Source organism: Hyperolius riggenbachi, chromosome 4 (assembly GCF_040937935.1).
Source record: "Hyperolius riggenbachi isolate aHypRig1 chromosome 4, aHypRig1.pri, whole genome shotgun sequence".
NCBI lineage: Eukaryota > Metazoa > Chordata > Amphibia > Anura > Hyperoliidae > Hyperolius > Hyperolius riggenbachi.
The window spans coordinates 209,417,367-209,705,724 of NC_090649.1; the positions used below are offsets into that span (position 1 = coordinate 209,417,367).

The 288,358-nt window shown below is 43.5% G+C and overlaps 2 protein-coding genes across 4 annotated transcripts; both read right to left on the minus strand.

The window, feature by feature from the left end:
• Window positions 1–59,544: 59,544 nt before the first annotated feature.
• Window positions 59,545–68,446, minus strand: LOC137570645 (mitochondrial ubiquitin ligase activator of nfkb 1-A-like). 3 transcript variants are annotated; one of them, XM_068279345.1, is made up of 4 exons: window positions 68,250–68,446; window positions 64,430–64,511; window positions 63,076–63,196; window positions 59,545–60,272 (listed from the first exon to the last, which is right to left on the minus strand). In XM_068279345.1, exons 1-4 carry the CDS (start codon window positions 68,313–68,315, stop codon window positions 59,561–59,563), a joined length of 981 nt encoding a protein of 326 aa, XP_068135446.1. In that variant the 5' UTR covers window positions 68,316–68,446; the 3' UTR covers window positions 59,545–59,560. The 3 variants fall into 3 exon arrangements, with proteins under 3 accessions (XP_068135446.1, XP_068135444.1, XP_068135445.1); XM_068279343.1 differs by lacking the exon at window positions 68,250–68,446 and adding an exon at window positions 68,046–68,225; XM_068279344.1 differs by lacking the exon at window positions 68,250–68,446 and adding an exon at window positions 67,882–68,037.
• A 28,207-nt stretch (window positions 68,447–96,653) lies between these two features.
• Window positions 96,654–230,189, minus strand: ECE2 (endothelin converting enzyme 2). Its single transcript, XM_068281317.1, has 19 exons — window positions 229,990–230,189; window positions 180,498–180,584; window positions 175,520–175,664; window positions 173,241–173,456; window positions 165,276–165,400; window positions 158,483–158,629; window positions 156,731–156,796; window positions 153,807–153,995; window positions 148,823–148,965; window positions 145,454–145,568; window positions 142,218–142,328; window positions 140,162–140,260; window positions 134,307–134,384; window positions 134,067–134,170; window positions 130,206–130,316; window positions 123,782–123,849; window positions 99,962–100,152; window positions 98,091–98,186; window positions 96,654–97,992 (listed from the first exon to the last, which is right to left on the minus strand). The coding sequence occupies exons 1-19, from the start codon at window positions 230,020–230,022 to the stop codon at window positions 97,816–97,818; spliced, it is 2,301 nt and encodes a 766-aa protein (XP_068137418.1). The 5' UTR covers window positions 230,023–230,189; the 3' UTR covers window positions 96,654–97,815.
• Between the last annotated feature and the right edge of the window lie 58,169 nt (window positions 230,190–288,358).

Consider the following 288,358-nt stretch of genomic DNA (forward strand, 5'->3'; position numbering starts at 1 on the left):
GTCTATGCGGGATGAGGAGTTGGGGGTGGGAATAAAAGGTGTACTGTTTTAGCAGGGTGTATCTCTCTCCAGCAAACTACTAAAAGTGCGTCTCCTAGAAGGTTTTCAAATTGTTTCCCATTGCGCAAATCAGTGGTAGAGGGGTTGGGAGCGTTAGGGCTGTCTCGATCTAGGCAGGGGCGAAGGCAGAGGTTAGAATCACCGCAAACTATCAGGGCACCATTAGCATGCTCTAAAAAAAGACCCACTAGGTGCTTAAGAAATGGTAGTTGGTTGGTGTTGGGGGCATAATAAGAGGCTAAGGTGACTTCTACATCATGGATAGTACCGAGTAGTATAAGAAATCTGCCGTTAGGATCTTTAATTTCTCGCTTACACACAAAATTGACAGAATTTCTGAATGCAATTAAAATACCTCTATGTTTAGTGAAGGCACTAGCAGTATAAAACTGAGGGAAGGTGCGATGCATGTACTTAGGGACGTGGTTTCTGGGAAAGTGGGTTTCCTGTAGACAGATTACATCCACATGTACAGAGCGAAGATGTGCCAAGGCTTTGGAACATTTAAAAGGGGAGTTAAAGCCCTTAACGTTTAAGGAACAAATGTTCAAGGCCATGGCGTTGAGAAAAGTGGTTAAATTATCATATATAAGAGTGGAGTTGGAGGAAGTTGTATTTTGAGCATATCCTGGGGTGTAGGTTGGAAAATGCCAGACAGACGATGAAGAAGAGAGAGAGAAGAAAGGAGAGAGGAGGAAGGAAGGAGATCAAAGAAAACATAAGAGAACATGAAGAACATAATGAGGGCCGCTGTAAATGCATCGGGCCCTGTTTGTGTCTGTCGGATGCTAATCAGCATCAGAGTGCACCCAGGGGGCCCCAGAATACTGAAGCTCATTGGGTGCTGTGGAGGCGCAGAATCTGGGTGGGGAGAGCATAATTGACTTTAGAGAGACACTGACAGGGGCTCAAAATCTTGTTGCACATATATTAAGGTATTATAGTATGGCTCTGAGATGGGACACCCAGGCAGATGGAGTCAACAAGGGGAGACCAGATACCAAGAAGCTGTAAAAGGTATGTTATCAGGACAGGGTACTCTTGGCAATAGATATATGTCAATGGGTGTACGGAGCGCCTGGGGAAGGGGGGGAGGGGCATCAAACATTAATAATGATGGTTAAAGTGCATCTCAAAAAGTTCAAGGACTTGTTTACTATAGGTAGCTGTCAGTACCAGATGGATTAGATGGTAACATTTAGTTAGCATATCAAAGATAAAGTCTAGCGTGTTACTATGCTTCCCACTGTGTATAGGGAGTAATCTAGATCAAATGCAAATGGTAAACAGTTTGGGCAAAGCTTAACCACTTGAGGACCCACCCTTTACCCCCCCTTAAGGACCAGCGCTGTTTGTTTGGATCTGTGCTGGGTGGGCTCTGCAGCCCCCAGCACAGATCCGCGGCCACACAGAGCGATCAGATCGCCCCCCTTTTTTCCCCACTAGGGGGATGATGTGCAGGGGGGGTCTGATCGCTCCTCCTGTCTGGCATGTTGCGGGGGGGGCACCTCAAAGCCCCCCCCGCGGCGACATTCTCCCCCCTCCCTCTCCTACCTGCTCCCCCCGGAGATCTGGGCTGCACAGGACGCTATCCGTCCTGTGCAGCCAGTGACAGGCTGTCTTCTGTCACATGGCGGCGATCCCCGGCCGCTGATTGGCCGGGGATCGCCGATCTGCCTTACGGCGCTGCTGCGCAGCAGCGCCGTACAAATGTAAACAAAGCGGATTATTTCCGCTTGTGTTTACATCTAGCCTGCGAGCCGCCATCGGCGGCCCGCAGGCTATTCACGGAGCCCCCCGCCGTGATTTGACAAGAAGCAGCCGCTCGCGCGAGCGGCTGCTTCTTGATTAATTAAGCTGCAGCTGGCGACGCAGTACTGCGTCGCTGGTCCTGCAGCTGCCACTTTGCCGACGCACGGTATAAGCGTGCGGTCGGCAAGTGGTTAAGTAATACCAGTGAAGAATCATCCCCAGGGGCTCCGACACCCTTCCATAGTAAACAGCCTCATGTTATAGAGGCAAATAAAAGGAGAGTGACTAGGCTGCTGCGTAACAAGCAGAGAGGTATGCATGATATGTAAGGAGGGTTTCCACCGAACACACGGAGACAACTGCTCCAGAACCCGGCGAGAAGCCTCCCTACATCATTGCAGGAATAGTTTCCGGTGACATCTAAAGACGTAAATCCTCATTGGAGATGCCTTACTAGAGGGTAATCCAAATACCGTTATCTTCAAACATAAAGCATGAGGCTGCAAATGACATAAATATGAGCAGTAAAGGCAAAGTGTAGAGTAGATTATCAAACAATATATATAAATGCATTCTGACAAAATACATTTGCAATAAAACTATAGCACTATTGGAGTCCAAGGACTAATTGCTTATAAATGTAAGAAAATGTGCATATAACGGTTTGCAAACAAAGCAACATGAACATTAACCACTTGAGGACTGCAGGGCTAAACCCCCCTAGTGACCAGGCAATTTTTAGCTAAATTGGCCACTGCAGCTTTAAGGCCAAGCTGCAGGGCCGCACAACTCAGCACACAAGTGATCCCCCCCCCCCCTTTTCTCCCCACCAACAGAGCTCTCTGTTGGTGGGGTCTGATCGCTCCCCCATGTTTATTTTTTTTAAAATAAATATTATTGTTTTGTTTTTTTTCTTCAAAACCCCTGTTTCTTTAAGTTTATTCCCTCCCTCCCTCCCTCCCTCCCTCCCCACAGCCAGCCAATTATGGCGATCGTCTGTCATAGGCTTCTGCCTATGAGAGCCGATCGCTCTCTTGTCCCCCATGGGGACAGCCGTGTCACACGGCTGTCCCCAGTGCAGCGCTGCTGCTCATCGCAGCGCTGCACCTAGTAAATAGACGGCGTGATTGCCGTCTAACAGTCCCGCTCGGAGACTGAAGGCGGGGAGGAGCTCCGCCCTCCGAGCATGAGATTCGCGCGCACCATGCGTGCGATCTCATGCAAAACAGAGCCCCAGGACTTTACGCCAATTGGCGTTAGGCGGTCCTGGGGCTGCCGCCGCGGCCACGCCTACTGACGTGACGCGGGCGGCAGAAGGTTAAGAGAACTAAAGGTGTGCTGCCCGAACATTGAGCCTCGGGAGGCAGGAAATAACTGATGTAACGGGTATATGAGTGATCTCGCTCCAGGTAGCCTCTGAAGAAAAAGTTTAGTTATATCCAGGATTCCATGGTGCGGTAGCAAAAAATAACGGCGCCATTAAAGTCATGTGGAGTGAAATAGTTTCATAATCAAAAGGGCGCCAACAGTGAAAAAGGGCTATATTGTGATGTCCCAGTTTAATGGTGAACAGGCCCATAACAAAAAGCGGGGTAGCCAAACCAAAATAACTGATAAAATACTCCATCTAGGAGGGAACACTGGTAAGGGTCAGCGTTTCTGTGCAGAAGGGTCGGACAATGTAGGGTAGCCAGGTTATGCCCGGGGGGGGGGGGGGGGGGGGGAGCAAAACAAGGGGGTAGAGCAGTTAGTGCAAGTGAGGTGGTCAAGTAAAAAGAGCAGAATCAGTGAGTGTAGGGCATCTTCAAGGTTTGGGAGCGATTCTTGGGTTGTCGCTGTTCCTTTGGAGATTTTTGGGACACTGAGGTACTCTCCTGTGCTGGTGCCGCTGTCTGCACGGATAAATCCTGTGACGGTTGCGGGGGGAGCGGGAGACCCAACATCCGAAAACGCTCTCTAGCCTCATCAGTCTAGCCTCGGGACGATTTGTTGCTTATCTTGATGTAGGAAGATCAGCTGAAAGGGAATCCCCAGAATTCCTTTATCTCTAAGGATCTTAAGGTAGGGACGCATCTCTTTACGTCTGGACAAGGTGGCCGGAGCTAGCTCGGCGTATAGCTGATATTTGTGACCTTGGAAGGTAAGATTAGGATAATTTCAGGCAGCTTGAAGTAATTTTTATTTAGTAAGATAGTGGTGGGTTTTTAATATAATATCCCTCGGGACACCATTCGGGAGTTGACGAGTGTGTATTCTGTCCATTTCGAGCTGGCCTAGAGGCAGATTCGGGAAGAGCTCTTGAAAGAGTGCTGTAGTGAAACCCTGGAGATCTTGTATAGTTTCAGGGATGCCCCCAATCCTAATGTTCTCCCTGCGTGACGTGTTTTCGAAATCTTCTTGTCTATCATGAAGGGAACGGACCTCAGCTCGTAGTGAAGCGATTTCTTCCTCATGCCCCTCTAGCACCACCGTGATGTTGTCTAGCCTGTCCTTGTTGGCAGATGTTCTTTGGCCTAGAAGGCGGATTTCCTTAAGGAGCTTGCAGCCGAGTTGCTTATTGGCATCTACAACCTCCTGTCGGATTATACTCCTAAATTCATCAATGGTGATCTGATCAGAGAATGAGGCAGGTTTCTCCGCAGGTGAGCCCTTGCTTGAAAATAGGTCTTGGCTGTTTTCAGAGCGTTGGTCAGCCTCCAGCTCCACTGCGGGCGCTATCTTGGAAATGTCCGACGAGACGCTTGAGGTTGTGGATTTTGTGCCGGTTCTGGCCCTGGTGTTGGTGGTCAGGCTTAGATCGATGAACCGGGTGTTTCAATGGCCGCTGCTGTAGTTAGAGTCAGGATTAGCGCGGGGCTTCCAGAGTTAAGCGGAGTAAATCTCCCCGGACTCGCGCAGGACCAAGTTTAAGCGGTCATCTTGATCTGCTGCACGCATGCTCCTCCAGGCTCTTTTTATACAAATATATATATAAAAAAACAACAACAACTAAAGATCACAGCAGCTGTTGGTGGGCAGAAAAGGGGGAGAGAATAATTTGTGTGCTCAGATGTATGGCTCTGCAGCGAGCTTTTAAAGCTGCAGAGCACTAAATTGTACAGGGAGTGCAGAATTATTAGGCAAGTTGTATTTTTGAGGAATAATTTTATTATTAATCAACAACCATGTTCTCAACGAACCCAAAAAACTCATTAATATCAAAGCTGAATATTTTTGAAAGAGTTTTTAGTTTATTTTTAGTTTTAGCTATTTTAGGGGGATATCTGTGTGTGCAGGTGACTACTACTGTGCATAATTATTAGGCAACTTAATAAAAAACAAGACGTCTGAAGAAACCCGGATACGGGTGAAACGCGTCACGTGGGCTATAGCGGTGTGATAGCTGCTTCCATTCTGCCTCCACCCGGCCTCTACTACTTGCCTCCACCCGCTCCCCGACCGCGCAAGAACCACATCGCGGCGTCTCTGCATACACGAGAGTGTCCTTGTGAGGGGCAGGCTGAGAACTCGGTTCATCTCGATCATACCGACAGTACCCGCCCCGCCAACCTATATACAATATGGACGCGTGAGTCCCGGCAAATGCCGGATGGTTATCTTGTATGGACGGGTAAGCGTATGGCAGAGAAAGCCACGCACTTCAAGAGGGGTGAATTTGAGGCATAAAAACTGCTTGCTAAATGCTGCTGAGGCACACAAACCGCTTGCTTAACGCTGCTGCTTGTTGTTGGAGTACTGTACTAGCCTACACGCTACTTGGAAGCTTCTGCATGCTATCACCTGCATAACATTGAGCTCTATATGCTATCAAGGGGGCCCTGAAGATAACAGTTTTCTGTTAAAGACATTAGGAGTGCACTCCTTTAGTTCAGGGCTTAGCTCTATATGTATGTAGCCAGGTTGTTTTTAATGGGAGGGTTATTAGGATTTTTTCTGTGTAAGCTATATTAGTATGTGCAATAAATATTTTTCTAATTTGATTAAGAGGCTCCCTATATACTCTATAAATTGTTCGCTATATCTTTAGGTGAGACTCTATTTAAAATTGAGGTAGATATCCCGCTTCAATAGTATTTTGTATTAATAAAAAACAAATATATACCCCAATATCAAGAAGCAAAAGACGGAGCACCAACGCTGCTCTTAAGGGTTTAATTGTAATTCACACAGGCATACATGCAACAAGTAAGATGAGAGAACAAAAGGTATGTACCTTTGTCGGTCTCTGAAGAAGCGGCAGTTGCCGTGAAACGGCTGTAAGGCCAGTATCTTGTTCTCTCATCTTACTTGTTGCCTGTATGCCTGTGTGAATTACAATTAAACCCTTAAGAGCAGCGTTGGTGCTCCGTCTTTTGCTTCTTGATATTGGATTATACATCTGGACTACGTGAGCACACCTGTGGGGAGTATACTACACAGAGTCAATCCGCAGCCAGCATCTGGTGCCAGCCACCTTCTACGTCTACTATTGCCAACAAATATATACCCATTTCAATTATTTATTTTTACCAGTGAAACCAATATAACATCTCAACATTCACAAATATATATTTCTGACATTCAAAAACAAAATAAAAACAAATCAGTGACCAATATAGCCACCTTTCTTTGCAAGGACACTCAAAAGCCTGCCATCCATGGATTCTGTCAGTGTTTTGATCTGTTCACCATCAACATTGTGTGAAGCAGCAATCACAGCCTTCCAGACACTGTTCAGAGAGATGTACTGTTTTCCCTTCTTGTAAATCTCACATTTTATGATGGACCACAGGTTCTCAATGGGGTTCAGATCAGGTGAACAAGGAGGCCATGTCATTAGTTTTTCTTCTTTTATACCCTTTCTTGCCAACCACGCTGTGGAGTACTTGGACGCGTGTGATGGAGTATTGTCCTGCATGAAAATCATGTTTTTCTTGAAGGATGCAGACTTCTTCCTGTACCACTGCTTGAAGAAGGTGTCTTCCAGAAACTGGCAGTAGGACTGGGAGTTGAGCTTGACTCCATCCTCAACCCGAAAAGGCCCCACAAGCTCATCTTTGATGATACCAGCCCAAACCAGTACTCCACCTCCACCTTGCTGGCGTCTGAGTCGGACTGGAGCTCTCTGCCCTTTACCAATCCAGCCACGGGCCCATCCATCTGGCCCATCAAGACTCACTCTCATTTCATCATTCCATAGAACCTTAGAAAAATCAGTCTTGAGATATTTCTTGGCCCAGTCTTGACGTTTCAGCTTGTGTGTCTTGTTCAGTGGTGGTCTTCTTTCAGCCTTTCTTACCTTGGCCATGTCTCTGAGTATTGCACACCTTGTGCTTTTGGGCACTCCAGTGATGTTGCAGCTCTGAAATATGGCCAAACTGGTGGCAAGTGGCATCTTGGCAGCTGCACGCTTGACTTTTCTCAGTTCATGGGCAGTTATTTTGCGCCTTGGGTTTTCCACACGCTTCTTGTGACCCTGTTGACTAATTTGAATGAAACGCTTCATTGTTCGATGATCACGCTTCAGAAGCTTTGCAATTTTAAGAGTGCTGCATCCCTCTGCAAGATATCTCACTATTTTTTACTTTTCTGAGCCTGTCAAGTCCATCTTTTGACTCATTTTGCCAAAGGAAAGGAAGTTGCCTAATAATTATGCACACCTGATATAGGGTGTTGATGTCATTAGACCACACCCCTTCTCATTACAGAGATGCACATCACCTAATATGCTTAATTGGTAGTAGGCTTTCAAGCCTATACAGCTTGGAGTAAGACAACATGCATAAAGAGGATGATGTGGTCAAAATACTCATTTGCCTAATAATTCTGCACTCCCTGTACAAAATTGTAATGATTGGTGTCAGCACGCAGAGAGAATCTGATTATTGGTGATCTGCAGTATCACCAAGAATGCAGATATATACCTAATTATTGATGATCTGCAGAATCACCGATAATACAGATATATTGCTAACCTCTGGACACCTAAGGTATGTGAGTGTTTGGTGTAACAGTAATACTTTGAGACATGCACCTGCTGAGCAGGTGATCAGAAGCAGCCTGGAGTACTGCTTTAGAGGACACAGGAATCTTCCAGCAGCCTGAGACTCTCCAAGGGGTGGAGTCAGGCTGGAGATAGGAAGGACCAGCGTGTGAGTGACACCTGAAAGGTGATGTCACTATCTGAGCTGGAGACTATCTCTAGACAGGGAGATAGCTCTCGAGGTCGGGCAAGCCAGGTCGGCAACACACGGTCAGATAAAGTACATAGACAGAGAACTGATTCGGTATCCAAGGCAAGCAGGGTTTGGCAACAGAGGATCAGATATGCGAGGTACCGAATCAGATGACAGAAGAATAGTCAGATAAGCAATAAGTCATAACAGATATCAAACAATGCCTAGTCTGGGTGTGAGGTCCTTGGTCTCTACACCCCGGAACTAGTCTGAAGTATAACAAAGTGGAATATACAAGTTCCCTAGTCTTTGGTGCGAGGTCCGTGGTCTCGGCACCCTGGAACTAGTCTGGAGTATAACACAGATGACAATACAGTTCCCTAATCTTAGTGCGAGGTCCGTGGTCTCAGCACCCTGGAACTAGTCTGGTGTATAACACAGATGACAATACAGTTCCCTAATCTGAGTGTGAGGTCCGTGGTCTCTACACCCTGGAACTAGTCTAAGCATAAACAGAATAATAACACAAAGTTTCTGGCTCAGTTTGAATTCCCAGGGGCACCTGGTTCAAACACACTGTGAGATCTGACAAAGGTCTGAGTGCTTCCACGTAGTGATCGCAATGGCAGACAACTTGAGACTGGCCAGCAGCAAGTATATATGGAGCAGTGCTCTCCAGCACCGCCCCTGAATGATCAACCAATGGAAACTTGCCCTGGCGTCAGCTGATCAGCGCGATCAGCTGACCTTCCCATGTTTAGCATAAGAGTTCTGCCTCTCAGCGGGCGCGAGCGTTCCTTAGCCTGTGTGCACTAACAGACCCAGCCACACCAGACCCACGCCTCTCCGCACAGACCGCTGCGCTGGACGCGGAATCCGCCGCCTCACTGCTATCACAGGCGGCAGACTTTCCGCGTTCTGCCCTGCCACCAGATGCACGAGTCCGCGTGCAAACCGCCGCATTGGATGCGGAAGCAGCCGCCTCCTCAATACCAAACGCAGCGGCTTTTCCACGTTCTCTCACAGTACCCCCCCCGAGGAGTGGACTCTGGACATCTCCTGCCCGGCTTCCCAGGATGCAAGTTATGGAACTCCCTTTTTAAATCCTCTGCGTGCATGCGAAATTCTGGCACCCAAGTTCTTTCCTCAATGCCATTTCCTTTCCAGTGCACTAAATATAGCACGGAGTTCTGCACAAGCCGGAGGTCCAGAATCTTTTCAATTTCATACTCGGGTTAATCATCAATCAACACGGGGGGGGGGGGGGGGGGGGGAGCAGAATCCACGTGCACTGCTGGCTTGAGCAAGGACACATGAAACGATCTCACCCCTCGCATGCTGGTGGGGAGATCGATGGCATAGGTGACGTTATTAATTTTCCTGGTTACTGGAAACGGGTCCACAAACCTGGGACCTAACTTGGGCGAGAGTTGCTTCAGCGCCAAATGTCGTGTGGACACCCAAACCAAGTCTCCTGGAAGAAATTCCCACTTGATGGAACGTCTCTTATCGGCCTGTTTTTTCTGACTTTGAAAAGCCCTCCTCAGATTTCTTTCAACCATTCCCCACATTTGTCGTAAAGACTTCTGCCAATCCTCAAGGGCTGGAAACGGGGTGGCAGCCACTGGTAATGAGGTGAACTTAGGTCATCTCCTCGTCACCACCTGGAATGGGGAAAAACCTGAGGAAGCACTTTTCAGATTGTTGTGTGCAAATTCTGCATAGGGCAAGAATTTGACCCAGTCAGTTTGAGCATCCGCCACATAACATCTTAAGAATTGTTCCAGAGACTGATTTGTTCTTTCGGTCTGGCCATTGGTCTGTGGGTGGTAGCCTGATGAGAATGATAGCCCCATGTTTAACTGATGGCAGAATGCCCTCCAAAATTTAGAGACAAATTGGACTCCTCGATCTGAGACTATATTTTCCGGAATCCCATGCAGTCGGAAAATATGTTGGATAAAAAGATCGGCCAACTCCTGGGCCGAGGGGAGTCCTTTCAGAGGAACAAAGTGGGCCATCTTACTAAAGCGATCGACTACCACCCAAATGACCGTCATGCCCTCAGACCTGGGGAGTTCACCCACAAAATCCATGGACAGGTGGGTTCATGGCTCACTCGGAACTGGCAATGGTTGCAAAGTCCCAACAGGTGCCTGACGAGAGGGTTTACTTCTAGCACATACTGCACATTCTCTTACATACTCCTTGCAGTCAACGGCCAGTGATGGCCACCAGGCACATCTCGCAATGAGATCCTGAGTTCTGGTGGCCCCAGGATGCCCCGCATTCTTGTGAGAATGGAACAACTGCAGTATCTGTAGACGAAAAGGCATGGGGACAAACATGACCCCTTCAGGCTTTCCCTCTGGCACATCCTGTTGGAATGGAGCCAAGGTCTCTGTCCAGTCCCCCCAGGTCTCAGTGGCGGCCAGAACCACTTTCTGAGGAAGAATGGTTTCTGGGTCTGAGGGCTGTGCTGTTTCAGGCTCAAAACATCTGAACAAGGTATCAGCCTTGATGTTTTTACTACCAGGGGTATACGTGATTACAAATCTGAATCTTGAGAAAAATAATGACCACCGAGCCTGTCGGGGGCTAAGTCTCTTAGCGCCTTCAATGTACTCCAAATTTTTGTGGTCAGTATAGACAGTAATGGCATGTTCTGCGCCTTGTAGCCAATGTCACCATTCCTCAAAGGCCAACTTAATGTCTAGAAGTTCCCTATTGCCTATATCGTAGTTTTTCTCTGCGGGCGAAAATCTACGAGAAAAATAGGCACAAGGGTGTAACCTTCCCTGCAGCCCAGAATGCTGAGACAGCACAGCCCCCACCCCTACCTCTGAGGCATCTACCTCTACAATAAAGGGGAAAGTGGTGTTGACATGTCTCAAAATGGGTGCAGTACAGAACAACTTCTTTAGGGTGGAGAAAGCAGCATGGGCCTCAGGGGACCAGTGATGAGTATCTGCCCCTTTCTTAGTGAGACTGGTAAGAGGTGAAATCACCGTGGAGTACCCCTTTATAAACCTCCTATAGTAATTGGCGAACCCCAGGAACCTCTGGAGTGCCTTCAGACCCACAGGTTGAGGCCATTCCAAGACAGCTGAGACTTTCCCAGGGTCCATAGAGAGACCGGAGGTTGAAATAATGTATCCCAAGAAGGCGACAGATGTTACCTCGAAAATGCATTTCTCCAGCTTAGCGTAGAGCATATTCTGTCTCAATTTCCGTAACACAAATTCAACGTGTTTTCTGTGCTCAGAGAGGCTGGACGAGAAGATTAGTATGTCGTCTAGATATACTAAGACGAATCTGGCCAAAACCTCTCTGAAGACCTCATTGATTAATTCTTGAAAGACGGCCGGGGCGTTACACAACCCGAAGGGCATCACCAGGTACTCGTAGTGCCCGTCGGGTGTGTTAAAGGCCGTCTTCCACTCATTACTGTCCCTGATTCTCACAAGATTGTATGCACCCCTTAAATCCAATTTCGAGAAAATCTTAGCATTGGTGACCTGAGTAAACAAATCGTCTATTAAAGGCAAGGGATAGCGATTTTTTACTGTGATCTTATTTAGGCCTCGATAATCAATGCATGGACGGAGGCCTCCATCCTTCTTTTTCACAAAAAAGAACCCTGCCGGGGACTGAGAAGGGCGAATAAAACCCTTAGCTAAGTTTAACGTATGTATTCCTGCATGGCCAATTTCTCTGGCCCTGACAAATTATAGAGGTGACCTCTAGGGGGCATACAACCAGACCTGAGATCAATGGGGCAATCAAAAGGACGGTGTGGAGGAAGTTTATCTGCTGCCTTAGGACAAAACACGTCCGCAAACTGTGAATACTGATCTGGCAAACCTTCCATATGAATCTTGGTTTTACTAAAGGTTACTTTCGCTAAACAATGATGATAGCAATGGGTAGACCAGCTCGTTAGCTGACCAGTAGCCCAATTGATCTGAGGCGAGTGAATCTGTAACCATGGCAAATGAAGAGAAAGATCCGCACCACCTTCAGAAAAGCTTAGTCTGTTTTATTGGAAAAAAACATACAAATTTAAAAAGAACTTTAAGGCAGGACAGTCCACTGTTTCGGGCTCCTGCCCATCTTCATGCTGCCTAGGCTAGGCAGCATGAACTAGGCAGAACTAGGCAGCATGAAGATGGGCAGGAGCCCGAAACAGTGGACTGTCCTGCCTTAAAGTTCTTTTTAAATTTGTATGTTTTTTTCCAATAAAACAGACTAAGCTTTTCTGAAGGTGGTGCGGATCTTTCTCTTCATTTGCCACAGTTTGAGTCCCATGGTGTCCGGGACTATTAGATCTGCACACCTGACCATCTGGAATTGATGGAAGCCAAGCAAGTGCGACTCCACACTCAAAATTACTGAATCTGTAACCATGGCATGCCAAGAATGATCGTGGAGGTTGCCATTCGTAACACAAAAAATGATAAACTTTCTCTATGTAACACCCCTATTGTGACCCCCAAGTCTGGGGTCTGAGAGAGGGGGTGATTACTTTGCAGGGGGGAGTCATCCACTGCAGTGACCCGGATCTGTTGTTTCAATGGAGAGATCAGGATCCCCAATTTTTTAGCAAATTCATAATCCATAAAGTTAGCTGCTGAGCCAGAATCTATAAAGGCCTCAGTGGTCTCTGTCTTATCCTTCCACGATATAGTACAAGGAAGAAGAGACGTTCATCATCTAGAGGAAACAACAGTTTGGAACAACTCTGAACTTTATGACCCTCCTCCGCACAGTATAGACAGAGCTGTTTTGTCTCTCTGCGCTTCTGCTCCACCTGGGACAACTTCGACCGCCCAATCTGCATTGGTTTTGGTGGATGTGAGTCGGGTGGTGGTGTATCAGATGGAAATGAATCAGGTTGAGGCGGGGTGTAGGAAACATATCTCACATCGTTCCTACCCCGAGTCTGTCTCTGATAACGTAGGCGACGATCAATTCTGATGGCCGATGATATGGCCTCATCAATGGATTTGGGCTCAGGATGGCCCACCATCAGATCAGAAACTGCGTCTGACAACCCTGATAAGAAACAGTCTAAAAGAGCGAATGAACCCCATCTTGCTGATACTGCCCACTTTCTAAACTCTGTAGCATAGTTTTCTACCAACCTTTGCCCTGCCGCAACAACTTGAGCTTCCGCTCAGCAGTAGAGGCAATGTCCGGATCATCGTAAATTATAGCCATAGCTTTAAAAAATTCCTCTACCGAGGTCAAGGCCTTATCCCCTGTGGGAAGACTGTATGCCCAAGTCTGGGAATCCCCTGACAGTAGTGTCTTGATAAAGGTAATTCTTTGTGCTACAGTTCCTGAAGAATTAGGTCTCAACTCAAAGTATGATAACACTCGGTTTTTAAAGTTTCGAAAGTCAGATCTGTGGCCGGAAAACCTTTCAGGTACAGACATGCGTATGTCTGTGCTAGGAGGAGATCGCACTTCGTCCACAACCGTCTGATAAACTTGCACAGTCCCAGACAAAGCATTGATTTGAGTCTGGTGACTGTCTAGCACTCGGATGAAAGTTTCCACCAAGGTGGTGATTGCATTAAGACAGCTGTGAAGTGCGTCCATTTGGGTTTGGTCTGCCGTTCTGTAACGATTGGTGTCAGCATGCAGAGAGAATCTGATTATTGGTGATCTGCAGTATCACCAAGAATGCAGATATATACCTGATTATTGATGATCTGCAGAATCACCGATAATACAGATATATTGCTAACCTCTGGACACCTAAGGTATGTGAGTGTTTGGTGTAACAGTAATACTTTGAGACATGCACCTGCTGAGCAGGTGATCAGAAGCAGCCTGGAGTACTGCTTTAGAGGACACAGGAATCTTCCAGCAGCCTGAGACTCTCCAAGGGGTGTAGTCAGGCTGGAGTTAGGAAGGACCAGCGTGTGAGTGACACCTGAAAGGTGATGTCACTATCTGAGCTGGAGACTATCTCTAGACAGGGAGATAGCTCTCGAGGTCGGGCAAGCCAGGTCGGCAACACACGGTCAGATAAAGTACATAGACAGAGAACTGATTCGGTATCCAAGGCAAGCAGGGTTTGGCAACAGAGGATCAGATATGCGAGGTACCGAATCAGATGACAGAAGAATAGTCAGATAAGCAATAAGTCATAACAGATATCAAACAATGCCTAGTCTGGGTGTGGGGTCCTTGGTCTCTATACCCCAGAACTAGTCTGAAGTATAACAGAGTGGAATATACAAGTTCCCTAGTCTTTGGTGCGAGGTCCGTGGTCTCGGCACCCTGGAACTAGTCTGGTGTATAACACAGATGACAATACAGTTCCCTAATCTCAGTGTGAGGTCCGTGGTCTCTACACCCTGGAACTAGTCTAAGCATAAACAGAATAATAACACAAAGTTTCTGGCTCAGTGTGAATTCCCAGGGGCACCTGGTTCAAACACACTGTGAGATCTGACAAAGGTCTGAGTGCTTCCACGTAGTCAGAGGCGTAGCTAGGGTTTTCAGCGCCCGGGGACAAAGACTATTAATGCGCCCCCCAAAGTCAAGGTTGCGGCGTGTGCAGCGCGCCGCGCCAAAATGGGCGTGGTCACATAATAAATGTGGGCGTGGTTATGGGTGGAGCCAAATGTATATGGAGGTTAGCAGGCTCACGCTCACCCACCCTCCCTCAGTATGTACCTTCCAGCATGTTCCAAGACAAATTCAGCAATCATGAGCCCCCCCCCCATCAAGACAAATTCAGCAATCATGAGGCCCCCAACAAGACAAATTCAGCAATCATGAGGCCCCCAACAAGACAAATTCAGCGATCTTGAGGCCCCCAACAAATCATGAGGCCCCCAACAAGACAAATTCAGTAACCATGAGGCCCCCAACAAGACAAATTCAGCAGTCATGAGTCACATAAATAGACAGCATTTCACATAAATAGGTAGAATGCCCCTTTAATATGGTAGACACCTCTCACCTGGCAGCAGTTCTCCAAAATACACTCAATCTGACGTGGTTCCCCAAAAATAGGTAGCCCCAGGTCTATAGTTGTCCCCAGAATAGGTGGCCAGCAGTATAGATGTCCCCAGAATAGGTGGCCAGCGGTATAGATGTCCCCAGAACAGGTAGCCAGGGGTAGAGATGTCCACAGAACAGGTAGCCAGGGGTATATGTGCCCAGTATATGTAGGCAGGGGTATGTGTGCCCAGTATATGTAGCCAGAGGTATATGTGCCCAGTATATGTAGCCAGGGGTATATATGCCCAGTATATGTAGCCAGGGGAATAATATGTGCCCAGTATATATAGTCAGGTGTATATGTGCCCAGTATATGTAGCCAGGGGTATATATGCCCAGTATATGTAGCCAGGGGTATATATGCCCAGTATATGTAGCCAGGGGTATATATGCCCAGAATATGTAGCCAGGGGTATATATGCCCAGTATATGTAGTCAGGGGGTATATATGCCCAGTATATGTAGGCAGGGGTATATATGCCCAGTATATGTAGGCAGGGGTATATATGCCCAGTATATGTAGGCAGGGGGTATATATGCCCAGTATATGTAGGCAGGGGTATATATGCCCAGTATATGTAGGCAGGGGTATATATGCCCAGTATATGTAGGCAGGGGTATATATGCCCAGTATATGTAGTCAGGGGGTATATATGCCCAGTATATGTAGGCAGGGGTATATATGCCCAGTATATATAGGCAGGGGGTATATATGCCCAGTATATGTAGGCAGGGGTATATATGCCCAGTATATGTAGGCAGGGGTATTTGTAGTCAGGGGGTATATATGCCCAGTATATGTAGTCAGGGGTATATATGCCCAGTATATGTAGTCAGGGGTATATATGCCCAGTATATGTAGTCAGGGGGTATATATGCCCAGTATATGTAGTCAGGGGTATATATGCCCAGTATATGTAGCCAGGGGTATATATGCCCAGTATATGTAGCCAGGGGGTATATATGCCCAGTCCATGTAGCCAGGGGGTATATATGCCCAGTATATGTAGCCAGGGGTATATATGCCCAGTATATGTAGCCAGGGGTATATGTGCCCAGAGTAGGTAGCCAGGTGTCCTCCTCCCTGGCTCCCCAGCAGGAGGGGAGCAGCGCAGAGAAGAGGGAGAGCTGCTCTCCCTCCATCGCTGTCCCCTCCATTAATGTCCGGGTGCTGGCAGCGGTTGGCGGAACTTACCTCCGTCTCGTCGCAGCGCGGATGGATCTGTCGCTACTCTGGACTTGTCCAGACCAGAGCAGCGGCTGCGGGACCCGAACTTCCGGCCGGCGCTGGAGCGAGACAGAGGTAAGTCCCGCCCACTGCGCCAGACACCCGGACAATAATGGAGGGGACAGCGAGGGAGGGAGAGCCCTAAGGTGAGAGAAGGGGGGGAGATGGCCCCCTTCTCCATCGTCCGCATAGCTCTCCCTCTTCTCTTCTCTGCGCTGCTCCCCTCCGCAGAGAAAAAAAAAATCAGCTCAGCTGGGCGCCCTTAGGGACCCGGCGCCTGGGGGCACTTGACCTACCCCGACCCCCCCTAGCTCCGCGCCTGCACGTAGTGATCGCAACGGCAGACAACTTGAGACTGGCCAGCAGCAAGTATAAATGGAGCAGTGCTCTCCAGCACCGCCCCTGAATGATCAACCAATGGAAACTTGCCCTGGCGTCAGCTGATCAGCGCGATCAGCTGACCTTTCCATGTTTAGCATAAGAGTTCTGCCTATCAGCGCGCGTGTTCCTCAGCCTGTGTGCACTAACAGACCCAGCCACACCAGACCCACGCCGCTCCGCACAGACCGCTGCGCTGGACGCGGAATCCGCCACCTCACTGCTGTCACAGGCGGCGGCCTTTCCGCGTTCTGCCCTGCCACCAGATGCACGCGTCCGCGTGCAAACCGCCGCATTGGACGCGGAAACAGCCGCCTCCTCAATACCAAATGCGGCGGCTTTTCCGCGTTCTCTCACAAAAATAGCCTAGTCACTAGGGGGGTGTAAGCCTGTAGTCCTTAAGAGGTTAAATGAAGCAGAGCAAATTGTCGGGTGCTGTGCGATCATTCCAAATCAGGAGGGTGCATCCTCACTAGTTTTCCTCAGGCAGCAAAAAGTCTAGAACCGGCCCTCGGGATAGGCTAATGCTAGATAAGTGTGCTTGAGACGCAATGTTAAAAATAGGCCTAGCTTATACAGTACTATACCCCACTCTATATACACATACCATGAACTCCATATTAAATGTTAAAATACAGTAAATTCGTTAGTAAAAGAGTAGATCAGAAACGCGGCACCAACTCCATGCAGTTAGGTTTATTGGATTAAGATAATGGGCATACAGGCATAGGGGGTACAGACATCGGCCTTACAGCCGTTTCGCGGGACTCCCGCTTCCTCAGAGACCACAAGATGTCACATCTTGGGGTCTCTGAGGAAGCGAGAGTCCCGTGAAATGGCTGTAAGGCCGATGTCTGTACCCCCTATGCCTGTATGCCCATTATCTTAATCCAATAAACCTAACTGCATGGAGTTGGTGCTGCGTTTCTGATCCACTCTTTTACTAACGAATCTACTGCAGAAGCACATCCAGGTTGGGAAGATTAAGTGGTAATCTGCCGGCTGCTGCATCTGGTGCTGACCTTTTCTTCTACCAATATTAAAATACAGTAATTGAACGTATCCTTGGGAGAGCGGTGGAACCCAGTCTTTATGCACAGCAGAGCCCACAAAAAGCCTCAGAACTTGGCCTTTAACACTGTGAGTACTGCCGGCAATTTGTGCTGGTTGGTGAGACTTCTGGCTAGTTGCGTTCTAGATAACTGGGACTCTACTGTAATATATTCTGATTTGAGGCACTGCTAATCAATATGTTAGGGATAAATAATGACTAATTGATATGACTGACATTTTCTTTGTGAAACGTTTCAATTAAGTCTTTTTGAAATTAAATTCTGTGACCCTAGTAATAAGGTCAGCTATTGCACTTTAAGTATTACATGGCAAGAGCCTTCTCCCAGGTTTACCCTGTCTCTCTAAGCACTATTCCTAATTTCTTTCTAATCACAATGGCGTCAATTCACCAGAGAGGATTTACTAAGAGAAAAAAGGTAGGTAGTTTATCTCATGAGGTATTTTAACACTCTGGAGTCAATTCACCAGTGTAAGAGGACAGAGAGAAAAGTGTTCGATAGCAGGGGATAATGGAGAGATATGCATGAGGAAAGTGAGAAAGCAGAGAGTTAGGTCATCGGTATTAATGATTTACATGGGATACTTTTCCTCTCTGTAAGTTTGAAAGTGAAGCATTGTGGGTAGGAGGCGGAGTTTTACCACTACCTGACCAGAGTATTTCCGCCTTTTACTGCCGGATCATATCATAAATCATATCACGAGTGAGTCTGAACTTCTTCACCACCTCTGTCTCAGTAAAATTATCAAGAACTGTTCTCTCACGAAAAATACGAGGGGCGATTAAACAGACCCTCCTCCTGCGCCTTCGTCTCCTCATAATAGAAGCAAGCTCTAAGACCTAGTGCACACGAGAGCGGTTCGGCTGCGGTTTGGGATCCGATTGCGGCTGCGGATACGCTTGGGTAATATATTTCAATGGGCTGGTGCACACCAGAGCGGGAGGCGTTTTGCAGAAACGCATACTCCCGGGCTGCTGCACATTTTGGATTGCGGAGGCGTTTTTGCCTCAATGTTAAGTATAGGAAAAACGCAAACCGCTCTGAAAAACGGCACTTCAGAGCGGTTTGCCAGGCGGTTTTTGTTACAGTAGCTGTTCTGTTCAGTAACAGCTTTACTGTAACAATATATTAAATCTACTACACCAAAAACGCTTCACAAAACCTCAAAATGCTAGCTGAAACGCTACAGAAAAATAAGAAAAAGCGTTTCAAAATCTGCTAGCATTTTGCGGATCTGCTAGCGGTTTTTGGTGTGCACCAGGCCTAACAGAGTAAGCTCAAAAGGCTCCATCTTCCACAGCAGCAGCTGCTGTGTGAAACCCATGATATCTCCAGGTTCATTCAGGGGATAAAGAGATGAAAAAATAACGAATGGCCACACCCCCTTTCTTCCCTGGTGAATTGTGATTTGGAGAAAAACTAACTACTAACTATCACTTATTTATCTCATACTTATCTCACATTTATCTCTTGCATTTCTCTCTGTCGATATTTTCCCCTATACTTCTGGAGAATTGCTATTTGGAGATAACACAGGAGGTAAATTACCTCCCAAGAGATAAATAGGTTGGTAACCTCTGGTGAATTGACACCTATGTGTCCAACTCAGTAGAAAACAAATGTAACATTGTTCTTACACACTATTTATTCAGCTACAATATTACCTGATCTTAAAGTGTTAAATAATAATATTGCTAATTTTCCTCATAAGACTTTGATGTAATTTCCCATGATGGAAAAATAATGCCCCCTATAAGCTTAATGCAAACCTGAACTGAAAACAAACTCTTGAGATAATTAATTGTATGTTTAGTACTGATGGTGAATAAACATAAAAATAAGAGAATGCAGGAAAGTTCCAAGGGCTGAATCTCTAAAGGCTGGCAATCACTCTAGTGTGTTCTTGGGCAAGGAGAGTCTGGACCAGGCTTTCTCAACCAGGGTTCCCTGGAACCCCAGGGTTCCTTGAGGACTCTGCAGGGGTTCCTTGGCATGTTACCCCATCGTGGGGGAAGTATAATAGAGCACACTATAATAGGTGGTACTGTAAGAAGCACTAAATTCAGGAGACAGTATAATGAGTGGCAGTGTAATAGGAGATAGTGAAATTAGCAGCCTAACCTATTTAAAGACCATGCCTCCTGAAAAATAAATGTAGGGGTTCCTCGAGACCAAAAAATTGTTTGCAGGGGTTCCTTGAGATCCAAAAGTTATTTACAGGGTTCCTCCAAGGTAAAAAGGTTGAGAAAGGCTGGTCTGGACCATAGTGTGTACAGTGCTCAGATGAGTCCCAGAGGGATCCATATCGTCTCAGAAAAGCCCATAGTTCCCCTCCTTACCCCTTCCACTGGCAGCTGCTGGCTGTAGGCTCACAATGCATTTCTACAGCACTTGGCCCCAAACTGTCACCTGTCCTTATAATACAGATAATCTTTGTGTGTAATGCTAGGTACACACCATACAATTTTCTGGCAGATTTTCCTGCCAGATCGATTTTTTCCAACATGTCTGATCTGAATTTTGATCTATTTTCCAATTTTTTTTTCCGATCGATTTCCATAAAAGTGAACGGAAATCGATCGGAAAATCGATCAAAATTCACATTGGACATGTTGAAAAGAATCAATCTGGCAGGTAAACCTGCCGGAAAATTGTATCGTTTGTACTTAGGATAAGACTACACCTCAAGATAATGGCCCATATGCAGTTATCTCCAAGGATATCCTTTTCATATTCTCTTTAAAATAACTTTTAAACTTTTTACACGTACCCAAAAGTTGGTAAAAAAAAAGTACTGTCAAAATGATTTTGAGTATTTTCTTGCTTGCTGGTGGTTAAATTGGCATTATATGACAAGGTGTGAAAATATCACCTAGGAGAAAGCTCAGGATAAAATGTGAATTGCCTATAGGCCAGGTTGCCCTTTAACCCACCAGAAAAAGCAAGAAAATAAAGCACTTTTTCACCTACTTAATATTTTTTTTCCAATTGCAGAGTGCTAAAAGTTGTTTTACACAGATGATGAAAGATTATCTCCTAGGAGAAAACTTTAGAGAAAAAGTGAATTGCATAAAGCCCAGTGTCCTTTGATCTTTCCTGCCCTTTCTTGTTACAAGGATTGACACCCAAGGCACATATCCTATTACCCTTTTCCTGATCCAATTCACCTTTTCTCCTCGAAGATATTTTTTCATCTTCTGTTTAAGATCATTTTTCAGCACTCTGCAAGTGAAAAAGTACCAAAAAGTAGGTAAAAAAGTACTGTCATAATTTTCTATTTTCTTGCTTGCTGGTGGCTTAAGGGCATTTTATTGATAAGATGTGAAAATATCACTAAGGAGAAAACTAAGGAGAAAAAGTGAATTGGATCAGGCCCATAGTGTTTTGTGCACTTACCTTGGAGCCTTTCCTGTGTCATGTCAGGAATGACAACACAGGAAACTTCTGCATATGTGGATGATTTATTATTTTTATAATGTATTTATTATTTTATATGGCAACCCCATTGCCTCTTTACTTGGCCTGATTGCAGAGTTAAAATTACACTGAAGCGAAAAAAAGATGATATAATGAATTGGTTGTTTAGTACAGATTATTAATAGAACAAAGAAAATATTCTCATATATTTATTTTCAGTTATATAGTTTTTTGTGTCATTCTCTAATATTTGAAGTTTACACGCTACACTCAGCATTCTAAATGATTTCACAGAGCAGGCTAATGAGCTTTTGAACTTTCCTCTGCAGAAAAAACAAAATATAGTGACAGACAGTTGAGATAATAAGCTTCAGAAGACTTTAAAGGGAGGGTCCACAGAGTTGGTTAAAAAAAAATACTAATCCAATTACCTGGGGCTTCCTCCAGCCTGTGGCAGGCAGGACGTGCCCTCGACGCCGCTCCGGAGGCTCCCAGTCTTCTCCGGTGGCTCACCCGACCTGGTCGGGCTTCTCCTTGCGCTCCAACGTGCGTCTCACGCAGTCGCGCTGATGTCATCGGACGTCCTATGGACTGTACTGCGCAGGCGCAGAAGTACTGCGCCTGCGCAGTACAACCTGAAAGATGTCTGATGACGTCAGCGCGACCGCGTGAGATGCACGTTGGAGCGCACAAGAGCCCGACCTGGAAGCCGGCCTGGCCAGGTCGAGTGAGCCACCGGAGAAGACTCCCTGAACCCTCCCTTTAAAAGTCGGAGAGTTCAGAGAAGCTCTTTTGCAGAGATAACAACTGGAGTTTCTTAACTCTTGCAGTACTGGAAACAATATTAAACTCATATCTCTGCTGCTAATGTTTTATTTCTTAGATATACTACACATACAAATAATTATATCATAAGTGTATTTTCACTTCATATTCCCTTTAGAGAGTACTTGAGGTCTAATTGACAGGTTCTGCCTGAATGGACATGGATGGTGGGCCACATAATGAAATACAAGATCTTCTCAAAAAAATAACATATTGTGATAAAGTTCATTATTTTCTGTAATGTACTGATAAACATTAGACTTTCATATATTTTAGATTCAAATACACACAACTGAAGTAGTTCAAGCCTTTTATTGTTTTAATATTGATGATTTTGGCATACAGCTCATGAAAACCCAAATTTCCTATTTCAAAAAATTAGCATATTTCATCCAACCAATAAAAGAAAAGTGTTTTTAAAACAAAAAAAGTCAACCTTCAAATAATTATGTTCAGTTATGCACTCAATACTTGGTCGGGAATCCTTTTGCAGAAATGACTGCTTCAATGCGGCGTGGCATGGAGGCAATCAGCCTGTGGCACTGCTCAGGTGTTATGGAGGCCCAGGATGCATTCGATAGCGGCCTTGAGCTCATCCGGAGTGTTGGATCTTGCGTCTCTCAACTTTCTCTTAACAATATCCCACAGATTCTCTATGGGGTTCAGGTCAGGAGAGTTGGCAGGCCAATTGAGCACAGTAATACCATGGTCAGTAAACCATTTACCAGTGGTTTTGGCACTGTGAGCAGGTGCCAGGTCGTGCTGAAAAATGAAATCTTCATCTCCATAAAGCTTTTCAGCAGACGGAAGCATGAAGTGCTCCAAAATCTCCTGATAGCTAGCTGCATTGACCCTGCCCTTGATAAAACACAGTGGACCAACACCAGCAGCTGACATGGCACCCCAGACCATCACTGTCTGTGGGTACTTGACACTGGACTTCAGACATTTTGGCATTTCCCTCTCCCCAGTCTTCCTCCAGACTCTGGCACCTTGATTTCCGAATGACATGTAAAAGTTGCTTTCATCTGAAAAAAAGTACTTTGAACCACTGAGCAACAGTCCAGTGCTGCTTCTCTGTAGACCAGGTCAGGCGCTTCTGCCGCTGTTTCTGGTTCAAAAGTGGGTTCATGCTTCCATCTGCTGAAAAGCTTTATGGAGATGAAGATTTCATTTTTCAGCATGACCTGGCACCTGCTCACAGTGCCAAAACCACTGGTAAATGGTTTACTGACCATGGTATTACTGTGCTCAATTGGCCTGCCAACTCTCCTGACCTGAACCCAATAGATAATCTGTGGGATATTGTGAAGAGAAAGTTGAGAGACGCAAGACTCAACACTCTGGATGAGCTTAAGGCCGCTATCGAAGCATCCTGGGCCTCCATAACACCTGAGCAGTGCCACAGGCTGATTGCCTCCATGCCACGCCGCATTGAAGCAGTCATTTCTGCAAAAGGATTCCCGACCAAGTATTGAGTGCATAACTGAACATAATTATTTAAAGGTTGACTTTTTTGTTTTAAAAACACTTTTCTTTTATTGGTTGGATGAAATATGCTAATTTTTTGAGATAGGAAATTTGGGTTTTCATGAGCTGTATGCCAAAATCATCAATATTAAAACAATAAAAAGGCTTGAACTACTTCAGTTGTGTGTATTTTAATCTAAAATATATGAAAGTCTAATGTTTATCAGTACATTACAGAAAATAATGAACTTTATCACAATATGCTAATTTTTTGAGAAGATCCTGTATGTACCTGTCCTGACATCTTTGAGGAACAGGTGACGCTCCACCCCGTGCAGCAGAGGCCATGTTTCCAAAGACTGCAGAAGGTCTTCACATACCTCCAACTGCGTAGCTGTGGCCTGCCCCCAGCTTGGCAGCCACTAAACAGGTCACAGCTACCACAGCCATCTAAAAAGGGAGGCAGAGCGATCACCTGCCTGACGAGAAGACACCTATGAAACTGCCACCAGGAGATTTGGGCACAGGATAAAGCCATTAAAAAGCTTACCCTGCTCCTGCGCAAGTGCCAGAGGCGTTAATTACTATACCCCCTCCAGGCCGCCATGGATAGTGGGGGAAAGATGTAATTCAGCTTCCAGTTATTACTAGTTCCGGAATAACAGTTAGAGTAATTTGTGCTCCATCTTTTGACAGCGGACAAATAATTCACTGAGTGTTGCTATAGCCGTAATATTACGTACTAGTACTATTACGGCATATGGTGGCGCCAGTTGCGCCCAAATATCCTGCGCTGTTTTTACAGTGCTCGGTGAAACACACACACCTTCCCCCCAGTCCTCGATCATTAAGACAGAGCCTGTCATTACAGGCTCTGTCATTTTTGCCTCAAGAGCTCTTTAATAAATTTGGAAAAACGTACCTTTTCAAAATAAAGTATGATAAATGCAAAGTATACTAATCTCAACAAGAATAGCCACTAAGCAATTGAAGAGAGGTTCATCTTTAAATGGAGCAGACAGATAGACATCTAAGAGATGTTTCAGATGAACTCCCCAAGTGCTCGATAACTTGGCTGCAAACCTTAAAAAAATAGGAATACCTACAAGTATCTTGGTTGAGTAGAATCTCTGTCCTTAAAGGGAAGGTTCAGGCAGCATGTGAAAAAAATAAAAATCCAAATCCACTTACCTGGGGCTTCCTCCAGCCCCGTGGCAGCCAGGATGTGCCGTCGGCATCGCTCCGCAGGCTCCCGGTGGTCTCCAGTGGTGAGCCCGACCTGGCCAGGCCGGCTGCCAGGTCGGGCTTCTTCTGCGTCCAACGTGCGTGTCACTGGTGCGCGCTGATGCCAGTGGACGTCCTCCGGGCTGTACTGCGCAGGCGCAGTAGTTCTGCGCCTGCGCAGTACAGCCCGGAAGACGTCCGATGACGTCAGCGCGCCCCCGTGAGGCGCATTTTGGAGTGCAGAAGAAGCCCGACCTGGCAGCCAGCCTGGCCAGGTCGGGCTCCCCACCGGGAGCCTGCGGAGCGGCGCCGACGGCACATCCTGGCTGCCACGGGCTGGAGGAAGCCCCAAGTAAGTGGATTTTTTTTTTTACATGCTGCCTGAACCTTCCCTTTAAAAAAAACCTATGAGATAGAAAAGTGCTGCTACGGGGTACTCATCTCGGGAGGGGGAAGCCCCTGGATCGTAAAGAGGCTTCCCCTGTCCTCTTCCAAAGTATTGCTCCATTGCTGGAACCCCTGACGGGTGGCCTCCTTTGCACATGTGCGCTAGCTTCGTCCTGCTTGGGCTCTGGTGGAAATCGCCAAGCTCGATCAGGTCCATGCTCCTGCACAGGCGCAGATGGCTTGTGCATGTGCTGTAGCGAGGACTGGAGCCAGCCCAGCTATTTCTGAAGAAAGCCGAGTGGGACAACGCTAGCGTGGATGCATGACGCGCTAACAAGCAGATTTTTTGGGGTCCCACCACTGGAACGAGACTGCGGTGGAAGACAGGGGAAGACACTTTAGGATCCAGAAGGGCTCTTTTCTTCCTTTCAGGTACACTTTAAATGATTACTTTACTTTTTCCAAACCCACCCAATACTGATTTCTTACACATTTCTGAAAATAGATATTTGCGTGAGTTATGCGCTTTACGTTTACACATCACTTAGGTAAGCCAGGAATTGAATTTGACAGTAAATCCTGAGGATGTCAGATGACAGAAGCTCACTCATTTTTAGCTTCTTATCCCCTCGAATTGCATATGGCCCCTTGCATGTTAAATGGGCACATGTGATTATAGAAGCATTTGTATGTTAGTTATAGACAAAAGGTATTATACATAATAATAATTATATCTATATCGTCTAAGTATTTGCTTTGATTTCTACAAACCACTGACTGTTAATATGACATTTGCATTCATGATAATTATAATACATCCGTTTGCACTACTGGTGTTTTGGTTATCAGGCAAGCCCTGGATTATTTATTTATTTATTTATTTGTTGTATTTATAAAGCGCCAACATATTACGCAGCGCTGGACATTAATTTAGGTTACAGACAATATTTAGGGGTGACAAACAGCAATATGACAATACAGGAATACAAGAAAACCAGATCACACAGCACAGTATGAGTACAAGGTAATGCTTAGTTAGTCACTGGATGGGAGCATGGAGTTAGGCAAGTTAGGTTCACTCAAATGCATAGCATGGGTGCACAGTAATGGAGGTGCATGATCAGGTAGGACACAAAAGGAGTGAGGACCCTGCCCAAAGGCTTACAATCTAGAGGGAGAGGTAGGGACACGAGAGGTAGGGGACCAGAGTTCGGCTGTGGGTTTAGAGCAATTGTGAGGGGTGGTAGGCAAGAGTGAAAAGGTGAGTTTTGAGGGCCTTCTTGAAGGTGTTGAAGGAGGGGGCTGCCCTAATGGGTGGAGGTAGGGAGTTCCATAGTGTCGGAGCGGCTCTTGAGAAGTCTTGGAGGTGTGCATGGGACTGGGTGATGCGGGGGATGGTCAGGCGAAGTTCATTGGAGGAGCGGAGTGAGCGGCTTGGTGTGTATCTCTGAGTAAGATCAGAAATGTAGGTTGGACAGGTTTTGTGGATGGATTTGTAGGTCAGACACAATATCTTGAATCTGATTCTGGACTGGATAGGAAGCCAGTGGAGGGATTCACGGAGGGGAGCCGCCCTGGTGGAGCGATGGGAGGAGTGGATAATTCTGGCAGCCGCATTCATAATGGACTGCAGTGGGGCTATTCGGGTCTTAGGGAGTCCAGACAGAAGGGCATTGCAGTAGTCGAGGCGGGAAATTATGAGGGCATGGATGAGGAGTTTGGTGGTGGCAGGGGTCAGGAAAGGGTGAATCTTACAGATGTTACGAAGGTGGAAGTTGCAGGACTTTGTGAGGTTTTGGATGTGGGGAGTGAAGGAGAGTGCGGAGTCCAGGGTGACACCCAGACAGCGGGCTTGAGAGGTAGGGTGAATAGTAGTGTGGTTAACAGTGACTTGCACATCTGGGAGGTCCAGGGATGACTGGGGTGGGAAGATCATAAATTCCGTTTTGTCTAGATTTAGTTTTAGGAACCTAGCGGACATCCAGGAGGAGATGGCAGATAGGCAGGAGGAGACCTTGTCCATGGTAGTGGTGGATATGTCAGGGGTGTGGAGATAGATTTGGGTGTCATCTGCATACAGATGATAGTTAAAACCCATGGAGGAGATAACCTTGCCAATGGAGGATGTGTATAGGGAGAACAGTAGGGGGCCAAGGACCGAGCCTTGGGGGACTCCCACTGAGAGGTGGTTGGGGGTGGACGAGGACTCATTGAAGGAGGTCGTGAAGGAGCGGTTGGAGAGGTAGGATGAAAGCCAGGTCAGGGCGAGATCGTGAATGCCCATGGATTGGAGGGACTGGAGGAGTAGGGGATGCTCTACTGTATCAAAAGCTGCTGAAAGGTCAAGGAGGAGGAGAATGGTGTATTTACCTTTAGCTTTAGCTAAGGCAAGGTCATTGACCACTTTGGTGAGAGCCGTTTCGGTTGAGTGGGCAGGCCGAAATCCAGATTGCAGTGGGTCTAGTAGTGAGTTGGCATTGAGGTACTGGGTCAGGCGTTTGTGAACCAGACGCTCAAGGAGTTTTGAGGCGAAGGGGAGGAGGGAGATCGGGCGGTAGTTGGAGGGTAGTGAGGGGTCGAGGGAGGGTTTCTTGAGCAGAGGCAGTACAGTGGCCTGCTTGAAGTCTGAGGGGAAGGTGCCTGTGGATAGGGAGAGGTTAAACATGGTAGTGAGGACTGGGGCCAGATCCGTGAAGTGAGGCTGAAGTAGATCAGAAGGGATAGGGTCAAGGGGGGAGGTAGTGGTATGGGAAGTCTGCAGTAGGTGGTTGACCTCCTCAGTGGTAGTAGGAGTGAAGGAGGTGAGGGGAGGATAGGGTGGAGAAGGAGTAGGTTGTGAGCAGGTGGGAGGTGAAGATTGAAGATTGGATATTTCCTGACGGATGGAGACTATTTTGTTGGTGAAGTGGGTGGCTAAATCTGTGGCAGAGAGGGAGGAAACAGAGGGTGGGGGGGTGGGTTTAAGCAGGGAGTTGAAGGTGCCAAAAAGACGCTGGGGATTGGAAGCTTGTGCTCCGATGAGCTTGGTAAAGTATTCCTGCTTCGCATGAGCAAGGGCAGTGTGGAACTGCTGCAGGTTAGTCTTGTACTGTAGGAAATCCTGGTTTAGTCGAGTTTTCTGCCATTTTCGTTCAGTGGCGCGTGTTTCCCTCTGGAGGTTGCGAGTATGGGTAGTGCGCCAGGGCTGGGGGTTAGGGGGTCGGTTGCGGCGGAATATTGGTGGAGCAGCTTTCTCTAGGGCTGATGAGAGAATTTGGTGATACTGAGCTGCAGCAAGATTAGGACAGGTTAGGGTGGGGAGAGTGGAGGATAGGCCATGGAGGGAGTCAGCAAGGACGCCAGGGTTGAGCTTGCGTAGGTCTCGCTGCCATCGACCAGGTGGGTGGGCGGGTAGTTTGGAGGTGCCTTCCGTGAGGAGGTTGAAGGCGAGAAGGTAATGGTCTGAGGGTGGAAATGGTGCGATGTCGAGGTCTGCAATGGTGGTGGATTTAGTGAATATAAGGTCGAGAGTGTGACGTGCAGTGTGAGTGGGGGCGTTGGTGTGTTGTACTAGGCCATGTGAGTTGGCTATGGTGAGTAGCCGGGTCGCAACAGAGTTCTTGGGTTCATTGATGGGTATATTGAAATCCCCGAGGATGATGGTGGGGAGGTCAGAGGAGAGGATGTGTGGGAGCCAGGAGGCAAGGTTGTCGAGAAATTGTCGTGTGGAGCCAGGAGGGCGGTATAAGACTGCAACAATGGCTGGGAGGGGATTGTAGAGGCGGATAGTGTGGGCCTCAAATGATGTGAATTGTAGGGAGTAAGGTGGAGTGAGGACACGGAATGTGCAGGATGGGGAGAGGAGCAGACCCAAGCCTCCCCCGGTCCTGTTGTCTGGTCTGGGGGTGTGACTGAGGTGAAGCCCCCCGTATGAGAGGGCAGCCTCTGCGGCAGAGTCAGAGGGGGTGAGCCATGTCTCAGTGAGTGCGAGGATGGTGAGGGATTTGGAGAGGAAGAGGTTGTGGACCTCTGTAAGTTTATTGCGGACGGATCTGGCATTCCAGAGACCGCAGGGTAGGGGGAGCATGTGCTTGTGAGTGGGATGGATGGAAATGAGGTTGGGGCGAGGATGGGTGTTGAAGTTGTTTGTGGACAGAGAGCTGTGAAGCGGGTCAGCAGGGGATGCTGGATGAAATGATCTGCTGTTTGACTGCATCATTTGCATAGTTAAAAGCACTGTTTTTTGTTTTTTTTAACCCTACCAATTTAAAAATAAAAAAACACCTTGGACAAGTTAGGAGTAGAACTAGTACACAATGGGCCATATGCAATTCAGTTTTTCACCTGAATTTTCTCCCAGGTGATATTTTGAAACTTGTCAATAAAATGCATTTTAAACCCCCAGCAAGCAAAAAAATACTCAAAATAATTTTGATAGTTCCTTTTCTCCTACTTTTTGGTACTTTTCCTTTGCAAATTGCTGAAAACGTATTCTAAATTGAAGATGAAAAATGATCTCCTCGGAGAAAAGCCAGGTGAAAAAGTGAATTGCATATGGCCCAATGTACCCATGTTTATCTCTTCCTGTCACATGTCAATTCAGGTCATACAAAATCCTGAATATGCCAGTCATTTCACACTTGTTTACACAAACATTTTAAAGTGCTTCACAGACCCACAGATTTGGCAAGCATTTTCATGCTTTTTGAAGCATTTTAATGCTTTCGTTTACTCTTATGAACCTTTGCACTGCACTGAATTGCTTTAAAATGCGTCACAACACCAGCTTTTTTTAATAGCTATCTGAGAACAGGAACTAATGGGGACCATGCATGTGCAAATGTTGTGAGACAATTAAGGTAATGAATCGACACAGACATGGATATCATAGGTAATTTGAACATCTCATGTCAATTCCAATCATTGCTATTAAAACAACACATTAAAACGTACACAGAAAAGATCACCATAAAAACATTTCATTTAATTAAATCCTAAGAATAATTGAATACTTGGATTGTCACAGGTGTAAGCACCATTACAGCTGTGGTCTATATAACATGCAGTAAATGGGGTATTCCCATAACCGGTGTGAGCTTTTGGGGTCAATATTTTTCAGCAGCACAAATGGACAGGGGTGAGTCATAGTGTTACCTGTAGGGCTCCTGATGTGATTTCCAATTTCCTTAAACTTTGCACCGTAGGCAGTGAATCTAGTTGAGACAATGTAATTTCCTGTAGTTGGGCAGTATTACATTATTTAACCAATAAAACCCATGTAACTGGTCTGTAGATGATAGTTTGAAAAACAGTGAGGAGTTTCTGTCTGCGTCATTAAGCAACGCACAGAAGAGGCAAGGGTACATAAAAATACTTATAATATATATAATATAATATATAATACATTAAAATGCAGACATTGGTAAATCATAGAGAAGTGCTAAACAGTATTATAGTAATAGTGACACATATACAGCTGTGCTCATAAGTTTACATAACCTGAAAGATTTATGATTTCTTACTTACACATTTTTCATAGAATATAAATAATAACACAAAAACGTTTCTTTCACTAATGGTTAGTGGTTGGCTGAAGCCATTTATTGTCAAACAATTGTGTTTACTTTATTTAAAATCATAATCACTATTTAAACTACCTAATTGACCCTGATCAAAAGTTTACATATCGCAGTTCTTAAAGCTGTGTATTGCCCCCTCTACCATCAACGACAGCTGGAAGTTATTTGGGGTAGTTGCAGTGGCGGGTCCAGGTTCAGATTTTTGGGGGGGCTCAAAGGGGGCACGAGGGCTGGCACACAGGGCTTGGGGGGGGGGGGGAGGAATTGGCGAAGAATTGGGCGTGGTCATGATGTCATGTGGGCGGGGCTAACTGTAATGTAGTTGTACCAACTAACGTAGTTACATGAAAAAAAAATGAAGTAAACGCACATAATGACAGGTAGCCTTTCACCAGTAAATGCACATAAGAATCAGCTTTTCAGCAGTTAATGCACGTAATGACAGACAGCGTTTCCCCATTAAATGCACATAAGGGACAGCTTTTCACCAGTTAATGCACATAATGACAGACTGCATTTCTGCAGTAAATGCACATAAAGGGACAGCTTTTCACCAGTTAATGCACGTAATGACAGACTGCGTTTCCGCAGTAAATGCACATAAGAGCCTGCTTTTCACCAGTTAATGCATGTAATGACAGACAGTTTCCCCATTAAATGCACATAAGAGACAGCTTTTCAACAGTTAATTCACATAATGACAGACTGCGTTTCCGCAGTAAATGCACATAAGGGACAGCTTTTCACCAGTTAATGCACATAATGACAGACTGCGTTTCCGCAGTAAATGCACATAAGGGACAACTTTTCGCCAGTTCATGCACATAATGACAGACAGCATTTCCCCAGTAAATGCACATAATGACAGACAGCCAGTGTCCCCAGCATAGGTAGCCAGGTGTATAGATGTCCCCAGTATATGTAGCCAGGCGTATAGCTGTCCCCAGTATATGTAGTCAGGCTGGTGGTGGGGGGCCCCAGGGCACCTCAAGCCTGACTGGTGGTGGGCTGGAGGCCTCATGCCTGCGTGGCTGGTGGGCTGGGGTCCCCAGGGCAGCTCAGGCCTGGCTGGTGGTGGTGGGCTGGGGGCCCAGGGCAGCTCAGGCCTGGCTGGTGGTGGTGGGCTGGGGGCCCCAGGGCAGCTCAGGCCTGGCTGGTGGTGGTGGGCTGGGGGCCCCAGGGCAGCTCAGGCCTGGCTGGTGGCAGTGGGCTGGGGGCCCCAGGGCACCTCAGACCTAGCTGGTGGTGGTGGGCTGGGTGGAAGGGCTCAGGCCTGGCTGGTGGTGGTAGGCTGAGGGACCCCCAGGGCAGCTAAGGCCTGGCTGGTGGTGGTGGGCTGGGGGCCGCAGCACAGCTCAGGCCTGCCTGGTGGTGGGGAGGCCTCAGGGCTGGTGGTGGGTGGGAAGGCTGCACCCCCCCTTCCCTCTCACAGTCAGGCCTAGTTGGTAGTGGTGCTGTGCTGACCTGGTGCATGGCTCAGCTGCAAAAAAAAAAATTGGGCTGGCTGAAGTGGACAGGAGGACGGACAGCCGGGACAGGACACCCACCTTGAGCTGCCGTGCCGTCGGAGTTCCGAGTCCGGTTGTTGTGCGCTGCTGAGCTCTGGGGGCTGGCTGGCTGGCTAACTCGGCTACAGCCTTCAGTCCTGTGCGGTGTGCGCTGTCCGGGTCATTCCTGGCGGCGGCGGCAACTAGCTGCTGCGCGGGCGGGCGAGGAGACGTGACGCCAGACGTTGTCAAGTGTTGACACTTACACGTGTCGCGCCCGCCAGCACACAACGTAGTACCCTGGTGGGTGGTGACTGTCCGGTCAGCGCCAGCCCAAGCCCTCCTCTCACCCAGGCTCAGCTCCTTTTGTGTAGGTCGGGTCGGAAGTTCTCTCGGCCACGGCGGGGGGCTTTAAGGGGGGCTAATGAGTCGCCAGCTGGGGCTGAAGACTGGGTAAGCCCCAGTGTGGCGCCGCTACTGGGTAGTTGTGGATGAGGCTCTATATCTTGCCAGATGGTAAAGCTGCCCATTCTTCCTGACAAAAGGCCACCAGTTCCTGTACATTATTGCGCTGCCTTGCATGAACTGCATGTTTGAGGTCTCTCCAGAGTGGCTTAATGATATTATGTTATTATAATGATCAGGAGACTGAGATGGCCACTCCAGAACCTTCACTTTATGTTGCTGTAGCCAATGACAGGTTGACTTGGCCTTGGATCACTAGCAGGCACATTAGCTCTGGCGCCCTAAACTCCACCCCTAAATACAGGCCACACCCTTTAAGTCATGCACCTTTTCTTACTACATAAAACCACACAAAGTGATGTGGATATTACCAAAGACAAGAATACCAACAATGTGCAGATACAGTGGGATGCAAAAGTTTGGGCAACGTTGTTAATCATCATGATTTTCCTGTATAAATCGTTGGTTGTTACGATAAAAAAGTCAGTTAAATATATCATATAGGAGACACACTGTAAGGGGCTTACCTCCGGGATCCAGCGATGTGGCTGTCTCTGCCAAGAGCGGGTCGCGTCCTGGCACTTCCACATGTCGCGTCCTGGCACTTCCACATGTCAACAGCCGTCCTCTGCTGGTGACGCGTGCACTGGGGATCGCTCTGCGCATACTGGTGGGCGGATGTCTCGCTCCTCTTGGCCGCGGTATGGTCTGAGGCGGCGGCAGAGGTAGTGTCAGCTGACAGGATAGTCAGCTGACACTTAGGCAGGGGTTTATTTCATAAATATAAAAATAATGGATGCTGACCCTGGCTGGGATTGAACCCTGGTCTCACACGTCGATGCCCTTAACCAGTATGGTATAGCTGACACACAGTCAGGATGTTTTGCTGGTCAGTACTGGTTAGTCAGCTGACATGTATTGCCACCTGTGTCAACTGATGTCTCTGTCAGCTGACACTTAAACAGGATTATTGCCTGGTGTGATTGGCTGCTGTGTGCATGTGGCCGGCCACTGATTGGATGCTGTCAGTATTTAAACCTTGCTGTGACAGTTGCATCTTGCCCGTGATAGCTCTAGCTTGCTGGTTGCTGGGTGCTCTGTATACCTGCTCTTCTTATATTGGATTATCTGGATTTCGACCTCTGCTTGTTTACTGGTCCTCCCTTGTCTGCTGCCGGAACCGACCTATTGCCTGGATTATCATTACGACTGTTTGCTGCCTGGTTTGACCTTGAATACGTTCTTTGACCACTCTTCTGCCTAGCCCTCCTGTACTGCAATATCTCTGTTTACCCGTGTATGACCCCGGACTGTTGCTGGACTTTGCTACTCTGTGTTCTTGTTTAGGCCTGGAAGTTTATTTGCTCACCCTGCATTCAGCTCCAATACCTTGCACACTAAAGGCCTGGGTGTAACCAAAGTCGGGCAGGTGTTGTCTTCTCACCTCTCGTTCAAGCGGGGACACTCCACATAGGGTGAAGCGTGTGGAGGTAGATTAGGGCATTGGAGCGGATTCGTGAGTGGATATCCCTACAGGCCTGACACACACACAGTGATATTTGAGAAGTGAAATGAAGTTTATTGCATTTACAGAAAGTGCAACAACGATGCCCAAACTTTCGCATCCCACTGTATTACCAATGACATGTAGTATTTACCAACAGCAAACAGAAAATACAAAATCACAAGGACATTATATTATTAAAAATCGTGATAAATTGTTTCTAACTACATGCAGGTAGAAATAAGTAGATTTTAGAGATAGGAAGGTGATGGTAGGCAATACGGATGCTCAATAAATTTGCAGATTGAAAGTCGACCAATAAAAATCAGCTGCAATGGATTGGGCCATTCTCAATCTGCTGTTGGAGGAGAGGTCAATGACACTGGAGTGCACCTGTACACAGTAGTTTCACCAAACACCATCAATCAACGATCGTTTCAGCTGAAAAAAAAATCAAAAGCACAAGTAGCTTTGGTGGAAGCTATACAAATACTTTGCTTGGGGCAACTTTGATACAGACAGCTTATAACTATGTACTTGACGTGATTAATCAGCTATTCCAATGGCGGCTAGTAGCGATCAGCCGATTCTAGTGGCAGGCAGGTGAATTCGGTCAATTCTAGAGGCAGGCAAGCAGACAACAGTTAATTCTAGTGGCAGACAGGCAGTGATCAGTCTATTATAGTGGCAGGAAGTCAACGGTCAATTCTAGTGGCAGACTGTGATCAGTCAATTCTGTCCCTTCCCCCAGAATAGGTAGCCAGATGTGACCCCCTTCCCCAGTATAGTTAGCATGATGTGCTTTCCTTTGCCCCCAAAATAGTTAGCCTGAAGGACCACACACGCCGGATTTTCCCGAACGACGGGTCGCTTGAACGTCCCGTCGTTCAGTCGTCCGCACGCCAAATCGGGCTTGTGTACAGTCCGTCGTTCGGGTGAGAAGACTGATTTTGAGCAATCCGCCAGGCGGATCGGTCAAGACCAGTCTTATCACCCGAACGACGGACTGTACCACGCCCGATTTGGCGTGCGGATGACTGAACGACAGGACGTTCAAACTACCCGTCGTTCGGGAAAATCCAACTTGTGTATGGGTCTTAAGATGTGCCCCCTTTGCTCCCAGTATAGTTAAGCAGATGCGCCCCCCTTGGCCCTTGTGAGGCATCGAATACATCATTATATATATCAGTCACCATGCCATAAGCAGCTAAACCTAACAATTAAATTTCGTTGCTATGTCAGTCTCTCCATGCCCGTTGGTCACACCAAGAAATAGTTTGCATATCCACATTAACCACTTAGGCACCACGGGCGTAAACCCCCCTAGTGACCAGGCCATTTTTTACAAAATAGGCCAGTGCAGCTTTAAGGCCTTGCTGCAGGGCCGTACAACTCAGCACACAAGTGATCCCCCCCCCCCCTTTTCTGCCCACCAACAGAGCTTTCTGTTGGTGGGCTTTCATCCCTGCTGGGATGTTTATTTTTATATTATTTTTATATAAATATTTTGTTTGTTTTATTTTGAAATAAAAATGGCTTATTATTTTTTTTTTTTATAATCCCCGCTGGCCGATCGCTTTCTCTGCCCCCAGAGGGGACAGCCATGTCACACGGCTTTCCCCAGTACAGCGCTACCACAGATCGCAGCGCTGTACTATGTAAATAGATTAGTCGTCTAACAGTCTCCCAGTGGCGCGATCCCCAGCAAAACACGCCCCCAGGACTGCACGCCAATCGGTGTTAGGTGGTCCTGGGGCTGCCGCTCTGCTAACGCCCATTGGCATGAGGCGGACGTATAGTAGTTAAAGCACTACAAATCCACAGATATAAAACCACAAAACAACAAAGTATGCCTGAGAACCTCTAAATACCAGGGTGTTGGGAGTCCAATTTGTCTGAGAATTTCCAGAAATGGGTGTCAGAATAACCTTAATAATTTCTAAAAAGATGGTTCATTTAATATATTCCTAACCCTTGAAATATGAAGAAAATATGCAAATTGTTAATTCTTGGGTTACAGTAAGGTCGGCTGTTCCTGGTGAAAGCAGCTGGATGCGTACAACTCATAAGAATCTTTTGCAGGCGGTAGATCTTCTAGAGGTGTTAAAGTGGACCTGAACTCAGAACATCCTTTCTGCTCTAAAAGATAAGCCATAGCATAAAAACCTTTAAACAAAAAACATTTCTTTGTTACAGCCGATACAAATCCTAAAATAAATCTGCACTGTTTCTACTTCCTGATTTATGGAAGCAGACATATTGTTAACACTCTGTGCTTTCAAATGAGGTTATCTGCTTATCTGCCATAGGCAGTCATGTAACACAGGGGGAGATCAGATTACAATTTGTGATTAGATACAAATGAGGGGGAATTACACAGGCTAAACTCTCTGAATACATACAGGATGCATTTCTCTATATTTTCCTTCTGTCCTGTGCAAGAGTTGAGGTCCACTTTAAGACCCCTGGCATTTAGGAGCCACTCAGACTAGTGAAAGGGTACTTTTACTATTTTCTGTCAATCTTGATTATGAGTTTGTCAGTGGTGGTGTGATGCTTTCTAGGAAAGTTCTGATAAGACCAAATTACCTATGCAATTCGGTCTGGCATAGCAGAAAAAGTGAAATTGTCAGCTTTAGCTGCTTGTGACATGGTTCCTAATATATGTAATTATGTATTTGATTATGAAATATGGTGATTGCGTCACAGCACCCAGTATAGTTAGCCTGTGATCTCCCCCTTTTCTCCTAGTATACTAAGGCAGATGTGCTCTCTTTGCCCACAGTATAGTTAGGCATTTGTGCCTCCTTTGCTCCAGTATAAACAAATGAACCCCCTTTGCCCCCATATAGTTAGACAGAGGTGCCCGCTTTGCCCCAGTATAGTTATGCAGATGTGCCCTCTTTGCCCCAGTATAGTTAGACAGATGTGCCCCCTTTGCTCCCATATAGTTAAACAGATGTGCCCCCTTTGCCCCAGTATAGTAAGGCAGATGTGCCCCCATTTTCCCCAGTATAGTTAGACAGATGTACCCTCTTAACCGCTAGTATAGTCAGACAGATGTGCCTCCTTTGCCCCCAGTATAGTTAGGCAAATGTGCCCCCTTTGCCTGCTGTATAGTTAGATGTACTCATGTTCTTCCAGATGTGCCCCAACATTAAGCAGTCCTTGCCCGACGCTAGGCAGAGTGTGAGTGGCTCCTACATTCCACCGATGACATCGGCACTGCACCATTCCAACTGTGTTGAATCCTTGTTGACTCCTCTCCAAATGTAGCGATTATGGTTGTGGCCAAAAAGTTTAATTTTAGTCTTATCACTCCAAATTACTTTGTGCTAGATGGTTTGAGGCCTGTCTTTATGCTGTTTAGCATATTGTAAGTGGGAAACTTTGTGGCATTTGGTAGTAATGGCTTTCTTCTGGCAACTCAACCATGCAGCCCATGTTTCTTCAAGTGCTTTCTTATTGTGCATCTTGAAACTGTGACACCACTCCTTTTCAGAGAGTCCTGTATTTCACCTGAAGTTATTTGGTTTTTCCTTGCCTCCCGAACAATTTTTCTGGCTGGGACTTCCTCCAGCCCCCTACCACCTGATCGCTCCCTTGGCGCCGTCCTCCGCCTACCTGGATTCTTTGCAATCCTCCCGGTAACTTCGGTCAGTTGGGGCCAGTCGGTGCAGTGCAGCCACGCATGCTCCATTGTCCCAGGAGCGTACTGCGCAGGTGCAATGGGGCGTGCACACATGGCCGGGCCACACATGTGCAGTAAGCCTTTGACTCCCGAAGTGACCGGGAGGAATTGCAGAGGATCCGGGAGGTGGAGGACAGCGCTGAGGGAGCAATTAGGTCGAAGGGGGCTGGAGGAAATCCCAGGTCTGTATAAACCTTTGCTTTGCCGCCATCTCGGGTTTACTTGAAGCACTACTTGGTCTTCCTGAACGTGGTTTAGTTTTAACAGAACCCATAATTTTCGACTGTTTAATTAGAGTTTGAACAATGCTGATTGGCATTCTCAATTTCTTGGATGTTTCTTATATACTACCGTACCTTTTCCCGCAGATCCTCTGACATTCCTTTTGCTTTCCCTATGACTTAAGGCCCATACACACGTCGGATTTTAGCGAACGACCCGTCGTTTGAACGTTCCGTCGTTCTGACGTTTCAGCGTCAAATCCGACGTGTGTACAGACTATCGTTCGGGTGATAAGACTGGTTACCAACGATCCGCCGGGCGGATCGCTGGTAACCAGTCTTATCACCCGAACGATAGTCTGTACACACGTCGGATTTGACGCGGAAATGTCCGAACGACGGAACGTTCAAACGACAGGTCGTTCGCTAAAATCCGACATGTGTATGGGCCTTTAGTCATCCAGTACTGCCAGTCCAGAACTGGATGAAAGATGCAATGGTCTGTCTGGAGTCCAGAAACTCACTGACCTTTTATACACACCCACTAATCACGAGCAAACAGGTCACATTAAAACCTGTTTGTGTCAAGTTGTGTGCATGTTATCAGGCCAAATCACCAAGGTATATAGACTTTGGAGCAGAGTCATTTGGGTTCTTTGAGTAGTGATTATGATTTAAAGAGTAAACACAGTTGCTTGATAATAAAAAGCTTCAGCCAATCACTAACCATAAGTGAAAGAAGAGTTTTTGTTTTAACTTTCATATTCTCTGAAAAATGTTTAGGAAGTCATAAATTCTACCAGGGTATGTAAATGTATGAGCACAACTGTACAATGATTAACAAATCACAGCATGTTACACGAGACAAAAGGGAGAGAGCCAAGCCCTTCTGAGTTTAAAATCTAATGCTGGGAATACACCCGATCATTTTGCCCACTCGATTCTCTTATCTTCCGCTTGGTTTTCTTATCTTTTTTCAATTTACTTGAATGAGAAATCGAGCGGCAAAACGATCGAACGGTGATCGGACATGTCAGAAATTATCGAGCCATCTTAATGGCTCAAAATCGAGCTGTGTATGCCCAGCATAAAGGAATAGGGAGGAGACAGATGACATGGATTAGTCAAAATCATGTCCGCATCACTTGAGTCAGATTGTGCAAAAGCCACAATGTCCCAATGGGAAGTTGTATTCTCCTGTATCAGATTGGGGTAAACATAAGACTGATAATCTTAAGCTCAACACACACCATACAATCTTGGTTGTACAGATTTACCAAATCTATGTATTATAAGAGCTTATCCAATCAGTCATTCAAGGTGTTTTCAATCTGTTGGCCCTTATACTACAGAGATTTGGTAAATCTGTACAACCAAGATTGTATGGTGTGTGTTGAGCCTTAGCATGTTCAGACAGCTCAAGTTAGAATTACTGGAATTTACGCAATCTGTGTAGCTCACTGTTGACATGCAGCCGTACACTGCTTGAGTAACAGGCAATGTAAGTGATGCATGTTAATTGCGTAAATCATGGTAATCTTAACATGAACTGTCTGCACACATTTAGATTACCGCTCTTTTGTGAAATCACACATTGTGACAAACACACCTCTCTGCAGCTCATTACTCCCCCTCTCTGCTACCTCAGCACTCTGTGTACCTAGATAAACGTTAGTCTTTTTCATGTGTCAGTATACAGGAGCCTTCTTTGTATATCATACCTCATTACATTTCAATGCCTCTTAAGGCCCATACACACGTCGGATTTCCGCGAACGACGGGTCGTTTGAACGTCCCGTCGTTCGCCCGCTAAATCGGGCGTGTGTACAGACTATCGTTCGTTTGATAAGAGTGGGTTTGAGCGATCGGCCCGGCGGATCGCTCAAACTCACTCTTATCAAACGAACGATAGTCTGTACACACGCCCGATTTAGCGGGCGAACGACGGAACAACGGGATGTTCAAATGACCCGTCGTTCGTGGAAATCCGACGTGTGTATGGGCCTTTATACTTCACATCAGTCCTTTGTACATAATCACTCTCTGTACACTATGCATTATAATACAGATGTGGGCAAATTTGTTGGTATTCCTCCACAAAAAAAAAAAAGGAAAACCTGCTATAGTCTTTGAAATAACTTATTATCAACAAAGTGATGGCACTTATGGCCCCTATTGTTTATTCAGTATTTAACAAAAATCAAACATTGCTTTAGCGTTGTGATTCAAGGAATTTTTTAAACAACACAAATGAACATGGCATGGACAAAAAATATGGGACTATTAACCTAATATTTTGTTGCACAATCTTTAGTGACTGTAATTGCCAAAACGCTGTTCATGCAGCTCTCAATTAGATTTCTGTACCAGCCAACAGGAAGTTTTATATAGCTATAGCTATATAATATATATAGCTGCAACTCATATTACGGCCTATGGCGATGCCCAAAATTCCAGTGCCATTTTTGTCTGACTCACACTTCAGAATAGTCCTACATTTTGTTTTTAGTCATTTTTGGGTGCTTTTGGCCATTTTTTCTGATGCAGGATTCACAACCTGTGACTAAAGCTGCGTGAGATAAAAGTATTTTGAAATGAACAGTGACCAATCGGCATATAATCTTTGTAAAAAAAATGTACTTAATGACCTAAAAAGATAATGACAAAAGATTTTTGTTTCACTTTTGAGTATAACTAGTTCCTCTTTGGACGCTGGTCTTGGCTTTGTGTCTACCATTCTCAAGATCCTTCTGCTCAATCTAGAATCACTTGACATCTTGCAACCACAGCCAGAGAGGTTATCCACCATCCTATGAACCTGAAACATTTTCAGTAAGATTTGTGACTGTTGTTCGAGGAGCACCATGCTGCTGGCATGACTTTGGCTTTAAAGCTAAATCTACACGGAGCGATCAGACGGCTCGATTAGCCGCCGGATCGCCTCTTCCGCATCCCCACGCGTACCCGCCACGTCCCCGCTTGCCCGCGCGTGCGTCGGATTCGATCCGCCCTCGTCCCCACCGGCGCCGCTTATCTTCCGCACGATTCCCTGCCATTGTCCCCTCGTGGGGAACGAGCAGGGAATCGGCGGTGGCGAGATCCGACCTGTCGGATCTTATCAATTGAGCCGCATCAGCGGCTCAATTGATAAGCCAAATCGCCGCCGGATCGCTACGTGTAGACGTAGCATAACAGCCTTGCCTATAATTTTCTTTCTGATCTCCTCATACAACTCTCTGCTTTGCTTCCTCTGGTCCGTGGTCTGTGTGGGTCACATGATGATGCCAAATGGTACAGTAATTTATTTTCTCTATGTAATTGGATAGGATGTAAAGTACTTGCTGGGCGATAAAATTGATTGAACGATTGGAGACATGTAATACTATATTAAAGAAAACAGCTACTTGGAAAAAAATCTCTGTAATCCATTTATTTTGTTGCCAACAAATGTGTCCAGGCCATTTTGGAATATCTTTGTACAGTAAGGAATACTTTTCGCTATTGCCCTCCTTTCCTTAAAAACATATGAACGGCATGCAGGTATACATAGGACAATTGTTTTTCACTGAATCACTTTTCAGGAGGGATAAAGCACTTTTTCAAATAGCTATAAAGGTATTAACACATTTGTAACATACTACCCTCTGCGCCAAGCGCTATAATAACAGCGCAGGAGATTTGGGTGAAGCCTGTGCCACCATAAACCATAATAGGAATAATATATATTGCGGCGCTCAGTGAGTGACTTTGGTGCGGTCAGAAGAAGAAGCTGAAAGTGAACCTCCGGACTAAAAATCTACTCAGCAGAACTGAAAAGGCTTGGTGTTTAACAGTTTCACAGCATCAGAACTTTGTTTTTCTCACCAAAGCATCAATTTTAGCTGTATTTTTAGTTAAGCTCTGCCCCATCAAAGAAAACTGCCTGGGCTTTTTTTCCCTGATGCTGTGCAAAGCATGATGGGATTTCCTATGTTGTTATTCATGTTGCCTAGCAACTGGGAGGGGTGATCAGCACACAGGACAGTTGGAATTGTGTCTCATGCTCCCTGTCATCTCCTTTCAACCAAAAAGATGGCTGCCCTCATGAAATCAATTTGCCTGTTCTTTTAAAACATGGTGGGTAAGAGATTATATTACCTATCTATTTTAATTAACATAACGAATGCAACTTAATGACAGTATGTTTGTTTAGGCTGAAGTTCCTCTTGAAGTTACTTTTAAAACACTGTAATTTGGCCTCTAGCAATAGCTGAAAGCCAAATTACATCATTCCCCACTATCCACGTGGACCTGGAAGGGGAATAGTAATTAACTCCGCCGGGACTTCTGCAGCAGCAGGATAAGCCATATACCGTCTGTATCCTGCACCCAAGTCTCTCGGTGGCAATTTCATATGTATGCCTCTGCGCTTCATGCCTCATATTTCCCTACTATATACCTCATTATGCTGCATTTTTTTCTGCACTCACTATTTTACTATACTTCAGCCCTTTTTGCTTCTCAGAGCTCAACATATCACAGTCCTCTCCATATTTCATTCATTTTTCAGACTTTTCAACAACTCAAACCTCATTATACCCTAGTACAGGCATGGGCAAACTTGGCCCTCCAGCTGTTAAGGAACTACAAGTCCCACAATGCATTGCAGAAGTCTGACAGCCACAGTCATGACTCATAAAGGCAAATGCATTGTGGGACTTGTAGTTCCGTAACAGCTGGAGGGCCGAGTTTGCCCATGCCTGCCCTAGTAGTTCTCTGTGCTATAACTACACATTTCTGGTGAACAGCTTGTTTGCCTTCTTTACAATTAGGAATTATAAAAATCGTACGTTGCTTTCTGTTTATTATAAATGTACATTCTGGTTTTGTTTGTGTTTAGTTATAGCAGTACTACTTATCTGGACACAAGGCAGGGCTAACGTTTCAACTTATATCTATTTGACTAATGCTCTCCTGTTGTACAAGCTCCTCCTCCTTTTGCAAAGAAAGGGTATTCTTTATTACCATAGAACATGGGTCCTCAAACTACGGCCCGCGGGCCAAATCCGGCCCCCCACATCAAAATGACCGGCCCGCCACCCTGTGCTGCCCCAGCGCTATCAAAATATTGGTTTGCATTTGCGCTTCCATGTCACATCAGAGACCTGTGCTACACATCTTCCTGTCCGTCCCTACCTCCCACCGCGCTGCGTCCAGCGTCCTCTGCAGTAAAGATAGCAGCCGCCACGGGTTGCCATGGTGACGTCCAAAGGGGTTATGACGCGATGTTCCGTGCAGAGCTTATGCTTCCTCCCCTCCACGAAGCAGTGAGGGAAGGAGGCACCAGCTCCGCACGGCACATCGCGTCACCGCCCATTTTGACGTCACTATGGCAACCCGTGGCTCATATCTTTACTGCAGAGTACAACGCTGAACACAGCGCAGGTCGAGGCGACGTAAGGTAAGGTGAGGTAGGGACGAGCAGATGTGCAGCACAGGTTTCTCTGAAGTGGGGGGCAGTTGCAGGCCAATCTCTTATTAAACATGTGGGAGAACAACGAATGGTTATCAGCACTAACATGTGATTTCCCCTAATGAAGCTGATTCTCACTGCCTGACCTGGACCAAGTTGAAGTGATGTTTAAACACATTAGGAGACGGGTGTCCAACACTGCTGTTGTTTTATTTGCATATTTGTGCATACATCTTGAACTGCTTGCAACAGAAGATAAGGGTGCACAAACCTGGTGGCATTCAGGAATTCAGTGCCCTGTACCCACCACAACACTGGCCACCGGGTTTGTGCACCCTTATCTTCTGTGCAAGCAGTTCAAGATATTTGCACAACTATGCGAATAAAACAACAGCAGTGCTGGACACCTGTCTCCTATGTTGTATTATCAATCTTTTCATATAGCTGGGGCAAAACAAGATGGGTACTATGAAATGTTTTTTTTCTTTCCAAATGATAGATTCGGCCCAGTGGCGTAGCTAAGGAGTTGTGGGCCCCGGTGTGAGTTTTAAAATGCCCCCCCCCCCCCCCCCCCAAGCACTCTATACATAACAATTGATACGGCGCACCAAAACCTGCCAATGGCAACTACAGTGTCAGAGGTGCAAGAAGGGGATGGAGAACAGTTTGTTAATGATTACTACTATTCAAAGTTTCTATAGAAGTGATTATTATGAGCACAAGACCAATAGCGGAGCAGTGCTTTTCAGCGCTGCTAGATTTGGGCGCAGCCGGCTCCTCCATAGACTTCAATAGGAATCACTCCTATTGAAGCGCTCAGTGAGCAACGTCGGCTCCTTCAGAAGACGGAGCCGAGGTTGCTTAAAAACATAATAATTCGGCCTCCAGCAATCGCTGGAAGCCGAATTATTTCATTCCCCCACTATCCATGGCGGCCAGGAGGGGGAATAGTAATTAAATCGGCCCGGACTTGTGCAGAAGCAGGATCAGCTATATACCGCTGTATCCTGCGCCCAAGTCTACCGGCGCCGATTTCAAATGTACTCGACCAATAGAGAGCTAAAACTGTAGTTTAGGGTGGGCCCTTTGGGGCCCCTCTGGTCCAAGGGCCCCGATGCGGTCGCCACCTCTGCAACCCCTATTGCTACGCCCCTGATTCGGCCCCCCAGCAGTTTGAGGGTCCGTGAACTGGCCCCCGGTTTAAAAAGTTTGAGGACCCCTGCCATAGAAAAACTGAAACCAGGATGTGTGCTGGAAGCAGTTTACTATGTACAGTATATGATATGCACTGCTCCTGCTGGGCTTTGCAGTCTAGCAAGTGCCTGCAAAGAAAATAACTGTTCAGAAGATACTAGATATAAACAAAATTGCTTGATTCTTCTGTCTAGGTTTTCACGCCTCTCCTTCTCTACAGCTGAGCTACACACAAATGTGATGGGAAAATAAAAGAAAACATGAAAGCCCTAGCTCAGTCACACATTTTTAATGTGTATAATAACAATTTGCCCATGTGTTTTTCACGCCTATACATTTTGCAACAAATGCATTAAAACTACCAGAAGCTCCATTTCCTGTTAAGGCGAAAGTGCCATTTACTGGACAAAGAGCTGTTCAGATGCGTACGTGTCAATTCACCACCAGGAGACTTGGGCGCAGGATACAGCCAGCGGAGTTCATTACTATTCCCCCTCTAGGTCCACGTGAATGGTAGGGAATTCTGTAATTCGACAGCCAGCTATTGCTGGTTGCCGAATTACAGTGTTTTAAAAGTAACTTTAGCGCTGTCTTCTGACGGCGCCAAAGTTACTCTGTGCGCCGCTATACCCGTAATTCCTATAACATGGTCTATGGTGGTGCCGGTAGCGCCAAAATCTCCTGCGATGTATATGCCGTGTTCACCTCGGTATACTTCTCTTATTGGATCATAATCTGCTCAAGGAAGTCAGGGGAAGAGCACAAATGAGTCTGTCAGCACAGGTCAGACTCAGCAGGCCCAGCTCACCTCCTCCTTCAGGTGGTAAGAGATTAAAGCCTCATACACACATACGAGGCATGTCACCAGTCGGGGATCAATGCCCAGGCCACATGGCTGACAGACCGGTGCAGCGGCACGGGCATGACATCACACTGTGGGCAGGGTAAGTGGAGAGAACAATCCTTGGCTAAGAGTTGGCTAAAGTGATCTGTCAGGTGGATCATTATCTGAAGGGTCCAGCTGCTGTGCACACGCTGGATTCTTGGTAGGGGGTAAGGGGCTTAAAGTGTACCATAGCTGAAAATTAAAAAGATTTTATACATACCTGGGGGGCTTCCTCCAGCCCCATCCGCCTGGATCGCTCCCACGCCACCATCCACCGCTGCCTGCAGCTACGAGAACCACACTTCCATCAGTCGGAACCAGTCTAGCGTAAGAGAAGTGCGCTGTTTACTTATCTCTCCTGGAGAGATACATAGAGGACGTACTTCTCCTGCGTAGGCTGGCTCCGATTACGTCAGTGACGGGACCGGTTCTCGTAGCTGTGAGCAGCAGAGGACGGCGGCGTGGAAGCGATCCAGGCGAATGGGGCTGGAGGAAGCCCCAGGTATGCATAAAATCTTTTTAATAATGTCAGCTCTGAGTCCCTTTAACAGTTTGTGGACTGTACTGCAACTACAGCAGTCTTAACGTGGCCACACATGATGCAATTTTTTTTATATTTCTTTTCAACCTGAGAATTGCAAACAATTTTTCTGATTTATTATAACATTTGAAAAATCTGACAAGGAGAGGAACAGGAAGGGTCTATAGGACTTGGAGCCTTCCCCCTACTTAAGTATCTGTTTTTTTTTTTTTATTTTGGCCTCCAGTATATAGAACTATTTTGGCTTCTCTTTACCCTGCTGCTCAACTGCCTCATTTGCATAGATAAAAACACTAGTTTATTAACCCCAGTAATGAAAACAAATCAAAAAGGTGCAGCAGACAAGTTGTTATTAGGAATGTTTATCTCATCATGTCACGCCAATTCTGCTAATATCAACTTTTGCCATTTGCATGTTCCTCTTTAGCAAGTTTATCTTTGACAGTTCTATGTCAATCCTGTAAGCATTTGTACCATCCACAGCAAGAGATTCATGGAAATGCATGCCAGGTTACATAACACTAGGCATCCCCACAGCAACAGATTATGGAACTCCAAGCCAAGTTACATAAAATGTGGCATCTCTGGGGAGTCTCCAGGCTCAGCCTCAATCTATACATTTACAAAGCAGAATCAAGAAGACTTTCAAGCACACCTTGCCTGAATGTTTACACAAAACTGTTAATTTGTATAAAACATGGGTAATGCCGATAAAACAAAAGTCTACAAACATGTTATAAATTCCTTTTATAAAGATATTTCATGTTCTAAATACATAACAGAGAAAATAACTTCCTCCTAAGAGTAATTATGATAAATACCAATCATATGATTCCACTTTAGTAAGTTTTTGGAGTAAAAATTGCATACACATGCAAACAGTTACTGTTGACTGCAGGGATTAGGACACAATCCCTTTGAGTGTCAGTTCAGGACCAAGTGCTGTACAGACATGTTGCTAGCCTGTAGTTTAATGGCGCCTTCTTTTGCTAAGGAGAGGGGAGGAGGTAAAATGGTACACCGCACGATAGAACATGTTTAAAACCTGAAATGGGAAGCCAAAAATATACATACCTGGGACTTCCTCCAGCCCCCTCCAGGCTTATTGCTCCCACATTGTCCTAATCAGTCTCCTCATTCTTCTGCAATTGGCCCCAGAAAGTCCTCTGGTCCGGGTCCAACTGCACATGCGAGGCCTGGCCACTGTTGCCGGGAGCATTCTGCGTTTGCACAGTACTACTGCGCAGACACAGAATGCTTCCACTGGGGCGAGACAGGGAAAAGCGTGCAGCCGGACTGCGCCGACTGGTTGACTTACCAGGGCCAGCTGTAGACAAACCAGGCGACTGAGAACGACAAGGGAGTGACAGGACCGGAGGGGGCTCTAGGAAGCCCCAGGTATGTACTGTATATTTTTGTCTTAAGTCCCTACACTTAAAGCAGGCAAGGTGAGTGGGTAAACAATAGGCTAGCCCTGAGATACAATGCATCTGCCCCGCTTGTATACAACAGGTGAAGTGGACAGCACAAATTTTCTCATTACAATGGAACCTGCAGATGGGTGCGATACATATATGAGCAAATGAGCAGTTAGTTTTTGAAGCATGTTTGGAGCAGGAATAATGGACAAGAATAAAGATCTGAGAAAACATGATGAGGCCCAAATTGTGATGGGTAATGATTGTTTGGTACCTCCAAAATGCCAAGGATGTTCCCGTTATGTAGCGGTTTGTACCTACCAAAAAGGAGTCCAAGCAAGCACAACCGATGGAACAGCAAGTGTATGTGTTCTCATTAGGCTAAATATGCTGTTCATCCTTTAAACCTCATCTACATGGTATAATTTTCCATCAGATAGATGGATCTATTAGATAGATATTATAAGAGATTGCATCGTGTGTAGATGGCCAAATTGTTTCAGATCAATTTTGCAATACATTTTGCTTTGATGAAGTACCCAACATCTATTGCAAATTCTAACGCAATTCGATTAGACTGGTTGGAAATTATCTAATAGATCCAACTAATAGATCCGTCTAATAGATCCGATCTGACGGAAAATTATACCGTGTAGATGAGGCTTTAGACCTGGTTCACATGGGTGTTAATTGCAGCGCTTATCACTCAACCATACATTTGAAAGGACAGTGCTTTTTAAACAATGAAACTAGATTTTCCTATCATTTGCATAAACGCCGCAAACTATCCCATTCAGCGCTTCCATGACGTAATGACTTGAACCAAGGCAAGTATTTCTCCACTCCTTTGCTATATCTAGGTGGCATTTGACAAACCAATAACATGTGGCGAGCTCTCTCTTTTAAAAGTTATGCAAACACAGGGATCAATTGTGCTATAAAGCTGACATTTTGTCACCGAATTAGGGACACTAAACCACACAAGCATTAGAAGAATTTGTCCACCAATTTAGTGTTGTAAAAATGCACTTTTGAAAATTGCATCCCATGGGTTTGCCCTATGGTAACTCTTATGTATTTTACTTTGTGCTAGCAATTAGCTCTGCACTTGTCTGCATCCATTTCACCAGCACATGTGTCATCAGGTATCTTGTACGTATGTGAAATGACGTTGCAGATAGAATAATGTATCACACTGCACATCACTAAGATCGGTCGTTGGCTAATTATGTTATCAGTGAGCAGCACCTCGATCCTCCCTCCCCCATCCAGTCTTTCCCTCTGTCCTCCCTTTTGCTTTTCTTTCCCTCCACCCTCACAGCACACTGCAGAGGCTGCTTATAATGCAGAGAAGGACTGGACCCAGTGAGATAGTAAAGCCCACTGTCTTTCTATCTATGCGTCTATTCATTCTCCACACCATCTGAGTATGTGGAGAACGCAGAATTCATTAGATTTCCTTTTCACTTGTAGACATTTTCCTGAGAAGGCTGTAATTTAGCTGCACGCAGATTTTCCAGCAATCAAAAGGCAGTTATCTACAGGTTAGGAGATATCATAATTTACCAACGGGGTAGATATGGAAACTGTGGAGATGCAGCATACACAAATATGTATAAATGTAGGTAAGCAAGTAGATGTGAGGAGGGGAATGCAAAACTATGGGAATGTGAGAGCGTGGGTGCAGTGAGGGGAGAAAAAGAGAAAGCTGGGGAGAGCGAGATGATAAGGTGAGTCGTAAGGAGGAGGTTATGAAAATGCTATACAGAAAGGAAATCCACAATAGAAACCAGGCACCAAATGACGATAATCACACCAAGCAAGAATGTAAATACATAGAATATTTACCCATTAACTTACAAGAGCACCTATATCGAATGCATGCACTGAGTGCAGGAAATTATGGCACTAAGTGCTTTGAAGAATAAAATCTACAGGCATTTAACACATAACTTCATCAATGCTCTCAGCTTTTGTACATTATATATTAAATTCACTTTACTGTGTTTTAAATCGGTACATTTCTATAATATATGCATTAGTGGTTCAATTTCTACAATTAACTAGAAAATACTGTGAATACTGAATAAAGGTTAAAGTGGGGACATTGTTCACAGTATCCAATCAGACTGCACATTTCATTTTCTCCAGGGGCAGGTTTGTACATAAAAGCTGGAAACTGATTGGCAGCACCCAGTAACAGTTCTGTATGGTTTTAGAGGAAGTAGGTCTGATACTCCAAATTGCTGAAAACTGTCCAAATAAAATGGTGTAGTGATTAGAATATAAAAACTCAAACTTCTTACAGAAATGAGATGATATTGGATGATGTTGCTTACGAATGAATGATTTTCTGTTTGGCCATAGATGTTCCATAGAGCAACCCTGCTCAAGGGATCAGCAATCTGCTGCACTGGGATTCATTTACTTTCTTTTTTTTACATTTGATCACTATTGTATCCCTAAAGTGGGTGGACTCCAACTGATCTTCCCAACCTCTCTATGCATACATGTCTGCAATGACATTACTGGTCAGACTGATATATAACAGTATGATGTGCAAATCACAGTTCAGTCAATATCTAGTGTTTGTATCAGGATTGAAAACTGTCTGATTCAATACACCGTCCACAGATTGCTTTTGGTTGTTGCATTCCAGAAGAGAAAGATTTACTGTAAAAGCAAGGTAAGGTGAGCATTGCATTGTAACATACTTTGAGTAAGGTGTTAGTCTATGTGTGATAACAGGAGGGTGACAATGTGACACTGAGTGGGTGGATTGGAGACATGTCAGTAGCACTATTTGTAGAACTGCTAGTGTTAATCTGTAAAGGTGACAGAGTATTACAGATAACCACAGTTGTTATGCAGTAAGGAAGATGGTTCACATAACATGCATAGGGGTGACAGGTTTTGGTAGTGGCTTCTGGTTATGGAGATGGTGTAATGACGTAATGGCAAAACTGTAAGCAGTGTGACAAGGGGCATGGTGTGTGGAGTACGAGAGTTAGCAGTGTAGCACTGTCTGGGGGAAGGGTGTTCAGAACAAATCTCTGCCGTGTTTCCATAGCAACCTCTAGTTCTAGCCTCTCTATCTCTTTCCCTCACATCAGCCCTGGATTACCATGGAAACAGAAAAACTTTCCCAGCTTTATATTTGTCTGCATAAAATTATAAAAAGTCTTTGAGAAAGTGGGGGAGTTCATGCAGGAGTTAGAGATGAGCACTCTGCAACCACCCATCAGAGCAATATCAGTTCCGCTAAAACTATTCGAAAAAATCAGGCTAAAACATTTGTATGACTGAGTGCAGAAAGTCAAATACTACGCAACGATATGGGCCATATGCAATTCACTTTTTCCTAGGTGATATTTTATTTATCAATAAAATGCCATTTAAGCCACCAACAAGCAAGTTAATACTCAGAATAATTTTGACAGTACTTTTCACTTACTTTTTAGAACTTTTCCAATTTTAGAGTGCTAAAAAGTTATTTTAAACAGAAGATGAAAAAATATCTCTTAGGAGAAAAAGTGAATTGAATATGGGCCTATTACTGTACTTTAACCACTTGAGGACCGCCCCCAGCCGATGGGCGGCGGCAAAGTCCGGGCCCAAACGACCGCAATACGCCCATCGGCGGGGGCGGCTGAGTCGGTGGCTATGCGGCGATCGCGTCATTCGTGACGCGATCAGCCGCCGGGGACTGGCTCCGCCCACCACTCGTAGTAACCCGCCGGCCGTTCAGAAGCGCCGGCGGGTTACTAGCACCCGGATCGCCGCATGGAAATAGTATAATAGGCTTTGTAATGTATACAAAGCCTATTATACTGGCTGCCTCCTGCCCTGGTGGTCCCAGTGTCCGAGGGACCACCAGGGCAGGCTGCAGCCACCCTAGTCTGCACCCAAGCACACTGATTTCCCCCCCCTGATCGCCCACAGCACCCCTCAGACCCCCCCCCTGCCCACCCCCCAGACCACTGTTTGCACCCAGTCACCCCCCTAATCACCCATCAATCAGTCACTGTCACTATCTGTCAACGCTATTTTTTTTTTATCCCCCCCCCCCCTGCCCACTGCCCCCTCCTGATCACCCCCCCCACCCCTCAGATTCTCCCCAGACCCCCCCCCCCCCCCGTGTACTGTATGCATCTATCCCCCCTGATCACCTGTCAATCACCCGTCAATCACCCCCTGTCTCTGCTACCCATCAATCAGCCCCTAACCTGCCCCTTGCGGGCAATCTGATCACCAACCCACACCAATAGATCGCCCGCAGATCCGACATCAGATCACCTCCCAAATCCATTGTTTACATCTATTCTCTCCTCTAAACACCCACTAATTACCCATCAATCACCTATCAATCACCCCCTATCACCACCTGTCACTGTTACCCATCAGATTAGACCCTAATCTACCCCTTGCGGGCACCCAATCACCCGCCCACACGCTCAGATTGCCCTCAGACCCCCCTTTATCAATTCGCCAGTGCAATATTTACATCTGTTATTCCCTGTAATAACCCACTGATCACCTGTCACTGCCACCCATCAATCACCCCCTGTCACTGCCACCCATCAATCACCCCCTGTCACTGCCACCCATCAATCAGCCCCTAACCTGCCCCTTGCGGGCAATCTGATCACCCACCCACACCAATAGATCGCCCGCAGATCCGACATCAGATCACCTCCCAAATCCATTGTTTACATCTATTCTCTCCTCTAAACACCCACTAATTACCCATCAATCACCTATCAATCACCACCTGTCACTGTTACCCATCAGATTAGACCCTAATCTACCCCTTGCGGGCACCCAATCACCCGCCCACACGCTCAGATTGCCCTCAGACCCCCCTTTATCAATTCGCCAGTGCAATATTTACATCTGTTATTCCCTGTAATAACCCACTGATCACCTGTCAATCACCTATCAATCACCCCCTGTCACTGCCACCCATCAATCACCCCCTGTCACTGCCACCCATCAATCAGCCCCTAACCTGCCCCTTGCGGTTAATCTGATCACCCACCCACACCAATAGATCGCCCGCAGATCCGACATCAGATCACCTCCCAAGTGCAGTGTTTACATCTCTTCTCTCCTCTAAACACCCACTAATTACCCATCAATCACCCCCTATCACCACCTGTCACGGTTACCCATCAGATTAGACCCTAATCTGCCCCTTGCGGGCACCCAATCACCCGCCCACACCTCAGAACGTCCTCAGACCCCAGCCCTGATCACCTCGCTAGTGCATTGCTTGCATCTATTTCCCCCCTCTAATCACACCTTGAGACACCCATCAATCACCTCCTGTCACCCCCTAGCACACCTACCCATCAGATCAGGCCCTAATTTGCCCCGTGTGGGCTCCTGATCACTCGGCCAAACCCTCAGGTCCCCCTCAGACCCCCTTCCGATCACCTCCCCAGTGCATTGATTGCATCTATTTTCCCCTCTAACCGCCCCCTGAGACACCCATCAATCACCTCCTGTCACCCCCTAGCACTCCTATCCATCAGATCAGGCCCAAAACATCCTGTCATCTAAGAGGCCACCCTGCTTATGACCGGTTCCACAAAATTTGCCCCCTCATAGACCACCTGTCATCAAAATTTGCAGATGCTTATACCCCTGATCAGTCATTTTGAGAAATTTGGTTTCCAGACTACTCACAGTTTTGGGCCCGTAAAATGCCAGGGCAGTATAGGAACCCCACAAGTGACCCCATTTTAGAAAGAAGACACCCCAAGGTATTCTGTTAGGTGTATGATGAGTTCATAGAAGATTTTATTTTTTGTCACAAGTTAGCGGAAATTGATATGTATTGTTTTTTTTTTCACAAAGTGTCATTTTCCGCTAACTTGTGACAAAAAAAAAATCTTCTATGAACTCACCATACTCCTAACAGAATACCTCGGGGTGTCTTCTTTCTAAAATGGGGTCACTTGTGGGGTTCCTATACTGCCCTGGCATTTAAGGGGCCCTAAACCGTGAGCAGTAGTCTAGAATCCAAAGGCCTCAAAATGACCTGTGAATAGGACGTTAGGCCCCTTAGCGCACCTAGGTTGCAAAAAAGTGTCACACATGTGGTATCGCCGTACTCAGAAGAAGTAGTATATTGTGTTTTGGGGTGTATTTTTACACATACCCATGCTGGGTGGGAGAAATCTCTCTGTAAAAGGACAATTGTGTGTAAAAAAAAATCAAACAATTGTCATTTACAGAGATATTTCTCCCACCCAGCATGGGTATGTGTAAAAATACACCCCAAAACACATTATACTACTTCTCCTGAGTACGGCGGTACCACGTGTGGCACTTTTTTGCACCCTAAGTGCGCTAAGAGGCCCAAAGTCCAATGAGTACCTTTAGGATTTCACAGGTCATTTTGCGACATTTGGTTTCAAGACTACTCCTCACGGTTTAGGGCCCCTAAAATGCCAGGGCAGTATAGGAACCCCACAAATGACCCCATTTTAGAAAGAAGACACCCCAAGGTATTCCGTTAGGAGTATGGTGAGTTCATAGAAGATTTTTTTTGTCATAAGTTAGCGGAAAATGACACTTTGTGAAAAAAAACAATTAAAATCAATTTCCGCTAACTTGTGACAAAAAAAAAAAAAATCTTCTATGAACTCACCATCCTCCTAACGGAATACCTTGGGGTGTCTTCTTTCTAAAATGGGGTAATTTGTGGGGTTCCTATACTGTCCTGGCATTTTAGGGGCCCTAAACCGCGAGGAGTAGTCTTGAAACGAAATTTCTCAAAATGACCTGTGAAATCCTAAAGGTACTCATTGAACTTTGGGCCCCTTAGCGCAGTTAGGGTGCAAAAAAGTGCCACACATGTGGTATCGCCGTACTCAGGAGAAGTAGTATAATGTGTTTTGGGGTGTATTTTTCCACATACCCATGCTGAGTGGCAGAAATCTCTATAAATAGACAATTGTGTGTAAAAAAAATAAAACAATTGTCATTTATGGAGATATTTCTCCCACCCAGCATGGGTATGTGTAAAAATACACCCCAAAACACATTATACTACTTCTCCTGAGTACGGCAATACCACATGTGTGGCACTTTTTTGCAGCCTAACTGCGCTAAGGGGCCAAAAGTCCAATGAGCATCTTTAGGCTTTACAGGGGTGCTTACAATTAGGCACCCCCCAAAATGCCAGGACAGTGAACACACCCCACAAATGACCCCATTTTGGAAAGTAGACACTTCAAGGTATTCAGAGAGGAGCATAGTGAGTCCGTGGCAGATTTCATTTTTTTTTGTTGCAAGTTAGAAGAAATGGAAACTTTTTTTTTTTCTTTTTTTTGTCAGAAAGTGTCATTTTCCGCTAACTTGTGACAAAAAATAAAATCTTCTATGAACTCACCATGCCTCTCACTGAATACTTTGGGATGTCTTCTTTCCAAAATGGGGTCATTTGGGGGGTATTTGTACTATCCTGGAATTTTAGCCCCTCATGAAACCTGACAGGTGCGCAGAAAAGTCAGAGATGCTTGAAAATGGGAAAATTCACTTTTGGCACCATAGTTTGTAAACGCTATAACTTTTACCCAAACCAATAAATATACACTGAATGGGTTTTTTTTTTTATCAAAAACATGTTTGTCCACATTTTTCGCGCTGCATGTATACAGAAATTTTACTTTATTTGAAAAATGTCAGCACAGAAAGTTAAAAAAATCATTTTTTTGCCAAAATTCATGTCTTTTTTGATGAATATAATAAAAAGTAAAACTCGCAGGAGCAATCAAATAGCATCAAAAGAAAGCTGTATTAGTGACAAGAAAAGGAGGTAAAATTCATTTAGGTGGTAGGTTGTATGAGCGAGCAATAAACCGTGAAAGCTGCAGTGGTCTGAATGGAGAAAAAGGCTCTGGTCCTTAAGGGGCGAAAAGACTGTGGTCCTGAAGTGGTTAAAGATATCACTTCATTTAGATTAAAGGAAAAAGGTAAACAATTTGACACCTTATTAACAGATCCAACAGGCTGAAAAAAAAATACCTGTATAATTTTTTTTTTAAGGATACCCATTTATGTTAAATTTTGGTTTTAACATCAGAAACACTTTTTATAACTATATATTGCTGTAGCGTATGATTTGCTCCGCCCTCCCAGTGATGTTTAGTCTAGGCTTGATGTCACACAGCCTTCTGCCCCAGAGCACCCTGGGAGATCAAATGATGATACTTCGCAGTACATAGATAAGAAAAAACATCCCACAGTGATTCACTCTGTGGGTGTTGCGAAATTCCATATACCTAATCAGCCTATTCAGTGGGAGGGCGGAGGCGACATACAATGTACAGCAATATATAGCTATAGGAAGTGTTTCCAGTCAAACCCAAAGAGGGGACTGTAGTAAAAATAACATAATGAATAAAATTGCTTCCCCCCCAATATTCACTTTAATTTATGTAACCGGTGTTTGCTCATTGTAAAATCTTTCAACTCCCTGATTTACATTCTGAAATGTATCACTGGTGGTGACATCTTTACTTCTGCCAGGTGATCTGTGCAGAATGTTGTTTACTGAGAGTTCTAAGCATAGAGGGAGATATTGCTTTCTTGGCAGCTGGAAAAAGCCATTATTTCCCACAATGCAATGAGGGTTACAGACAGCAAACTGTCAGGACCATGGCCATGACATCACACTGTAGGAGGGGTTTCACCACAATATACTGATTGGAATGAAGTTCAATCCTCTTTTAAGGTTCCTCTAAGTCAGAAACATCTGTGCTGCATGCTTGATCAGGGTCTACGGCTAAAAGTATTGGAGACAGATGATCAGCCGGGCAGCCAGGCAATCTGTATTGTTTAAAAGGAAATAAATATGGCAGCCTCCATAGCCATCTCACAGTTCAGGTGAGCTGTAAGTCACACCTGGAACAAGCATACAGCCACTGGCATTAGACACCAGAACTGCATTTTCATAATGGATCAGTGACTCAGGAGTTATTAACCTCCCTGGTGGTATAATTCCCACGATTGCGGGAGGTTTTTTTTTTTTTTTTAGCAGCATGTAGCTAGCCTAGCGCTAGCTACATGCTTCCCCCCTCCCTGCGGCATCCCCCCGTATGTTCCGATCGCCGCTGGCGCCGTTTGCCCATAATGAGGGCTTCCCCCGTCACCATGGCGACGAACGGAGTGACGTCATCGACGTCACAGGGAGTCCCAATCCACCACCAAAGCGCAGCCTGGCAGCGATTGGCCAGGCTGCGCAAGGGGTATTCGGGGGGGGGGGGGGGGGGCTGTATCGTGGCGGGTAGCGGCGCATCGGCAGCGGGGATCAGACCAAACACGCAGCTAGCAAAGTGCTAGCTGCGTGTTTGAAAAAAAAATTATGTAACTCGGCCCAGCAGAGCCTGAGTGGCACCCTCCAGCGGCTTACCCCGTGTCACACACGGGGTTACCGCCAAGGAGGTTAAAGGCAGAGGATCTGACCACCATTCCTTGAGGCAACTTGTTTCATTAATTTTTTTGAGGCACCTACTTAATTACTTTATTTGGAGGCATGTGACTTATCTTGTACTTGTGACTGCTTAATATTTCTATCTGGAGGCATGTGATGTTAATTCTCTTATAAGAGGACATGCCACTACTTATTTTTTCTATCTCAGGCACCTAGCTACTCAATTATTTTATCTGGCAGCATGTGACTACTTGATTCTTTTATCTAAAGACATGTGAATACGTGATTGTTTTATCTGGAAGCATGTGACTACTTTGTTTAATCTTGTGGCACTTGGCTACTTAACCTTTTGAGGACCACGGTCTTAAAACCCCTAAAGACCAGGCCATTTTTCACAAATTGGGCCACTGCAGCTTTAAGGCCACGCTGCAGGGCTGCACAACTCAGCACACAAGTGATTCCCCCCCCCTTCCTTTTCTCCCCACCAACAGAGCTTTCTGTTGGTGGGGTCTGATCGCTCCCCCAATATTTGTTTATTTTTTACAAATATTTTCTCTTTTGTTTTCTTTAATATTTTTATTATTTTCCCCACCCTCCCTCCCTCCTCCCGTCAGCCAATTACAGTGATCAGCTGTGATAGGCTTTAGCTTTAGCCTATCACAGCAAATCACTCCTGTGTCCCCCAGCGGGACAGCCGTGTCACACAAGCGGCGATCGCTGCTGGGAGACTGAAGGCGGAGCGCTGTCATCTAAGCGGAGATGCGCGCGCATCGGTGTGCGCGATCTCCTGCAAACCACGTCACAATGACTTTACTCCAATTGGCGTTAGGCGATCCTGGGGCTGGCGTCATGTGCACGCCCATCAGGGTGACGCGGTCGCCTAGTGAGTAATTCTTATATTTAGGGAGGCCATGGTGTCTTAAGTTTTGTATCCGAGAGGTATAGTGGCTATTAAATCCTGCAATCTGGGGAACCCATGCTCTTGTTGGGAGAAGGGCATGTATAAAATGTGTGTATTGTGGGGGGTTGTTAGTATATTGTTAGTCAGTGGGCGGCTGGTAATAGTGGGCCTTGGGCGGCAAGAAATACAAATCCGGCCCTTCAATATGCATATTGTTTGAATGCCATCTCTCCTTTATACAAAATACCATCTCTGTAGGATGCATGGGAGGGGGCTGTATTTACAGAGGTATAAAGATTAGGGAATAAGATTTCTCATGGGAAAGAGGGTATCAGCTACTGACTGGGATGAAGTTCAATCCTTGGTTACATGGTTACAAATTAAAATTTTGCCGCATGAGGCTCAGGTGGCTACAAGAGCAGCATAGTTCTAGCGGCAGTCCTGAAGCGGTTAAAAAAAACTATACAGCCTAAAATTCACATTGTGTATCATGTTCTCAAAAAAAGTTACCTGCCAGGTCTTTTCCGGTGCTTAGCCCTGCCACCTTGCAGAGGCGTGCTATAGCACACTGTTTCTGACACAGAACGTGCCATGGCACTCATCTGCAAAGGGGCAGGGCTAAGCACCAGAAGCCAGAGCACACAGGGCTCGGGGGATGAGTTTTAGAAAACATGATACACCCAGGCTATATCGTCTGTTTAATGAAGTAGTCATTACTTATTTGAGTAAAAATAAATAAAGAAGAAGGACAATCACAGTAATGCTGGGAATACAGGCGATTAGCCGCCGGATCGACCCCAGCCGCGTCCCCACTCGTCTGTGCGTGCGCGCATAACGATTACCGCTTGTCCCCGCCGGTGCTCCTTATCAGCCGCTCGATTCCCTGCCATTGTCTGCCGGCGGGGATCGAACGGGCAGTGGTCGAGCAGCGTGATCGGACCAGCTGAATATTATCAGCTGGCCGGATCAGCTGCTCGATACACGGTACAGAAACGTACCGTGTATCCCCAGCATAAGTGTCATTCTGGCTCTGTTTCGCTTGGGAATTTACAGCGGAGATCCACTGTAACAATGGACTTCCAAAAAGTGGGAAATTCAGGTCTGCTGTTGCTGAGATTTTTCTTTTCTTCCATTGTCAATTCTTACAACTCAATTACAAAGCAGCTGTACCAGCTCTGGACATCAGAAAATTAGAAAACAAAAATCTCAGCATCACAAGATGCGCTCTCCTTTGGTTTAGTCCATGCCACAAGTGATAGGATGATTATAGGACATAGCACCACATCTGTTACACAAGAAAAGCATATATCTATTACTGGCACTGATTGTAACAATCCCCAGTATAAAAATAGGGTGTTTTCATGAAAGTGGACCTTCAAGTATTAATAAATCATCTGCACAACTATTACCAAATCATCCAGCAGAAACCTTATGTTTTACATTTTAGAACCAAGCACTGGTGGCGTAGAAAGTAAATGATTACAGCTATATGGATCTAGCTTAGCTTCGAGTTTCCTGGTGGGACCTATATCTAGGGCAGCAGAAGCTGCATAAAGGATAAACATTGTGTAGAAAATTAAGAATACAAGTCACAATAAATTAATAATTTGCAAAATAAAGTGCAAATGCACAGTAACAACCGATATTAACCAATATGTACTTATATTAATAAGTTCTCAGGTTATAGTGCAACAACTGCTTTAGGAAACCAAATGGGTTGTTTTGTTAGTAAAGTCTCTCACTTTCAGAAAAATAAATTGCTTCTCTTGAAAAATAAAAGCAAACAGACTACCAGTAAGTAAAATCTGTATTTATACTTGATAAAGAGGGACAACCCTTTCTATGTGGCATCTGCAGATGGGGCATATTTGGTTAGGCAGAGCTTGATAACACTGGAAACAGCAGCATACATGTCCACATGGAAGGATCACACATTCACGTGTTTTAGAAATGCAGATTACACACAGTCTTTCAGAATCCACTGACTCATCATCAGACATTGGAGTTACAATGTGTTGCTGATCAAAGTGGTCTTCTTGCCGGTGTTTCTCTTTATAACGCTGATATGCTCGGTACAGGGCGATGCATACCACAGCAGTTCCCAAAGCTCCAAAGAGAAATGCTGCTCCTCTCCAAAAATAAGCTATGGATTGCTGTCCATGTAAAACGTCTTCATACCCAGCAAGCGATAAGAAGTATGTAGATCCATCTTGAGGAGGCACTAAAGTAATTTCTCCATCACTGTTCAGGGTCAACTTTCCCAGTCCAGTTATGGTACTCCCAACCGGCAGAATCTCTTCTATCTCTAACAAGCCTGTGGGTTTTTCCCCACTCAGGTAGTGGCCAATTAGCTCACCAAGACCGAGAGAAGCAGCTTGAAAGCGTTCATGGACAGTTTGTAAAGTCAGGCCAGATGCAAGCAGTGGGTGACACACCAGTACAGAGCATTCATCATCCTCCAGAGGTCGTAACCGGAAAGGAATTTCCTTCACACTCTCGTGAACTACTCTCTCATATTCATTCCTGAGGAAAGACATTTATGGTTAAAGTTCAATAACAGGCAGCCATTTATATTCTGGTTCTGTCAAAAGTGTCTTTCAAACCCAGCTTAAGCAGATTGATCAATGCAGTCGGCTGAGAAGAAGGTTACACAGACATACAATAATTTTATGAAATAATGAAAAACAATCATCTGATCAGGGCTGTGGAGTCAGAGTTGGAGCCATTTTGGGTACCTGGAGTCAGAGTTGGAGTCGGTGGTTTCATAAACTGAGTCGAAGTCGGATGATTTTTGTACTGACTCTACAGCCCTGCATCTGATTGTGTAAGTCGCATTCAGTCACAACTGTCAGCTAGATAATCATGTGCATATTTCCTTACCAAGTAGATTTCACCCAGAACCGAACGTCCAATATTCAGTGGATATTCAGTTACAACAGCAACTTCTTATTTCAAAGTGTACTCCATTGGAGCTGTATAACTACCATAAAGCCAATTGTAATTCCAAAGCTCAAACAAAGTAATATGGTAATGTCGAACACTTTAATTCCAGTGCAGGAGACTTGGATGCAGCATTGAGTAACTGAAGTTACTTATAAAACACTATAATTCAGCCTCCAGCAATTGCTGGAAGCCGAATTATTTCATTCCCCACCATCCATGGCGCCCTGGAGGGGGAATAGTTTTTAAAGGGACTCCGAGCAGTGCAGAAACTATGGAAAGATGCATATCATATTAAAGCTCTCTTTCTCCTCTTTCCAATGATATATAAACTGCCGCCCTACGCCTTTTAGTTTTCGCTATTTTCACAATTGAAATTGCGGCCGCGGCAATTTCAATCGCGAAAATAGCGAAAACTAAAAGGCGCAGGGCGGCCGTTTATATATCATTGGAAAGAGGAGAAAGAGAGCTTTAATATGATATGCATCTTTGCATAGTTTCTGCACTGCTCGGAGTCCCTTTAACATCGATGGCAATTTGTGCAGTAGCAGGATAAGCCATACAGCCTGTACCCTGCGCCCAAGTCTCCTGCGCCGATTCCGCTCGTATGCGGTGATGTCACACTCTCCTAAATTAGTTCACAATTAGTAAAATTAGAAATTATTTGAAGTTTTAAGTGTATTCTTTCTTTGCTGTGGCCTAATGGAACTCATGCTACTGCTTGCTGATCTTACTATAAACTCACGGATATGCTAGTGGGAGAATAAACTAATGGCTGAACTACCACTAAATTGCAGTGAATGTAAGGGTACTCAGAATAAAAAAAGATTGGTATGACAGGTCACTCAGCAGGAGCCTAACAAGAGTTTGTCAGAACAAGGCATCAAGAATCATGGGCAAGGTAACTATAGGTGCGCCAACCCCCTCTCCCTCCCTCCTCCAGGCTGGTTTTATTTGCTCATACTTTCATTTAACCTCCTTGGCGGTTACCATGAGTCAGGCTCGGGGTGGAAAAAACATGCCAGGAGCAGTAACCCTGAGCGTGAGTTGTGGAAGCCGCCGGCAAGACTGTGCAGAGCATCGCGCAGTGGGCGTTTTCACTCACCTCCCAAGGGATCCAGTCAATGGCAGTCATTCTCCTTCCTGTCCTTCGAGTCACTGCATCCCTTGGGTGAGATAGCGATTTGTCGTCATGATGACAGACGGCGATCTCACTACAGGGTTACAGCACCACCCGGAGGATGGAGGGAGAACTGCAGCGCTGGATCCATGGAGGTGAGTGCTGGGGCTGCTGCAGATCTCTCTGCTGTGTGATTTTTTTTTTTCCAAGTTATAGGGTCTAAAAGCCTGCAAAAAAATTGCACCTCTTTTAGACCCAAAAATATGGAAAGAACCAGACCACCAGGGGGGTTAACAGACTGCTTCATTCTAAATAAGATTAGTAATACCAAGGTATACTCACAACCACATGGCTCGGTAATCAGGGACTTCCTGACTAACCAGTTGTAGGTAATCTGTCCTTTCATCTAAATCTCAAAACATCCTGATTCTATGTAGTCCTTGAGATAAGGATAGGAAACAGAAGCTGTGTGCTTTATGTTATAGCCAGCACTGGAATGTTTCAGCTATGACAGCTTGTTACCAAATCAGTGATTGACATCCAAAAATAGAATCCAATTTATCTGCAACAATGATCATTTTTAGAAGACAAGCAGTTGAACTCCTTCCTTTGTAGTGCTATTCTAACTGTGGGGGCCACCCGTAGAGCATATGCCAGGAAGCCAACCTGGGAACAGGACCTCTCTGATAAAGATTGGGTAGAGGCTCTCGAGGACTCAACAAATGTTTCCCCTCACCTTCCTGACAGGATGAAGCAGTGTTCACACTATAGTGCAAACGCATAATATGCGTAAATGGTGTGGCATTGTGCTCTTGTGTTCTGTTTCGCAGTGTAAACACATCCTAATAACAACATGAGATGCATTTACCATTCGATTTTGCGTTTAATTGCGATGTATTAAATGCAGCGTAGCTTGCGCTCCTTTAAAGTACCGCACAAAGGTATGTAGCACGACCGCCATACTTACGTTATGTAGTAGTAAGGTATTGCGGTCGTGCTACATACCATCATGCACCACTTCAAAGCTACATGATGATTGATATGTAATGGCAGTAACTGCTTTCTTTTTCAAGGACTTCCTCTTTCGCTTCCTCCTTACATTACTTCAATGTAGAGTCACTATATGTCCATTTGTCAATAGTGGGTTTATAATGGTCTGTCTGTGTCACAGTTCGTCACTATAATATGGCAATATAATAAACAACAAGCAATGAAACTAAATCAGTCACTGTAACAACTGCTAACTGATCAAAATTCTCAACTTACCAGCTTTTCGTCAGGCTGTTCCAGAGCAGACTGTGCTCTATCATTTGCTGCTTCTGAATTACAGCCTGGAGGTCAGGATAATTCTGGCTACAGAGAGGTTTACCCACTGCTTCCACCCTTCCTGTGAGGAAAAGAAAAGAATATGCCAACTCAGTCAGTTAGCACGTAAGTGCAGGTATACATGGCTTTTTTTAAAAAGTGCTCGCACGTGCACAATCCAGAGCTGCCAGTCTTCAGGAGCCTTAGGCCCGGTTCACATTAGCGGTGGCTATCCGGAATCGCCGTGCCGGAGCCGCACCGCATGCGGAACGGACGAAACGGACGCACGGCATAGCAATGTAAGTCTATGCCACCGTTCGTTCACATGCGTCCGTTTCATCCGGACCGGAGCCGGACCGGATCCGGACTCCGGCGTCCGTTCCAACATGCGCTATTTTTTGGTCCGGCTCCTCCGGCAGCCGTATCCGGGGCGGAGCCGGACTGCACCATCCAGCCAATACAAATCAATGAGAACCGGATAGCGCACAACACACTGGCTAAAAATCCGGATGTTCTACCCCACTTCCTATGAGGATTGTTGCGGCGATATTGGATCGGGGACACATGGGCAAGCATTTTGGAGTGGAGCAGCACGAGCTGGAGATGTTGGCAGCATGTTGGAGGTGGAGGTGAGTGCTAAACAGCGGAGGGCCTGATTCCACAGGTCCCCCTTCTGCTGACCTCCCAGACCCCAACATTTTTTTTGTTTTTTACGTACTTTTGCCAAACGGATCCGGATCGCATCCTGATGAACACCTGATGCAACCTGACCGGATCCGGATCAGAACCGTACGGTTCCGATCCGGATCCGGTCAGGTCATCCGGTCCGTTTGGCAGACAACCGCAAGTGTGAACGGGGCCTAAGTGCTTCAGAAGACTTCCGAAGTCTCCCATGGTGGGAGATACAAACGGAGAAGCCTGAGGGGGAATGAGGACATTGTGAAGAGAATGAGAAGATTCTATAGGACCCAGAGCCTTTCCTTTGGCGAGTATCTGTTTTTTACTTTTATTTCAGACTTACTTTAAGAGGACGTCCAATCTACAAACCATATTTCCTCTTCTATGTATAGGTGGTTTCACAAGGCCTTTCTGAAGAGCTGTTAGAGCCTTTAGAAAATATCTTCTTTAAACCTCTGACTATGAAACAACTTCTCTTACAGCAAGAAGAACTGAAAATTACCAGCTGTATCTTGTAAACACCCATATTAAAAGGGCTGTTGTAAAAGGTGAATAATCATGTTTTTCTCTGCAAATATTAGCTTATAAGTTATAATATAAGAAGTTATCACACATATGAAGCAATAATGCATTTTACCTTCCAGTGCTACATAATGTATTTCCCGGGTTTCTTCCATCAGTGCCTGTAAATCAGCGCTCATCTGTAGCCTGGAGGCAGCCTGGATGAGAAGCAGAACACAGATCAGGAGGGTGGCGATTCCCACTTTCTCTGCATTAGTGGTCATCAACATTATTTCATTATATACCCCCTTATAGTATGGGACATACAGGTCCTTCTCAAAAAATTTGCATATTGTGATAAAGTTCATTATTTTCTGTAATGTACTGATAAACATTAAACTTTCATATATTTTAGATTCATTACACACAACTGAAGTAGTTCAAGCCTTTTATTGTTTTAATATTGATGATTTTGGCATACAGCTCATGAAAACCCAAAATTCCTATCTCAAAAAATTAGCATATCATGAAAAGGTTCTCTAAACGAGCTATTAACCTAATCATCTGAATCAACGAATTAACTCTAAACACCTGCAAAAGATTCCTGAGGCTTTTAAAAACTCCCAGCCTGGTTCATTACTCAAAACCACAATCATGGGTAAGACTGCCGACCTGACTGCTGTCCAGAAGGCCATCATTGACACCCTCAAGCAAGAGGGTAAGACACAGAAAGAAATTTCTGAACAAATAGGCTGTTCACAGAGTGCTGTATCAAGGCACCTCAGTAGGAAGTCTGTAGGAAGGAAAGAGTGTGGCAGAAAACGCTGCACAACGAGAAGAGGTGACCGGACTCTGAGGAAGATTGTGGAGAAGGACCAATTCCAGACCTTAGAGCCACCGTGTACAGGCATGTGCAGGAAATGGGCTACAGGTGCCACATTCCCCAGGTTAAGCCACTTTTGAACCAGAAACAGTGGCAGAAGCGCCTGACCTGGGCTACGGACAAGCAGCACTGGACTGTTGCTCACTGGTCCAAAGTACTTTTTTTCGGATGAAAGCAACTTTTGCATGTCATTCGGAAATCAAGGTGCCAGAGTCTGGAGGAAGACTGGGGAGAGGAAAATGCCTGAAGTCCAGTGTCAAGTACCCACTGTCAGTGATGGTCTGGGTTGCCATGTCAGCTGCTGGTGTTGGTCCACTGTGTTTTATCAAGGGCAGGGTCAATGCAGCTAGCTATCAGGAGATTTTGGAGCACTTCATGCTTCCATCTGCTGAAAAGCTTTATTGAGATGAAGATTTCATTTTTCAGAACGACCTGGCACCTGCTTACAGTGCCAAAACCACTGGTAAATGGTTTACTGACCATGGTATTACTGTGCTCAATTGGCCTGCCAACTCTCCTGACCTGAACCCTATAGAGAATATGTGGGATATTGTGAAGAGAAAGTTGAGAGACGCAAGACCCAACACTCTGGATGAGCTTAAGGCCGCTATCAAAGCATCCTGGGCCTCCATAACACCTGAGCAGTGCCACAGGCTGATTGCCTCCATGCCACGCCGCATTGAAGCAGTCATTTCTGCAAAAGGATTCCCGACCAAGTATTGAGTGCATAACTGAACATAATTATTTGAAGGTTGACTTTATTTTAAAAACACTTTTCTTTTATTGGTCGGATAAAATATGCTAATTTTTTGAGATAGAAATTTGGGGTTTTCATGAGCTGTATGCCAAAATCATCAATATTAAAACAATGAAAGGCTTGAACTACTTCAGTTGTGTGTAATGAATCTAAAATAGTTGAAAGTCTAATGTTTATCAGTACATTACAGAAAATAATGAACTTTATCACAATATGCTAATTTTTTGAGAAGGACCTGTATAGGAAGTAACCCCAAATGGGTAATGTATCATTGACCCACACGCACTTGTTAGCAGTGCACTTTAACCTCCCTGGCGGTATTGATGGTTATGCACATCAATAAAAATAGGTAAGTTAAAACCGTTTTTTTTTTTTTTTTTTTTACTTCAGTTTAGGTTCCTAAAGCTTAACTGTCCTGTGCCCGCGCCATCACTCTCTGATCATCCGATCCCCGCCGCGGCTGTTTCGTTTCCACATTTTGCCTGCGCAGCTCTGGCCACGCACGTCTTTGATCGCGCTCCCGTCCTTGTGGACGTCCTGCGCATGCGCAGTACGCATACTACATACATATGCAGTACGCATAGTACATGTACTGTGCATCACAGGACAACCACAGGAACAGCAGCACAATCAACGTTACGCATGGCCAGGGCTGCGCAGGTGCACTGGCTCAAAAACGATACTGATCCACGGCGGGAACCGGATGATCAGTGAGTGACAGCGCGGGCACAGGATGTCTGCAAGGGGCTGGTGGAAGCCCCAGGTAAGTTAAACTTTTTCTTTGAGCATCGGTTAAGGTTTCCTTCAAGGCGCACTACTAATTAATGAATATGAATCAAATATACATGAAATACTATACTATTAACCACTCAAAGGGGTACTGTATTAAAAAAAATGCATTTTTTTTGCTAATTTTGTTAATTAAAATTCAGGAATACTGATTAACTAACATTGCAGATTGCCCAGCAAGCTCATGGTGAACCAGAACTCATTGGAGTGTGTAAGGCAGCCTTTCTAGTAGAGGAACCCTGCAAATAACTTTTGGATCTCAAGGAACCCCTGCAAACAATATTTTGATCTCGAGGAACCCCTGCATTTATTTTGCAGATGGCATAGTCTTTAAAAGTAGGTTAGAATGTTTATTTCACCACCCCCTATTACACTGCCACTCATTACATTGTCTCCTTACCCCTAATTTAGTGCTTCGTTTTACAGTACCCCCTATTATAATGTGCTCTATTATATTTCCCCCGCAATGGGGGAAAATGCTGAGGAACCCCTGCAGAGTACTCAAGGAACCCTGGTTGAGAAAGCCTGGTGTAAGGGGCTAAAAAGGACCAAAATGCCCTCTTACAAAAATGCTATGCAAAACAGAAATCTAAAGTCTAAACAAAAAAATGAGTTTAACTTACCTGGGGCTTCTTGCAGCCCCCATCCTGTGCCCACAACATTCGTCCAAGTCCCTCCGCCAATCAACAGTGACCCCCGCAAATCTGGCCAGCCACGCTCCCGCAGCCGAAAGTGTTCTACACATGCGCAGTACGCAAGAATCGCTACTGCGTATGCACAGAGCGCTCCCAGCAGCAGGAACATGATCAAGGTGCCCACGGCTCAAGGCCACGCATGCGCAGTAGTCGCCTCTGCTTGCCGGAGGGACTCGGACAGACGTCATGGGCACAGGATGATTCCAGGGTGCTTCCAGAAGCCCCAGGTAAGTTAAATTCATTTTTATTTAGAGAAGATATTTGTGATTAATAATAAACGGGTATTATTATTATGAATAATAATGTAATGGTGCAATGATGTGCCAGCTTGTTATTATTGCTATTAACCAACAACTGCAAATATATACAGCAACTTTCAAAATTCTGATAAGCCCCTGGACATTGCTGGTGGGAAATTTGCAGTACGATAAATAATACGCAACTCCACCGTCAAAATATCCTACCTCGTAGACCTGTCCTGCTATTGACACACTAATCCACCGGGAAGTCAGCGGTGCCCATATATGGAGGAACAGGCATTTGCTGCGGTGTATGTGTGTCAGGTGCTGCATAGGAGTTTACAAGAAGTGTTACTGGGCTGGACAGCAACTACACGAGCACACTGTACCTCAATGCGCCGAACAGTCGCCCGCTGCCTCCAGTACAAGTAATAGAAGAGGCTGGCGAGAGCAAAGCTGGAGCCCGCACACAGCCGCTCCAGGCCTGACACCTCCATGCCACACCGCCGCCTGGACAGACAACTCGGCTACAAACTGTACACAGTTTCACAATGACATTAGCAGGAAACTCCATCACCCAGAATTCCCCGTACTTGCGCAATACTTCTCTCCAGTCTCCACATCCCCTCCGCCGCTAGGCTGTAGTTCCCGACATGCATCTGAATCAGCGCCTCCTTCTTCTTTCACAATTCACAAGTCTCTATACTCGCGGCTTCTGTGAATGCTCCTGCCTTCACCTCAAATGTGGGCAACAGAAGGAATGTTGCCAGTGTGCTCGGTCCCATTATATGTTTAAGTGAACTTCATGTCTGTGCAGCTAGTAAATCACCTCATGGGTAATATCTGGCGTCAAACATTTCATTTCAAGTTGAACCTAAATTTATTTTTATATTTTTAAAAGTAAAACTGTAGGCGAAAAAACTTTTGAAAGGCAGATACCTAAGTAGTGGGGAGTAGGGGTGTAGCCAGGGTTGACTGGGCCCCATAGCAAAAATGTTTATTTATTTTCACCAGAAAATAATGGTAAAATGGGCAGCAGTCACCAGAAAATAATCGTAATGTGGGCAGCAGTTACCAAAAAATCGCAATGTGGGCAGTAGTTGCCAGAAAATCGCAATGTGGGCAGTAGTTGCCAGAAAATCGCAATGTGGGCAGCAGTTACCAGAAAATCGTAATGTGGGCAGCAGTTACCAGAAAATCGTAATGTGGGCAGCAGTTACCAGAAAATCGCAATGTGGGCAGCAGTTACCAAAAAATCATAATGTGGGCAGCAGTTACCAGAAAATCGCAATGTGGGCAGCAGTTACCAGAAAATCGCAATGTGGGCAGCAGTTACCAAAAAATCATAATGTGGGCAGCAGTTACCAGAAAATCGTATCGTGGGCAGCAGTTACCAGAAAATCGCAATGTGGGCAGCAGTTACCAGAAAATCGCAATGTGGGCAGCAGTTACCAGAAAATCGCAATGTGGGCAGCAGACACCAGAAAATCGCAATGTGGGCAGCAGACATCAGAAAATCGTAATGTGGGCAGCAGACACCAGAAAATCGTAATGTGGGCAGCAGACACCAGAAAATCGCAATTTGGGCAGCAGACACCAGAAAATCGTAATGTGGGCAGCAGACACCAGAAAATCGTAATGTGGGCAGCAGGCACCAGAAAATCGTAATGTGGGCAGCAGGCACCAGAAAAAAAATACACCTGTGGAAAAAAAGACAATTCACTCACCTGACAGAATTATTCTCTCCCGGCATCTGCTCTGCCTCCCAGAAGTCTGCGGTCTGCGGGGAATGAACTGGCCCGGCGTCTAATAGACGCCGCGGCTAGTTCCGCACCTGGCTGGGGGGTCCCACAATCGGGAGGGGGGGGGGGGGCGGCAGCGCTTCCCCTGCACACGGCTGGCGGGCCCCCTGCGGGCGATGGGTTTGCATCCCCAGTAGTTACGCCAGCGGCACTGGCGTATTACGGAGCTGCCTATATTTGGAAGTACTCAAGGACTCGAGTGTTTCTGAGGGCTTCTGGAAGCACCAAATTTGAACGGGGACAACGCTGGAACAACTCCCCGAGAGAGGAACAGGAAATAGACTTCGTTTGGACAATTCAGTGGAATATGCCACATTGGCTATCATTCATAAAAGTGTTGTCGGTAAAGTAAATATATGCGGGAAAACACAGCTGGCGGTATTTTAGACTTCTGGCTGCTCATTCATAAAAATGTATACAGTTGCGATAGCACTGCAGAGATTTCCCAAACTAGGCAGGCTGTAGGCTTGCGGAAGCACAGGAAACTGCCAAGTTGATACATTTCTCCGTGTTCCGCTCTACTGCAGCTGCCTGGAAGGTCTGTGTCTCCATAACATTGTTATCACCACATCCAAGGGAGCGGTACTTCCTGACCTCACACCGCTTGCGGTAATCTTTATGAATTTACATTTTGTTACATTTTTTTACGATAATCACAGCACAAGGCGGTGATTTATTGCTCTGCTTGGTAATGTCAGCTTTTCATGCGGAAAGAGCCTTTATGAATGGAGAATTTGCTATGTGGTCAGTAAAGTGAGCTGTCTTCAGCATTTCCACATGCAGAAATGCTTTATGAATGATAGCCATAGTGTCACATAGTGCAAGCGATAGCCATATGAAGCAGGGATATATGCATCTGCGGAAAATGGCGGCGCTATATAAATACTAAAGAATAATAATTTGCCTCACCAGGATTGCACTTTTATTTAGCTTTCCTGTATGACAAGAAGCCACAGACAGCCAGCACTAGGGGAAGAGGGAAACAAAGGTGAATGAGGGGAGGGCTGGTGCCAACCATGAAGGCTTCTGAGCATTTTTAAAATCAACAGTGATTTAAAAGCGCTTGGCTAATGTTACCATATGAGGGTGTTCTTACAGCAGCGTTGTGATTTTTTCAAAATCACAAGTATACTGCATGTAGCATTTTATTGAGCGATTCATTCAGAAATCGCGTTGAAAATCGCTTCACAAAATCGCACTCACAAATTTCTATTGTGATTTTGCATTGCACTAGCCCAGAGAGAGGAGGAGTGGAGAGAAATAGAATAGCCTGAGTTGGAGCAGGGATCTTATCTGTATTGCAGTCCCACATCACACAGAGGCTACTTACCTGTAATAGGACTCCTGTCCCAATCTCTCACACAAGTCAGAAAGCAGCCCTCCTGGAGTCTAGGGACTGAAAACTTTTCAACTTGTTTAATACCTTATCCACACATGCAGTCATTATAACATAGGGGAGAGACCTGACAGATTTTTGCCCATGAACCCTCCAGGCAAGCTCTGTATCATGCTGTGTATATTTACCAGCTTGTCTGCGCTCTAATTGCACTTTTATCAGCTAGCCTAGTGCTTCACATTGCCTTACAACAACAAACCTGAATACACCAGACACTGACCAGACCTAAATCACTGAATGAAAGGTGGTCTGGGGGGAGATTGCCCTCCTTCCAGCCAGCACTAGGGGAAGGGGGAAAACAAGGGTGAATGAGGGAGAAAGGAGGAGTGGAGAGACTGAGATAGAGCAGAGAGCTTATCTGTATTGCAGTCCCACATCACACAGAGACTACTTGCCTGTAATGTGGCTCCTGTCCCTGCCAGCCAAATCCAAAAAAAAGCTTTATTGGCAGGACCAAATACATTTAGTATTGCCAAAGCAAAAATAAAACACTAACAACATGGGAGGATTGTGGGAATAGGGGAAGGATATAGGTATACCGTCCATAGGGGTGTGGAGGATGTAAGGGATGGTCAGCCTCTCACACAAGCTGCAGGCAGCCCTCCTGGAGTTTAGGGACTGTCAAAAACTTTTCAACCTGTGAAATACTTTATGTAGCTGTCTACATTCAGTCTTTACAATAGTGAAAGAGTTGAGTTTTTCCCACAGTCCCTGCAGGAGGCAAGCCTCTGTATATTTACCAGCTTGCCCGCTTCAGCGATTTCAGGGATTTTTTTTAAAGGTACAGGAGTCTCAGGGGGGGATTCCAGACATCGGTAACCCCCGCCTGAATGCGCCAGTGGGGGGGGGGGGGAGTTTTGATCGCAGCCGGGGCCCATTTGGTGTTGCCATTGTTTGTGCCCTAGGCTCTGCATGACCCCATAGAGCTGTACAAATTATGTATAAAAATACAAAGGCAGACAGGAGAAGGGTAGGGACTAGATTGTAAGCCCCTCTGAGGACAGTCAGTGACATGACTATCTGCTCTGTAAAGTGCTGCAGAAGATGCCAGTGCTATATAAATACATACTAATAATATGGCAGGACATTACACCATGACTATGGTAGCATTAGATTGTGAACTCCTCTGAGGACAGTCAGTGACATGACTATGCAGCGCTGCGTAATATGTTGGTGCTTTATAAATACAATAAATAATAATAATAATATGTACTCTGTAAAGCACTGCAGAAGATGTCAGTGCTATATAAATACATAATAATAATATGGTAGGACATTAGACTGTGACTATGGTAGGATTAGACTGTGAGCTCCTCTGAGGACAGTCAGTGACATGACTGTGCTCTGTAAAGTGCTGTGGAAGATGTCAGTGCTATATAAATACATAATCATAATATGACAGGACATTAGACCATGACTATGGTAGGGATTAGATTGTGATCTCCTCTGAGGACAGTCATTGACATGACTATGTACTCTATGAAGTGCTGCAAAAGACATCAGAGCTATATAAATTACATAATAATATGGTAGGACATTAGACTATGACTATGGTAGGATTAGACTGTGAGTTTCTCTGAGGACAGTCAGTGACATGACTATGTACTCTGTAAAGTGCTGCAGAAGATGTCAGTGCTATATAAATCCTACCTAATAAAAGCTAAGTATCGCTGCGTCCAGCAGTTTTGTCCCTGTGTCCCAGGATTTTTGTTACTGCGCATGTGCGCAGTAACGGACAGCTGGGACCAGGGAGCTGGATGGGTGAGCAAGGTGGGCGGGTGTGGGCGCGCGCCTGCGTCGGGCGCGACGGGTGCGCGCTCGACGCGCAGCGGTTGCGTGCGCAGTATGCGCACTGGTGGCGGCCGTAGACCTAGAGCCCGTTTTTAAACAGGCTGGGTCTACTAGAACATAATAATATGGTAGGACATTAAAGACTATGACTATGGTAGGATTAGACTGAGCTCCTCTGAGGACAACCAGTGACATGACTATGTCCCTGTAAAGTGCTGCAGAAGATGTAAGCGCAATATAAATACATACCGTATTTTTCGGAATATAAGACGCACTTTTTCTCCCCCAAATTTTGGGCAGAAAAGTGGGTGCGTCTTATATTCTAAAGATACCAAAAAATCAATGCAGAGTGCGCAGGGAAGCTGAACCGCCACTATACATTACCTGATCCTGCAGCCGCGATCCTCCCCCCAGTGGTCGGCGATCCTCTTCAGCATCCTCCTTTCATCCTGGGTCCCGCAGCGCGATCCTCTTCAGTGGCAGCGGTAGGCAGGGACACCGGCCGCCTACCGCTGTGCAGAGCCGCCGGGGTCCGCTGGGCCATCTCCATAAACACTGCCGGGGTCAGCTGGGCTATCTGCATAAGCGCCGCTGGAGTCCGCTGGGTCATCTGCATAATAGACGCTGGAGTTCGCTGGGTCGCCGCCTCCATACACGCAGTTCTCTGTACTAGCCGCGCAAGTGCGCCAGGGGTCATGCATGACGTCATGCATGACCCCTGGCGCACGTGCACGGCTAGTACAGAGAACTGCGTGTATGGAGGCGGCGACCCAGCCAACTTCAGCGGCTATTATGCAGATGACCCAGCGGACTCCAGCGGCGATTATGCAGACGGTGCAGCAGACCCCGGCAGTGTTTATGGAGATGGCCCAGCGGACCCCGGCGGCTCTGCACAGCGGTAGGCGGCCGGTGTCCCTGCCTACCGCTGCCACTGAAGAGGATCGCGCTGCGGGACCCAGGATGAAAGGAGGATGCTGAAGAGGATCACCGACCGCTGGCGGGAGGATCGCGGCTGCAGGATCAGGTAATGTATGAAAGTGTATTGTAGTGTAGTGTAGTTAATTGGAGTGTATTTTAATGTAGTGCAGTTAATTGGAGTGTAGTTTAGTGTAGTTAATTGTAGTTTAGTGCAGTGTAGTTTAGTGCAGTGAAGTTTAGTTTAAGTGTAGTGTAGTGTAGTGTATTGCTGTATAGTGTATTGTAGTGTAACTGGTGGGGAAATAGGGCATAGTGTAGTGTAACTGGGCAGTGTAGTGTAGATAGAGTAGCTTAGAAATTTTTTTGGGGGGATAAATGTCCATAAGACGCCCCTGCAGTATAGACGCACATAGGTTTAGTTTTTTGTTTTTTTTCCTCATTTTTGCCCTCTAAACCTAGGTGCGTCTTATATGCCGGAGCGTCTTATATTCCGAAAAATACGGGTAATACCGTATATACTCGCATATAAGCCGACCCGCATATAAGCCGACCCCCCAACATTTACCTGAAAAAACAGGGGAAAATGATTGACCCCCATATAAGCCGGGGGTAGGAAATGCTGGCCGCCTTATTCCCCTAGTGTGTCCCAGTATAGCTAGTAAAGTGCCCAGTATGGGTAGGTAGTGCCCCAGTATAGCTAGTATAGTGCCCAGTATAGCTAGTATAGTGCTCAGTTTAGCTAGTATAGTGCTCAGTATAGCTAGTATAGTGCCCCAGTTTAGCTAGTATAGTGCTCAGTATAGCTAGTATAGTGCTCAGTATAGCTAGTATAGTGCCCCAGTTTAGCGAGTATAGTGCTCAGTATAGCTAGTATAGTGCCCCAGTTTAGCTAGTATAGTGCTCAGTATAGCTAGTATAGTGCCCCAGTTTAGCTAGTATAGTGCTCACTATAGCTAGTATAGTGCCCCAGTTTAGCTAGTATAGTGCCCCAGTTTAGATAGTATAGTGCTCAGTATAGCTAGTATAGTGCCCAGTATAGCTAGTATAGTGCCCCAGTTTAGCTAGTATAGTGCTCAGTATAGCTAGTATAATGCCCAGTATAGCTAGTATAGTGCCCCAGTTTAGCTAGTATAGTGCTCAGTATAGCTAGTATAGTGCCCAGTGTAGTGCCCTGCCCCACACGCTCCCTCCCTCCCTCCGCGGCCGCTGCTGCTGCTGCTATTACCTGCTTTAGGCAGCGGCCGCTTCCTAATCCGGGTTCCCCTCTTCATCCTGCGGACTCCGTAACTGTATCACAGCAGCGCGCCCGGCGCTGCTGCTGTGACGATGCAGGGGCCAGGAAAGAGCGGTTCCCCTGTTAACGGCGATGCGCCGTTACCAGGGGAACCGCTCTTTCCTGCCCCCTGCATCGTCACAGCAGCAGCGCCGGGCGCGCTGCTGTGATACAGTTAAGGAGTCCGCAGGATGAAGAGGGGAACCCGGATTAGGAAGCGGCCGCTGAAGCAGGTAATTTAGCAGCAGCGGCGGCCGCGGAGGGAGGGGGCGAGCGGGCGGGGGGCGCAGACCACCACCCACGACTCGCATACAAGCCGACCCCCCAACTTTTGGCCCTCTTTTTGGGGGTCAAAAATTCGGCTTGTATGCGAGTATATACAGTAATAATAATATGGTAGGACATTAGACTATTACTATAGTAGGATTAAATTGTGAGCCTCTCTGGGGACAGTGACATGACTATTGACAGAACTCCTGAAGATATCAGCACTGCATAAATACACAATAATGGGAGAGTTTATCTGGGAAATATCCCAATAGAGATCCTGTATTGTCACTCTGGCTCAATCTGTGAAACCTGATAACAGTGAAGTTTCATTCAGATGTTAGATTGTGATCTGCTAGTTACCCCCAGACTCTGCAGAACTCACTCAGTTACACCTAGCTTTGAGCAGCACACATCTACACTGTGCTGTGCAGCAGCTTCTCCCTTTGCTGGTTCCTTTGTCCCTGCAATGACTTCTGGCTTCAAAGGGCTGCTCTCCTCCTCCACCTAACACAATACCAGCTCAGTTCTTTGCACACAGCATGCAGAGTGTGTCTGTGTTATCACTTCTGCACACTCTGACATGCTGTAATCACAGAGACCAAGAGGGGAGTTTGTGATGCCCTGCTCTGCTCTACTTCCTGCCGGAACTAACAATATATTGTCGGCTGGGACAGAGAGGTGTTCATCCGCAGTGAGACAGGAGATAATAATAATGAAATATAGTCCCCTTTCACCTGCCTGCCTCTCTGCACAGAATTAATTACAACCTTCTACAGGCAGGGCCGGGCCGAGGCAGAGGCTGGAGAGGCTCCAGCCTCAGGGCGCAGTGTAGGAGGGGGCGCACAATTCATTCAGTTGTCATTCCCAATTGTGTTTGAAGCAGAAAGAAATAGGAAAAGGGGATACATAGCAGTGACTGCAAGTCAGATAACTAGAGATTAAGGTATTGGGGAGGTTGTGGGCCCTGTGGCGCCTCTTAGTGTAATAGCAATCAGTGTGTGACGGCTGGGGCGGAGGGATGGAGGGGCGCACTTTGGTGTCTCAGCCTTGGGTGCTGGAGGACCTTGTCCCAGCTCTGTCTACAGGTGGTGGGGGGCTTAAATAAGAAAATAAAACAAAAAAGAAAGCCAGGATTGGGCCCCCCTTTGGCTAGGGCCCCATGCCAGCTATGCCAGGACCGCTATGCCAGCTATGGTGATCCCTACGCCTCTGGGAGCCTCACATAGCCTTGCAGTTGACCCCTCAACTGCTGGCTGGAGTGGTGTTAGTATGCCTCACATTGTTAGCGTGCCCTAAACTTTATGAGGTACCAATCATGCCAGGCCCATGTTACTCATGTACAATGTAATTTTCAGTCGCCGATAAACAGCAAATGGACAGCTGATTTCTGAGCCATGCACAGTTGCCCTATAATCAGTGGGGTAGCAAGTGGGGTTGCAGAGGTAGCAACCGCATCAAGGCCCTTCCTCAACCAATGTATAAGCTCTTTATTGGTCCTGTGTTTTTAATAATCACTTCTATAGATGCTCTGAATAGTAGTAATCATTAACAAACTGTCCCCCATCCTCTTCTTGCACCTCTAATACTGTGGATGACCTTGGCAGATTTCATTGCGCCATATCAAGTGTTACGTATAGAGTGCTGGGGGGGGCATGTAAAACTCGCACCGGGGCCCATAGCTACACCACTGCCTATAATAGTGCGCTGCCCAGTCCGGAAGCATCACTGGAATCTCCCAAAAGGACTGTGCCATTCCCTGGACAGGGTGCACCTTTCTCGGTATGGAGTGCACCATTACTTTAGTACTGCTGCAAGCAATAGCCAAGTGATGTCCCACCTCTTCCTGTCACTCGGCTATTGCTCGCTGCAGCACTAAAATAATGATTCAGTCCATATGGAGAATGGCGCTGCATCCAGGCTGGGCAGCACACTATTATATGCTGTCCATCGGCTGTTTTTCAGAGACTAAAAGTTGCGCATGAGTATCGCAGCTCTAGCGTAATGACCCGTGATTGCTATGTCATGACATTTAGGGCATTCTTACAATCTATTGGTAGGTGAACAGAGGCGCCAGAAGGATAAAAGTACATAAAATGTTTTAAAAAATTGCTGGGAGGAAGTGGTGGACTCGCCTCCGTTAAAGCAGACACCAAGGACTGTAAATATATAGATATACACATTTATTGAAAATACCCCAAAGATGCTATCTTTGGGGTATTTTCAATAAATGTGTATATCTATACATTTACAGTCCTTGGTGTCTGCTTTAACGGAGGCGAGTCCACCACTTCCTCCCAGCAATTTGTTAAAACATTTTATGTACTTCTATCCTTCTGGCGCCTCTGTTCACCTACCAATATATTTGAGTCCACCCCAGGTGGAGGGGTGATCTACCCACTTTCTTCCTATCTACAGAGAGCGACTTCTTAATCCTGAGTGGACAGGTCTAATCTCCTCACCTGCCTAATGAGTGGTTGCCTAGGTGGTAACCTGTGTTTGTGAGTATTACCATCTCACTGTTTCATTTATCCAATCAATTTTGACATACTACACCATATTGGGCTCTCGATTTCTCTTCAACTTTACAATCTAGGTACCAACACCACACTGGGACCCTCTTCACCACTGTGGTTACACTCCCATCTGAGTATGAATGCTGCCATAATGTACATGTGCCAGTAGGGTTCACAACTGTGCAGTAACAAAGCCGCTTGTTCACCAAGAGCTTTGTGCTACTGCGCTGCACCGGACGGGTGTAAGGAGATTATGGAAGCCTCTGGACTATGCAGAAACTTCCCTCTACAGAGGTAAGTATCTACAAATACCAGTTGCATGGCATCCTCCTGATATTTCTGTCATCACTAATGTTTGAATCACACACCTGAAACAAGCAGGCAGCTAAACTATTCAGACTTCAGTCACAGACATCTGATCTGCATGCTTGTTCAGGGTCTATGGCTAAATGTACAGTTGTGTTCAAAATTATTCAACTGAAATTGAGTGTTTTGGCCAGTTTGACGTTGATTTTGATCATTTCAGTCATCTTGTTTACTATTAAATCAAAGAGGCACTTGTAAGTCAGACAAATATAACGTAACATTTATAATGATGAAATAACCACAAATGTCTTTTCTGTGCTCACATCATTATCAGTTTTATTCAACCCCCAAGTGACATTCATTCTTAGTACTTAGTACAACATCCTTTTCCAGTTATAACAGCTTTTAAATGAAGCATAGCTTGACACAAGTGTCTTACAGCGGTCTACGGGTATCTTAGCCCATTTTTCATGGGCAAAAGCCTCCAGTTCAGTCACATTCTTAGGCTTGCGCGCTGCAACTGCCTTCTTTAAGTCCCACCAGAGGTTCTCAATCGGATTTAAGTCTGGTGACTGCGCTGGCCACTCCAAAATGTTCTAGCCTTTAATCTGCAACCATGCTCTAGTGGACTTTGAGGTATGCTTAGGATCATTGTCCTGTTGAAAGGTCCAACGTCTCCCAAGCCTCAGGTTTGTGACGGACTGCGTCACATTTTCATCCAATATCTCCTGGTACTGAAGAGATTTCATGGTACCTTGCACACGCTGAAGCTTCCCTGTACCTGCAGAAGCAAAACAGCCCCAAAGCATGATTGACCCCCCGCCATGCTTCACAGTAGGCAAGGTGTTCTTTTCTTCATAGGCCTTGTTCTGCCTCTTCCAAACATAGTGTTGATCCATGGGCCCAAACAAGTTCTAATTTTGTTTCATCAGTCCACAGAACACTTCTCAAAACTTTTGTGGTAGTGTTCTGTGGACTGATGAAACAAAATTAGAACTGTTTGGGCCCATGGATCAACGCTATGTTTGGAGAAGGAAGAACAAGGCCTATGAAGAAAAGAACACCTTGCTTAATGTGAAGCGTGGGGGGGGGGGGGGGTCAATCATGCTTTGGGGCTGTTTTGGTTCTGTAGGTACAGGGAAGCTTCAGCGTGTTCAAGGTACCATGAACACAACTGTATTAGTGGCAGAGGATCAGCAGGACTCCCAATCAATTTGTATTGTTTAAAAGGAAATAAATATGGCATCCTCCATATCCTTCTCACTTTAGGCGTCCTTTAATTCAAGCTGTTAGTTGAACTCCTCATCTCTACTGAGTTTTAGGGCACTTTTCATGGATGGCTGGTGCTGTTCAGCTACCTATCTGCTAGTCGTCACTAAGGGCCTCCCGGCTGCTATTCCATGCAGCCTAATAACAGCGTTTCTAATGCCACACTTGTTAGCTGACTTGCGGTAAAGTTAGCATGGAGCAAAGAGCTGCCTCATAACATCTTTGCATGCTATTTTTTGGATGCGTAATCACTCGTGAACGCGAATTTACATGTATGCGTCAATTTTTACATGCAAATTTGCATGTGCAATCGCTAATTTTTTGGCCTATTTCCATTTCTATTCAAATGCAGATTTTCTATTCAGAACTGTGCAACAAAACAAATGCAAAAAACAGATGCAAAAATCACATGTAGCGTTCAATAAATTGTGGTACTGTTGTCCAGATTTTTCCTGGATGCGAATCTTGCATCTATTGTAAACAGGCCCATTGAAATGCATTGCTATTATTATTATTGATTTATAAAGCGCCAAATATTCTGTGGAGCTGCACAAAGTAAGAAACAAACATAGGGTACAAAATAATACAGACAATGGTGAACACCAGGGGTGGCCACACTTTTTGGACAAAGGGCCATATCACCGGTCTTGAAATAGCTAGGGGGTCGAACAAGCGAAATGAAATTATTATGGTTTGGGCAAATAAAACATTTCTATGGGAAATAAACCATATTCCATGTGTGCTGTCAATATGTCCCCTTCAGCGTGCAGTGGTGGCTGCTAATGAGTGGCTGCTGCTGACATAATGGTGGCTGCTAATGAGTGGCTGCTGCTGACATAATGGTGGCTGCTGCTGGCGTAAGTGGCTGCTGCTGACATAGTGGCTACTGCTGGCGTAAGTGGCTACCCTTCACTCAAGTCCATGCCCATGTATCTATTTTTCCTTCCCCTCCACCGGGAGAGCCATTTTCCATTGTCCCATAGTAATCACTATAGGACTACAGAAATTAGCTGACATTTTCCAGTGTATACTGAGTATACACTCTGGTGGCCATTTCTTTGTAGTTCTATATTAATTCCTATGGGACTGCAGGAGAGTAGAGAGGGAGGCAGAGCAGTCACACAGGTTGGTGCAAACATTGATGCATATAGCGCCACAGAAACAGCTTGCGGGATGCAAGCAAAGAAAATCTCACAGAAACTTTGGGGGCCAATGAAAAATGCATTTGGCCCTTGGGCCGGACTTCAGAAACCCTTGGTGTACACCATTATACAAAATACAGAATTGGTAATTGCAAATTATATGTATGCTTTTAATACCAAGCTCCAGATTTATTTAAGAAAAATGCTATACACATATATCAGTGCCAATCTTTTTCTAGTCTAGTTTGTCATTAATGACTTGCAATGTATGGATATGAAGTGAAGGAACTGCTTATTTTCTCTGCAATAGTGGGAGTTCATTTAAAGTGAACCTAAAGCCAAACAAAAAAATGAGATAAACTCACCTGGGGCTTCCCTCAGCCCCCTGCAGCCGATCGGTGCCCTCGCAGCTCCGCTCCGATGCCTCTGCACCCGCTGGCGAACACTTCCGGTTTGGCCGTCACCGGCCGACAGGCATGGGAACGCGAGTGATTGTTCGCGTTCCCAGCCTGTATATTGCCCCCTATGCTGCTATTGCTAAGCTGGCCAATTGTAGCTGTGGAAACCATGTAAGAATGCCTGTAGTGGGCGTTTTCAACAGGGAATCCCTCTCCTCCTTTCCCCTCGAGATTAGTGACAATCATTGTCCCCAATATCAGGGCGTTATAGTGCGGCGGTGGTGGGGCAGAGAGCAGCATGGGGGGGCAGAAGCATGTCCTGAGGCAGGGAACATGCTTCTGTGTCCCACCTTCCCCCCAACCCCCGGCGCACCACCTCGGGTACACTTTAATCTATACAACAAAAGCACTTTAAAATATAGGTATGTGTAAATAGACATTCTACATACTGTAAGCCTCCCCCATAATAATACTTCCCGCCTTTTTCTGAACCATCAGGAAAAGGGTGGCTGCTTTGCAAAAGTGTGTGTGGGGGAGGGGGGGGGGGTATATTTTGACACCTACTTTTGCAGATTACCTTTAATGTTATGGACTGTGCAGACTGGTAATGTTTAAGAGGTGGAAGCACAGTGCTATTAAAGATTAGATTGATGATCATTACAATGCACAGCCGCTGCACATTTGTTTAATACATTTTGCTAGCAGCCTGGCTCCCGAACAGTGCAATGACATGAGAGAATAGAGAAAAGTTCACAAGTGATTTCCCTTTCCCTATTTATTTCAGTTTCAAAAAGTTTTCTTTTTTTTAAAGTAGAAAAAAAACGGCGTATACGGTTAAAATTCAAGTAATGCAATATGTCCCAGGGGGCAGAAAATGGGCACAAGTAGACACAGGAAAGGTGCTACGTAGATGACATTAAGCAGGTCTCTGTACAAGGCTTGTCAACCAACCAAAATGCTGAGCAGATACTATAATTTATGGTCATGGCCGAAATTTTTGGCACCCCAGACATTTATTCCCTTTGTGTGTATTGGAACAAAACAAAAAATGGTAGGAAAAAAAACATATTGGATATAATGTCACACAAAACTCCAAAAATAAGCTTGACAAAATGGCACCCTTAACGTAATATTTGGTTGCACACCCTTTGGAAAAAAAACTGAAAACAGTCGCTTCCTATAACCATTGTTAAGCTTCTTACACCTCTCACCCGGAATTTTGGCCCACACTTCCTTTTCAAACTGTTCCAGATCTCTCTTATTGGAAGGGCGCATTTTCTTAACAGCAATTTCTAGGATCTCTCTACGGGTTTACAATGGGATTTAGATCTGGACTCATTGCTGTTAACTTTAGAACTCTCCAGCGCTTTGTTGCCATCCATTTCTGGGTGCTTTTTGACGTATGTTTGGGGTCATTGTCCTGCTGGAAGACCCAAGATCTCTGATGCAAACCCAGCTTTCTGACACTAGGCTCTACAGTGCGACCCAAAATACATACAGTATGACCCAAAATCCTTTGGTAATCCTCAGATTTCACGATGCCTTGCACACATTCAAGGCACCCAGTGCCAGAGACAGCAAAACAATCCCAAAACATCATTGAATCTCCACCATATTTCATTGTATGTACTGTGTTCTTTTCTTTGTAGGCCTCATTCCGTTTTTGGTAAACAGTAGAATGATGTGCTTTACCAAAAAGATGTATCTTGGTATTATCTATCCACAGGACATTTTCCCAGAAGCATTTTGGCTTACTCAAGTACATTTTGGCAAACTGTCTTGCTTCTTTATTTCTCTGTCAGCAGTGGGGTCCTCCTGGGTCTCCTGCCACAGCGTTTCAATTCATTTAAATGTCAACTGATAGTTCACGATGACACTGATGCTCCCTGAGCCTGCAGAACAGCTTTGGAACTTGTTTGGGCCTGCTCGTCCACCATCCGGACTATCCTGCAATGCAACCTTTCATCAATTTTTCTCTTCCGTCCACACCCGGGAGATTAGTTACAGTGCCATGGGTTGCAAACTTCTTGGTAATGTTTCTCACTGTGGACAAAGGCAAATCTAGATCTCTGGAGATGGACTTGTAACCTTCAGATTGATATGTTTCCAGAATTTTGGTTCTCAATTCCTACGACAGTCCTCTTATCCTCTTTTTGTTGTCCATGCTTAGTGTGGCACACACAGACACCCAATATAAAGACTAAGTGAACTTGCAGGGGTGTAACTAGAAATCACTGGGCACCCCCTGTGGACTTTTGAATGGGGCCCCCTCTCTCCCCTCGCATTCTGCACAGGTAAACTGAGAAAAAATGTTATTCAGTTGACTAGTGCACAATTGAATGTGTTTTCCCATGCAGATAAAAACTGACAGCAGTGAAGCACTGCATGCATTTTCTTTATCAATTACATTAGCTTCTGTGCTAAACTGTGCATATTTTCACACATACAGACACACATGGTGTGCAGAAAATGCATGCAAAAAATGACAGATGAGTGTGTTCCCAGTCTCAGTTTATTACACTCACTTTGTATAACTCTGATGGAGCAGAACTGGCTCTGCAGACTTCTCCAGCATCACTACAGTACACAGCACTGGGGAAAGGGGTGGAGAGGCTGGGTGCAGAATTGGCTCTGCAGACTCCTCAAGCATTGTTAAAGTACACAGCACTTGGGAAGGGGGTGGAGAGGCTGAGGCGAGGCCCTGTACCCAACACCCTGCTGAGCACTGAATAGGGACTGTCTACAAATCTTTGTCTACAAAACTTTGTATAATTCATTATCAGTGTCTGAGCAGATGCAGATGCAGTCATTAGAACAACTGTGCAGAGAGCAGAAAGTTTTTTTATCTCTCCCTGCCCTTAATTATCAGTCTCTCAGAACAGGGAAAATAAACTTCTCCCCACTGTAGGTTATCTAAAAAGTATTTTTTAGGAGAAGGGGATAGATACTTTTGATTATCTCATCAGTTTATTTTGACCTTGGATGTCCTTTAAAGTAGCAATTTTGAAAGGATGCCAGTAATTTTGTCAAGCCCATTTTTGGAATTTTGTGTGACATTGGGCTCGATTCACAAAAGGGTGCTAACTCAGTTAGCCTGGGCGTGCTAACTAGGGTGCTAAGCAGTTAGCACGGCCAAAGCTTTTATAGATTGCGCGCAAAGTTTAGCGATGCGTGCGAAATGCACTGGGTGCGTGCGTTGCAGCGGGTGCCCCTAAACCGTTGCACCGGGTGCGCCCGAAACATTGCACTATGCGACGTTTCGACGTTTCAGTCACACCGGGTGCACCAGAAAAGTTTTGGACGCACCCGGTGCAACGTTATAGTGACACCCGGTGCGATGTTTAGCGCGCACCGCGCATCACTAAACTTTGCGCGCATAAACTTATTGCGCGCGTATTAGCGCACGCAAAGTCTCTTTAGGCATGCTAAGGGGCTCTTCACAGGTGTGCTAACACTTAGCACCCTTTTGTGAATCAAGCCCATTATGTCCAATTTGATTTTTTCCCTCCCTTTTTTGTTTTGTTCCAATGCACACAAAGGTAATAAATGTGTTTAGCAAAACATCTGTTACTGCAATACTTTTCTGTGAGAAATACTTGATTTTCTGGAAAAAAAAATTCTGGGTTGACAACAATTTTGGCCATGACTGTAGAAAACAAAAAAATCTCTGTCTTCAGATAAACTTTGAAATCTATGCAAAGTTCTTCAGAAACATGGATCAAATGCTAAAAATAAGTAACCATCTGTGTACACAAGCCCCACTTGTGTCATCAAGGCTACAAAACAACTTTATTGAAGGTCAACAGAATATATTAAAGGGAAGGTTCAGGGACTAGCTAAAAAAAATAAAAATCCATTTCCACTTACCTGGGGCTTCCTCCAGCCCGTGGCAGGCAGGAGGTGCCCTCGGCGCCGCTCCGCAGGCTCCCGGTGGTCTCCGGTGGCCGACCCGACCTGGCCAGGCCGGCGGCCAGGTCGGGCCTCTTCTGCGCTCCATGGTGCGTTCCACGCCGGCGCGCTGACGTCATCGGACGTCCTCCGGGTTGTACTGCGCAGGCTCAGAACTACTGAGCCTGCGCAGTACAGCCCGGAGGCCGTCCGATGACGTCAGCGCGCCGGCGTGGAACGCACCATGGAGCGCAGAAGAGGCCCGACCTGGCCGCCGGCCTGGCCAGGTCGGGTCGGCCACCGGAGACCACCGGGAGCCTGCGGAGCGGCGCCGAGGGCACCTCCTGCCTGCCACGGGCTGGAGGAAGCCCCAGGTAAGTGGAAATGGATTTTTATTTTTTTTAGCTAGTCCCTGAACCTTCCCTTTAAGGTTTGCAGTTTCACAAGTGTGTATTTAAAATGGAATCAAAGTTGAATGTTATTAAAAATACCTATTGTATCTTTGGACTTGTAAAGTAATTCAGTCTCCTCTTGACTTTCTCAGTTACTTCTTAGTATTTATTAAAGGTGCCCATTAAAGGCGGTATTGTAGCAAATAATCAACCTTCCAATCTGATAATTGCGAATGCATTGGAGAGTGGTGATTGTGCCATTTGGAAACAAATTATTGTTTTATGGATTGGATTATCAATTTTTCTTGCTGATCGATTCTATGTAAAGTGATTGGATTGGTTATTTTATATCCTATTTATGAGCCCAATCAGTGATTTTCAATTATTTCCTTCCAATCCCAATCATTGGATCGAAAGGTCAATTGTTTGCTAAAATTGCACCGTTAATGTGCACCTTCTAAAATGTATTTGACTACCTCATTTGTCAGGGCATGCAGCCACCACAACACCAACTGTATTGCCCTTCAGACAATTCAACTCTGGAGCTGTGTGACTGGATTTTGACACGGTTTTCTTAGCTAATCCCATTGCTAAATGTCTTTATGTCCAGTGCTCTGGTCAGACAAGATTCTATAGCCTGGCTGGTACACACTTTCATGTAGTATGAGAGTTTACCTGCATAATTATAGTAGTCATACCATTCAAAACCTTTTGGCCCTCTTACTATATAGAGGTGGCAAAGTGGCCAGTCATTTGCCAATTAAAATTAGTTGTGTGTACCAGGCGTTATATGTACTCCCCCATTCTTTCTCATCTTTATGTAACAAACAGAGCGGCCATTCAATAAAAGAAGTATTGTAGACAAAATCAAGCAGATTCTGCTGAGTTTAATAGACATGAAAAAATAAAACATTTCCACAAATACACATTAATGGAGAAGCCACAAGCATACAGTAACAGTAATATTATACAATGAGGTGATGTGGTGTTCTCATTTTTACCCACTGAGTCAGAGTATAGAAATAGTGACTTTATGCAAAAATAGCATCTTTCATTTAATAGTCTAGTGCATGAAATCTAATGGCATAAAGCAAGGCTTAGTAAAGTCAAGTGATGGTTCACACACAGGGCTTTCTGTACTACTGAGGTTTATAACCTATGTGCTCAACCAGGTCTTGAGAAGCCTCACGGTATTAATGACCAGATCTAATGCTACCTAACTGTGCTCAAATAAGAAACACAAGGACTACATAGACCACAATGCACTGCTTGAAAGTCTGACTACATGGGTTCAGCAAGCGCAAACAGTACAGATCATAAATATAAATCCATCAATAGTTTCATAGGGTTTTGTGCTGAAATCTCAAGCTATCTTAAACTGATCCCATATTTCTAATGGATAATGTTAGGATAGTTGCCACCTGAGTGAATTTCCTTGCTTTCTTCATATCAGCACAAAGCTAGAGTATAACTATGGGAGAATAAGATGATTTCACAGTGTGAGGTAGGTGTGGAGGGAAAGGACAACAGGTCTGCCATTATAAGAGCACATAGCCCCATCCCTCCAGATAAATGGCATTTAACAACTGCATTTCCTATCCTAGAACATGGTTATTTGTTCTCCAAACAGCAGCAGGTCAAAAAGCTAAGAATGCTATGACATGAAATGCAACATCTCCAATGTCCCTATTCAATTAACCTATCTCCTGAGTTTTCTCAAAGGAGATATTTTTCACATCTTATCAATAAAATATCTTTGAAGACCCCAGCTTGCAAGGAAATACTCAGAATAATTTGAATACTACTCCTACTATTTTTTAGTAGTGTTTGAATCCTTAGGTGCTAAAAAAATATTTTGTAGGTAAAATAAAAAAATTAACTCCTGGAAGAAAACTCAGGAGAAAAGTCAGAGCTTATGACCCACATGCAATTAACTTGCAAATATGCAATTAACTATTTCTTCTGAGTTTTCTCCTAAGTGATATGTTCATAACTTGTCAATGAAATGCCTTTTAAACACAAGCAGCAAGCAAGAAAATACTCAAAATAATTACTTAAGTGAGTACTTTTTAACCTACTTTTTGGTACTTTTTCAGTTACAACGTGCTGAACAGTTATTTTAAGATTAAAAATAATCTCATAAGAGAAAAAGTTAATTGCATATGGGCCAATGGGCCTTATTCAATTCCCTTTTTCTACAAAGTTTCCTCCTAGGAGATTCTTCTCCAACTTCTGTTTAGATTAACTTTTCAGCTCTCTGCATTTGAGAAAGTAACAAGAAGTAGGTGAAATAGTACTGTCAAAATTATTCTGAGGATTTGATTGCTTACTGATGGTTTAGAAGGTGTTTTATTGATAAGATGCGAATATCACTTAGGAGAACATTTTGGAGAAAAAGTGAATTGAATAATGGCCAGTATGGCCACACAGGGCTTTCTGTACTACTGAGGTTTATAACCTATGTGCTCAACCAGGTCTTGAGAAGCCTCACGGTATTAATGACCAGATCTAATGCTACCTAACTGTGCTCAAATAAGAAACACAAGGACTACATAGACCACAATGCACTGCTTGAAAGTCTGACTACATGGGTTCAGCAAGCGCAAACAGTACAGATCATAAATATAAATCCATCAATAGTTTCATAGGGTTTTGTGCTGAAATCTCAAGCTATCTTAAACTGATCCCATATTTCTAATGGATCATGTTAGGATAGTTGCCACCTGAGTGAATTTCCTTGCTTTCTTCATATCAGCACAAAGCTAGAGTATAACTATGGGAGAATAAGATGATTTCACAGTGTGAGGTAGGTGTGGAGGGAAAGGACAACAGGTCTGCCATTATAAGAGCACATAGCCCCATCCCTCCAGATAAATGGCATTTAACAACTGCATTTCCTATCCTAGAACATGGTTATTTGTTCTCCAAACAGCAGCAGGTCAAAAAGCTAAGAATGCTATGACATGAAATGCAACATCTCCAATGTTCCTATTCAATTAACCTATCTCCTGAGTTTTCTCAAAGGAGATATTTTTCACATCTTATCAATAAAATATCTTTGAAGACCCCAGCTTGCAAGGAAATACTCAGAATAATTTGAATACTACTCCTACTATTTTTTAGTAGTGTTTGAATCCTTAGGTGCTAAAAAAATATTTTGTAGGTAAAATAAAAAAATTAACTCCTGGAAGAAAACTCAGGAGAAAAGTCAGAGCTTATGACCCACATGCAATTAACTTGCAAATATGCAATTAACTATTTCTTCTGAGTTTTCTCCTAAGTGATATGTTCATAACTTGTCAATGAAATGCCTTTTAAACACAAGCAGCAAGCAAGAAAATACTCAAAATAATTACTTAAGTGAGTACTTTTTAACCTACTTTTTGGTACTTTTTCAGTTACAACGTGCTGAACAGTTATTTTAAGATTAAAAATAATCTCATAAGAGAAAAAGTTAATTGCATATGGGCCAATGGGCCTTATTCAATTCCCTTTTTCTACAAAGTTTCCTCCTAGGAGATTCTTCTCCAACTTCTGTTTAGATTAACTTTTCAGCTCTCTGCATTTGAGAAAGTAACAAGAAGTAGGTGAAATAGTACTGTCAAAATTATTCTGAGGATTTGATTGCTTACTGATGGTTTAGAAGGTGTTTTATTGATAAGATGCGAATATCACTTAGGAGAACATTTTGGAGAAAAAGTGAATTGAATAATGGCCAGTATGGATTAGATGAACCAGCAGCAAAGTTCATAGAAAACAATTCTCCAAACGCAGCACACTCTAAAACTTGAAGCATTGTAATTGGCCGAATAGTGTGGGCGTAGTTATTATTACAACCTATCCAAAACCTAAAAATGGTAGAGGGTGCTGTCATGGGAGAACTGTTAAAGCAGCAACCTATGAGGTTTCCCACTGGGTCAAGTAAACCATACTAGCATTGAAAAGGCAATTGCATAGTGGCCAAAGTCTCTATCACAGTGTTTACCTCAGTGTAGTCTCGGTCAGGCATGCCAAAAAATGCTACTCCAACTGATTATTCTGAGCATGTCCGTTAAAGTGTATGGACAGTCTCCAGTATTATTTACATATTTACTCTGCTACCCCTGGACAAGGTAAATAGTGCATGTCTGCCAGCTTTTACCCCGAAATACTGGTTATTTCACTGTGTTCAACTTTTCTAAACCAGTCTGCAAGATGTCCCCTCTTCTCCTTCAGACTTCTGCTGTGCTGTAGAACTCCCTTTTACAACCTGCTGTGTCAGTCCACCTGCGTGGGTGTCTCTGGGTGGAGAAGGATAGGTGGCAGCAAGCCCAGCTTTCTTCACAAGGGGTTATGCACACAATATCGGACACAAGTAGATAAGTTAAGTTAAGGCTATCATTGATTTTGCTGACCTGCTGATTCAGGAGCTATGAAAGGAGTAGAGAGTGCCATAGACCATAACATAAACTTGTACACAGCATTTTTCACAGAGTAATTGCATCTAATGATAAAAAGTGACATTTTTATAGTCACTAGAGTCACACTTTGAAGACTGAATATTTGAAGCATGTACAGGTCCTCTGCATGCTTATACTGTAATCAATCATTTGGTTGACATACAAGTATGTTTTAAATATGGTCACCTGCATACTGATTTTAAAAAGTGCTCTTTGTAGGGCCTCCATGTAGAAGTATTAGTATATTTGCACCAAAGACTCCCCTGACACCTGCAGGTCTTGCATGGCAGCAAATGGAGTAGATAGATGTCTGTCCTCAAGCTGCATATACCGGTACTTGTTCTAGGAACTCAGCATTTGTGACCTTTTTGTCTCAGAGAAATACTATCATATTACTTCTCCCAGAGGGTGGCAGTCATGCTGCCTTTACAGTAAATGTATAAAGTAGAAGGAGGAAAGAAACTTGTCTACCCTTACCCAGGATCTCTGCACAAGGTATGAACTGTATATCTCCATAAAGGACTGTCACACTAAACTGAATCTGGTTCACACTTTGTGACACTGAGTTTTACAGATCATAGCATATCTGCATGTAAATGTGCTGGACATTAAGGCATGATTTGTTTGTACTTTTTCGAGTCTCCTGCATTTTGAGGATCCCCTGGTGTGTCACTCACTGGGAGATTGGAGTCTGGCTGCTGGATTACTTCTAACATTTAATTTATTTCATACAACAGTCATGATATTTCTGTGTAAAACCTTTTCCCGACACAGTTGTGGGCATTAAAAGGTGGTAATGTACAGAATATGACTGGTGTATTGTGTAGCATGGCAGAACACCATGTGATCTCAGCACTTTCTCATTTCAGAAGTATTATGCCAGCATGATATATGTTCCATAGAGTGCAAAAGAGAAGGACTGTTGTGGCAATAACACCTCTCCCGTAATGGGGACCCCCATGACAGCAGACGGTCACATGTGTGAGGAAGTAAAGCTGATGCTGCAGGTGGCACCAACAACACGTCAACACACAACATATTTTTTTTATAAGTTTACACATGTACAGCATATTGATTTTATCAGTTTCACACACAGACTAGATTCTTGTGAAATAAAATTATCTCAACACAACACACACACACACACACACACACACACACACACATACGCACACGCCAGCCAGTCTTATGATCTCCATATCCTTACCACACTGTGTAGTCAGGAAAGTGACCTTACCTATTCTGATACTGTGATAAGCAGTATGTAGCTTAGCAACCTTCTAGCTTCAACCTTCTGATTGGAAAATGAAACAGCACCACCACCATGCTAATGAAATAATTCCTCTGCTTTTGCCTTGTGTAAGCAATCTTTCATTGTGTGATACATGACAGGTTAGCAGCACTGCACAAAGCAGCTCACATTGCTCTGCTTCCTTCTGTCAGTCTGAGCCTTGATGAGCAAGGTAATCTAATACAAACACAGACTGTAGGTACAGCTGCTAATTGTTAGAAATGAATTAACCTTTTTTTATTACTGTAAATACATAACTGGTTAGATTTTTTAAATACTTGCCTGACGTTCAGCTTTAATTTCCAACAGATTCCATAGACAAAGCTTCCAATCAAGCAAACACATTCCATGATACTTTCATATTGGCTCCTGAAATCTCTGTACATTAGCCAAAAATCCATCAGCCTGTCACAGGACTTTCCATGAAATATATCACTTAGCTGGTTTCTACTATACTGAAACAGCACAGATGCATTAGGACAGCACAGATGCATTAGGGCATCACAGGCTGATCTTATCAATGAGTTTCTGCAGCTTAATAAGCAGTGGCATAGAAATAGGGGATGCAGAGGTTGCAACCGCATCGGGGCTCTTCCTCCTTTAACCACAGTATTAGCTCTTTATTGGTCCTGTGCTGGTAATAATCACTTCTACAGATGCTTTGAATAATAGTCCCCTTCTTGCACCTCTGACTCTGTGGTTGTCCTTGCAGGTTTAGTGCGTAGTATCAATTGTTATGTTTAGAGTGCTTGGGAGGGCCCAATGTAAATCTTGCACTGGGGCTCATAGCTCCTTAGCTATGCAACTGTTAATAACATTTCTGTACCAGCTAGAAGTTTACATTATATTCTCTACAGAATAAGGCAGCATTCGTAAGCTTTTTACCCATTACCTATTGTCTGAACTGCTAATACCCATTTCATGAAAAACAGAGACCTAGGGGCTGCATAACCCCATGAAAGCTGTTGTAGGAAAGAAGGAAATGTCATCAGGTCACATTTACTTATCTCATTGTAACTATGGTGTAACTACAGGGGAGGACTGGCCAGGGGGGACGGGGGGAGATTTCCCCCCAGGCTGCCTCTCATTTAGTGATTTAGGGCTGGCACTGTGCCTGGTGAATTCAGGTTTTTGTATAAGGCAATGTGAAACACAAGGCTGAATGAGGGAAATAAATGCCGAATTACAGAGCAATTGCAGGACGGGCAAGCTAGTAAGTATACACAGCATGATACAGAGCAGAGACTTGCCTGCAGGGTCTGTGGGAAAAAAAATCTGTCTGGTCTCTCACCATTGTTAACTGCATGTGCACAGCTACATAAGATATTGTCTAGGTTGAAAAGTTTTCGACAGTCCCTAGACTCCAGAAGGGCTGCTTACAGACAGTCCCTAGACTCCATAAGGGCTGCTTGCATGACTTGTGTAAGTGATAGAAACCCTAACCGTTGTAACTCAAAATGTATTATGTGCCCCCCGGAGCCAGTGCATTCATACTTTACCTGTCACGCTGTCCCTCGAGTGTCCTTGCTGTATTTCCCACGTGACTACCGACATATAGCACGTGGGGCACGTGTGTGATGTCATTTGGGCTGGGGCTGCCCTGAAAACGGGCCTCTAGTTTGTGTTTTCCCCCCAGGCCAAAAGGTCCCAGTCCTCCCCTGTGTAACTACCAGGGAAGCAGGCCCTGCAGGCATTACTTATCTCATAGTAACTATGGTGTAACTACCGGGGGAGCAGGCCCTGCAGGCATTACTTATCTCATAGTAACTATGGTGTAACTATCGGAGGAGCAGGCCCTGCAGGCATTACTTATCTCATAGTAACTGTGGTGTAACTATCAGGGGAGCAGGCCCTGCAGGCATTACTTATCTCATAGTAACTATGGTGTAACTACCAGGGAAGCAGGCCCTGCAGGCATTACTTATCTCATAGTAACTATGGTGTAACTACCGGGGGAGCAGGCCCTGCAGGCATTACTTATCTCATAGTAACTATGGTGTAACTATCGGAGGAGCAGGCCCTGCAGGCATTACTTATCTCATAGTAACTGTGGTGTAACTATCAGGGGAGCAGGCCCTGCAGGCATTACTTATCTCATAGTAACTATGGTGTAACTACCGGGGGAGCAGGCCCTGCAGGCATTACTTATCTCATAGTAACTGTGGTGTAACTACCGGGGGAGCAGGCCCTGCAGGCATTACTTATCTCATAGTAACTATGGTGTAACTACCAGGGAAGCAGGCCCTGCAGGCATTACTTATCTCATAGTAACTATGGTGTAACTACCGGGGGAGCAGGCCCTGCAGGCATTACTTATCTCATAGTAACTATGGTGTAACTATCGGGGGAGCAGGCCCTGCAGGCATTACTTATCTCATAGTAACTGTGGTGTAACTATCAGGGGAGCAGGCCCTGCAGGCATTACTTATCTCATAGTAACTATGGTGTAACTACCGGGGGAGCAGGCCCTGCAGGCATTACTTATCTCATAGTAACTATGGTGTAACTACCAGGGGAGCAGGCCCTGCAGGCATTACTTATCTCATTGTAACTATGGTGTAACTACCGGGGGAGCAGGCCCTGCAGGCATTACTTATCTCATAGTATCTATAGTGTAACTACCGGGGGAGCAGGCCCTGCAGGCATTACTTATCTCATAGTAACTGTGGTGTAACTATCAGGGGAGCAGGCCCTGCAGGCATTACTTATCTCATAGTAACTATGGTGTAACTACCGGGGGAGCAGGCCCTGTAGGCATTACTTATCTCATAGTAACTATGGTGTAACTACAGGGGGAGCAGGCCCTGCAGGCATTACTTATCTCATTGTAACTATGGTGTAACTACCGGGGGAGCAGGCCCTGCAGGCATTACTTATCTCATAGTAACTATGGTGTAACTACCAGGGGAGCAGGCCCTGCAGGCATTACTTATCTCATAGTAACTATGGTGTAACTACTGGGGGAGCAGGCCCTGCAGGCATTACTTATCTCATAGTAACTGTGGTGTAACTACCGGGGGAGCAGGCCCTGCAGGCATTACTTATCTCATAGTAACTATAGTGTAACTACCGGGGGAGCAGGCCCTGCAGGCATTACTTATCTCATAGTAACTATAGTGTAACTACCGGGGAGCAGGCCCTGCAGGCATTACTTATCTCATAGTAACTATGGTGTAACTACCAGGGGAGCAGGCCCTGCAGGCATTACTTATCTCATAGTAACTGTGGTGTAACTACCGGGGAGCAGGCCCTGCAGGCATTACTTATCTCATAGTAACTGTGGTGTAACTACCGGGGGAGCAGGCCCTGCAGGCATTACTTATCTCATAGTAACTATAGTGTAACTACCGGGGGAGCAGGCCCTGCAGGCATTACTTATCTCATAGTAACTGTGGTGTAACTACCGGGGGAGCAGGCATTGTGAGGCTGGAGCTTTTTACTTAGGCTACCCCTCCAGTGCTACCCAGTCGCTGCCATTGAAATGTTCATGTGGGTAAGGTAAGCGCAGGCAGCAGTTTATATTTGCCTATCCCGGTCCACAGTGGCTGTTTCCAATTGGCTGCCTTGCTCTTTCTCTCCTCAGGTCTAGGCAGTCATGTCCTGCTGTTTTCGGCGGGGCTACTATCACATCACATTAGTGCCGATTGTCATTGGGACAAGACTGAATGGACGCCAGGAGAGGAAGAATGAAGCAGATGGAAAAGAGGACTGCCGTTTACCAGCACATGTAAAAGTAAAACTGGCACCATTGATTCCTGGAGTAAAGTGTGCTTTACAGGTGTGGCGGACATATGAGGGATGGCACCGCTGGGGGCACATTGTAACAATGGAGGGTTGGGTCCATGGCCTAGGGGGCCCTGTTATATTGGGAAAAAAGGTGAGATGGACATGGGGGTTGGGAGTTCCCATCAAAGGTTTGCCAGGGCCCTCTGATTTGTAGATACACCCTTGGGAGATGCTTTTTAAATTTTACAGCAGAGCACTGTAGCTTTGACTACACAAAAAAAAAACTTACTAGCATTATGAAAACACACCATTAGCATACATATAGAATATGTTCACGTCTGTCCTTCCATCTTGTTCTATATAGAGCCTTTTTATAAATCCACACGATTTTGCCACTCTGCATTAAAACCTTCATATAAGTCTCTCCTAGATATCATTCACACACTTTCAAGCACAATTCCAAAACACTGGTCAGGTCACATTTACTTATCTCATTGTAACTAATGTCAGTGCTGCTAACAAAGCACAGATTTTTTAAAGGCATTACTTTAAAAGGTGTTACTATTTTTGGAACATGGTTCACTTCTTAATGCAAAATCAGCAGTTATTAGTATTTTTGGTATAACTGGGCCACAATAAAAATATGTTTAGGAGTGAAGTTCACTTTGTGTGAAAACATTATCTTCATTTCAATTTGCAGCCAGCTATGCATTTCCAAGACTGACTGAAGCTGAAAATTGTACCTTTTTACCAAGCAGGAATCTGTACTCTTCTAGTGGAGTATGGATAACCTAGAAACCTCCCATCTTGCTGCATGGGTAATTACCTGGACACTGACTGCCAGCAAACTTGTACTGTACGTTCCAATATGACAGTTTATGTTTGAACCATGTTTAGTAACTGTGCTTTGCATGCAAATGTATTACCTGCTTACATGTAAGTCAGATGAATAAGGCTAGCTATGAGACCCTGTAATGTGTAGAGATGATAAAGACAAACATGCTTAAAGCGGATCCGAGATGAAAAACTAACTATAACAAGTAACTTGTCTATATATCTTATCTAAAGTTTACTCAGCAAATCTAGATGCAAACAGCTTTAATAGAAAATGATTATTTCTTCCTGTGATACAATGACAGCAGCCATGTTGTTTGTAAACATTACACAGAGGCAGGCTTATCTGTATCTTGAGCACTCAGCCTGTGAAAAAAACCTAATCCCCCCTCCTCCCTCCTCCCCTCTGCCTCTGAAATCAATGGCTAGTAACACCTCCTCCTCCTCCGGCCCAGACTGAGCTCCCATGAGCCCTTGCTACTGCCAAGGATCTCTGAAAACCTGTGGGCATGGTTTATTTAGTTTATAGGGAATTAGAGTATTAAAACAAAAACAAAAAAGTATTTGGCTTGAGGAATGCCATAGAAACAATAGGAAAGGAACAGAATTATGCAATGAGTAAAAGTTCTCCTCGGATCCATTTTAAGTCTAAGATGCAGAACAGTGAGAAGCATCTACCAAATCTAGAACCTAATTTACAAAGACAAAAATAGTACAATAACTCACAGTGACAAATCAGAAATTATATTTCGTTGCTCCAGGTACAATAAACTAATGAAAGATGAATTGGATGAATGCCTAGTATTCTTTTAAATTAATGAATTTAGATAGTTCCAACATTTATAAATAGATAATTTTCTATTCCTTTTCTTCATTCATGTTAAAGAAGCCTTATCAATATAACTTCTAAAGCTAATCAGATCAATTAGGTCATATTGGAATTTAGAGACGATTAGGCCAATCCATAGCAGGAAAATGCATACTGTGGACCCCCTAGGAAACAGATTCAGTGAACAGAAAAATTGGTCCTTTGGATAGCTTACCACTTCATAAACTGCCCGCTGTTTATGGGAAGTCCAGACTGCAGGCTTAAGGTCCGTACACACGCCGGACTTTTGGCAACGACGGGTCCGTCGTTGCCTCCCGCTGGGTGGGCGTGCCAGCGACAGTCCGGCGTGTGTACGCTCTGTCGTCAGACTGATACGGCTGTTTCTGAGCGATCCGCCGGGCGGATCGCTCAGAAACAGCCGTATCAGTCTGACGACAGAGCGTACACACGCCGGACTGTCGCTGGCACGCCCACCCAGCGGGAGGCAACGACGGACCCGTCGTTGCCTAAAGTCCGGCGTGTGTACGGACCTTTACTGTCCATACCTCTTAGTTTGCAAGTGGGTGTCTCCAACCAGTGCAAAGTATTTATTAAAAAACAAATGGCTGGAGGGCCCTAAGCAGTCCTGTGCTGCCACAAAGGTTTGCCAAGTAGTTGAACAAGAGAAAGGTATGCTTAAGGGGTGGGGTAGGTGGGAGGTCGGGGTGAGTCAGACAGATCTGCTGGATAAGGTGAAATGCAGGCAGAGCTAAGTCAACAACTGTCACTACACACAAATAGCCGCATTAACTTCATTAAGACTGCTAGTGTAACTAATAATATTTACTTTTGAAAATATAACAAAGCTGGTTAAATATACCAGAAATATTCCCATTATATCTGCTGCTGCTGTTGCTTCTTCATCATGCTGTTGGAGATATGACTTTCTCCATTTGGCACTTATTTCACAGAGCTGTTTCTATCTTTGGTCATAATTATGCTACGTCATTATGATAAAAATAAACTTTTCATATAATCCTGCACAAAGTCTATCTGCAACTGTCTATCTGTTTCACAGATTGCATTCACTACTGTGTCAGCAATCACATTCATTTGTCAATCATACTAGTATTACAAATCATATACAGTTTCCCACCTCTGTCAAAAGTCAATCACACTTTATCATAGCACTTAATGGGTCAGTCCAGCCAAAACTTAATTTTTCACTGTTGAATACTTGCTGGTGGGTTAAAACACTCATGGCTTTCTTATATCTCTTGTGGACTCCTGTATTCTGACCTCTGCACCTGAGTTCCCAACTCTATCCAACTGCTTCAGCTATTACAAGAGGATCTCACTCTCTGGTTATTTAGTTTATGGAAAATAATGTCAGGAGACATGAGGCTCTATAAATAGACCTCAACTACAAACTTATATAGACAGACCTCAACTAAGAAATTTCGACGCCATGTAAGGAAGGAAGGGGACAGAGTTGTACATTTGGGATATCATACCACTGGAGTCTCTGAAAGACATAAATAAGCTCTGGATATTTTAGCCCACTCATGTCCACCTGTAGTAAAAATTATAGTTTTGGGTAAAATGGCCATTTAGTTTTTTCTAATGGTCTCACACATGCACGCATATGTAGAACACACATCCAAGAAGAATGCACATCCACACTGATGTGTGCATCTAGCCTTTCACCACACATCACAGTATTTTCCTGGATTCATTGGGGTCCCTTTGGGACAGATGAAATGCTCGGCAAAGTCTTTTGAGTTTGACAAGGTTCCAATCACTCTGAATTTTGCAGGACTATGGGGATCTGTGACTAATCCTTCATGGCTGCTCTCTGGAGTCCGTACAGAGCACCACACCTGCAATAGAATATAATGAGACTACATTAGTAAATATTAGTGTACAATGCAAGTGCTGTCACTCAATAAAGACTAGATTGTTAATTATTTCAACTCACCTGTGCAAATCCTACAAAAAAGAGCTGATGGTTGGTCAACCTAACTCCAGGTAATCGTTTCTCCTCACCGTGTTTCTGTAACCAGGATTTGTAAGCCTGAAAGGAGAATATACCATAATGCAAAAGAATGAGGATCAGGTCGAGTTTCCAGCTCACCACTTTAAAACCTGACACATATGTTTTCTGATTAAGAAGACTGACTTACTGCTTTATCACAAATACGGTAAGTAGCATGGTGGGTGCTTATTACCAAGCAGCACCTGACTTATAGTGGTTGCAGAGAAAGCCTCTCTGCAAATTTTATGGCATAGTATGTACAATTGCATCAGCAATACCAGAATATGCCGGACCAAAATCAACTAAACTATGTCTACCTCTCACTAAAAGGAGTTGGTCCATGTAAAAATGCTTACATTTTAACAAGAGTGCCATGTGTAGGCCTCTTCATGCTTGGTTGTGAGCACTTACCATGCCTCTTATCTGTGACAGTTCAGATTTTCTTTCCTTTGGGGAAACCTCTTGTTTGTGACCACTTGCCATGCTACTCACTTGTGACAGTTCTAACTTACTGCTTTAGTCAGCTAAAGAACTTGTAATTAATATTTTTTTCAGATTATAAAGAGATATTATTGCATTATAATTCTAAACTAGACTTTAACCACTTCACAACTGAGGGGTTTTACCCCTTGAGCACCAGAGCAATTTTCACCTTTCAGCGCTCCTTCCATTCATTCGTCTATAACTTTATCATTACTTATCGCAATGAAATGAACTATATCTTGTTTTTTTCACCACCAATTAGGGTTTCTTTAGGTGGGACATTATGCCAAGAATTATTTTATTCTAAATGTGTTTTAATGAGAAAATAGGAAAAAATGTGGGGAAAAAAAATTATTATTTTACAGTTTTCTGCCATTATAGTTTTTAAATAATGCATGCTACAGTAATTAAAACCCATGAAATGTATTTGCCCATTTGTCCCGGTTATAAAACCGTTTAAATTATGCCCCTATCGCAATGTTTGGCACCAATATTTTATTTGGAAATAAAGGTGCATGTTTTTCAGTTTTGCATCCATCCCTAATTACAAGCCCATAGTTTATAAAGTAACAGTGTTATACCCTCTTGACATAAATATTTAACAAGTTCAGTCTCTAAGGTAACTATTTATGTATTTTTTTTATTGTAATTTTTTTTTATTACCCAAAAAAATTGGGGAGTGTGGGAGGTAATGAGTTAATTTTTAGTGTAAAACTATTGTATTTGTATATGAAAAATGATTTAGGGTGTAGTTTTACTATTTGGCCACAAGATGGCCACAGTAACTTTTTGTTTATGCGACCTGCAAGCGTACAGGAAGTATGCTTGCAGGAAGTGTTATGAGGCTGGGAAACTGTTTTTTTTTCACAATGATCGCTGCTTCTCATAGAAGCAACCAATCATTGCGGGGGCTTAGATCAATGAACGGTAACGAGTTTTCCCGTTCATTGATCTCCGGGTGAGCGGGCGGTGGTGTGCAAGAGAGCGGGAGCACACGCACGAGCAAGCGGGAGTGGGGGCAGCGTCGGGAGCGCGGGAGGTGCGGATACCTCCATCCCTGGGTGTGAAAGGATGGAAAAAGGGACGGAGATATCCGCACAGCTGGGGGTGAAGTGGTTAAAGTGTACCTGAGGTGGGGAAGAAAAAAAAATATATACATACCTGGGGCTTCCTCCAGCCTCCAGCTACCTGGGGAGAGATGGCAATAGAGCGATCGGCCTGTAGAGGGCTGGAGGAAGCCCCCAGGCATGTACCCATTTTTTGCCCCATCTCAGGTTCCATTTAAGCTTAAAACATGCACTATTAAAAAACTGGAATTTACAGGTACTTACATGGTATGCTGCCTTCAAACCTCCATTATCTGCTATGTTCTCCCCTAGGGTTTGTCTTCCATTGACCTTCTCTCCATTTACAGTGTAAGCATTGTACTGACTAATCATGCACTCAGTGCGGTTTTTAAATGCATCCAAAGATGAGTTTTGCCACCAAGGACGCAGGTTTCCGTCTTCATCATATTCTCTACCTGCAATGGGAATTATGGCTCAAGTGAGTTATGTTTCGAAGGAAATTCTTGTGACTCACTAGCATTGTGACAAAAAGGATTTACAGAAAACGTAAACAACATGCAGGAGACAATCTAAAGGATAATCAATGCAGTTCTTGTGTACAGCAAAAAATAAAATCACTAGAGGTTAACAAGTCCATGGCCATTTCTCTAAAGGATTTTATTTTCTTTCCCAAAAAGGGCAGTGGCTACTGGTCGTTAGAAAATGAAGGCTTTTAAAGCAATTTCAGTTGACCTTTAGAACTATGGGGTTGATTCATAAGGCTTACTATTTTCCACCTTAACTGTAAGAAGAGCTAATGCATGAGATGAACAGATAAGGGCCCATGGGCCATATGCAATTCACTTTTTCACATGAGTTTTCTCCTAGGAGATAATTTTTCACTTTCAATTTAAAATAACTTTCCAGCACTTTTCAACTAAAAAAGTACCAAAAAGTAGTTGGAAAGGTGCTATCAAATTTATTTTGAGTATTTTGTTGCTTTCTGGTGGTTTACAAGGCATTTTATTGACAAGTTTAAAAATATCAACTTGGAGAAAACGAAGTAGGAAAAGTGAATTGCATATGGACCCATTGCCCATATGCAATTAACTTTTTCACCTGAGTTTCTCATGGGTGATATTTTTAAATTTGTCAACAAAATGCATTTTAAGCCATTAGAAAGCAAGAAAATACTCAAAATAATTGTGATAGTAATTGTTCATTTACTTGTTGGTACTTTTTTAGTTGAAAAGTCCTGGAAAGTTATTTTAATTTGAAGATGAAAAATTATCTCCTAGGAGAAAACGCAGGTGAAAAAGTGAATTGCATATGGCCCCATGTGCATTTAACTTTTTCTCCTGAGTTTTCTCCTAGGTGATATATTCTAAACATGTCACTAAATATCTTTTAAGCCACCAGCAAGCAAGAAAATACTCAAAATAATTTTGATAGTACTTTTCCCCCCAACTTTTTGGTACTTTTTCAGTTACAAAATGTGATTTTAAAAAGAAGTTGAAAAATTATCTCCTAGGAGAAAACTCACAAAAAAAGTTAATTGCATGGGCCAAGGAGAGCTAATATATGAGATAAACAGATAAGGGCCCATATGCAATTCACTTTTTCACCTGAGTTTTCTCCTAGGTTACATTTTCAAACTTGTCAATAAAATGCCTTTTAAGCCACCAGCAAGCAAACAAATACTTAGAATAATTTTGACAGGACTTTTTCACCTATTTTTTGGTACTTTTTCCATTGCAAAGTGCTAAAAAGAGTGATAAACCATGAGTTACATCAAATAGGGAGAGATAAACCATGAGATAAGTCGGTTAAGGAGACATAAATCATGAGTTAAAAAGATTCTGAAGTGAAAATAAACTTATGATATAATGATTTGTATGTGTAGTACAGGTATAGTACAAACTATGAGATAGAATGAAGGAGAGGTGAGGCCTGATTGAATACAAATCAGTCTTATTCAAAAGTACAAAACTTTATTCAAACATATGCTCATTATTAAAAAACTACAAGATAAAATCCCACCATATAACCCATCCCCCACCCCATCCATGCACATACCCACCCAGGCGTGCCCACCACTCTCCCCCTCCTAGATGTAAATAACGCTAGATCGTGTGCACACGTATAGAAGACTGCGCAGCCCTATAAAAATAGATTAAAAAAAAACCTTGTATGAAAAAAGTTATTCCTAAATCTCTCACAACCGGAGAAATATCAAAAGCAGTTAATTTGAAAAATAGATTCCAGGGGCCATATGCAATTCACTTTTTCACCTGTGTTTTCTCCTAGGTGATATTTTTAAACTTGTCAATAAAATGCCTTTTAAGCCCCCAGAAGGCAAGAACATGATTAAAATAATTTTGATAGTACTTTTTCACCAACTTTTTGATACTTTTTTAGTTGAAAAGTACTTGAAAGTTATTTAAAAACAAAGGTGAAAAATTATCTCCTAGGTGAAAACTCAGGTGAAAAAGAGAATTGCATATGGCCCCAGAACTCTTATCCAATGCACAGTGATTACTTCATATCATGTAGCCTCCAATATTGTATGGGGGCCATGCACATAATCATCCAATAGAGCAGATAGAGTACTCAGCGTCCCATCAGGCTAGCAAGCCAACTCGGTATAGCATGTAGATATAGCAAAATACAGTCCTGTGTTGTTGCACAGCATAGCACATGCAGTATGATTCCTCAGAACCCTTGACAAGCAAGCACATCAAATGGCAAGTCAGCATGTACCAGATTGCAGCAGCAGCAAAGCACATCCAGTGCTAGTCAGTTCATGTAGCAAACAAGCAAATAAGATGTATGGCAATATTGACAGTGTCTCTGTACAGGCAGCATGTGCAGTTAAAGTGCCCAAAGGGCTCTTACTGTATCCACCAGTGTGGAGTCTTCATGTTGGCCTGCTATAACGGAGCCTGGAGCGATTGGCCGAGTCTCTAATGCTGGCGGTGTGGAGAGGAGGATACAGCGCCCGGTTTAGGCAGCATGGAGGCATGGACGAAATGGTCACATGGTGGAGGACGGCATCCTCGATCGATTTCGCCGGACTCTGCCGGCTTCTTCAGGAGGCGTGTCCTTCCGGGGCCAGCGCCGTGTCTATGTGCAGGCCGCCGTCCAATCCGGCCGCAAGCACGGCACCTCCCGCCCCCACACCAGGGCCAATGCGAGCGGAGGGGCGGAGCGGGCAGACACGACGGGCGCGCCCAATAGCTCACCCGACGCGTCCGCCAAGCCCCGCCCCCCCGCACGCAGGCCCCAGGGAAGGGGCGGGAGACGCCAAAGCAGCCGGATCAGACGGCGGCAGCACAAACAGACACATGCGCCCCACGTCCCATCCCAAGATAACATCATAAAAGCAAAGTAGCTATACAAATAATGATTATTATTCATAATTAGAAACGCCTACCATATATATATGTGGCTTCAAAAAACTAAGCAGGATAAGTGAATATATTAGATCACAATGTATGAGATTCCGCTCATTCGTTATAATTAGATCACCCCCATCATAGAAGTGGAAGAGACGTACGTGTCTGCACATCCCTATCCAGATGGGGATCAAGCCGATTCTGGCATAAACACAAATTAAGAGATTCTCTCTATAGACATCATGCGGAAGACCTGGACGTGAGATGCCCCAGCCGGGAGCCCCCAAAAACCCTTCCCACTGAAAGAGCACACAGACACATAAAGTATGGGATGCTAACACTAGAAACTCCTAAGGTGGCAGAAAGGGAACATAACTTGTATTTTCATTGAGGCCTGGTTTCTTAGTTGCCTCTAAATCAAATATCCACCTTGCTTCACGTTGTAGAAGCAAACGATCCATATTCCCACCTCTTGCAGAGTTATGGATTCTATCAAGACCAACAAAACGCACATGTTGAAATCTACCACCATGAGCAGATTTAAAATGCTTCGCCACTGGAGTGAGATTATTATAGTTTGAACTCTTAATACTTGCAATATGTTGCGAGATGCGTGTACGAAATTCATTTTTGGTCTTTCCCACATAAAAGGCCCCGCAAGTGCAGAGCAACAAGTATACCACAAGGGTGGTACTACAATTTACATAATGTGGGAAACACCAATCCCGACCATCCGGAAGGCGAACCGATCTGCCCACCTGGATGTAACGGCATACCGAACACCCACCACAGGTGTATGTACCAGTCACTTTACAGTGCTTTTTGTTGGTCTGAGGATCGACGAAATGACTGTTAACCAAAAGATCCCGTAGGGACGGTGCCCTACGAAATGAATAAAGGGGGGTTTGTGTTACCACTGTGCTCAATTTGGCATCGTTAGTGAGAATATGCCAATGCTTGTCCAGTATCCCAGAAACCTCTCGATGTTGTGCCGAAAATCTAGTACAAAACCTAATTGTCTCCGACTTCTCGCGGGCGGGACATCTACTCCTATCCAATAGGGCAGATCTATCACTAGCATTAATAGCACAAATATAAGTCTTATATTGTTTCCAGTACAGGAAGAGCTAAGAAACTTCAGCTGTTATATATGCAAAAGAGCTTCTCTGAGCTCTCCCACCATGTACTTGTCTGAAATGTTACATAGTTATTTACATAGTTACCGTATATACTCGCAAGCAAGCCGACCCGCATGTAAGCCGACCCCCCTCTTTTACCCCAAAAAACAGGAAAAAATGATTAACCCTCATGTAAGCCGGGGGTAGGAAACGCTGGCCGCGTGATCCCCCCAGTATGTCCCAGTATAGCTAGTATAGTGCCCAGTATAGGTAGGTAGTGCTCAGTATAGCTAGTAAAATGCCCCAGTATAGCTAGTATAGTGCTCAGTATAGCTAGTATAGTGCTCAGTATAGCTAGTATAGTGCTCATTATAGCTAGTATAGTGCTCATTATAGCTAGTATAGTGCTCATTATAGCTAGTATAGTGCTCAGTATAGCTAGTATAGTGCTCAGTATAGCTAGTATAGTGCCCAGTATAGCCAGTATAGTGCCCAGTATAGTGCTCAGTATAGCTAGTATAGTGCTCAGTATAGCTAGTATAGTGCTCATTATAGTTAGTATAGTGCTCATTATAGCTAGTATAGTGCTCAGTATAGCTAGTATAGTGCTCAGTATAGCTAGTATAGTGCTCAGTATAGCCAGTATAGTGCCCAGTATAGCCAGTATAGTGCCCAGTATAGTGCTCAGTATAGCTAGTATAGTGCTCAGTATAGCTAGTATAGTGCTCAGTATAGCTAGTGAAGTGCCCCAGTTTAGCTAGTGAAGTGCTAAGTGCTCAGTATAGCTAGTATAGTGCCCCATTATAGCTAGTATAGTGCCCCATTATAGCTAGTATAGTGCCCCATTATAGCTAGTATAGTGCCCCATTATAGCTAGTATAGTGCCCCATTATAGCTAGTATAGTGCCCCATTATAGCTTGTATAGTGCCCCAGTATAGCTTGTATAATGCCCCAGTATAGCTTGTATAGTGCCCCAATATAGCTAGCATAGTGCCCCATATAGCTAGCATAGTGCCCCAGTATGGGTGGGTAGGTGGGTGGGTAGGTGCTGTCCCTCCCCGCTCCCCCGCGGCCGCCGCTGCTATTACCGCGCCTCTCGCTGCTGTGATGACGAGGAAACCATAGAGAGCGGCTTCCTGTAGCGGCGATGCCGTTACTATGGGAACCGCTCTCTATGGTTTCCTGCGTCATCACAGCAGTGGGGGGCGCGCTGCTGTGAATGAGTTACCGGAGGACGGGGATAGAGGAAGCGGCGCCGCCCAAGGTAATAGCAGCGGCGGCGGCCGCGGGGGGAGCGGGGAGGGACAGCACCTATCCACCCACCCATGACTCGCAAGCAAGCCGACCCCCCAACTTTTGGCCCACTTTTGGGGGGTCAAAAATTCGGCTTGCTTGCGAGTATATACGGTACATAGTAATTTTGGTTGAAAAAAGACATACGTCCATCGAGTTCAACCAGTACAGTTCAACCAAAGATGTGTAAATATCTTGCATTAAAACATAAAATCTTTTAAAAAATCTATTATTTCATGTGTTTCCTATGCATATATGGAAAAAAATGCAAAATATTTACATATTAGGTGCATTTTAGGGATTGTGAAAAACTGTGTAATTTAGCTTTTCAGTGAACAAAAGTGACAATGCTAGTGTACATCACTTTCTTGAAGCTCTAATCTACTGAAATAGTAAAATTCCTGCCAAAATGACATTCAGTAAACTAAACCCCCTGAGGTATCATTCGATGGGTGCATTGATCATTTTGGCTGCATAGATTATTGGTGAAATTTGATGGAATGTATGACAACAAAATGAAAAATGCATTTTTTTTATTGAGATATGTCAGTTCTTCTGCTTTTTCACGAACATACTTTGGAGTGTAGTAGAAATTCACCCCAGAAATGATTCAGTAATCCTTCCGAATAAAACTATATCAGATATGTGGGGCTACATTGTTTTTATAGTTAAAAGCAGTATCCAGAAAACGTTGTATATAATTGTGCTTTCAGAGAGCATAAATCACATGCTTGTATTTTCCAGCATAAGCTGCTTACAATGAAGTCTGAGGTAAAAAGTCTGTCAAATTCCCGCCAAAATGACTTCATTCAGTAAACTAAACCCCCTGAGGTATCATTCGATGGGTGCATTGATCATTTTGGCTGCATAGATTATTGGTGAAATTTGATGGAATATATGACAACACAATGAAAATTGCCTTTTTTTTATTAAGATATGTCAGTTCTTTTGCTTTTTCACGGACATACTTTGGAGTGTAGTAGAAATTCACCCCAGAAATGATTCAGTAATCCTTCCGAATAAAACGATATCAGATATGTGGGGCTACATTGTTTTTATAGTTAAAAGCAGTATCCAGAAAACGGTGTCTATAATTGAGCTTTCAGAGAGCATAAATCACATGCTTGTATTTTCCAGCATAAGCCACTTACAATGAAGTCTGAGGTAAAAAGTCTGTCAAATTTGCACCAAAATGACTTTATTCAGTAAACTAAACCCCCTGAGGTATCATTCGATGAGTGCATTGATCATTTTGGCTGCATAGATTATTGGTGAAACTTGATGGAATTAAATGCTTTTTTTATTTTGTTGTCACACATTTCACCAATAATCTATGCAGCCAAAATGATCAATGCACCCATCCAATGATACCTCAAGGCAGGGCTGGGCCGAGGCATAGGCTGTAGAGGCTCCAGCCTCAGGGCGCTGTGTAGGAGGGGGCGCAGATTTCATTCAGCTGTCATTTATAATTGTGTTTGAAGCAGAAAGAAATAAGAAAAGGGGTTACATGGAAGTGAGTACAAGGCAGATAAATAGATATTAAGTTTTTGGGGAGGTTGTGGGCCCTGTGGCCCTCTTAGTCTAATAGCAATCAGTGTATGACGGCTGGGGTGGGAGGGATGGAGGGGCGCACTTTGGTGTCTCAGCCTTGGGTGCTGGAGGACCTTGTCCCGGCTCTGCCTCAAGGGGTTTAGTTTACTGAATGAAGTCATTTTGGTGAGAATTTGACAGACTTTTTACCTCAGACTTCATTGTGAGCGGCTTATGCTGTAAAATGCAAGCATGTGATTTATGCTCTCTGAAAGCCCAATTACAGACAACGTTTTCTGGATACTGCTTTTAACTATAAAAACAATGTAGCCCCACATATCTGATATCGTTTTATTCGGAAGGAGTTACTGAATCATTTCTGGGGTGAATTTTTTCTACACTCCAAAGTATGTCCATGAAAAAGCAGAAGAACTGACTTTTCTATATAAAAAAATGCATTTTGCAAACGCTGGGATTTTGGGGGTGGAAAAAATTAAAATGTTGAGGAATGGTACACCTCTGCTGATTTTGTGAAATTTAGTGGAATTTTAGGGGAAACTATTTAAAATCTTATGGAGGAATGGTACTTCCGGAAACAATCTTTCATACACAGTCCAGGTTTTTCAGGACAATCTGTACAGTGATATCGACTGAGTACTCTCCTTTTCTGCTTAGAGCAAACCCTGCATCTTTTCTGTGGATATTCTTTGCAGGCGGTTGGTGGAATTTTTACTGGGTAATGTTTCCCAGAAAGTCTGGCAACTGCATCACTTCTTGTACTTGGGCCTTCATCTGATGGTTCCAGCAGTGCGATAACTATGGTCTCCAGGAAAGACTTATAGGTACCACTGTTTGTGGACTTTTTGTGGAGTATCCAAGAATTAACTATGCCCACTTGAATTAAATAAATTGCAACCTTTTTATACCAGTACTTTGACTTGCGCAAGGCCAGGTGTGACTGTACAAGACGGTCGTTGAAGTCCACACCTCCCATGTACTGGTTGTACTCTTGGATACATAATGGGTTCTGTACACCATCTGTCCTGGTCGGTGCGTTTGCTGCTGGATGTATTGTAGAAAGCATGTACACATCCCTTTTGTCCTTATACTTCGCCTCCAGCATTTCATTGCTGCGAAGATATTGTGACTCTCCTCTTTCAAGGCGCTTGTTGACTAGCGTCTGTAGGAAGCCTTTATGGTTCGATCTCATTGTACCACAAGCAGAGGTTTTCTGGCTGAACAGATGTTTAAAAAGGGGTATACTTGTGTAGAAGTTGTCCAGATAGAGATTATAGCCATTATTTAGCAATGGGGTAATTAAGTCCCTCACCACTTTCCCATTTGTGCCGATGTAATCTAAGCACCCAGGGGGCTCTAATTGGCTGTCCTTCCCCTCATAAATCCTGAATGCCCAGGTATAGCCACTGGTGCTTTCATAAAGCTTGTACATTTTGACACCATACCTCGTGCGTTTAGAGGGTATGTACTGCTTTATGGCCAGACGTCCGGTGAAATGTATGAGGGATTCATCGATGGAAATATCCTTTTCAGGCGTGTATAGCTCTGGAAATTTTTGGGAAAAATGATTGATGAGGGGACGGATTTTATAAAGCCGATCAAAATTTGGGCTGGTACTGGATGCACACTGAGTGTTATCATTAAAATGTAGGAAACGCAATATTGTCAGAAAACAAGTTCTGGACATAGTGCATGAGAAAATGCCCATGTGATGGATGGAGACCTTGCTCCAGTAGTCTTTATAATGATGTTTTATGGTGATGCCCATATTCAGGAAAAGCCCTAAAAATGTTCTAAATTCGGGGATTGTAGTGGGCTTCCAGTGACTGGGCTTTGCATAACTGGACCCTGGGTGAGCAGCGATGTGCTGCTGAGCATACAGATTTGTTTGCTTCACAATCATCCCCAAGAGCTCATCCGATATTATCAGCTGAAAGAAATCCATTGGGGAGAAATTTGAGGTGTATATGGATATTCCTGCCTGGGCGGTAAATGGTGGTTGCTCGACTGCTTCCAAATTGGCGGGTGACCACACAGGACTGGCCATGTCCTCTGGTATCAATGTGTGGCGGCGCCGGTGTTTTGCAGGGGGTACTCTGCTCTCTCCGCTGTTTGTCTGGCTGGCTGTCACGACAGTCTCTCTCTGCCTCCCGCTGCTGTTTGGTTGGGGAGAGGACTGATCCTCAATTTCTGAATCAGCGGATATGGTGTCGCTATTGACGACTGGCTCAAACTCCGAGTCAGAGTTGTCCACCTCCTCGCTGCTTTCACCAGACAGGCACATAAGTTCATACGCCTGCTGAAGAGAGTACGTCCTCTTCGTCATTTCTGCCTTTTTACGAAATGGCAGTATATACACAAACTGTAGATGGTACGGCCCCTATATGCAGTCACTTTCCACAGCAGTATATATACAATGCTGTATATACTACACTATATATACACTCCTCTCTACACTACACTATATATACAGTATATATACACTCCTCTCTACACTACACTATATATACAGTATATATACACTCCTCTCTACACTACACTATATATACAGTATATATACACTCCTCTCTACACTACACTATATATACAGTATATATACACTTCTCTCTACACTACACTATATATACACTTCTCTCTACACTACACTATATACACTCCTCTCTACACCCACTCCTATATACTGTACTCTCTACCCCTACACTATATATATATATATATGTATATATATATATATATATATATATATATATACATATATATATATATATATATATATATATATATATATATCTACACTCCTTTGTACACTGATCTACACTGATAGAATACAGACCCTAGACTACACTAACACTCTGGGTGGTTGGGAAGGGATCAGAGGGGATCAAAGGGGTACAATAGTTAAAATAGTTGGCTTTTTTTTTACATTCAAACCGTCTGTGAGACACAGACACAGCAGCTGCAGCTCTCTCTATCAGAGATCGCTGACAGTCTGACAGGGAGGGCGGGCGAGAAAGCAACTTTGTTGCTTTCTGCCCAGTGATCACTGTGATTGGCTCACAGTGATCACATGGTAAGGAGCCAATGAAACTGGCTCCTTACGCATAAATTAACTTCCCGGCTGTCTATTGACTGCCGAATTACGGGCGGCCAGGAGACCCGATCGGCGGGAGGAAGCGGGGAACCGGCGGCGTAGATCCAACGCCGGATCAGAGTAGATGCGCCGCAGGAGCGGCGTAGAAACGTATTCCCGCGGTCCCCAAAAAGTTAAGATTTTACTGCAGAGCTAATGACCCTTTGAACTTTCCTGCTCTGTTTCATAGTTTAAAATACAGAGTAGTTTGTAAACTGCAAATATTAGAGAATGATCCAGTTATAAAAAAAATCTACTGCTACTAATGTTCTATGAATTACCCGTACTGCACATACAATTCATTACATCATACTTTTTTCCCCTTCAGATAAGTAGACATAAATCACGAGTTAAGTTAGATAAGGAGACCTAAATTATGAGTTAAGTCATTTAAGGAGAGATAAATTGGTGAGTCAATAAGTAAGGTGAGACAATTCAACAGAAAAGCTTTGTGAATCAGCCCCTATGTCACATACATAACATGTTGTAGTATAAACAGATAGCTCATACGTGACTAGTACAGATGTTGCTACTGATGTTATCCTATGAGTTGATGCTATGTACGTCACAGCAGCAGTATCTGAAGATCCATAGACCTGTGTTGTAGGTTCTCTGCCTTTTAACCGCAGATTACCTGCTCAAGTAGTTACGATACCAATCTATAGAGCTTCAAAATTTCTTCTAGAGTGACAGTCAACAGGAACCCTTTTGGGTAATAACTGTGCTAGGCTGTTGCACCTGTAATACTGATTGAATTTTCTATGGTGACCTGTGCAGAACGTAACAGGTCGCAGTAGAGTACAGAATTTTGAAATAATACATATTTTGTTATGTGGTTACAGGCCATACTTGTTGAGTTGTGTCAGAACTATTTTTTATGTTTTCTATGTTGTGTACTACTGTATGTGTGCCAGTCACAATGATATAATCTAAGCAGCACTACATACTATGAATTCCCTGAAGAAATCGACCCTTCACTCTACAAAATGGTGCTGAGAAAAATGCCAAATATTAATCTGCTGTACTGGCAAAGTCCTTTTGGTGTGTGAATAAACAGGACCTGCTTGGGGCCTTCCCCTACTTCTATTTAAAGTAAGCTTGAGGGAGAATAATTCTTGTAAACTTCTGTTCACCAGCAAGAGAGATGAATATATATTCAATCAATAGTAATGAATATTTCTCAGTGTGCTGCACAAGGTTATTGGTGACTTTAAAATTTCAACAAATGCAAACATCATGCTTTGTAATAAATTCAATAGGTGTCCTTCCTGCACTCTATAGTACTTTTGAAATTATACATTTTTTGTCTAGGTCATCATCAGTTCTGTGTCCAATTTTGGTGAAATCCTGTTTGGTACAGGGTATGCTCTAAGATATTTAGGTAGATTGCACACTGCCTCATATATAGCTTTTATATGTTTTGCTATAAGGCTGAGTCATGTGTTGACATTTGACTCAGTTGACACTGACTTTTAATATATTAATAGATATCTAGTCAGCTGGTATCTTGATCAACCATTCCTGGCAGCACAATGCTTTAATTTGCAAGTCCAACATGTATTTAAAATGGCCATAATCAGCAAAATGAATAGAAATAAACGCTTGAAATGTTTCACTCTTTGTGTAATGAATCTATGTAATATATGAATTTCACTTTTTTGAATTAAATTACTAAAATAAATTAACTTTTTGATGATATTTTAATTTGATGAGATTCACTGATATGTCTTAAGGAGACGTTTGGTTACCTGGAGTAGCATGTCTATAAAGAGTTTTTAGATATTCTGAGTGTTTCGCTATTGAGATTGCTGACTCAGTGTCTAGCTCCATATTCACAGGGATTTCTGTTAATTTTGGTGTCAGCCAGATGACAGATCAGTCACTGCAGCTTGGCAAACATTTGCACTTGCTGTTACTGGGTCATTATAGTTATTTTTGAGACCATGGATCTAATAAGACTTTTTTTGATGCAGAAATGCTTTTTGTGCCCATTCAAACTGCTTGACTATGACCTTTCCTATTTGACATTTCTTGCAATATACACCTTTAAATCATGGGTGTATATTCCAGCAGAATTCAGAATTTGTGCCTCTTACTATGGCCCATGATTTGTATATATAGCCTGTAAAGAGAACCCGAGGTGGGTTTGCAAAATCCTATTAGGAACACAGAGGCACATTCTGCATACAATGGCTAGCCTCTGTGTCCTTACAGTGTCCCCCCAGTCTCCCCCCCCCCCCCCCCCGTGCTCTGCTGTCCACCATAAAAAAAACTGCCAGGCTAGCGACGCGCAGATGGTCGCTAGCCGGCTGTTTACTTAAGGCTGGCAGTCACAGCCGCTCCCCCTCCTCCTCTATAGCACGGCTCCCCGCCTGTGTCCCTTCCCTCCCCGCCTCCGTAAGCCAATTGGAGGAAGCTTACAGAGGCGGGAGCGAGGGGACACAGGTGGGGAGCCGTGCTATAGAGGAGGCGGGGGAGCAGGTGACAGACAGCCTTAAGTAAACAGCCGGCTGGCTAGTGACAATCTGCGTGTCGCTAGCCTGGCATTTTTTTTGTATGGTGGACAGCAGAGCACGGGGGGGGGGGGGGAGAGACTGGGGGGACACTGTAAGGACACAGAGGCTGGCCATGTATGCAGAATGTGCCTCTGTGTCCTAAAAGGATTTTTCAAACCCACCTCGGGTTCTCTTTAAAGCGGTATAAAACCCTGACATAATATTCAATAAAAACAGGTTTTCCTACTTTTTATATGCCATACGGTTAGCATATTTGCTTTTGTGCATAAGTATTATTATTCATTTAGAAATTATACATTCCTAAAGTACACTAATTTTACTCTGAGAGCTGACTCTGCATTTTATTTATAACTGCTTTATTCATCTTCTAACTTAATCAGAAAGCATCAGAAAGCATATGCTTGTCTGACTTTGTTCAGCAGAGCTGGCAGTGTGAGAGAAGACTTTGTTTACATTTCTAACTTGATCCAATTAAACACTAGATAACATTATGTAAAGTTTAGGAAGTGGCCAGCTCTGCTGGAAGGGAAGCTTCTAAAGCCTGTGTTAACCCTTTGAATGCAGTTCTAGTAAAAAAAAAATGCTGGTTGTATATAATATGCTGTAAATTATCTATTAGAGCAAAGTAGAAATGCTGGGTTTCATTCCGCTTTAAGTATATAGGTAACCACTTTCCACCAGTGTGTCATTAGCAGCGGTCTCTCTTGCAAGTCCAATTTCAATGGCTAAATTAAAAGTAATGTTATCTCCTGTCAGCACCTTTTTTGTATGCTCTTATTGTTTAACCCCCTAAGTCTGTCTCTTTATGCATCATTCAGTGCCTCTTTGAAATCAAAGTGTACTGCTATTTTTCATTCCTATGTAAGAAAGAAACAACTCAGTCTTGTTGATTTCTTATAAATTCTTTCTTATATTCATAAGATTTCTTACAGATTCTTTCTCACTCTTGTTGATTGCTTCTTGTAAATTCTGAATCTCTGTAAGCATTGACCAAAGGCTTTGGTGAACGTGCTCTTGGGAAAATTAGCTATTATATCTTTTTAGCTTTTAGAAGATGGCTTTAAGGGTGCTGTCAGGCTCTGAAAAAGGCTGTATGATTTTTTTCTGCCCTCACTCTGAGAGTACATTATTAACTTCAAAATACAGCTTCAGTCTCTCTACATAAGAACTTCAGTCTCCAATAGAACTGTCAAATGCCTTCAATTTCCTAATACATAAATTGTTTCCTGTTCTTACAGAGACTTAGTATTTTCCTTCTTTGTTGTACTTATGCAGATGGTCAGTAGCTTAATGTTCTCAGTCTCCGGCAGCTATATGCCATTTTCATTGCCACTTTTAAGCCCCCTCTACACCATTCAATTCCTGGCGCGATTGATTGAATTCGATTGGATCGAATTTGATTAGATCGATTAAATCCGACATGTCTGATCAGGATTCGATCGATTGTGTGATCTATTTGCATTGAAAACCAGCAAAAATCGATCACACGATCGATTGAATCCTGATTGAATCCCAATCGGACATGTAGAATTTAATCGATCTAATCGAATTCGATCCAATCAAATTCAATCAATTGCGCCCGGAATTGAATGATGTAGAGGGGGCTTTATATTTGCTAGTTCATAACATAATGAAGGACAAACCACTTCATAAAATTATGGCAATTAGAAAAACAGGAAAGTGTACTGAAATAGAATCAAACCAATACTGATATACTTTCTGAATACTTCAGATCGCACAAACTACTTCATCTTTCTCTCCTTCGCATACAAACTTTTTGAACAACACATTCAATCAGACTTTGTTAATTACTTAACTAGGAAGTCCATCTTTTATCACTTTGAGTTTGGTTTATGAGCTAGTCTCTTCACTGAAATTTGTATTACTAATGTGACCAATTACTTACTAATTCCTAAATTCATAAATCAAAGACTACTGAATCTGAGAGAGCCTAAGCGCTTTGAGTCCTATGGGAGAAAAGCGCTATAGAAATGTTATTGTATTGTAAAGACTACAATTCCATACCAGCTCTTAAGGTTTTAACATTATCACCAATAATTTTCTACACCAGATTATTTTTCCCTAGGCATGCAGGGCTGTGTTTTGAAGGAGTTTCACCTTTGCGCAGTCCCCTACCATGTTTTACTCCACCCCTCTCTTTACCATAAGGTTCAATCCATGAGCATCTTCTTTTCATCCTCTGCACTATGGTCTCAGATAGAGATGTCGTGAACCTCCGATTTTAGGTTCGCGAACCTCCGCGAAAGGTTCGGTTCGCGAAAAAGTTCGCGAACCGCAATAGACTTCAATGGGGAGGCGAACTTTGAAAATTTTAAAAAATTCTACCGGCTGGAAAAATGATAGAAAACATGTTTCAAGAGCTCTAATACCTGGAGGCACACCTGATTGAGTGAAATACACATCACTGCTGGAGGACTCACCCTCCCTCCTCCAAGCAAGGTCCTTATACCATTTGACTCAGTTGTCTGCCTACACTAATTAGTTATGGGACAGCTGCTACACACTCTGCTAGGGAGATTTTAATTAGCCTCTTGTGGGTCTCCTCCCTCCTCCCTTTTACCCTTCTACCCTTCTACCTATTCCCTCCTCCCGGAGGGAGGAGGGTCTCATCTGCCAGGGAATTATCCTATCACACCCTGAAACAAGCATGCAGCTAATCCAGTCTGACTTCAGTCAGAGCACCTGATCTGCATGCTTGTTCAGGGGCTGTGGCTAAAAGTATTAGAGACACAGGATCAGCAGGCGATTCAGGCAACTGGTATTATTTTAAAAGGAAAAATCCATATCCTTCTCCGTTTAGGTTCCCTTTAAGGATTTGTAGCATAAAAGCCAACTCACATTGGCTGGGATTTGAACCTGGGTTTCACTGTGTGGTGGGCAAGCACACTAACCACTGTACCACTACAGTAGTAACTGAAGCTGGCCTTAAATTTCGAATCTCAGCTCGCCTGCAGCCAGGCCTGGCCAGGTCGGGTGCGCCACCGGAGGTGACCGGGAGCCTGCGGAGCGGCGCCGAGGGCACATCCTGCCTGCCACGGGCTAGAGGAAGCCCCAGGTAAGTGGATTTAGATTTTTATTTTTTTTATAACAGACCGTGAACCTTCCCTTTAACTGCCCATGACTAACCTTATCCTTCCCCCCCATGCCTAATCTTAACCTTCTCGCCACCACCAATCCACCAGAAAAAAACACAAATTTGCAGGCACTGTCATAGGCATCCATTGACACCCTGGCAATGAGGCGAAATTTGGGCACCTGCAGTGCCCAATAAATATCAGAGTCCAGGGCCGCCCACAATGCAAAATACAGCTACAAATATAAGCCACAAGTTTCCTGTCTCCGTTCCAGGCACTTACCATGTGTCTAGCTGATGGCCCTAAAAGACGGCAACTCCATAGCCTCAGATCATATGAATACCTGTATTTTTACATAATCACTTCTCCACTATTCTGTGTAATATTATGAATGCCTGACTACAGTCATCAAAACCATTTTCTCAGTTCTCTGTATTGATTCAGAAAAAAAGGGAACTAAGTCTAAAATGTTTATAATTACTTTTTAAATGTATTTGACAAATAATTCTCTATAAAATATATCATTCCTCATTTGAGCTCCTTCCATTACCTTACCATTACCTCCTTACCATTCAGGCACATTTCCCTTTTTATCAGAGCTGTGCTAAAAGAATATATCAATGTCTGTCTAAGGAAGGGCTTTGTCCATCATTCTTTTTCCCTGCTGGAGTGTGGATATTCTTTGTGAAAAAGAAGCATCTCTGGCGAGATACCTCCAACAGAGATAAAGCCATGTAGGTTATATTGGTAAGGGGATGGAACCTTGTGCTCTTCACATCCTCTTTTGGACTATCAGGACTTAACCAGTTCACCCCCAAGGGTTTTTATCCTAACGGACCAGAGCAATTTTCAGTTGTCAGCGCTCCTCCCTTTTATTCCCTAATAACTTTATTACTACTTATCACAAGAAAATGATCTATACCTCGTTTTTTTCGCCACCAATTAGGCTTTCTGTGGATAGTACATTTTGCTAAGAATTTTTTTATTCTAAATGCATTTTAATGAGAAAAAAAAGAAAAAAAATCATTATTTCTCAGTGTTCAGCCTTTATAGTTTTAAAATTAAACATTCTCCTGTGGATAAAACAAACACGTTTTATTTGCCCAGTGGTCCCGATAATTAAACCGTTTAGATTATGTCCCTCTGACAATGTATGGCGACAGTATATTATTTTGAAATATAAGTGGTTATTTTTCTGTTTGTTCTGGCCATAATTACAAGCCCCTATGTAATAAATTAAAATTAATTTTCCCCCATAAAATATAGAATAAAAAAAGCTGAGTCCCTAAGGCAACTATTTATTTATTTTTTTAAGCTGATTTTTTTTTTTTACAAGTGTTTTTTTTGGGGGGGAGGGTTGGAAGTGTAATTTTATTAATGATGTGTATATACTTGAAAATGTATGTATTTTGTAGGTGTAATATACTTTTTGGCCACAAGATGGCGCTAGTGAACACTCATAGGACGTGTTTACTTTTTTTTTTTTTTTTTTTTACACTTTATTAAACTGTTACATTTCCTGTTTATGTGAATGGACGTAGCCGCTGTTCGCGGTCACGTCCATTCACTCCAGGCACTGCGATTGGGTAGAGGACTGTTCGGTCCTCTTCCCCAATCGCCCAGCACGGGATCCCGACGGTAATGGCGGCGGTAGCGGCGGACACACGGCGGTAGCAGCGGCGGGAATGCGCGACGTATTAAAATGTCATGTTGCTGTTAATAGCGGTAAGCATGACGTTTTAATACGTTAGGATGGCGGTAAATGGTTAAAGAGACACTGAAGCGAAAAAAAATTATGATATAATGAATTGGTTGTGTACTATGAATGATTACTAGAAGATTAGCAGCAAAGACAATATTCTCATATTTTTATTTTCAGGTATATAGTGTGTTTTCTAACATTGCATCATTCTCTAATATGTGCAGATTACACAACACTCAGCATTCAAAATGATTCTTTCAGAGCAGTCTGTGAAGTAATGACCTCTCCTCTGGTAGATATAAAGAAAACTGTTAACTTACAGTTGAGATAATAAAAGTCAGAAGACAGCCCTCTCCACGACTTTGAAAGTCGTAGAGATTAATGGCTTTTTTGCATAGAGATAACAACTGGAGTTTCTTAACTCTTCCTGTACTGGAAAAAATTACACCGATGTATCTGATCTTAATGTTTTATTTCTTAGCTGTGCTACACATAAAAATCATAATATCATATTTTTTTTTTCGCTTCAGTGTCTCTTTAAATGAGATCACAAATAAAAGAAAATTTCCACTAACCCTGATTCTGGAGCCAGCATTTAATTGCAAGAATTTTTACCAAACTGGATTTATTATTATTATTATTATTTTTTACTTACTGTATATAGCGCCAACATATTCCGCAGCGCTTTAACATGAAACATATAATTTGGTTCGAGAAGGAGAACAGTGGATGATGACTTTCCAAATTCACTTCAGACACAATGGATATACAGAGAATCCAAGAAAAAATCCCGCTTCACCAGATGATGGGATGTATTCAAAAAATACCTTTATTTATAATCCAGCATCAAAGTAGCAGATAAAAGCTCACGCGTATCGGAGCAACGGCTCCTTAATCATTGCTTACAAAAAACACATCTTGCACAAGTTATATAGGTGAAAAGGACACACCCATGGGTGTCAATTCAGTTCTTAACCTCTTGCCGACCAGGGGATTTTTCAGTGATCTGTGCTGCGTGGGCTCTACAGCCCGCAGCACCGATCAGGAGTGCAGCAGGGCGATCAGACTATCCCCCTTTTTTCACCACTAGGGGGATGTCCTGCTGGGGGGTCTGATCGCCGCCAGCTGCATTTGCTTAGCGGGGGGGGGCTCTTCAAAGCCCCCCTCCACAGCGTTCTCCGCTGTCTTGCCCGCTCCCTCCCTTTCCCTCCCCTTTTGAGCTGCGCAGGACGGATTTCCGTCCTGCGCATTGAAGGATAGGCTTCAGCCTATCATATGCCGGCAATCCCCGGCCAATCAGAGGCCGGGGATCGCCGATCTGCCTTACGGCGCTGCTGTGCAGCAGCGCCGTATGATGTAAACAGCGGGGATTTCTTCCCCGCCTGTTTACATTTTGCCGGCGAGCCGCGATTGGCGGCTCTCCGGCTGTTCACGGAGACACCCTCCGTGAACTGACATGGAGTTTCCATGGTAACCCGCAGACGACCAGTTTACGCCAATCGTCAAGAGGTTAAAGAGACATACAATTTAAAATAGTGTGAACCAATACAATACACCTTATATATAAAAAGCATATACACAGATAGTGTAGCATAAAAACAGCACTAGTCATCACATGCTACCAATTATGTCTGAATCAGGAAGGGGAGGGGAGGGGGGAAGGAAAAGGGAAGGGGAAAGGGAGAAAAATACTGGCAAATGCATATGCAATATAGCAATACATGAAAACGTGGAGAAATGCATATGTGTATACAAATATGTGCATGTGACCATTCTAGATAGAGACTGAGTGGGGCTCAAAGGAATCCAATATATGTTTGGTTGCTGATTGTTAAGTATTGTATATCGTACTAAGATATAATCTAGAGTTCAAACCTAATGGTGAACGAGTCCCCAGTTTCCATCCAGTATGCTTCCCTTTTTAACAAAATCCTGTATAGGTCCCCACACCTCATAGAACTTGTAACCCTTTCTATGCCCTGGAATTTGATCCCTGACATGTCTCACAAATGGACATGTAAAAAATGTTTAGAAACATAGAGATCTTGGCAATGAGGGAGTTGTCTCTCAAACACCTACCCGCTCCATTATAATGCTCAGATATTCTTTGTCGCAATGGATGGGTGGTGCAACCAACATATTGAGCTTCCCACACCAGAGACGAAATCAGATAAACAACATTGCACATATGGCAATTAATGTATTGTTTCATATCATAAGTAGTACGTTTAGAATGTAAAATAATTTCTCTTGTCTGCTTGTGAACTCCACAGTACCTACAGGTGCTGTACCCGCATTTATAAGACCCTTTATATGTCAACCAGGTCGGGGTTTGTTTCTCCTTGCTGCAATACAAACTCGTTGAGAGACTTGCAGCAAGGGTGGGAGCACGTCTTGAAGAAAAACTGCATTCCTCCATTAATATTGTGTGTAATTTCGGGTCTGCGTGCAGGACAGGCAAGTATTTCTTAATAGTATTAACAATTTGATTGTACTCTAGGCTGTAAGAGGTTACAAAATTGACCCCTTTATTACATTGTCTATTCCTGTGTGCAAAACTCAACATTACGAGATCCTGTCATTTTTTATGTAGGACTTGGTTTTTGGGATATTAGAGGTAGCTACAGGATTTGTATTAATTTTTATTTTTTGAATACATCCCATCATCTGGTGAAGCGGGATTTTTTCTTGGATTCTCTGGAGATTTGGCTTCAAATTCCCTGCTCCCATTTGTGTCAAAACGTGTGTGTAGCAGCCTTCTACCAGTTCTGTTTACAATCGATATACAGCCATACCTATTGGTTTGTGTATCTCTGTAGCCACCTTCCAACACTTCTGTGACTTTCTGTGCATATTTCTTGTAGCTTTAGCTTAGTTTGATGATAGTTTTATTTTCTGTTCATCATTAGAAGAACACAGAGAAGAGGTCCTTGGGCAACTAAGTCATTGTTTGTATGCTTAGCACCTCTGTTTCGTTGCTGTGGACAAGGGCTTCTTCCCCACTTTAAGCACACTTAAAAGTAGGTGATTGAGGACTTATGCTACACGCCCGGACCCAACATGAACAAGCGTCTAAGGACACGAAACAGACGTTGTTACGGTCCGCTTAGTGCCTGGCGCTCACCCCATCCTCACCGCACTAATGACATGTATTGAATAGCTTCATCTGTTACTAAGTAGCACTAGAATAAAGGAGCAAATATCACAGTGTCTGGCTTCTTTCTTATGTGGTGGGACACAGAGATTCCTTCCTAGTTACAGCATGTGAGCACATCCTCTCTTGTTTGGTCGCAAGTGATTAAACTTTGGAGCAGTGAGTGAACACTTAATTTTCTATGCTGCTACTCTTCACGGAGTGCCACAGTACACTTTCTATTTGATATTTGGTCACTGAGGACGAAACAGCCATCCTAATGTTTAAAGAAATCTGCATCTATTTTCCAAATAGTATTGTCTTTTGATTTTCATCTACACTTGATATCTGTCATTCCTCATCACATTCCTCACCACCGGGCACAAACTGACAAGGATCCCCAGCATGTGGATATCTGAGTATCCCACTGGTCCATTTGTCTGGACCAAACAAAATTCTTGGAGAAAAACTCAAATACGCCCTAATGGGAAATGCTGGAGCACTTGTTGAATTTCCCACTGTGGCTTGTTAGATTTGATGCTGAGGATTCCAATGGGTCCATGTGAATAGACCAGTGGAAAATCTCAAGTATAAATTAAAATATTCCTATACCAGGGCTCAAGGTCAGTTTGCACTAGTGTAGCAATGGGTGAGGATGGGTCGGTGACATCCGGCAAACAAGCAAGAAGTACAGATCAATAACATGATTGAAGAAATGAAAAAAATGGGAAAATAGGTATGAAGTATCAGGGATATGTGTGAAGTGTCAGGTATATGTGTTTTATTTCAATATATGGGCAGTACGGTGGCATAGTGGCTAGCAGTCTTGCCTTGCGGCAGTGTGTGCCTGGTTCAAATCCCAGCCAGGGCACTATCTGCATGGAGTCTGTGTGTTCTACTGGTGTCTGCATGGGCTTCCTCCAGGCACCCCAGTTTCCTCCCACATTCTAAAAACATACAGATAAGTCAATTGCCTTCACCCTAAATTTGCCCTAGACTAAAATGGAATACTATGGTAGGTATTAGATTGTAAGCCCCTCTTAGGGACAGTTAGGGACAAGAATAACCCCTTTAACAGTTTACTGAGGTAGTGGTGGTTATAGCACTTCCTTATTAAATGGGCGCCTCGGCGAAAACATTTTAAAATTTTAAATACGTGCAAACATAGACAAATAAGAAGTACGTTTTTTCCAGAGTAAAATGAGCCATAAATTACTTTTCTCCTATGTTGTTATTACTTATAGTAGGTAGTAGAAATCTGACAGAAGCGACAGGTTTTGGACTAGTCCATCTCTTCATGGGGGATTCTCAGCAAAACTTTTATTCTTTATAAAGATAGTCCCTAAAAAGGATTTAAACAATGATGCTGGCCAGCTTCCTTGCTCACTACACAGTTTTTTGGCAGTTGGACAGAGCAACTGCCATTCACTAAATGCTTTTGAAAATAAATAAATCCCTGAGAATCCTCCATGAAGAGATGGACTAGGCCAAAACCTGTTGCTTCTGTCAGATTTCTACTACCTACTGTAAGTGACAGCAACATAGGAGAAAAGTAATTTATGGCCATTTTACTCTGGAAAAAAAATGTACTTCTAATTGTCTATGTTTGCACATATTTTGAATTTTACAATTTTTCGCCATAGTGCCCCTTTAATTTGTTGACTAGATAGTGCTACAAGCCCACATTCTATTACCCTCACCTCCTTCTTGGAGCACATTGAGGGGGAAAGAACTCTTTGTCCTCATCATTGGGACAAGGGTGATTTTCAAAGAGAACCCTCTCTGGCAAGATAGCTCCAACAACGATGAAGCCTTGTGGGTTTTATTGGTCAGGGGATGGTACCTTGTGCTCACCGGCTCCTCTGTCCTGGCCATAAAACCTACATGATTGATTGACTGGTCACACTTTTTCTCAGATATTTTATAAATAAATTATGCAAGTCGCCTGCAGTAGAGGCAGTGAGAATGGCAATGAATAGGGAAACATACATATGCATATGTTATTCCTAATTCATATCATCAAGGGAGCATCAGGATCCTTCAACCAAATAATACAGTTTAAAGAGGAACTCCAGTGAAAATAATGTAATAAAAAGTGCTTCATTTTTACAATAATATGATTTAGTCAGTGTTTGCCCATTGTAAAATATTTTAAATCCCTGATTTATATTCTGACATTTATCACATGGTGACATTTTTACTGCTGGCAAGTGATGTAGCTGCTGCTTGCTGTTTTGGCAGTTGGAAACAGCTGTAAACAGCTATTTCCCACAATGCAACAGGGTTCACAGACAGGAAACTGCCAAGAGTACATACTTAGAATTTCTTTGTGGGAGGGGTTTCACCACAATATCAGCCATACAGCGCCCCCTGATGGTCTGTTTGTGAAAAGGATTCGATTTCTCATGTAAAAGGGGGTATCAGCTACTGATTGGGATAAAGTTCAATTCTTGGTCGGAGTTTCTCTTTAAGCTTCTAGCTCTTACCTAGCTGGCTGCACCTTACTTTGCTACAATATTTTTACCATCCTAAATGTAGTCTCTACTTTACTAAGGATCTTCTCCTGTCATCCACTTTCTCCCCTACCTTCCACTCCTGCAAACAAGATTTCTCACAAGACTTTCCTGTTCTCTGGACCTTCCTCTCAAAATTGTTTGAAATTCACTAACCTGTGAAATCTTTCAAAGCGGCTTTGCCTCACCTGCAGATGCAGGCTACTGCCACATACCCAAGTAAACGTTTCAAAGCCATATGATTGATGAGAATGTGTTGTTTTTGTTTTATTTAAATGTAACTGCATTACAAACTATCACTGTGTATAACCCATGCGACTAAAAAGCATACTACTTGGATGATGTTAACCTTTTATTTTATTTGCAATAAATTATATATATTCTTACCCATACTCTGTAAACATACAGTATATGGGATGGACTTTGTCATATAGTGTCTTAGTTTTGCTGTACACACTTTACTATCTCCTCTTTATTCAGATTTTTCAGGTTATGCTGGTACTGCATACATTGCCAATAAGGAGCTGGTACTGCATACATTGCCAATAAGGAGAATTAGATTATTAGAAACAAATAAACATTTGTTAACCATGACATTTCTCATTCACCCTGGATTGCACTTGCAGTTACACATCATCAGATTGCACAATTTGTCACAAACCTTGATCATCAAATGCATGAGTCAGTTCGTGTCCCATCACCACCCCAATACCCCCGAAATTTAGAGCCCTGAAGAAGAAAGAGGAGAACAAAAGCATGAGTGAGAGGAGACATGCAATAGAAAATGCAAGATGCAGACAAAGAAAAGCTATGTGTGGCATTAATATGGTAATACAGATTTCAACTGTAGTACATGTCAGTGGCGAAAGGGGACAAGGCCGCCAGAGAACCCTTTGGCTTGACACCATCAAAGCTGACACAGGATTGAGCTTAAGGCAACTGGCAGACATGGTGCATGACCTGACAGCATGGAGAGAGCTAACCCATAGAATCACCAAGAGTCGGATATGACTGAATGGATAACATCATCATCATCATCAAATGTCAGTGGAATACAGGTGAAGAAAAGGGTGGGGGTAGTTTGAAGCCTCGCTCCTCCAAGTTAATTTTGGCACAGACAGAACAATGTTTAAATAGTTTTAAAGGAGCGTTTTACACTTAATAAGATGCGTTGAGTTGCATTGAGTTGTTGCGTTGCTTGGAATGTGTCCTATTTTAGCAACTGGGATGTGACCCTACACAACACATTAAATGTAAAAAGGCCCTAAAACTACCCTGAAGCTAGTAAAAAGAAAGAGTTAGATACTCACCTATGAAGACGGAAAGCTCTGGATCCCAAAGAGCCTTCCTGGTCCTTGCTATGTCCCATCATTCAACCACTGTCCCTGTTCCAATTTTGTGCCTTTGGGTAAGGCTTCAGAAGTAATCATGTCCCCGAGTGCTTCTGAAGATGGACATATCCACACTGCACATGCCTGGACTTGCACGGGCACAGTCAGGGCCGGATTTCTGGAAAGGCCACAAAGGTCCGGGACTTGGGCAGCTGCAGCCCCGGGGGCACCTGGACTTGAAATAGGGGTTGCTACATATGAAAGAGAAGGCTGCAAATAAGATGCCAAACATGAAAAAGTAAGGCTGATGCCCAAGGGAGCTGTATATGAAAGAAAGGGGCAGCAGTACATGGATGTTACACATGGAAGAGGGGGCTGCACATAGAATGGGAAGGGCACAGCCGCACATGGAAGAGAAGCCCTAACATACTTGACCTGGGGGCTGAGAAAGTATAAACCCGGCTTCGGAAGTGCTCAGGGACACAAGTACTTCTGAAGGCTGCCTAGGGAATGCTGAGAATGTATTCGATGAAAGGGGGGAGAGCGGTGGAACGAGGGCCCCTTTAGTGGATCGGGAAGGCTCTATGGGATCCAGAGTCTTCCCATATGTGGGAATCTAACCCTTTTTTTTTCTCTTTAGGGTTGCTTTGAATAGTATTTACTATACCTGTTTCTGTTATAGCCCCAATCTGAAAATTCCCTGTCTCTGTCACTATTTTTTTAACCCTAAACAAGTCATTTCTGCCTTTAAGCATGTCTGAGATAACACTGTTTACACAGAGGGAACCTGAGACTGAATGGAGAGACTGAGGTGAGTATATCTCAGGAATGGGACATCACGTGTGTATATAATCCTGACTCAAAGGAGATCATACAAATAACTTTTATATTAAAGAGGCTCTGTAACAAATTTTTCAGTCTTATTTCTTCTATCCTATAAGTTCCTATGCCTGTTCTAATGTGCTCTGGCTTACTGCAGCTTTTCCTAATTGCACTGTCTCTGTAATAAATCTTATCTACTTTCCTCTGTCGTGTCTGTCGGGCTAAAGCTTGAGTGTGTGGAATGTGCAGGGCTGCTTGTGATTGGTTAGAAGCGATACACACCCTCTGCAGGCCCCCTGCACACTCTGTATGACTCACACACTCTGTTCATGTGAGCCTATTACAAGCTGATTAGTTTGTTTGTAAACAGTGCCTAAAACTGTTAATTACAAGCCAGGATTGCAGCAGGGAGTGGCAGAAACAGCACAGAGGGGCACAGGAGAAAATAAGGAATAGAATGGTATGCTTTTTAGTGTAAGAATATTAGAGTACAGATTCTCTTTAAAGGAAATTGGGCTTCCCCATGATATACTTAGTGGGGGCTTCCTCCAGCCCCTTGGAGGCGACATGTCCCACGCAGCATCTCCGCTCACAGCCGCCAGCCTGGGGGTCCCCGCCGGTGCAGAGGCCGACCTCCTCTACTATGCCTGCACGAGTGCTGCTGTCAATCAAGTCCAGGTTATCTGCAGCGTACTGCACAGGCGCAGTAGTTCTGCGCCTGTGCAGTATGCTGCGAACAATGTGGACTTGATTGACAGTGGCGTTTCACGCAGGGGCAGTAAGGACAACCTCAAGTTCGGCCTCTTGAGGTTCGGCCTCTGCACTGGCGGGGACCCCGGGCCGGCGGCTGCGAGCGGAGATGCTGCGTGGGACATGTCGGCTTCAAGGGGCTAGAGAAAGCCTCCGGTAAGTATTTCATGGGGCAGCCCAATTTGCTTTATGATTCCTTTAAGTATCCATGTTCACTTTAAAACCACTATCACTTAAACTGCCTAATTATGGGGATTAATTTTTACCTTTATTTTTGAATAATATGGAAAGGCATTAGAAATGTTTTTGAAATTTGAATACTATGTGCATCTCCACTAGAGAGATTTTCCTTCACTTCCTTTCTATTGAACCTACATTGCACTTATGTCTTTACTATGAATCTTATTGGTCTTGGAGATAGCATATAAGGGACAGCAGTAAAAGCTGTACCCACTCTAAAAATATTGTTTTTTGTGTGGCTGTCTCTATCACTGTTGGAGAAATTATCATGGATATTGAAAGAGGACAGAAAAGAAAACAAATCTTTTCCAGAATTTAAAAAAAGCATTTTCCTGGAGTTTCTTTTTCAGAAAGTAAGCAATTTTTTTTTACAGATGCATAAATGTGCTTTTTAACCACTTCGCGTCCCTGGGGTTTTCCCCCTAAAAAACCAGAGCAATTTTCTACATCTCACACTCCTCTCATTCATTTGCCAATATCTTTATCACTACTTATCATACATAAATGGTCTATACCTTGTTTTTTCCGCCACCAATTAGGCTTTCTTTGGGTGGTACTTTTTGCTAAGAATTAAATTATTTTCTATGCATTTTAAAGGGAACAAGGGGTAAAAAATGAAAAAAAGTCATTATTTCCCAGTTTTCAGCCATTATAGTTTAAAAATAAAAGTTGCTGCTGTAAGTTAAACCCACACATTTTATTTTTCCATTCGATGTGGTTATTTCACCATTTAAAATTCAATCCTAGTACAATGTATGATGACAATAAATTATTTGGAAATAAAATGAATTTTTTCATTTTGTGTCTGATTTTTATTTAAGTATTTTTTTCCTACTTTATAGTTCGATCCTCCCCCCAGTTAGCCAGATGTGCACCTACATACGCCTCCCTCCCCCACAGTTGGTCAGATGTGCCTCTGGATACCCCCCCCCCCCCCAGCCAGGCCTTAGTACCCCTCCCCCCCCCAGCTAGCCAGATGTGGATATTTATCTATTCCCCCCCCCCAAGCTGTCTGGTTGTGTCTATTCACCCCCCCCCTCCATAGCCAGGTGTGTGTGTGCCCCTTTACCCCCCCCCCCCCCTTGTTGATCCTGTGTTGCTCCCCGTGCCCCCCCTATCCCCCCCAGCAGCGGTGTTTTCTTTACTGATTCCCCCCCCCCCCCCCCAAGCAGCTGTGTTTTTTTTTACTGATCCCCCTCCAACCAGGCCTTAGTACCCCTCCCCCCCCCAAGCTGTCTGGTTGTGTCTATTCATCCCCCCCCCTCCATAGCCAGGTGCGTGTGTGCCCCTTTACCCCCTCCCTCCCCTTGTTGACCCTGTGTTGCTCCCTGTGCACTGCCCCAACCCCCGCCCCCTCCTCCCCCCCCAGCAGCGGTGGGTTTTTTTTGTTTTTTTTACTGATCACAAACTTACACCAATCCCCCCCCCCCAGCAGCGGTGTTTTTTTTTTTTTTTTACTAATCCCCCCCCCCCCAGAGATCGGCAGCACAGGGAAGCTAAGAAAACTTTCACCTAATCTTGATGCTGCAGCGGCGATCGGCTCCCCTCCATTCAGTACCGCTGACAGCCTCCATGTGCAGAATGGATCGGGTCCCGGCTTGATGACGTCATTAAGCCGGGACCCGATCCATTCTGCACATAGAGGCTGTCAGCGGTACTGAATGGAGGGGAGCCGATCGCCGCTGCAGCATCAAGATTAGGTGAAAGTTTTCTTAGCAATTCCCCATGCTGCCCGATCGCAGCATGGAGGAGGAGGGGGGGTTGTAATAACAGGGGATCGGGCGTGGGGTGGGGGGATCGGACACCTGGGAGGGGATCCCTTATTAGTGAAGTTAGAGGGAGGGGGGTTGATGAGCCCAGGTGCGTGCTAGCACGCACGCTGTGCTCATATAAAGGGGAAAACGTATAATCACGTCATGTGGCTTTCACAAGCCACTTGCAATGACGTGATTATACTGTAGTTGGGACAGGAACTGGTTAATGGAAGGGGACAGACTTGCTGAGATGTCTAATCTCCTCTCAAAGGGCTTTAATGTCCCAAACTTCTTTAGTGCCTTTAATTGGTTTATTTCAATATATAGGATTTTGCTGATTTCACGTTATCTTTGCATAGCTCCCAACTGTCCCTCTTTCGGAGGGACAGTCCCTCTTTGGGAGTCCTGTCCCTCTGTCCCTCTTTCCTCCTCATTTGTCCCTCTTTCAGGACTTTGTCCCTCTTTCTATGTTAATATATATATTTCTCTACTAAAAAATGTGTTTGATTGACTCTAAACTTTATTCCCATCCTTTAAATTAATATATTACTATTTTTCAAATGTTAATATGAAGGAAAATGAACCAGGATAGAAAGGACCAGTGTGGTTTGAATTATAAAACAACCTATTTTTCTTATGAAATCTTTATGGTATGGGTGTGTCGGGCGGGATCGGGGATGTGACAGGGGCGTGGCTTAAGTGTCCCTCTTTCTCATCTCAAAAAGTTGGGAGGTATGTCTTTGTGTCAATTTAAATACAGTATGAGGTTCTTGCTCATCCTTAACTTGTTATTAGAACCTGACTCAACATTTTTTGCAATGTAACACAAGCTGTCAAATTCCTCGGATAATAGTTATTTGATGGTTAAAACTATAGCTAGTCACTTTGCTATATATATATATATATATGTATATATACTGTATGTACAAAAAGACTCCTTTTTATATGAATAATAATTATCCAGTGCAAATTCTTTAAGAAAAGCAACAACTCTACACTACCAGTGTATCGGATGATGCAGGGTCTATAGCCACTATGCAAGCACATGATTCAGCTGAAGACCATAGAAGGGGGCAGAGGCTAATTATGGCATAATCTGAGCCCATAACAACGTTTGACTGCATCACATCCTAGCTATCATGTGATGCATTTCGCACCATTGTGTTTCCTTGATGAAACCTCTATTTGGCCCATACATAACTGTGAATCATATTACATACCCTGATAATTGATCTGCATTAGTGGATGTGCTGAGGTGCAAGCCCGTCGAGCCGGACTGTGTGTCTTTAGGTAGTGGTGGGTTGTCATTTTTCATGTTAGTATTAAATATGTGTAATGATTATTCATATAAAAAAAGAGTGCTAACTATTTATTTAGATATATATTATTTGGATATATAGTATATTTCATAGTTTTTGGAAGTGATATGGTTTAGTTATTTTGTATGTACAGTATATAATTTGCTATACATCTTTGGGTCTCTTTAATTCTTGGCCCCTATCGTTTTTCTGCCAACGATTTTACTACGGTAGGAGGGGACTTGACTGAAGATCCGTAGCCTTGGGATCCTGCTTAAAGCAATGTTAACGGCAGTCAGTTAATTCCTGACAGTTTAGCATTGGTTTTAAAGAAGGGGGACAGAAAGACCTTGTGGCACTGCCATCAAGATTAAAGTTCTTTAAAACTGGAGACCAGCTTTTCAATCAAGTCTTTTGAAACAAGATGGCAAAAAAGAAGATGGAAGTCCCAGATTGAAGAACCCTGAAGACTTCAAGCTAAGAAGAGAATAAAGAGGGCTGCAAGGGATTCACTACAGTTTTATTAAAGCTTATATCAGTGTTTTATTTCATTAACCAAATAGATGTCTCCCAGAACAATGGAGTTGCATTTTAACTGGTATACAGGAATAATATTTTCATTCTCACATTTTGTGGGCGCATGGTCTGTGGTAACCTGTGATCGGTCACTTAGTGCTTAGTGTTTACACACATCACTTTTCATTTACGGATTCCCATTTATAATTATAAAGGTCTTTCCCAAGTCATGGAAAGCATTATCACAGTACAGTGAAATGTTAAAAAGGTGTTTTCTACACATATTGAAGAAATGGCAACTACTGCTTAGTATACATAATGTAATATTTGGCAATGTAAAATGAAAACTCAGGAAAGAAGTTCAACATACATACTTTGGATGTGTTGGCGCATAGAATGGAGCCTGAAGGATCCCTGCGGGAAAGACTATCTCATTCTTATTTGGCAAGTAATAGGCATTGACAGTCTGTGGTGTCATACTCCATCTGCAAAGAAAATCAAACACCTATTATAGAACATATGTGCCTAAACAGATGTCATATGTATAGATAATGCTTATAATATGCATATATATTAAACTGTTCTGTCTGACACATACAGACTTTTGCACTTGTAAGAAAACATATTCCCTCATTTTAGTTGTCTGCTTCTGGTATATAGAGGCAATAAGAAATCAGTGGAAAATGCACACACACTGCCTGATTTACTGAAGTTCTCCCAAGATGGAGAACATTGGAGAATATATAATTCAGCAGGCCTAGACTGGATTTATGATAGTCTACATCGGGTATTAGGTTCAAAATGTGCAACTGTTATCTGGTTCATATCAATTCAATGCAAAGGTTGCTGAAAGGTTAGTGAATCAGCAGTTGTGGGATTGCTATGACTTGCATGCATCTGTAGCAAGAACATATTTTTGATAAATCTTGGATAGCTTGGATTCATGAAAGAAAACGTTTATGCTGCTTGTGCATGTAAGCAACAACTAAAATGCATGGTCTCTAGGCAGTTCTGTGATTTTACATTAGTGCGTGTTAAATGTCTTCCTCTTATTTACACCACATAGCAGGATTGCTTCTCCTTTAAGATAATCTACTCATGCAAGAATAGAAATATGGGATGATCCTGAGCATGGCCTCATAATATTTTAGCCTTTTCCAGCATAGGCCCAATGTCGGGCATAGTGAAAATGGCTGCCGCTAGGTGGTGTTGTCACTGGATAAAATCTGGCACAGCTTCAACCCCTTCAGGTCAAAGTTTGATTTTCACTGGCCCAATCCTCTGCCACTGCACCACATCATGTAATTATTACATGGGCGTATTTGGGCTTGTTTTAGGGGTGCCACTGCCGAATCTGGTCCAGCATGGCATCACTCTATGAGGATCAAAGTGTCCCTTCCAGCACCGCGCTGCACCTCTTAATTATTATTATTATTTATTGGATTTATAAATCACCAACATATTATGCGGCGCTGGACAATAAATACATACAATGATACAAAGGATGACAGATGTAACAAGGTTATACAACATAGGACAAAGCTATACAAGGCAAACCGGGAAACAATACATGATCATGTGATTATAGGTTGGTTAGGTTGGCACAGTAACACAGGCAGTTGTACTTGTTAATAACTTAATTACACTGAAGCGCATGCAAAGGGCAGGGGCAAATCCAGGATTTCCAAGGGGGGGATTCCTGAAAGCGGCGTGTGGGCATGGCCAAAACATGGTGTGGGTGGAGCCAAATACTAGCAGTTTCTAGGCTAAATTGCACCCAGGGTGAGGGCGTAAAATGCGCCCCCAACGTGGAGACAGGTATAGGTGCCCGCAGTATAGGTAGCCAGTTATAGGTCCCCCCCCCCAGTATAGGTAGCCCATATAGTTGCCCCCAGTATAGGTTAGATAGGTATAGGCCCCCAGTATAGCTTAGATAGGTATATGTCCACAGTATAGATTAGATAGGTATATGTCCCCCAGTATAGATTAGATAAGTATATGCCCAGTATAGATTAGATAGGTATATATGTAGTGGCTGGATAGTGTACTGGTTAAGGGCTTTGCCTTTGACGTGGGAGACCAGGGTTCGAATCCTGGCTAGGTCAAGTACCTATTCAGTAAGGAGTTCAAGGCAAGACTCCCTAACACTGCAGGGTGGCCTTTTGAGCGCGTCCCAGTGGCTGCAGCTCTTGAGCGCTTTGAGTCCGACAGGAGAAAAGCGCTATATAAATGTTCAGATTATTATTATTATTATTATATACCCCCCAGTATAGATTAGATAGGTATATGCCCCCCAGTAAAGATTAGATAGGTATATGCCCCCCAGTATAGCTTAGATAGGTATATGCCGCCCAGTATAGATTAGATAAGTATATGACCAGTATAGATTAGATAGGTATATGCCCCCCAGTATAGATTAGATAGGTATATGCCCCCCAGTATATCTTAGATAGGTATATGCCCCACAGTATATCTTAGATAGGTATATGCCTCCACTATAGATTAGATAGGTATATGCCCCCCAGTATAGATTAGATAGGTATATGCCCCCCAGTATAGATTAGATAGGTATATGCCCCCAGTATAGATTAGATAGGTATATGTCCCCCAATATGGATTAGATAAGTATATGCCCAGTATAGATTAGATAGGTATATGCCCCCAGTATAGATTAGATAGGTATATGCCCCCCAGTATATCTTAGATAGGTATATGCCCCCCAGTATATCTTAGATAGGTATATGCTTCCACTATAGATTAGATAGGTATATGCCCCCCAGTATAGATTAGATAGGTATATGCCCCCCAGTATAGATTAGATAGGTATATGCCCCCCAGTATAGATTAGATAGGTATATGCCCCCAGTATAGCTTAGATAGGTATATGCCCCCCAGTATAGATTAGATAGGTATATGCCCCCCAGTATAAATTAGATAGGTATATGCCCCCGAGTATATGAAGCAGGGGTATATGTGCCCAGTATATGAAGCAGGGGTATATGTGCCCAGTATATGAAGCAGAGGTATATGTCCCCAGTATATGAAGCATGGGTATATGTGCCCAGTATATGAAGCAGGGGTATATGTGCCCAGTTATGAAGCAGGGGTATATGCCCAGTATAGGTAGCCAGAATGGCTGGCTTCCAAACATCCCCCCGGCGCCGGCCCTGCCTCCTAAGTGAGCCCTGGCTGCACTTGCCTGACGGGAGAGACCGCCCGAGCTCATCCAGCATCACTACTGAAGACAAGTAGTCAGTCCAATCAGGGGAAGGAGCACGCCCGCTGCGGATCATGGATGCGTGGCGTGGTGACGTCACGTCGCCAGAGTCATCGGTAGCCATGGAGATCAGTGTGATGCCATCACCTCCGCCGCCGAGACAGGTAATGTATCTGCACAGCAGTGCGCCGTGGTCCGGGGCCCCCCTTCGCTCTAGTCAGAGAGACGACCTCCTCGCCGCACACACGAGCAGGCGGCAGCTGCGCTATACCATCTGCAGCTGCCGCTGCTCGGATTTAGAGGAGGTCGCCATCATGGGAAATACCACTTCCGGTCTCGGTGTAGGGGGGTGTTCCGTACACCCGGAATACCCCCTTCCGTGCGCCACTGAAGGGGGTGGTGCTACAGCACACAAGCTGGTGTTGGTCCCCAGTGCTGATGCCTGGTTACCTCCATGCCCTAGTGCGAGGAGGTAGAGACCCCACCAGGACCCTGCAGCACAGCATACCCAGTCACTCACGATTGCCCCACACAGCGGGAAACAGGAAGCGCTGGGTGGAAGTAGATGATCGGGAAAATGGATTGGAAAGGGTTAATGCACTGCATGGTACATCTCTCCCCAGAACTTACAGTAGTTGTTGCAATATAAATAGCTTGCACTGAATTTTTAAGAAGATTAAATAAATAGTGAATCATAACAGGATGTGCGCCCATACTTCTATTTTTACATTACTGCAAAACTCAAATGTTAGTTACCCTCAGCAACTCCCTCTATTGTGCAATAAGATCTAGGTGAGAGTCTTTTGTAACCTAATAATGGACGATTTTCATTAATCTTCATAAATCAATAAATCCCGACCATGTTTTCATGATTAACACTTGTGCTTTCCACTACTTTTTTCAATATTCTTCAACTCTGAAAAACTTATATCAGGCCCACCACATGTTTAATTAGTCTCTCTGGCTATCTGTTTATTTATCATATTTGTAGAAGAATATGTAGTATTCGCATTCTTACTGTTCTCGATTAGGAGGCTTCCTCAATTGTTCAGCCATCAGCTTAGCTGAGAAGTTATAAAAATTCAGCATGTTTTGAAAGAAGGAATCATCTGCAACTTCAAACTGGGAAAACAGGAAAGACAATTATTTGTAAACCACCATTATTGGCAAGGTCAACTAAGCTAACCATGTTTTATAGTTTATAAACTACTTGTATGGTTTTTTTTGTTTGTTTTTTTATTCTAAAAGCTTTTCTTACCCCATCATACACCTCATCCAGCTCCTTGGTGTCCAGAATGAAGTCAGGAAATCCAATCATGTCATATATGGCATCTGCCTAAAAATCCACACAAAGACAATTATTGCAGAGCTGTGCTCAATGAAGACCTACTACATGCATTTTTAAAGCACTAGGTTATGGTGGCTGTTCCCTGTAGTTGGGCTATCTAAGTCACAAGACTGGTTGTGCAGCATTAAGAAAATGTCACTGAGGAAAAAATTTGAATACATTTGAACGGATTCAGTTTTCTGCCTGGAGTTAAGCTTTAAAGTGTTAGTGTAGTTAGTGTAGTCCTCTTTGTAGTTCCTGGAAGCGAGATCTTCGCCTCCAGGACTTTTTGACTGTGGCCATCTTGTGGCCAAATAGTAAAACTGCCCCTGCATACATTTTTTATTAAATATACACGTTATATTACATTTAAAATTAACTGCTTACCTCCCACATCAAAAATTACCCAAATAAAAAATTTTATAAAAAAAAAAATTTACAATTAAAAAAAAACAAAACATAAATAGTTACCTAAGGGTCGGAAACTTTTTAAATATGCATGTCAAGAGAGTATATTACTATATTTTTTTTAAATTATAAGCTTGTAAATAGTGATGGACGCAAATTGAAAAAATGCACTTTTATTTCCAAATAAAATATCGGCGCCATAAATTGTGATACGGACATAATTTAAATGGTGTAATAACCAGGGAAAAATGGGCAAATAAAATACATGAGTTTTAATTACGGTAGCATGTATTAATTTCAAACTATAATGGCCAAAAAGAGAAATAATTAGTTTTTTCCCATTTCTTTCTTAATCTTGCTGTTAAAATGCATTAAGGATAAAATAATTCTTAGCAAAATGTACCACCCAAAGAAAGCCTAAACGGTGGTGGAAAAAAACAGGATATACATTGGGATGCGAAGGTTTGGGCAACGTTGTTAATCATCAGGATTTTCCTGTATAAATCATTGGTTGTTATGATAAAACATGTCAGTTAAATATATCATATAGGAGGCCCACACAGTGAGATTTGAGAATGGAAGTGAGTTTATTGGATTTACAGAAAGTGCACAATAATTGTTTAAATAAAATTAGGCAGGTGCATAAATGTGGGCATTTTATTGATTCCAGTACCTTTAGAACTAATTCTTGGAACTCAAACTGGCTTGGTAAGCTCAGTGACCCCTGACCTACATACACAGGTGAATCCAATTATAAGAAAGAGTATTTAAGGGGGTCAATAGAAAGTTTCCCTCCTATTTTAAATTTCTCTGAAGAGTAGCAACAAGGGCGTCTCAAAACAACTCTCAAATGACCTGAAGACAAATATTGTTCACTATCAAGGTTTAGAGGGAGGATACAGAAAGCTGTCTCAGAGATTTCAGCTGTCTGTTTCCACAGTTAGGAACATATTGAGGAAATAGAAGACCACAGGCTCAGTTCAAGTTAAGGCTCGAAGTGGCAGACCAAGCAAAATCTTGGATAAACAGAAGCACCGAATGGTGAGAACAGTCAGAGTCAACCCGCAGACCAGCACCAAAGACCTACAACATCAATTTGCTGCAGATGGAGTCACTGTGCATCGTTCAACCATTCGGCACACTTTACACAAGGAGATACTGTATGCGAGAGTGGTGCAGAGGAAGACTTTTCTCCGCCCACAGCACCAACAGAGCCGCTTGAGGTATGCTAAAGCACATTTGGACAAGCCAGCTTCACTTTGGAATAAGGTGCTGTGGACTGATGAAACTAAAATTGAGTTACTTGGGCATAACAAGGAGTGTTATGCAAGGAGGAAAAACAACACAGCATTTCAAGAAAAACACATGCTACCTACAGTAAAATATGGTGGTGGTTCCATCATGCTGTGAAGCTGTGTGGCCAGTGCAGGGACTGGGAATCTTGCCACAGTTGAGGGGCGCATGGATTCCACTCAGTATGAGCAGATTCTGGAGACCAATGTCCAGGAATCAGTAACAAAGCTGAAGCTGCTTAGGGCCTGGATCTTTCAACAAGACAACGACCCTAAACACTGCTCAAAATCCACTAAGGCATTCATGCAGAGGAACACGTACAATGTTCTGGAATGGCCATCTCAGTCCCCAGACCTGAATATAATTGAAAATCTGTGGTGTGAGTTATAGAGAGCTGTCCATGCTCGGAAGCATGAATGAACTAGAGATGTTTTGTAAAGAGGAATGGTCCAAAATACCTTCAACCAGACTCCAGACTTTCATTGGAACCTACAGGAAGCGTTTATAGGCTGTATTTTCTGCGAAAGGAAGATCTACTAAATATTGATTTCATTTCTTTTTTGTGGAGCCCAAATTTATGCACCTGCCTAATTTTGTTTAAACAATTATTGCACACTTTCTGTAAATAGAAAAACTTAATTTCACTTCTCAAATATCACTGTGTGTGTCTCCTATATGATATATTTAACTGACATTTTTTATCGTTACAACCAACGATTTATACAGGAAAATCATGACGATTAACAACGTTGCCCAAACTTTCGCATCCCACTGTAGATCATTTCATTGTGATAAGTAGTGATAAAGTTATAGGCGAATGAATGGAAGGTGAAAGTTGCTCGGATGCATAAGGTGAACAACACTGTAGGCTGAAGTGGTGAAACCCCCCTAAAGACCAGGCCATTTTTCTTAAAAAGGGCCACTGCAGCTCTAAGGCCTCGCTGCAGGGCCGCACAACACAGTACACAAGTGATCCCCCCCCCCTTTTCTCCCCACCAACAGAGCTCTCTGTTGGTGGGGTCTGATCGCCCCCCAGATGTTTATTTATTTATTTTTTCACAAATATTTATGTAATTATTTTTCTAATAAATTGTACTATTTTTTTACAAAAACCATCCCTTCCCCCAGCCAGCCAATCACGGCAATCGGCTGTCATAGTCTTCAGCCTATGAGAGCCAATCGCTCTCCTGTGTCACACGGTTGTCCCCTGTACAGCGCTGCCATAGATTGCAGCACTGTACTATGCTAATAGACGGCAGTTACGCCATCTAACAGTCTCCAAGCCGCTGGGAGACTGAAGGTGGACCTCCACTCTGCCTACCAAGCGGAGGTGCGCGCGCATTAGTGCGCGCGACCTCCTGCAAAACAGGCCCCAAGGATCTTATGGCAATCGCGTTAGGCGGTCCTGGGGCTGCTGCCGCGTCCACGCACATCGGCGTGATGCTGTCGACAAGAAGTTAAGTATTAGTGCACTAACACTCTAAGGGCCATATGCAATTATTTCTTTCACCTGAGTTTTCTCCTAGGAGATAATTTTTCATCTTCGATTTAACCACTTAAGGACCACAGGCTTTAACCGCCCCCCCTTTCTTAGTGACCAGGCTATTATTTTTTTTAATTAGGGCTCTGCAACTTTAATGGCTTGCTGCAGAGCCACACATCCATGCACACAAATGAATTCCATCCCCCACAGGGCTTCCTGTTGATGAGCCCTGATCGCTGCTGTTGATTTTTTTTTCAAATATATTTCTCTTTTTTTTTTTTTTTACTTGTTTATTATTTTTCTTCTCTCCCTCCCCCCGCCAGCCAGTCACCATGATCGGCTGTCATAGGCATCAGCTTATGAGAGCCGATTGTTCTTGTGCCTCCTCAGGGGACAGCCGAGTGACACGGCTGTCCCCAGTACAGCGCTGCCGTAGATCGCAGAGCTGTACAGTATAAATAGATGCCGTCTAACAGTCCGCTGGGAGACTGATGATGGAGCGGAGCTCTGTCATTCAAGCAGGGATCCGCGCACGTCGGCACGCATGATCCCCAGCAAAACACGCCCCCAGGACTTGATGCCAATTGGCGTAACACGGTCCTGGGGGAGCCTCCGCGTTCACGACAATCGGTGTGACTTCGTCATAAAGGAGTTAAAATAACTTTCCAGCACTTTTCAACTAAAAAAGTACCAAAAAAGTGGTATAAAAGTACTATCAAAATTATTTTGAGTAATCTCTTGCTTTCTGGTGGCTTAAAGGGCATTTTATTGACAGGTTTAAAATTATCACCAATGAGAAAACTCAGGTGAAAAAGTGAATTGCATATGGGCCAAAGTGTTTATAGGCATGTTTTGTTACTATTGTTAAATTTTCCTCTCTCTGTTGCCTTCGTTAAATTTGTACCTAAGAAGGAAGCCTTTGGATCTTGTAGAAGCTTCCCATGCCCTCCTCCAGACTACCATCGCCACTTGCAGACCCTCCAAAGCAATCTGACAAGAGCGTGTTGGATTTTAGATCCGGGCTGTGCTCCTCTTCATTCATGACCATGGACATACTGTGCCTGTGTGTGAGTATGGCTGCACCTGCGCAGTTACCAGAGATGCTTGTGTACAAGCGGCTCCATGCTACTTTGCAGGTGGAGCCCGACCTGGATCATCCAGAGAGTCCCAGTGAGCAGCAGCAGGGGTGAGGAGGACAAAGTAAGCCTCTAGAGCAGGGGTCCCCAAACTTTTTTGGTCAAGGGCCGGTTCAACATACTTTGGACTGCTGGGGAGCTGGAACATACATAAAATGATGCTGAAAAACATTACATTGAATTTAGGTATTGATTCCCCCGAATCATGCCCAGAGGAGAACTCCCAGCAGCAGCCATTCAGTCATGCGGCGCCCGAACATTGCCTTTGTGCACCAGACAGTGAAGCATACCCAAGTGACAACCTGCCGTCCAGTTGGACAGCAGTGTCACCTGATGTAGAATTGGATTGGAAGACAGCGAATGACTGTTTACTAGCTTCTACAGTGGTGCCAGCACTGCTATTCTATATGCAGGCCACCGATATTTAAAGATACAGTTATAGATTTTGTAATTGGGGGCCAGTGAAAAAGCCTCTCCGCAGGCCTTAGTTTGAGGACCACTGCTCTAGAGGATCCAGAGGCTTCCTTCTTCTTAGATAAGTGTCAGCTTTTTGACCCAAGGCTTGCCTTGGCTTCACTACAAGGAGCTAATTTAGCCATTATGGATTGATTCACAAAATTTATCTCTCCTTATTTTTAGCATTTTTGAAAATCAGCATGAAAATCATTCTAAACAAGTTCCTGTTTAACTTTACTTCAATATTACATACCTACTTTGGTCCATTTTTTTTGGTTGTAGATTACTGTACTTAAATGATTTTATATAGATAAGGTGAAATTCAGAGAAGGCAAGATAATTCATGAGACAAATTTTGCTTAATATAAAGAGGGATTTTTGGTCTCTTTGAATAACTTCACACTGTTTTAGCATAGGTTTTAAAATGAAAATAGAGAATCTGGTTGGTTGATTTGCAAAACATTTGGGGCCTGATTCATCAAGCTGCACTGCTAAAGCAGCACAGCTTAATGTTGTGTAGTGTGCGCTATGCATGCCTTACATAGCAGCGCTTGCTGCCATGTAAGGAGCGTGCCTTCCTTAGTTACGCACATTGCTTCCTTAGCAATGCGCATAACATTAACATTATCGCTGCCGCGATACTTCACTCGCGGCCGATACTGTATTGATTTATGTTGTTATGTAAATTAATACAGTAGCGGCAGTGAGTGAAGTATAGCGGTAGCGATAATTTACTCGAGCCAACCCGCTCTTAATTAAACTAAGGGAGGCACACTCCTTACATGGCAGCAAGCGCTGCTATGTAAGGCATGCATAGCGTACACTACACAACAGTAAGCTGATCTAGAGATCTGGAGAACAATGCACTCCAGATCTCTCAGTGAAGCATCAGGGAGACTGTACACACACTATATTTAGCAGCGCAGCTTGATGAATCAGGCGCTTAGTTCTCCATTAGAACCTTTGATAAATAAGACCCAATAATTTGCTGTTCCTTAAAGCTACAAGACCTTTTCCTTAGCGACTCTCTTTGTCTTCTCATCCATCCATGTTAAACCTCCCAAGGTCAACTCAAATGCCGCTCGGATTTCAGCAATCATCTGTTCTGCCTGGAATAAATAAAAGTACAAATTACTACCAGTCCCTAAACATGAATTACAGACATTGCAGATGATGATTTTAAAGATTCTGTTATTGATGTCAACAGATTCTTCTGATCAATCTTCTTGAATTAGCAACAAGATGTTTCATACTAATCCAAGTGTCTATCTTAATTCAAATTAATGGCATGAAGATTCTGAGTACTGTATTTAAATCTATGGGCATTGCATAAAACATTCTCATAATTTGTTTATCTCAATGGAGACAGATGACTAAACAAGAACATAGAGCTATGAAAACTGGTCTCCATGCCGTAATCCAATCACAATGATGCAGTAAAACTCAATGATACAGGTGTTAAAGCAGATCTACGCTTGTCCTTTTTTCTGTTTTTTTGGCAGGTTTATAGTTCAAATACCTCAAACCTAGGGAGAAAGATTCATACTAACCAAAATAAACGTGATTTTTGCTTTATGTCTTCTCCCCTGGATTACTCTGGCTCCTAGTGCTAATGACATCATCACATGTGTGCACGCAAGATGAGAGCAAAGCAAGGCCATTCAAGCGGAATATAACCCTGCATTTCATGGAGAGAACTGCAGACACATCCAAAGTTTAGATAGATACATTTAAGCAAAACAAAATGTGGAATGTGACTCACTCTCTTTGACTGTGCAGGAGTTGGAGGACAGCCAAAGAGTGTGTAATATTCCTCACTTGTTACATTTTGTTTTGCTTAAATGTATCTATCTAAACTTCGGATGTCTGCAGTTCTCTCCACGAACTTTAAAGCTCTGTGTGTAACCCTTCCAATGCTGGTCTAGTAAAAAAAAAAATGCTGGTTGCATATAATATGCTGTAAATAATGTTTTAGAGCAAAGTTGAAATGCAGGGTTATATTCCGCTTTAAGGCCCTCCACAAGAACGTAAGTTGGGGGAGGCAGTGGGCAGTGTTCTGAGCTGCCTTACAGTTCACTCCAGTGGGGTAGATACTTTTTAATTCCTTAACCTCCTGGGCATTACGGATGAGCTCAGCTCTTCCAGTAACGCCGCTGTGTATTGCTCAGGCCCTGGTGGGCAGATTTGCATAATTTTTTTTTCCAACACGCAGCTAGCACTTTGCTAGCTGCGTGTTTTTTCCGATCGCCGCCGATCCGCCGCTACCTGCCACGAAAGAGGCCCCCCGCAGACCCCTTGCGCAGCCTGGCCAATCACTCGGGACTCCCACTGACGTCAATGACGTCGATGACATAATTCCGATCATCGCCATGGCGACGGGGGAAGCCCAGACAGGAAATCCCGTTCAGAACGGGATTTCCTGTTGGGTATTTGTGCCGGTGGTGATCGACGGGGTGGGTGGGAAAGCGAAGGGAGGGGGAAGCATGTAGCTTGCGCTAGGCTAGCTACATGTTAAAAAAAAAATAACTATAAAAACCCTCCCGCGGCCGTGCGCCGCAATTAATCAGAACGGCAGGGAGGTTAATACATGCATGATGTGTTAGTGAAGGAAAGGATTTATACAGGCTTTATACCCTTTTAAAATGCTAGTTGACTGGCTATCAGGCTGAACCTCTATCTTCAATACTTTTTAAACTGTTGACCCAGAACGAGTAAGCAGAAGTGACCAGACTCATGTCTGACTCCCGTGGCTGCATGCCTGTTTCAGGTGAGACTCAGACACTACCGATACTAAAAGATAAATATGTCAGCCAGGCAATTTGAATACTTAACTGAAAGGGGAGGGGAAACAACAGTGCAATGTATGATGGAGTGCATTCCAGCAGAAGGGATAATAATGAGAACAATGCACTCCAGATCTCTCAGTGAAGCATCAGGGAGTGTACACACTATATTCTTAACAGAGATGGTCCCAACTGGCTGTCTCAGCCAAAAAACATCTAGTATGTGTATGAAGCTTTGCTTTTACTGGTTATTTTAGGTATTTTATTCTGTCATAGAACTTACAATGGTTCTACTGTTCTTGTCAAATGTAGATTTAACAAACAAAGATCCCAGTGCAAATCCAAGAGTGTCATCTGTATTGGATAAACAGGTCTGCCAGCGTGGGGTGCAAGACTACAATCAAGAGGAAAAAGAAAACATTAGTTTAGTCTGGAGAAACATTTGAGAAGATGTGCAGTGAGCTCCTCTTTATTTGTTTACTAGGAACAATCTGAAAATGTTAATTTACTTTCTCCAAAAAACAGAGTATATCCACTGTAAAAGTAAGCAGTCCTACAAGCTGATCAGTTAAGGCTCATACACACATGCAACTTTTCCGGGCAACCAACCCAACAAGATGCTTGGCTGCACAACCAACTGCAATACTTATATTTTCCGCGCACCAACCAACTGAATGACCAACACATTTTCATACTGCGCACGCAAGGGGAACAAGGGACAGCACAATATGGCCGCATTCAAAACAAGTACAAGTCGTTCAAAGGACCTGTACACACACGGCCAAATGCATGATATCAGCCCAACAGTCATTTGAGTCGATCTGCCTGTTGGATCAGGCTTAACCGCCTGTTATTAGCCATTAGTCTAGTTGTTTGTCACAGCTCTCCTCGCCCAACTATCATCCAACAGACCAAGTTTGGACGAGAAAAGTTGCATGTGTGTACAAATCTTTAAGGCTGTTTCACACTAAGAGCACTGTCAAAGAGTTTTTCTGATCGCCATTTCTTTCTAGTATTTTAAAAAAGCGCTTGGACTATCAAATCCCATGGGCTATTTCATGCCAGACAGAATCATTTTTATTAAAATCAAATTGCGATTGTTGAGTAACAAGTATAGAAAAGCAAAAGCCCTGTAAAAATTGCTTGTGAAAAATAGCTATACAATTACTCCAAAATCACTTTCGCTAGCGTTTTTTGGTGTGAATTAGCCCTTAATCATGCAAACATGATCTGACTGTTAGAGATGGAGACAACAGAAGACAGCATGGCCAGGCTTTGCTTTTTCAGTGGAAAAAGGAGTAGAGATACTGCAAATTCCTGATGTCTAGCCCTAACCTCCCCATTAAAAATGACTTTCTTTTAGAACAGATGACCTTAAGACAGTCATCTGTTCTTTAGAGCCATGACCGTCTTCAGGCCTGAGCCCAGTAACACATTTGTGTCTGCTTCTGTCTGCAGGTAGCCCCCTTCCTCAGTATAGATAGCCAGATATGCCCCCAGTATTAGGAAACCCCACTCCCCAGTGTAGATACTCCTTCAGTATTAGGTTGCACCCCAGCATAGATAGTCCCTCCCCAGTATAGATAGCCAGCTATTCCTCCAGCATGAGGCAGCCCCCTTCACCAGCATAGGTAGCCAGATGTGCCTCCAGTATTAGGTGGCCTCCCCCCCATATGCAAAGTTGCGAGAGTGGAACATGCCCGTACAGTAGCTGTTATTCACCTGTTGGCGCCACCAGAATCCCTCTTCAGCCCTCTCACAGCATCTCATATAATAATAATCGCCACTAGAGGGAGTGATAGAGATGAGATCAGGAAAAACAGAGGTGCCAGTGAAGAATAAAATACATTAAAACAGGTTAAAAGGGAGGTAGTGGTGGACTTACCTCCAGGTAGTCAGACACTATAGGTCCAATTTCAAAAAAAGCTTGGCACCTTGACAGAAGCATCAAGCTTTAATAACTTGTATTACAGATACTCCAGTGCTGTGCCTGAGGACGCAGGTTAGCCTGGGAACCGCATCACATTTGGAGTTTTTATGTCAAAATAAAATCTGTTTTTGAAATTGGACCTATAGCATCTGACTACCTGAAGGTAAGTCCAACACTACCTCCCTTTTAACCTGTTTTTAGTGTATTTTATTCTTTACTGGTGCCTCTGTTTCCTGATCATTGATGTCCACCCTCAGTGGAAGGGTTACCCCTTGTTTTTCCTTTACTACAGAAAGCAACTTCTTAACCTGAGTGGGGTTGGGTCTAATCTCCCCACCTGCCATTATAGTGGTTATCTTTGCAGTAACCCACATTATTGCTCTAATCAAATTCTTGAGAAAACAATCATTACAATACACACTACATACTGCACTATATCTGGCTCTGGGTTTGTCCTCCCTCCCTTCATAAAGACCCGAAACTGCATCAGGGGTGAAGAGGAATCCCAGTGGCACAGAGAGGTGAGTAATACCTCTCTGCTCGAAATACTCTACAATGGCCGGGAGGGGGGCACTTGGTGGGTAGAGGCACAGGCGTGCCCCTCTGAGCTCTGTGCCCAGAGGCTGGTGCCTCCCAGGCTTTGCCTCAGCCCAGCCCTCACTACTGCTCTTAGCTGAGCAACAACACCAAAATGAATGGTGCTGAATTCTAAGAAAAGGATTTCCATAATACATCCCTATCTCCAAAATAGTTAAACCGTGTAAAATGTAAATAGGAACAGAATGTAAACATTTGCAAATTACATAAACTCAATAGTTGAAAAAAAAACAACATAAAACTTTTGAAAAGTATAAATTATAATAATGCGAACATTTTTTTTACAATGCTTTTATATAGTGTATTTAGTCATATCACTAACCTCAGGAAAAGCTCACAATCTATTACCTTTTTTTTTAGTGGGGGCTTTTTAACCTATCTGTATGTTTTTAGGAATATGAGAGAAAAGTCTGTGCAGATAGTGGTCCTGATCCAGGGACTTTATACTGCAAGGTGAAAGTGCCATCCACTACGCTACCTTGACACCCAATCCTATGACACTTTATGGAGCGTTCCTGTAACTTAGATCATCTGCTTATGTGATGATATTCTAAATAATATTTATGTATACTGAAATCAGTATACTATACAAAAATTAAAAAGGTAATTCAAGATGCTAGAAATCACTTTCACAGAACCACTTCTTTCTGATTATTAAATCATCTGGACACTGTAAGCAAATGTTTAACTGTAATTATACATACGGTATATTAAGCATCTCCGCTGCATTCCATTAAAAATAAAGTTGGGTGTTGTAAAGGTTAAATGTTAGCAAAGATTTTATCTGAAAAGTATTATCTATACTCACAAAGAAAGCTATGCTCCTCACTGCAGGTGCTAAAGGTTGAGGCCAAATTATTATTGATAATCATAGCAAAGGGATTAAAAAAGTAAGTTCCTAGATATACAAGACACAGAACATTTATATTGCGCTGAATCAACCCCTAAGTCATGCCATGACAGAATAATGATACATCCTTTTAGAAATGCACCTTTTTTGCTCCATATAATGACTCCAGCAGTTTATCCTGAGCTTTCTCAAAACGTGAATCCAGACTGGGAGACATCTTCTGGACCAGATTCCAAATCAAGTAATTGTTTAAGATACTAAAGAGTTGAGAGGGAGAGATTAATTACGTATTCATGTGCTGGAAGATGAAAACAAAGAAAGCAGCAAGAGTTACATATTTTTTAATAAATAGTATCATCCTGATTTATAACGTCATATTTTTAATGAGTGATCAACTAAAAAGGCGATTCAAAACGGAAGTTGTACAACTACACAGTCCCCTTCCCACCTCCCTTGATATTATGCAAGCACAACAGCCACCTACTGTAAGGACTCGTTCACATCATACGTGCTTCCGTGTGCATTTGGAAGCACGTATGATGTGCGTCAGGCAAGAATGGCAGAAGGGCATAGACAGCCCTTCTGCCGTTCACATCATATGCGCTGCGCAGCAGTACGATGTGCTATGATGCGCTTGCGTACTGCTGCATGCTTTCTGCCTGCAAGCGCAGAGCTGACCCATTCACTGTAAGGAATGGGATCAGCAGCGCAGCGTCAGCTTTTTATCAGCATATCAATGTTACAGATTGATACATGTTGCTGAAAAGCGGACAGAAGCACACTAGTGGAAATGAGGCCTAGAAAACATAAAAATATATTGACAGAAAGTTAAGCAAATAGGCATGCACTGTACAATTTGAGGCAGATCTGGAAAATAATCAATATCTTCTACAACAAATGGCTTTGTAATTAAAGTGGACCTGAACTCTTGCACAGGACAGATGGAAAGCATAGAGAAATGCACATTATATGTATTTAGAGTTTAACCTGTCTAATCCCCCCTCATTTGTGACTAATCTCAAATTGTAATTTGATCTCAGCTGAGTCAGCTGGCAGCCACAGCAGAGCAGCTAACTGATAAACATAGGATGTTAACAATATAGCTGCTTCCATGAAAGCAGGAAGTAAAAAAGTAAAAAAAAAGTTTAACTTACCTGGGGCTTCTGTTAGCCCCCTGCAGCCGTCCTGTGCCCACGCATACCTGGAACGATCCTACAGTGTGTATCCCCCCTCCCCCGGGACTCACTTTCTCTTTCACTAGTCGCTGTCCACTGCGCCATTGCGTCATTTTCAAGAGATTTTCTCGTACTGCACCTGTGCAGGACACTTCCAACGAGGGGAGGAAATGCGCAGCCATGGCGCAGTGGTCAGCGAAAAAGGTGAGCAGCTGTGGTGATCGGAGGATTATTCCATGATGGCGCGGGCACAGGACAGCTGCAGGGGGCTGGCAGAAGCACGAGGTAAGTGAAACTTTTTTTTTTAGGTATCTTCAGGTTCCCTTTAAGCCCTGCTTGAGATCCCAACATGTAGCCGAGATTGGGATTCATTTCTTTCATGTGAGACTTCAAAAAAATAAGAATAAAGAGTTTAATCCATATTTGTACATTGTGCTAAAGATGTTTTAGCCTATCTGCACTGAAAATTTTAATTTCATTTTCACAATTTTTTTTATCTTAGGCACAGTTAAATATTGTAGTAAATACATACCCTTTGGAAACAAAACATAGACAAAGACAAACAAATAGATCATCGGGGGGGGGGGGGGGGGGGGGGTCTGTATGGTTGATATTGTGATGAAACCCCTCCCACAGTGTGATGTCATGACCTTGGTTCTAACAGTTTGCTGCCTGTGACCCTTGTTGCATTGTGGGAAATAATGTCTTTTTCCAGCTGCCAAGCAAGCAATTTCTCCCTCTGTGCATAGAACTCTCAGTAATGAACATTCCGTACAGGTCACCTGGCAGAACTAAAGATGCGATAAATTTCAGAATGTAAATAATGGAGAGGGAAGATTTTACAATGGGCAAAGACTGTCTAAATAATTCTTAAATTAATATTATAATGAATAAAATCGCTCATTTTTTACGTTATTTTCACTACAGTTCATCTTTAAAGGACATCCACCCTGCACCCTCCAAGAGACCTCCGACCTCTGACGATTTGAAGCCCTCATGAAACAGCTGTCAGGTAGGGGGGAGCACTCTGCATCAGGGGCCTCCTCTGTTTATACCATCTGCTGGAAATAAACAGCTTTATGGCAAAGTAATACTGGTGCCCGCCCTAGATTTCTTTCTGCTCAACATCTTTAACCCCCGTGACGTTATGATTCTTTCCGGATTTTAGGGTCTAAAAGCGGTGCAATTTTTTTGCACCCTTCCAGACCCTAAAACTTGGAAAAAAATCATGCTGCCAGGTAGATCTGCAGCAGTTCCAGCAATCACTCACCTCCCTGGCTCAAGCACTGCAGTTTTCCCTCCATCCTCCGTGTGGCGTTGCAACCCTAATGTGAGATTGCCGGCTCTCGTCATGAAGACAGCCGGTGATCTCACCAGGGGGAAGCAGCGCCTCGGAGGAGTGGAAGAAGAATGGCGCCTGACGTCGGGATCCCCTGGGAGGTATGTTGAAATGCCTGCTGAGTGCATTGCTCTGCATACAGCCTCCGGCGGTTACCCCGAGATCAGAGCGGGATTACCACTGACCCTAGCTCGGGATTACTGCCAAGGAGGTTAAAGGACATGTATGGCTATAATTATTAGGTAATTCAGGCGATGTTCATCCAGGGATTTTATCTGATTGCCATTAGTAGTTGGAAAGGAATTTTTCCTGTTTTCCCCTTTCTCTGGAGCAACTGAGATATATGAGGGTGCAGGCTAATGTTGTACCACACTTTTTGGTTGAACTCAACGGATGTCTTTTTTCAAACCAACTAGCTATGCAACTATGAAAATAGGTTGAAGAAGCCGCAGAAGGGAAATTGTACAGAAAGGTCTAAAGTGGGCAGACTGCTTAGGCATAATACACACAAGGGGATCTGCAGGCAATCTTTCACTCACCAGCTGCATCCTGCCCAAAAGAAGAGCTTCAGCCACTTTCAATCCATTTGACTAGCCACAGCAGCATCCACAACAGTGTTCTATCTACGTGAATAAGAGAATGCCACCCATGTGACCAGCTGCCGTCACATCTGGCCAATGTCCAACTCACACCCACTTTCACAAGGTTTGGTCCTGCACAAACAAATGCTGGAGTCTGTGCAGAACCAATAGATATTTACCCACACATCTGACCGGTAAATTATTAGTAAAAAAGAGTTTTGGCTGTTTCCAACTGGTCAGCAGAAGAATTCACTCTCGATCAACAGACAATCAAACCATTAGGATCACATCAGTGTTGAATATTGCATTTTGTGTATCAGCGCTAAGTCAGGATAGCAAAGAGGAAGTGTGTATGAATCCAGGGGAGATGGTTTAACAGAAGCTATTATTGGAATGATTACACAAAAAAGTCTTACACTGGGTCTGTGTTGTTCACAAGTTCTGACACTTGCTGCAGATACTCCTTGCCATAAACCACAACAGGCTCCGTGTCATTTATCTCCAAAGGTGAGAGGGCAAAGTTCAAATAATCCAACCAATCAAATACAGGGGCAAGGATCTGTCAAATAAATAAATATACAAATAAAATTGTGTACAGAATCCAGGTAACCTACAGTGCAGAATATTAATCTGCTCCTCTAATTATATATTTCCTGAAAATGTTTTATTGAAAGTACTCATCGATGTGAAAGTTTAGTTTAGGGAACCATATAATATCGTTCATCTTTTTGCATTGGTTCTTTTCTTCCTGTTAGTGATCTCTTCAAATGCTGATGACTGACCTATATATGCGACAAGCTTGGTGTGCTGGGTTTATTTTTTGGGTCAGCTATCTAGAGATGTCATATGTCTACAGATGGTAGCTCCAGCCAATGAATGAACATTCCTGCATTAGATGGCATTTGTCCAATATATATGTTCCTTGCCAGTATCACTGGTGCTGCTTCAGCTGATAGAGGTCTGTAATGTTTATAGCTGTGTCTGCTACAAGTAGGATTGCCTGAACTCTAAAGACACAAATGCCATGTCTAGGGAAATACTTAGCTCTTATCTTTTACAGTACAGAAATAAGGGAAGACAGGAAGGAATAAAATAAGCAATAATGTAAGGCCTCATCTCTGATGTACACTATATTCACTATCAATACAAACTTCATAGGGCTACTTACCAGAGGAGCAGTAATTCATGTAGTATTTAAAAATATGACTATTGAAAATGTTGCTTTAGCTGGTTACTGGACTACCACTACTTGTAACCAAGCTATGTATAAACAGATGCATCACTAGGGTTGCTTTGCTTTGTGTTACCCTCCCCTATATAGGAGTGCAAGGTGGCTTTTATTCCCTTCCTGTCCATAAGATGTGTGTATCCACATCTGACCCCCTCCTCCCCCCCCAAAAAAAAATCTTGCTGTGGTCCTCCTTCTCCTACAAGACACACTAGTGCAGCAGACATGCCACATTCTTATCATCTCCAGTGCCATGTCTCCCAAGCCCTGACTTTCCTTTAATTTGGCAACCTGTTCCCTACCATCTGCTTACTTATACTGTATATCATGTAGACAGTAGAGAGCAAGAAGCTGCGAGAAGTATAGTCTGGATAGGCTGCAAAGCATGTCTGCTATGCTCGTCTCTGTCAATAGGAGAGCAAATGAGGACCCCAGTGTAGGTAGCCAGATGACCCCTAATCCCAGTATAGGTAGTTAGCTGATTCCCCAGTATCGGTAGCTAAATGTTCCCCCTTCAGCATAGGTAGCCAGATATCTCCCCCTCATGCCCAGTATAGGTAGACAGATGACTGGCCAGTGTAAGTAACCAGAAGTCCACCTCCAGTAAAGGTAGCTAAATGCCCCCCCAGTATGAGTACCCAGATGATACCCCTTGGTATAGATAGCCATATGCCTCCTTTCTTTCAGTATACGTAGCCAGGTGACCCCTCCTCAGTATAGATAGCCAGATTTCCCCCCAATATTGGTTTTGTTTCCACACCCTTATTACTTTAGATTGGATTTCAACATGGATCGGACCCTCTTGCTTAAGGCGTGTACACACACACAATTCTGTACTGGAACGACAGAGGAACGGAGTGAGCGGTGTGAGTGGGAGAACAATGCACTAGGTCTGTACTCAGCTGAGATGATCCACCAGGCCAAATCTCTCACAGTTGCATCAAGGGAGATCAGGAGCCACTGTACACGTGCTCTCAGCTGAGGAGGTCCCGACCAGCCATGTTGCTCGAGAACCATCTAGCATGTACACAAAACTTTTCTGTAACTTGGTTGTTCACTAAACCATTTATGTGTACTTAGTACAGGAGGTGCTACAGTGCTGCCATTAATTATACATACCCCTGGCAAATTTTGACTTAAAGTTACTTTTATTCAACCAGCAAGTCATTTTTCGACGGGAAATTGACAATGTACAAGAAACATTATTGTGGAAAAAAACATTTCTCAGTTTTTATTTAAATTTGAGCAAAAAGTGTCCAGTCCAAAATTATTCATACCATTCACAAAATGTCACAGTCTATGGGAAAATCCAAAGTTCTATACCATTCCAAATAGTCCAAGCTGTTCTTAAGCATCCTAATTACCCTGATTAATTGGGAACAACTGTTTTAATCAATTCAACAGGTGAAAAACAACAGCTCTCTGCAATTGGTTTGTTGACAGTCATGGCTAAGACAAATGAGCTCAGGGAGGACTTGTGTCTGCGTATTGTGGCTGCTCACAAGCCAGGAAAGGGCTACAATGTAATTTCTAAATGTTTTCAAGTTCCAGTGCCTACAGTGCAAAGTAAAAATGCAAGATGTTCTGCACTGTAAAAATCTCAGAGGACGTGGTTGGAAGCCAAAAGTGACACCTGTGTTGGCCGGGAGGATAGTGAGAGAGGTGATAAAGAATCCAAGGATCACCACCAAGGCCTCCCTGGTGAATCTGGGCTCTGGTGGCAATGTCTCAAGGCAGACAATCCAACGGACACTGCACACTCCTGGGTTCTACTGATGCAGAACAAGTAGGATGACAATTCTCCAGATAAGGCACACAAAAGCTCGCTTGGCCTTTGCAAATGCTCATCTGGACAAAGAAGAAGACTTCTTTTCTTCTGTGAAACAAAAATTGAATTGTTTCCTTCATTTGGCGTAAAAAAGAAGAAGCCTTCAACCCAAAGAACACCATCCCCACTGTCAGGCCAGAAACCCACTAGCAGCAATTTTCTGAGCGCTTTGCGATTTGAAAACTCTTGCTAATGTAATGCTATGGATGTGTTCCCACTTGAGCGATGTGGTTTTATACAAATCCCCCCTAGCATTGCATTAGGAAGAACTTTTTCAAATCACTAGTGAATAGAAATCGCTCCTAGTGTGTTTCTGGCCTCAAACATGGTGGTAGGAACCTAATGCTTTGGGGGGGGGGGGGGGGGGTTTCAGCCAATGGACCAGGGAACATAATCACAGTACACGGCACCATGAAAAAAGAGTAACAAATAAGGATTCTCAACGACAACATCAGGCAGTCTGCAGAGAAACTTGGCCTTGGCCACCAGTGGACATTTCAGCGTGACAATGACCCAAAACACACATCAAAAGTGGTGAAGAAATAGTTAGTAGACAACAACATTAACGTTTTGGAGTGGCCCAGCCAGAGTCCTGAATTGAATCCAATTGAGAATCTGTGGAGGGAGCTAAAGATCAGAGTGATGGCAAGAAGACCTTCCAAACTGAATAATGTGGAACTCATTGCTAAAAAAGAATGGGAAAAAATACCCGTGGAGACATGCAAAAAGCTGGTCTGCAGTTATAGGAATCATTTGATTGCTGTAATAGCTAAAAAAGGCTTTTCTATTGATTATTGAGAAGGCTATGAATCATTTTGGACTGGACACTTTTTGCTCAAATGTAAATAAAAGCTGAGAAGTGTTTTCTTCCACAATAATGCCTCTTGTACATCGTCTTATTATCTTTTGGGAGACACTTATGTCATTTCTCGTAAAAAAATGACTTGCTGGTTGAATAAAAGTAACTCAAAATTTGTCAGGGTTATGAATAATTATGGGCAGCACTGTATATTACTATATTTTGATCCATATTGCATTTGTTTGTCCATGTAACTTGTTTGTAAAATTCTCACCATTATTTGTACAGCACCATAAAATATAGATATTTGTTATATATAAATCAATAATAATAGATGTGTTATTTTAACTTCTGTAATATGTTTTAAATAGTACATGGATTGCTGAGGCATGTAGTCATATTCTATAGATCAATATCTACAGTGTGTAACTGAATGCCTATAGGGTCTTTTTCAATAGCTTATTTATCACCTACTTATTAATTTGTATACACTGATTTTTTTTTTTAGTCTTAACCACTTTACCCCCGCCCGTATGGATTTCTCCGTCCCTTTTTCCATCCTTTAACCCCCAGGGACGGAGTAATCCGTACTTTGCGCACTCCCGCCGCTGCCCGCGCTCCCGCTCGTAAACACGCCGCCCGCCGCTAGTAAACACGCCGCCGCCCGCTCGCCCAGAGATCCCGTTCGTTGATCTAAGCCCCACAATGATCCGCTGCCGCTCGGCTGAGCAGCGCGATCATTGTGAGCAATAACAAACTCCCAACCTCTTTCTACTTCCTGCAAGTGTCCGGAAGGACGCTTGCAGGTCGCATGAAACAAAAAGTTACTGTTGCCATCTTGTGGCCAAATAGTAGAACTACACCCTAAGCATTTTTTACACACAAATAAACTAGTTTTACACAAAAAATTAACTCCTTACCTCCCACACTCCCCAATTTTTTTTTGTAATTAAAAAAAAATAAATTTACAATTTAAAAAAAATACATAAATAGTTACCTTAGGGACTGAACTTTTTAAATATTTATGTCAAGAGGGTATAACACTGTTACTTTATAAACTATGGGCTTGTAATTAGGGATGGACGCAAAACTGAAAAAAATGCACCTTTATTTCCAATTAAAATATTGGCGGCAAACATTGTGATAGGGACATAATTTAAACGGTTTTATAACCGGGATAAATAGGCATATACATTTAATGGGTTTTAATTACAGTAGCATGCATTATTTAAAAACTATAAAGGCCGAAAACTGAAAAATAATAATTTTTTTCCCAAATTTTTTCCTAGTTTCCCATTAAAACACATTTAGAATAAAATTATTCTTGGCATAATGTCCCACCTAAAGAAAGCCTAATTGGTGGCGAAAAAAACAAGATATAGTTCATTTCATTGTGATAAGTAATGATAAAATTATAGACGAATGAATGGAAGGAGCGCTGAAAGGTGAAAATTGCTCTGGTGGTCAGGGGGTAAAACCCCTTAGTTGGGAAGTGGTTAAAGATAGAAACATTCATGACATACTATTTCAGATGTCTCTGCTCACCTGTAGATCTGCAATAGTCATACGATTGTATATCTTTTCCTCGTCCCGTCGCTCATCCTGAGGTACTGTGAGATTAGCCAGCTGGGTCTCCAGCTCCACAATCTGTGCCATCTGCTGCTCAACAGAGCCTAAGGAACCACCAAGCAGTAATCCCATGTCTACCATGTATTCCTGATATGCAGCTAATACCTGTAAACAGAACCACAGGATGATAAGTAGAATACTTTGGTCCTAATTTGCTTCCAAGGCTGAAGAACAGTGGAGAAACTGGGTGACCCAGCAAATGTGAGCCTGTTTTATTAAAGTCCCACTCAAAGTACAAACGTTTTCTTAGAATCTATAATTTCCAACAGGTTCGATCAGCCCCCGATCAATAACGAGATCTATTTTGTGAGGTAGTGATCGAACAATCAATACCATTCTCAACCAGAAGCTGAGTGGACCTGTTGGAAATCATCGAACTGACCGGTCGATCTGACAGGAAACTGCACACTGTGCACCAGCCCTAATGCCTGGTACACACAATGAGATATTCTGGCAGATTTACTGTCTGATCAATTATTTCCAACATGTCCGATCGATTTTCCGTTTACTTCTATGGATCCTGAAATCAGATCGGACATGTTGGAAATATTTGATCTAGCAGTAAATCTGCCAGAAAATCTCACAGTATGTACCAGGCATAAGATCTGTGATCTATACGTGCAGTGTTTGTGAGCCAACTAGATTGGCATAGGCTGTGGCTGGGCGATTGGGCAAGGCAATTACCATCCTGCACCTTATTGGGTTATTTAACATGCTCATTGTGCTGGAAATTTTAATGGGTGTTTAATTATTGGGCTAATGGTGCACTTTACTAAATCATGCCCACAGTAAATTGTTTTTGTACTATGCTCTTGGGTCATTTTTTTGTGTGCAATTATGGGTATACCGGGTCAGTGCAGTTTCTAGGCTAAAATGCACCCAGGGCGAGGGTGTAAAAATTGCGCCCCCCGGAGCAAGGTATGGGTGCCCGCAGTATAGGTTAGCCAGGTCTAGTTGCACTCAGTATAGGTCCCCCCAGTATAGGTATCCAAGAATAGGTAATCCAGTATAGGCCCCCAGTATAGGTAGCCAGGCATAGGTGAGCCAGTATAGTTGCCCCCGGTATAGGTTAGCCAGGTAGGTGCCTCCAGTATAGGTAGCCAGTATAGTTGCCCCAGTATAGGTTAGATAGGCAGGCGCCCCCGATATAAGTTAGATAGGTAGGTGCCCCACTACAGGTTAGCTAGGTGGGTGCCTCTAATATAGGTAGCCAGAATAGTTGCCCCCAGCATAGGTTAGATAGGTAGATGCCCCCAGTATAGGATAGTTAGGTAGGTGCCTGCAATATAGGTAGCCAGTATAGTTGCCACATGTAAAGGCTAGCTAGGTAGGTGCCCCCAATACAGGTTAGATAAGTAAGTGCCCCCAGTATAGGTTTGATAGGTAGGTGCCCTACAGTATAGGTTAGATAGGTAGGTGTCCCCAGTATAGGTTAGATAGGTAGGTGCCCCCCAGTATAGGTTAGATTAGGTAGGTGCCCCCCAGTATAGGTTAGATAGGTAGCTGTTCCCCAGTATAGGTTAGATAGGTAGCTGCCCCCCAGTATAGGTTAGATTAGGTAGGTGCCCCCCAGTATAGGTTAGATTAGGTAACTGCCCCCCAGTATAGGTTAGATAGGTAGGTGCCCCCCAGAATAGGTTAGATAGGTAGCTGCCCCCCAGTATAGGTTAGATTAGGTAGGTGTCCCCCAGTATAGGTTAGATAGGTAGGTGCCCCCCAGTATAGGCTAGATAGGTAGCTGCCCCCCAGTATAGGTTAGATTAGGTAGGTGCCCCCCAGTATAGGTTAGATTAGGTAGGTGCCCCCCAGTATAGGTTAGATTAGGTAGCTGCCCCCCAGCATAGGTTAGATAGGTAGGTGCCCCCCACAATAGGTTAGATAGGTAGCTGCCCCCCAGTATAGGTTAGATAGGTAGGTGCCCCCCAGTATAGGTTAGATTAGGTAGGTGCCCCCCAGTATAGGTTAGATTAGGTAGGTATCCCCCAGTATAGGTTAGATTAGGTAGGTGTCCCCCAGTATAGGTTAGATTAGGTAGGTGCCCCCCAGTATAGGTTAGATAGGTAGCTGCCCCCCCAGTATAGGTTAGATAGGTAGGTGCCCCCAGTATAGGTTAGATTAGGTGGGTGCCCCCCAGTATAGGTTAGATTAGGTAGGTGCCCCCCAGTATAGGTTAGATAGGCAGCTTTCCCCAGTAAAGGTTAGGTAGGTCCACCCCCCATAATGGAGGGGGGAGCCGGAGCCGCGGGGAGGGCAGCCCCACCTCTCCCCGGGCCGCCCTCCGTGCTCCCCCCTCAGATGCAGAGTAATAATGCAGCAGGAGGCTCTGTACATAACTACTCACCTCCCTGCGTTCCACTCGCCGCTGATCTCCTCTCGTCATAGATGCTGATACACACGCTGCTTCCGGCTAAACAGGAAGCAGCGTGTGTATCAGCGTGTATGCAGAGAGGAGATCAGCTGCGAGTGGAATGCAGGAAGGTGAGTAGTTATGTACAGAGCTTCCTGCTGCGTAATTACTCTGCATCTGAGGGGGGAGCACGGAGGGCGGCCCGGGGAGAGGGAGGGAGAGGTCGGGCTGCCCTCCTCGCAGCTCCGGCTCTCCCCTTCTTTACAACGCCCCCCTCACAACAGCGCCCAGGGCGCCCGCACGGGCCGCACGGCCCTAAAAACGGGCATGTAACGGGTACCTGAGCAGCTCCTCCTAAGATGGAGTAGTGCAGTTATACCTGTACGTTGGAACAGCCTTCCACTACTACAGTTTTTGTTGTCAATTAGTAACAACACCTGTGACTTATTTTACAAGCTTTAAGGCCCAAGATGTAATAAGATGTAATAGTAACCTTGCCATTAGTTGTCTTATTCAGATAATAGTCTCTTGAAGGAAGAAAGAGTCCTGACTGATCCACCTATAAAAGAAGCAGCAGCATTTAAAGGTAATATTAGATTAATATTGAGTCTGTATACATTTACATTAATTTAAATTATTTCATGTGTTTACTAAACTGTTATTATAGATAAATAGTTCCTCTTTACATTCAACATTTAAAGCTATGTCCACAGTGGTCTGTTGCATAACACATGCGTTAAAATGTGTATGAACTGCAATGGAGACTGGCCATAGACATTAATACAAAGCTTGCATGCAACGAATTAGAATAACATGATCAGTTACAATGCAGTTCTGTGAACATGCCCCTAAACTTGTGTATGGTCAGTGTGGGCAGGATGAGTAGGTTCTCTACCTCCTCACACTAGAGTGATGACTAGAGTGGCCCAGCATGAGCGCCAGCTCACATGCTGTTGCTCTGCCTCCATTACACATTCACTAGCATAATATTATATGGCACAGCGTGTTATCAAAGTCTGACACTTTGATACACATACCTTGATGCTGTGGCAGACTAATAATCCTAATACTATTCCTAACATTTGTATAGCGCTTTTCTCTTGTTAGACTCAAAGCACTAAGAGCGTACTCAAGGGGCTACCCTGCAGTGTCAGGAAGTCTTGCCCAAGGACTTCTTACTGAATAGGTACTGACCTTAGCCAGGATTCAAACCCTGGTCTCCAATGTCAATGGCAGAGCCTTTAACCAGTACACTATCCAGCCTGGCAACAGAACCCCTAAAGGTGAGCCCAAATGCACCAAGGTAATATTTAAATTATTTGGCACAGTGGAGGAGGATAGGGCTGGTAGTGATCAAAGTGTTGGACCTAGTCTAACACTTTGATCTAAGAAGGCTGATGCTGTGCCGGATTTCATCCGGCAACAGCACCCCTAGCCTTGTGTCGACTGTGATTGGTGCTGAACTGGAAAGTGCAAATGTCAGGCATAGTCCTACATAGGACTGGAAGGGGTTAATGGTAATTCAATGTATTTGTTAGCAAAAGTGCAATTTTAACCTGTCTATGCCTAGTGCATCAATAAACTGGACCTTATTGCAACACTCAGTGAGTTTGCAGACTATTCCACTATTGCTGTCAAAAATTCATCCGTACTTCTTTGTCCCTTTTTGAACCAAAAACAAAATCCGATTCATGTCATGTATTTTATTAAAGGCCCTAAGCCAAAGATGTCCAGCTGCCATCCTTGAGGGTCATATCCATGTCAGTGTTTAGGAAAGACTGAGACATGGATAATTGTGTTCTACTTGATGAACCACACCTTTCCCAATTCTATCCCATTAATTAATTAGAGCTGTGCCAAAAATGTGTGAGGACCTCGGCCCTTGAGGGCTGGAGTTGGGCATCCCTGTGAATGGTTTTCATCTGGTTTTTCCCACATTTTCTCTTTTTAATTTTATTTACAAAACTAATATACCATTTTATGCTGATAGCAACTGAACTTTCCTCCTACACAACCCCAGTGTATTACATAATAAAAACTGAAGTCCATCTATACAGCTAAATATCCAGATGATGTACTCTACAAGTATGTGAACAGCTGTACCTTCCAAAGAACTTGTGACTGTGTTCGGTTCTTCATTTACTCTCTTCCTGTGCCGTAATACCAGGAGGGAGTCTTTCTTGGTTATCTGCTGTGGTTAAATATATCACTGCTACATTTGTGTGTGGTTTGAAATGTAAAATACCTGAATGATGTTGCTATTTGAACTCTTGGAGTCCGCGCTTACAAAGACGCTAAAAAATGGTGTGGCCCGGTATGTCCCAGAGACAATTTTCAGCACAGTCATGAAGCTATCTCCCCTCCAGGTATTTGAGATGTTCCATCCACCAACCTTAACCGAGAATAATAAAATATAATTGTTACAGTGATTACCTGCAATAGAAGGCGTGCGCTACAATTCTCAGAGCAAAGAAATGGATGCAAAATGAATAAAATGTATACAATAAAATGGCTACAATAGGGTTGACTCTGCAAACCTTCAGTAAGCTGTGGTTCCCAGCACCTATATTTTTATTGACAATAAATCCCAGTGCCTATATTTCCAGTAAGTATCGCAGCTTACTGCACACTTAAAGAGGAACTTCATCCTAAACAAATATACTGTCATTAAGTTACATTAGTTATGTTAATTAAAATAGATTGGTAATATAAACTCTTACCCACCCTGTTTTAAAAGAACAGGCACATGTTTGTGATTTCATGGGGCAGCCATCTTTTTGGTTGAAAGGAGGTGACAGGGAGCATGAGACACAGTTCCAACTTGCCTGTGTCCTGATAACTCCTCCCAGCTGCGCACGCTAGGCTTCAAATCTCAAATTCAAAATTAAAAAAAAATGTTTTGCACCAAAACAGCAGAATGAGAACAGCAACATCAGAAATCCCATCATGCTTTGCACAGCCATCAGAGGAAAGATGCCCGGGCAGATTTCTTCTGTGCAGTTAAAAATGAGGTTTGGGTAAGAAAAACAAAGTTCTGATGCTGTGAAACTGTTAAAGAAACACCAAGCCTTTTCAGTGATGCGGAGTAGATTTTTAGTCTGGAGTTTCACGTTAAGTCAGAAAAACATTGTGAAGCTCACAGTACATCTTCATATAACTAATCAAATAAAACCATGTTAGGATTTGATTGGTCTATTTTAAAGCTGCATATGTTTGCTTTAAAAAATTTACATAAATCTACATCAGCTCGGAATCTTTGCATCTCATTGACCATTCCTACTAAGCACCACTTGATATGTGCTGTGGATTGAAAAGCGTACTTCCTGCTTCCTGCTCTGCCTTTATTTATAGTCCCAGCCAGGGAGATCAATGTGACTCAGCTTTAACTCCAAGAAGCTTATTTGAGCTTTCTACAATGGTTGACGTCACGTGACCAGCTGTGTCACGACTGTGACACAAGCCCTGGCCAAGGCTATAAACAGAGGTGAAGCCAGTTTCAGGAACAATAACAGGACAAACCTCTTACAAGGGATTTTGTAGCAAGGCAGAAAACTGCAAACAACATGAGAAGAGGCCTTCTATCAAGAAGAAAAAAAGCCAGACTGCAATCAACACACATAGATTTATATGAGCAAAAATAGCCAAGCTGTAATGAAAGCTAAAAATAGAGGATCCTGGAGAAGGACCCTGAAGACTTATAGAAATAAAATACCTCAACCCGTCTCTTTATAACTACTTTTACACACTTTGGACCAATATGAATGAATCTCAGGAGACCCCTGTACATATCCTAACCACCAGTTTTAGAGGCAAACAAATAGCTCTATAAACCCTCACTCGAATTACCAGTCAACCCTCTGGGCAAGAAGGTTTGCCCAAAGAGCTCCCATTTCCACAAGCAAAGGGTGAAAGTAGCTAAAAAATTCCTTAGGATTCCCAAAAAGTTTGCTCAATTGACCCAATTGACAGCAGTCACAACTACATTATATATGCAAAATTCCAACATTAAAGGGCAACTGAAGTGAGAAGAATATGGAGGCTGCCATATTTATTTCTTGTTAAATAATACCAGTTGCTTGGCAGCCCTGCTGATCTGTTTGGATGCAGTAGTGTCTGACTCACACCAGATAGAAGCATGTAAGCTTGTCTTGTCAGATCTGACAATAATGCCAGAAACACCTGGTCTGCTGCTTGCTTGTTCAGGGTCTATGGCTAAATGTATTAGAGGCAAAGGATCAGCAGGACTGCCAGGCAACTGGTATTGCTTAAAAGGAAATAAATATGGCAGTCTCCATTTCCATCTAGTTACAGTTTTCCTTTAAGAATTAATTTAAATTACAAGCAAAATCTCCCATATGGATGGTGATATCATTGTCACTACTGTATTGCTCAAAAACACACAGTGCTCTTATAAATAATATACAAGCTTTTTGAAGTTATGGAAATGTTAAAATATAGCATTTGTCAGTGTGATGTAGCAGTATGTTATGTTTTGTATTGTAAATAAACAACAGTAAGAATCAAATAATTGCCACTTTTAAGAGGAAAAATGAAAATGAAAAACCCAACTTTCCTGCCCACTTAGTACGGTATATTAATAAACACAGATTTTTCTGTGAGAGCTATTTGCTCTAGCAAAAAAATAAAATAACTAACCTAATCTGCAAAGTATGCATTGAATCTGGTAAGCTCATTAGTATTGGGAGAGGTGGATTCACAGTGTAGAGTCATCACACAATGGTGGAGTGTATGGCGGCCAATAATAGCGGATAACAGTATTATGCTATCTGGTAGCTCTGCTCATAGGTGTAGGTGGTCACAGCTTGAGAACTCGCCAGGTGTGGAGCAAACTGCAGAGGACCCAGCTATGGCTGAGAGCACCACAGAAGCATCTTTGTGATTCAAAAAGTAACTTCACATTTCTGGAAAGGTTTTTTTTAATCAAAATTATGTTTAGATTTTATCCGATCAATACTATTTGTCAGTAGCAGCTTTCACTTTTCTGTGCTAGTTTGTTGTTTTGTTACATTGTTAATGAAAGTTTCTAATATATTTAATATAAATATATATATATATATATATATATATATATATATATATATATATATATATATATATATATATATATACATATATATATATATATATATATACACAAGGAGTGCAGAATTATTAGGCAAATGAGTATTTTGACCACGTCATCCTCTTTATGCATGTTGTCTTACTCCAAGCTGTATAGGCTCGAAAGCCTACTACCAATTAAGCATATTAGGTGATGTGCATCTCTGTAATGAGAAGGGGTGTGGTCTAATTACATCAACACCCTATATCAGGTGTGCATAATTATTAGGCAACTTCCTTTCCTTTGGCAAAATGGGTTAAAAGAAGGACTTGACAGGCTCAGAAAAGTCAAAAATAGCGAGATATCTTGCAGAGGGATGCAGCACTCTTAAAATTGCAAAGCTTCTGAAGCGTGATCATCGAACAATCAAGCGTTTCATTCAAAATAGTCAACAGGGTCGCAAGAAGCGTGTGGAAAAACCAAGGCGCAAAATAACTGCCCATGAACTGAGAATAGTCAAGCGTGCAGCTGCCAAGATGCCACTTGCCACCAGTTTGGCCATATTTCAGAGCTGCAACATCACTGGGGTGCCCAAAAGCACAAGGTGTGCAATACTCAGAGACATGGCCAAGGTAAAAAAGGCTGAAAGACGACCACCACTGAACAAGACACACAAGCTGAAACGTCAAGACTGGGCCAAGAAATATCTCAAGACTGATTTGTCTAAGGTTTTATGGACTGATGAAATGAGAGTGAGTCTTGATGGGCCAGATGGATGGGCCCGTGGCTGGATTGGTAAAGGGCAGAGAGCTCCAGTCCGACTCAGACACCAGCAAGGTGGAGGTGGAGTACTGGTTTGGGCTGGTATCATCAAAGATGAGCTTGTGGGGCCTTTTCGGGTTGAGGATGGAGTCAAGCTCAACTCCCAGTCCTACTGCCAGTTTCTGGAAGACACCTTCTTCAAGCAGTGGTACAGGAAGAAGTCTGCATCCTTCAAGGAAAACATGATTTTCATGCAGGACAATGCTCCATCACATGTGTCCAAGTACTCCACAGCGTGGCTGGCAAGAAAGGGTATAAAAGTAGAAAAACTGACATGGCCTCCTTGTTCACCTGATCTGAACCCCATTGAGAACCTGTGGTCCATCATAAAATGTGAGATTTACAAGGAGGGAAAACAGTACACCTCTCTGAACAGTGTCTGGGAGGCTGTGGTTGCTGCTGCACGCAATGTTGATGGTGAACAGATCAAAACACTGACAGAATCCATGGATGGCAGGCTTTTGAGTGTCCTTGCAAAGAAAGGTGGCTATATTGGTCACTGATTTGTTTTTGTTTTTGAATGTCAGGAATGTATATTTGTGAATGTTGAGATGTTATATTGGTTTCACTGGTAAAAATAAATAATTGAAATGGGTACATGTTTGTTTTTTGTTAAGTTACCTAATAATTATGCACAGTAGTAGTCACCTGCACACACAGATATCCCCCTAAAATAGCTAAAACTAAAAACAAACTAAAAACTACTTTCAAAATTATTCAGCTTTGATTCTAATGAATTTTTTGGGTTCATTGAGAACATGGTTGTTGTTCAATAATAAAATTATTCCTCAAAAAAACCACTTGCCTAATAATTCTGTACTCCCTATATATATATATATATATATATATATATATATATATATATATATATATATATATATATGTATATATAGTCTACTTTTATAAAAACAAAACAAAACCTGGTATTGCTAAAAGCGTATCTCTTACGGTATGTATGAGATAAGTTTGGAAAGTTTCAAATTGATTTTACGGGAAAAACAGGTGCCAAGTATCCAAGACTCCTCACAATTTACAGCTGGCAACTATTTTTTTCTCCAATGGTTCTTAATGAAGCTGACACCTTAAATTTTCTGCTGGCTCCTGGATTGGACTAACTGGCTTCTACATTCCATATCAATTTGTTCACCCCAGCTGTAAACAGTATATATTTAATAAGCCGTAACAAATGTATATTTAATAAACCGTAAATAACATATTTAACCCTTTAGCAGCCAATTTATTTAGAGGCCTGCAAGTGCTCCAGGCCAATTGATTTTAGCACATTTTTTTAAATTCTTATTTGTTACATTTCCATGCTACCTATTAGTACTGCTGTAATGTGTATTTATGGCCACTTGTCACTAGGGGGTTCTGCTGGCTGAGGTCAAAAGAAGTGCACTTGTCTCAAACAAGATAATTTATTTGAAGCTGATAATGAGTTAATAACCCATTTATTATGTGATGAACATATTAGTTAGAGAGGAAAAATTATGCTGACAGAGATTGATAAGATTCGGTGTAAGCCTGACACCTAGGAAATCCATAGACTCTACTTTAAACGAAGTTATTTTGAATATTGCTTCACATTTTCTAAAAGATCTCTGCAAAAAATTACAAATTATGGCATATTGATTTTAAAATAAAAAAAATACTATGGTAATTATAATAAAACCTTTGCTAAGAGATGAAATAGATATTAGATGTTTTGTAATAATGAAAATCAGATCATTAGTGATGGCCATGATTTTATATTCTCTATCATTATATGTCTTTCTAGCTGACAAGGTTTTATTTTCCTTTTTCGATGATAAATGGTTTCCATTAAGAAGATAAGTTATAGTGGGAAAAGAGAGTGACCTTGTTGCACTGTTATTGTTAATGGAAAAAGAACTGTATAAAGAATTAATTTTAATAAAGGCAGATAGGGCAGTGTTTGATGAAAAATGCATAGTTTATCAGTTTTGTCAAATTTTTTTAAATTGTTTGTTTCAAAAACAAAGCATTTTAACAACAATTGTTACCCTCAAAACCGTTGTCAATTTTTTTTTCTAACACGAGAACAAAAGCTTAAAGTTACAAAAAGGGGATATGCATCCACCTGACTACCAGGACTGCATTGTCTTTCTTAGATTCCACATACTAACACTAGGCGGCATCTTCTAATGTTAGTTCATGGAAGCTAGGGTCAAAGAAGTACAGGCAAGTTCCTACAAGTCAGGAAGTGAACTCTTTGACCCGTAAATGAATAAATACAATGCAATCGCTGCACAAAGCGATTTTGTGGGCGTTTTGCGCTTTTCCTATACCTTCCATTGAAACAAAATCGCCCTAAAAATGGTACAGGCAGCGCTTTGCTGAGCGGATCGGAAACGAACCACTCAGATGTGAACTCTCTCATGAGGAATCATTGCACAGGCGCTTTCAGGGTGATTTTGCAAATCACTGACGCTTAAAAGATAGCAAAAACACCCTAGGTGAGAACAAGCCCTTAAAAACATCTTGCTTTGGTGAAAATAAAAGCCTCTATCTATGAAGTTACAGATTGCCCAGCAAGCTCATGGTGAACCAGAACTCTTAGGAGTGTGTAAGGGGCTGAAAGAGACCACAAAGCCTTGATTTTTGAATCACTCCTGATGATGGTGAACGGCGACACCGGTCAGAAATTGGAGACCGGGCATTTGTCTACACCTTTGCATGCTATTTGTGTGCATACTTTACATACACCATACACTTATGACATTGAAAGGGTCCCTGTCATAAGGACCAGTGATGTAACGTAAATACTGTTTTTATAGTATTTAACTGCTTTTGTGGAGAATAAACCTTTACTGTTTTTTTGATGAACGTACTGAATATTCGTCATTGATTTTATTGTGCTGGTGGTCACCATGTATATGCTTTTTGCTGTTTCAGCACTGGGTGACTGCAGGGAGAACCACATTTGGAATATGGCTTTGAACCTAGCACTGAGGATCCTTTTGACTTTAATCGATATACAGCAAATCAGAGTTGTTGCACCAGAAGAGTTGTAATCATTTTAAAATTCTTTACATTCTTTTTGATTTGACCTCATTGAGTTTTGGGTGGTTTTACATGTCTTGTACACACAAAAGCACACACACTGCAAGAAAGGTAGAACATTTTGTACTATTACCTTTTTGATCAGGTCTGTGAGGGGTTTTTCTTTCAGCTCCTCAATTTTTTGCTCCTTTAGGCAAGAGAGGTAGAAGCGCTGTGTCTTCATCTCTGCCTCACTGCTGGAGTTAAAGGTCATATTCTCTGCATTAAGAGCACATAGCATAATAAGTTAGGCCCACAAAGATATTCAAAGTGATTCAAGGAGATGTGTTTATTTGACATTTGTAGATTTACTTTACAATTTTCTCCACAAGCAAGGCAAGTAGAGACATATTTCTACAAAAGTTAAATAGGCCACTGGCTATTGGAGATACTGCTCAAAGGGTCCCGGACATAGAACAGGGGGCTGCTGCACATGAAAGGGAGGAGCTACTTACATAAAAGAAGAAACTGCTGGACACAAACCTGGGGATGGAGTACAAGGAGGAGGGGTTCAAAGCCCAAACTGTGCCCTAAAGGCTAACCACTTAGCCAAACCACTTAACTAAACATTATGCAATTATACAACAAAGAAATCTTTAGCATGAAAATGTGTGTGCATTATGATAAAAAATTACTGCTGTGCAGATTTTGGGCAACCCCCCCCCCCCCCCCCCAAAAAAAATGACATTGCTCATACGTTCGTCACACAAATCACATTTTTATGACAACCCACATTGCATCACTGCTTAATGTGCAAATTGTCACTTTTTTATCCATGAAAGCTAAACATTCCTCCAGAACAGCTGGAATGCAGTGATGTATCGGCTTGTTAATTGTACAGAGCCATACTAATCCAACATACATACAGACTGGTTTGGACTGGTTGATCCTCATCAGTGTATGGCCTGGATTAACATGGTTCTATAGGGTAGGACCTGAAACACCTAAAGTTACGGATTGTCCAGCAAGCTCATGGTCAACATGAACTCCTAGAGGTGTGCAAGGGGCTAAAAAGGACCAAAAAGCCTTCTTACTAAAAATGCTATGCAAAAAAAGTATTTTGCCTTCTTAAAACAGGTATTTGTGATGATTCCGGGTGTTGTGTGCTTGCTTATGAGGTGTCTCCCAATGCATAACTGCTTAATATGCAAATTGCCCATTTGTTGTCCATGAAAGCTAAACATACCTCCAGAACCGCTAGAATGCAATGATGTCTCAGCTTGTTAATTGTACAGAGCCACAATAAGCCAACATGCATACAGACTTTTTCAGACTAGTTGATCCTTATCAATGCATAGCATGGATTAACATGGTTCTTTGGGGTAGGACTTGAAAAACTCGGAGATTGTCCAGCAAGCTCATGGTGATCCAGAACTCCTAGAAGTGTGTAAGGGGCTAAAAAGGAGCAAAATGTCATCCTACTAAAAATGCAATGTAAAACAGAATTTTGCCTTCTTAACCACTTGAGGACCACAGTCTTTCTACCCCTTAAGGACCGGCCACTTTTTTTCCATTCAGACCACTGCAGCTTTCACGGTTTATTGCTCGCTCATACAACCTACCACCTAAATGAATTTTGGCTCCTTTTCTTGTCACTAATAAAGCTTTCTTTTGGTGCTATTTGATTGCTCCTGCGATTTTTACTTTTTATTATATTCATCAAAAAAGACATGAATTTTGGCAAAAAAATGATTTTTTTAACTTTCTGTGCTGACAATTTTCAAATAAAGTAAAATTTCTGTATACATGCAGCGCGAAAAATGTGGACAAACATGTTTTTGATTAAAAAAAAACCATTCAGTGTATATTTATTGGTTTGGGTAAAAGTTATAGCGTTTACAAACTATGGTGCAAAAAGTTAATTTTGCCATTTTCAAGCATCTATGACTTTTTTGACCCCCTGTCATGTTTCATGAGGGGCTAGAATTCCAGAATAGTATAAATACCCCCCAAATGACCCCATTTTGGAAAGAAGACATCCCAAAGTATTCACTGAGAGGCATAGTGAGTTCATAGAAGATATTATTTTTTGTCACAAGTAAGCGGAAAATGACACTTTGTGGCAAAAAAAAAGAAAAAAAAAAAGAATCCATTTCTTCTAACTTGCGACAAAAAAAAATGAAATCTGCCACGGACTCACCATGCCCCTCTCTGAATACCTTGAAGTGTCTACTTTCCAAAATGGGGTCATTTGTGGGGTGTGTTTACTGTCCTTGCATTTTGGGGGTGCTAATTTGTAAGCACCCCTGTAAAGCCTAAAGGTGCTCATTGGACTTTGGGCCCCTTAGCGCAGTTAGGCTGCAAAAAAGTGCCACACATGTGGTATTGCCGTACTCAAGAGAAGTAGTAGAATGTGTTTTGGGGTGTATTTTTACACATACCCATGCTGGGTGGGAGAAATATCTCTGTAAATGACAATTTTTTCATTTTTTTTACACACAATTGTCCATTTACAGAGTTATTTCTCCCACCCAGCATGGGTATGTGTAAAAATACACCCCAAAACACATTGTACTACTTCTCCCGAGTACGGCGATACCACATGTGTGGCACTTTTTTGCACCCTAACTGCGCTAAAGGGCCCAAAGTCCAATGAGTACCTTTAGGATTTCACAAGTCATTTTGCGGAATTTGATTTCCAGACTACTCCTCACGGTTTAGGGCCCCTAAAATGCCAGGGCAGTATAGGAACCCCACAAATGACCCCATTTTAGAAAGAAGACACCCCAAGGTATTCCGTTAGGAGTATGGTGAGTTCATAGAAGATTTTATTTTTTGTCAAAAGTTAGCGGAAAATTGATTTTTATTGTTTTTTTCACAAAGTGTCATTTTCCACTAACTTGTGACAAAAAATAAAATCTTCTATGAACTCACCATACTCCTAACGGAATACCTTGGGGTGTCTTCTTTCTAAAATGGGGTCATTTGTGGGGTTCCTATACTGCCCTGGCATTTTAGGGGCCCTAAACCGTGAGGAGTAGTCTGGAAATCAAATTCCGCAAAATGACCTGTGAAATCCTAAAGGTACTCATTGGACTTTGGGCCCTTTAGCGCAGTTAGGGTGCAAAAAAGTGCCACACATGTGGTATCGCCGTACTCGGGAGAAGTAGTACAATGTGTTTTGGGGTGTATTTTTACACATACCCATGCTGGGTGGGAGAAATAACTCTGTAAATGGACAATTGTGTGTAAAAAAATCAAAAGATTGTCATTTACAGAGGTATTTCTCCCACCCAGCATGGGTATGTGTAAAAATACACCCCAAAACACATTGTACTACTTCTCCCGAGTATGGCAATACCACATGTGTGGCACTTTTTTGCACCCTAACTGCGCTAAAGGGCCCAAAGTCCAATGAGTACCTTTAGGATTTCACAGGTCATTTTGCGAAATTTGATTTCCAGACTACTCCTCACGGTTTAGGACCCCTAAAATGCCAGTTCAGTATAGGAACCCCACAAATGACCCCATTTTAGAAAGAAGACACCCCAAGGTATTCCGTTAGGAGTATGGTGAGTTCATAGAAGATTTTATTTTTTGTCACAAGTTAGTGGAAAATGACACTTTGTGAAAAAAACAATAAAAATCAATTTTCCGCTAACTTTTGACAAAAAATAAAATCTTCTATGAACTCACCATACTCCTAACGGAATACCTTTGGGTGTCTTCTTTCTAGAATGGGGTCATTTGTGGGGTTACTATACTGCCCTGGCATTTTAGGGGCCCTAAACCGTGAGGAGTAGTCTTGAAACCAAATGTCGCAAAATGACCTGTGAAATCCTAAAGGTACTCATTGGACTTTGGGCCCCTTAGCGTACTTAGGGTGTAAAAAAGTGCCACACATGTGGTACCGCCGTACTCAGGAGAAGTAGTATAATGTGTTTTGGGGTGTATTTTTACACATACCCATGCTAAGTGGGAGAAATATCTCTGTAAATGACAATTGTTTGATTTGTTTTACACACAATTGACCATTTACATAGAAATTTCTCCCACCCAGCATGGGTATGTGTAAAAATACACCCCAAAACACATTATACTACTTTTCCTGAGTACGGCGGTACCACATGTGTGACACTTTTTTGCAGCCTAGGTGCGCTAAGGGGCCCAACGTCCTATTCACGGGTCATTTTGAGGCATTTGTTTTCTAGACTACTCCTCGCGGTTTAGGGCCCCTAAAATGCCAGGGCAGTATAGGAACCCCACAAGTGACCCCATTTTAGAAAGAAGACACCCCAAGGTATTCCGTTAGGTGTATGGCGAGTTCATAGAAGATTTTATTTTTTGTCACAAGTTAGTGAAAAATGACACTTTGTGAAAAAAACCCAATAAAAATCAATTTCCGCTAACTTTTGACAAAAAATAAAATCTTCTATGAACTCGTCATACACCTAACAGAATACCTTGGGGTGTCTTTTTTTCTAAAATGGGGTCACTTGTGGGGTTCCTATACCGCCCTGGCATTTTACGGGCCCAAAACCATGAGTAGTCTGGAAACCAAATGTCTCAAAATGACTGTTCAGGGGTATAAGCATCTGCAAATTTTGATGACAGGTGGTCTATGAGGGGGCGAATTTTGTGGAACCGGTCATAAGCAGGGTGGCCTTTTAGATGACAGGTTGTATTGGGCCTGATCTGATGGATAGGAGTGCTAGGGGGGTGAAAGGAGGTGATTGATGGGTGTCTCAGGGGGTGGTTAGAGGGGAAAATAGATGCAATCAATGCACTGGGGAGGTGATCGGAAGGGGGTCTGAGGGGGATCTGAGGGTTTGGCCGAGTGATCAGGAGCCCACACGGGGCAAATTAGGGCCTGATCTGATGGGTAGGAGTGCTAGGGGGTGACAGGAGGTGATTGATGGGTGTCTCAAGGTGTGATTAGAGGGGGGAATAGATGCAAGCAATGCACTGGCGAGGTGATCAGGGCTGGGGTCTGAGGGCATTCTGAGGGTGTGGGCGGGTGATTGAGTGCCCTAGGGGCAGATAGGGGTCTAATCTGATAGGTAGCAGTGACAGGGGGTGATTGATGGGTAATTAGTGGGTGTTTAGAGGAGAGAATAGATGGAAACACTGCGCTTGGGTGGTGATCTGATGTCGGATCTGCGGGCGATCTATTGGTGTGGGTGGGTGATCAGTTTGCCCGCAAGGGGCAGGTTAGGGGCTGATTGATGGGTGGCAGTGACAGGGGTGATTGATGGGTGGCAGTGACAGGGGGTGATTGATGGGTGATTGATAGGTGATTGACAGGTGATCAGTGGGTTATTACAGGGAAGGACAGATGTAAATAATGCCCTGGCGAATTGATAAGGGGGGGTCTGAAGGCAATCTGAGCGTGTAGGCGGGTGATTGGGTGCCCGCAAGGGGCAGATTAGGGTCTGATCTGATGGGTAACAGTGACAGGTGGTGATAGGGGGTGATTGATGGGTGATTGATGGGTAATTAGTGAGTGTTTAGAGGAGAGAATAGATGGAAACACTGCGCTTGGGTGGTGATCTGATGTCGGATCTGCGGGCGATCTATTGGTGTGGGTGGGTGATCAGTTTGCCCGCAAGGGGCAGGTTAGGGGCTGATTGTTGGGTGGCAGTGACAGGGGGTGATTGATGGGTGATAGGTGATTGGCAGGTGATTGACAGGTGATCAGTGGGTTATTACAGGGAAGGACAGATGTAATTAATGCACTGGTGAATTGATAAGTGGGGGGGGGTCTGAGGGCAATCTGAGTGTGTGGGCGGGTGATTGGGTGCCCGCACGGGGCAGCTTAGGGTCTGATCTGATAGGTAACAGTGACAGGTGGTGATAGGGGGTGATTGATGGGTGATTGATGGGTAATTAGTGGGTGTTTAGAGAAGATAACAGATGTAAACAATACATTTGGGAGGTAATCTGACGGCGGGTTTGCGGGCGATCTAATGGTGTGGGTGGGTGATCAGATTGCCCGCAAGGGGCAGGTTAGGGGCTGATTGATGGGTGGCAGTGACAGGGGGTGATTGATGGGTGATAGGTGATTGGCAGGTGATTGACAGGTGATCAGTGGGTTATTACAGGGAAGAACAGATGTAATTAATGCACTGGCGAATTGATAAGGGGGGGTCAGAGGGCAATCTGAGCGTGTTGGCGGGTGATTGGGTGCCCGCAAGGGGCAGATTAGGGTCTGATCTGATAGGTAAAAGTGACAGGTGGTGATAGGGGGTGATTGATGGGTGATTGATGGGTAATTAGTGGGTGTTTAGAGGAGAGAATAGATGTAAACAATGGATTTGGGAGGTGATCTGATGTCGGATCTGCGGGCGATCTATTGGTGTGGGTGGGTGATCAGATTGCCCGCAAGGGGCAGGTTAGGGGCTGATTGTTGGGTGGCAGTGACAGGGGGTGATTGATGGGTGATTGATGGGTGATTGATGGGTGATTGACGGGTGATTGACAGGTTATCAGGGAAGATAGATGCATACAGTACACAGGGGGGGGGGGGGTCTGGGGGGGGTCTGGGGAGAATCTGAGGGGTGGGGGGGTGATCAGGAGGGGGCAGGGGGCAGGGGGGGGATAAAAAAAAAAATAGCGTTGACAGATAGTGACAGGGAGTGATTGATGGGTTATTAGGGGGGTGATTGGGTGCAAACAGGGGTCTGGGGGGTGGGCAGGGGGGGGTCTGAGGGGTGCTGTGGGCGATCAGTGGGCGGGGGGGGGGCAGATCAGTGTGTTTGGGTGCAGACTAGGGTGGCTGCAGCCTGCCCTGGTGGTCCCTCGGACACTGGGACCACCAGGGCAGGAGGCAGCCTGTATAATACACTTTGTATACATTACAAAGTGTATTATACACTTTGTATGCGGCGATCGCGGGGTTAACATCCCGCCGGCGCTTCCGTATGGCCGGCGGGATGTTACGGCGGGTGGGCGGAGCCAGTTGCCGGGGGAAGCGCGCGTCATCAATGACGCGATCGCTCCCCCGGCATGCCTAAAGGACGCGCCGCCTGAAGGCGTATTGCGGTCCTTTAGGCGTCCACTTTGCTGCCGCCCATGGGCTGTGGGCGGTCGGCAAGTGGTTAAAACAGAACGTATTTGTAATTATTCAGGTTGGTGTGAGCTCTGAGGTGTTCCCCAGTGTGATCAGCTAGTCCGAAACAGTCTATATGCAAAATGGAATAGTATGGCTCTGTACAATCACCGTAACAAGATGACGCATCATCGCATTCCAGCGGTTCTGGAGGTGTGTTTATTTTCCAGGGACAACAAAGGCATGCTTTGCATATTCAGCAGTGATGCATTGTGGGACACCTCATATGCTTACTCCAACCTAAATAGTCACAAATACCTTCTGTTTTAAGAAGGCAGGATTCTGTTTTTTATAGCCTTTTTAGTAAGAGGGCATTTTGGTCCTTTTTTATCCCCTTACACACTCCCAGGTGTACTGATTCACCATGAGCTTGCTGGGAAATCTGTAATTTTTATGATAGTCATTACGTAAAACAAAAACTTTTATAAAACTCATTACATATATGTCTAATTATAGTAGAAGCTGAAAAGACCTTTCAGTGTGTAAAAATAAATACATACAATAGGCCACTACATTGATGTAAACATAGACAGAAATCTAACTGTTAACTAATAAAAGAACAGGAGCAGCCATATGTATACTGCTGGAATTGTTTTCTAACAAGGTGCACAAATTCATTAATTATAACAAAATTAGGCACTTCCTTAAATAGACTAAATTGCTGTACACTATAATTGTTTTTTTTCTTGGCAGAGATTGCTGCATGTTTGAGCATATCTGCCAGCATTCCTGAGTCATGACAAAGAAAGACTTCCAATTTGTGAATCTGCAACACACACTCAGATCTACAGGGACCCTACTAAGCCACAGCCAAATTCTGCTGCCAATACCCAGATCAGTCCCCAGAACTTGGCAGTGATAGCATGAAGAGAACTGTATTTTCTGTACACACATTTTGCTTTTCCTGATTTCCTAGATCACTGATATTTTGTGAAATTTTTAGCTCCATTGTTTTTATACTTTCCTATAGCTCAGTTCATTTTTCTCTCTGCTCACAAAGATTTTCCTCACCTAGTATATGCTTTAGCACAGCTTGATTCTGGTCCCAGATGCTGTTGAAGGTGTTCCATCTTGACCTGCCATCGGGGAGTGGGTTCCTCTTCATCCACCCTCCACAAGCATACTGATAGAAGTCTTGACATGGATCCACATCTCTGTCCAGGGAATCGAGTATACGACCAGCTACAGAAACACAGGCCTCTGACAAACACAGGGAGCGGGTCTTATCTGTGTGTGAGAAGGGAAAGTGGTGAAGGGAGGCCTTTGGGTGGGCCAATTTTATGTGACATTCAGACAGATGTCAGACTATGTTTCCCAACATTACTGCATTGCAGTAGTACCAATTAGTACCAATGGGTAAAAATACAAAAGAACGGTAATCTTAACATGTGCAGATTTATGCAGTTTATGTAGCGAGTTACACATATTGCATAACTTGCTTTATACATGCAATCCTTATGTTGCAGACATGAAAACTGCATATAACCGAGTAATCTTAATATGCACTGTCTGCACACGTTGAGAATACAGTTCTTTTGTGAATTTACTGCATGTGTCTCTCTGTGTGTGAGGTGGATTTGTACTTCACAGGAAGTAGGTTATGAGCAACTGTAAAGGTTGACACACATCTAGCAACTTAGAGGCCGATCGACCATCTGATTTGAAAATTATTATCAAATTAGATGAAAATCAGTGGCACCACAAGCATGCCCAATTCAACATTTGACCGATTTCAGGACAAAATTGGTCGACTGTATCAATCGGACAAGCTGGGAAATCTCAGCCAATGTGGTCAATTAGATGCGTGGCGGTTACAGCGTGTGATATCTGGGGAGCAAAGAATGCGACAAAACCCACAGCCACTATCCGTCCAAATGTTATATGTGCCTGTGCATTAAAAAACTTTGCTTGTCACAAAGCCCGCTAGTGTTTGCCGAGTGTCCGCTGTACTTTCGCATTCGGATCCCACATGACTACTGGCATATAGCACGTGGTGTGTGTGATATCACACACCTGCCCCACATGTTATTACGCCTGCAGGCATGTGGGGTGCCAATTGCGGAAGTACGGCGGATAGCAGACAGGTGAATTGAACAGTGCCAAAGAGATTATGGATTTACCCATGTAAGAAATAGTACTAGCTTTATACATTAACCACTTAAGCCCTCGGTCGTTTTCACTTTATGCATCCGAGCAATGTTCACCTCCCATTCATTAGCCTATAACTTTATCACTACTTATCACAATGAACTGATCTACATCTTATTTTTTTCCGCCACCAATTAGGCTTTCTTTGGGTGGTACAATATGCTAAGAGCTACCTTACTGTAAATGCATTTTAACAGTAGGAATAAGAAAAAAACTGAAACAATTCATTATTTCTCAGTTTTCGGCCATTATAGTTTTAAAATAATACATGCCTCCATAACTAAAACCCACGTATTGTATTTGCCCATTTGTCCCAGTTATTACACCGTTTAAATTATGTCCCTATCACAATGTATGGCGACAATATTTTATTTGGAATTAAAAGAGCGTTTGTTCAGTTTTGCATCCATCACTATTTACAAGCTTATAAAAAATATATATATAAATATTTCATCTTTACATAGATATTTAAAAAGTTTAGATCCTTAGGTAAATATTTATGTGTTGTTGTTTTTTTAATTGTGATTTTTTTTTAATTATTAAAAATTTTATGTGGGTATTTTTGGGAGGGTGGGATGTAAATAGTATTTGTTTGGGGTAAATATATGTGTATTTTTTTTTTTTTTACATTTAGATCTAGTTTTACTTTTTGGCCACAAGATGGCAACCTTTAATTTGTTTGCATGACGTCACTCTAAGCGTACAATGTACGCTTAGAGGGACATAGGATGCAGAAAAAGCGAAGCTTCAGAGAGAAGCAGTCGCTTTTTCTGCGGGGAAGAGGAATCAGTGATCGGGCACCATGGCCCGATTCATTGATTCCTGGGCTAACGATCCACGGACCGGGGGCGTGCGTGCACATGTGCGATCGGCCGCGGGAGTGCGCATGTCCTCCTTGGCGTAGTTCTACTTCAAGGAGGACAAAGTGGTAAAAAATGTTCATATGACATAACCACACAATAGTTATGAAAGAGCTACTGTACTTTGTGTGAACACTGTCTTTCTGTGTTTGTCATATGTGCTACTTCACTTATTGTATTGTAGAAGTTCAGGCAAATATACTAAGAATATGCAGCTTGTTTCTCATACATTTACACAAAATAAAGGATAGGTGGAGTGTTATAATGATTCATGTGAATTACCTGAGACTTGCTGAACTCCTAAAGCAATAAGGCTTCCCACAAGTAACAATCCCAGAACAGAGCTGAGGATGCCTAGAAAAAGCTCTGGCTGGGATCTACCAGCAAGTGATCCAAGGATATGGCCTCTTCCTTTCCGGAATCCAACCTACACAGGGGAGTAAAGAATAATATATTTGAGACAAGACTTGTAAAATGCATGGCAATTATTAGTGCAGAGTCCATACTGGGTTTAATAAATGGCAATACACAGCAAAGTGCAGAAACCCATAGCAGCCAGGTTCTACTGACTTCTTTAACTAGATCAAGGTGCAACATGCTCCATAGACTTGAACAGAGCAAGTTGCACTGAGCCAACACCCAGCCCTTGTCACTTTTGTGCATCATGAAACTAATGGTACAAAAACAAAATAAGGTACAAAATATAAGGGGACATCTCACTGTTATAAACACTGTGGAATGGAAGTGGATGGATATGTTTTATACACACATCAAAACGTAGCATTTAAACTAAAATAATGTTTGTCATTAACCCTTGCAATATAAAAAGTTGATTAGTCAGTGTACATCCTACATAGGTGTAAGCTGTAATACTATACAACTTCACTATTGCCGGAACTGTGAATAAATGTTCATAACTGGGTCGCATCATCCTTCAACATCTGTAAGAAGGCCCTCAAAATGCACCTTATCAGCCTGGTCTACCCCCCCCCCCCCCACACACTGGTGCTCTAAACTCACAGCTGAACACTGAACTCTGGTCCCCTACCTTTTGTGTCCCTACCTCTCCCTCTACATTGTAAGCCTTCGACAGGGTCCTCCTCCTTGTGTCTCCTACCTGATGACACACCTCCATTACCGTACATCCATCCTGTGGATCTGGGTGAACTCAAGTTGCCTTCATGCACTCATTCAGTGACTAAGCATTTCCTGTACTCATACTGTGCTGCGTGATCTGGTTTGCATGTCTTATTGCTGTATGTCACCTCTAAATATTGTCTGTAACCTTAACTAATGTCCAGTGCTGCGCAATATGTTGGCGCTTTACAAATACAATAAATAAATAAAGCTGTAATTTTGTTCCACCTAGATCTATGCACTAATTTTGGTTCACTGTAGATTATGCACACAATATTCCAAGTCTATTCAAAACTGTTGTAATGTGAATTTAGCAATGACAGCCTATTATGTGTATATCTATGCATTACCAGCTATAACCGCACGGTGGAGGTGTATTATAGAAACAGAGGTCATGTTATATCCTGTATCTCCAAAAGGAAGTTGTTAATAAAACTTGGGGTCTTTTCAATAATCTGTTTCTACTGCAATCTAAATTGCTGTGCACTAAGAAGCTAGATTATATAATAGCCTTTCTATCAAAAATACAACTGTAGCATCAACTCCAGTGTGAAGTCTGCAGCCTATGACGGCTTTAACCTGCCAGGCATTAATAATTTAATACCTAGTAAATATGCACATATTAATCATGCATACCACCATGTGAATAAAATATTAGAATTACAATATCATTCCTCATTGGATTGAGCAATGCCTGGTTCCTTGGCTATTCAAAATGGTTACTCAAAATTGATGTCTTTGCCACAGACTCTAGACTAGATTTGATGCTATACTAATATTGATTATGTTAAGACCAAGGGATGTCAAAGTATATTGCTCCTTTCCCAATGAATTCCTGTCTGAGATTGGCATTTCACTTCACCTTATGGTAGACCAGCCCTGGGTGCACTCAGCTGACCACCTACTAACTCAAGGTCAGCTATTTCCACCAGGCCCAAGTCTTGCCTGCCTGCTAACAGCTAGAAGATTCAATCAGAGTCCTACTAGCTGCCAGACATCTTATTAAATTATTCAGGCTGCTCTGGCTACTTAATGAATGAAACGCGATTATTGCTGAGGAAAAGGTATTTATGTCAGTTCAGCTCTACATATTGCAGAGATTTCCGCTTCCCTACCTGTAAGTATGTAAAATATGTAAATGTAAGGCACAGTTATTTAACACAATTCCTAACAGAGACTGTGATATGGGAGTATCTAAGTTTGTTGCCATTCATTATGGAATAGTCCAGTTGTAAAAAATAAGTAACAAAGTCCTGGTCTGCACAGCTAATTAGGGAAGTTTCCAGGTGGTCTGTACTCCACAAGGAGAGAACAGACTCCAAGTTAGCAGAGATGAGAAACTGTAGATTGTCAGTTTTAGGAATCTATACGTTATAGGCTATACATTTAAAAAACATTATTAACCAGCTGAGCGGTCTGGACGAGCTCAGCTCGTCCAGTACCGCCGGAGCCTGCCGCTCAGGCCCTGCTGGGCCGATTTGGCTCAAATAAAAAGCAGCACACGCAGCCGGCACTTTGCCAGCCGCGTGTGCTGCCTGATCGCCGCTGCAGTGCGGCGATCCGCCGCATGCAGCGGCGAAAGAGGGTCCCCCCAGCCGCCTGAGCCCAGCGTAGCCGGAACAAAAAGTTCCGGCCAGCGCTAAGGGCTGGATCGGAGGCGGCTGACGTCAGGACGTCGGCTGACGTCCATGACGTCACTCCGCTCATCGCCATGGCGACGAGGTAAGCGAAACAAGGAAGGCTGCTCATTGCGGCCTTCCTTGTTTATTCTGGGCGCCGGAGGCGATCGGAAGATCGCCTCCTGAGCGCCCTCTAGTGGGCTTTCATGCAGCCAACTTTCAGTTGGCTGCATGAAATATTTTTTTTTTATTAAAAAAAACCCTCCCGCAGCCTCCCTGGCGATCTTAATAGAACGCCAGGGTGGTTAACATCATGTTACAAACATTTTGAAAAGCACTGGCATATGTTTGTGGCTATTTTGGAAAGTTACATGGAATAACGTTTGTAGAGTTTAAAGTCTGTGTTTCTGTCTGCTTAGTTGTGAGAGCCCAGTTCTACATACGGGAATTTGGGAAAGTGGGTCCCAGGGAAAATTGGGCGCAGGGAGACTACCGATAGTAGAATATAAGTACATTTACCGTTATTTTAATATTTAACAATATCAACAATAACATTTCTATAGCACTTTTCTCCCATAGGACTCAAAGCGCTTAGGCTCTCTCAGATTCAGTCATTAGTAGTAGGAAGTATTACTTCTGCAAATGCCTGACTAAACAGGTGAGTTTTCAGTCTAGATTTAAACCCGTCCAGAAATGAAACTGTCCTGATCTGCTGAGGCAAGGAGTTCCATAACGTAGGTGCAGCATGACAGAAGGCTCTGGGATCAAAAGTTTTCAGGTGCACTCTAGGTATGACTAGATTATTAAAACCTGTGGATCTAAGATTGCAGGGATTGCTACACAGCTGCAACATTTCTTTCATGTATCCAGGGCCCAGATTATGTAGTGTTTTAAATGTCAAAAGGTGGATCTTGAATAGGATCCTTTATTTTATATGTAGCCAGTGAAGGGAGTGCAGGACTGGTGTTATGTGGCAGTAACAGGGTTGGTTGGTTAACAGTCTGGCAGCAGCATTCTGTATCAGCTGTAGGACGTATAAGTCCTTGTTTGGAAGGCCGGTGTAGATAACATTACAATAGTCCAGTCGGGAGGTAATGAAGGCATGAACTAAGGTTGGCAGATCTTCTGGAAGGATGAGGTGCTTGATTTTTGTGATGTTCTTCAGGTGAAAATAGGATGATTTTACCACAGCAGAGATGTGAGATCTGAAGTTTAAATCCCCATCAATTAGAACTCCCAGGCTACGCACATGCTCAGAGCTGTGTAGATCTGTTCCTCCTATTTACAATGTTAATTTTCAAAAGTCAAATATCGGTAAATATTACCAATATTTTACTACAGCTAAACTTAATACTAGTCTCACACAGAACCCTCCCCCTGACACTTAACTACCCCCCCCCCCCCCCCCCACACACACACACACACACAAACCCTGTTTTTTATGCCTGACCCTTAAAGAGAACCCGAGGTGGGTTTGAAGAATGTTATCTGCATACAGAGGCTGGATCTGCCTATACAGCCCAGCCTCTGTTGCTATCCCAAACCCCCCTAAGGTCCCCCTGCACTCTGCAATCCCTCATAAATCACAGCCACGCTGCTGACAAACAGCTTGTCAGAGCTGGCTGTGTTTATCTCTATAGTGTCAGTCTGCTGCTCTCCCCGCCTCCTGCAGAACTCCGGTCCCCGCCTGCATCCCTTCCCTCCCTGCTGATTGGAGGGAAGGGATGGGGGCAGGGACCGGAGCTATGCAGGAGGCGGGGGAGCAGTCGAGACTGACACTACAGATGTAAACACAGCCTCACAGCACAGCTGTGATATATGGAGGATTGCAGAGTGCAGGGGGACCTTAGGGGAGTTTGGGATAGCAACAGAGGCTGGGCTGTATAGGCAGATCCAGCCTCTGTAAGCAGATAACATTCTTTAAACACACCTCTGGTTCTCTTTAACCATCTTTCCTCGCACAAACCCCCTTCCTGATGCCAAACCCTTAATTGCCCCCCAATGAAAGAACGCAGCATGAAACATAATAATTGTGGGCTGCCGGGCACCTAAACCCTACTGCAAAAAAGCAAACCCCATCCCGCAAAAAACAATAATTATCAAATTTCCGCATTGGCACCAGCTTCCCGATAATTTCAATTGAAGTCAATGGTGGTGCCTGATTTGTCCAGGAGCCGCATGCGCCCACGTTATCTGATACCTCCAGTTCTTGCTTCCTCATCTATGAGAATCTGACTAGTCATGGTTCCTAGCTGCTCAGTTTTGAGAACCCGTCTGACTTGTATTCTTCTTGTTCCATTAAGAGAACTCTAAAGGTCTTAGTTCTGCTTGGTCCATTATGTGGCCCTTCACAGTCCTGACTCCAGCCCTTTTGTACGGAGAACCCTGACAATCTGGATTCCTATAAATCGCTCTTTCTATGACGATGAATTAGCCAACTGCACCTTTCATCTTTTCCATGCTGTCAGACTGACAAAACAGATGAACACATAAAGGTTTCTTACCTCTACAGTATCAGGAGATGAGGCAGTCTCTCCAGATGGATCTTGGACTTCCTCATCATGAAATGTGGCACGTTTATAATCAGACATCTGTAGACAAAAATATAACAGAATAAGCCTGTACAAAAATAGTGTGATGTGCATAACGTCATACTGATCAGCCTCTTCTGGCTGAAGCTCCTGACAGCTCCTTTTGCTGTAGCAGGGAAGATCACACAATAATTCTAACAAGAAGTCAGGCAACATCAAACATATACAGCAGAAACTCAAGCCGTGAGCTGAGCTAATCTATCATACTGTGTTTTTATATCTAATGCTTTAGAAAGAAAATCTCTGTGCCAGGGACTGGATGCTACTGATCTGCTTTCCACCTCTCTCAGGTGATTTCTATAAGTCCTGTGTTCCCCAACTCTCCTCCAAACATACCCACTTCTTTACACAGACCCTCCCCTACATTTTGCAATTACCCCATCCCCCAGCCTCTTCCTGCAGGGTTGGCAATTGGATCGTACTGGTAACTGTTAATGCTTTCTCTCATTAATCCGGTTAGCAGACACCTATCATCCTTCCAAGCTCCAAACTGAGGGCTGTTTCACACCAAAAATCGCAATGATTTTGGAACAATTTTCACAAGACCTCCTTTTGAGATCGCAAATGCTGCAGTGTGAAAACTCCCATAGTGAACCACTGCATTAGTAATTTGCCGATTGGTGGCAATCGCAGTGCAAACACTAAAGCCAGGTGTAGGGAACATAGAAAGGTAACGTTGGGATCATTGTTAGGGCCGGTTCACATTGGGGTGCTTTGCAAGCATTTTCCTGTTTGATAATCATCAATCAGCGAAGTGCTGTGTACAATGTATCTCTATGGGATCATTCACACTGCAGTGCTTGTAATTTGTGGAAGTCACAAACGTGTTGCATGCAGCATTTTTGAAATTATGGTGACGTGATTCTCATTTCACCCAATAAGAATCGCAAAGCACAATGGCTGTACAATTACCACAAAATTGTGGCGATTGTACATGTTTTTGTGATTGCGACCACGTTTTGCAATCGCAAGTATGAATGGAACCATAAATTGTACCGCACGCATAGGCAAACGCAGGAGGACCAGGCCCAGTGCAGTGTCTGAGGACAGGCACAAGTTAACACAACAGAATATCTGCAGGTATCCTGCAGCTCACAGCACTGCCCCCTTTCTTTCCCTGCTACGGTTGGCTTTGGATCTAGCAGCAGTGTGTGTACAGAGCATGGAGCAGCTCTGGGGAACTTAACAGAGTATGAGCACAGCCCTGTGCACCTGCTGTGTAAATGCTTCACTTTCCCCTTCATTACCAATGTCGGCTGTCCTCATTATTATCTGTATCCAAACTGCTCCTGATCGATCCAGTTGACGGTCGGTCGGGAAATTGCATTATGTGTACCCAGATGATTTCCTACCATATTATTATACTGTATTGTGTGTGGCTGAGGGAGATCTATCACGAATCCCCCCTTCAAAATTCTGGGTTTGCCCCTGGGATGAGGCAATATTTTCATGTTAATTACCACTAAATTGTACTGTAACTGGTTCTGTTCATTCATTTAAATATTTACTAAAGAAACAACACATTTGGTATTATTTGGTAAGTAAATTATCTCTTGAATTTGTTAAATGGCTTATTTTTCATTTGATTCAAGTGATAGTTTACTCATATTTAACCACTTAATCCTATCTGGACGGATATATCCTTTCAGATAGGCTGCACTGCTGCCACTGCCAGGTGCGCAACGTTTCCGCCACCTTCCGTTAGCCCAGAAATCAATTTTCCCATTCATTCAAAGTTCCCATTCATTGATCTTAGTCCCTGTATGAAAGACCGACACCGTCAACAAGACGGCTCCCTCTTTCACAAAACCCCTTCTGCCCCATCTACTCATTACTTCCACTTTGCGGTTGAACTTTCCGCATGCAGAAGTGAGCTGCAAGGGCATCTTGTGGCTAAATAGTAAAACTACATCTGGAAATAAAACTTTCCAGATAATGAGTTTTTTTTACTTTTAAAATTAGCCTACCACACTCCCCAATAGGTACACATAATTTTTTGGGTAAAAATAAATAAATAAATAAAAAATATACAGTAAAAAAATTACATAAATTAAAAGTAAAAAGTTACCTTAGGGACTGAACGTTTTTAATATGTATGTGGTAAAGTGTAGTACTGTTATTTTTTTAATCATGGGCTTGTAATAAGTGATGGCCAAATATTGTGATAGGGACATAATTTAAATGGTGTAATAACCGGGACAAATGGGAAAATAAAATACATGGGTTTAAATTATGGTTTCATGTATTATTTTAAAACTATAATGGCCGAAAACTGAGAAATAATGAATTTTTCCATTTTTTTTCTTAATCTTTCTGTTAAAATGGATTTATAATAAAATAATTCTTAGCAAAATGTTCCACCCAAAGAAAGCCTAAATGGTGGCAGAAAAAACAAGATATAGATCATTTCATTGTGATAAGTAGTGATAAAGTTATTGGCGAATAAATGGGAGGTGAAAGTTGCTCGAATGCATAAGGTGGAACGACACAGAAGGCTGAAGTGGTTAAAGTGTACCTGAGAAATAAGATCTAAAAGAATTGATACTTACCTGGGGCTTCATTCAGCCCTGTACTCTGCTGCCTCCCTGGCTGCACTCCCGGGTGGCTCTGTTCTTCTGCAATTGCTCCCTGGTAATAGGACTTGACACGCACCAGTCGGGCGGAGGGGAGACAACAGAGTACATGGAGCTGGAGGAAGCCCCAGGTAAGTATCAATTCTTTTATATCTTTTGTCTCAGGTTTCTCTTTAACCACTTCGCATCCAGACCTTGTTTTCACCTTATGGACCAGAGTAGTTTTGATGTTTTAGCCATGTTCCTATTTAATCAGCAATAACTTTATCCCTTTTAATGAAACCTAATTTAAATATATATTGTTTTTTCAAGACTAACTAGCTTTTTATTGTATGGCATTTTTTTAACTGTACAATTTTGTTTTCTATGAATTTTAATGGGAATAATGGGAAAAAAATAGAAAAAAACACATTATTTCTCAGTTTTACCAATTCCAGTTTAAAAATAAAAAGGGTTATAATCATATATAATTTGCAAGTGTCTCTGTGTCCCATGTCCCTGTGTCAGTGCTTTTGCGCTACTGCGCTTGTGCCGCACGGACATCCGTTGGGACAGGACGAGAAGACTTGCCAGGGGGCCGGGCGGGCATGTGTGCGCGTGCAGGAGTGTTTGCCCGCACGGCGGTGACAGGCCTAGAGCCCATTTTTAAATGGGCTTAGGTCAACTAGTTGTAGATAAAAAACACAAATGTTGTTTGGCTATTTCTACTGTTTATCACAAAACTTACATTATGTTCCTGTCACAATTTATGGTGAGGATATTTGATTATGAAATAATGCTACAGTGTGTATTTTTCACTATGATCTGAGAAAATAAAAGTATTCATAGTTGTAAAAATCAATCTTATTGGCTCGGGGAACATATATTCGCTTTCACCAATTAGTGCTGCATCAGAGTGCTGGAGGTGTGTACAGGAGCAAGCCCAACTGTGCACAGCTGTGCTTCAGCTACATGACTTATATCTACATCCTAGTGGTTTAGAAATCACAGAGGACGTAGATATACTGTAGTGGTGGAAAAAGTGGTTAAGTGTGCTTAACTACTTTTTCCACCACTACAGTATATCTACATCCTCTGTAATTTCATCTAAGCCACAAGGACGTAGATACAAGTCGTGTAGCTGAAGCACAGCTCTGCACGGTTGGGCTTGCTCCTGTGCATAATAGGTGCACAATATGTTCCCTGAGCCAATCACATTGATTTTTACCATTAAAAATACAGTTCATAGTAAAAAATACACACTGTAGCATTATCTCAGAATCAAATATCTTCACCATAAATTGTGACAAGAATGTAATTTAAGTTTTGTGATAAACAGCAGAAATAGCCAAACAACATTTGTGTTTTTTACCTACAATAGCACTTTTATTTTTAAAATGGAATTGGGAACAACTGATAATAATGTGCTTTTTTCTATTTATTTTCCCACTTTTCCTATTGAAATGCATAGAAAACAAAATTGTTTGAGGGAAAAAAATGAAAGCCTAGTTAGTGTTGCAAAAAATGATATATATTTCATTTAAGTGCTATAAGTAGGGATAACGTTATTGCTGATTAAATTGGGACATAGCTAAAATGTCAAAACTCCTCTGGTCCATAAGGAGGAAACAAGGTCTGGATGCAAAATGGTTAAAATAACTTAAAATGAGTCTATGATACACAACTCAATTTATTTGCATTATTTTATTCTCTTATAAAAGATTTGGGCACTTCATCCCCAGCATTTACAGTATAAACTGTTGTACTCTGTGTATACTGATATTGAATAAACTACAGTGTGTGCTGACCTCCGCTTAAATAATGTGTCTGAATCTTTCTCCACTTCTTCTACACGATTAAAATGAATTTACATACTCATAATCCCTTATAACACCTGCAAACACTGAGAATGGCGATCGGATTATTGCTGATCATGTTGCAATGTAAAAAAGTTCAGGAAATAAGCTTGTGTTGTAGAACAGAAGCAAAATTAGTACAGAAGCAAAGTACACAGAATTATTAAATATGAATCTATTTACCTCTCTTTTCTCAGATTTTTTAGCCCTAACTTTTAGCTGCTGTGATTACGCAGAGGCTTCTCTGTCATATCAATCACTATTCTCCCCCTTCCTCACTAACTGCCAAGCTGCATGAAAACATGGCATAGCTACCTGCTGTTGTGATGGTCAAGTCTAGCAGAATTCATGGAGAAGCATGGGATTTGTTTGATCAAACTGGTAGATTTGGAAAGCTCTGATTTGCTGTGATCACATTCAGCTTTAGCACATGATCATAACTAGAATATCAGAGAATTACATAGCTTACATCACCTGACCAAACTGATCACATGCTTCTCCATGAGTTCTCCTAGACATGACCATCAATACTGCTGTATTGGTGGCTGCTCTCCCTGCAAATTAGCAAGTAACACTCTCTGAAGAGCTAAATTATCCTTCCTTACTCCCCAAAATTATATTAAAAACTTTTTCTGTTAATATCAGGGGCGTAAAGGCGGAAGTCGCATTGGGGGATCCTGTGGCAAGGTGCAGATTGGAGCCATACTTTACATTCTTCCTGTGAATGGAACGACAGGTCCTCCTCTCTTTACTGTAGCTGCTGTGAAGCCTCTTCCCTTGCGTACCGCAAGCTCCACAGGCTGTGCTAATAGAGGAACTAGGGGAGTAAATTGCTGGCGGTACTAGTACCAGTAATATTGCTGTGTGCTGCCTTTGCACAGCAATATTACCACTGGTTAGTGCAGCGATCTGCAAACTTGGCTCTTCAGCTGTTAAGGGACTACAAGTCCCACAATGCATTGCAGGAGTCTGACAGCCACAGTCATGATTCATAAAGGCAAATGCACTGCAGGACTTGTAGTTCCTTAACAGTTGGATAGCCAAGTTTGCAGATCACTGGCTCAATATGAGAAACATATCATTTCAACCTTATTACTAAAGCAAAATAATTAATAGGAGTACTGCAAGGAAAATGTAATTATTTGAATATACTTAATAATACCTAAATTAACAATTCATGGTCTTTCCAGATTTGGTTTATTTTCAATCCTGTGTAAAGAATGACTTGCAATAAGCCTTGTTTTTAATGTGTACCATTCTTGTATTTAGTCTGCTTTATCTGCGGTGAGAGCATGTATTGCAGATTGAGACAGGATAGGCATTATTAATGGACTATAGATATAAATTTAAATGACTACATTTTTCTCCTTTAAAGACCATAGTTAATTCTGTTCCTGGGAGCTTAGCTAGATAACATTAACAATTCATGTCCCAGCCTCAGGGTTGGATCTTGGATGTCTATTTCTGTAGAAAAATGAAGTTCTCTGCTAGTTACGTTTCCAGCTTGTATTTACTGCATGTTCTCAGTAAAGTACTGTATGTTCCCAACTAAGTGTTTATGATACCCTCTGTATCTGTATCCTCCTCTGTAGCGTGCCACGAAATATGATGGTGCTATATAAATAATAGTGGAAATAAAGTGAAAGCAATGATTCATCTACATTTGACTGTATTTAGAGTTTGGTTCGAAACAAATGTTCAAGTGCAATACAGCTTGGAGGAAGCCAGACCTAATGACGTTGGTTGTTTCTGTTGTAATAAAGCTCCACTTCAGAATTTTTATTTATAGTTTTGGATACTGTGAAACCAGTCCTGCTTTTTGACTGCAAATTGTAATAATTCACTGTAACAGACGCACCACCATATGTTTCAAATAAACATCATCATAATATCCAAATATTAAGGGGATTAACAAAGGCTCTGCTGTTTGTAGGTGCTACATTCAACCAATACAGCGTGAGTAAAGTATCGATTTTGTCACAATCTTTATATTCAGTATATGCAACCGTTCTAACTATAGCTAAATGTTGTCATCCTCCTTTTTTTAAATAATACTTTTAAATACCCAATGATAATCCGCCTCTTCTATGTCTCTTTTACACGGGATGTTAAAGCTGGTGAATGCACCGGCTGGACACTTGCTAGAACTCTGTATACGCAGTGAAGAGGTGGCCCAATGTAGCGTTACATCTGAGTGCATGAGAAATGATGATACGTGTGGTGTTACAAACACTGCCATTCAGCTGCATTTTAATTACACCTGAATGACGCTTATGGCTGGCAGACAGGATGCTGAACTGCCCAACAAGTGTGCAGTTCAGCCGTCCATCTGAAAGAGGCCCTAATATTAAGTGCCCAACCATAACCCCACCTTCTAATTTACAGTTCTTTCTGACATCTAATGGTGCATACACATGCCTGATCTTTACAAACGACAGACGAGATAAACAGAGGAACACCAAGAGCCCCAATAGTGTAGTATGTATTGACAAAGGGGATAATAACAAAGAGTAATAGTTGTTATACTTAGAGTTGGGCCGAACCTCCGATTTTCGGTTCGCGAACCGGGTTCGCGAACTTTCGTGAAAGGTTCGGTTCGCGTTAAAGTTCGCGAACCGCAATAGACTTCAATGGGGATGCGAACTTTGAAAAAAAAAATTAATTATGCTGGCCACAAAAGTGATGGAAAAGATGTTTCAAGGGGTCTAACACCTGGAGGGGGGGATGGCGGAGTGGGATACATGCCAAAAGTCCCCGGGAAAAATCTGGATTTGACGCAAAGCAGCGTTTTAAGGGCAGAAATCACATTGAATGTTAAATGACAGGCCTAAAGTGCTTTCAAACATCTTGCATGTGTATACATCAATCAGGTAGTGTAATTAAGGTACTGCTTCACACTGACGCACCAAACTCATCGTGTAACGCACCGCAAACAGCTGTTTGTGTAGTGACGGCCGTGCTGGACTGGTGCGCACCATGGCGAGAGTGCAGGTTTTGGTGGCTTTACAGCCCATATGGTCAGTCACCTGGCTGATGTAGCTGAATGACAGAACAGTGACTGTCCAGCTGATCAAATTTGGTCTGACCACAATGAGGCAACGACCTTATTATCGTGGGTGTGCCCCCCGAGACACTCATCTAGGCGCCGGTCATTGCTCCATTGTGATACGCAAGCCCCTTCACCACGGCAAGGTAATGGTCACGAAGGGGAATGGGCGCATGTTCATGCCTTTTCTTTTGTTGTTGCAGCTGCCCGCAGTGCAGCCAGAAAAATTAGGCAGTCATGTACACGCACCCGAAAAATTATTACAGCGGCCGCTGCTAGCAGCGGCCTAAAAAATTCAGCAATCCGCCTGGAGTCCCGGACCCTGTTGGTGGTGGCGGAGAAGGTAGTGAAGCGGCCTGCAGGCAGACATGCTGTGTGGAGGGACTGGGAGCGACTTAGTCTTCTTGGGGCAGGCCAGGCAGCCAGTCACACGGCGTGCAGGCAGAGATGCTGTATGTGCGGGGACTGACTTAGTCTTGGGGCGGGCAGCAGCCCTCCGGGATCCATGCCTCATTCATTTTTATAAAGGTGAGGTACTTAACACTTTTGTGACTTAGGCGACTTCTCTTCTCTGTGACAATGCCTCCAGCTGCGCTGAAGGTCCTTTCTGAGAGGACGCTTGCGGCAGGGCAGGAGAGAAGTTGGATGGCAAATTGGGACAGCTCTGGCCACAGGTCAAGCCTGCGCACCCAGTAGTTCAAGGGTTCCTCATCGCTGTTCACAGCAGTGTCTACATCCACACTTAAGGCCAGGTAGTCGGCTACCTGCCGTTCCAGGCGTTGGTGGAGGGTGGATCCGGAAGGGCTACGGCGAGGCGTTGGACTAAAGAACGTCCGCATGTCCGACATCACCATGAGATCGCTGGAGCGTCCTGTCTTTGACTGCGTGGACACGGGAGGAGGATTAGTGGCAGTGGTACCTTGCTGGCGTTGTGCCGTCACATCACCCTTAAAGGCATTGTAAAGCATAGTTGACAGCTGGTTCTGCATGTGCTGCATCCTTTCCACCTTCCGGTGAGTTGGTAACAGGTCCGCCACTTTGTGCCTGTACCGAGGGTCTAGTAGTGTGGCCACCCAGTACAGCTCATTCCCCTTGAGGTTTTTTATACGGGGGTCCCTCAACAGGCAGGACAGCATAAAAGACGACATCTGCACAAAGTCGGATCCAGTACCCTCCATCTCCTCTTGCTCTTCCTCAGTGACGTCAGGTAAGTCAACCTCCTCCCCCCAGCCGCGAACAATACCACGGGAAGGTTGCGCAGCACAAGCCCCCTGCGACGCCTGCTGCGGTTGTTCTCCTGCCACTGTCCCCTCCTCCTCCTCCTCCTCCCCCAAAGAAACACCTTGCTCATCATCCTCTGAATCTGACTCATCTTCTGCACATGACCTCTCTTCTTCCTCCTCCTCCCCCCTCTGTGCTGCCGCAGGTGTTGAGGAAACAGCTGGGTCTGATGAAAATTGGTCCCATGCCTGTTCCTGCCGTAACGGTTCCTGGTCACGCTCATTCGCAGCTTCATCCGCCACTCTACGCACAGCACGCTCCAAGAAGTACGCGTAGGGAATTAAGTCGCTGATGGTGCCCTCACTGCGGCTCACCAGGTTGGTCACCTCCTCAAACGGCCGCATGAGCCTGCATGCATTTTTCATCATTGTCCAGTTGTCGGGCCAGAACATCCCCATCTTCCCAGACTGTTTCGTTCTACTCCAGTTGTAGAGGTACTGGGTGACGGCTTTCTTCTGTTCTAGCAGGCGGGAGAACATGAGGAGGGTCGAGTTCCAGCGAGTGGGGCTATCGCAAATGAGGCGTCTCACCGGCATGTTGTTTTTACGCTGAATTTCTGCAAATCGTGCCATGGCTGTGTAAGAGCGCCTCAAATGCCCACAGAACTTCCTGGCCTGCTTCAGGACATCCGCTAAGCCAGGGTACTTTGCCACAAATCTTTGAACCACCAGATTCATGACATGTGCCATGCAGGGTATGTGTGTCAGCTTCCCCATATGCAAAGCGGCAAGCAGATTGCTGCCGTTGTCGCACACCACGTTGCCTATCTCCAGGTGGTGCGGGGTCAGCCACTCATCCACCTGTTTCTTAAGAGCAGCCAGGAGAGCTGCTCCAGTGTGACTCTCCGCTTTGAGACAAGCCATGTCTAAGATGGCGTGACACCGTCGTACCTGGCATGCAGCATAGGCCCTGCGGAGCTGGGGCTGTGTAGCTGGAGAGGAGAACTGCCACTCAGCCAAGGAGGAGGAGGAGGACAGCGAAGAGCATGTAGCAGGAGGAGAGGAGGTGGCAGGAGGCCTGCCTGCAAGCCGTGGAGGTGTCACAATTTGGTCCGCCGCTTTCTGCTTGCCATCGTTCACCACCAGGTTCACCCAATGGGCTGTGTAGGTAATGTAGCGGCCCTGCCCGTGCTTGGCAGACCAGGCATCCGTGGTCAGGTGTACCCTTGACCCAACGCTCTTCGCAAGAGATGACACCACTTGCCTCTCAACTTCACGGTGCAGTTGGGGTATGGCCTTTCTGGAAAAATAAGTGCGGCCTGGCATCTTCCACTGCGGTGTTCCGATGGCCACAAATTTACGGAAGGCCTCAGAGTCCACCAGCCGGTATGGTAACAGCTGGCGAGCTAACAGTTCCGCCACGCCAGCTGTCAGACGCCGGGCAAGGGGGTGACTGGCCAAAAGTGGCTTCTTCCGCTCAAACATTTCCTTCACGGACACCTGACTGCTGCTGTGGGCAGAGGAGCAGGAACCGCTCAAGGGCAGAGGCGGAGTGGAGGAGGGTGCCTGTGAAGGTGCAAGGGAGAGAGCGGCATAAGCAGATGATGCACCTGAAGGAGGAAGAGGAGAAGGAGGGTGACTTTGCTTTTGTGTGCTGCTGCTGCTTTTGCTCAGGTGGCCATCCCATTGCTGTTTGTGCCTTTTCTGCAGGTGCCTTCGTAAGGCACTTGTCCCTACGTGAGTGTTGGCCTTTCCACGGCTCAATTTTTGTTGGCAGAGCGAACAGATGGCTTTGGTCCGATCTGAGGCACACACATTAAAAAATTTCCACACCGCTGAGCCACCCTGGGATGTGGGCACTATGGGGACCTCAGCAGCTGATGCTGAAGGGCAAGTTGGCTGGCTGTACATAGGTGGCGAATCTGGCGATACATGGTGCCGGACTCTGCCACCAGCTGTTTCTGACGAAGAGCTGCCCCAGCTTCTTTCAGCAACTTCTATCCTCCTACTACTCTCTGACTCCCCCTCTGAACTGTCCCCCTCTTCATCTCCTCTATTGGGAACATACAGAGGATCCCTATCATCGTCATCATCGTAATCATCCTGCCCAGCTTCGCTTGCCTCAGAAAAATCCAAATGTGTAGGTCCTTCATCCTCCTTACACGTTACATCCATAGTGTTGTCGCGTAACGCAGACATATGAGCTGGTGAAAATTCATCTGGCTGTAACAATGGCTGTGCATCAGTGATTTCACCACCACTAAATAATTCTTGCGAAGTGTCAAATGCAGCGGAAGTGGTGCTAGTAGTAGCGCTGGTGGCTGAGCAAGATGAGGTGTTCTGTGTCGCTAAATACTCAACCACGTCCTGACAATCTTGGGAGGTGATGGGACGTGCCTTCTTCCGAGCACTGTACTGTGGGCCAGGTCCACACGAAATTACATTTACACGACCTCGCGCAGACCTGCCGGGTGGCCTTCCTCTGCCTCTGCCACTACCTCTTCCTCTTCCTCTACCTGTTTTGTCCATATCGGGTATGCACGGAGTGGTATATCACACTGCGTGCACTCACGTAGGTAGGTGGGTTCACTTAACTGCACAGGTATGCGCACTGATGCGGTGGGTTCACTGAACAGTACAGGTATACAGTGGCGGGTTCACTGAACACAACAGGTATGCAGTGGCGTGTTCACTAAACAGGTATACAGTGGCAGGTCCACTGAACAGAACAGGTATACAGTGGCAGGTCCACTGAACAGAACAGGTATACAGTGGCGGGTCCACTGAACAGAACAGGTATACAGTGGCGGGTTCACAGAACAGGTATGCAGTGGCAGGTTCACTGAACACAACAGGTATGCAGTGGCGTGTTCACTAAACAGGTATACAGTGGCAGGTCCACTGAACAGAACAGGTATACAGTGGCGGGTTCACAGAACAGGTATACAGTGGCGGGTCCACTGAACAGAACAGGTATACAGTGGCGGGTTCACAGAACAGGTATACAGTGGCGGGTCCACTGAACAGAACAGGTATACAGTGGCGGGTTCACAGAACAGGTATGCAGTGGCAGGTTCACTGAACACAACAGGTATGCAGTGGCGTGTTCACTAAACAGGTATACAGTGGCAGGTCCACTGAACAGAACAGGTATACAGTGGCGGGTTCACAGAACAGGTATACAGTGGCGGGTCCACTGAACAGAACAGGTATACAGTGGCGGGTTCACAGAACAGGTATGCAGTGGCAGGTTCACTGAACACAACAGGTATGCAGTGGCGTGTTCACTAAACAGGTATACAGTGGCAGGTCCACTGAACAGAAAAGGTATACAGTGGCGGGTTCACAGAACAGGTATACAGTGGCGGGTCCACTGAACAGAACAGGTATACAGTGGCGGGTTCACAGAACAGGTATGCAGTGGCAGGTTCACTGAACACAACAGGTATGCAGTGGCGTGTTCACTAAACAGGTATACAGTGGCAGGTCCACTGAACAGAACAGGTATACAGTGGCGGGTTCACAGAACAGGTATACAGTGGCGGGTCCACTGAACAGAACAGGTATACAGTGGCGGGTTCACAGAACAGGTATACAGTGGCGGGTCCACTGAACAGAACAGGTATACAGTGGCGGGTTCACAGAACAGGTATACAGTGGCAGGATCACTGAACAGGTATGCAGTGGCAGGATCACAGTACAGGTATGCAGTGGGCTGAGGGCTCACTGAACAGAACAGGTATGCTGTGGCAGGATCACTGAACAGCTATGCAGTGGCAGGATCACAGTACAGGTATGCAGTGGGCTGAGGGCTCACTGAACAGAACAGGTATGCTGTGGCAGGATCACTGAACAGGTATGCAGTGGCAGGATCACAGTACAGGTATGCAGTGGGCTGGGGGCTCACTGAACAGAACAGGTATGCTGTGGCAGGATCACTGAACAGGTATGCAGTGGCAGGATCACAGTACAGGTATGCAGTGGGCTGGGGGCTCACTGAACAGAACAGGTATGCTGTGGCAGGATCACTGAACAGCTATGCAGTGGCAGGATCACAGTACAGGTATGCAGTGGGCTGAGGGCTCACTGAACAGAACAGGTATGCTGTGGCAGGATCACTGAACAGCTATGCAGTGGCAGGATCACAGTACAGGTATGCAGTGGGCTGAGGGCTCACTGAACAGAACAGGTATGCTGTGGCAGGATCACTGAACAGGTATGCAGTGGCAGGATCACAGTACAGGTATGCAGTGGGCTGAGGGCTCACTGAACAGAACAGGTATGCTGTGGCAGGATCACTGAACAGGTATGCAGTGGCAGGATCACAGTACAGGTATGCAGTGGGCTGAGAGCTCACTGAACAGAACAGGTATGCTGTGGCAGGATCACTGAACAGGTATGCAGTGGCAGGATCACAGTACAGGTATGCAGTGGGCTGAGGGCTCACTGAACAGAACAGGTATGCTGTGGCAGGATCACTGAACAGCTATGCAGTGGCAGGATCACAGTACAGGTATGCAGTGGGCTGAGGGCTCACTGAACAGAACAGGTATGCTGTGGCAGGATCACTGAACAGCTATGCAGTGGCAGGATCACAGTACAGGTATGCAGTGGGCTGAGGGCTCACTGAACAGAACAGGTATGCTGTGGCAGGATCACTGAACAGGTATGCAGTGGCAGGATCACAGTACAGGTATGCAGTGGGCTGAGGGCTCACTGAACAGAACAGGTATGCTGTGGCAGGATCACTGAACAGGTATGCAGTGGCAGGATCACAGTACAGGTATGCAGTGGGCTGGGGGCTCACTGAACAGAACAGGTATGCTGTGGCAGGATCACTGAACAGCTATGCAGTGGCAGGATCACAGTACAGGTATGCAGTGGGCTGAGGGCTCACTGAACAGAACAGGTATGCTGTGGCAGGATCACTGAACAGCTATGCAGTGGCAGGATCACAGTACAGGTATGCAGTGGGCTGAGGGCTCACTGAACAGAACAGGTATGCTGTGGCAGGATCACTGAACAGGTATGCAGTGGCAGGATCACAGTACAGGTATGCAGTGGGCTGAGGGCTCACTGAACAGAACAGGTATGCTGTGGCAGGATCACTGAACAGGTATGCAGTGGCAGGATCACAGTACAGGTATGCAGTGGGCTGAGAGCTCACTGAACAGAACAGGTATGCTGTGGCAGGATCACTGAACAGGTATGCAGTGGCAGGATCACAGTACAGGTATGCAGTGGGCTGAGGGCTCACTGAACAGAACAGGTATGCTGTGGCAGGATCACTGAACAGGTATGCAGTGGCAGGATCACAGTACAGGTATGCAGTGGGCTGAGGGCTCACTGAACAGAACAGGTATGCTGTGGCAGGATCACTGAACAGCTATGCAGTGGCAGGATCACAGTACAGGTATGCAGTGGGCTGAGGGCTCACTGAACAGAACAGGTATGCTGTGGCAGGATCACTGAACAGCTATGCAGTGGCAGGATCACAGTACAGGTATGCAGTGGGCTGAGGGCTCACTGAACAGAACAGGTATGCAGCCAGGAAGAAGTTAAGCCTAACTAATCTTTCCCTGAGAGACAGTCTGCAGCAGCTCGCCCTACTCTGACTAATGCAGGCACACGAGTGGCCGTAATGGCCGCCGCTGCCTGCCTTATATAAGGGGGGGTGGGGCTCCAGGGGCTAGTGTAGCCTAATTGGCTACACTGGGCCTGCTGACTGTGATGTAGAGGGTCAAAGTTGACCCTCAGGTGCATTATGGGGCGAACCGAACTTCTTCCGCAAAAGGTTCGCGTGCGGTACCCGCACGCGAACCACCTAAGTTCGCGCGAACCCCGTTCGCCGGCGAACCGTTCGGCCCAACTCTAGTTATACTCACAAGCATGGGTCACCAATAGGCAACCACTGTAAAGGCAGGTGGGGAGATTATCCTGACCCCACTCAGGAATAAGAAGTCACTCTCTGTAGATAGTAGAAAAGGGTCGCAACCCTCCACCCAGGGTGGATACAATATTATATAGGAGAGAACAGAGGTGCCAAAAGGATAAAATGGGTTTTAAATGAGCTTAAAAGCCAAAAATTTGGTAATTAGAGGAGGCAGTGGTGGACTTACCTCCTCCAAGCAGACACAACACGACTGTACATTCAGTCTATTTATTAATCATTACAGAGGTGCAGAGTGTTGGTTGTTTTGCTAGATGCTGTAACTCCTTTTTCTATTGCCTGAGGAAGCGGGCACTGACCCGTGAAACGCGTTGCTTTGTTTTATCTGGAGTTCGTTAACCACTTGAAGACTGCAGTGCTAAACCCCCCTAAAGACCAGGCCATTTTTTACAATTTAGACCACTGCAGTTATAACTGTTTATTGCTCGGTTATACAACTTACCACCCAAACAAATTTTACCTCCTTTTCTTGTCACTAATACAGCTTTCTTTTGGTGCTATTTAATTGCTGCTGCGATTTGTACTTTTTATTATATTCATCAAAAAAGACATGAATTTTGTCCAAAAAATGATTTTTTTAACTTTCTGTGCTGACATTTTTCAAATAAAGTAAAATTTCTGTATACATGCAGCGCGAAAAATGTGGACAAACATGTTTTTGATTAAAAAAAACCCATTCAGTGTATATTGATTGGTTTGGGTAAAAGTTATAGCGTTTACAAACTATGGTGCAAAAAGTGAATTTTCCCATTTTCCAGCATCTCTGATTTTTCTGACCACCTGTCATGTTTCATGAGGGGCTAGAATTCCAGGATAGTATAAATACCCCCCAAATGACCCCATTTTGGAAAGAAGACATCCCAAAGTATTCACTGAGAGGCATGGTGAGTTCATAGAAGATTTTATTTTTTGTCACAAGTTAGCGGAAAATGACACTTTGTGACAAAAAAAATAATAATAAAAAGTTTCCATTTCTGCCAACTTGTGACAAAAAAAATGAAATCTGCCACAGACTCACCATGCCCCTCTCGGAATACTTTGGGATGTCTACTTTCCAAAATGGGGTCATTTGTGGGGTGTGTTTACTGTCCTGGCATTTTGGGGGTGCTAAATTGTAAGCACCCCTGTAAAGCCTAAAGGTGCTCATTGGACTTTGGGCCCCTTAGCGCACCTAGGCTGCAAAAAAGTGTCACACATGTGGTATCGCCGTACTCAGGAGAAATAGTATAATGTGTTTTGGGGTGTATTTTTACACATACCCATGCTGGGTGGGAGAAATATCTCTGTAAATGAGATTTTTTAGATTTTTTTTACACACAACTGTCCATTTACAAAGATATTTCTCCCACCCAGCATAGGTATGTGTAAAAATACACCCCAAAACACATTGTACTACTTCTCCCGAGTACAGCGATACCACGTGTGGCACTTTTTTGCACCCTAACTGCGCTAAGGGGCCCAAAGTCCAATGAGTACCTTTAGGATTTCACAGGTCATTTTGAGAAATTTCGTTTCATGACTACTCCTCACGGTTTAGGGCCCCTAAAATGCCAGGACAGTATAGGAATCCCACAAATGACCACATTTTAGAAAGAAGACACCCCAAGGTATTCAGTTAGGAGTATGGTGAGTTCATAGAAGATTTTATTTTTTGTCACTAGTTAGAGGAAAATGACACTTTGTGAAAAAAACAATAAAAATCAATTTCCGCTAACTTGTGACAAAAAAATAAAATCTTCTATGAACTCACCATACTCCTAACTGAATACCTTGGGGTGCCTTCTGCCTAAAATGGGGTAATTTGTGGGGTTCCTATACTGTCCTGGCATTTTAGGGGCCCTAAACCGTGAGGAGTAGTCTTGAAACCAAATGTCTCAAAATGACCTGTGAAATCCTAAAGGTACTCATTGGACTTTGGGCCCCTTAGCGCAGTTAGGGTGCAAAAAAGTGCCACACATGTGGTATCGCTGTACTCGGGAGAAGTAGTATAATGTGTTTTGGGGTGTATTTTTGCACATACCTATGCTGGGTGGGAGAAATATCTCTGTAAATGACAATATTTTGATTTTTTTACACACAATTGTCCATTTACAGAGATATTTCTCCCACCCAGCATGGGTATATGTAAAAATACACCGCAAAACACATTATACTACTTCTCCTGAGTATGGCGATACCACATGTGTGGCACTTTTTTGCACCCTAACTGCGCTAAGGGGCCCAAAGTCCAATGAGTACCTTTATGATTTCACAGGTCATTTTGAGAAATTTCGTTTCATGACTACTCCTCACGGTTTAGGGCCCCTAAAATGCCAGGACAGTATAGGAATCCCACAAATGACCACATTTTAGAAAGAAGACACCCCAAGGTATTCAGTTAGGAGTATGGTGAGTTCATAGAAGATTTTATTTTTTGTCACTAGTTAGAGGAAAATGACACTTTGTGAAAAAAACAATAAAAATCAATTTCCGCTAACTTGTGACAAAAAAATAAAATCTTCTATGAACTCACCATACTCCTAACTGAATACCTTGGGGTGTCTTCTGCCTAAAATGGGGTAATTTGTGGGGTTCCTATACTGTCCTGGCATTTTAGGGGCCCTAAACCGTGAGGAGTAGTCTTGAAACCAAATTTCTCAAAATGACCTGTGAAATCCTAAAGGTACTCATTGGACTTTGGGCCCCTTAGCGCAGTTAGGGTGCAAAAAAGTGCCACACATGTGGTATCCCCATACTCAGGAGAAGTAGTATAATGTGTTTTGCGGTGTATTTTTACACATACCCATGCTGGGTGGGAGAAATATATCTGTAAATGGACAATTGTGTGTAAAAAAAATGGAAAAAGTTGTCATTTACAGAGATATTTCTCCCACCCAGCATGGGTATGTGTGAAAAGACACCCCAAAACACATTATACTACTTCTCCTGAGTACGGGGATACCACATGTGTGACACCTTCTTGCAGCCTAGCTGTGCAAAGGGGCCCACAGTCTAATGAGTTTCACAGGTCAATTTTACTCATTTGTTTTCCAGACTACACCTCACGGTTTTGGGCCCCTAAAATGCCAGGGAAGTATAGGAACCCCACAAGTGATCCCATTTTGGAAAGAAGACACCCCAAGGTATTCCATGAGGGGTATGATGAGTTCATAGATTATTTTATTTTTTGACACAAGTTAGTGGAAATGGATTTTTTAGTTTTTTTTCTCACAAAGTGTCATTTTCCACTAACTTGTGACAAAAAATAAAATCTTCTATGAACTCACCATACCCCTCATGGAATAACTTGGGGTGTCTTCTTTCCAAAATGGGGTCACTTGTGGGGTTCCTATACTGCCTTGGCATTTTAGGGGCCCTAAATTGTGAGGAGTAGTCTGGAAACCAAATAATTAAAATTGACCTGTGAAATTCTAAAGGTACTCATTGGACTTTGGGCCCCTTTGCACAGCTAGGCTGCAAAAAAGTGTCACACGTGTGGTATCGCTGTACTCAGGAATAATAGTATAATGTGTTTTGGGGTGTATTTCACACATAACCAATCCTGTGTGTGAGAAATATCTCTGTAAATGACAATTTTTCCCATTTTTTTACACTAAATTGTCATTTAGAGATATTTCTCCCACCCAGCATGGGTATGTGTGGAAAGACACCCCAAAACACATTATACTACTACTCATGAGAATGGCAATACCACATATGTGACACTTTTTTGCAGGCTAGCTGCGCAAACTTGCCCAAAGTCCAATGAGCACCTTTAGGCTTTACAAGGGTGCTCACAATTTAGGCCCCCACCAAACAATTCCAGGACAGTAAAACACCCCAGAAATGACCCCATTTTGGAAAGAAGAGACCCCAAGGTATTCCACGAGGGGCATACTGAGTTCATATAAAAAAATTTTTTTGTCATAAGTTAGCGGAAAATGACACTTTGTGGGAAAAAAAATAAAAAAATCCATTTCTGCTAATTTATGACAAAAAATAAAATCTTCTATGAACTCACCATGCCCCTCAGCGAATACCTTGGGGTGTCTTCTTTCTAAAATGGGGTCACTTGTGGGGGTCTGTCCTGGCATTTTAGCGTCTCCACAATCATTACATGTATGGCCAGTATTAGGAGTTTCTGCTATACTCCTTATATTGGGCATACGGGTGATGCACTTTTTTCTCCATAAAAGGAAAAATGAACGGCAAAGATTCTCACATTCGCATTGATCAATGTGGATGAAAAAATATCTGCCGAAATATGTGAAAAAAGGGGGGGCATGGCGTTTGCCAGGACATAGGAGCACCGCCCACAAAATTTTCCAAACCCACTTTGCTCCTTTGCTGGCAAACCAGATTAATCCATTCACATCGATCGATGTGGATGAAAAAAACTTTTGCCAGTTTTGATACAAAGTGCTTGCCAAAGCATAGGAGCTCCAACACCACCCCTCAGCTCATATGCCTTGACAAACGTATCTTACTGCGGAGGAGAAATCTCGTCCTGCAGCGCTGCATGCACCGACTTGTGTGTAATCTGACAGACGCGCAATGCTTCTGTCAGGATGCACTATCAGTGCTGCAGCTGGTTGGTCGATCAGTCGTTCGCTCGGTCCACCTGGAAGGGTAAAGGATGGAAAAAGAGAGAGAAAAAAAACATACAAAAAAAAAAACAAGCAAGCAGCAATGCAAGAAATTCATTAACATTAACATTCGTAAACTTTATTAAACCTTTTTAACCAAACAATAACATTTGGAACTTTTGCTTACCTGGTTTTTTTTTTTGTTTGTTTTTAACTTACCTTCCGAGGACAAACTTCTCCTTCCCCATGGGACAGTGTGCAAAGCGCACAGAGATGTAGCGAAGTACACTATGCACTTTGTCCCAAGTGAAAGGAGAGGTTTCTGGCAGCCCTGTGTATTTGGGTCTCTCAAAAGCAGATGTCTGGTTTCACACACAAGAGTCGCGCAGTAGCGTAGGTATGCACTAGCTTTAAGTCAACCACTTCCGGCGTAAGGGGGGACCGCAAAGTGGGACTTTCGCTAGGCAATATGCTGCAACCATCACTCCAATGTATTTGGGTCTCTCAAAAGCAGATGTCTGGTTTCACACACAGGAGCCGCGCAGTAGCGTAGGTATGCACTAGCTTTAAGTCAACCACTTCCGGCGTAAGGGGGGACCGCAAAGTGGGACTTTCGCTAGGCAATATGCTGCAACACATCGCTCCAGTGTGAAAGAGCCTTGAGAGACTACTACTGTGTCTCACGTTCCCTACTCCAATAGCGAATCTGTTCGTGGAACTTTTCAAAACACTCCCCTATGCATAGGGCAGGCTGGTCAGGACAGTAGGGACAATAAAAAGTGGTGTCACGCCTCATTCCATTCCTCTTACAGACACGACAATGTTTTCTTGGGGTGCGTTGACCTGGGGTACTCGGAAAGACATAAGCATAGTGTCTTTCATGTAGCCGGCTAACTACATCAGGGGGATTGGCCACGGCCCCTCCTGGATACAGGAGTTCCGAAATGATCTCTTCCTGAAATTTAAGGAAGGATCCTGTTCTCCCAGCCTTACTGTAGAGAACAAAGCTGTTGTACATTGCCAATTGAATCAAGTAAATAGCCACTTTCTTATACCAGCGGCTGGTCCTTCGGGAAACTAAATAGGGAGCCAACATCTGGTCATTGAAGTCCACCCCTCCCATGTTTAAATTATAGTCGTGGACGGCGAGGGGTTTCTCAACAACCTCAGTTGCTCGCTGAATTTGGACTGTCGTGTCTCCGTGAATGGTCGACAGAAGGTAAACGTCCCTCTTGTCCTTCCATTTCACTGCAAGAAGGTCGTCATTACACAAGGCAGCCCTCTCCCCCCGTGCAAGTCGGGTAGCAGTGAGATATTGGGGGAAGCCCCGGCGACTAGGCCGCACGGTGCCACAGCAAGGAATTCCGAGTATCTTCAAATGCTGATAGAGGGCCACACTTGTGTAGTAGTTGTCCACATAGAGATGGTACCCCTTGTGGAATAAGGGTGACACCAAGTCCCACACAATCTTGCCACTGCACCCCAGGTAGTCAGGGCATCCGACCGGCTCCAATTTTGTGTCTTTGCCCTCATAGACCCTAAAGCGATATGTATAGCCTGTGGCCCTTTCACAGAGCTTATACAGCTTGACCCCATACCGGGCGCGCTTGGTTGGGATGTACTGCTTAATGCCAAGGCGCCCGGTAAAATGTACGAGGGACTTGTCTATACAGATGTTCTGTTCAGGGGTGTAAGCATCTGCAAATTTGGATGACAGGTGGTCTATGAGGGGCCGAAATTTGTGGAGCCGGTCATAGTCAGCGTGGCCTCTTTCATGACAGGTTGTATCATCATTAAAGTGCAGGAAGCGCAGGATGTCCTCAAAACGTGACCTGGACATGGCAGCAGAGTACATGGGCATGTGATGTATTGGGTGCGTAGACCAATAGGACCGCAATACATTTTTTTTAGTTAGACCCATGTTAAGGAGAAGGCCCAAAAAGATTTTAAATTCGAAAACTGTGACCTGTTTCCACCGAAAAGGCTGGGCATGGGAGCTGTTCGGATTGGCGGTGATAAATTGTGTGGCCTTACGGTTGGTCTCTGCCACGACTAAGTCGTAGAGATCCTCGGTGAAGATCAGATGAAAAGCGTCTAGGGCCGATCCTAGATGATCTGTCTCCACCTGGACTCCAGACTGGGCGGTGAAAGGGGGCACTACGGGTGCGGCGGAATTAGGGAACTTCCAATGAGGGTTTGCCAGCACCTCTGGGAGCCTAGGAGTACTACGGGCCCGTGTTTCTGGTGGCTGCGACTGGGGTCTTACTGCACGTACCACCGAACCAGTTTCAACTGCCATGCTGGTGCTCGCCACTTCACCAGGGTCTACGGCAGTACTGGTTTCAAGTCCAGGATGTGCTGCGCTGTTGGTGCATGCCTCACCATCAAAATCTGGATCAGCGCTAGCACCACTCTGCTGGCCTTGAGGTTGATCCTGCGCAACCTGTGGTCCACTGACATGGGGTCGGGAACGCCTGGCGCTAGCAGGGACCACAACCTCGTCATCAGAACTATCGGTCAGAGAGTCACTGTCCTCTACAGGTTCATATTCTGAGCCGGATTCATCGGATGAGAAGTCCCAATCACTCTCACCCGACTCGGCCATAATATTGTAGGCCTCTTGCAGGGAATACATCTTTTTTGCCATTTTGGGCTGCTAAATTTAGGGGGTATTCCTCTGAGACCACCCAGGAAAAAATGCACCTGTCTAGCAAATGGGAGTATTTGTTAAGTAAAGAGCTGCGATCGCTCAGTTTTGATTTAAAAAAAAAAAATCAAAACTGATCTTTATAGCGTCGCAGCTATTGTGTTTTTTTGCAGTGATCAGAAAACAAAAATTTCTTTCACTTGGTGGGGAGGGCTGAACGCAAGTGCGGCAGAACGATCAGGCCTGATCGGGCAAACACTGCGTTTTTAGTGGAGCCTACTCTAAGGTGACCCTAACGTACTTATATAGATCTGACTGTGATCAGTACTGATCACTTACAGATACTATATAGTACCAATGCAGATTAGCGACAGTGATGACGCTAATCAGCGACTTATAGTGATTGCGGTGTAGTGGGCTGGGCGCTAACTACCTAACAAAAGGGGCCTAGCTAACTCACTGGCCAAAAAAACAGTGCACAGGCAATAGATGTCACTCAGACCTCGATCAGAGCTGTGACAGGCGACCAGATATCAATCACAGTGCCGCTGTCAGATTCCAACAAATGTAAACAGCAATTGGAATCACAGGGAAATCACAGATGACCAAAAACCAATCACTAATCAATCAATCAATCAGATGTCAAAAATCAGTACACAGACAATAGATGTCACTCAGATCTCACTCAGGCCTCGATCAGAGCTGTGACAGGCGACCAGATATCAATCACAGTGCCACTGTCAGATGCCAACCAATGTAAACGGCAATTGAAATCTCAGGCAATCAGATGATCAAATACCAATCACTAATCAATCAATCAATCGTCAAAAATCAGTGCACAGACAATAGATGTCACTCAGACCTCGATCAGAGCTGTGACAGGCGACCAGATATCAATCACAGCGCCGCTGTCAGATGCCAACCAATGTAAACAACAATTGAAATCTCAGGCAATCACAGATGATCAAATACCAATCAATCAGATGTCAAAAATCAGTGCACAGACAATAGATCTCACTCAGACCTCGATCAGAGCTGTGACAGGCGACCAGATATCAATCACAGTGCCGCTGTCAGATGCCAACCAATGTATACAGCAATTGAAAACACAGGGCAATCACAGATGATCAATAATCACAACGCAATCAATCAATCAATCAGAAGTCAAAAAACTGTGCACAGGCAATGATGTCACTCACATGCCACTCACATGTCACACAGACCTCGATCAGAGCTGTGACAGGCGACCAGATGACACTCAGACCTCAGTCAGACGCCTTGGCAGGGCCAGTGAGGGGGGTAGTGGGGGTGATCAGCGGCGATCGGGTGGGGGATCGAGCGGGGAAACGTGTGTGGCTTACTGAGCGGGGCTGCCGTCCTCTCTCCTGGTGGTCCGGGCGCGCTGTGACCAGGAGAGGAGGAGGCAGCCAGTATAATACACGTTGTTTACATAACAACGTGTATTATACACTTGGGATAGGGCTATTTGAAAGATCGCAGCCCGCCGGCGCTGCTAATTGGCCGGCGGGCTGATGACACAGGGGGGCTGCAAGTCATGCCGGGCGATGTGCGCGCGCATGCGCGCGCGATCGCCCGCATTTCTGTTTGACAGGACCTTCCGCCAATCGGCGTTAGGCGGTCCTGGGGCTGCCGCCGCGGCCACGCCTACTGGCGTGACGCGGGCGGCAGCTGGTTAATAAATAGACTGAATGTACAGTCGTATTGTGTCTGCTTGGAGGAGATAAGTCCACCACTGCCTCCTCTAATTACCAAATTTTTGGCTTTTAAGCTCATTTAAAACCCCTTTTATCCTTTTGGCGCCTCTGTTCTCTCCTTTACAAACGACAGGTTTGTCAGACCTGCCCGTGGGGCGGCCGTTCTGCTGACAGTTTCCAGGTGTGTACAGTCTGTTGGCAGGCTGATAAGGCTGGTTTTGACCGATCTGCCGAGCTGTCAGCAGAACGACCGCCCCGGGGGCGGGTCTGACAAACCGTCATTTGTAAAGATCAGGCATGTGTACGCATCTAAACCCTGATCGAGTTAATCCAAAGACTAAAACATTCAAGAAAATAAGGAGCATCAATAGTTCAGAAAAAATGCAAATACCTTCTCAGGTATAAATATACAAAATACATTGTTTCTCAATAGTGTATTGGATAGAGCTTCTGCAAGCTCAGAAATCATACAGGGATATTCACCACTCTGCCACCAGAGCCATTTCCAAGCACTGCTAACAGGAAGTCTTATTATGCAGGAAGTGGGTGTTGAAGCCATTGCAATAGGACACATTCAGTGGAACATTAATTTGGACAGTGTTGATTTGGAAAGTGTTTTTGCAGAGTAAAAAATAAGGGAAACGTGCATGAGATACATGAGAGTGCCAGGGGCTTAACTGCTAACTATGGGCCACCAGCAAAACTTGGTTTCCCCATTCCCCCTCATGAACTCCAGGGCTTACATCTGCCAGGAGTTCCTCCTTGTATTATAACACTGCACTTACCATAACTCCCTTACCCATAACAAGTGCAGCCAGTACCACAACTATGCTGTAGTGGCCACTATATTGGAGCGAGGGTAATAAGTTGGGGTCCCCATAACTATGGACTCAATTTCTACCCATGGTTATGCCTCTGGTGTGGTTTAATGCACCTGTGCTACTCAGTGTTCTACTCAGTGTTCTACTCAGGATGCGAGTGTGTTGATGCACTTGTGTTGAGAATTGTATGCGTAGAGTTACAGCACAATATATACAGTGGCTTGCAAAAGTATTCGGTCCCCTTGAAGTTTTCCACATTTTGTCACATTACTGCCACAAACGTGAATCAATTTTATTGGAATTCCCTGTGAAAGACCAACACAAAGTGGTGTACACGTGAGAAGTGGAACGAAAATCATACATGATTCCAAACATTTTTTACAAATAAATAACTGCAAAGTGGGGTGTGCGTAATTATTCAGCCCCCTTTTAAATTGAAGATGAAAAATGATCTCCTAGGAGAAAATTCAGGAGAAAAAGTGAATTTCATATGGGCCCAGCGCTCTGAACAAAGGAGCATGATCACTGTGAGTAGCTGAAGAATAAATGTAAGGGTCACCCATTACTACCGTATAAGTGAAGCAGAGCACAAATAGGAATAGAATCATAATTGTTTAATAATTCATGTTAAAAGTTGTGTTAATCCATCCCATTGCAAGAGAAAGAGATAGCGAGAGAAAGGGGTCCTGATAAACATTTCTCCTGAAAAATGTTCTCTCGAAAGTGTAATCCAAATCACTTTTTGTACAGTACATTGCATCTTGGCCACATTGTCTGAACTACTTGATGCACTACCATTTGTGAGGTACATTACTTTGCGGTGCAATTCACAGCCGTGGTGGTAGGAAAGGTCAGGTGAGGATGAGAGCTTGAAGGGAGGTGCAAAGTCCTGTGGGAGTTCAACTTCCTATCTGGCCAACTGGAGGAAGTATGGTCCAGGGTTAATAAAGGAAAGGAGGAAAGCAATATAAAGCATTGAGCTGTCTAAAATATTGTGACTGTATAAATCAGGATGGAGCAATTCAGAGAGCCAAGCTGCTGCTGAATAAACTGTACATATAACAATCAGGGGGCCACATGCAATTAACTTTTTCTCAGGAGTTTTCTCTTAAGAAATAATTTTTCAACTTCTATTTAAAACAACTTTTTAGCACTTTGCAATTGAAAAAGTACCAAAATGTAGATGAAAAAGTACTGTAAAAATTATTTGGAGTATTCTTTCACTTGCTGGTGGTTTAAAAGGTATTTTATTGATAAGGATCCATATGCAATTTACTTCCTTAGTTTTCACCTATGCAGGGTAGAGATGGCCTGAACGGTTCGCACGCAAACTTGTTCACGCGCACAACGCGCGTTTGCGTAGAAACGCGAACTTTATGCGAGTTCAATATTTTTATTAAATATAAAAATGTAATATTTTAAAAATGTTGAGTAGTGTATAAGAGGCAGAAATCAAGCAGTTTTTAAGAAATCACTTTAAAATAAGTGAACTGTGAAGCATAATACTCGACCCTCTCATTATTTATCACTTTTATTCCAGTATGTACTATTGTTTGACATGTTAAGTGGGATGACGTGCTGTCATTTCTTCTTCCTAGACAAGCCAGGCAGCAATATCCACCCTAATGTTTCAGACACAAAGAAATGTTATATGGCTCCTATTATTTTGTCTTTTACACTACCAACTAACTGCCAGTATTATTTACCCTGTCATTGTTTCAGAAGGAATGGTAATGTTACAGTGGCCATACAAACTCCATTTTTTAAAATAATCCATTTAACAATGCAAACAGATAAACTGAAAGTTATAGCCTAACATTATTTCATTTTTAAGTGAAATGGTGAAAACCAGTGTTATGTAATGTGAAGGTTTTTAAGAAGTTTAATTGCTGTCTGCCTTCTCTGAATAAACACCAACATTCCTTGGTAGAGTTTGTGTTTATAGCAGCCAAGCAATGCATAGCTAAAGCATAGAAGAAACCAACTGATCAATTTTCAGGTTTTTTTTAAGCAGGAGAAGATGACCTGTTGTCCTTATGAATAGGCAGTTTGAGAAAGTATGGAATCCATGGATCACTAACTTGTTTTTTCTCTCTTTTCTTTCTGTTCTTGTTCTCATTCAGTTTTAAATGATTTTTGTATGTTGCATGCTTAACCACTTGAGGACCGTAGGCTTACACCCCTCTAGTGACCAGGCTATTTTTTACAATTTAGGCCACTGCAGCTTTAAGGCCTTGCTGCAGGGCCATACAACTCCCCCCCCCCCCCCCCCCCGTTCCTGCCCACCAACAGAGCTTTCTGTTGGTGGGCTCTGATCGCTGCTGGGGTGTGGGTTTATTTTTTATAAATATTTCTTTTATTTTTTTATTTTTAACAAATTTTGGCCTTTTTAAAATTATTTTGTTTCCCTTCCCTCCTCCCGTCAGCCAATCCCAGCGATCGGCTCTCATAGACATCAGCCTATAAGAGCCGATTGCTCTCTGTGCCTCCCAGGGGGACAGCAATGTCACATGGCTGTCCCCAGTACAGCGCTGCCATAGATTGCAGCGCTGTTCACTGTAAATAGACGTCGGTTTCGCTGTCTAACAGTCTACTAGTGGCTGGGAGACCGATGGCACAGCAGAGCTCCATCATTCAAGCGGAGATGTGCACGCATCGGCGTGCGCGATATTCTGCAAAATCCCACCCCAGGACTTGACGCCCATTGGTATTAGGCGGTCCTGGGGCTGACGCCGTGTTCACGGCCATTGGCGTGACGCGATCCTTAGGTTGTTAAAGTGAACCTTAAGCCGACAAAAAAAAAATGAGTTTTACTCACCTGGGGCTTCCCTCAGCCCCCTGCAGCTGATCGGTGCCCTCGCCGTGTCCCTCCGATCCTCCTGTCCCCGCTGGCGGCTACTTCCGGTTTTGCCATCACCGGCCGTCAGGCTGGGAACGCGAGTGATTCTTCGCGTTCCCAGCCACAATATCACCCCCTATACTGCTATTGCAGCAAGGAAGGCCACAATAGCAGCATAGGGGGAGATATTGTGGCTGGGAACGCGAAGAATCACTCGCGTTCCCAGCCGGACGGCTGGTGACGGCAAAACCAGAAGTTGCCGCCAGCGGGGACAGGAGGATTGGAGGGACACGGCGAGGGCACCAATCAGCTGCAGGGGGCTGAGGGAAGCCCCAGGTGAGTAAAACTCTTTTTTGTCGGCTTAAGGTTCACTTTAAAGAGTAACTGTCGAGCATAAAATCAAAAATATATTCTTTATTTTTATCTGGTAAACTAGTAATAAGGATGCTAACCAGGCAATCCAAAAGTTAAAAATCACTCTTATTTTCCTTCTTCGTAAATCATCATTCCCCAGTTTCCCTGGCTCTTTTTTGGTACACCTGCTCCAAAAAGGAAGTTGCAGGGCATGCTGAGTTTTCTTTTTTTCTTCTTTACTTTCCCCTCCGACTTAACTAATGCAACCTGATTGGCTGAAGCCTCTTTCCCTCCTGTTTTCCCCTCCCACACCTCTGTTTCTCTCTGATTGGCCAATGTTTCTCAATGTACTTTTTACTGCAGACCTGGGTGGGAGTGTCTGAAGACTGGAAGGGGGGCGGGCAATGATACACAGACAGCGTAAGGGAGGAAATTATGTTAGGCTTGGCTTCAAGATAGACACAGACAAAATGGAAAAACCTAAGAAGGACTTTCTCTTTTTTTACAATAGAAAAATCGCTAAAATCAAAATGTGGACAGTGCAATACATGTGTTATGAAAGTAGAGCAACTATTTATCTACTTATATATGTGGGGTTTTTTTTAGATAGTATGTCTGACAGCTCCACTTTAAGTTCTTCCAACCATCTTTAGTCCAGCTTGCTGAGCTAGAGTTTCATTAACACAATGGGAGTCTACTATAGGTCTTTATTCACCAGTAATGGACCTCAACATTGTCAGTTATGCAAACTGCACTTGTATTGTCTGCATTGTAACACTGGAAGACTGTTTGCACATTTACTATTTGCTTTCTGTTGAAATCAAATTGTTACTTTCGCTTCTGCCATCCTATACCTATTTCCTGCCACACTCTGCTTCATTGTTACAGCGCTTGATTACTTTTCTCTCTTACGTCTGTTTCTATTTCTGTTCCTACCTTCAGTATATTTTCATATCAAAACTGGTATCAATAGGTTAGCCAACGCAATATTACGCTATATATCTCTTCTCTTCTCCAAGCTAAAAGTCTTGCTGATTTATCTTTATGAAATGTAAATATCAGATCAGAGACAGTTGTGTCTAGTGATGAATACAGTACTGTCTCCATCCATGATTATGAGGAAGAAAAAGCGAATTATGTGTGAGAGACTCCGGCCGCAGAAATGGGAGGGGAGGTGGGGAGGGGATAGAGCAGAAATGGTTTTAAAATGAGAAATGTTTCCTGAGTAAATGGGAAATAATAGCATATACTTGAGATTTGCTGAAAAGCAGTGTCGAGTTGTTATCATCAGAGTAGAAAAAACTGCAGCCTTACATGCCATTCAGTGCTGTCCACTAGTTAAAGTACAGTCCCGGTGACTGCTGAGAGGTTCCCCACTGTACACAGTGCCATACATCCTCCACACCCCTTCAGCTGCTCTAGCCTCAGTGTTATATCAGATGGGGCCAGGGGCGTAACAATAGACCTTGCAAGGGATGCAGTTGCAGGGGTGCCCAGAAGCCACAGGGGGCCCTGTCCTGAGAGACTGACAACTAATGGCAAGGAGAGAAAAAACTTTCTGCTCTTTGCTATTGTTCTAATGACTGCATCTGCTCTGCCACTGATAAGGAATCATACAAAGTTTTGCAGAAAAAGATTTGTAGACAGTCCCTATTTAGTGTTCAGCAGGGTCCTGTGTACATCCCTGTTCTTGTTTGCCGGCTCTCGGAGGACCGGCGCCCCCTGGTGGCCCCCTGGTGGCAGGAGGGGGCAGGCGGGCTGGATGATCTCAGCCGAACCTAACCAAACCCGAACATCTAGGTGTTCGATCATCACTAATTAACACTAGAATCAAGCATGTAACTAATCGTGTCAGATCTGACAATAATGGCAGAAACACCTGATTTGCTGCATGCTTGTTCAGGGCTTAAAGTATTAGAGGCACAGAATCAGCAGGACATCAAGGCAACTGGTATGGTTGAAAAGGAAATACATATGGCAGTGCGACGATCAGTGCCACCACTCAGATGTCTGATTATTGGTGATCTGCGGAATCACCAACAATACAGACGCTATACCTGATTATGTGTGATCCGCAGAATCACCAATAATGCCAGTATAGCAAGACCGAGAGCTGAGTGTGTGTGTGTTTGATGCAACCGTAACTCTAATGATTCTACAGGACCTTACCAAATTAGTTGGTAAGGAACACTCAGGATACAAACAGGACAGGTAGACACAAGTCTCCCGAGTGGGGCTGGGAAGGGTACAGACAGAGAATACGGAGGTAGTATAGCTGGTCTCTGCCAGGGGTACCGGCAAGAGATGAGAACCAATCAGACAGGTAATAACAGACGTTCACCTGATAGCAGACTTGGATGCGTCTCTCACCATCCTCCCGTTGTCCTCCGTTTGTCCGCAATCAGCCTTGGTAACTGTCTCAGTTAGCTTCAGTCTGGGTCTTCTGCACATGCACGGACCTCCTGCCCATGCGCAGAAGACCCCAGTTGACATCACTGAGCCAGTTACACGGGCTGATTGCTGCTAAACGGAGGACCGCGGGAGGACGGCGAGGGACACAGCCATGCTTATGGGGCTGGAGGAAGCCCCGGGTAAGTAAAAAATCTTTATGTTGGCTCATCTCTGAGTCTCTTTAAGGGATGAACATGGATCAGGGTATAAACATGGGGGCTTTTACAATGAAATATCATTTATCAATGCTTATAATAACATCCACATTTAAAACCAGGCCCTCTACCCGAGTCCCTTATCTATGTCTCCAGAACTTAGCCTTATGTTAAGACAACAAAATTTCTACAAAGCCTTGGTCTGGGTGCACGTAAGCAAAGCTGCTATAGATGAAGCCTAAGGCTAGGTTCACAGTGGGACGTTGCGGAGCTGCATTATAAAGTTTTATAATGCAGCTTACCGCACTGCAATGAGAAGTGTATGTGACATTCTCAGTACGACAGAGTTTCATTGTAACGTGTAGCGTTGTGTTAATGCACTGCTGTAGTGCGTTACCTCGAAACACACACGTTACCAGGTACAGGATAGCATACTTTTCATTGACTGTATACTTTACTGTACCTACTTAATGCAATGGTAACGCAGCATTAATTTGGGTTAACACTATTTTGTAGCATTGTAACATTGCGTTGCAACTTTACAACGCAACTTCCACTGTTAATCTAGTTTACTGCTCCATTGATATTTTATGGTAAGTTCAGGGACACTTTGACTATAGGTGCATTTAAGTGTGATTTCACCCAACAAGTAAATTATAGAAAAATACTGACTCACATATGACATCATCCAATTTTATTTGAGACTTAAATTTACTGTAAGACTAGTTTCACACTGGAGTGTTGCATTGTCTACCGTGTAAAAATAGTGTGGAAGAAGAGAATCCACAAGCTCAAATTAGTGCTAAAACCATCAATTGACACATATCGGGCTTACAATACACCCTTAGTCATAGTAGCAACTAAGGGTGTATTGTAAGCCCGACACATGTCAGTTGTTTCTGTGAATGTTTGTGCATCCTAAGTCTGTCCAATTCAATTAAAGATGCCAGGTTAGCATTCTTGAGTTTGTGGATCCTCTTCTTCCACTCTGCTTGGGGCTTGTCTAACTTGATTCAGCACCATTGAGTGCTATCTATGGGGGTTTTTTAGTGTTTTGGACTTCTTTTGCTTACAGAATTGCAATGCAATAGAGGAGAATAGTCGGATTGCGTGGTATTGATGCGTTTTAAGGGATACAGTAAATGAAAAGTATGCTTTACTGTTAACATGCACGTTATGCTCTATCATGCTGCACAGCTAATGTGCAAATGTGAATGCACCATTACAATATTATATTTTCTGTCACAGGGCACCACACACACCAGTGTGAATGTAGCGTTGGGGCCCAGGTGACACAAGCTCCTGAGTGTACAAAAAAAAAATACTGTGACAACAGCAAAACAACATATAGAAAGGCCAACCGTTAACAAAATATTCAACATAATTACTGAAGTGTGGTGAGAGGACAAGAAAACATTTGTACGCTCGTAAAATCTTCCAATCTCATCTTCCATCCAAGAAAGACAAAGCCCAGTAAGAAATGCTATTAACTTTCTCAAATCAACATTTAGGACAGCTTAAACTAGTATATTATACTCTTCTGTATCTCCTAATGCATGTTAAAGAAGTCCATTACAGAAAGAGCCCAAAGGTCCTATAAAAATGACTATTTCTTGTTCCCAGCAGGCTGCAATGGCATGCAGTGCAATGTTAAGTTACAGAGGCATTATTGTTTGCTTTTGGGGCCCCAACTGTTGCACATTAACTTCAAAGTGACTGCATTCTTCACAGAAGTATGATGTTAGCACAACAGGAGGCAGGCTCGGGGAGAAACAGAGCAGAGCTGAATCTGTAATTTGCTGCCAACCTACACTAATTTATCCTGCTTATGTGGACCTAATTGTAGTTGGCTTGTCAGTTACTATTAGATTCAGTTTATATTGGTTGTGCTAATTCATGGAATAGTGGGGGATGAAAATAACTAAGGAAAGACACAAATCAATAGAAAGCAAATAAATGTAACGTATAAGTACAATGTGGAAAGGAAATTCGATTCCTTCCTCACAGCCAGGCCTGAACTGGCAATCTGGCAGCTCTGGTAAATGGCAAAAAAGTGGTGTGTATGAGCTGTGTGCACAGTGAGCTTCTATAAACCACAATCAGCCTGGCCAAACAGAAACTATTATTTTCCAGCTATCCAGCTATGAAATACATGGAAGTATCATAGAAGCAACAAACATTAGCTTGGACATGGAGCTTCGAGAGGTGGTAGAGGATAGGGGGGCCTAGCATGCTGTGGTCCATGGCATGATCTTGGACATGGAGCTTCGAGAGGTAGTAGAGGATAGAGGGGCCTAGCATGCTGTGGTCCATGGGGTCAAAAAGAGTCAGACACCACTGAATAGCGACTGAACAACAACAGTAATTTTTTTTACATTCTGTTAACCCTGCAGTCATTCATGTAAAGTGACAGCCATAGCTTCTCAGCTCATCACTTCACGTTATTGATGCATTAAATAAGTCATCATCTCTGTCCATAGAGAAGTAATGGTTGCATAAGAAGTCTCATGTGGTGGAAGAGATTTGGTAAATGGGGAACCCTGTCAGCAGCATTACTGACAGATGACATCTAGCCTTCTGATACTGAAACTTGGCATTTATGAGCATCTTTTTGAAACTAAATTTATTGGCTATGTTATTCTGAAGTATGAATCACAATAGGGGTAGTAGGATGTTACACTTTCTAACTATGGTGGTCATTTAATAAAATTGTTTTGGCCAGGAGTGTTCTGCACTTGCGCAATTCATAAAAACTGCAACTGCACATGCACCGAACACTCACGGCGCAGTAGGTCGAGACTGGCCCAGTCGGCCAGCTTTCAGATGGGCACTGCAAATGAATGGAGGAGAGCGGAATAATGGTGAGGGCACACAAGGACTGCAGGGGGCTAGACGAAGCCCTCGTTAAGTTAAACTGGATGTGTTTTACACTTCACATACCCTTTAAATGAAGTAATCACATATGAGTATTGCTTATTGCCTCTGGTAAGTCTAGCAGCAGCATTAATTTATGAACAATGGTTCACTTGCAGGTTTACATAGGCTTGAAAATATTCACAAATTGATTGCAAAAGGACCTCATGAAAACACAAGTACAGCTGGCTAAGAAGTGTTAAAGCTATCTAAAAAATTAAATCACAAAAAAGGCTACCATAGGACAGCAGCTATGAAGCGGTTTATCACCTCTATTACCATAAACTCCTGGATCATAAATCTAACTCCAGCCATAACCTGCAGTTTAGTTTTGAATATGGTGGAAAAAGGTTACAGCGTCTTTGGGGTTTTATTGCTGTCAGTAAGAATTCCTTCTCTTCTGTCCTGTCAGGAAATGGGAAAATAAATCAGGCATGGAGACAGAAATAAATAAATAAAATGTTTCTTTCTAGAGTGGGGACGAGCTAAAACCTGTGCCAAGTCTATATCCCTGCCCCTCATTTCCTGTTTCCATAGATTCACATTGGAGCCATGGGTTGTATGGACAGGAAGTGACTGGCAATTTTTCCAATTTTTCCAATGCAGTTTTGGGCAGCAGGTCTAACCAGAAAGAAGTTATTATTTTCCATTTTTTTGATCTCTCTGTAACTCTCTGACATTCTGAAGTGTTTGCTAAAGCCCTTATTTTTTCCTTTCAGAATGGTTTGAATAAAGTTACCAATCATTGGTTTTGTGAGAATTCCACTAAAGCACAGACATAAATAACTTTACAGCATGTAATGAGCTGATCTGCATTAGCAAAACAATCTGTGCTCCCTTCTGATGTACAAATGTCTGCAAGCTTTTAAAATTGCTCAAGTACAAAGGATGGGAGACCAAACAAAATGTATGTATATTATATTGAAAGCTTACCCTTTCACTGTATTGATATAGCCAATAAATGCTATCATCCCTATTCAAAACTCTGCATTATTTTATTTTGTGCTATCTACATTTTGTGTTTTTAGAAATATGCAAGGTCCAAAGGTTCATCTCCCAATTGGAGACATTAGAGGTGCCAAATTCCAAGCAACAAAAGCAATTACCCTTTGCACACTCACTACACAGAGGCTCCCTGCATACCAGCTGCTCAAACACAGCCAATTCAGAATACAGCTACTGTCTCCGCAGCTAATTAAATGTCACAGTATCAGTTTACAAAAACATTCATGATTCCGTGTAGTCACATATGCCAACAAAGAGGCCACTCTAGATACATATGTGTTACTACCAGTAAACCCTTACTTTGTATCCTGCTATGTCTGTTAGCAAGACGTTTTGAATCAGGATGATACCATTTATCATGTCTGTTAAACCTTGTGATCAGGTTTAAATCTGGTACTCTCTCTCTGTCTGAATCCTGCTGTTGTGATGATTATAAGCTACAAAACAACTTTATGCTGTTGTCCTTATGATGCGAGTAGGATGCATGATTACATCCTTGAGCATGTTAAAGGGAACTTTAACTGAACGGGGGGTAAAGAGTTTCACCTACCCGGGGCTATTAACAGCCCTCTGCAGCAGTCCTGTGCCCTCGGAGCCGCTCTGGAATCCTCTGGTCCCCCGCTGTCACTAAGTTTCATTTTTGACGACTCACCAGTCGGCTGGCCGCCATGCGTATTATTGGACGCATTCCTTACTGCAATTAGCGCTGTTGCGGACCGCAGCGCGTAAAAAAATTTGCGTTGCCGCATATCTACGTGTGCTGAATGTGGCAACGCGTATTTTTGTATGCGTTGCGGTCCGCAACAGCGAGCTGTCGCCGGCCTGTCGCGCACACACTCATGTGTGCTGGCGACAGGCCACAAATGTTGCCCGTGAGTATGGGCCATGAAGCATGCAGACACCTTGGCCCATATGCAATTACATTTTTCACTTGAGTTATCTCCTAGGAGATAATTTGCATCTTCATTTGAAACAAACCTTTCAGCATTTTACAATTGAAAAAGTACTCAGAAGTTGGTGAAAAAGTACTATCAAATTTATGTTGAGTATTTTCTTGCTTGCTGGTGCTTAAAAGGCACTTTTATAACAAGTTACGAAAATATCACCTAGGAGAAAATTCAGGAGAAAAAGTTAATTGCATATGGGCCATGTGCTTAATATTGGAGACAGTGACAGTCACCCAAAAATACATATATGCAGGAGTCAGGGCTAAGTTCAAACACGGAGGGTATACACTTAATTGCAACAACTCAGAGTCAATAAAAAAATACAAACTCACATTGTGGGTCCATGCACACTGGACCCTTTTGCTTTAAAACACATCAATACACTATTGCACAATAACCAGTAAAGTGCCAAGTGTTGAGAAGTCACCAGACTGTAGTTCAGGGAAAGACCGTTCTCCTTCCTGACATCATCATCAGATGACGGCGGAAGGCCAAAACCTGGTCAGGAAGGAGACCGGCATTCTCTGAACTACAGTCTAGTGACTTCTCAGCACTTGGCACATTACTGTGCAATAGTGTATTGATGCGTTTTAAAGCAAAAGGGTCCAGTGTGAATGGACCCACAATGTGAGTTTGTGTTTTATTTTATTGACTCTGACTTATTGCAATAAAGTGTACACCTCTGTGTATGAACTTAGCCCTGACTCCTGCAGATATGTTTTTTGGGTGACGGTCACTGTCTCAAATATCTCCAAAATTAATTAGCCACACAAATACAGTCATTTTAGGATAGCTATTCAGCTATACTCCCTGCAGAAAATTCAATGTCAAACTATATCCTGAATTGCTGCATTTCTGTATCTGCTATGTAATAGCAAGTACTATCTTGCTTCATGCAGAGCATGGTTTGATATGTGTTACTGGTCTTTAACCATTTAATGGCAAGCATACGTATTAAAACGTCATGCTTTAGCCTATTAATGGCAACATGACGTTTTAATACGTCGCGCGTTCCCGCCGCCGCTCCGCACGTGTCCGCGCCGCTACCGCCGCCATTACCGTCGGGTTTCCGTGCTATGTGATTGGGGAAGAGGACCGAGCGGTCCTCTACCCAATCGCAGTGCCTGGAGTGAATGGACGCGACCGCGAACAGCGGCTACGTCCATTCACAAAAACAGGAAATTGTTACAAGTTAAATAAAGTGTAAAAAAAAAAAAAAAAAAAAGTGATCACTTCCTATTATGGAGAGTGTTCACTAGCGCCATCTTGTGGCCAAAAAGTATATTACACATACATGCACACACACAATATCAACATACACAGTATTAATAAATTAATACATTACATTTCCACCCCCCCCCCCTAAAAAAAACCCTTGTAAAAAAAATCAGCTTCAAATAAATAAATAAATAGTTGCCTTAGGGACTCAGTTTTTTTCAATCTATATTTTATATGGGAAAATTTATTTTACTTTATTACATAGGGGCTTGTAATTATGGCCAGAACAACAAAAAGAACCCCAGAAAAATAACACCTATATTTCAAAATAATATATTGTCGCCATACATTGTGATAGGGACATAATTTTAACGGTTTAATAATCAGGACAACTGGGCAAATAAAATGAGTTGGTTTTATCCACTAGAGAATGTTTAATTTTAAAACTATAATGGCTGAAATCTGAGAAATAATGATTTTTTTCCATTATTTTTGTATTTTTCCCATTAAAACGCATTTAGAATAAAAAAATTCTTAGCAAAATGTATTACCCACAGAAAGCTTAATTGGTGGCGAAAAAAACGAGGTATAGATCATTTTCTTGTGAGAAGTTGTAATAAAGTTATTAGGGAATAAAAGGGAGGAGCACTGACAGGTGAAAATTGCTCTGGTCCGTTAGGGTAAAAACCCTTGGGGGTGAACTGGTTAAATAACTTAATGCATATTATGCTTGCTAGTAGTATAATACAGTATATGTTACAGGGCCAGGGGTAGGTACAGTCCTGGCCAAAAATTTTGAGACTGTCAAAAATATTGGAAATTAGAAAAGTTGGTGCTTAAGTTTTTATAATAGCAATTTGCATATACTCCAGAATGTTATGAAGAGTGTTCAGATGAATTGCATATTCCTTCTTTGCCATGAAAGTAAACTGAATCCCAAAAAACCTTTCCACTGCATTTCATTGCTGTCATTAAAGGACCTGCTGAGATCATGTCAGTAATTGTCTTGTTCACTCAGGTGAGCACAAGGCTGGAGATCATTATGTCAGGCTGATTGGGTTAGAATGGCAGACTTGACATGTTGAAAGGAGGGTGATGCTTGAAATCATTTATCTTCCATTGTTAACCATGGTGACCAGCAAAGAAACGCAGGCAGCCATCATTGCGTTGCATAAAAATGGCTTCACAGGGAAGGATATTGTGGCTTCTAAGATTGCACTAAAATCAACAATTTATAGGATCATCAAGAACTTCAAGGAAAGAGGTTCAATTCTTGTTAAGAAGGCTTCAGGGCATCCAAGATAGTCCAGCAAGCACCAGGATCGTTTCCAAAAGAGGATTCAGCTGTGGGATCGGAGTGCAACCAGTGCAGAGGTTGCTCAGGAATGGCAGCAGGCAGGTGTGAGCGCATCTGCATGCACAGTGAGGCAAAGAAGATGGCCTGGTGTCAAGAAGGGCAGCAGAGAAGCCACTTCTCTCCCAAAAAAACATCAGGGACATATTGATCTTCTGCAAAAAAAGTATGGTGAATGGACTGCTGAGGACTGGGGCAAAGTCATATTCTCAGATTAAGCCTCTTTCCGATTGTTTGGGGCATCTGGAAAAAGGCTTGTCAGGAGAAGAAAAGGTGAGCACTACCATCAGTCCTGTGTCATGCCAACAGTAAAGCATCCTGAGACCATTCATGTGTGGGGTTGCTTCTCATCCAAGGGAGTGCGCTCACTCACAATTTTGCCAAATAATACAGCCATGAATAAAGAATGGTACCAAAACACCCTCCAACAGCAACTTCTTCCAACAATCCAACAACAGTTTGGTGAAGAACAATGCATTTTCCAGCATGATGGAGCACCGTGTCATAAGGAAAAAGTGATAACTGAGTGGCTGGGGGACCAAAATGTTGAAATTTTGGGTCCATGGCCTGGAAACTCCCCAGATCTTAATCCCATTGAGAACTTGAGGTCATTCCTCAAGAGGCGGGTGGACAAACAAAAGCCAACTAATTCTGAGAAACTCAAAGAAGTGATTATGAAAGAATGGGTTTCTATCAGTCACGATTTGGCCCAGAAGTTGATTGAGAGCATGCCCAGTTGAATTGCAGAGGTGCTAAAAAAAAGGGCCAACACTGCAAATGCTGACTCTTTGCATAAATCTCATGTAAATGCCAATAAAAGCCTTTGAAACGTATAAAGTGCTTATAAATATATTTCAGTACATCACATAAACAACTGAAACAAAGATCTAAAAGCAGTTTAGCAGCAAATTTTGTGAAAACTAATATTTTTGACAGTCTCAAAACTTTTGGCCAGGACTGTACACATAAAAATCCAGAGCAGCCTACAGAGAATCATGTATGTCATATGTGTGCAAAGGGTTAATTACATTTGCTGTCATTATTTTTTAGGCTTATAGAAATGACTATGACTACATCTGCACTATATAAATCCTACACCTCCTGTATAAAATTGGGAATTATTGATTTATGGGACACTGGCACACATGAACTTTGTTTCAAATATACACACAATGATAACACTAAATTATGCTTTGTGCCGATTTTAATAAAACATTTTTTTTACAAAGGCACAAAGAAAAAGTGTGGCATAAATATTAGTACCAACTAGAAATGCATAAGAGAATAACCATAAAATCCTTTTTTGCATAAAAAAGCAAATCAATCCAAAATCTAAAACTATTTAAAATGCATGATAGACTAGACCTTCCATCTTTTGGGTGCACCCACAATAATAATAATGATTTATATCAGAACCAAGGCATTTGAAATGAAAACGTACAGTAGCGGTATAAACCTGTAGCTTTATAAGTGATGATAGCTGCATACAAGTAAAGTGTATAGAAAACACCCAATAAGTCAGGTGAATGGCGTGTACCCAGTCTGTTCTTTAGTAATGCAATAGTCGACTGCAAAATTACATCTGAGGATGTCCAGAGGCAGGGATGAAATCCCCTATGTCCCCCACATGTATCACTATCCATGTGAGTGCTTCCTCAGGAGCTGGCAAAATTGTGTATAGGTGGCCTAGCACACCTTGCTATTCATATACTACCATCCCTATTTGGTATTACAGTATCCATCCTACTGTAGCAAAAGCATGTCTGTTTCCAACACACAAAAATTCCTTCCCTCCCGGTCCTCCACAGATTCTGTTTCTGCTCCCTAGATTAGCACCGGACAGGGAACACACCCCATGGACTGACCAATGTAATAGTTATATTTGTGTGTATGTGTATAGTACAAACATGCATTTATCTTAACATTTGTTTATAAGCACACATTTCTTTTCACAGATTTATATAAAGCACATTTTTGTTTTTACAGAGTATGTCAAATTCACATCACAAACTATTTACTCAGTGGGGCCCACAATCTAATGTCCCAACCACAATTAAGTTTTTGGAGGGAAGCCAATTAACCTAACAGTATGTTTTATGAAGGTGGGAGGAAATGGGAGCACCTGGAGGGAGAACATACAAATTCTATGCACATGGTGTATTGGCCGCAGTTGGAATATTAGCACTGCAAGCTAATATGCATTTTATAAAAGATTATCATCATAAGCCTAACGTGCTGACAATGAAGATGGTTAATTGGCCTTACCTCACAAACTGGCCCAAGGATGTAGTGAAAACAGCAGACTGAATCCCAATGAGGGGCCAGTTAGTGATATGTATTGCGTGATGTTCTCTGTAAAGCCCTGGAAAAACAGTGCTTTATAAATGTGTAAAAGTAAAATATGATACAAACATTTTTTTTGAAGGATAATATCAAAGGCAGTCAGTTTGTGCAAGTTCCAAAAGGCTGCTAACTGTCAGACATCTCTGAGATAAAGCAAGGAAACCCTGAATATTCATGCACAGGTCACACTCTTCAGGGGCTGCCCTTCAAATTGATGTAGGCACTTTCAGAATCAGCAGAGACACAAGACAGAGGTCCCATTGAGGTTATGCTCCACACCAAGCGGTGTGAAATGCACTGTAATCTCTATCATGTGACTGAATAATATGGAACTTCTTACATTTGTGATTTAGAGGTGATGATGGGTATGGCTTAGTCCTATGTACACATTTTACTGTTCTGTTCACTTGGCTTAACCTTTTGGGGACCAAGTACGTTGAATCAACGTCCAGCAGATGGTGCTACCGTTCTGACTGGACGTTGATTCAACGTCCGTGCTAACGAACTGTCCCAACGCGATCATGCACACCGGAGAGGGGAGATTAAGCTGTCATATGACAGCTGGCGTCTCCCCTCAGTGATCAGCAGCCATTGCGTATGGCTGCTGATCACGTGATCACTACGATCACCGGCAGATCGTAGTGATCAATTTGACAGCTGCAGCGGTAGGAGGGAAAGAAGAGGATCCACTCACCTCCCTGCCGTTCCCGCGATGATTGGCGCCTCCCACCGCTCTTGCCAGCATCTCTGCTCCTTCTGACGTCAGCGCCGGATCCCGGCTTGATGACGCCATCAAGCCGCGACCCGGAACTGAGCGGCAGTAGGAGCTGAGATGCCGGCCGAAGCGGGGGGAACCACTGCGGCTCGTCGCTGGAGCCTGGAAGGGGAGTGATTGTGCTGCTGACTAAAGGGGGGACACCTGGCCACACAGGGGGGAGATTGCCCAGCCAGACCTTGCAGGAATCCGGCTGCCTGACCCCCCAAATGCGCCCTCCCCTTCTGCAAAAATGCCCGGTCCTGAAGGGGGGGTTAGGCGGCCGGTCCCGAAAGGGTTAAAGAGGAACTGTAGTTAAAATAACAATGACAAAAATTGATTATTTTTTTACTCATTACTTATTTATAGATTTTTTTTAAATCTTTCCTCTGTCTGATCTACATTCTGAAATTTATCAAAGGTGAGGTGGCAACGTCTTTAGTTCTGCCAGGTCATCTGTACGGAATGTTTGTTACTGAGAGTTCTCTGCACAGAGGGAGATACTCCTTGCTTGGCAGTTGAAAAATGCCATTATTTCCCACAATGCAATGAGGTTCACAGTATGCAAACTGTGAGGGCCAAGGTCATGACATCACACTCTGGGAGGGGGTTCACCACACTATCAGCCACAAAGACCCCCCCCCATGATCTATTTGAGAAATAGTAAAGATTTCTCATGGGAGGGGAGTATCGGCTACTGATTGGGATGAAGTTCAATCCTGAGTTAACATTCCCCTTTATAAGACAACTATACCTGCACACAAAAGTACAGTTCTCTGCTGGTACCACAAAGTCCATAGAAAAATATACTGGACCCAGGGCTGGGCCGAGGCATAGGCTGGAGAGGCTCCAGCCTCAGGGCGCAGTGTAGGAGGGGTGCACAATTCATTCAGCTGTCATTCCTAATTGCGTATGAAGCAGAAAGAAATAAGAAAAGGGGATACATAGCAGTGACTGCAAGCCAGATAACTAGATATTAAGGTGTTGGGGAGGTTGTGGGCCCTCTGGCCCTATTAGTCTAATAGCAATTAGTGTGTGACAGCTGGGGTGGGAGGGATGGAGGGGCGCACTTTGGTGTCTCAGCCTTGGGTGCTGGAGGACCTTGTCCCCTTCCTAGTATGTCCAGATACGGAGCCATGGCCACTTGTGCCTAGGGATGAGCGCATAGATTTTGCTGAATTTTGCATTGAAAGTTGGAATTCCGACACGTAAATTCTTTCCCATCATTAATAGTGAAAAATATCTACAGAGCATGCTAAAGGGACATAAATAAGAAAATTCTATGCAAAAATGTGAAAATATTCTAAATGAAATTGTAACCTAATTTGAAAATATTTTTGCAAATTTGCACCAACCTGAACTAATCTTATGGTTAGTGCAAAATTATAGTTGCAGTAAATTACAATTTTGTGATTTTGCAATGCAAACTCAGAATCCACAAAATTTGGAATTCCATGCGAAATTTTAGAATCTCGTCGAATTCAGAATTTCATAATTCTGACCATCCCTACAAATGCCCTATCAATCCAAACTGGCCTCTGTAAATAACAGTGATATTGGGCCCATTCCAAATAACTTTTTCAAGTTTTCTACACATCTTATCAATAAAATGCCCTTTAAGCTGCCAGCAAGCAAGAAATTACTTACCGTATATACTCGCATACAAGCCGAATTTTTGACCCCCAAAAAGGGGGTCAAAAGTTGGGGGGTCGGCTTGTATGCGAGTCTTCCCTGGTGGTCCGTGGTCCGCGGCCCCCCCGCTACCCCCTGCCCGCTCCCCCCGCCGCCGCTGCTATTACTTGTTTCGGCAGCGGCTTCCTCGTCCCCGGCGGCTCTTCCTCTTCCCCGCTCTCATGCCTCTATGAAGAAATCACAGCAGCGCGCCCGGCGCTGCTGCTCTGATGATGCAGGGGGCAGGAAAGAGCGGTTCCCATGGTAACGGCGATGCAGATCGCCGCTACAGGAAGCCGCGCTCTTTCCTGCCCCCTGCATCATCAGAGCAGCAGCGCCGGGCGCGCTGCTGTGATTTCTTCATAGAGGCATGAGAGCGGGGAAGAGGAAGCGCCGCCGGGGACGAGGAAGCCGCTGCAGGTAATAGCAGCGGGGGGAGCAGGGCACTATACCGGCCACTACCTACCTACACTGGGTTCTATACTAGCTATACTGGGGCACTACCTACCTAAACTGGGCACTATATTAGCTAAACTGGGCACTATACTAGCTATACTGGGGCACTATACTAGGTACTATACTAGCTATACTGGGGCACTACCTACCTATACTGGGTACTATACTAGCTAAACTGGGCACTATACTAGCTAACCTGGGCACTTTACTAGCTATACTGGGGCACTCTACTAGCTATACTGAGGCACTCTACTAGCTATACTGGGGCACTCTACTAGCTATACTGGGCACTATACTAGCTATACTGGGCACTATACTAGCTATACTGGGGCACTACCTACCTAAACTGGGCATTATACTGGCTAAACTGGGCACTATACTAGCTAAACTGGGCACTATACTAGCCATACTGGGGCACTACCTACCTATACTGGGCACTATACTGGCTAAACTGGGTACTATACTAGCTAAACTGGGCACTATACTAGCTATACTGGGGCACTACATACCCATACTGGGCACTATACTAGCTATACTGGGACACACTGGGGGGATTACGCGGCCTGCACCAATCCAGCATTTCCTACCCCCGGCTTATATGGGGGTCAATCATTTTTCCCTGTTTTTCCATGGAAAAGTTGGGGGGTCGGCTTATATGCGGGTCGGCTTATATGCGAGTATATACGGTAAATAGAAGGATTTTGACAGTACCTTTCTGCCTACATTTTGGTATTTTTTTATTTGCAGAGTGCTGAAAAGGTATTTTAAACAGAAGATGAAGAATTATCTCCTACGAGAAAACTTTGGAGAAAAAGTGAATTGGATCAGAGCCAATTGGCCTGATACGTCAAAGTATAGTGAAGTTGCAATGCACATTGGGGCACACAGCAATTTTACTGTTAGTATTGCGGGGGAGCACCAGTTGTTAACCCATTATCGCCACAACACGCGGGGTAACGTGCGTTACCTTAGCAATGCACACATTGCCAAAGTAAAGTACATGCCACTAATGGGGTAATGGCAGATGCTCCCCCTGCACTAGTAACAGTAAAATTGCCATGGGCTCCCTGCGCACAGCAAATTTACCGTAATTGAGTGCATCAGGTCCATTGTCTCTTATCTATAACATATGGATCCATTATTGGAAATCCATCCCTAGGAATCTCTCATTGGATGTCACTGATTAAGATCTGTCCTTTTGGGGTCTGTCACTGTACCATACAATCTTGGTTGTTCAATCTTACCACTTTCATGTAGTATAAGAGCTTATCCAATCAATCATTCAAGGTATTTTCAATCCGTTTGCCCGTATACTACATAGATTTGGTAAATCTGTACAACCAAAATTGTATGGTGTGTGTTGAGCTTAAGGTGGCCACTAATGATCCAATCTTTTTCATCCAATCTTACCAAATCTATGTAGTAGAAGAGTAAACTGATGGAATATATTAATTGGATACTATAGGCAGTTCCCTTATATTAGATAGAAATGGTAAGATTGGATGAAAAAGATTGGATCATTAGTGGTCAAAAAAGTCTAATGCTGGGCAGTCTGTCCCTGGGCATCTGTCACTATTTGGCACTATTATGGGCAGTACCATATTGGCAGTATCAAACTGTAATACTGCAAGCACCATAACAGGAGCAACATAAAGGAAAGTAATATGATAGAAGCTTTATACTGGTAAGCACTGGGTTGAATCGGGGGGCTTGTCATGTCACTGTATATTAATGTGCATTTGCAAATGTGCAGAACTAATCCTGTTTATTAATGCCGGGGGCATGATATTTAGGAAATACTTTTATGGGAATTACTATACTTGATGCTATTATGGGGAGCATTAGAATGAGAGCATAATTATAGGGGCAAGTGTAACAAGTTCACTATTACAAGGAACACTAAACAGAAATGCAGTTATGGGGTGCATAAAAATCAGGGTACCATTACTATGAGCCATATAATACAGAGCAATATATAATTGGTTGCTATAATGAGGGGATGAATTTTGCACTGACAGGGTGGAGGATGGGGGGAAATGTCATCCTTCCTACAGTATGATAAATAGGGAACAAGCACTTTGTTTAAAAAGCTTAGAAATTCCAACAAAAAATTTGCTAAGGGATGCTGAACAAAAATATGCAAGACAGAAAAATCAATAGCTAAGGTTATTGTTATCAACGTCTTCCACAGCTCCATACTCTAACTTTTAATTTAGTCAAAGCATTTGATTTTGTTCTACATAACCACATGTACACATGTTGAGGCTGCAAGAATGTATGTTCATGTTTAAAGAACTGGTTAAGTGACAGAAGTCAAGGCCTAGCTGTTAATGGAACATATTTGAAGTGTGGTGGCAGCAATGTGACACAAAGATTAGAACTGGGAATAGTTATCTTCAGTCTTTTTATTTAATGACAGGGTTGATTAAATATAATGCAATGTTGCCATTCTTATGGATAATATGAAGTTAGGTAGAAAATTAAAATCAAATACATAATGTAGACAGATACAGATAAACAAGAACATGGACTGTTAAATAGCAGATTAAATGTCACAGCATTACCCACTGGTAGGGCACCTGTGGAGAGGCAGTTTGCACATAAAGTTTCCTAGGCTGTAAGCAAATAACGTAACATACAATGTAATTTGCGTGACGCATGTTACACACGCAACTAGGGCATTGACTGTTACCCAAGCAATGCAAGTGTTGCATATATAACGCAAGTAACGCAAATTATGTAAAGCATTACGTAACATGCATAAAGCCTTAACTTAACAACTGCAGCAATAGGGATATGGAGTCTGCCATATGTATTTCCTTTTAAGCAATACCAGTTGCCTAACTATCCTGCTGATCCTCTGCCTCTAATACTTTTAGCCATAGACCCTGAACAAGCATATGTAGATCAGGTGTTTCTTACATTATTGTCAGATCTGACTAGATTAGCTGAATGCTATTTTCTGGTGTTATTCAGACACTATTGAAGCTAAATAGACCAGCAGGGCTGCCAGGCAACTGGTGTTGTTTAAAAGAGTGAATATACCTGCATGTAACTTAAGCACGTAACGACCGCCTAACGCCGATAGGCGTCGGCAGGTCGAAGTGGTGTTTACATGGAAACGGAAGCTCGAACCATGTCAGTTCACGGAGGGTGTCTCCGTGAACAACCTGCGAGCCTCCGATCGCGGCTCGCAGGCTAAATGTAAATCCCCGCTGTTTACATCATACGGCGCTGATGCGCAGCAGCACCGTAAAGGAGATCGGCGATCCCCAGCCTCTGATTGGCCGGGGATCGCCGGCATTTGATAGGCTGAAGCCTCCGTCCTGTGCCGCCCACAGCACAGAAAGGAGGGAAGGTGAGGGAGCGCGAAAATCGCTGCGGAGGGGTGCTTTGATGAGCGCCCCCCCCCCCCGCTCGGCCACACAGAGCGGTGGCGATCAGACCCCCCCAGCAGGACATCCCCCTAGTGCGGAAAAAAGGGGGGGGGAGTCTAATCGCCCTGCCTCAGTGCTGATCTGTGCTGTGGGCTGGAGAGCCCGCGCTGCACAGATCAGCAAGAAATCCCCTGGTCCTTAAGTGGTTAAGTACACTGCACATTACAAAACACCAATACTCATAATATAATCCTCAACAAAAGATCCAAAGTCCCCAATATAATAAAAATAAATGTCTTTATAGCCCAACAGACATGCAAGGGTTCCTGAGATTTCTTTAGGAAGCAAAATCGGTCATGGATTAGAACTACAGTATTGAATGGAGGCAGTCTTGGGTTGAGTTAGCATATGCAAAGAATAAGATCACTTATAACTAAAACAAGGAGACTGTATGGTGGAAATAACCAATTCTACAGTTTTGCTCAAGGCATCTTACATCTTGAATGCAATATTTTTATTTAATAAGACACACTTTCTTCACAGTCATTCAAGCAAAGGGCTCCACTAATTTTTACTTGTGTATTACGGTATATTTCATATAACAGTGTAGCATAATTCTATGACAACCTCTGCAAAATTAAAACTTTTTCTCCATAATTGGCCACTCCTGGATCCCGCAATGTCATGGGTGAAATCTGATGCAAGGTTAAAAGCTCAGGTATAAGGCACCAACTGGGCTGTCAATCAGCAAGCTGGGATGGATGTAATAGGCACAGATATATTATATTATTCCAATGTGCCTAATGGGTAAGCATGCAGCTTTAAGCCCCATACACACCCTCATTCAATGACTCCCAATGGGTATCGGGACCCGCTTGCAAGCAAACAACATGTTCTGGTATATGCGGCGATGGGCGGGAGTGATGTCACACGGCGGATGGGATAAGTAGGGACAACAATGCTTTCTGCAGGGGGGCTGCCATACACATGGTGCATTCTTGCCAGAGGCGGTCATTATCACCCATGTCGGCTAAGTTTGGCATGTGTATGGAGCCTTAGATACATCTGAATTGGGAATAGACCACTTTGCTCTATGAGGACCTTCCTTCTTCCAAATAATAAATGGAAAAAAAATTGAAAACAATGTTGTTTTGAAAGACCTGTGCCTATAGCGGTGCTCTGAATGCACCAACCAGAGCACATACCCCAGTAATGTTAATAGTAACAGAATTACACAGAATACATTAGTATTACATACAAACTGCTTTAAAAGGAAGATTAATGATGTCACATGTAGGAAATGACTTCATGATTATACTTGCCTTCCTGTATAAGGAAATAAGTGGAAATGGTTTTCTGTCCGCACAGAGTTTCTGCAATAGTGCATCTAATGTAATTTGCATATACATAAATATATTAGCACAGACGTTTCTGCCCCCCTGGACATATCCATGATCTGCATAATGTCAACATAATGTGGGCATTTCTTTTCAGAAAGGATGTGCAGCTTGGACTGTGAGCTGGGTGGAGGCTAATTTATTTATTCCTGTTGGTCTCTCGGGTTTTGTAACTAAAGCTCGCATTGCCCGCAGCCTCACTGCACTTATCCACACCGCAAGCAGACGTGAAATTCAGGAGTCCTGCCGGGCTAATCACATTGTCTAAGCATTATATGTCTAGTATCCATTCCATGTTTTTCTGCATCCTTCTAAGTATTCACCTAGTGTCTCAGCTGCATGTGTACTGGGGAAATATGGTGATGCTTCACTATGTTAGTGTGGGTGGAATGTATAAAAGAACAGTACAGAGAACACTCTAAACTTGCTGTGTGCTGTATATGCTGCTGACACTTCAGTTGTGCATCTTCCATCAATAGTAATGCACAAAGGGATAACACTTTCATAATGGTACAGCCATGTAACTGACAGGTACACTGATCAATAGATCACAAACCACAGAGGTCACCAAAATCATCATTAGGGTGCTATTGATCAATTTAACTGTCATGCCTTGCTTCAGTTGCATTGATGAAGCCTTGTGATGCTAAATATCAACATTATCACTGGCTGTAAATGACAGGCTATATTGGATAAACCTTGGATAGCACATGAGCATGTTAAATATTTTACTTTTTGTATTAAAGATAGGAAAGTCAAAAACTCAATGTATCATTCATAAGTAGAAAGATAAGAAAAACAATATATATATATACTGTATATATTAGATCAACCGGTTAACTTGCATACATGTTTACATTCAATGAACTTGTTCTGTATACTGTATATATATATATATATATATATATATATATATATATATATACATATATATATATATATATATATATATATATATATATATACAGTATACAGAACAAGTTCATTGAATGTAAACATGTATGCATTCCTGTCTTCCTAAAGCAGTTAACCGGTTGATCTAATATGGTCATGAGCACATATGTGAGCAAAACAAGAAAATAAAGCATTCATTGTTGTGTAAAACATAGGGAACAGCATGTATAGTGCAGTAATTCAAAGGCAAAACTTGTATGCTATTCTCATGAAAAGTGATTAGTGGTTGCATTATACACTAAATACATAGACCATGATTATTTGCAAATTATTAAAAATTGTTATTGGAATGTGACAAACAGCAAATTTGACTTTTTTATATTTTCAAATAAAATGTATTCAAATATAAAATGTATCTAGTTAATAAAGTAAGTAGGAAGTAAGCCCCTTAGCTACCAATATAACTAATATGAATAGTGATATGGGCAGCAATACAAAAACTTTGAGCACTATACAGGACTGACACTTGCAATAGATGAAAACATGCTACACAGAGAAAAAAGACACAGAGGAAGAATTAGAGCAAAACCTCCAGTCACTTTGAGAATCATGATAGACAGAAAGACAAATAGAAAGATAAACATTTTAAGGAAATAATATGTAGATGTGTCTTGTAATGTACACAGATTACATGGTAGATGATGTTTAATGTATGCGTAGGTATGCAGGTGCCAAATCTAAATATCAGCTTGTCAGTAATAAATGAGTACCGTCAACGATATGAAAACATAACAACGCATATCAATATTCGGTACATAGAGCTGGTTGGTTGCATACATCAGTATGCATGTATGATGAGATGTAGTGTGCATCCAGTAGTGTACACAGAGATCCCTGGCACTCACGCTGTTGCTGAGATTCTGAAGCGCAACATTCATCCTGATGATGATGGAGCAGCATCTACAGGAGCCAAGCCAAGGAATCCAAAGCCATGTGTAGAAGCCAAGGGATACAGCACCCACTGCCCATCCCTAGATCACCCTACAGATCCTAGCCAGCCTTAGCAAACTGCAGGGAGATAAGGCCTGAGAGAGGGGGAGGGAGAGGCAGGGCGAAGGAGGGAGGGAGTGAAGCTGGGGCTGCTAACTGAGAACGCTCCGGTTACCATGACAAAACCCTATTGTATCCTTCAACAGGAAGGACAGGAGAGCATCAGATGTTACAGGGAGGGAGGGTGGGAGTAAAGCAAAACAGAGTATGGATAATTTGTAAAGAGGAGAGCGTAGACATATGTACAGAAATGGTAAGAGAGAGGTAAAAAGATGTAAAAATAAATCATACGCTTCCAGATAAACATGTTCCAAAACAGTGATGCCATGATTAGCTAACACATTGATAAAGATTTGCATGTCCAGTATTTATATTGAGGTGACCCATTACACAGTATTTTACAGAAAACAGATGACCAGTCAGATGTGGATGCTTTTATAGATGAAGATACTCTGAATCAACTGTCAGAATTGTTGTGAGCCAGACATATGCCCTGCTTTGCCTGCGCTATCAATATCCTAATAAGTATCATTATATTTATAGACACAATGGCCTCAATTCACCAGAGAGGAGTTAGTAAGAGATAAAAGGTCGGTATTTTATCTCATGCGGTATTTTAACACTTTGTTTGCTATTCACCACTGTGAGAGGAGTGTTCAGTAGCAGGCGATATTGGTGCGATAATGGAGCAATATGGGTGCGAAAACCAAGCGATAAACAGTCGATAGTTATGCGGTGTTAGTGATTTGCATGCGATACTTTGCCTCTCTGGATGCTGGAAGTAAAGGATTGTGGGTAGGAGGAGGAGGTTATTACCAGCATGTGACCGCAGAGGATTTCCCTCCCCGTTTTTTGACCCTCTCCTTCCATTACAAATCCCTCCCTCCGTTCTGCATATTAAGTATACTAAGCAATATTAAGCATTTACAATATTAAGTGGATGGGTGAAACGGAGGAGGTATTTGGACAAATTTTCACACTCCCTCCCGATGAAAAATGTATCCAGATTCCTCCTTCGTTTCACCCATCCACTTAATAAGGTAAATGCTTAATATGCTAAATAGTGTAAATGGGCTGCTCTCTGGTGCCTGAAATATGTACAGTATAAGTACTGTGCGCTGCTAGTGAACTAGCTGCAGAGTGAGCTGCAGCAGCTGTGAGAAAAAACAGAAATCTCCAGGTACATTCAGGGGATAAATAGATGGAAAAATAATGAATGGCCACACCCCCTTTTTTCCCTAGTGAATTGTGATTTTGAGAAAAAATAACGACTATCGCCTATTTATCGCACATTTATCGCATGGATTTCTCTCTGTCGATATATCACCCTATACATCTGGAGATATCACAGGAGGCAAATTACCTCCCATGAGATAAATAGGTCGGTAACCACTGGTGAATTGAGGCCATTATCTAAAAAGGATGAAAGACTACATATATTGAATTACCATTTATTATGTTGACATCAATAAATGATGCACTTACATGACACATTCTTGCGTGCAAATCAAAGAACCAGCCTTGACTGATCATCTTATAGGGTTATCTGAACCAAACCATGTGTGCGTATTTTTGATACTTTTATAAGAACTCCAATATAAAAAGGAATGCACAAATGATGTGTGAGTGGCTAGTATTAGGTATTATAAAGGCCCCGAGACAGTAAATGTGCAGCAATCTCCTCATACTTAATAGTAGTGAAGACATAGAAAACAGGCCAATGTAAGGTCCACATGTAATTAGTTACAACTTCTCAGAGATATCTACATAATATGACAATTTGACTCCATATACAAACAGTATAAATATACATATATGTTATCAGTAAAAAGAATGTATAGGTGTGTAAAAAAAAACCTTGAGGATTTACAGGAATTGAGTACATCTATTATCCACTTCGCTACCATCAGTGAAAGCAGCTTCTTAGTACTTTTTTTTTTTGCCTTTTGGAGTGTTAAGCGGCATCTACACGCGTAGATGCGGCCGCGATGTTCCTTATCAATCGAGCCGCTGATGCGGCTCGATTGATAAGATCCGACAGGACGGATCTTCCACCGATTCCCTGCTCGCTCCCCGCTAATCGAGCCGCAGCCTCATCTACACGTGTAGATGAGGCTTTACACTTTCCCAGCTTATGGTTCGGCTATACTTTCGACATAGATAATCTTGGAATAGTTTTTTTCAGGATGGATAGGGCTTTTTTTCTAATGTTAAAAATGTATTATAACGCATTACAAAAAAAAAAAAACAATAGATGGATAAAAACTAAGCAAAATTTTGAAAAAAAAAATGCAAACAATTTTTTAAAAGGAGAGTCAATATGTATTTCTTTCCTAAAATTATTTTTTCACTGTCTCTTGTGTGTAGAGATGACACATTTGTGTATTTATTTCCAATTTGGAATTATTGGATGTCTCAGGAAAAATTGTATGTATTTGGGTTTTGAAAGACTAAAAATGTAAAGCAATAGTTTTTGTTTTTTTTTCTTTTAAGAACGGGCTATCCCTTAAAGGGAACCAGAGAGGAACGGGGGGTGGAAAAAGAAAAAGATTTTATACATACCTGGGGCTTCTTCCAGCCCCATAAGCCTGAATCGCTCCCACGCCGCCGTCCTCAGCTTCCTGGATCTGCCGGTACCGGGCCCGTCACTTCCGGCGGACGCGGCCAATTGTCCGCATCACAGGGGCTCCCTCCATACATGTACGCATGCGGCTGCGCAGTTAGCGGCCACATGCGTATCAGTATGGGGAGAGAACCCGGTGATGCGGAGAATTGGCCGCGTCCGCCGGCCGACTTGCCGACTCGCGGCAATGACGGGACCCGGTGGCGGCGGTTCCAGGCAGAGGAGGACTGCGGCGTGGGAGCGATCCGTGCGTATGGGGCTGGAGGAAGCCCCAGGTATGTATATTGCATCCTCTCTGGTTCCCTTTAAAGGACCAAGGATGATTCTGTAACATTTATAAGGTGTACTGGATGCTGCAAATCTGTGCATATACCTTATAGGCTCTGTGATGCAACTAGGGTTCAGTTTGCATGGACCCTCAATGTGAGTTAAATGTTCTTAAGTGGTTAAATGTTCTTAAGTGGGCATGTTTGCCATATCCATTGCTGATTATAAAAGCCCCTCCCAAGGGCAGTGTCTCTGCTATCCTGATTGGTTTTGAGAAATCTCTGTGATTGGGCGAGACGTAGACTCGGAAGGAGGCAGAACCGGCTGATGCACCATGACTCACGTGCCTCCGCTGCCAAGAACATGGAAGTATCTACACATTGTGTGTGATGTGCTGAGGACTTTTGCGCCCGCCCAGCTACCTTGGAACACTGCCGAGATGCTGCTTGTTGTGACAATGGACCTCTTAGCTCGAGTGCAAAATGGTGCAAGGTAATTTGGGCACACCATGTGCTGTGGCGTTCAGACATTAATTTGGGCGCCGTCAAAAGATGTAGCCAAAATTACTATAAAAACAACACCATAAGGGAGGTTCATGATTAAGTGTTCATTTGGGGGGCTGAGGTTTGGAGCAAAGCCTCACTACTTACTGGTGAGGCTCACCCCAACACATGCCACCCCCTCCTGTCCCCAACCTCCCTTATGTGGAGATTCATTGTAAATAAATAACTAAAATATGGTGCTTAGTGCCCTTTAATAAGATAGCTATTCCACCTTTGTAAAGTAAAAATGGTCTGTTACAGACCTATCCTTATGCACACATTTGGTAATATTGTAAAGAATTTAAAAAAATCAGATACCAGTCTTTATAATACATATTATTTTAACCACTTAATGCAAACTGGATGTGTATATATATGTGTTCAGTTTGTGTCTCGCTTAATCAATCAGCAGTGGGTGCATACGCGCACACGCATGTGCCCGCCACTCATTCAATTCAATTCAATTCACTTTATTGTCATTGTGTAACACAACAAAATTACTTTTCATGCCAACCCCACGGTACATATAGGGAACATAGTGATAGTAACAAGGAAGAGAAGAAATTATACACGTATGCCAGGTATTACAGATATTTATACAGTTTGTACACTTTGTACACTCAATTTGTACAATTATAGGACTTAGTCACGTGTGTGGTGAATGGGAACATGTGTTCCCTGAGCCAATCAAAAAGCCTGTGTATGAATGAGCCTGGCTTCAATCAGTAGCCATGTTCTTTCTTAAAAATGAAAGTAAAAATTATATTAAAAAAAAATCACACACTTCCTGTAAACACAGGATAAAGTGTGTAACGCCAACTAGTGTCCAAAAGGTAAAATAAAAATATATTATAGTTATTAACCCCTTCTACCTTCCCCCTCATAGTTACCAAAAGAAAACATTTTTAGATAAAAACATAAACAGTGACAGCATAAAAATACATAAATAGTTACCTTAGGAACTCAGCTTTTTAATATGTACTTTATGTCATGAGGGTATATTACTGTTTTAGCAAATAAGGGCTTCTAAGTATAGATAGGTTGCAGTGAATAACCAAAATTACTGAAACAGAAAAAAATACAACTTTATTTCCAAATAATATATCGTCGCCAACATTGTACTAGGAATATAATTCTAATATTGTGATAGCCGGGACAAATAATATGTGTGGGTTTTATCTACATTAGCTTTGTTTATTTTAAAACCATAGGAGGTGAATTAGGAGAAATATTGTATTTTTTTTCCTTGTTTTCCCTTTACAATGCCTAGAAAATAAAGTAACTACTGCAAACGGTAAAGTATCACCCACAAAAAGCTTATTTGTGGCAAAAAAACAACATATAGTTAATTTAGGTTTGATAAGCAGTGATACAGTTATGGCCTTTTCCTACTGCTCCCAACATATACGTGGTAAGATGGGGGTTAGTTAAGATATCTGAGTGGAGAATAGCTTCATCCTTTAAAGGGAACCTTAACTGAGAGGGATTTGGGTGTTTCCTTTTAAACAATACCAGTTGCTTGTCAGTCCTGCTGCTCTCTTTGGCTGCAGTAGTGGCTGAATCACACACCTGAAACAAGCATGCAGCTAATCCAGTCCAACTTAAGTCAGAGCACCTGATCTGCATGCTTGTTGAATGGCTGTGGCTAAAAGTATTAGAGACAAGGATCATTGGGATACTCAGGCAACTGGTGTTATTTGAAAATGAAAAATCCAAATCTTTCTCAGTTTAGGTTTACTTTAACTTTTTTCTGGTTCTCAATAAACTGTACACAGATTAGGAAATGTGCTTACCAGTATTCATAATGAGCAGTAATATTTCAACACAAACAGAAAAAAGATGCTCAAAACAAAATAGCACAAATTTGGCCAACGTGTACAGCTACATACACACTTTCATTGACTGTTGCCTGGAAAGATCCATTTTGGGTATGATCATTGTACAGACACACTGCTATGTTCTATGTAAGAAGGATGACCAGTCGTTATTGATTCAACATGACAGAACACTAATGACTGTCAACTGGGTTTGGAAAGGGGGGGGGGGTACAAATGTGCTCACACACGCTCCTTTAAGTGCAATAACAAGCAGTGACTAGGAATGGTCATTGAGCTGTAAGTAATTCCAAATTGATGCAGAATTATGCAAGTTATGTATGCAAATTTGTGCACCTTGAAAATTGACCAATCAGAGCCCAGGTGGAATTTAACTAGTCCATTTTTAAGCTGCACACATTTGCAAACTAGATTTTCATAATCCTGTATCAAATCAGAATTATTTCATTGACCAACCCTAGCAGTGACCAATCAATGAAATTCCTCATTGCTCTGACTGCTGTAAAATGTAGGAATAAAAATTCTACTTGTTAAGGGTCAATGCCAAGCAATTTAATTTGTGTGATCATGTTAAATACAACTCATTAAATGTGCAGATGTCCCAGTGATTATGGCACATGTCATGGTTAAAGTCTGCCACATGATAAAGCGGATTCAGAATACTTTCTCTCTGTTCTTTACACAACATAATCACTTTCTATGGCATTATTATTGTTATGCCTGCCTGGAAAAAGGAGCTAAAAACCAATTATGCCTAATGACTATAAACATAAGATAACCTTGGATGAAATTGTGAATACGTAGGTGGGATGAGTGACTGTGGTGTGAAAAATTATGAATCAGTTTGTGCCACAGAAAATAATAGCTTGAAAGGCAGGGAAAATATGTGGGAGATAATGGCCTTAATAATAAAGTTCTGTCCTATGCAAGCAGCCCTGCACTTATTATTTTAAAAGGACAGGATTATGAATATTTTAATAGATATTTTTATTTTTATGAACAACATAAAATAAAAAAAATGAATTACCACTTCCCCTCCCCCAGGCCGAGTAACAACGCCCCTGTATTTCCCCATATCTTCTCGCAGCGATGTAGTTACTACTTCCCTTGTTGCTGTGCACTCCCACTCGTCCCCCGCCCCCCCCCCCCCCCCCCTGCACTTGTTGCCCCCGATGATCGTTAGATGGGAGATCAATAAATGGGAACACAGTTCCCATTCATTCATCTAAGTCTCCATGTGAATGATTACTGCCATCAATGAGACAGCACCGTCATTTACAAAATCCAATACTTACACGTCCAGGCATTACTTCTTGTTTGCATAGTAATACTATGCATAGGAAAGTAATGCGTGAAGACATCTTGTGGTCAAGTAGTAAAATTACATCTACAAACTTTTTTTTATTAAAATACTTTTTTTACATTTAAAATAAACCCTTTACCGTTCACACTCCCCAATAGTTACCTTAAAAATATACAATAAAAAAAAATAGTTACATTAGGGACTGAACTTTTTTTAATATATATGTCAAGAAGGTATATTACTGTTACTTTTTAAATTATGGGCTTGTAATTAGTGATGGACTGAAAAATGCACCTTTATTTCCAAATAAAATGTTGGCTCCATACATTGTACTAGGGAAACATTTAAATGTTGCAATAACCAGGACAAATGGGCAAATAAAATGTGTGGGTTTTAATTACGATAGCATGCATTATTTTAAAACTATAATGGCTGAAAACTGAGAAATAATGAATATTTTAACTTTTTTCTTATTTTTCCTGTTAAAAAGCAGTTAGGATAAACTAATTCTTAACAAAAAGTACCCCCCAAAGAAAGCCTAATTGGTGGCAAAAAAAACAAGATATAGATTGTTTTGTTGTGATAAGTAGTAATAAAGTTATAGGCAAATGTATGGAAGGAGCGCTGACAGGTGAAAATTGCTCTAGTTTTTTAAGTGAAAAACCCTTGGAGGTGAAGTGGTTAAAAAAATATATAAAATATAAAAACAAAACTAAAAAAATAAAAAAATAAAAAGCAAAACAAAAATGGCATATTTTGGAAAACAAATGGCCAAACACTAACTAAAATAAAACCCAACTCTTGCATTAATGCTTCATCCTCAGTTACAAGCTTCTACTTTTTTCAGATCCTTATATATTTATTTCCGTGAGGTTTCTCAGGTAATCTCAGGTCTTCCTAATTAACCACTTGCCGACCGCACGCTTATACCGTGCGTCGGCAAAGTGGCAGCTGCAGGACCAGCGACGCAGTACTGCGTCGCCAGCTGCAGGCTAATTAATCAGGAAGCAGCCGCTCGCGCGAGCGGCTGCTTCCTGTCAATTCACGGCGGGGGGCTCCGTGAATAGCCTGCGGGCCGCCGATGGCGGCTCGCAGGCTAAATGTAAACACAAGCGGAAATAATCCGCTTTGTTTACATTTGTACGGCGCTGCTGCGCAGCAGCGCCATAAGGCAGATCGGCGATCCCCGGCCAATCAGCGGCCGGGGATCGCCTCCATGTGACAGGGGACGTCCTGTCACTGGCTGCACAGGACGGATAGCGTCCTGTGCAGCCTCGATCGCCGGGGGGGGCAGCAGGTAGGAGAGGGAGGGGGGAATTTCGCCGCAGAGGGGGGCTTTGAGGTGCCCCCCCCCCCCCGCATCACCCAGCAGGCAGAAGAGATCAAACCCCCCCAGCACATCATCCCCATAGGGGGGAAAAAAGGGGGGCAATCTGATCTCTCTGCCTGCTACCTGATCTGTGCTGGGGGCTGCAGAGCCCACCCAGCACAGATCAGTAAAAACAGCGCTGGTCCTTAAGGGGGGGTAAAGGGTGGGTCATCAAGTGGTTAAGTACCTCTAATGCTGGGCATACACGGGTGGATACTTGTTATCAATCAAGCCACTGATGGCTCGATTGATAATTTCCAACAGCTCAGTTTGACCGCCGTATCGATTCCGCGCTCGATACCGGCGGGCAGGACAATAGAAAAAACGAAGCGCTGATTAGGAAGTACAGGCGCGGACAAGCGAGAATCGACCCGGTCGGCCGCGGGGACGCTCTGGCATCGAGTTGTTGGCTCGATTCCGGCGCATAATCTACCCGTGTATTCCCAGCATTAGGCCTCCATACACACGCTAGATGAAACTCAGCCAAAGCGGCCAATAACAGCTGCCTCTGCTGAGAATCTAGCGTGTATACAACCTACACCATTTGCCCTTTGCCCCCCTCCCACATAGCAACAGAAGATAGGCTAGGAATGTGGCCCTGCAATGTCGTCCAAGGGATTGGGTTCCAATCCCTGTCAGACGACATATCTTGTACATATGTACTAGTCTTAAATTGTTTCTCAGCTACTTATTCACTGACCTTTAAAGATCCTTTTCTAATCTGTGGATTCCATATATTTTCTGGCTTAAGAGAACCTTAGTAAGTCAACCTCAATGTCATATGAAAGTGATACAGCATCCATCACCATAAGAGGACACAACACCCTGCTATCATAAAAGTAGGTACAGCTGGTGAGAATACATCAGTTGAGTACCAGAGCTTGATGAGGATAGATGCTGGATGCTACATCTTTGCAATAAACTTAGAAGCCTTCAAGCAGGCTGACAAGACTCCAGAGGACATTGGCTTCAATCAATATGAGGAAGCTGTCAGAAAACATCTAGCAACACAAGACATACACCGGTCTGCTGTGAAGATAAAAAAAAAGACTTCAGTGAAGATGGAGATGACAGAGAAGAAGCCTGAAGATGACTATCAACATAAAACTTGTGTATTTTTAAACTAAGTTTTACAGTTATGGCTGATGGGTAAAGGGGTAGCAGGAAAAAAGGGCGCCAGCTGAGGGTGGACGAAGAGGGCGCCGCCATAGACTTTATTGCAATTATTGTTAATACGGCGAAAAAAGCAGAAAAAAGGGCGCTGCGATAAATATCGTTAACAACATTAGAAGATCAGAGTTTTTGAAGTATGTTAGTTATGAAGTAATATCATTTTTGTCATATTATTTCATTTGTATGTACAGATATTATGTTTTCAAAGTTATTATAGTTTTTATGTGTAAAAGGGTGTTTCTGCAAAGGGAGTGGTTAGGGTAGGATTAGGCACCACCAGGGGGGTGGTTAGGGTTAGGCACCACCGGGGGGTGGTTAGGGTTAGTCGCTACCAGGGGAGTGGTAAGTTTTAGGCACCACCAGGGGAGGATTCTGTGTGAGGGTAGGGTTGGGTTAAGCTGTATTGCTGAATTACTGTACGTAACAATATTTGATGTTAATATCTTTTCGTTATTATTTTTAGTCTGTTTTTACAACAGTATTTATCCATAACCAAGTTTGACAACGATGTTTATCGTTATAAGATTTCATTATGCACCGGCGCCATTTCAGTCGGCCCTCTTTTCACTGCTCCCTTTTTTCATGCACACAGTAAAGGGTCTTAGGAGGGTGTACATCAGAAAAGGGCTCCTGGAAAAAAGGGCACATAGTGTAAACGAAATTTAGTGATATATACTATAACCATATTTTATAATTTCTTCATATAAAAAAAAACACTGGAAGTGATAATATATGTGTAATCGTAATAATTGTATTATACTGTCTATAACCTTATTTTATCGTTGCTTCTAGTAATTATAATCTGAAAATATTGTTTATAACACTGGAAATGATAATATAGTGTATGTATAATCGTAATAATTGTATAATATTGTTTATAACCTTATTTTCTTCATGTAATAAATCTGAAAATATATTTTATAACAATAAAAAAATATATACTATAGTAAAATATTACCAATATTTTACTACAACTAAACCTAACCCTACTCTCACACAGAACCCTCCCTCTACCTATGCCTAACCCTTAGCCCCCCTCCTGATGGTGCCTAACCCTAAGACCCCCTGGTGGTGCCTAACCCAAAAACCCCTGATGGTGCCTAACCTTAACCACTTGATGACCCACCCTTTACCCCCCCTTAAGGACCAGCGCTGTTTTGAGTGATCTGTGCTGGGTGGGCTGTGCAGCCCCCAGCACAGATCAGGTTGCAGGCAGAGAGATCATATTGCCCCCCTTTTTTTCCCCCCTATGGGGATGATGTGCAGGGAGGGTCTGATCTCTCCTGCCTGCCTGGGTGTTGCGGGGGGGGGGGGGGGGCACCTCAAAGCCCCCCTCCGCGGCGAAATTCCCCCCTCCCTCTCCTACCTGCTCCCCCCCCCCGGCGATCGAGGCTGCACAGGACGCTATCCGTCCTGTGCAGCCAGTGACAGGACGTCCCCTGTCACATGGCGGCGATCCCCGGCCGCTGATTGACCGGGGATCGCCGATCTGCCTTACGGCGCTGCTGCGCAGCAGCGCCGTACAATGTAAACAAAGCGGATTATTTCCGCTTGTGTTTACATTTAGCCTGCGAGCCGCCATCGGCGGCCCGCAGGCTATTCACGGAGCCCCCCGCCGTGATTTGACAGGAAGCAGCCGCTCGCGCGAGCGGCTGCTTCCTGATTAATTAGCCTGCAGCTGGCGACGCAGTACTGCGTCGCTGGTCCTGCAGCTGCCACTTTGCCAACGCACGGTATAAGCGTGCGATCGGCAAGTGGTTAAGAACCCCTGGTGGTGCCTAACCTTAAGAACCCCTGCTGTTGCCTAACCCTAACCCCCCCTGGTGATGCTTAACCCTACCCCTTCCCCTGGTGGTGCCTAACCCTAACACCCTCCCTGGTGGTGCCTAACTCTAAAACCCCCCTGGTGGTGCCTAACCCTAAAACCCCCCTGGTGGTGCCTAGCCCTAAAACCCCCTGGTGGTACCTAACCCTAAAACCCCCCTGGTGGTGCCTAACCCTAAAACCCCCCTGGTGGGGCCTAACCCTAAGACCTCCCTGGTGGTGCCTAAACCTTAAAACTCCCCTAGTAGTGACTAACCCTAAAACTACCATATCATATCATTTATCGAATTATTTTTAATATATTCAATATATTTAGTTATTTGAAGAGTATTTGTATTTTCCAGATAATATCGTTTTAGTTATCAAACTTTACTAAACCTTAAAACCCCCCTAGAAGTGCCTAATACTAAAACTCTCATATCGTTTATTAGATTATTTTTTAAATCAATATATTTTGTAATTTCAGGAGTATTTGTATTTTACAGATAGTATCGTTTTAGTTATTAAACTTTACGTAGATAGAGACGATAACTATGGTAAGTATGTTTGTAAACGTTATTATTCCCAAGGCGCCTATTGTAAATGTTACTATTCACAGGTTGCTCATTGTAAATGTTATAATTTACCAGGCACCCAAGTTTCCCGTTGGGCGCCCATTAAACGATATTTAACATGAGAGTCAATGGTGGCGCCCTTTTTGTCCACTTGCCTAATGCACCCAAATTTCCTGCTTCCCTTAGGAGTAGCCCAATTCTCATTTGACAGGGCAGAGTGCTTATCCAATGGTTCCATAATTAAGATAATCAAATAGCACCATAATCATCTGCTCGTTAAAGGACACACCACCCACCAGAAGTAAGTTATCAGTTAACATCTGCTTTGAGCAGGTCTCTCCTAAAATCAAGCATAAGAAACAGCTGAACAGCTATTAAGAATCAGAATATAATTTATGTTTCTTTATGTACTTCATTCAATTATGCACATAATTCAGCGGAAAATTAACTCAGATCATTTCTTATGGGTGTTGACTCATGTTGACATAACGTGAAGTCTGTAAAACTGAAAATATAAAATCAAACAGAAATAAAAGGCTAGTGTTTCAGACCCTTGAACTCTTGTTCTAGATTCAAATCAACCCAAAGTTGACATTTGTTCAAACTTTTTGATTTTTTTTGTTTTTTGTAAATCGATCTAGTAGCAGTTGCACAACCTCAGATATTAATCACTTTTAATAATAATTCAGCACCAATAATCAGAGTTTACAAGCCTGAAGGTAGAACAATGGCACTTCAGTAAACAGTCTCAGTCAAATCTGCACAGGCTAATGTGCTCCAGAAGTACAGTAGAATGGATGTCCACAAGAATATGCAATAAATGTCAAATTTCCCAGCTGACTAGCAGTATCAGTATGATGTGCTGAAACAGTAACAGTTAGGCACAGGATGATCATGCTCATGTAGTGTAGCACTGCCAAAAGATTACTTCATATGGCTCTCACTGGACATATAAATAAGTATGCTGTCTAGTGGTATGATCATAAATATGTTGTGCAAGATAAAGGCCTATATTGCTTGGCTATGCAGAGAACACACACTGCTAAATGCACTGCAATGCATATATAGAGTAATGCTGTGGATGTCATGGGATAATGTACTACAAGGGGAAGACACTGAAGGGAAATGGCAAGCTTTTAAACTTATACTCAATCAATATTGTAGTATGTATATCCCATATGGAAACAAAATATCTAGGAATAAAAAAAGGCCTCTATGGATGAATAGAAAGGTTAAAGATAAAATGAAGAGGAAAAAGAATGCCTATAAGGTCTTAAAACAGGAGGGGACCGAGGCTGCACTAAGCAATTATAAGGAGTGCAATAAAAATTGTAAAAAAGAAATTAGGCAGGCAAAGATTGAAGCTGAAAAACAAATCGCTAAGGATATCAAATCTAACCCAAAAAAGTTTTACAAGTACATTAACTCTAAAAAAAGAAAGGTTGACTGTATAGGACTCCTAAAGGATTAGGGTGGGAACTCAATGGTGGATGACCAAGGTAAGGCAGAGTTATTAAATGCTTTCTTTGCTTCTGTCTTCACAAAAGAAACAGCACTGTTGCAAACTACAGAGGCAGAAGAGTCTCAATCTTCTAACTGTAATATGACTTTTTTGCTACTATCATCTAACTGTAATATTAAATACTTAACGCAGGAAGAAGTGAAGGCAAGACTAAATAAATTAAAAATAGACAAGGCACCTGGCCCGGATGGCATACATCCTCGGGTCCTAAGGGAATTAAGTTCAGTTATAGATAAACCCCTTTATCTTATCTTTTGTGACTCTCTTGCAACTGGCAGAGTCCAAGTGGATTGGCGTACAGCCCACGTTTTCCCATTATTTAAGAAGGGCAAAAAATCAGATCCAGGAAATTATAGACCTGTAAGCTTAACATCAGTTGTATGCAAACTATTTGAGGGGTTACTAAGAGATACTATACATGACTTCATAGTAGAAAATAATCTTATTTCTCAGCATCAACATGGGTTTACTAAAGACAGGTCCTGTTTGACTAACATGCTCAGCTTTTATGAGGTAGTGAATGCTAATATGGATATTGGGAATGCTGTAGATGTGATATACTTGGACTTTGCAAAGGCCTTCGACACTGTTCCCCACAAAAGTCTGGTGCAAAAGTTGAGGATGCAAGGACTGGGGAATAGTCTGTGTTCATGGATAGGGAACTGGCTAATGGACAGAAAACAAAGAGTTGTGGTCAATGGATCGTACTCAAAATGGGAGACTGTTAGCAGTGGGGTCCCACAGGGGTCTGTTCTGGGTCCAGTGCTCTTCAATCTATTTATTAATGACCTAGTAGATGCAGTAGTGAGCAATGTTGCTATTTTTGCAGATGATACAGAATTGTGCAGAATCATCAACTCTCAGGAAGATAGTGTCATATTGCAACAGGATCTGGATAGGATGGCTATATGGGCACATACATGGCAGATGAAATTCAATGTTGACAAATGTAAAGTCATGCATTTTGGACGTACTAATGGTCTAGCACCATACAAAATAAATGGGATACAGTTGGGGACATCAAACTTGGAGAAGGACTTAGGAGTACTCATTGACAACAAGTTAAATAATCGTACTCAATGCCAAGCAGCTGCAGCTAAAGCTAACAAAATTTTGGGATGCATTAAAAGGGAAATAAAAACTCGAGCTGCTAGCATAATATTGCCCCTGTTTAACTCTCTAGTAAGGCCACATCTGGAATATGGAATTCAGTTCTGGGCACCACATTACAAAAAAGATATTGCAGTTTTAGAGCAGGTGCAGAGCCGAGCAACAAAATTGATACGTGGGATGGAAGGTCTCGCTTATCAAGAAAGGTTAGATAAACTGGGTTTATTTAGTCTAGAGAAAAGACGCCTTAGAGGGGATCTAATTAACATGTATAAATACATCAGAGGGCAATATAATAGCTTGGCGGATGAGCTTTTTGTCCCTAGGCCTTCTCAAAGGACTAGAGGACATGATCTGCGCATGGAGGAAAAACGTTTTAGCCATTTATTTAGGAAAGGGTTCTTTACAGTAAGAGTGATTAAGATGTGGAATGCATTGCCACAGGAAGTCATTATGGCAAACTCTATACCTGCATTTAAAGGGGGCTTAGATGCTTTCCTTGCGTTGAAAGACATCCATGGCTACAATTACTAGGTAATGCCTAATGATGTTGATCCAGGGATTTTATCTGATTGCCATCTGGAGTCGGGAAGGAATTTTTCCCTTTAGGGGCTAATTGGACCATGCCTTGTAAGGGTTTTTTCGCCTTCCTCTGGATCAACAGGGATATGTGAGGGAGCAGGCTGGTGTTGTACTTTATACTGGTTGAACTCGATGGACGTATGTCTTTTTTCAACCAAAATAACTATGTAACTATGTAACTATGATGATCTTTGTTAGCCAACTTTACAAGTAGTGTGCTGCATTTTGTGTTATTTTAGAGTTACATAAAACCCACCAGGGGATTGTCATTACAATGGAGGCTAGGGGACTTTTGTAAGCATAAACAGTTATTTGCAATAAAGGCTTAGAGTGATTTTTGACAGGCTCTCCCTGTTTGGTCTCTCCGGTTGTGCTTCTCAGTGACTCCCATAAGCTCACCTACATCCAGGCACCTGTCCACAGTCCCTACGCCACTAAGTCAGGGGGCGGTTAAGTGCCTTTCCATCCCAGGTTGGTGTCACCAGATTCATGCCATTGGGCTAAACACTGGAGAGCCACTCTGATAGATAACTGGCAAAACTGGGGATGTAAGTCCTGAGTAGAATCCTCTGCTGTAGATGGTATCAAGGTATGGTCCTGGTAGGTTTTTGCCCTACCTGAGAAGAATGGTTGAGCCATCATCTAGAATAAACACCCTACTATTAAACTTCCTGTCTCGTGACACACATTAGTCCACCCAAGTATGGAGTCAAGTCAATACTGTGACTATTCTGCTCGGCATTGTCCGGGTAAATAGGTATAAAGGGTAAATAGGTATGGAGGGTCACTTTTGACCCTATACCTATTGATTGTAAAAAAAATAGAATGATGAACTATAATGTTCTTCATCTGTCACTTCTTTTATCCTCTCTCCTGCTTGCTGACTGCGTCACGCCAATGGGCGTGCCCGCGGTGGCAGCCCCAGGACCGCCTAAGGCAGATCGGCATAAGGTCCCTGGGGCTTGCAATGCAGGAGATTGCACGCAGGCTGCGCGCATCTCCTGTAGGTAGGCGGAGCGGAGCTCTGCCTTCAGTCTCCAAGCAGCTCGGGAGACTGTTAGACGGCGAAACTGCCGTCTAATTACCTTGTACAGTGCTGCGATCTGCAGCAGCGCTGTACTGGGGACAGACATGTGACACGGCTGTCCCCCTGGGACACTAGAGAGCGATCGGCTCTCATAGGCATAAGCCTATGACAGCTGATCACCAGGATTGGCTGGCTGGGGGAGAGGTTTTAGAAAAAAATAATAAATAGTAAAAAATAATAAGAAAATAAAGAACAAATATTTATTCAAAAAAATAAACACTCGGGGGGCGATCAGACCCCACCAACAAAGAGCTCTGTTGGTGGGGAGAAAAGGGGGGGAGATCACTTGTGTGCTGTGTTGTGCGGCCCTGCAGCTTGGCGTAAAAGCTGCAGTGGCCTATTTAAAAAAAATGGCCTGGTTTATAGGGGGGTTTAACACTGTGGTCCTCAAGAGGTTAAACCTTGATTGAAGAATCTCCTTCCCATCACTCTGCTGCTCACTCATCGCGTGAGGCAGAAGGTGAGGCTCTCCTGGCATCATCACTCCCTGTCGCTTACTGTCATTCTGCCCTGACCGCTGGACCCTCTGTGACTGCCACTGATGCTGTTCTCTTCTCTGTCTTCTAACGCTGGAGCCACTGCAAAAGCATCTTTGAAGTTCCCACCGGGTCTCCCAATTCATACACTACATGGACTAATTAGAATAATTTTGATTCTCATTGGTGGTTCCACCTTGTGGATGAATGGGAGCCTTGGTATGAGTTTTAAAGATGCTTTTGCTCGGGCTCCAGTGTTAGAAGACGAAGAGGAGACTAGTGGTGGCAGTCACAGTGGGTCCAGCAGTTTGCATAGAGTGACGTAGAGCAAGAAGAGCCTGGCATACTGCAGCAAACTTTAGGTAAGAGTTTGGGAGCTTACTGGCTTCAACGGCGGATGTCAGGTTGAGCGCATCTACCGGGGGAGCGAAGCAGTAGTGCCGTGGTGCTGAAGGACAGCTCCACAGCACAAATACCTCGCTCCACATCACTTGGCATTGCATGGGACGTAGGAGCATTGCTCAGGCAAATACCTACTATTCTCCTAAATTATGCTCTTTACGCTCAAACATCACCCAAGTGAAGCAAGCAATTTAATTTGCCAGTAAATCCTGAGCAATGTGAGGTGATAAAAAGCTTGCACATTTTGAGCATCCTATCACCTTGAATTGCAAATGGCCATGTTATTTTAATATACAGGTAATGTGAAAGATGCATCCATATTATGGACCTGTCTTTCTGGTACGTTGTCTGAATAAGAACCTGTGTGCCTATTACTTGTTGTTTACTTCACTTTTTACTACTTGATAGTTTTGCATAGTTTGTATTTTTCTAATCTTGCTCAATAAAACTTTTGTTGAAAAAAAATGTGTGAAAAAGCCCTAGCTTACAGGGCCCTATTCAATTGATATTTTCACACCTTAGCAATAAAATTCAGTTGAAAGGCCTTCTGGTGTGAGTAATACTAAACAGATTTTACTCACCTGGGGCTTCTTCCAGCCCCTAGCAGCAGTCTCATTCCTTTGCCGCAGCCCCAGTCCTGAGTCCTCCGTGTCCCCGCTAGCCGGCCACAATGATAGCAATCCGCCGGCGGGGTCAGCTCCTCTTTGCCAGCGCAGGCACTCGTGTCTGCTCATCCATGTCATCTGGTACGTAATGCAACTGCGCAGTAGTTGTCCACAGGCGCAGTATGCAGCAGATAACTTGGACGCGCAGTCACAAAAGAGCCGACCCACTGGCGGGGTCGCGATCTTCACTGGTGGCCAGCGGGATAATGCAGAGAACTGGGGCCGCGGTGAGGGACTAATACTGTGGCTGGAAGAAGCCCCAGGTAAAATCTGTTTAGTATTACTCGCATCGGAAGTCCTTTAAATGAATCATCAGGGAGAAATAAAAAAAATCAGCCTTAAGGTGGCCACTAATGATCCAATTTCTGGCGAAAAATCATTTGAGCAATCAGAAATTCTGATCGGAAGTGAAATATTGTAATACATCGTTCACTACACCATCAACGAACCAATCTTTGCTTCCTATCTATCACAACCAACAAGAAAATCCAAATTTTGGTCCGACGAAAATTCATTTGGACGACATTTTTTTCACTCGTTCATAATCGATTGTGTCCATCAATGGAGGTTATTTACAACCAATCCGATCAGAATTTCTAATCGCTCAAACGATTTTTTCGCTAGAAATTGGACAGTTAGTGGCCACCTTAACTCACCTGGGGCTTTCTCCAGCACCTTGCAGCCGACTGTCTCACGCTGACCGCTCCACTCTCCGCCGCCGTCGTTGGCTCCCCGTAGAACTACTGTGCCTGTGCAGTTCGCCGTGGTCAACATGGCCATGATTGACAGCGGCGCAGTAAGGATGACTTCATCCTGAACAGCGTGCGTGGAGCCCAGGACGGCGGTGGAGAGCGGACCAGTCAGCGTGAGACACTCGGCTGCAAGGGGCTGGAGAAAGCCCCAGGTGAGTAAGGCTGATTTTTTTATTTTCCCCTGATTATTCCTTTAAGCCATTAGTAAATACAAAAGAATCTCACTAATATTATAAATGTGAACGGAGACAAATACAAATTTCACTTGAAAATGTAAACTAGAGCCATTCTTACACTGTTAATGGTTCTCATACTTTGCACAGTTGGTGAATAGGTGACTGGGATTAATATTCAGAAAAGTGGGTGGAGCCTACAAAAGCCAATCAAAATTCACCTACTGATTTTCAAAGGAAATGTTTAATTGCTGCCATTCTTGCACTGTTAATGACACAAGCCTCAAACCTGGTACAGTTGGTAATTGGGTGACTGGGGTTCAAATTCAGAAAAGAGGGTGGAGCCACAAACAGCCAATCAGATTTGCTTCATTTCAATGCAAATTATTGATACTAAAGACCCCAAAGCTCACAAACTTGGTCATTGAGTAATTGTGTGTTAGGGTTAGAAAAAGTGGGCGCAGCCAAAACCAGCCAAATACATACCCGGGCAATGCCAGGTCATCAGTGGGGCAGCGACAAATACAAATTTCACTGCACAGTTGGTCACTGGGTACCTGGGATTAACATTCAGAAAAGTGGGTGGAGTCTAGAAAAAACAATCAAAATTCACCTATTGTTTTTTTAAGGAGAATATTTAATTTCTGCCATTCATGCATGGTAAATGGCACAAGCCTTGAACATGGCACAGTTAATCATTGGGTGACTGCAAATTCATAAAAGGGGGTGGAGCCACAGCCAATCAGATTTTGTTTTCATTTCAATGCAAATTAATGATGCCAAAGACTGCAAATTGAGTAATTGAGTAACTGTGTCTTAGAGATAGAAAAAGTGGGTGGAGCCAACACCAGCCGAATACAAACTGGGCAACGCCAGGCCATCAGCTAGTTTAGAATAATTTTGGCATTACTTTTTCACCTACTTTTTGATATCATTTTAATTGCAAAGAGCTAAAAAGTTATTTTAAAGAGAAACTAAAAAGTATCACACAGGAGAAAACTTAAAAGAAAAAGTGAATCTAACCACTTCGCCGCCCGGATACTGTATATCTACGCTCCTTTGGACTTCAGTTCCCCGCCCGGAGCGTAGATATACGCACCTCCGCTGCTGCCCACGCTCCCGCTCACACGTGCGTGCGCTCCGGAGATCGTGCACGCCGCCGCCTGCTCGTCTGGAGATCAATGAATGGGAAAAACCATTCCCGTTCGTTGATCTCTGACCCCCAGCAATGATCGGCTGCTTCTATGAGAAGCAGTGCGATCATTGTGAAAAAAAATCAGTTTCCCAGCCTCCCTGAACTTCCTGCAAGCGTACTTCCTACGCTTGCAGGACGCATTTACAAAAAACTACCGTGGCCATCTTGTGGCCAAAAAGTAATACTACACCCAAAAACATTTTTCACATACAAATACATTATTTTCCAATATAAAATTAATTCATTAACTCCCACACTCTCCAATTGTTACCATTTTTTTTTTTTTTTTTGTAATAAAAAAAAAATTACAATAAAAAAAAAACATAAATTAGTTACCTTAGGGACTGAAATCTTTAAATATTTATATCAAGAGGGTGTAACACTGTTACTTTATAAATTATGAGCTTGTAATTAGGGATGGACGCAAATAAGTTACATGGATTTTAATTACAGTAGCATGCATTATTTAAAAAAACTATAATGGCCGAAAATTGAAAAATAATACTTTTTTCGCCAAATGTTTTCCTATTTTCCCATTAAAACACATTTAGAATAAAATAATTCTTGGCATAATGTCCCACCTAAAGAAAGCCTGGTGGCGAAAAAAACAAGATATAGTTCATTTCAATGTGATAAGTAATGATAAAGTTATAGGCAAATGAATGTAAGGAGCGCTGAAAGGTGAAAATTGCTTGGATGCTGAAGGGGTATAACCCCTCAGTGGTGAAGAGGTTAATAAGGGCCCAGGGGGTTGATGCACAACATCGCAGTAATATTGCCATGCACAGATAGCGCATGGCAATATTATTCTTATTACACTTATTTCCAGCAAGTACCACGAGTTACGCTATTGGTGTGACCTGTAGTACTCGAGTAGTGTGAATGTTCCTACGGTGATGCATGTTACTAACAAGCATTACCGTTATTAGACTAGAACAATCGAATCGAATGAAAGTTGAAAAGAATCTCTTTTTTTTATCAAGAAAAACGATTATCCTGTTTTTTTCAATAAAAATGCGATTGGACATGTTGGAAAAATCTTTATATTCAATCTAACGGAATAAACAAACTAAATTATCTAATTGGAAAAAAATGATAAGTCAGGTCTTCACTTTTCTCCTGGCATCTTCTTGTGTTTATCGAAGAATCCTCTAGGATTGACAGAAGACACTTCTTGCACAGCAGTAACTTCCAGAATCTATCATGCTGATAGATCTGTTCTTCCTATTGGTGTGATGTTCCTCTAAATTCTTTCATAATCCACACAGCATATAATTATGCACATTGCCATATTCCTTCATGTCCTTTTTTTTGTTGCATCAGTAAAATTACTGATGGAATCCTGGCATGTGTATAAATATATGTCCTGGAAAGGATTCCCATGAGTTTGCAATGTCTTTTTCAATCTTATTTATTCTAAACACATATAAAATAAGTCTATCCAAGCTGACAACAGATAAACTGCTTGTCTGTGCCAGTTTACATTGGGTTTCTGGTCTTAAGTTAGTTAGTTAGACTAAACTAAACTGCTCTGAATCATTTGGTAATATTGAATGACATAAATGTTGCGCAATTTTACAAATATACAACATTTTATGAAAAAATAGCACATATTTTATATGAGTTAATGCTAAAGTGGTATAAAACTCAAAGATCATCCATGGTCTAAAGCAGTGTTTCTCAACATTTTATTGGTATGTACCCCTTTTAAAAGCTTGTACTCGCCAAGTACCCCCTAGCATGGTAAACCTTATCACAAGTACCCCTTGACAAATAAATATTTAAACGTAGTACATAATTGGTTCTAAACAATTTCCAAGCATTTACTGTTGCTTTTAATTAGCTAAAATACTAATTTGGTGTTGTTTATGTAGGATTTATCATTTTCTAAAACTCTAAATTTGTTATACTTGGTTAAGTATATCAAGCAGGAGTACCCCCTGGAACCATCAGAAGTACCCCTTGGGGTACGTGTACCGCATGTTGAGAACCTAGGGTCTAAAGAATCAAACACAGCATAAAACGAATAGCAAAAAAAGTTATAAAGGCCAAGTTATTAGAAATTATAAGAGTGCTGTTAAGGCATGCACACACACCTGATTTCTTCAAACGACGGGTCGTCAGACCCTCCCGCAGGGCGGCCATTCTGATGACAGTTTCCCCGTGTGTACAGTCTGTCGGCAGGCTGATAAGGCTGAGCGGATCAGTCAAAACCAGCCTTATCAGCCTGCCAACAGACTGTACACACGGAGACTGTCGTCAGAACATCTGCTCCGCGGGCGGGTCTGTCGACCCGTCGTTTGAAAAGATCAGGCGTGTGTACGCACCTTTACTGTAATTGCCTTATCAAAATTATCAGATTGACCTGAGCTATACTAAGTTGTGTAAACAATGCAGAAAAGTTTCTACTGTATCCAGTATAGAAGCAGATAACTTTCTCTACTATGCACAGCAAATAATTACAAATCAATATGATAATGTCTTCTGGAAACCATCAATAGTATGATTTAGCTTTAGTGAAGTGTAAACATGCATTTCTGTGACTGATATCAGTCTTTTCATGTTTTTTTTCTTTCTTTCTTTCTTTTTTTTTCTTTCTTCCTGGTTAATGTTTTAGAGCAAAAATGTGTTTTTGAATTTCATACCAGAATCAATGCATACTTAACTACTTTGGCCTTTTGGACGTGTAATATACGTCCAAAAGGTCGCATGTGCACTCCCACGGGCCGCGGTTCATTAGCCAGGGAATCAATGAATCGGGACATGGTGCCCGATCATTTATCCCTTTCCCCAGAAGCCTCGCTCTTTCTGCCTCTTACGCCCCCCCCCCAAGCGTACGTATTACGCTTAGAGTGACGTAATGCAAACAAACTAATGGTTGTCATCTTGTGGTCAAATAGTAAAACTACATCTACATTAAGGCTTCTTGCACACAGGGACGTTACAGGCACACGTTAGTGCAGCCTGTAACGCTCCGCCAACTCACAGCAATGTAACACAAGTGGGCTGTTCACACTGCCCACGTTGCGTTACATTGTAACGCAGCAAGGTGCTGCATGCTGTGCGTTCTGCGCGGCTAAGCCGCGTTAGACTGTTTGCACATGCTCAGTCATGTTGGGGAGGAGGGGAGAGCGGCCGGGCACATGGCTAATTGATATTCACTGCATTCAGTGACGTGCAGCGTTTACTTCCTGGAGCGGCCGCTCTGTGCGACGATTGGCCGGGCGGGACCACGTGATGCCGCATGCGCCCAAGAGTACGCATCACGGACGCCAGAGTGAGCTGCACAATGCGGCTCACTCCGACGTCCACACCAGAGAGCACCAGGCGGTGCGTTAGGGGCACGTTATGTGCCCTATAACGTCCCCTAAACGCAACGTCCTGGTAACTAGCCTTAAAAAAAATAAAATTAACACATATTTACATTAAAAAAATACTATTTACATCCCACCCTCCCTAAAAATACCCAAATAAAATGTTTAATAAAAAAAACAAAAACATTACAATAAAAAAAAGTAAATATTTACCTAAGGGTCTAAACTTTTTAAATATCCATGTAAAGATGAATTATTTCTAATTTTTTTTTATTATAAGCTTGTAAATAGTGATGGATGCAAAACGGAAAAAATGCACTTTTATTTCCAAATAAAATATTGTTGCCATACATTGTGATAGGGACATAATTTAAATGGTGTAATACCCAGGACTATTAGGCAAATACAATACGTGGGTTTTAATTATGGAGGCATGTATTATAATGGCCGGAAACTGAGAAATAATTAATTTTTTCAGTTTTTTTCTTATTCTTCCTGTTAAAATGCATTTAGGCTGCTTACACACTAAGACGTTACAGGCGCACGTTAGTGCGCCTGTAACGCTCCCCCAACGCACAGCAATGTAACACAAGTGGGCTGTTCACACAGCCCACGTTGCGTTACATGTAACGCTGCACGTTCTGCCGAAAGTGCAGCATGCTACGGCGTTAGAGAGGCTATAGCCGCGTTAGACTGTTTGCACATGCTCAGTGGGGGGGGGGGGGAGAGGAGGCGGGGAGATGCAGCTACAGTAGCCGCGCACATGGCTACTTAATATTCACTGCACTGGCGGCCGCTGATTGGCCGGCGGGACCATGTGATGCGGAGTGTCTCGCTCCGCATCACGTGGTCCCGCCGGCCAATCAGCGCCACTCTGGGAGACCTTATACGGATAGAGCCGCCTAACGCGGCTCACTCTACCGTCCTCTCCCGCACCACCATACGTTGCATTAGGTGCACGTTATGCGACCTTAACGTAGCACCTAACGCAACGTCTTGGTGTGCAAGTAGCCTTAAAGTAAAGTAGCTCTTAGCAAAATGTACCACCCAAAGAAAGCCTAATTGGTGGCGGAAAAAACAAAATAACGATCAGTTCATTGTGATAAGTAGTGATAAAGTTATAGGGAGGTGAAAACTGCTTGGTGGCATAAAGTGAAACACAACTGAGGGCTGAAGTGGTTAAAGAATTTGGTAAAAACATACTCCAACACACTAATAACTTTGAATTAATCAGCTCCCACATTCAGTAAACAAAACATATTTGCATTAGTGGAAAATTTAGCTTTCTGCAATTTCCACCAATTGCTTTAAAAGTTTTTACCCAAATGTTGTCATTTGGAATGTAGATTCCTCTGCAGACTAAAAGGGCTGAAACAACTGATAAAATGATTAGAGATGGCCCGAACGGTTCGCCGGCGAATGGTTTTTTCGGTGGTTCACGTTCACCCACGAACGCGAACTTTATGGCGGTTCGATTCGCCTCCTATACTACATCATTAGGGTCAACTTTGACCCTCTACATCACAGTCAGCAGGCACATTGTAGCCAATCAGGCTACACTCCCTCCTGGAGCCACTCCCCCCTTATAAAAGGCAGGCAGCGTCAGGCATTGGACTCACTCGTGTGCCTGCATTAAATTAGAGAAGGGAAAGCTGCTGCAGACTCTCATAGGGAAAGCTTAGTTAGGCTCTTGTAGGTTTCTTAGCTTGCTCCTCGCTGATTCTTATTGCTAAAAAAGCACCCCTCAACAGCTCGAGAGCTAATCTTGTTCTTGTGATTCAATTTGTGTGTGTGTGTGTGTGTGTGTGTGTGTCCCACTGACACTTGTGTTGCATAGACAGCCTTGGTAATTCCTTGGTAATTGTGTGTGCCACTGCCAGGCCCAGCACATTCAGTGTCTACCTGTGTGTGTGACAGGTGCACATTGTAATACCCTTCACTGCATATACCTACCTGTTGTTCACAGTGCACCCACCTACCTACGTCAGCGCACGCAGTGTCACTGTGCCTGTCCGGTACCTGTCTGTGTGTGACAGGTGCACATTATAATACCCATCACTGCATATACCTACCTGACAGTCACTGTTGTTCTATCATTGAGCTACCACAGCCCGGGGACCATATGGGCTTGAAAACCGCCATGGCCTGCAGTCTGGCCATGGTGCGCACCAGTCCAGCACGGCCGTCACTACACAAACAGCTGTTTGTGGTGCGTTACACAGTGAGTTTAGTGTGTCATTGTGAAGCAGTACTCTACACTCCCTGATTGATGTATACACATGCAAGATGTTTTAAAGCACTTTAGGCCTCCAGTTTAGCATGCAATGTGATTTCTGCCCTTAAAACGATGCTTTGCGTTAAATCCAGATTTTTCCCCCAGGACTTTTGGCATCTATCCCACTCATCCATGCAAAAACTCAGATGTTAGACCACTTGAAACATCTTTTCCATCACTTTTGTGGCCAGCATAAGTGTTTCTAGTTTTCAAAGTTCGCCTCCCAATTGAAGTCTATTGCGGTTCGCGAAAGTTCGAATCTCTAAAAATGATATGTATATATGCTGTAGACAGCAACAGTACTAATTCATGTAATGTAAGTATTGTGGCTAGACTAGAGGGTGAATCGGGCAGGACCGCAGTGAACAAGAAAGACAAGCAAGCTGTAGGTGGGATTGTGTTGGTGGAAAGGACAGTCACAGATTAGGCACTGGTTTTATCTGTGACAATGAGATGAATACACATAAAACATACTTTAGTCTCAAAAATATCTATGCAGTATCCAGTTCTCACTAACCTTATCACATTGAGAAGCAAAGATATCCAAATCCTAATGCAATAGCACGGTGTGCTGCAGCTGAGATAGATCCCTGGGAACATTACTGCTGCCTTTACTCTGGTGTTTAATGGCTCTGTATCATAGCAGGAAGGGAGTTTTCCCTTCTTTGCACTCAACGACTGTTTCAACAAAAATAATGAACAATGGTCCATTAAATACTTAGGAACACAGAAGAGAAATACTTTTAGAATGAGATAATGAACACTACCAGTACTTTCACTGAAGTTCAATATTTTAGATTTTATCACAATCAAAAATATTTTAGATTTTTCGTACTGTATCATACTATGCTCAACATGAAGAAAATAAAAGCTGTTATGCTGGGAATATGATGCGCTTTTACGGTCGATTTTCCATCCGATCGATTTTCGATTCGTTTTTCCACTCGATTTCCTGCTTGATTCTCTTATCCTTTCTTATCAATATCCATTCACTTTTATGAGAAATCGAGCAGTACAACAATCGAAAGTAAGATCAGACATATCGGAATTTATCTATCGAAACCATCTATCTGCCGAAAAAACGCATGGTGTATTCCTAGCTTTAAAGAAAAAAACTTGAACTGAAAATACTTATGAGATAATTAATTGTATATGTAGTTGTTAAGAATCTGGAGAGAATGTGCTCTACCTGTTGTTGGCACTTTGTGCAAGACTGGTACACTTTACCCATCTAATAGCAAGAGGCTGCCCACTACCCTGGGATTGACCTGCACTTACATACTATCACACCTGTAGATGGTATCAAATGTCTGGACTGTCCAGAAGAGTCGGAGGTTATCCAGCTGCCTGAAATTCTCAGCTGACACACTCATCTCTCCCATATATAGAACCAGAACTTCTTCCAGCAGGTGGCAGCCCAGAACATAGTCAGTCTTCCTTGTGCTCCAGAACTGGTCGCCCAAAATTCTTTTCCAGTCCAGGCTCATTATCTGGTTCTCTGGGATCTTTTCACTTGCTAGCCCCTGACCTTTCCTCTACCTGTTCACTCCATACTGCAATCTGGTACGTATTGTGTAAGCAAAAGAGGTAACCATCCACCTCAATACAGTGTATAGAATGTAGTCCAAACAGGATGCAGCACACAAAACCCCTCTCCTTTATTGAGCAAAGTCAGCTTCAAGTACAGCATTAAAGCAACAGTTTCGGGAGAACCTCACCCTTTATCTAACTATAAATCAAATGAACATGCAAAGTATCCAGACAATTACATTTCTGCTGTCAGAAAAATCATCCAAACAAGAAGAAAATCAATATAAAGTGATTGCATACAATGTTGCTTTATATTGATTCACTTCCTGTTTGTATGATTATTCTGACAGGTCTGACAGGTGGTGAGGTTATTTACGGGATATATATATATATATATATATATATATATATATATATATATATATATATATATATATATACACAGATTCTGTACATACTGTACATTCCTGCGTATAAGACTACTTTTTAACCCTTGAAAATCTCCTGAAAAGTTGGGGGTCGTCTTATACGCCGGGTGTCAATGATGCTGGGTGGTACGCCCTATCCTGTTGCCGCCTCTCAGATCTCCCTGCTGAGGGAGCGCAATCTATTCTTCCATACTGATAAACAGGTAGACAAGGAGAGCTGACCAGTCTACTTAAGGAGAGTTGACCAATGCAACAAGTCAATTGACTATATACTGTTATATACTGGGTAACACATACAGTACATCAGTATCTGTTCATACACAGCACCAGTACATGATTTTTTAATGATTATTTTAATTTGGTGTGCATTGGAAGAAGGGTAGTCTTATACGGCGACTATATCCCAAACTCTATATTTTAACTGTAAAAGTTGGGGGGGTCGTCTTATACGCCCAGTCGTCTTATACACCGGAATATACGGTATATATATATACATATATATGTATACATACAGTGCTGCTCATAATTATTCATACCCCTGGCAAATTTTGACAGGAAATGACATAAATGTCTCTCAAAAGATAATAGGACGATGTACAAGAGGCATTATTGTGGGAAAAAAATCTTAGCTTGTATTTACATTTGAGCGAAAAGTGTCCAGTCCAAAATTATTCATACCTACCACGCTTGTGCGTGCACAGTACTAGCGTATGTGTATAGGTCACAAAATTAGCGAGAAAGCGTAGGTCAGAACAGGCTGAAGTCGAACACAGAGATCAGATGGCTATAGTACAAAGGGCTAGCCAATATCGTAGTCAAACAACAGGCAGAGTCATACACGTAGGTCAGATGTCAGTCGTAATGGAAGGAACAAACAGTAGCAAAGTCAGGAGCGGGCCGAGTCGTACACAGAGATCAGATGGCAGCAGTACAGAGGGGCTAGGCAGATTCGTAGTCAAGAGGCAGGCAAAGATTAGTACACAAATAATATACAATTTTACTATATTAGAATATTACAATATATAATATTACAATATATATACTGACTGACTAGAGCACATATACTGTATATCATGCAGATGCGCAATATATTAATTTTATTATTATTATTATTATTTTTTATTTATATAGTGCCAGCATCTTCCGTAGTGCTGTACATAATACAAACAAATAATGGGGAACAAATATACATAAGAAATACAAGACACTGTACAGTCATGACATTGAATAGAATAAATATAGATACATACATAGTTGATATGTAGTTGGTACATGTACATATGTTAAAATAACAGCAGTATGAGAAACACTAGGAGGAGGTCCCTGCCCTTGCGGGCTTACAATCTAGAGAATGTAGCTAATCAACAATCTAATGTAGCTCTCAAACTGACACTAGCTAAGGCCAAGAACCAGCAAACTGATTCGTATCAAGGCCAGTGAGCAACTGACTCACTTGGCCTAATACACCCACAAGTTAGAGCAGGATCCCGCCCCCAGGATAACAGCCCCTCCGTCAGACACGCCTCCTCAGCCTATAAAGTCTGCTCTGCTCCATGCGCGTCCGACTAGAGGGTCACCGCCGGAGGGATGCCGGGGATGCCATCAGAAGATGACGGAGCGGAAGTCTCGCTGCCAGAGATGCCGCGGGACCCGCCACTGGGAGGTAAGATTGTTACAATACCCTTCTCAATAATCAATAGAAAAGCCTATTACAGCAATCAAATGCTTCATATAATTGCAGGCCAGCTTTTTGCATGTCTCCACAGGTATATTTGCCCGTACATCTTTAGCAATGAGCTCCAAATCTTTCAGGTTGGAGGGTCTTCCTGCCATCACCCTGATCTTTAGCTCCACAGATTCTCAATTGGAATCAAGTCAGGACTCTGGTTGGGTCACTCCAAAACGTTAATAATGTTGTCTGCTAACCATTTCTTCACCACTTTTGCTTTGTGTTTTGGGTCATTGTCATGCTAAAATGTCCACTGGTGCCCAAGGCCAAGTTTCTTTGCAGACTGCCTGATGTTGTCATTGAGAATCCTCATGTATTGCTCTTTTTTTCATGGTGCCATTTACTGTGATTAGGTTCCCTGGTCCATTGGCTGAAAAACACCCCCCAAAGCATTAGGTTCCCACCACCATATTTGACAGTGGGGATGGTGTTCTTTGGGTTGAAGGCTTCTCCTTTTTTATGCCAAATGAAGGAAACATCATTGTGACCAAACAATTAAATTTTTGTTTCATCTAACCATAACACAGAAGACCAGAAGTCTTCTTCTTTGTCCAGATGAGCATTTGCATTTGCATATCTGGAGACATGGCGTCATCCTTGGTTTGCATCCGTGCAACCCAGCAGTGTGCAGTGTCCGTTGGATTGTCTGCCTTGAGACATTGCCACCAGCGGAGCCCAGATTCACCAGGAAGGTCTTGGTGGTGATCCTTGGGTTTTTTTTTTTCACCTCTCTCACTATCCTCCTGGCCAGCACAGGTGTCACTTTTGGCTTCCGACCACGTCCTCTGAGATTTCCCACAGTACGGAACATCTTGTATTTTTTAATAATACTTTGCACTGTAGCCACTGGAACGTGAAAACATTTAGAAATGGCCTTGTAGTCCTTTCCTGACTTGTAAGCAGCCACAATGCGCAGCCGCAGGTCCTCGCTGAGCTCCTTTGTCTTAGCCAATTCAGTCCACAAACCAACTGCAGACAGCTGCTGTTTTTCACCTGTTGAGTTGATTAAAACAGCTGGTTTAAATTAATCAGGGTAATTAGGATGCTTTAGAACAGCTTGGACTATTTGGAAAGGTACAGCACTACGGATTTTCCCATAGACTGTGACAGTTTGTGAAGGGAATGAATCATTTTGAACTGGATATTTTTTGCTCAAATGCAAATAAAAGCTGAGAAATGTTTTTTTTTTCACTATAATGCCTCTTGTACATCGTCTTTATCCAGGGATATGAATAATTATGGGCAGCACTGTATATATATATATATATATATATATATATATATATATATATCCAAAACTGTTGCTTTAATACTGTTATTGAAACTGACTTTGCTCAATAAAGGAGGGTGTTTTGTGTGCTGCAATCATCCGTTTGGACGTGTGTGTGCGTGCGTGCGTGTGTGTGTGTGTATTTGTGTGTGTGTGTGTGTGTGTGTGTGTCTGTCTCTTGCCTTGTTGTCACTCCAGGCGAGAATACCTCTGCTTTTCCCCAACCAATGAAAACCAAACATATACACACACACACACTATAAAAACATATCCCCTAGAAGATAAACCATGCACCGTATAATACACTGCCACCATGTCCTGCATCAATAAAACTAGCAGACATCATGTCCCCCACAGAAAAAGGTGAGGGTGGGTAGAGGTAGGAGGATGAGGGTGCTGCCGAGGGTAGGAGGAGGTCACTGGGTGCTTCTGAAGGTGGGAGGAGGTAACTGGCTGCTACTGTAGGTGGAGAGAGGTCACTTATGCTTCTAGGGTGGGGAGAACTCACTGGGTGCTGCTGAAGATAGGTAGAGGTCACTGGGTGCGGCTGAAGGTGTGGATATGTCACTGGGTGCTTCTGAGGGTGGGGAGAGGATGCTGGGTGCTGCTGACAATGGGAAGAGGTAACTGTGTGCTGCTTGGGGCTGGAATAGGTCACTTTGTGCTGCTGGGGGTAAATAGATAAGGAGAGCTAAACCATGATTAAAGTAGGTTAAGGAGAGTTATACTATGAATTAAGTCAGTTAAGGAGAGCTAAACCATGATTTAAAGAGACACGGAAGCGAAAAAAAATTATGATATATTGATTTGTATTTGTATTTCAGCTAAGAAATAAAATATTAGGAGCAAAGACATACAACTAATCTTGTTTCCAGTACAGGAAGAGTTAAGAAATTCCAGTTGTTATCTATGCAAAAGAGCCATTGAGCTCCACGACTTTCAAAGTCGTCGCAGAGAGCTCTGTCTTCTGAAGCTTGTTATCTCAACTGTCAGTCACTGTATTTTCTTTTTCTCTTCAGAGGACAGTTCTAAAGTTCACTGGCCTGCTCTGTAAAATCATTTAGAATGCTGAGTATTGTGTAAACTGCAAATATTAGAGAATTATGCAATGTTATAAAAAACACTATATAACTGAAAATAAAAATATGAGAATATTTTATTTGCTACTAATGTTCTAGTAATGATCCGTACTACACAACCAATTCATTATATCATAATTTATTTATTTTTCCGCTTTGGTGTCTCTTTAAGTCAGTTAAGGAGAGTTATACAATGAATTAAATCAGTTAAGGAGAGCTAAATCATGAGTTAAGTCAGTTAAGGAGAGCTAAATCATGAATTAAGTCATTTAAGGAGAGATAAATTATAAGTTAATAAGTAAGGTGAGGTAATTTAACAGAAAAGCTTTGTGAATCAGGCCCTACGTCTTCCAAGCTATATTTCTTATTTTAGTTAAAGTGAACCCAAGGTAAGAGTGATATAGAGACTGCCATATTTATTTCCTTTTAAACAATACCAGTTAACATTATATTTGATTGTTCAATGGTTCTAATAAAAACCTTTTGAAATTAAAAAATAAAATAAAAAGTACTAGTTGTCTGGCAGCTCTGGTGATCTATTTGGCTGAAGTAGTGTCTTATGCTAAACATACACGGTGCGTTTATGCGCTGGTATTGAACCAGCGGCTCGATGCCGCCGCGTCACCAATCGTCCACGCGTGAGCGCGGATCGATTCCCGCTCGTCCCCGCGGGCATTCCTTATCAGCCGCTCGATTCCCCGTTATTGTCCGCCCACGGGGATCGAGCGTTTATGCGCTGGTATTGAGCCAGCGGCTCGATGCCGCCGCGTCACCAATCCTCCACGCGGATCGATTCCCGCTCGTCCCCGCGGGCATTCCTTATCAGCCGCTCCATTCCCCGCTATTGTCCGCCCACAGGGATCGAGCGGGGAATCTATCCGGTGGGTCATCGGACCTGTCAGATATTATCAATCGAGCCATCAGCGGCTCGATTGATAAGGAATAAACGCACCGTGTATGTTTAGCATAAATAACACCAGAAACAAACATGTGGCTAATCTTGTTAGTTCGGGCAATAATGTCAGAAACACCTGATCTGTTGCATGCTTGTTCAGGGTCTATGGCTGAAAGTATTAGAGGCAGAGGATCTTCAGGGCTGCCAGGCAACCGGTGTTGCTTAAAAGGAAATAAATATGGCATCCTCCATATCCCTCTCAACTCAGGTTCACTTTAAAATTAATCTGTTACAAGAGTTGCATGCTGTTAGCAGGAAAAGTCATAGCTAATACTAAAGATGATACTTCCTCTTATATACTGTAGTAGCAATTTGACTCCATTCCGTTCAAATGCCCCTCCTCCTCACTACCATATTGGAATGTCCCTGAACACTGTCCTTGGATACTGAAAAACAGAGTGGTTACAAATGTAGCATTTCTACATCTGGCTGCATTTAGCACAGTTTGTTTTTTTATTGTAACTACTTAACTACTAAACCACACATTCTTTTGCAGCACATGATGTTATTACTGTTATTATTATTATTATTGTTGTTGTTATATTATGGAATGTTAGTGAGGTTCTCTGGTTCAGTACATTAATGTATTTATATATCCATCTATATGGAAATGTTTGTAAAAGTGGCCGCAAATGATCCAATTTCTAGCGAAAAATCATTTGAGCGATCGGATAATTCTGATCGGAAGTGAAATATCGTAATATAATATTCACTACACCATCAACGAACCAATCTTTCCTTCCCATTTATCACAACCGACAAGAATATCCAAATGTTGGTTAAACAAAAATCCAATCGGACGACTGTTTTTATAATCGTTCATAATAGATTGTGCCCATCAACAGACATTATTTACAACCAATCTGACCACATCCAATCAAAATTAACTGATCGCTCGAACGATTTTTCTAGCGAACCGTTAGTGGCCACCTTTACAATAAGATATACGTTTTTCTGATTTCTTGCAATTGGAAAATTGCAATAACATAAAGGTTAAACAATTGCAAAACTAATATGTTAGTAAATATTCTTAGTTACATAAAAGAACATTTCAATGCATTCCCAAGTTTTTTCTGTGTGTGAAATAATTTACTTTCACTGCATAAAGGGAACCAGAGAGGATTCAATATACATACCTGGGGCTTCCTCCAGCCCCATACGCACGGATCGCTCCCACGCCGCCGTCCTCCGCTGCCTGGATCCGCCGCCACCGGGTCCCGTCATTGCCGCGAGTCGGCAAGTCGGCCGGCGGACGCGGCCAATTCTCCGCATTACAGGGTGCTCTCTCTCCATACAGATACGCATGTGGCTGCTTACTGCGCTGCCGCATGCGTACATGTATGGAGGGAGCCCCTGTGATGCGGACAATTGGCCGCGTCCGCCGGAAGTGACGGGCCCGGTACCGGCGGATCCAGGAAGCTGAGGACGGAGGCGTGGGAGCGATTCAGGCTTATGGAGCTGGAAGAAGCCCCAGGTATGTATAAAATCATTTTCTTTTTTCAACCCCCCGTTCCTCTCTGGTTCCCTATAAGCAGTAGAAGCTTGCTTATCTCTTAACACATGCAAAGGCAAGAATCTCCCTGTACTGGTGTCTTCACTCTGCCCTACTTCAGTAGAGGGAAGTCTCTGGATGCTCTAGAGGCTTCTTTGACCCTTCTTGAGCTTACCACTGCTCACCGGGACCCTCTTCTTCTTTGCGGCCGCACTCCTGTCCATGGGCTTGATTCACTAAACCGTGATAACTCATATGACGGCCGTGCTAGTGTTTTTGTGCGCAATCGCAAATTTTTGCACAAATTTGCGAACACAGCCGTGATATGAGTTATCACGGTTTAGTGAATCAAGCCCCATATACGAGCATGGACACACTGTGCAGGCGCACTGATGGCCTTTGCCTGCACACCAGCATGGAGCTGCTCGTTCACAAAGGAAAAAGCTGTGTACGAGGGGCTCTGTGCTACTACGCAGTCTGTCTTGCACCTGCATAGTGTGGCCACGCTTATCCACGGACAGGAGCGTGGCCGCGGCTTCCCCCAACTGAGATATGTATCTTTATTTTTCTCCAAATTTGACTTCAGGTACACTTTACATTTACAGTATGCACTGATGTCTCTAATTAGCTTAAATTAACTTCACAGGATCTCTTCACCACTGTTACCCCTTGCTTTACACTGGAGCCCTTTTTAGGCACAAACAAGCTAGATTAGTTGCAATTTTAATCCCACTGGAAATCCATTTACAATCACCCTTTCACCCACAGCACCATTGCTTTGTACTGGTGTCCTTCTGTGGCACAAGAATACACCCAGTTTAGTTGCAAAGGGCCTCCCTCTGCACCCTTAAAACTCACGTAAAATCAGATATTATGTTCAGAGGCACTTCGGGCCGGGGATGTGCTATTATTAGCACATGAAAATATCATCTTTATTACTTTCACTTCAACTTTTCTGTAATTAATATATTACAAAACACACTTTTTAATTACATTAGCTTTTTTTTTTTTTTTTGTTTTTTTTTTACACAGAAGCACAAGCATATTCTATGATATGCTTATAATTTATAATTATAATTTGAAGTATCTTTTTTTATAACATACCAACTGTTTTATGTCACTGTAAAAGTTAAACTTCAATGCTTCCTTATTTTCATTGTGTACATCAGTTCTCCTAAATAGCCTTGAATATGTTGCATTTGCAGGACGTATCTCTTATATATACAGTAGTCTTTTTCAAACTGGAATATGAAAGTAAAATCCCCAAAATACTAGTGCTTACTATTCCAAAACAGTTAATCTTGAAAACTGACTATATCTGCTGTGAACCGACGCAGGTTACATTGCAGTATTTCCATGATTGAGTTGCAGGACTACTGTCAGAAAAACAACAGAACTGCCAGTCAATAATCATCTTTTTTTGTTTAAATTTAGCCCTCAAAATAATTTTCCTGTCAGTGAGAACTTTGCAGAGCTGCCAGCTGAGGCTGGGGAAAATATTTATTTCATAACTTAGATCTGCTTACCTTCTAGTACCTGTTAGTTCAAGGGGAACAGACCCAAAAAGCAGCAAAGACACATTTGGAGGTGGGCGAGGACAGGCCCTATAATTCAGTGCTTCTAATTATAATGCTGCAATTAACTGCCATTAACTCACTGACGTAAGACAAACAACCAAGATCTTTACAAAGTAGTCCAAAAATACAGTTTATTGCACTTCTGATTTTAGTGCAGAGATATCAGCACAGCACCAACATTGCATGAGATGAAAGGCTGTAAAACATTTTTACTTACCTGGGGCTTCCTCCAGCCCCCTTCAGGTCTTGGGCTTCCTTGCTGTCTTCCTGGGCTGCTCCGATTGTCTGCTAATCATCCTGCTATTTCTGGTCAGTTGCACTTCATCGCGCATGCACGGCCCTGCCACTAACGTGGCCAGGAGTGTGCAGAACATGCCCGGACACTAACTTAGCCAGGAGTGTGCAGAACACGCCCGGACACTAACTTAGCTAGCAGTGTGCAGAACACGCCCGGACACTAACTTAGCCAGGAGTGTGCAGAACACGCCCGGACACAGGAGTGCAACGGGGCTTCCTGCACACCCAGCCCCCGCATCCGCAACAAAGCCTGATTGTCTAGATGTACCGGGATGGCTAACGGATGATCAGAGCTGCCCAGGGAGATGGCAAGGAAGCTCACAGCCTGAAAGGGGCTGGAGGAGGCCCCAGGTAAGTATAAATGTTTTACATCCACTCATCTCAGTACATTTTAAAGGACACCTGTAGTGAGAGGGATATGTAGGCTGCCATATTTCTTTCTTTTTAAACAACACCAGTTGCCTAGCATCCTGTTGATATTTCATGCATCAGTAGAGTCTGAATGTTTGGGTCAAACATCTGATCAGCATGTTTGTTCCAGGGTCTATGGCTAAATGTATTAGAAGCACGCAATTAGCAGGAAAGCCAGGCAATGTGCATTGCTTAAAAGGAAATAGATATGGCAGCCTCTATATCCCTCTCACATCAGTTTTCCTTTAACCCTTCCACAAGACCAACTTTAAAAACAGCATTAACCATGACTTTCTCATTAAATCAAGTAAAAAAAGAAACTAGAAGTCAGCTTACATGAGATTGGTTAGTTGTCATGGGTGGAGAATAGAAATGTCGCGAACCTCCGATTTTCGGTTTGCGAACTCCGTTCGCGAACTTTTGCGGAAGGTTCGGTTCACGCGAACTTTCGCAAACCGCAATAGACTTCAATAGGGAGGCGAACTTTGAAAACTGGAAACACTCATGCTGCCCAGAAAAGTGATGAAAAAGATGTTTCAAGGGGTCTAACACCTGGAGTGGGGCATGGCGGAGTGGCATACATGCCAAAAGTCCCGGGGAAAAAACTGGATTAGACGCAAAGCAGCGTTTTAAGGGCAGAAATCACATTGAATGCTAAATTGGAGGCCTAAAGTGCCTTAAAACATCTTGCATGTATATACATCAATCAGGGAGTGTAATTAGAGTTCTGCTTCACACTGACGCACCAAACTCACTGTGTAACGCACCACAAACAGCTGTTTGCGTAGTGACGGCCGTGCTGGACTGGTGTGCACCACGGTGAGAGTGCAGGCCGTGGCGATTTTCCAGCCCATATGGTCACCAGGCTGTGGTAGCTCAATGATAGAACAACAGTGACTGTCCAGCTGATCAAATTTGGTCTGTCCACAATGAAGCAACAACCTTATTATCTTTGCTGTGCCCCCCCCCCCACCCGACACACTCATATAGCCGGCGGTCATTGCTTCATTGTGATACGCAAGCCCCTTCACCGCGGCAAGGTAATTATCACGAAGGGGAATGGGCACATGTACATGCCTTTTGTTTTGTTGTTGCAGCTGCCCGCAGTGCAGCCAGAAAAATTAGGCAGGCATGTACACACACCAGAAAAATTACTATAGCGGCCGCTGCTAGCAGCGGCCTTAAAAATTCAGGAACCCGCCTAGAGGCCTGGACCCTGTTAGCGATGACGGAGAAGGCAAGCGGCCTGCAGGCAGAGATGCTGTGTGTGGGGACTGACTTAGTCTTCGGGCGGGCAGTAGCCCTCCGGGATCCATGCCTCATTCATTTTGATAAAGGTCAGGTACTGAACACTGTCGTGACTTAGGCGACTTCTCTTCTCAGTGACAATGCCTCCAGCTGCACTGAAGGTCCTTTCTGACAGGACTCTTGTGGCAGGGCAAGAGAGAAGTTGGATGGCAAATTGGGACAACTCTGGCCACAGGTCAAGCCTGCATACCCAGTAGTCTAAGGGTTCATCGTTGCTGCTCGCAGTGTCTATATCCACAGTTAAGGCCAGGCAGGTAGTCAGCTACCTGCCGGTCCAGGCGTTGGTGGAGGGTGGATCCGGAAGGGCTACGGCGAGGCGTTGGACTAAAGAATGTCCGCATGTCCGACATCACCATGAGATCGCTGGAGCGTCCTGTCCTTGCCTGCGTGGACATGGGAGGAGGATTACTAGCAGTGGTACCTTTGCGTACTGGTGTGACATCACCCTTAAAGGGAACTGACCACATTCTCTTTCACTGAAATCCCTCCTGACATAGAAGCTGCCATGTTCCCCCCTCCCCTTCTCACATTCCTTATTTACAGAAGTCAGAGATGCTATCTTGACACATTGACACACACCCTGGCTTTGAAGACACACTCCTAATTATTCACCCCCTTTGCTGATGAAAGGCATTGTTTACCTCTTGGTAATTAGCTCAATAAAACAATTAGAGGTTCCTGAACTCTCTGCGGATGGGGACGGTCTGCAGGCCTGCTCAAACAGGCCAATTTAACAACTTTGAATGTAAAATACAAGGTAAAATTAAAGTTTATTTTAATAATGAAACAGATAGTCGGCATACATTTTTCATGTGCTATAGAAATGTCCTGAGTGAAAAAAAGGTGCTCAGTTCACTTTAAATGCATTGTAAAGCATACTTGCCAGCTTGTTCTGCAAGTGCTACATCCTTTCCGCCTTCTGTTGGTAACAGGTCCGCCACTTTGTGCCTGTACCGAGGGTCTAGTAGCGTGGCCACCCAGTACAGGTAATTCCCCTTGAGTTTTTTGATACGGGGGTCCCTCAACAGGCTGGACAACATGAAAGAGGCCATCTGCACAAAGTCGGATCCAGACGTACTATCCATCTCCTCTTACTCTTCCTGCGTGACATCACGTAAGTCCTCTTCCTCCCTCCAGCCACGAACAATACCACGGGAACGTGGAGCAGCACAAGCCCCCTGTGACGGCTGCTGCGGTTGTTCTTCTGCCACCGCCTCTTCCTCACAGACTCCTCTTCTTCCCCACACGACTCCTCTTCTTCCTCCTCCTCCCCCCTCTGTGCTGCCACAGGTGTTGAGGAAACATCTGGTTCGGATGACAATTGCTCCCACAACTCCTCCTGCCGTAACTGTTCTTCTTAACGCTCCTCCACAGCTTTATCCACCACTCTACGCACGGCACGCTCCAAGAAGTAAGCGTAGGGGATCAAGTTGCTGATAGTGCCTTCAGCGTGACTCACCAGGTTGGTCACCTCCTCGAACGGCCGCATGATCCTGCATGCATTTCTCATCAGTGTCCAGTTGTTGGTCCACAACATCCCCATCTTCCCAGATTGTGTCCTTCTACTGTAATTGTACAGGTACTGAGTGATTGCTTTCTCTTGGTCTATCAGACGAGAGAACATGAGCAGGGTCGAACTCCAGCGAGTCGGGCTATTGCATATCAAGCGTCTCACCGCCAAGTGTGCCATGGCTGTGTAAGACCGCCTGAAATGCCCACACAACTTCCTGGCCTGCTTCAGGACGTCCTCTAAGCCTGGGTATTTTGACACAAATCTTTTAACTACCAGATTCAGCACATGTGCCTTGCAGGGTACATGTGTCAGCTTTCCCAAATTCAAACGGAAAGGAGATTGCTGCCGTTGTCACACACCACGTTGCCGATCTCCAGCTGGTGCGGGGTCAGCCATTGCTCCATCTCTTTGTTAAGAGCAGCCAGGAGAGCTGGTCCAGTGTGACTCTCCGCTTTGAGGCAAGACATGTCTAAAATGGCATGACACCGGCGTACCTGGCATGCAGCGTAGGCTCTGGGGAGATGGGGCTGTGTAGCTGGAGAGGAGGAGATGGCAGCACCACTAGAGTTGAACTACCACTCAGCCAAGGTGGAGGAGGAGGATGACAGTGAAGAGGATGTAGCAGGAGGAGAAGGAGAGGAGGTGGCAGGAGGCCTGCCTGCAAGCCGTGGAGGTGTCACAAGTTGGTCCTCCGCGCAGCCACGTACTCCCTGCTTGCCATCGGTCACCAGGTTGATCCAATGGGCTGTGTACATAATGTAGTGGCCCTGCCCGTGCTTGGCAGACCAGGCATCCGTGGTCAGGTGGACCCTTGACCCAACGCTCTTCGCCAGAGATGACACCACTTGCCTCTCAACTGCACGGTACAGTTTGGGTATGGTCTTTTTAGAAAAATATTTGCGGCCTGGTATCTTCCACTGCGGTGTCCCAATGGCCACAAATTTACGGAAAGCCTCAGACTCGCACAGCTTGTATGGTAATAGCTGGCAAGCTAATAGTTCCGCCACGCCAGCTGTCAGATGCCAGGCAAGAGGGTGACTGGCAGAAATTGGCTTCTTCCGCTCAAAGACTTCCTTCACGGACAACTGGCTGCTGTGGGCAGAGGAGCAGGAACCGCTCAAGGGCAGAGGCAGTGTGGAGGAGGGTGGCTGTGAAGGTGCAAGGGAGAAAGCGGCTGAAGATGATGCACGTGAAGGAGGAAGAGGAGGCGGAGGGTGGCTTGTCTTTTGGGTGCTGCTTTTCCTCAGATGTTCTTGCCATAGCTGTTTGTGCCTCTTCTCCAGGTGCCTTCGTAAGGCACTTGTCCCTACGTGAGTGTTGGCCTTTCCACGGCTCAATTTTTAGAGGCAGAGACAACAGATGGCTTTGCTCCGATCTGAGGCACACACGTTAAAAAATTTCCAAACCGCTGAGCCCCCCCAGCAGCTGACATTGAAGGGCATGTTGGCTGGCTGTCCATAGCTGGCGATACATGGCACCGGACACTGCCCCCAGCTGTTTCTGAGGACGAGCTCCCTCTGCTTCTTTTATGGACTTGTCTCCTCCTACTCCTCTCTGACTCCCCCTCTGAACTGTCCCCCTGGTCATCTCCTCTATTGGGAACATACGTGGCATCCGTATAATTGTCATCATAATCCTCCTGCCCAGCTTCGCTTTCCGCAGACACCTCCAAAACTGCACCAACACCAGGTACTTCATCATCCCCCTTCTCACACGTTACGTCCATACTATCGCCACCTAACTCAGACGTATGAGGTGGTGTAACTTGCTTAGCGCCTTCATCTTGTTGTAGCAGTATTGGCTGTGAATCAGTGATTTCCACAACAAATAACTCCTGCGAAGTGTCAAATGCAGCAGATGTGGTGCTTGTAGTAGTGCTGGTGGCTGCGGGAGATGAGGTGTTCTGTGTTAAATAGTCAAGCACGTCCTGACAATCTTGGGAAGTGATGGCATATGCCTTTTTCTGAGCACTGTACTTTGGGCCAGGGCCGCACAAAATCACATCAACACGACCTTGCACAGACCTGCCGGTGCCAGGTGGCCTTCCTCTGGGTCTGCCTCTACCTCTTCCTCTACCTGGTTTGTCCATTTTGTCCATCTCGGCGGGAGGCTAGGTATATGTAGTGAGGTGGGTTCACTGAACACAAAATGTAGTTATATGCAGTGAGGTGGGTTCACTGAACACAAAAGGTAGGTAGATGCAGTGAGGTGGGTTCACTGAACACAAAAGGTAGGTAGATACAGTGAGGTGGGTTCACTCAACACAACAGCTAGTTATTTGCAGTGAGGTGGGTTCACTGAACACAAAAGGTAGGTAGATGCAGTGAGGTGGGTTCACTGAACACAAAAGGTAGGTAGGTGCAGTGAGGTGGGTTCACTGAACACAAAAGGTAGTTATATGCAGTGAGGTGGGTTCACTCAACACCACAGCTTGTTATATGCAATGAGGTGGGTTCACTCAACACAACAGCTAGTTATATGCAGTGAGGTGGGTTCACTGAACACAAAAGTTAGGTAGATGCAGTGAGGTGGGTTCACTGAACACAAAAGGTAGGTAGATGCAGTGAGGTGGGTTCACTGAACACAAAAGGTAGTTATATGCAGTGAGGTGGGTTCACTCAACACAACAGCTAGTTATACGCAGTGAGGTGGGTTCACTCAACACAACAGCTACCGGTAGTTATATGCAGTGAGGTGGGTTTACTGAACACAAAAGGTAGTTATATGCAGTGAGGTGGGTTCACTGAACACAAAAGGTAGTTATATGCAGTGAGGTGGGTTAACTCAACACAACAGCTAGGTAGATGCAGTGAGATGGGTTCACTGAACACAAAAGGTAGTTATATGCAGTGAGGTGGGTACACTCAACACAAAAGGTAGGTATATGCAGTGAGGTGGGTTCACTGAACACAAAAGGTAGTTAAATGCAGTGAGGTGGGTTCACTCAACACAACAGCTAGGTAGATGCAGTGAGGTGGGTTCACTCAACACAAAGGTAGGTATATGCAGTGATGAGGTGGGTTAACTAAACACAACAGGTACTGGGTATATGCAGTACTGGGTAGTACAATGTGCAGCTCCAGTCCCTGTCACACACACAGGTAATCACTGAATGTGCCGGGCCCCTGGCAGTGGCACACACACAGTATGCATTTTCAAGGCTGTGTATGCAACACAAGTGTCAGTGGGACACACAGAAGAAAAAAAAATAGATCACAAGAACAGGATTAGCCCTGAGGTGCTATTACAGCAATAAGATTCAGACAGGAGCAAGCTAACAAGCCAAGAGCCTAACTAATCTTTCCCTAGGAGAAACAATCTGCAGCAGCTCGCCCTACTCTGACTATTGCAGGCACACGAGTGAGTGTAATGGCCGGCGGAGCCTGCCTTATATAAGGGGGGGAGTGGCTCCTGGGCTGAGTGTAGCCTGATTGGCTACAATATGCCTGCTGACTGTGATGTAGAGGGTCAAAGTTGACCCTCATAGAGCATTATGGGGCGAATCAAACTTCCGGGAAAGTTCCCCTTCGCCGGCGAAGGCGAACCACCCGAAGTTCGCCTGGAACCGTTCGCCAGCGAACCGTTCGTGCCATCTCTAGTGGAGAACACACAATAGCACTGTTAGCCAAATGGCAAGGAATGTAAATGTGAATCCAAGTTCACTCTCACCAAGACAGTGATAATTTCTGTATTTAAATTTAATTATTTAAAACATACAAAACCAGTTGGACATCTGTAGATATATGTGATGCTGTAGGAGTCCACATCATGGCTGATTTTGAATCTACAGTACTACTCTACAATGAAGGTATTGCAATGAGACATATACAGCAGTGGGCAACATTGGGAGCAGCAGACTTAGCTAGGGATGTCCAACCTGTACCTTGTTCAGTGTATACATGGACAATAAGTATGTCAAAAACTTCTAGAACAGAATCCCTTACAGGTTGCAATTACTAAGATACATTGTTTTACAGCTTGGGAAATAGGATGCGGTGTTTGTGAATTATTGCAACCATCTCTGAGAAAACAATAGCATTGGAGCAGAGACTGATATGTGACATGGGCAGGGGGCATTCTTGGATTTCCATGCTGTAAAGTCTAGCACACTTTGGAGACCGGAAGAAGCTCTCTCCATATTCCTTTCAAAGCTGATCAAAGATGTTTCTGGTTTGGCCAGATGGCCTCAGTTAAGTTGAACATTCTCCCTAGATTCAACTGTGTTCGTCAAATCCTATGAATTAGAATACCCAAAAACCTTTGTACAGACACTCCAATCCAAAACCAGTGAGTTTGTTTGGGGGAAGAAGAGACCAGTTTGAAACACTACCTCTTAACTCTTCCCAAGATAGCTGGAGGAGCTGGCCTGCCAGATCTTTATACCTATTATCAGTCCACTGGTCTCTGTTGCCTCTTTGAATGCTGTGACCCTGAATCCACCAAACATCGGGCTCAGACTGAAGGAGATTTCACTCCAGCCCTGCTGGTGACAATAACATTGAGTGCAGATCCTGAATTAGAAAAAAACAAGAAGGTGCATCCACTTTTACACTACGACTTTTTTATAACCTGTTGCAGAGATGGAATCTCTTCCCTTCTTGGCCCAATGATGCCTGTTCAAAATAACCCCATGTTTCCTCCTGGGTATTTCGTCTTTCGCTCCGAACTGGCAGGCCATCTCTATTCCAAGAATGAGAGGCTTAATTTCTGGCGGGAAATTTAAAGGGGCACTATGGCTAAAAATTGTAAAATTTAAAATATGTGCAAACATATACAAATAAGAAGTACATTTTTTCCAGAGTAAAATGAGCCATAAATGACTTTTCTCCTATGTTGCTGTCACTTACAGTAGGTAGTAGAAATCTGATAGAAGCGACAGGTCTTGGACTAGTTCATCTCTTCATAGGAGATTCTCGGGGATTAATTTATTTTCAAAAGCACTTAGTGAGTGCCAGTTGCTCTATCCAACTGCCCACAAACTGTGTAGTAAGCAGGGAAGCTGGCCAGCATCATTGTTTAAATCCTTTTTAGCAGTGGCGGCTCCAGGAATTTTTTTTAGGGGGTGCTATGCAGGTGCTGGACCAATTTCCAGGGGAGCTGACGACCTGCGGCGCGGCAAAAAATGGGTGTGGCTACAACCTGCGACGGCGAAAAAATTGGCGTGGTCATGACCGGATGAGGGCGGGGCTAACTGTAATTTAAAGTGAACCCAGGGTGAGAGTGATATGGTGGCTGCCATATTTATTTCCTTTTAAACAATTCTAGTTGCCTGGCAGCCCTGCTGATCTATTGGCTGCAGTAGTGAACTGAATTACACCAGAAACAAGCATGCAGCTAATCTTGTCAGTTCTGACAATATTGTCAGAAACCCCTGACCTGCTGCATGCTTCTTCAGGGTCTATGGTTGAAAGAATTAGAGGCAGAGGACCAACACGGCAGCCAGGCAGCTGGTATTACTTAAAAGGAGATAAATATGGCAGCCTCAATATTATTCTCACCTCGGGTTCCCTTTAAAAGTGCAACGCAAAGACAGAGGGCCCAAGTTTTGGTGACCCTTTCCCCAGAAAATTCACATAATTGTGCAGGTTTTCTCAAGAAAATACACGTAATGTGAGCAGATTTGAACAAAAAACACGTTCAATGACCCCAATATGCACAATTGTTATCAGATATGACCCCAATATGCACAATCGTTATCAGATATGACCCCAATATGCACAATCATTATCAGATATGACCCCAATATGCACAATCGTTATCAGATATGACCCCAATATGCACAATCGATATCAGATATGACCCCAATATGCACAACCGTTATCAGAGATGACCCCAATATGCACAATCGATATCAGACATGACCCCAATATGCACAACCGTTATCAGATATGACCCCAATATGCACAACCGTTATCAGATATGACCCCAATATGCACAACCGTTATCAGATATGACCCCAATATACACAACCGTTATCAGATATGACTCCAATATGCACAATCCTTATCAGATATGACCCCAATATGCACAATCCTTATCAGATATGACCCCAATATACACAATCCTTATCAGATATGACCCCAATATGCACAATCTTTATCAGATATGACCCCAATATGCACAATCCTTATCAGATATGACCCCAATATGTACAATCCTCAGCAGATCTGACCACAATATGCACAATGCACAGCAGATCTGACCCCAATATGCACAATGCTCAGCAGTTCTGACCCCAATATGCACAATGCTCAGCAGTTCTGACCCCAATATGCACAATGCTCAGCAGTTCTGACCCCAATATGCACAATGCTCAGCAGTTCTGACCCCAATATGCACAATGCTCAGCAGTTCTGACCCCAATATGCACAATGCTCAGCAGTTCTGACCCCAATATGCACAATGCTCAGCAGTTCTGACCCCAATATGCACAATGCTCAGCAGTTCTGACCCCAATATGCACAATGCTCAGCAGATCTGACCCCGATATGCACAATGCTCAGCAGTTCTGACCCCAATATGCACAATGCTCAGCAGTTCTGACCCTAATATGCACAATGATCAGCAGATCTGACCCCAATATGCACAATGCTCAGCAGATCTGACCCCAATATGCACAATGCTCAGCAGTTCTGACCACAATCAGCAGCACCACCGGAAAAAGAAAATCAAAACCCATTTACTCACCTAGAAGACCTCCTGTTCCGACCTCCTCCTCTCCCGACCTCCTTGTGGCGCGCAGCTCCCACAATCCTCTTCCTTCAGTGACTTCCTGCCTGCATTACCCGGCGAGCAGGGCTACGGGAAAATGGCCGCCTGAAGCCCTGCACTGCAGACTCCAAGTCTGCAGAGCAGGGCTTCGGGCGGCCATCTTACCGTAGCCCTGCCTGCTGCTCCGGGCTCCGGAAGTCAGTTCACGCCAGGGGGTGCTTTGGGGGTGCTTGGACAATTCTAGGGGGTGCTTGAGCACCCCCAAGCACCCCCCTGGCGCCGCCACTGCTTTTTAGGGAATATCGTTATACAGAATAAAATTCCCTTGTGAAAAGATGGACTAGTCCAAAACCTGATTTCTACTACCTACTGTGACAGCAACATAGGAGAAAAGTAATTTATGGCTCATTTTACTCTGGAAAAAAACATATTTCTTATTTGTCTATGTTTGCACATATTTTAAATTGTACAATTTTTCACCATAGTGCCTCTTTAAGGATATACAGTAGATGTGCTTAATCAGCTTGTTCCCTCCCATAAATTCACACTCTGGGCATTCCTACAACTTAAAAGTTTTTTTAGAAGCTCTCCTCATAAACCTCAGCTCTGCAGGATCGCGACACCTTTTGAGTCAATGCCCTTGGCTAGTGGCCCCCGAAGACACACCACATCCCTCCTTTATGACCTTCTGATCTACATCAATACCCCCAACCATATCCCATACCAAACCAATTGCTAAAACTTTCTAAAGCAATCTGGATGCTTACCCACAAGAGCTCTGCAAACATCTCCTCACAGGAACACGGGTTCAGAATCCTAACCTTCTGGTACGAAACACCAGCAGTACTCAGTAAGTTTGGTGCAGGGATTCCAGTTCGGTGCAGGGACGTACAGTTCTATGTGAATTCTAGAAGGCAGTCCACAGATGGGTTGTTGAGATGCGTACGAGAGGAATCGCCACAGGATACAGTCTGTATGGCTTACCCTGCTGCTGCACAAGTTCCCGGTGACGTTAATTACTACAGGGAGTGCAGAATTATTAGGCAAGTTGTATTTTTGAGGAATAATTTTATTATTGAACAACAACCATGTTCTCAATGAACCCAAAAAAACTCATTAATATCAAAGCTGAATATTTTTGAAAGTAGTTTTTAATTTGTTTTTAGTTTTAGCTATTTTAGGGGGATATCTGTGTGTGCAGGTGACCATTACTGTGCATAATTATTAGGCAACTTAACAAAAAACAAATATATACGCATTTCAATTATTTATTTTTACCAGTGAAACCAATATAACATCTCAACATTCACAAATATACATTTCTGACATTCAAAAACAAAACAAAAACAAATCAGTGACCAATATAGCCACCTTTCTTTGCAAGGACACTCGAAAGCCTGCCAACTATGGATTCTGTCAGTGTTCACCATCAACATTGCGGGCAGCAGCAACCACAGCCTCCCGGACACTGTTCAGAGAGGTGTACTGTTTTCTCTCCTTGTAAATCTCACATTTTATGATAGACCACAGGTTCTCAATGGGGTTCAGATCTGGTGAACAAGGAGGCCATGTCATTAGTTTTTCTTCTTTTATACCCTTTCTTGCCATCCCCACTGTGGAGTACTTGGACGCGTGTGATGGAGCATTGTGCTGCATGAAAATCATGTTTTTCTTGAAGGATGCAGACTTCCTGTACCACTGCTTGAAGAAGGTGTCTTCCAGAAACTGGCAGTAGGACTGGGAGTTGAGCTTGACGCCATCCTCAACCTGAAAAGGCCCCATAAGCTCATCTTTGATGATACCAGCCCAAATCAGTACTCCACTTCCACCTTGCTGGCGTCTGAGTCGGACTGGAGCTCTCTGCCCTTTACCATTCCAGCCACGGGCCCATCCATCTGGCCCATCAAGACTCACTCTCATTTCATCAGTCCATAAAACCTTACAAAAATCAGTCTTGAGATATTTCTTGGCCCAGTCTTGACGTTTCAGCTTGTGTGTCTTGTTCAGTGGTGGTCGTCTTTCAGCCTTTCTTACCTTGGCCATGTCTCTGAGTATTGCACACCTTGTGCTTTTCAGCACTCCAGTGCTGTTGCAGCTCTGAAATATGGCCAAACTGGTGGCAAGTGGAATCTTGGCAGCTGCACGCTTGACTTTTCTCAGTTCATGGGCAGTTATTTTGCACCTTGGTTTTTCCACACGCTTCTTGCGACCCTGTTGACTATTTTGAATTAAACAATTGATTGTTCGATGATCACGCTTCAGAAGCTTTGCAATTTTAAGAGTGCTGCATCCCTCTGCAAGATATCTCACTATTTTTGACTTTTCTGAGCCTGTCAAGTCCTTCTTTTGACCCATTTTGCCAAAGGAAAGGAAGTTGCCTAATAATTATGCACACCTGATATAGGGTGTTGATGTCAGACCACACCCCTTCTCATTACAGAGATGCACATCACCTAATATGCTTAATTGGTAGTAGGCTTTCGAGCCTATACAGCTTGGAGTAAGACAACATGCATAAAGAGGATGATGTGGTCAAAATACTCATTTGCCTAATAATTCTGCACTCCCTGTATTCCCCCTCTAGGTCGACGTGGATAGTGTGAAATTATGTAATTCGGCTTCCAGCTATTACTTATTGAGATTATTTTACCTGTTATTGATGTACAGTTTTTATTCATCTTTTTGTTATATTATGTATACCACATTTTAGCCTTTTCTGGCAGAACCAACTGCTGTGTTTGTATACATGATTTTATACACAATAAAACTCACTTTTAATGTAAAAAAAAAAAACAAGCCATAACGTTGAAGGAATTGACTGCAGAGCTCAAAGACAGGTTTGGGGAAGACTACAAATAGCGTCAGCATTGTAAATGGAAGACTACAAATAGTGTCAGCATTCTAGGTTCCCAAGAACACAATGACCTCAACAATTCTTAAATTCCTAAAGCTGTCCGCCTGGCCAAAATGAGTGACTGAGGGAAAAGGGCCAAGGTTACAGGGGTGACCAAGAACCCAATGGTCACCTTAGCTAAACTCCAAAGAACCTGTGTGGAGCTGGAAAAAAGCTGGAGAAGGACAGCCTTCACTGAATTGCTCCACCATTCCGGGCTCTTTGACAGAGTGACTCGAAGGAGGCCACTCCTCAATAAGGTGAAGTGAAGCTCACTTGGAGTTTGCAAAAATGTAAAGGGAACTTAAAGTGAGAGGCATATGGAGGCTGACATATTTAATTTAAATACCAGTTGCCTGGCAGTCCTGCTGATCCTCTGTCTTTAATACTTTTAGCCATAGACCATGAACAAGCATGCAGATCAGATGAAAACAATCTGACAAGATTAGCAGCATGCTTTTCTCAGGTATGTAATTCAGACAATACTGCAGCCAGGAAGATTAGCAGGCCTGCCAGGCAACTGGTATTGTTTAAAAGGAAATAAATATGTCAGCCCCTTATACCTTTAGCTTCAGGTTCCCTTTAAATCCAAAGGACACTCAACCTAAAGGTGGCCACACACCATACAATATTTTACATTTCTTTTCAATTCAAGAATTACAATCAACTTTTCTGATTGATTGCAACATTTTAAAAACGTGATAAATTGAACACAAATAACTCTGCTGGGTTCCTTTTTTCCTTTCTCTGCCTGAAAGAGTTAAATATCAGGGTCACACTGTAGTCACTTCCTGTCTCAGTCAGGACTGAGTCAGCCACTTACATACCTGATATTTAACTCTTTCAGGCAGAGAAAGAAAAAAGGAACACAGCATAGTTATTTGTGTGCTAGGCACTGTACATACCCATGTCTATCTCATCATGTCACATGTCACTTCTGGTATCCTTTAACAATCTATCCTACACCATTCAATTTTCATAAGAATTGATCAGAAAAATTCACCATTCCCGATCGACTTACAAGGAAAAAAACGGGAAATCCGACTGGATTTCTGACTCGAATAAAAAGAAAAGCTTTTGATTTTTCCGGAACAACCGATTGTTTTTATCGAGTTTTTATCGAATTGCCATAAAATTGGATCATTTTATTGTATCATGCATGTGTGGCCACCTTAACAATTTTTAGTTATCACTACTTATTACAACAAATGATTTATACCTTGTTTTTCCGCTACCAATTAGGCTTTCTGTGGGTGGTACATTATGCTAAGAATTATTTTATTGTAAATGCATTATAATGGGAATAATAAGAAAAAACTGAAAAAATTCATTATTTTTCAGTTTTCAGCCATTCTAGTTGAAAAATAATTCATGCTACCATAATTAAACTCCACACATTTTATTTGGCCATTTGTCCCGGTTATTGCAATGGTAAAATTATATCCCTAGTATAATATATGGTGACAATATTTTATTTGGAACTAAAGGGGCATTTTTTCAGTTTTACATCCATCACTAATTTTCAGCCCATTATTTAATTATTATATACCCCCTTGACATAGATATTATAATTTTTTCCCCCTAAAGTCAGTAGTTGTATTTTACTGTTTGGCCACAAGATGTCCCCGCTGAGCAAAATTCTATGTAGCGTACAAGTACGCTACATAGGATACAATATATTGCTACATTGTAACCCAGGGAAGTGACGCAAAGTTTCAATGGAATCCTGCGATCACAGTGCCGGCGGGGAGATTAATGAATGGGAACTTTGTTTCCATTCATAAATTTAATAATCGGGCAGAGCAAACCGACTGAAATCACAGCGGGAGATAGCGCGGGCGGCTCTATGTAAGAATAAACACTGTTTTTGAACAAAAAACGGTGTCTATTCTCGGCGGTAATGTACAGATTGGCACAGGGGACTTTTGTCCACTGCATCCAATCTTCCCCTGCTCCCAGTAATAGCGCAATCCCGGGCATTTGCCTGCATGATCGCCTGCAGACCCCCAAACTTCAGGGATGTGACTAGCACGTCCCTGCTGCTGTAGCAGTTGCTAGCGAAAATGCAAAAACGCATGCAGATGCGAATTTGCACACATTTTCGCCCATGTTAGTATGTATGTGAATTTAACCATGTCAGTGCCTGTGTGCTTTTAGGGCCCGTTTCCACTACTGGGAATCTACATACGTTTTATGCATGCAGATTTGCATACCTAATAATAAATGTAAAAGCACACAGGCACTGATATAGTTAAATTCGCATACTTATACAGGAACGCGAAAACGCATGCGAATTCGCATGAAAATTTGCATACTAATTTGCATGTGCATGTGAATTCATTTATGCGTTTTCCACATAGTAATCGCACCACACTGATCGAAAAGGCCCTTACATTAAGTTTATGTGAAAACGTACGCAAATTTGCATGGAAAATTTGCATAGCGAATGCGCATGTTAATTTCCTATTAATTACTTTGCATGTGTAAGGTGGTGTGCGAATTCTGATGGCTCTGCTGTGCAGATTTTTCCTGTACAGAAAAACACTCTGTTGTTCTGACAAGTGGAAACAGGCTAATTAACTTGTATTGGTTATGCGCATCTGCGTGCAGAAAACGCATGCAGATTCGCGATAATGGAAACGGGCCCTAAAGAGAGCCAAAGGTGGGTTTCTGCAATTCATATAGGACAAAGAGGCACATTTTCTATACTATCACCAACCTCTGTGTCCTTATACTGTGCCCCCATTATGAAAAACCGTCACGCTAGCGACACACAGATTGTCGCTAGCTGGCTGTTTACAATGATGCTGCCACTATCCGCGGCTTCCCCACCGCCTGTATATCGCCGCGGCTCCCTGCCTTGTCCACAGTCCATACCCAACTTGAGTTTGTAGAAATACAAAAACGCATGCAGATTCGATTTGCGCACGTTTTCACATATGTTAGTAAGTATGCGAATTTAAACATGTCAGTGCCTGTGTGCTTTTAGGGCCCGTTTCCACTACAGCAAATCTGCATGCGTTTTATGCATGCAGATTCACATACCTAATAATACATGTAAAAGCACACAGGCACTAATATAGTTAAATTTGCATCCTTATACAGGAACGCGAAAACGCATGCGAATTCGCATGAAAATTTGCATACAAATTTGCAAGCGCATGTGAATTTGTTTATGCGTTTTCCGCATAGAAATCGCACTGCACTAGTCCAAACAGGCCCTTACATTGAATTTATGCAAAAACGTACGCGAATTTGCATGGCAAATTCGCATAGTGAAAACGCATGTGTATTTTCTATTAATTCTGATGGCTCTGCTGTGCAGATTTTTCTTGTACAGAAAAGCGCTTTGTTGTCCTGACAAGTGGAATTGTATTGGTTATGCGAATCTGCGTGCAGAAATCTGCAGCAAAAACGCATGCAGATGCAAATTTGCGCACGTTTTCGCATATGTTAGTATGTATGTGAATTTAACCATGTCACTGCCTGTGTGCTTTTAGTGCCCGTTTCCACTACAGGGAATCTGCATGCGTTTTATGCATGCAGATTCACATACCTAATAATAAATGTAAAAGCACACAGGCACTGATATAGTTAAAATCACATCCTTATACAGGAACGTGAAAACGCATGCAAATTCGCATAAAAATTTGCATGCGCATGTGAATTTGTTTATGCTTTTCCACATAGAAATCACACCGCACTAGTCGAAACGGCCCTTACATTGATTTAATGCGAAAATGTACGCGAATTTGCATGGAAAATTCGCATCGCGAAGACGCATGCGAATTTCCTATTAATTACATTGCATGCACAAGACGGTGTGCGAAATCTGGTGGCTCTGCTGTGCAGATTTTTCCTGTACAGAAAAACACTCTGTTGTCCTGACAAGTGGAAACAGGCTAATTAACTTGTATTGGTTATGCGAATCTGCGTGCAGAAAACGCATGCAGATTCGCGATAATGGAAACGGGCCCTAAAGAGAGCCAAAGGTGGGTTTCTGCAATTCATATAGGACAAAGAGGCACATTTTGTATACTATCACCAGCCTCTGTGTCCTTATACTATACTATCACCAGGGCCCGTTTCCACTACAGCAAATCTGCATGCGTTTTATGCATGCAGATTCGCATACCAAATAATACATGTAAAAGCACACAGGCACTAATATAGTTAAATTCGCATCCTTGTATGGGAACGCAAAAACGCATGGAAATTTGCATACAAATTTGCAAGCGCATGTGAATTCGTTTATGCGTTTTCCACATAGAAATCGCACTGCACTAGTCCAAATGGGCCCTTACATTGAATTTATGCAAAAACGTACGCGTATTTGCAAGGAAAATTCGCATAGTGAAAACGCATGTGACTATCCTATTAATTCTGATGGCTCTGCTGTGCAGATTTTTCTTGTACAGAAAAACGCTTTGTTGTCCTGACAAATGGAAACAGGCTCATTAACTTGTGTTGGTTATGCGAATCTGCGTGCAGAAAACGCATGCAGATTCGCTAAAATGGAAACGGGCCCTAAAGAGAGCCAAAGGTGGGTTTCTGCAATTCATATAGGACAAAGAGGCACATTTTGTATACTATCACCAGCCTCTGTGTCCTTATACTGTGCCCCCAGCCGCCCCCATGCTCTGCTGTCCCCATTATGAAAAAACGTCACGCTAGCGACACACAGATTGTCGCTAGCTGGCTGTTTACAATGATGCTGCCACTCTCAGCGGCTTCCCCGCCGCCTGTATATCGCGGCTCCCTGCCACGTCCATTGTCCATACCCGACTTGAGTTTGTAGAAATACAAAAATGCATGCAGATGCGATTTGCGCACGTTTTCGCATATGTTAGTAAGTATGCAAATATAAACATGTCAGTTCCTGTGTGCTTTTAGGGCCCGTTTCCACTACAGCGAATCTGCATGTGTTTTATGCATGCAGATTCGCATACCTAATAATACATGTAAAAGCACACAGGCACTAATATAGTTAAATTCGCATCCTTATATGGGAACGCAAAAACGCATGGAAATTTGCATACAAATTTGCAAGCGCATGTGAATTCGTTTATGCGTTTTCCACATAGAAATCGCACTGCACTAGTCCAAATGGGCCCTTACATTGAATTTATGCAAAAACGTACGCGTATTTGCAAGGAAAATTCGCATAGTGAAAACGCATGTGACTATCCTATTAATTCTGATGGCTCTGCTGTGCAGATTTTTCTTGTACAGAAAAACGCTTTGTTGTCCTGACAAGTGGAAACAGGCTCATTAACTTGTGTTGGTTATGCGAATCTGCGTGCAGAAAACGCATGCAGATTCGCTAAAATGGAAACGGGCCCTAAAGAGAGCCAAAGGTGGGTTTCTGCAATTCATATAGGACAAAGAGGCACATTTTGTATACTATCACCAGCCTCTGTGTCCTTATACTGTGCCCCCAGCCGCCCCCATGCTCTGCTGTCCCCATTATGAAAAAACGTCACGCTAGCGACACACAGATTGTCGCTAGCTGGCTGTTTACAATGATGCTGCCACTCTCAGCGGCTTCCCCGCCGCCTGTATATCGTGGCTCCCTGCCACGTCCATTGTCCATACCCGACTTGAGTTTGTAGAAATACAAAAATGCATGCAGATGCGATTTGCGCACGTTTTCGCATATGTTAGTAAGTATGCAAATATAAACATGTCAGTTCCTGTGTGCTTTTAGGGCCCGTTTCCACTACAGCGAATCTGCATGTGTTTTATGCATGCAGATTCGCATACCTAATAAAACATGTAAAAGCACACAGGCACTAATATAGTTAAATTCGCATCCTTATATGGGAACGCAAAAACGCATGGAAATTTGCATACAAATTTGCAAGCGCATGTGAATTCGTTTATGCGTTTTCCACATAGAAATCGCACTGCACTAGTCAAAACGGCCCTTACATTGATTTTATGCGAAAATGTACGCAAATTTGCATGGAAAATTCGCATCGCGAAGACGCATGCGAATTTCCTATTAATTACATTGCATGCACAAGACGGTGTGCGAAATCTGATGGCTCTGCTGTGCAGATTTTTCCTGTACAGAAAAACAGTCTGTTGTCCTGACAAGTGGAAACAGGCTAATTAACTTGTATTGGTTATGCGAATCTGCGTGCAGAAAACGCATGCAGATTTGCGATAATGGAAACGGGCCCTAAAGAGAGCCAAAGGTGGGTTTCTGCAATTCATATAGGACAAAGAGGCACATTCTGCATACTATCACCAGCCTCTGTGTCCTTATACTTTGCCCCCATGCTCTGCTGTCCCCCTTATAAAAACCATCACGCTAGCGACACACAGATTGTCGCTAGATGGCTGTTTACATTGATGCTGCCACTCTCCGTGGCTCCCCGCCGCCTGTATATCACAGCTCCCCACCTTGTCCATAGTCCATACCTGACTTGAGACCTGGGATGGGCTGTCTGAGGGCAGAGGAGGCGTGGCCTGTGAGATGGAAAGGCTGCCAGGCTTAATACAGTCAGAAGGAGGCGGAGCTATGCAAATCATTTGGTCTGTCCCATGAGGCATTGTGCTGGCCAACTTTAATTATGAGGAGCCTTACTTTCTAATGATTATAAGATTAATGTTACATATTTAGGTGCAGAACTTTGCTAACGAATCTATGTAGCCAGACTATTGTAAGATTATAGTCTGTGTGTGGGGTATGTTGTTGTCACCATAAGTTGAATTATAAATGCGAATTGACTATAAAAATGAGTCTATTGGTTTTTATACATGTGGATGTGTGAGGGAGTCTCAGCTGTTCCTGATGACAGGTGTACTATCTCTGATTTATACCATCTCTTCCTACAAAAGTCCAACCCAGCTTGTAATAATTCTTAATCTTCTGTGTTGAGGGCAGAGGTATGTACACCCAGTTTGTCGGGGACCACATGCACCATTTTTTTTATACTGTCAAAGAATAGAGTTAGTAGAGTATACCAGCGTAGTGGTTATAGGCATACTGTAAGGGCCCGTTCCCACTACATCGAATCTGCATGCGTTTTATGTATGCAGATTCACATACCTAATAATAAATGTAAAAGCACACAGGCACTGATATAGTTAAATTCGCATCCTTATACAGGAACGCGAAAACGCATGCGAATTCGCATGAAAATTTGCATACAAATTTGCATGCGCATGTGAATTTCAATAGTAAACAAAGAGACTAGTTGCGCTGGGCCTAAAGATGTTATCTAGCAGTTTAGCGAATAATAGATACTGTTCAACTTAATGAAAACATTTATCAGAATTTATTCAAAATATATTTATAAAACACAAACTGTCAGTTGTTGTATAAATAAAGCAATTTTTTCATCACGATATTGCATATATTTCATATTTAATGTATATACATATCATCCACTCACTCAGACATACACAGACCTTCCAATGTGCATGAAAAAAATCAAGATAAAAATTGGGATAAAAAATGGGATAAAAACTAAAATAGAGAGGTTTTGAAATAAAAAATCTGTATGGTATAGTCTCTATTGATAGCTCTGAATATGTGTCACTTGTAATGTCTTTTTAATCCTTAATAGGAGTAAAGTAAGTTGATGTGCTCCAATAGAGATACCCCATGGGGAACTAGTTATCACATCACAAGGGTGTATCCTCTTCACTATAAGTTCCAAGTAGAGCCAGATGAGTTATTAGTGTTTACCTTGGCGTCTATGGTTCCTGCAATAAAGCATCCACACTAGTTCTACTCACGTTCCTGACGGGTAGGTTTAGGGTCAGGTTGGAGTCCAGTATTTGAATCAGAGCTCCGGCCGGCCGCTCCGTGACTCAACTCAGCGTGTGCACACGCTGTATCCTCAATCCGTTCCGCCGTCCACCACTAAGGTAGTTCCGGGTGACGGCTGGTTCACTTCCGGTGACGTCACCTATTCCCCGCGTCCTGTATTGCTCAGCTGTTGCCTGGTAACAGCTTGGGTGGGTCAGTCCGTTAAGTGCGTCCTGTACCTAGTTGATGCGGCTGCAAGGCATTTGTTCCTGTAGCAATTTTGGACAGCGTGGGTTGTATGATGAGGGCTTACGCGTTTCAGCGGACTACGGCCGCCTTTCTCAAAGCCTGTGATTAGTGAACAGCCATCTCTGGATTGATATACTCCATTAGCTCCTCCTCTCCTGCTGGTGTGGATTCCCCTGGGTCCTAAAGTGGCTGTATTCCGTATTAATACGTATTTTCCGTGTCAATACGTATTTTTCGTGTGTCCTTCACACTGGGGTCCTCTTGCGTGCATTTAAGCATTACCACAAATCCCTAATCTCACAGATCAGCAGCCACTGAATGCCTGGGGGTGGGCAGCTGAATTTCCTGAAGTGTGCTGGTAGGCGGGGCCCCGCCTACCAGCACACTTCAGGAAATTCAGCTGCCCACCCCCAGGCATTAACTTGTATTGGTTATGCGAATTTGCGTGCAGAAAACGCATGCAGATTCGCGATAATGGAAACGGGCCCTAAAGAGAGCCAAAGGTGGGTTTCTGCGGCCCTAAAAGCACACAGGCACTGACATGGTTAAATTTACATACATACTAACATATGCGAAAACGTGCGCAAATTCGCATCTGCATGCGTTTTTGTTGCAGATTTCTGCACGCAGATTCGCATAACCAATATAAGTTAATTAGCCTGTTTCCACTTGTCAGGACAATAGAGCGTTTTTCTGTACAAGAAAAATCTGCACAGCAGAGCCATCAGAATTAATAGGAAATTCACATGCGTTTTCGCTATGCCAATTTTCCATGCAAATTCGTGTATGTTTTAGCATAAATTCAATGTAAGGGCCTTTTTGGACTAGTGCAGTGCGATTTCTATGCGGAAAACGTATAAACGAATTCACATGTGCTTGCGAATTCGAATGCGTTTTCGCGTTCCGGTAGAAGGATGCGAATTTAACTATATTAGTGCCTGTGTGCTTTTACATTTATTATTAGGTATGCGAATCTGCATGTATAAAATGCATGCAGATTCGCTGTAGTGCAGCACACAGGCATTGACATGTTTAAATTCGCATACTTACTAACATATGTGAAAATGTGTGCAAATCGCATCTGCATGCGTTTTTGTATATTTAGAAACTGAAGTCGGGTATGGACTATGGACAAGGCAGGGAGCCGCGATATACAGGTGGCGGGGAAGCCGCCGAGAGTGGCAGCATCAATGTAAACAGCCAGCTAGCAACAATCTGTGTGTCGCTAGCGTCAGAGCCGGCGCTACCATAGAGGCAAAAGGGGCAAATGCCCTGGGGCCTCTGACCTCTGCTGGGCCCCCCAGGTGGTCTTTCTGACTGCTCCCATATGTCTGCATGTTCAGCTCAGCTGCAGTGGCATGCAGCAGGCGCTGACTGGCCAGGGGGGAAGGGGGGCAATCTCCCCCCAGGCCGACTTTCATTCAGTGATTTAGGGCCAGTCTGGTGTCTGGTGTATTCAGGTTTGTTGTTGTAAGGCAATGTGAAACACTAGGCTAGCTGATAAAAAAGCAATTAGGCCTGGTGCACACCAAAAACAGCTAGCAGATCCGCAAAATGCTAGCAGATTTTAAAACGCTTTTTGTTATTTTTCTGTAGCGTTTCAGCTAGCATTTTGCGGTTTTGTGAAGCGTTTTTGGTGTAGTAGATTTCATGTATTGTTACAGTAAAGCTGTTACTGAACAGCTACTGTAACAAAAAACGCATGGCAAACCGCTCTGAAGTGCCGTTTTTCAGAGCATTTTGCATTTGTCCTATACTTAACATTGAGGCAAAAACGCATCCACAATCCAAAATCTGCAGCAGCCCGGGAGTATGCGTTTCTGCAAAACGCCTCCCGCTCTGGTGTGCACCAGCCCATTGAAATACATTACCCTAGCGGATCTGCACCCGCAAGCGGATCGCAAACCGCAGCAGAACTGCTCTGGTGTGCACTAGGCCCTAGAGGGCAGGCAAGCTGATAAATATAGACAGCATGAT

What these genes read in the sequence shown, in the direction of transcription:
- LOC137570645 (XM_068279343.1), bottom strand. Translation starts at nt 68,153, where the DNA reads ATGGAGGTGTCAGGCCTGGAGCGGCTGTGTGCGGGCTCCAGCTTTGCT. An exon ending in CGACTGTTCGGCGCATTGAG is followed by an intron (nt 64,512 to 68,045) that starts GTACAGTGTGCT and finishes CTTCTCATCCAG; the next exon opens with GCTGCCTCCAGGCTACAGAT. An exon ending in ACATTATGTAGCACTGGAAG is followed by an intron (nt 63,197 to 64,429) that starts GTAAAATGCATT and finishes TTTTCCTCACAG; the next exon opens with GAAGGGTGGAAGCAGTGGGT.
- ECE2 (XM_068281317.1), bottom strand. Translation starts at nt 230,022, where the DNA reads ATGAATGTTGCGCTTCAGAATCTCAGCAACAGC. An exon ending in CATCTCCTGATACTGTAGAG is followed by an intron (nt 175,665 to 180,497) that starts GTAAGAAACCTT and finishes TCCCCTGTGTAG; the next exon opens with GTTGGATTCCGGAAAGGAAG. An exon ending in TATGCGCCAACACATCCAAA is followed by an intron (nt 123,850 to 130,205) that starts GTATGTATGTTG and finishes TTTCTTCTTCAG; the next exon opens with GGCTCTAAATTTCGGGGGTA.